The sequence below is a fragment of the Bos javanicus genome, chromosome 28 (genome assembly GCF_032452875.1).
Source record: "Bos javanicus breed banteng chromosome 28, ARS-OSU_banteng_1.0, whole genome shotgun sequence".
Lineage (NCBI taxonomy): Eukaryota > Metazoa > Chordata > Mammalia > Artiodactyla > Bovidae > Bos > Bos javanicus.
In genome coordinates, this window is record NC_083895.1 from 10,486,221 (window position 1) to 10,774,578 (window position 288,358).

At 41.9% G+C, this 288,358-nt stretch overlaps 3 protein-coding genes and 1 long non-coding RNA gene across 12 annotated transcripts; 2 read left to right on the forward strand and 2 right to left on the reverse strand.

Annotated features, from left to right (window-relative positions):
* Nucleotides 1-34,365: 34,365 nt before the first annotated feature.
* On the forward strand, nt 34,366-117,511 carry EDARADD (EDAR associated via death domain). Of its 2 annotated transcripts, XM_061404918.1 has the most exons (7): nt 34,366-34,804; nt 43,415-43,516; nt 65,009-65,067; nt 69,852-69,891; nt 76,897-76,955; nt 101,856-101,901; nt 116,677-117,511. In XM_061404918.1, exons 2-7 carry the CDS (start codon nt 43,501-43,503, stop codon nt 117,057-117,059), a joined length of 603 nt encoding a protein of 200 aa, XP_061260902.1. In that variant the 5' UTR covers nt 34,366-34,804; nt 43,415-43,500; the 3' UTR covers nt 117,060-117,511. The 2 variants fall into 2 exon arrangements, with proteins under 2 accessions (XP_061260902.1, XP_061260901.1); XM_061404917.1 differs by lacking the exons at nt 34,366-34,804; nt 43,415-43,516 and adding an exon at nt 50,312-51,208.
* Nucleotides 117,512-132,180: 14,669 nt separating this feature from the next.
* On the forward strand, nt 132,181-167,099 carry LGALS8 (galectin 8). 7 transcript variants are annotated; one of them, XM_061404924.1, is made up of 11 exons: nt 132,181-132,245; nt 142,338-142,485; nt 152,580-152,668; nt 153,558-153,768; nt 155,222-155,341; nt 156,271-156,327; nt 157,145-157,171; nt 157,294-157,416; nt 157,914-158,002; nt 158,898-159,063; nt 161,870-167,099. In XM_061404924.1, the coding sequence occupies exons 2-11, from the start codon at nt 142,441-142,443 to the stop codon at nt 162,017-162,019; spliced, it is 1,077 nt and encodes a 358-aa protein (XP_061260908.1). In that variant the 5' UTR covers nt 132,181-132,245; nt 142,338-142,440; the 3' UTR covers nt 162,020-167,099. The 7 variants fall into 7 exon arrangements, with proteins under 7 accessions (XP_061260908.1, XP_061260905.1, XP_061260910.1 ...); XM_061404921.1 differs by lacking the exon at nt 132,181-132,245 and adding an exon at nt 139,767-139,857; XM_061404925.1 differs by lacking the exon at nt 132,181-132,245 and adding an exon at nt 139,919-139,943.
* HEATR1 (HEAT repeat containing 1) lies at nt 164,809-216,578 on the reverse strand. 2 transcript variants are annotated; one of them, XM_061404920.1, is made up of 45 exons: nt 216,455-216,578; nt 215,978-216,135; nt 215,259-215,475; nt 213,064-213,205; nt 211,459-211,560; nt 210,883-211,023; nt 209,735-209,946; nt 209,443-209,576; nt 207,282-207,384; nt 205,906-206,016; nt 205,376-205,493; nt 203,912-204,019; nt 198,821-198,916; nt 198,268-198,356; nt 197,100-197,311; nt 196,635-196,760; nt 195,876-196,063; nt 193,872-194,055; nt 193,588-193,724; nt 192,421-192,613; nt 188,539-188,708; nt 187,989-188,147; nt 185,551-185,793; nt 185,161-185,292; nt 184,241-184,344; nt 183,954-184,097; nt 183,213-183,331; nt 182,997-183,118; nt 181,151-181,279; nt 179,525-179,755; nt 178,689-178,815; nt 177,370-177,530; nt 174,860-174,906; nt 174,631-174,754; nt 173,877-174,017; nt 172,239-172,528; nt 171,141-171,291; nt 170,026-170,184; nt 169,732-169,866; nt 169,483-169,587; nt 169,235-169,403; nt 168,445-168,599; nt 167,794-167,952; nt 166,099-166,207; nt 164,809-165,106 (listed from the first exon to the last, which is right to left on the reverse strand). In XM_061404920.1, the coding sequence occupies exons 2-45, from the start codon at nt 216,117-216,119 to the stop codon at nt 165,018-165,020; spliced, it is 6,429 nt and encodes a 2,142-aa protein (XP_061260904.1). In that variant the 5' UTR covers nt 216,120-216,135; nt 216,455-216,578; the 3' UTR covers nt 164,809-165,017. The 2 variants fall into 2 exon arrangements, with proteins under 2 accessions (XP_061260904.1, XP_061260903.1); XM_061404919.1 differs by having other exon boundaries at nt 215,978-216,138.
* Nucleotides 216,579-249,738: 33,160 nt separating this feature from the next.
* LOC133240340 (uncharacterized) lies at nt 249,739-256,881 on the reverse strand. Its single transcript, XR_009734198.1, has 3 exons — nt 256,628-256,881; nt 254,185-254,765; nt 249,739-251,693 (listed from the first exon to the last, which is right to left on the reverse strand). It is a non-coding gene; the product is annotated as an uncharacterized LOC133240340 (long non-coding RNA).
* Between the last annotated feature and the right edge of the window lie 31,477 nt (nt 256,882-288,358).

Here is a 288,358-nt window from a genome sequence, read left to right on the forward strand (position 1 = left end):
CTTTGACTGTGTGGATCACAACAAACTGGAAAATTCTTCAAGAGATGGAAATACCAGACCACCTTACCTGCCTCCTGGGAAATCTGTATGCAGGTCTAGAAGAAGTAGTTAGAACCAGACATGGAACAATGGACTGCTTTCAAATTGGGAAAGGAGTACGTCAAGGTTATATATTGTCTATATTGTCACACTGCTTATTTAACTTCTATGCAGAGTACATCATGCAAAATGCTGGTCTGGATGAAGCAGAAGCTGGAATCAAAATTGCTGGGAGAAATATCAATAACCTCAGATGCGCAGTTGACACCACCCTTATGGCAGAAAGCGAAGAGGAACTGAAGAGCCTCTTGATTAAAGTGAAAGAGGAGAGTGAAAAAGTTGGCTTAAAACTCAACATTCAGAAAACTAAGATCATGGCATCCGGTCCCATCACTTCATGGCAAATAGATGGGGAAACAATGGAAACAGTGACAGACTTTATTTTGGGGGGCTCCAAAATCACTGTAGGTGGTGACTGCAGCCATAAAATTAAACGATGTTTGCTCCTTGGAAGAAAACTATGACCAACCTAGACAGCATATTAAAAAGCAGAGACATTACTTTGCTGACAAAGGTCCATCTCATCAGAGTTATGATTTTTCCAGTAGCCATGGATAGCTGTGAGAGTTGGACCATAAAGAAAACTGAGTGCTGAAGAATTGATGCTTTTGAACTGTGCTGTTGGAGAAGACTCTTGAGAGTCCCTTGGACTGCAAGGAGATCCAACCAGTCCATCCTAAAGGAAATCAGTCCTGAATATTCATTGACTATTGAAAGACTGATGGTGAAGCTGAAGCTCCAATACTTTGGCTACCTGATGCAAAGAGCTGACTCATTTGAAAAGATCCTGATGCTGGGAAAGATTGAAGGCAGGAGAAGGGGACGAGAGAGGATGAGATGGTATGATGGCATCACTGACTCAATGGATATTAGTTTGAGCAAGGTCCAGGGAAACCTGGAGTGCCTCAGTCCATGGGGTCACAGAGTCAGACACAAGTAACTGAACTGAGCTGAAGTGAACTAGGCATGTGGGATCTTAGTTCCCCTACCAGGGATTGAACCCACAGCTACTGCATTGAACGTTCAGAGACTTAACCAGTGCATCACCAGGGAATTCCCAGATTGTAATGTCCTTGGAGAATTCCTTACTTATGTAATAGCTCTCTGATTATTAATCACAGTACCCATACACAGTTGCCCATAAACATTTGTTGACTGAATCACTGCGTTGTTTGAATTTTCTTTTGTCTTTTTCTTGACTGTGCCAAGCAGCATGTGTGTGGATAGTTTCCCGACCATGGACCAAATCCATGACCTCTGCATTGGGAGTGCAGAGTCTTAATCTCTGGACCGCCAGAAAAGTCCCTGAATTTTCCTTTTGATCTCAAAGGATATCCCAAATGACCATCCTAGAGTTGGTGCCCCTTGTGGAAAGAGAAAATTATAAACCCTAAATATTTTGATTTAGCTCTTACTAAATTTGATGCCATCAGCAAAAAAGAAAAAAAATCAGAATAACATTTCCTTGAAAGGATAAAATCAATGATGCAAGCGCTGTTGAGAAAGCAACACTGAACTTGTCATTACTCTTGGACAGAGAAAAAGGAGAAGGCTGAAAAATATTATCAGTCACCATAATGACACAAGAGGCTAATGGACTGAACATGTTCTGACTCTTTTAATTTTAGCATTACGAAGTTGGGCTTCTAACAGTTTTTTTTTTTTTTTGTTTATGAAAAGGAAAACATCCTCCTGTAATAATCTATTTTTAAGTGTAAAATTTTGGTCTCTTATGGAATTTAATCTTTGAATCTAGACTTACATATTTGTTGTAAGATACCGTGTTTATTTTGGGCTTACCTAGTGGCTCAGATGGAGAAGGCAATGGCACCCCACTCCAGTACTCTTACCTGGAAAAATCCCGTGGACGGAGGAGCCTGGTGGGCTGCAGTCCATGGGGTCGCTAAGAGTTGGACATGACTGAGCGCCTTCACTTTCACTTTTCACTTTCATGCATTGGAGGAGGAAATGGCAACCCACTCCAGTGTTCTTGCCTGGAGAATCCCAGGGACGGGGAGCCTGGTGGGCTGCCATCTATGGGGTCGCACAGAGTCGGACACGACTGAAGCGACTTAGCAGCAGTGGCTCAGATGGTAAAGAATCTGCATGCAATGCAGGAGACCTGGTTGGGAAGATCTCCTGGAGAAGGGAAAGGCTGCCCATTCCAGTATTCTTGCCTGGAGAATTCCACAGACAGAGGAGCCTGGCAGGCTACAGTCCATGGGGTCATAAAGACTCGGACACGACTGAGTGACTAACATTTTCACTTTCACTATATTTATTATGTGATTACTATTGGGAAATATAACTTTTAGATTTCTTTGTTGTAGAAGTTTAATTTACTCACCCAATCTTTAACCTATACACCATCAGTGGGATGATTAGTTTTCCATTTGACCTTATACCTTTGTTCTACAATTTCACCAGTATATATTTAGCATAAATTTACTTTTTAGGTAGGAAACACTAAGACATTCTTCCTAACATTCTTTCTCAGGTCATTTGCAGAAAAATACATTTTATGACTTTTAACAGTAAAATGTGAATCTTGGTTTTCCAATATCTTGAATATTTCTTTTAGGTGGCTTAATATGACATTTCTTGAAAAGGCAGTAAGATGGAAAGTGATCTTTCATTAACAAAAGAGTTACAGCTTCCTTTAAATAAAGGACCCCAGAGAGACATTGATTGATTATCCTACATGTTGGTACCAATGCACAGAATCCTGTCAGCTCAAAGTTTTCTCTGAAGCACTACTTCAAATGGCTAAGGATTTTTTTTAACAACAAAGTCCTCAGAGCTCCTTGTTAGATTACTGTAATGATTGGGTGAATTAAGTTGCACTTAATATTTGCATTTCCATGACACCAGCAAATATATTGTCATTCTACCATGCCTGCCTTTTGGTTGACTTGTCAAATGAGGACAGAGTTGATGATTGGTTCTATACAAATAGCAACCAGAAGAGAACAGAGGTGGCTATACCAATATAAAAAGTAGGATTTAGACAAAAAAGCATCACAAGAGACAAAGGACATTATATAGTGATAGAAAGGTCAATTCACCAAAAAGACATAACAATTATAACATATATGCACCAATTATAAAGTAAAATATATATAAAATAAAGTACCAATTAGAGCTCCTCAATATAGAAAACAAACACTGATAAAATTGAAGGGAGAAATAGACAGCTATACAATAATAGTAAGGCACTTCAATACTCCCCTTTCAATAATGTATACAACAACTAGACATGAGGTCCATAAGAAATTAGAACACTTGAACAGACATATAGAGAACATCCACCCAACAGAAGCAGAATACACATTCTTCTCAAGTGGCATGGAATATTCTCCAGGACAAACCATCTATTAAGCTACAAGTCTTAAAAAAAGTTATTGAAATCATACAAAGCACCTTTTTTGATTAAAATAGAATGAAACTAGAAGTCAATAGCAGAAGGACATAGGAAAATTCAAATATGTGGAAATTAAACAACGCTTAACCAACAGTCCAAAGGAGAAATCACAAAGAAAATTGGAAAATATCTTGAGACAAATGAAAATTAAAAACATTAATGACAGAACTTATGTGATGCACTGAGAGCAGTGCTAAGAGAAAAATTTAGAGCTATAGGTCCTTATATTAAAAAAGAAGAGCAATCTCAAATCGACAATCTAACTTTACATCTTAAAAAACTAGGGGGGGTGGGAAACTCACCCAATACTAGCAGAGGGAAGGAAACAATGGAAACTATAGCTGAGGTAAATAGAGAATAGAAAAAAAATAAGGAAAATTAACAAAGCTAAGAGTTGTTTTTTTAAATTTTTTTAAAGAACCAACATAATTAACAAATCACTGGGGATACCCAGTTGCTAAACCACCCTGTTCTCATGGCAGTACTTGTTAGAGACTGAATGGTTATGCTCCCCCAAATTCATGTGTTGAAACCCTAACCCCCAAAGTGATGGGAGTAGGAGGCATGGTCTTTGGGGTGGTTAAGTCATGGGGATGGAGCCCTCATGAATGGAATAATTGTCCTTGTGAGAAAAGACGTGCAAGCTTGTTCTCTCTGCTGTGCACACTGTGAGGACAGCATGAGAAGATGGGTGTCTGCAAACCAGGATTCGGGTCCTCACCAGACATCAGATCTGATCTGCCAGCACTTTGATCTTGAACTTCGTAGTCTCCAGAACCACGAGTAATAAAGGTTTGTTGTTTAAAGCCGCCCAGTGTAAGGTTACTTGTTATAGTAGTGTCGACTGAAAAAAGAAAAAGTGCACAATGTGAGAGTTGCAAATTAAGTGTTTGGGGCAATGTGAGGACTGCAGCCCAGAAGACAGCCCCACAGATAGCTCTGCGAAACTGCTCCAAAGAGGTTTGGTGGCGGGTGTGTGTAGGATAGTATATACGTGATTTTGGTAAAGGGCGGGGGGTGGGGTACATGCAATCAATCACATATTTTTTGTAGAAAATTTCTGATCTCATGAAGCTTCTGCTAGTCACGAGAAACAATCGGCACCATGAAGGATTGTAGTGCTTTTCAAGATATGAGGAGATACAAGAATTGGGCTCATAAAATGTGCTCCTGAGAATATCTGACTCTCTGAAGACCTGTCCTGCCAGTTTCCCCAGAGCACAGAGTGCCTCGTTTCTGCTCTCCACCCTGAATTCTTTCAGGGGGTTGTTGGAGGTCAGCAGCTTCAGCAGCACATGATTTGTTTTGATCCTTGTACAAGTAGATGACAAGTGCTCATGACAAGTGCCAATTTGTGGTCGACGGAAGCCTGAATTAGGACAGCACCCAAGTCCTGACTAATCCCTCTCCTACTAATTCCACCCCAGAAAGAGCAACCAGTACAGAACCACTTCCTTAGATGTGCTGCAGACTCCTTCAGAGGGAGCTCAGACCTTCCAAAAGATGCTTTCCTCTATCCTCTTGGCCAGCAGCATCCTGAGAAATGTCTTCTTTTGGTCTTTGTCGCTGCATGAGCTTTTTTGCCCTATAGTTTCAGTGAGCAGGGGGTTATTCTCTAGTTGCAGTGCACGGATGTATCATTGCGGTGGTTTCTCCTGTTGCAGAACATGGGCTCTTGGGTACATGGGCTTAAGTTGTTGTGGCTCCTGGGCTCTAAGAGCACAGACTGAGTAGTTGTGCCACATGGGATTAGTTACTATGAGGCATGTGGGACCTTCCTGGACCAGGGATCAATCCCGTGTATCCTGCATTGGAAGGCAAATTCTTTACCACTGAGCCACCAGGGAAGCAAAATTCAGACTTAAGTTGATGAAAGTAGGGAAAACCACTAGGCCATTTAGGTATGACCTAAATCAAATCCCTACGATTATACAGTGGAAGTGACAAATAGATTCAATGGATTAGATCTGATAGACAAAGTGCCTGAAGAACTATATGGACGGAGATTTGTAACATTGTACAGTAGTTGGTGACCAAAACCACCCCCAAGAAGAATAAACGCTACAAGGCAAAATGGTTGTCTAAGGAAGGCCATAAAATAGCTGAGAAAAGAAGAGAAGTGAAAGGCAAAGGAGAAAGGGAAAGATAGACCCATGTGAATGCAGAGTTCCAAAGAATAGCAAGGAGAGATAAGAAACAATGAACAATTGTGAATAATTAACAATTAAGTGAACAATGAAAAGCAGTAGAGGAAAACAATAGAATGGGAAAGACTAGAGATTTCTTCAAGAAAATTAAAGATACCAAGGGAACATTCCAGGCAAAGATGGGCTCAATAAAGGACAGAAATGGTAATGATCTAACAGAAACAGAAGAGATTAAGAAGAAGTGGCAAGAATACACAGAACTGTACAAAAAAGGTCTTAATGATCCAGATAACCACAATGGTGTGATCACTCACCTAGAGCCAGACATCCTGGAGTCCGAAGTCAAGTGGGCCTTAGGAATTATTACTATGAACAAAGCTAGTGGAGGTGATGGAATTCCAGCTAAGCTATTTCAAATCCTAAAAGATGATACTGTTAAAGTGCTGCATAAAATATGCCAGCAAGTTTGGAAAACTCAGCAGTGGCCATGAGACTGGAAAAAGTTAATTTTCATTCCAATCCCAAAGTAAGGCAATGCCAAAGAATGTTCAAACTACTGAACAATTGCACTCATTTCACATGCTAGCAAGATAATGCTCAAAATCCTTCAAGCTATGCTTCAACAGTATATAAATGGAGAACTTCAAGATGTAAAACCTGGATTTAGAAAAGGCAGAGGAACCAGAGATCAAATTGCCAACATCCTTGGATCACAGAAAAAGCAAGAGAATTAAAAAAAAAAAAAATCTATTTCTGCTTCATTGACTATGCTAAAGCCTTTGACTATGTGGATCACAACAAACTGGAAAATTCTCAAACAGATGGGAATACCAGACCACTTTACTTGCCTGCTGAGAGACTTGCATGCAGGTCAAGAAGCAAGTTAGAACCAGACATGAAACAACAGGCTGGATCAAAATTGGGAAGAGTACGTCTTTGCCTCAATGCACAAGTTTGAGCAAACTCTGGGAGATAGTGAATGAGACAACCTGGTGTGCTGCAGTCCACGGGTTCACAAAGAGGTGGACATGACTGAGCAACTGGACAACAACAATATCACCAGGGAAGCCCCCTCACTGTATTTTTTTAAATTAATTTGTTTGACTGCACTAGATCTTAGTTCAGCATGAGAACTCTTAGCTGTGGCATGTGGGATCCAGTTTCCTGGCCAGGGATCCAATCCAGAACCCCTCATTTGTAGCATGGAGTCTTAGCCACCGGACCACCAGGGAAGTCCCTCCTCTCACTGTATTAAGTCAATACATCTGATTTTAACAGACAACAGCCTTGTTGCTGGTGGTCTTTGCAACTTGAGGCTTTCACAGTCTTAGAAAGTCCCTGACTGACTGGCTCCTGAAGGGGTGATCTGTGTTTCTGGGGCCTGTTCTGCCACCTTCTAACCATGGGTACACGGCCAGCACAAAACCTCCCAGATGCCCTGTTCTCACAGCCTTCACTGTTTGGCTTAGAAGTTTCTCACATGACAATTCTGCTTAATCAGTTCTTGGCAGAAAAGCCAATTGGCAGTGGGTACAAAGTGCACTGATAAGTAGTCTCAATATTGGAAAACAGTTTTTTGAGGGCCAAGCACTTTGCACACGTGTGCTAAGCCCTGCAGTAAATGTCTGACAAGGACTGAAACATAAAAAACTAGAATAACTCTTTAGGGACCTCCTTGCTGGTTCAGTGGTTAAGATTCTGTCCTTCCAGTGCAGGGGGCCTGGGTTCCATCCCTGGTCAGGGAACTAAGATCCCACATGCTGGGCAGCACAACCAAAGAAGGAAAAAAAAGAGAGAGAGAATAACCCTTTAAGGCAAGTACTGTTATTACCCTTATTTCCTAAGTTACAAAACAGGGTCAGAGAATAAGAAGTGGCAAAAGAACCAAGATTGGAGACAGCTGGACTTTACAGTCAGGTTTAACTGCACATAGACACGACTCTAGTTTCAGCTCTGCTGTAATCTTGCCATAACTAGGGCTAAGCTATCCATCTCTACGGTCAGGCTCTTCGTCCACAAATTAGAGATGTTCCAGGACTTACACCTTCCTCACTATTCCTGTGAACTCATCGCTTGCACATTCAACTGCCTCCTTGACTTTTTACCAAGAACTGCAAGCGTCTGAAATTTTACCCTACCTGGAAACTAGCCGGACAGTTTCATGGATGTTGTCAGAACACACAATATATTGACAGCTTACAGTGAAAGATGTCAGATCCATGATCTCTGAAGAAGATTTAGCTTTAGGACCAGGGACCAGGCTTGATCACTCAGAGCTTCTGTGTGGCAGAAGTTTTATTACAGTGAAAAAGAGCAGAGAAAGCTTCTGACATAGACATTAGAAGGGAGATGGAGAGTGCCCCACTCACTAGTCTTATCAAGGCCTTGTATACTTTTACCAGACCCACTCCCACAAAATACATCTTAAATTAACAAGGTTAGCCAGAAGGTTGTTAAGAAGGAGAAACATGTCCTTGAGCAATATACATTGTTGCTATCTAATAATTAGTACAGAGCTTAAGAAAAAACATACCCTTGAGCAAGATGAGTTGTTTTGTTGTGTAATCATTGGCTCTGGACTTAAAGAAAGTCAGTCTTATGTGACTAAGACAAAGCAATGTAGAAAAAAATGTTTGTCCCTTTCTCCTCCTCAAGGGCCCTGGATCCCTTCCTCCCTGAGGGCCCTGGACTCCTTATCAACCTAGCAAAGAATTAGCTTTCTCAATATTTAGGTCAAAATAAAAAAGGATTTGATTACTCAGGCACAGCAAGGGGCATGAGATTCATGTTCATGTTGGTTCCAACCTTCAATCCTCAGGTGCCTCGGGGGTAACATGGAGCAGCCAGGCAGATGCTGGGCACTCAGTAGGTTTGCATTACAGTTGAGGAGCCCTGAACATAGGGACCCCAAATCTTTTATAATGGATTTTAAATCTGGCTGACCTTTCCCTAGACAGAGACATTAACTTTGTCTTACTGGACAGTAAGCAAACCTGCCTTCTGCTCTTCAAAGAGACATTCCTTCTATATCTCAAGGATGTTCACTACATAAACAACTTTGAAAAGCAGTCTGGAACAAGGGCTTTCAGTGCCTCTGCCCACAAGATGTGCAGAAATAGAGAGATCCATGGAAAATTGTCTCCCAACAATATCCACTCCTTATTTCTACATTCTCTTGGCTTCTGAGGAATTTTCTGATGAATGAGACATTGTGATGACTCTGACCAGTAGAGACAGGGATCAAATCCATTCATTTTGTCTCATAGAGCATTTAAAGTTATGATCAACAGGACCCAAGCAGAAGGATGAGACCAACCCATAATATTGACCTTAACCATGCTCCCTCAGGTTCCTGGATCCAACCAGCTGAACAAATCTCATAAGCCATCATTGTCATTAAGGGTCTGTATTGACCTTTCTACGTGGTGCAAGTCATTCCCCCTGAGTGCAGCATATTAATAGTGAGTCCACAGTCTCTGCCTTGGCCCACAAGGAGAAAGTCTAGGGAAATCCTGACACCCACTGTAACCCTGGCCAGTGAGTTGAGGCTGACCTGATGACCTCCTTGGGCCAAACTAGTGATCACTTCATCAAAGTCAGGACAAATCTTTTCTAATCAACTTTTCTAACTGGCTGATACTCACTGTAGGGAAAACCATCTGCAATGTGAGTATAATTAATGAGTCAGTTAATCCTCTGGAAGGTTTCCCTGAGCTTCATTTGGGGGAGATCTCTGCAGTCACCTTAGGACTACATGACCTCCTAATGGTGTTTCCTTAAATCCTTGAGGATCTCTTAGGCTGTATGGTTTTGGAAAGGAGGTAAATTAATGCTTGGCTTCTACACAAGAAGTGTGGCCCAGGAAGGCCCACATGGTGGCAACAGAATGAATGTTGTCAACAATTGTTGGAAACCCCCAGTGTGACCCATATCAGTGGAAGAGCACAGGTTAAGTGCCTCCCACGGGATTTCCTGGCAGGCTGGTGAGCCCTAGAGTTCCTAGTTCAGCTTCAGTAATGAGTCTCGTCCTTGCTTTGGTGCAAGCCCAGCTTGCCCAATGCCTCCACCCCAGCAGTCAGAGCATTTGTGCACCTCATAGAATGAGCAATGTCCATAGGAATGGGGGTGGGGCGGGCAACATGTCCACAGGTGTTGACAGCTGGGTTGCATGGGAGGTGCAGAAGCTGAGGGCATTCCCTGCTGTTTATGGTGGTCTCCTCCATGGGGTTAAAAGGATGGCATTCTTCCATATATAATAGTTTGCATCTGCTAATCCCAAACTCCCAATCCAGCCTTCTCTCAGCCTCCTTCCCTGATGGCAGCCAGATGTCTATCTCTAGGTCTAGATTCACTCTTTCCTAATTGGGTTATCAAACTGCTTCCCCAATGGTTCAAGCAGTAAAGAATCAGCCTGCGATGCAGAAGACACACTAGACACGGGTCTGATTCTTGGGTCGGGAAGATGCCCTAAAGGAGGAAATGGCAACCTACTCCACTATTCTTGCCTGGTAAATCCCATGGACAGAGGAGCCTGGTGGGATACAGTGCATAGAGTCACAAAGAGTCAGACATGACTGTGCATGCAGGAAACAGTTCAAAAACTATTCATTACATGTATTCAAAATTTATCCCTATAATGAATTATTGCTTTGGGTATGACCTTAAACAAATTTTTTTTGGTAACAGTTCACTTCTTAATGTTACAATTATTTATATGGAATTCATCATTAACTTTGTATGTCTTTTGTTTCATATTTTCAGGTAATACTTGATGTATTTAGTAATACTTGTATTTAGTAATATAGTAATACTTGATGAGGAGAAGGCAATGGCACCCCACTCCAGTACTCTTGCCTGGAAAATCCCATGGATGGAGGAGCCTGGTGGGCTGCAGTCCATGGGGTTGCTAAGAGTCAGATATGACTGAGCAACTTCCCTTTCACTTTTCACTTTCATGCACTGGAGAAGGAAATGGCAACCCACTCCAGTGTTCTTGCCTGGAGAATCCCAGGGACAGTGGAGCCTGGTGGGCTGCCGTCTATGGGGTCGCACAGAGCTGGACATGACTGAAGCGACTTAGCAGCAGCAATACTTGATGAATCTTTTCAGATGTCTGCTGAATTGAATTCAGTCTAAGCCATTGTGATAAAATGCATCTAATAGCTATAGTAAATCATCATGAAGATGACCACTTGCATTTTAAAATGAGAGTGGGATACTTCACATACTATATTTTCTCACTTGTTTTACGGGACCATCCCAAAATGTCTCTGCAAATAGAAATTAAAGCAGTGAGGCATAATTAAAAAAAAAAAGAGGATGGTAATCAAATCATGGTCTGGGCTATCTGGCCAGGGATGGCAGACCCAGTAGTCAGTTCAATTCAAGGCATCTGCCAGAATTTATAAGAACCTCACTGCAGCATTTTCCATTGTGAGGAAGATCTCAGGGGCTGTTCTGAAAGACAAAGATGATTTATGTCTCTCCCTTCCCATACCTCACTGCACCTCTACACCCCAGCCCTGTAGCTGGGTATAGTTCTGTCCCTCCATCAACCACAAAATCAGTGAGCAGTTGTAACTTCACCTTTTATAATCATCCTCTACTCTACCTGAAACTTCTGTCTTGAATAGCCCTTTACAACAGGGACAAAGGCACCTTTTAAAAACTTCCAGAGATCCATTATGCTCCCTGCCCTTGACCTACATGGGCCACTGAAGAGGGACTCTGTGAACATCATTCTCAGTCAAGTGGTCCTTGTCTTCAGAAAGTGAGGAACTATGGTAGACCCCAAAACCAAGAAAGCAAAAATGAATGGGCCATCGGAATAAGAGAGCATCAATCCTTTTTCATCTTTGATTTGAATCCTCAAGATCCAATTTCCCAGAAAGACATGGGGAGAGATATGTATAATCCTGGAGTGTGTGGGTTGAGGGCAGTCAGAACGACTTGTTTTGTGATTCTGTATATGAACAAAGAGAATTCAATGTGGACAACATCTGTGTGCCTCACATTTTCAAAGGATAGTGATCAAGACTTCCCTGGCAGCCCAGTGGTTAAGATTTCACCTTCTAACGTACCATCTCTGGTCGGGGAGCTAAGAACCCACATGGCTTGCAGCCAAAAAACCAAAACATAAAGACAGAAACAATATTGTAACAAATGTTAGAAGACTTTAATGTACTCTGACTGAAATGTACTCTGACCCACCCCAAATCCCACCCCTTGGGGGGATACGAACAATCTCACTATCAAAGGACAAAGAGAATTATTCAAAACAATCTAAGTTTCAGTGGCTACTGTGTCTGGCACTGTTCTAGGTGCTGGTGACACAGTAGTGTAAAAAAATTAGGCAAAAATCCTGCTCTCATGGAGTTCATATATCAGTGTGTCATTCCTCTGAATTTTTGTGTTTATTCTTTCTTCCATTAATCAAGATGCTCTGTTTTTTTAAAATCTTTCCATATATACACATATGTAGTGTTATGGTATTAAGGGAAAATCCTTTCCTTAGCGATATTAATAAAGTTATAGATGTTTAGAATTTCAGCTTTATCTTAGAGATATTTCAGGGGATCACTTTGGAGGTAGTTCTCCTGAAAATTCCCTTGGAGACCTGGTCCAACCTTCTGAGGCAAGAACTTTGCTGATGAGGATAGTAACATGAAAGGTGAAAAAAAAAAACTGGCATTTTTGTATTAAGAAAACGGATCAGAATGCTTTAAACACAGATATGCTGTTCAGTTGTCAAAAAGTCCACACGACTGTCAAACGTGTGTGCCAACTAATGGCATAATTCAGAGGCTGTCACCCTAAAAAACAAGGGGATATTTCTCAAATTAATGACCCTTCTTGATGGAAGTTTGACAATGGCTTTGGCTGTAATTTTAATGTAATTTTATGAATTAAGGAAATTACACTGGGCACTTACATCTCCATGATACCATCAAGGATATTGCTGTTCTATTAAAATTTTGTGGTTCCTGATTTTAGGACTCAGCTAATGAACAATTCCACAACAGTGGCAAAGTGATGGGATAAAAACATAATGAACAGTTTATTTGTACTTCTGGGAGAAAGCTGAGTTGTGGTTAATGACAGCTGGATACTGGTAACCGCTTTTATTTATATGGCATAATAGAGATACTAGAAGGTGGGTCAAAGCCTTCGAAAAAGGCAGAATATTTATTTACTGATGACATCTTGACAAGTATAAATTGCAATTTGTGCTTTGTAATAAGACTTTTGATACTTACTATCTCCTTTCTTTGGCATATCAACAGGATTAAAAAGTAACTAGAATGAATCTATTGTTTTTCTTAAATGTTTATGGAGTTATAAAACTCTCAAGTTTTCTTTACTAGACAGTATTAGATATTTGGAGATAAAGCTAGAATGATTCACACTGCTCAAAGAGGTTACAAATGATAAATACCAGTTAGAAGAAAGCTTATTTTTATAACCAACAGATTGACTGGACTAGAGATTAATGAGCGCTGAGCCCAGGATGGAAAGATGCAATAAATTCAATGACTGGTAAAACTTCCTTTCTAAAGCTGCCCCTCTGTCCCACACACTGTCTTCTGCTAGCACAAGGCGCTTCCCGTAAATGCACTCAGAAAATCAGGTCATAGAACCGGGCTGTTAGTGCTGTCTCTTATCTCCCACCCACTCCACATAGCACACCTGCCATCCTCAGGTCACTGATCAAGTTCCTGGAATCTACTTCTCTCCCGTGAGTGCAAGGGACCCCTCAGGGACTGCTCTTCTTCCACAATATCTATCTTCCAACACTCTTATCTTGCACTTAAAAACGTGACCACACCAGATAATGTCCCCATCTTGCAGCAACCAGAAACCACCACCAGATGATAAAATCACTAACAAACATGAGGAAGAAATGCCCTGCATCTTGTCCCATGGTTCAAAGGCAGAGCCATCCTGAGACTTCCCTGGCAGTCCAGTGGTTATGATTCCATACTTCCAATACAGGAGGGCACAGGTTCAATCCCTGATTGGTGAACTATGATCCTGCATGCCTCAGGGTGCAGTCAGAAAAAAAAAAAAAAAGAACCAAGGCAGAGCCATCCTTGTGAACACACTCGGGACAGTGAAATCCTTTTGCAGAATCAGGCACTTCACCCCTGTAAGTGCTTAGTGGGGCTACACAGTGCCCACAGAAGACCAGGAGAGAATGGACAGTAAAAAATAAAAATAAAAAAACAGATGGGTTTCAGCTTCACTGGGAGCAGAGCCCACATCTATTTTTATTTCCGCTTTTATTTCACCTCTATAAATCCAGGTGATAGCACAGTGCCTGGAAAAGAGGACTTGTTGTCGTTGTTCAGTCACTAAGTCCTGTCTGACTCCTTGCGAACCATGTGCTGCAGCATGCCGGGCTTCCCTGTCCTTCACCATCTCCTGGAGCTTGCTCAAACTCATGTCCATTGAGTCCATGATGCCATCCAACCATCTCATCCTCTGTCGTCCCCTTCTCCTCCTGCCTTCAATCTTTCCCAGCATCAGGGTCTTTTCTAATGAGTCAGTCTCTTCAGATCAGGTGGCCAAAGTATTGGAGCTTCAGCTTCATCATCAGTTCTTCCAATGAATATTCAGGGTTGATTTCCTTTAGGTCATAGAAAACACCCTCTTCCAACAACACAAGAGACGACTCGACACATGGACATCACCAGACGGTCAATACTGAAATCAGATTGATTATATTCTTTTCAGCTGAAGAGAGAGAAGCTCTATACAGTCAGCAAAAACAAGATCAGGAGCTGACTGGGGCTCATATCATGAACTCCTTATTATAAAATTCAGACTTAGGTTGAAGAAAGTAGGAAAACCACTAGACCATTTAGGTATGACTTAAATCAAATCCCCTATGATTATACAGTGCTGTGCTTAGTTGCTCAGTGTGTCTGACACTTTGAGACCCCATGGACTATCGCCCACCAGGCTCCCCTGTCTATGGGGATTCTCCAGGCAAGAATACTGGAGTGCGTTGCCATGCCCTTCTTCAGGGGATCTTCCCAACCCAGGTATCAAACCCAGGTCGCCACCATTGCAGGCGGATTCTTTACCGTTTGAGCCACCAGGGATTATACAATGGAAGTTACAAATAGATTCAAGGGATTAGATCTGGTAGAGTGCCTAAAGAACTATAAACAGAGGTGATGATCAAAATCATCCCCAAGAAGAAGAAATGCACCAAGGCAAAATGGTTGTCTGAGTAGCCCTTTCAGATAGCTAAGAAAAGAAGAGAAGTGAAAGGCAAAGGAGAAGGAAAAATATATCCACCTGAATGTACAGTTCCAAAGAATAGAAAGGAGAGATAAGAAAGCCTTCCTCAGTGATCAATGCAAAGAAACAGAGGAAAACAATAGAATGGGAAAGACTAGAGATCTCTTCAAGAAAATTAGAGATACCAAGGGAACATTTCATGCAAAGATGGGCACAATAAAGGACAGAAATGGTTATGGACCTAACAGAAGCAGAAGATATTAAGAAGAGGTGGCAAGAACACACAAAAGAACTATACAAAAAAGATCTCAAAAGCCCAGAAACCACGATGGTGTGATCACTTACCTAGAGTCAGACATCTTGGAGTGTGAAGTCAAGTGGGCCTCAGGAAGTATCACAACAAACAAAGCTAGTGGAGGTGATGGAATTCCAGCTGAGCTATTTCAAATCCTGAAAGATGATGCTGTGAAAGTGCTGCACTCAATATGCCAGCAAATTTGGAAAACTCAGCAATGGCCATAGGACTGAAAAGTTCACTTTTCATTCCAATCCCAAAGAAAGGCAGTGCAAAAGGAAAAGAGGAGAGTACCTCCAAAACTGATAATGCTGCTGTTTGTATTATAAAGTATTTTCCACAAAGGTCTCTGTGGCACAGCTGCCCCTGGTTCCCTCACTCCACTGCAGCAAGGTCCGTTATACTTAACACAATGAAGAATGATATGCTTAGATTAGAAACAGCCAGACCTGTGTAACAAGGTCCAGATGACATCAGTCATGTAGGACCTCTGATCTTACTGTGACTAGCGTTTACCTCTCTTATTAAGAGAACAGCTCTCTAGATATATATATAAATTAGGTAAACAACAGGGACCTACTGTAAAGCATGGGGAACTCCAATATTTTGTAATAACCTATGAGGGAAAAGCAAAGAAGGCAATGGCCCCCCACTCCAGAGCTCTTGCCTGGAAAATCCCATGGATGGAGGAGCCTGGTAGGCTGCAGTCCATGGGATCGCAAAGAGTCGGACACGACTGAACGACTTCACTTTCACTTTTCACTTTCATGCATTGGAGAAGGAAATGGCAACCCACTCCAGTGTTCTTGCCTGGAGAATCCCAGGGATGGGGGAGTCTGGTGGGCTGCCGTCTATGGGGTCGCACAGAGTCGGACACGACTGACACGACTTGGCAGCAGCAGCAGTGGCAGCAGGGAACTATGATCCCACATGCTGTATTAAAAATCAAAATCAAAATAAAACAAAACTAAAATTTTTAAAGAAGAGAATGACTCCCCAGATGTCCCTCTTCCAACTCTGAAACTGTGAATGAGGTCCAGCACCAGCACTCCACTTACAGTCATATGAATTTCTTACTACCACAGAAAAGATCTTACCAGAAACAAAAGTAAATATCACCTATCTCTCTTGTTTAAAACGTAACACATTCTCCTCTCGCTCACACACACATATTCATACTCATAAAATCAAAAATGATAACAAGACATTTCCCTTCTAATTATTCAGCTAAGTCATTCTGCATGCCTGATGCTGTTCCATCACCTCACTCCTCCCCGTTCTGCCCCCAACCCCCGTTCTGTGACCTGCAGTGGAACCAGTGGTGTTCCTTCCTGCCCTCCTTCCTGTGTTTATTGTCAGCACACCCTTCCCTGTGCCCCCAGGAGCTGGCTGGATTTCCCCTTGTGGTCTGACCTCTCTTTGAGCTTGTCCACTCTCCTCAAGGGGAAGTGAACCATTTCTTCTCACCCGCACCTTCTGCACAGAGATGGTCAGTCCAGTTAACAGATTAGGGACCAAAGGACTGCATTGGGTTACAGATAAAATGGACCCTGGGGCTTGGGACACAGGACCTTATCATATTGTGATAGAATCAGGGGTTGAGGAATCGCCTGAGGTCTCACTTTTGGTTGAGAGCAGAACAAAGTCCAGACATGAGGAAGGTTGGAAGTGGAATCTGTAACCATCCAACACAGCACCCTCAGCTATGAAGAGTTAACACATAGACACACCCTGCAAATGGGATTCTCTGGCTAAATTACTTTGATGTTTTCTTTTCTCTTTTTTCTCTTTAATCTTTTAGGCCTTTCCTCACAGCCAGTGGGACTTCAGTTCCCTCACAAGGATCGAATCTGTACCCCCTGCATTGGAAACTCAAAGTGTTAACCACTGGGCAGCCCAGGGAAGTTTCTTTTGTTTCTTTTTACTTTTCTTCTTTGATTGTTTCTTGATACCAAACCCAAATGGTGATTCCCCTGTGTAGTTACTTCACCATCTCCCCATGGTCGACTCACTTTAATGCAGCCCCAGGACACTCTTATACCTCAACTCCTGCCAAGACAACAGCAAAAGTTCATGATTCCAAGCCTACCTCTCGTGTTTTATTCATTACCTCCTAAATCTGGTAATCCTACTCTCATCTTCTTTCCCCCTAAACCATTACTTCCTGAGAACCTTCCAGATGTTTCTCACCCCTACAATCTAGTGGACAACAACTTACTGAAACCACTGAGCGAATTCTAATGTCATTTTTTCACATAATGTATGCTACATAATACCCTGTTCTATGTTCTTAACAGCCAGGACTGTACCTGGTTTCAAAGGTCTCTGAAGGTCCAGTGCCTGTAATAATTTGTAAATAGCTGGTGGCGGATTTTAACTAGAGTCTATCGTGCAAAGGTAAGTCTCATTCACTACTGAATGAGATAGGCACACCTCCAGAGTCTTGGATCTCCTTGAGGGAAAGGATGGCCATCCAGAATCAGAATGTGACCTCAGAAGGTTGCTGCTACACTCTGCAGGCAGTATTAAGGAACCCGTTTCCTCGCCCTCACTCAATGCCCAAAACCATCCTATTCTATACACTAGCTTCCTTTCAAAATTCCAACCAATGGCAAGTGGATAATTTTCTATATGATAACAAAAGTTCAAGGGTATTCATTTGGGAACAAATAAATCTGTACTCTATTGGTTTTGCTATTTTAATATAATTATTTATAAGAGGCATTTAGAAAGGGCTTTTGATTTTCCAACATAAGTTTGAACTTATTCTAAGTTGGTCATTTATTCTCTCTCCTCTCTCTCTCACATCAGAATAATCTAACCTCAAAGAAATTCCTTCTGAATGGGAAATTTGATGGCATTTTCTCTTCTCTCATTGTTCATTGAAAGAAAGTGAAAGTGAAGTCGCTTAGTCCTGTCCGACTCTTTGTGACCCCATGGACTATAGTCCACCAGGCTCCTCTGTCCATGGGATTCTCCAGGCAAGAATATTGGAGTGGGTTGCCATTTCCTTCTCCAGGGAATCTTCCCAACCCAGGGATCGAACCCAGGTCTCCCTCATTGCAGGCAGACGCTTTAACCTCTGAGCCACCAGGGAGGCCCCATTAATTTTACATTAATGAACAACTTCTCAGTAATTAGTTTAAATAGAATAATTTCAAGAGAAGTTTCACCTGCAAAGCAATATACTTTTGATTTTCTACTCTTAGATTGACAACAAAAATTTTAGAAAGAGAGCATAAGTTAGTGGACAGTTCTCAAATTCAACTACAAGTAAAACTACATAAATCATATAATATGAATGTGGAATCTAGAAAGAAAACGCCAATTACCTCAAACAAGAGTTTAATTTGTTTGCAGAATGTTAGGGCAACTTTTACCTTTTTAAGACTTCTGTTAATGTGGCCATATAATCTGTAAAATAAAAATGCAATAAAATCTAAAATCAGGGTTTCTGCTTGATATCTGTGAGCTAGAGAGATGAGGAAGCTTGTAGGTGAGGGAGTGTGTGGTGGGCTATATTACCAAACTCTGCTCCTTAGAACATGATCTGTTCGGGAATGAGGCGTTCTTATCACCACTTGTGCTTTCTTTCATCCCCACTCTAGGAAGTGTGCTAACAAATTGCTAGGATGAAATCCTAAATTTAGGCTTTTCTAAAATAATATTCAGAAAAGAGCACATCATGCAAAATGCTCGACTGGATGAAGCACAAGCTGGAATCAAGATTGCCCAGAGAAATATCAATGACCTCAGATTTGCAAATGACACCACCCTAATGGCAGAAAGGGAAGAGGAATTAAAGAGCCCCTCGATGAAGGTGAAAGAGGAGAGTGATCTGGTTTAAAGCTCAACATTTAAAAAACTAAGATCGTGTTTTTATCATTTAAAAAACATTTAAAAACTAAGATCATGGCATCCAGTCCCATCACTTCATGGCAAATAGATGAGGAAACAATGGAAACAGTGACAGACTTTATTTTCTTGGACTCCAAAATCACTAAGGACAGTGACTACATCCATGAAATTAAAAGATGCTTGCTCCTTGGAAGAAAAGCTATGACAAACCTAGACAGCATATTAAAAAGCAGAGACATTACTTTGCCAACAAAGGTCCGTCTAGTCAAAGCTATGATTTTTCCAGGAGTCATGTACAGATGTGAGATCTGGACAATAAAAAAGGCTGAGTACTGAAGAATTGATGCCTTCACACTGTAGTTTTGATGCCTTCAAACAGTCCCTTGGACAGCAAGGAAATCAAACCAGCCAAACCTGAATATTCATTGGAAGGACTGTTGCTGAAGCTGAGGCTCCAATGTTTTGGCCACCTGATGTGAAGAACTGACTCATTGGAAAAGACCCTGATGCTGGGAAAGACTGAAGGCAGGACGAGAAGGGGATGACAGAAGATGAGATGGTTGGATGGCATCACCAACTCAATGGACATGAGTTTGAGCAAGCTCCAGGAGATACTAATGATACTATGCATAAAATAGGTCTTTCCTCATGGCTCAGACGGTAAATGCAATGCAATGCAGGTGACCTGGGTTCAGTCCCTGGTTTGGGAAGATCCTCTGGAGAAGGGTGTGCCAATCCACTCCAGTATTCTTGCCTGGAAAATTCCATGGACAGAGGAGCCTGGAGCGATACAGTCCATGGGGTTGCAAAGAGTTGGACATGACTGAGTGACTAACATGAACATGATAAAATAGATAACTAATGAGAACCTACTGTTTACCTTGGGCTTCCCTTGTGGTTCAGATGGTAAAGAGTCCCTTTAGAAGCTCTAAATACTGTACTTCTGCCCTGAACTTGCACAGCCCTGAGGGCCCAGGATTTGGCCTGATCTTTTGGAAAATAGGATTGTCCTCCGGTCCTTTGTCTTACTGTAAACAGAGGCTGCTTTCAGAAACCGGGCACCTGCGTAGTCCATATTTGCAAGCCCAAGGACCAAGACCTACTTACAAGTTGCCTGGCTCACACGACTGCCGGATCAAACTGCCACACGTGAACCTCCTGTAAGGAAGCTGTCTGCCCCGTTCTGTAGTCTTTCACTTGATAACATCCTTGAATGAACCGAGTTCAAGTTTAGGTTGTGACAAAGTATTCCAATTTCAAGTTCTGGTTGCTGACAACTTTCTACTGATTTTGTTAAGGCGCCAAACTTGGTCCCCTAGCCTGCAGGAGCTTAGCAGTAAAGTCAATCTACTGACACCTAGTGGTGATGAAGGAAAGTGCAGTGTTTATATAAGGTGCTTATTAGGAAGGATGTGAGAGTTGGACTGTGAAGAAGGCTGAGCGCCGAAGAATGGATGCTTTTGAACTGTGGTATTGGAGAAGACTCTTGAGAGTCCCTTGGACTGCAAGGAGATCCAACCAGTCCATTCTGAAGGAGATCAGCCCTGTGATTTCTTTGGAAGGAATGATGCTAAAGCTGAAACTTCAGTACTTTGGCCACCTCATGTGAAGAGGTGACTCATTGGAAAAGACTCTGATGCTGGGAGGGATTGGGGGCAGGAGGAGAAGGGGACGACAGAGGATGAGATGGCTGGATGGCATCACCGACTCGATGGACTTGAGTCTGAGTGAACTCCGGGAGTTGATGATGGACAGGGAGGCCTGGCGTGCTGCGATTCATGGGCTCGCAGAGAGTCGGACACGACTGAGCGACTTATCTGATCTGATCTGATCTGATTAGGAAGGAGTCCGGGACCTCTAGTGCTTAAAAGACCCAAACTCCCTGCAGGCTTTTGGCCAAAGGTTTTTAAAGACTGGGTGAGGGAGAGGGGTTGTGGGGTTTGTGATTGGCTCCTGTACATTCTTCTGATTGGTTGATAGTGAGGAAACTGGGAGTTACCGTCATCAGCCTTCTGGTTCCAACCAGTCTGGGGTCTATGTGCTTGTTGGCAGCATATGGTTAACTTCTACCTGGTAAGGATTTCAGTATCCGCAAAATAAAGTGTATGGCTCAGGATAGTATCTGTAGCCCTTGACCTTGACTTTATTTAATGGCTAAACTATTATTATTTTGTCTTGTTTGACTGTTTTCCTTTTTCTGTATTTTCTCACTTCTCTGATTAAATTCACTCTTTGAAACTTAGGGAAGGCCTAGGAAGCTAAAGTTTCTCTACAGATAAGAAGTAGGCAGAGGACATGGGGGAGTGGGCGGTCCTCTTCCAGGAGGGTCCCACAGGGTCCTGCTAGGTTACAAGTTTGGCAGGAGTATTTAAAAAGAACCCAGAATTTTCTCCTTAATAGGTGAGCCCAACAAATACTTTATTTCAAGCAGACCATACAGGAGGCAAAACCTTTTTCTTCTACCCAGCTAGGTTCTCCAGCTGTGTGTGTGTGTGTGTGTGTGTGTGTGTGTGTGTTAAGTTGCTCCGTCATGTCTACCTCTTTGTGACCCTATGGACTATAGCCTGCCAGGCTCCTCTGTCCACAGGATTCTCCAGGCAAGAGTACTGGAGTGGGTTGCCATTTCCTATTCCAGGGGATTTTCCCAGCCCAGGGATCAAACCTATGACTTTTGGGTCTCCTGCATTGGCAGGTGAATTCTTTACCTCTGTGCCACCTGAGAAGGGCCTTGGGAATTAAACTGACAAAAGACTTGTAGGAATTAAGATGTGTTTGAGTTTCACAAGGAAAATATACTCGAGATTGTGGCCAAGTGTTGTTGCTTCTGCTGCTAAGTCGCTTCAGCCATGGCCAAGTGATTGAGGCTTAAATACTGTTTTAGACTAAAGTTAGGAAAAAAGTTCAGCACTTCTGGGAGAGTAAAGGCAAACTAGGAGAAGTTGAAGGGAGAAAATATATTGTGCAGTTAAAGGTCTCAGATGATCAGAGTTGTGTCTGGGGGTGGACATCTTCCTGACACTGAAGCAACTTTACAAATGGAAATTTCCTCTTTTATTTTTTAATTAATTAATTAATTAATTTTAATTGTAGGCTAATTACTTTACAGTATTGTGGTGGGTTTTCCATACATTGACGTGAATCAGCCATGGGTTAACATGGGTCCCCCATCCTGAACCCGTCTCCCATCTTCCTCCCCATCCCATCCTTCTGGATTGTCCCAGTGCACTGGCTTTGAGCGTCCTGTCTCATGCATTGAACTTGGACTGGTCATCTATTTCACATATGGTAATATACACGTTGCAGTGCTATTCTCTCAAATCATCCCACCATCACCTTCTCCCACAGAGTCCAAAAGTCTATTATTTATATCTGTATCTCTTTTGCTGTCTTGCATATAGAGTCGTCATTACCATCTTTCTAAATTCCATATATATGCATTTTTCTCTTTTCTTTTTATTTTTTTGCCTCACCACGTGGCATGTAGGATCTTAGTTCCCTAACCAGGGATGGAACACTTTTGCCCTGCATTTGAATTGTAGAGTCTTAAGCACTGGACTGAAAAGAAGTCCCAGAAATTTCCTTTATGAGGAAATGTATACTCTATTATAGTCAGTTAAGGGGAGGTAAGGAACTTTTCCTACATCTGTTGGCTCTTAATTCCCTGTGAAAGTTTCTCGTGTCCGACACTTTGTGACCCGATGGACTATACAGTTCATGGAATTCTTCAGGCCAGAGTACTGGAGTGGGTAGCCGTTCCCTTCTCCAGGGGATCTTCCCAACCCAGGGATTGAACCCAGGTCTCCCGCATTGCAGGTGGATTCTTTACAAGCTGAGCCACAAGGGCAGCCCAAGAATACTAGAGTGGGTAGCCTATCCCTTCTTCAGTGGATCTTCCTGACCCAGGAATTGAACCAGGGTCTCCTGCATTGCAGGCGGATTCTTTACCACCTGAGCTGTGAGGGAAGCCCCCTGTAGCTCAAAATAATCCATGTGCCAAATAGTCATACTTTGGAGTGGCTAGTCTGGTAGCCTTCAAGACATTATTGAAAGAGCTGTCATGGGACTTCCCCGGTGGTCCGGTGGTAAAGGCCTCACCTTCCAATGCAAGGGGTGCAGGTTCAATCCTGAGTCAGGGAGCTAAGATCCCACACGCCTTGAAGCTAAAAAACCAGAGCTTAAAAAAAAAAAAAAAACCAGAAGCAATATTGTAACAAATTCAGTAAAGACTTTAAAAATCATCCACATAAAACAAAAAAAAATCTGTAAAAAAAGAAAGAGCTGTCAAGCTGTGTGGAGCTGTCAAGCTGTGTGGCAGAGGGTGCTCAGAGAATCTGGTCAGTAATAATGGCATTAAGGGTAGTGAATTTACAGAGAGCTCATGTACCACGTGGCTAGTCTTTCCTTTGTATTATCACAGGACCCTTCACTATAACTCTATAAGTCAGGCATGATCAAGTACACTGGCCTGGGTAACTATCACTAAATGTAAGAGCTGAACCCTCAACTCTTAAATTTGCCTCAATTGATTGAGGCAGTCTGACTTCGGAGTCCAGGGTTGTTACCTACCACAGACCTAGGCTGTTTCAGCTCTACTGAAAAGAACTGCGTAACCTCGGGCCACTTGTTCATCTCTTGGCCTTGCTTTCTCATCTGTATTTGTACACAGCTATGTTAGGGGGTGATAAAAATTATTCTGAGACTGTGGGTCTGTTGAGCACCCAGCATGCATGAGACACTTGGTGTTCAACTAAGATTAGTGTTTAAAATGGAGACTATTTTAGGTAAAGTAGCATGTGTGATTAAGCTTTAAGTGCCTGTTAAATGAGGTGGTATCTTTTCATCACTTGGTTTTTCTGCCTTTTGCCCAGAGAGAAAGCACTAAATAATCAGCTTTTGGTGTTGCTAAGCAAAAGGACAGGCTCTTTCCTTTGGAGCTCATTAGTTAGAAACATTTTTTCTCTTCTGCTCTCTGTGTTCTGAGGCTTAAAGATTCTAAGACATTAAGCTCTGCACTGATAATCCTGTTTTACAAGGCTGTTATTTTTCCCCTTAGAAGACAAACTCTCAGTCATTTAGATACTTAAAAGCCTAGACACAAGCACAATTTATTCCTACAATGTACTGACCTCAAATGCCAAGTAGGTTTTGCATTTCCTACCCAGGAAACACATCCTGGATTGTGCACAAATGACTCACACACATTAAAGTGTCATGAGAAACCCAGGGATTTTTAGTTGAAAATGTCAGAGTAAGAGAGAAGGCTAGAATGTTGGAAGCCATACTTAGGGCCAAACCCCAGCATTATCACTTGTTGGGTGTGTGACCTTGGACAAATTAATTAACCCCTTTAAGCCCAAGTTCCCCATCTATAAAATTATAATAATAAATTATACAGTTGTTTTTTTTTTTTTTTTTTTCCACTGCATCCCCGGGAAACTCGCGGAACCCCAGCGCGGGGCTCAGGAGCCCGGGACGCCATGAGCGCGTGCACAGCTGCGGAAGAGAGCCGCAAGGCCCCGGACCCTGCCACGTGCGCCCCGCCCCACGCACGCCGTCCTCCCAGCCACGCTATACAGTTTTTTTTAAGGACCAAGTGAAGAACAATGCAATATACATTTAGTGTAATACATTGTCAATTGGAGACTGTCACTCACCATTCAGCTCTATAAGGACCAGGTCATTAGTCACTGACCTTCAACACCCCTGGATCGGGAATGAGGCACTCTTGTGCACTGGGAAAAGTATCAGAAAAGGCTACAGATAGTCAGATATTTTCAAGAGAAAATGTTACGAACCCAATTTTTTTTTTTTATATTCCCATACTTAGAAAGCACTAAAATCATTAACTGAGATCTTTGTGCCCCATGACTAGCAGTAGCGTTCTACTGAGACATGTGTTTAATTGCATATACCCCTTCTCCAAAATCACGAATTTACTGACCTCTCCCCTTACCTCTTCGGAGCAGTGCCTGAAACCTATCTGAGAGGCTGTATCCTGGGCTATATCCATCAGTAAGTTCCTCAATGAAACTGAAACTCGCAGCTTCATGTTGTGCATTTTTATTTCAGTTGACAAGTTTCGGCAACTGTGAAGGGACCTAGAGCAGGCTTCTCTCCTTTGCCTGAACTCTACAAGGTACCAGCAGGCTCTTTCGCCCATCTGACTCCTTGGCAAGTCCAGATGAACTTGGATGAGTCTTCCCTGGTTCTCTGATCTCCCAACTATTGTTCATGATCTTATTTGGTGATGTAACACAAGTACTTGACTCCCCAGTTGAAAGATACTGGGAGAACCCAGTTGAAAGACACTAGGGAAAAATGCCTCCCAGTTGAAAAAAATACTGAGGGAACCTGGTTGGAATACTCTGGGATTTGCTCAACTGAAACACAATGAGAGGTCTGGACTGGGGTGATTAGGTGGGAGGCTGGCCTAACATCTTTCATAAACAGTTCAGTTCAGTTCAGTCTCTCAGTTGTGTCTGACTCTTTGCGACTCCATGAACCACAGCACGCCAGGCCTCCCTGTCCATCACCAACTCTCGGAGTCGACCCAAACCCATGTCCATCGAGTCGGTAATGCCATCCAACCATCTCATCCTCCGTCATCCCCTTCTCTTCATACCCTCAATCTTTCCTAGCATCAGGGTCTTTTCAATGAGTCAGCTCTTCACACCAGGTGGCCAAAGTATTGGAGTTTCAGCTTCAATATCAGTCCTTCCAATGAACACCCAGGACTGATCTCCTTTAGGATGGACTGGTTGGATCTCCTTGTAGTCCAAGGGACTCTCAAGAGTCTTCTCCAACACCGCAGTTCAAAAGCATCAATTCTTCAGTGCTCAGCTTTCTTTATAGTCCAACTCTCACATCCATACATGACCACTGGAAAAACCATAGCCTTGACTAGATGGACCTTTGTTGGCAAAGTAATGTTTCTGCTTTTTAATATGCTGTCTAGGTTGGGAAGCGTCTTTTAATTTCATGGCTGCAATCACCATCTGCAGTGATTTTGGAGCCCCCAAAAATAAAGTCAGCCACTGTCTCCCCATCTATTTGCCACGAAGTGATGGGACCAGATGCCATGATCTTAGTTTTCTGAATGTTGAGCTTTGGGACATCAGAAAGCCAGTCTCCAACTAACACCCCTGCCAGGTTCATGTACAAGGGAAACTTATACTTACAAGTACTTAATTAGGAGTTAAAGAAAATCTTGCTCTGAAAGTGGCTAAAATAGGGATCTTTTGACATTCCAATACCAGTTTTTTGTATATGCAGTTAGAATTAGAAAGCCAGCTTGTTATAACATTTTCTCAGAACTCTGACCCTAAGAGAACAAGTCCTTTTAGTGGAGCTTGCATTTTTCTTTCTATGCCTTGAGATGTAAATGTTCTACTAGGGTTCTCAGGAATTTTTATCCTGTCTAGACCATCTCTAATTCCTGAGACTGGGGGAAAAAAAAAAAAGGAAAAAGAATTCCTTTTGGAACTCAAATGAGTAAACTGAACTTATTCCAACTGTTATAAACTAGTGAGTTTTATATTGTAATACCTGATTCATGACAGTTTTAGAAATGAAGCTAATGAGATCTCTGATTGTGTCTGTCTATATGTCTATGTGTACATTATAGGCCTGATATATATTTACCTATGAATGGTATTACCAAAATTTATTTATAAATGAACATGATTTAATTAATGTAAAGGAATATATAAATTCTCAGAAATATAAAAGAAATTAACCCCAATACATTTCAGGTTCACATAAACTGGGAAATATTCAACATTAAATTAATATTTGATATTAAAGTTCAGTTCAGTTCAGTCGCTCAGTCGTGTCTGACTCTTTGCAACTCTATGGACTGCAGCATGCCAGGCTTTCCTGTCCATCACCAACTCTCAGAGTTTACCCAAACTCATGTCCACTGAGTTGGTGATGCCATCCAACCATCTCATCCTCTGTCATTCCCTTCTCCTCCTGACTTCAATCTTTCCCAGCATCAGTACCTTTTCCAATGAGTCAGTTCTTCACACCAGGTGGCCAAAGTATCAGCTTCAGCATCAGTCCTTCCAATGAATATTCAGAACTAATCTCCTTTAGGATGGACTGGTTTGATCTCCTTGCAGTCTAAGGGACTCTCAAGCGTCTTCTTCAACACCACAGTTCAAAAGCATCAATTTGTTGGTGCAATTGGTGCTCACCTTTCTTTATAGTCCAACTCTCACATCCATACATGACTATTGGAAAAACCATAGCTTTGACTAGATGGAACTTTGGTAGTAAAGTTATGTCTCTGCTTTTTAATATGCTGTCTAGGTTGGTCATAGTTTTTCTTCCAAGGAGTAAGTGTCTTTTAATTTCATGGCTGCAGTCATTGTCATCAATGATTTTGGAGCCCCCCAGAATAAAGTCTCTCACTGTTTCCATTGTTTCCACATCAGTTTGTCATGAAGTGATGGGACTGGATGCCATGATCTTAGTTTTCTGAATGTTCAGTTTTAAGCCAACTTTTTCACTCTCCTCTTTCACTTTCAACAAGAGGCTCTTCAGTTCTTCTTCCCTTTCTGCCATAAGGGTGGTGTCATAAGGGTGCGTATCTGAGGTTATTGATATTTCTCCCAGCAATCTTTATTCTGGATTATGCTTCATCCAGCCTGGCATTTTGCATGATGTACTCTGCGTAGAAGTTAAATAAGCAGGGTGATAATATACAGCCTTGACGTACTCCTTTCCTGACTTGGAACCAGTCTGTTGTTCCATGTCCAATTCAAACTGGTGCTTCTTGACCGGCATATAGTTTTCTCAGGAGGCAGGTAAGGTGGTCTGGTATTCCCATTTCTTTCAGAATTTTCCATAGTTTGTTGTGATCCACACAGTTAAAGGCATTGGCATAGTCAATAAAACAGAAGTAGATGTTTTTCTGGAACTCTCTTGCTTTTTCTATGATCCAGCTGATGTTGGCAATTTAATCCCTGGTCCCTCTGCCTTTTCCAAATCCAGGTTGAACATCTGGAGCTTCACGACTCACGTACTGTTGAAGTCTGGCTTGGAGAATTTTGAGCATTACTTTGCTAGTGTGTGAGATGAATGCAATTGTGCAGTAATTTGAGCATTCTTTGGTATTGCCTTTCTTTCAGATTGGATGGAAAACTGATCTTTTCCAGTCTTGTGGACACTGCTAAGTTTTCCAGATTTGCTGGCATATTGATGGATGATTTCTGGATGATTCACAGCATCATCTTTTAGGATTTAAAATAGCTCAGCTGCAATTCCATCACCTCCACCAGCTTTGTTCGTAGTGATGCTTCCTAAGGCACACTTGACTTCGCATTCCAGGATGTCTGGCTCTAGGTGAGTGATCACACCATCGTGATTATCTGGATCATGAAGATCTTTTTTGTATAGCTCTGTGTATTCTTGCCCCCTTTTCTTAATATCTTCTGCTTCTGTTAGGTCTGTACCATTTCTGTCCTTTATTGTTCCTATCTTTGCATGAAATTTTCCCTTGGTATCTCTAATTTTCTTGAAGCGATCTCTGGTCTTTCCCATTATATTGTTTTCCTCTATTTGTTTGCATTGATCACTGAGGAAGTCTTCCTTATTTCTCTGTGCTGTTCTTTGGAACTCTGATTCAAAAGGGTATTCCCTTCCTTTCCTCCTTTGCCTTTCACTTCTCTTCTTTTCTCAGCTATTTGTGAGGCCTCCTCAGACAACCATTTTGCCTTTTTGCATTTCTTTTTCTTGGGGATGGTCTTGATCACTGCCTCCTGAACAATGTCACCAACCTCCATTCATAGTTCTTCAGGCACTCTATCAGATCTAACCCCTTGAATCTATTTCTCATTTCCACTGTATAGTCATAAGGGATTTGATTTAGGTCAGACCTGAATGGCCTAGTGCTTTTCCCTACTTTCTTCAGTTTAAGTCTGAATTTGGCAATAAGGAGTTGATGACCTGAGCCACAGTCAACGCCCAGTCTCATTTTTGCTGACTAATAGAGCTTCTCCATCTTTGGCTGCAAAGAATACAATCAATCTGATTTCGGTATTGATCGTTTGGTGATGTCCTTGTGTAGAGTCTTCTCTTGTGTTGTTGGAAGAGGGTGTTTGCTATGACCAGTGCCTTCTCTTGGCAAAACTCTGTTTTAGCCTTTGTCTGCTTCACTTTGTACACCAAGGTCAAATTTTCCTGTTACTCCAGGTATCTCTTGACTTCCTACTTTTGCATTCCTGTCCCCTATGATGAAGAAGACATCTTTTTTGGTTGTTATTTCCAGAAGGTCTTGCAGGTCTTCATAGAACTGTTCAACTTCAGCTTCTTCAGCATTACTGATCAGGGCATAGATTTGGATCACCGTGATATTGAATGGTTTGCCTTGGAAACAAACAGAGATCATACTGCCGTTTTTGAGATTGCGCCCAAGTACTGCATTTCAGACTCTTTTGTTGACTCTGAAGGCTACTCCATTTCTTCTAAGGAATTCTTGCCCACAGTAGTAGATAAAATGGTCATCTGAGTTAAATTCACCCATTCCAGTCCATTTTAGTTCACTGATTCCTAAAATGTCGATGCTCACTCTTGCCATCTCCTGTTTGACCACTTCCAATTTACATTGATTCATCGACCTAACATTTGAGGTTCCTTTGCAATATTGCTCTTTACAGCATCAGACTTTACTTCCATCACCAGTCACATCCACAACTGGGTGTTGTTTTTGCTTCAGCTCTGTCTCTTCATTTTTTCTGTAGTTATTTCTCTACTCTTCTCCAGTAGCATATTGGGCACCTACCGATCTGGGGAGTTCATCTTTCAGTGTCTTTTCTTTTTGCCTTTCATACTGTTCATGGGGTTCTCAAGGCAATAATACTGTAGTGGTTTGCCATTCCCTTCTCCAGTGGACCACATTTTGTCAGAACCTTCTGCCATGACCTGTCCATCTTGGGCGGCCCTATATGGCATGGCTCATAGTTTTGTTGAGCTAGACAAGGCTGTGGTCCACGTGATCAGTTTGGTTAGTTTTCTGTGATTGTAGTTTTCATTCTGTCTGCCCTCTGATGGAGAAGGATAAGAGTCTTATGGAAGCTTTCTGATGGGAGAGACTGACTGAGGGGGAAACTGGGTCTTGTTCTGATGGGGGGGCCATGTTTAGTATTAAAGTTAGTTTAAGTTTGTTGCTTTAATTATTACAGACATTAAGCATAATACTTCTAGGTTCTAGAAGCCAAATAAGATCTTATTATATCTGTTGCAAAATTTGTCAGCAAGAAAAATAACTTATATAGGTGAATGGAAGCACAAAATGTGTGTATACATAAAATGGAATATTATTCACCCCTTAAAAGGAATGAAATTATGACATATATTACAACTTGGGTAAACCTTGAGGACTTTATACTAAGTGAAATAAGCTAGTTACAAAAAAGACACTTGTATGATTCTACTTATGTGAGAAACTTATAGAGCCACTTACAGTCAAGATCACGAGGCATAAAGTATCAATATGGTGGTTGCCAGGGGCTGGAGGGAGGAAAGAATAAACAGTTATTGTTTAATGAGCATAGAATTTCAATTTTGCAAGATGAAAAGGCTTCTGTAGATGAATGGTAGTGGTGACTACCCATCAATATGAATGTACCATTGAATTGTACACTTATAAATGGTTATAATGGTAAAATTTAATGTTACTTGTAGTTTACTACAATAAAAAAAAATGATTGGTCTTAAACAAAGAAAAAAATTGGTATAATGAAATTTTTATAAGTAAATTAATATAAATGACATAAAAGCTTTTAGGTAAACTGGTTGGGAATAATTATGTTTTAGGAATATCTACTTAAAAATAGTCTCTCCAGGGAATTCTGTGGGGCCAGAGATTAGGACTCAGTGCTCTCATTGCCAGGGCCTGGTGTTCAATTCCTAGTCAGAGAACTATAATCCCACAAGCCACATGGCCAAAAATAAAAATTAAAAAATCATCTCTCCAGATTTTGATAGCTTGAAACTTTAGAGTTCACTAAATTCTAAAGGAGATCAGTCCTGGGTGTTCTTTGGAAGGAATGATGCTAAAGCTGAAACTCCAGTACTTTGGCCACCTCATGTGAAGAGTTGACTCATTGGAAAAGACTCTGATGCTGGGAGGGATTGGGGGCAGGAGAAGGGGATGACAGAGGATGAGATGGCTGGATGGCATCACTGACTCAATGGACGTGAGTTTGAGTGAAATCCGGGAGTTGGTGATGGACAGGGAGGCCTGGCGTGCTGCAGTTCATGGGGTCGCAGAGTTGGACACGACCGAGCAACTGAACTGAACTGAACTGAAATTAAGCTAAATGGTAGAAGTTTATTAAATAGCTAGGTCATTCCCAACTAAAATAAGATACTGTAACATTAATTACTGAACATAGGCTTCTTTTTACAAGTTCTGATCTGGTATCAAAAAAGAGTATTCAAAACTGTTTTAGAATACAATTAAAATAACCCTTCATTTTGCTACCATACATCTATGTGAGGCTGGGTTTTCCTCATAAATTTACATTGAAACATATCACAAGAGATTAAATACACGGGCAAATACAAGAATTCTGCTGTCTTAAGCCAGGCACAAGGAGATTTGTAAACATTTAAAACATTGCTACACTTCTACGACTTCTTTTGTTTTAGAAAAAAGTAGTTGTTTTTTGCAAAATGTATATTATTTATGTTAACACGCAGGAATTTATTTTTCATTTTTAAAAATGAGTTAATAAATGGCTCTGAGCCATTTAAACTGTTGAACTTATTGGCATAAAATTATTCACATTTTCCTTTTACTATATGTGGAATCTGTAATGATGTCACTTCTGTCATTCCTGATACTGGCAATTTATATCTTCAGAGAGAAGATAATTTTTCCTAGTTATTCAGCCTACAGGTTTGTCAATTTTATTGATCTTCTCAAAGAACCAGCTTTTGGTTTCACTGATTTTCTCTGCTGTTTTTTTTTTTTTTCTATTTCATTAATTTCATTAATTTCCATTCCAATCTTTATTATTTCCTTTTTCTGCTTATTTATTTTATTTGCTCCTTTTTTCTGGTTTTTAAAGTCATAGATTTGAGACATTTTTCTTTTCTGATTTAGGTGTTAGTAATATAAAACTCTCCCTAACAACTGCTTTAATGGCATCCCATAAATTTTGATACATTACATTTTCAATTTAACTTAGTTCAAAATGTTTTAATTTTCCCCTTTTGATGTCTGTTTTGTACCTTAGGTTATTTAGGAGTATGTTCTTTAATGTCTAAGTATTTGGCGACTTTCCAGTGATGTCTTTGTTGTTTTTTAGTCATGTCTGACTCTTTTGCGACCCTATGGATTGTAGCCTGCCAGGCTCCTTTGTCCATGGGATTTTCCAGGCAAGAATACTGCAGTGGGTTGCCATTTCCTTCTCCAGGGAATCTTCCTGACCCAGGGATTACACCTGAGTCTCCCTGCTGCATAGGCAGGCAGATTCTTTACTACTGAGCCACCAGGTAAGCCTGATGTTTTTCGTTTTGATTTGTAACTTAATCTAATTGTTGTCAAAGCATCTGCTTCATATGACTTGAATCTTTTCAAATTTATTTTATGGGACACAATGTGATCCACTTGGGAAAATATTCTGTGTGGATTTGAGAGGAACGTGTGTTCTGCTGTCAGGAAGTGGAGTGTTCTATAAATGTCAGTTAGGTCAAGATGGTGAGTAGTGCTGTTCCAGTCTACAGGATTGTTGCTGATATTCTGCTTGCTTTAACTTACCACAGTCTTCCTTCAAGTGATACACCATTTTATGCACAGTATATTTTACAGTAATGTATTTCCACTTTCCTCCTGGCCTACATGACAAGAGACATCGTTGTCATTTATTTTACTTATCCATATTTGTACATTGTATTATCATAATGTGCTCGGTTATGTCTGACTCTTTTGCAGCCCCGTGGACTGTAGCTGCCAGGCTCCTTTGTCCACAGGATTTCCCGGGCAAGAGTGGGTTGCCATTTCCTTCTCCAGGGGAACTCCCCAACCTGAGGACTGAACCCACACCTCCTGTGTCTCCTGCATTGTCAAGTGGGTTCTTTACTGCTGTGCCACCATTATCATAATACTTTGTTGTAAGTTTTGTTTAACAGCCAATTATATTTTTAAAGGATTTAAATCATAAGGAAAAGGTTTTATATATTTACCCATGTAGTTGTCATTTCCACTGATTTTCATTCTTTGTATAGATCTAAATTTCCAACCATAGTTGCTTTCCTTCTATGTAAAGGATTTCTTTTAACATTCCTTAGAGTATGGGTCTCTTGCTACTGATTTCTTTCAACTTTTTGTACGACTGAAAATGTCTTTATTTCATTTTCATTTTTGAAAGATATTTTCCTGGACATAGAATTTTAATTATAAAGCATTCATAATCCAAACAAAATTAATTTCTGTCACATTAAAACTTTATCATATAACCCATAATATTTACCATCTTCAAAAAGACAAACAAGTCTCCAGCTGACATTTAAAGTCTTCTCGGACTCTTCCACTCCTTTCCAACCTTACCTCCTATAAAAATCTTTACTTGTTATTAATTTTTACAAGCATTTATTTGCTTGTCTCTGCTAGGTTCTAGTTGCAGCAGGCAGGATCTTTGATCTTTATGGTGGCATGTGGGACCTCTTAAGTACGGCATGGAAACTCTTTGGTTGTGACATGTGGAATCTAGTTCCTTGACCAGGCATCAAACCCCGGCCCCCCACATTGGGAGTGCAGAATCTTAGCCACTGAACCAGCAGGGAAGTCCCAAGAACCTTTACTTTAATAGGCATCTGCCCTCATTGTTTGATTTCTCACTATATGATGATCCACACTGTATTCTCATCTGTATATTTGCTCCCACCTCTCCTCACCCCAGCTCCCATTCATTTAAGGGCTAACAATACTTTTGTTAGTTTTGTGAACTTTACAACTCAAAAGGATCTCTTCCTGTCATATTTCTATTTTCTCTAAACTTTTTATAGCACTTACTGTCTGTATCAATCATTTGACAATCCATTATCCAGCTTTATATATTTTTCATTTCACCATCTGTACATATCTTCCCAAGAATATGTAAGTTTTTTGAGGTAAGGGATATGCCTCTTTAATGAAATGATATTTAAATTTAAAATTATCACTCATTTTATAAACAAAAAGATTTGCTAATTAATTTCTTAGGCATTGTCATCGTCATCATGCTTAGTTCATATGGCCTTCCATCATTAAGATTTTGATAGCAAGAAGCAGCTCTGGTGGATTTTGTTGATAGTTTGGAGTTGGGTATTTCCTTTCCCTCATGTGGAAGGTTAGAGGCAGCCTGACTTGGGCATTTCTTCTCCCAGGCTGGTGAGGCTCTCATAAAACCCCAGTAGTTTAGGCTTTCTAAATAGTTTCTCTGGAGGGCAGGTCTTGCTAAAAACAGAATGTTCAGGGCTTCCCTGGTGGCTCAGCTGGTAAAGAATCTGCCTGCAATTCAGGAGACCTACGTTTGATCCCTGGGTTGGAAAGATCCTCTGGAGAAGGGAACGGCTACCCACTCCAGTATTCTGGCCTGGAGAATTCCATGGATTGTATAGTCCACGAGGTCACAAAGAGTCAGACACAACCGAGTGACTTTTACTCACTCACTCTGGGTATCTCAAATCATTCCTTTTCCTGCTTCCCCTGCTTATATTCATTGTAAGAACCTGGCCAAAATCCTGAAGGTAAGGTAATTCCCTGGTGGTCCGGTGGTTAGGACTCGGTACCCTCACTGCCGAGGATCTGGTTTCAACCCCTGAATGGGGAACTAAGTTCTTGCAATCTGTGAAGTGCAGCAAAAAGAAAAAAAAATCTTGGAGGTAAAACTCATAAATGTGCCCCCTGACCACCTCCCCAGAGTTATCTCTCAGACTGGTCTACACTGAGACCTTCAGGATTTTTGTCAGTTGCGGTTCAGGTTTTCCTGTCCTGGTACTGGCTTATGGAGGTGTCTGCTTATGTGCTTCTGTTCTGGTAAATTGTGATTCTCTGTATTGACCCATTGGTCTCTCCAGTTGCTCCGTGACATCACTCCTTTGATCAATTAAAGGATAATTGTTGATGTTTCAGTTTGTTGCACTCTCTGTTAGGAAAGAGTGGTGACTTCCAAGTTCTTTACATGCTCGCCATTATAAAGTTTTACATAACTGAAGGCAAAATAACTATTTTATTGTTGTATTGACCTACTTTTGTGGTCATCATTGATGGATCATAATTCAACCACTGTCTTATCATTGAACATTTAGGTGCTATGCCTGGAGAATCCCAGGGACGGGGTGGAGGGGGTGGGGTGGGGTGGGGGTGGGGCCTCGGGCGGGGAGAGGGGGAAGGGGGGGAGGGGGGGTGTGGGGGGTGTGGGGGGGCCTCGTGGGCTGCCGTCTCTGGGGTCGCACAGAGTCGGACACAACTGAAGCGACTTAGCAGCAGCAGCATTTTCCTTTATCTCTTTTTTATACTTCAGCTGAAGTGATTATCTTCCTGCACTGAAAATTACTTTTTTGTATAGTTTTCTTCTTAGATTCAAAATTCACATCCATAATCCTCAATCCCAAACTCTATTTTTAAAAAATGACTAAAGTATTCATAATCGATTGGATCCGGGGTGGGGGTGGGGGGCGGCGTGGAGAGAGATGGGTACTGGTCTCTTTCGGCAGTTGCACGAATTAAGATGAAAAATCTCTGAACATCACAAGAAGTTGCCTGTTGAAACAACTAATGGTACAATCCCCTCTCTCTACAAAAAAAAAAAAAAAAAAAAAATGAGAAGGTGTGAAACTGAGAGAGCTTTTATTAAATTACTGGTGATGGGCATCTCCAAGATGCAAGCAAGGTCCATCCATTTCTATTAACCTATGAGAAATTCTATTCTGTAGTGTTCAACCTAAACTTCCCCTTCTGTTTTAACCGATTTAAACCTCTCTTCATGCTGATGGTGCCCAGTGTCATTTACTGATGAGGAAGTACCGGTTTTTTCCACTGAGACTGCTATGTCCCGGCGTTGGTTCTGGTAATTTACACAGAGGTCCTCTGCACTTGTGTTTGCCTCTGGCGCCCCCTGCCTTCCCTCTCTATGAACTTCCATCTCCTGACTCCTCTTCAGTCTTTGCTCCTTTCACAATGTTCCCATTATCCCCAGAGAAAAACCTGGTTGGATAAAACTAATCGGTAACAGCATAAAACTGTTTGCCTTTGAAGAGGGATAAAAATAATATAACACAAAGGAACAAAATGCCAATGGTGTAACTGAAGGAAGGAAGAATCTAAAGTCGAATATGCTGCTGCTGCTGCTAAGTCGCTTCAGTCGTGTCCGACTCTGTGCGACCCCATAGATGGCAGCCCACCAGGCTCCCCTGTCCCTGGGATTCTCCAGGCAAGAACACTGGAGTGGGTTGCCATTTCCTTCTCCATCAAATATGCTAACCACCACTTATTCTGTAAAATAGATTAAAAAAATCAACTACTACTTATTTATTTGAACATTTCATAGTCTGGAAAATGAGAAGAATGAGAACCTTTCAGGTGACTGAAGCTTAGCAAATAGATCAGCCTGTGGAACAGTGTGTGGAGGGGCAAGAGTATCAAGGGGCTTTCCAGGTGGTGCTAGTAGTAAGCAACCTGCCTGCCAATGCAGGAGAAGTGAGATGTGCGTTTGAGGAAGCCCAGGTTTCCCTGGGTTGGGAAGATCCCCTAGAGGAGGGCATGGAAGCCCACTCCAGTATCCTTGCCTGGAGAATCCCATGGACAGAGGAGCCTGGTGGGCTACAGCCCATAAGATCGCAAAGAGTCAGAAACGACTGAAGTAACTGAACATTCGCTTGGATCAAAATTGATTTTGTTAAGCTGGTACCTTTATGAAAATCATTTCCAAATTTTCTATTTAAAATTTTTAATTAAATGAGGTATATATAAATTAATATTTATACTATAAAATTAGAACATTACAGGCAAAGCTAAAATCTCCTTTTAATTATTACTTTTTCTCATTCCTGGTCATTTTCCTGTTGCCCAGATATAGTCATTATCAGCCATTGTTATGAGTTTGACACATATCCATTCTTTAAATAAAAACCAGCTTTACTGAGGAATAATTGCCTGATAATCAAGTGTACAAATTTAAAATATACAATTTTATAAGTTTTGACATATGCATATACCTATGAAACCATCACCACAAATACCATGATGCAAGCATATCCATCATGCCCAAAGTCAACTCATTTTCCTTTATAATCTATTCTTCCTTCCCATCCTTAGGCCCAGTAATCCATTGGTCAGCTTTCTGTCACTATAGATAGATTGAATTTCAATAGGTTTATATAAATGGAGTCATATAGCATATACTCGTTTCTTTTTTTTTCCTGGCCTCTCTCACTGAGCATGACCATTTGAAGGTGCATCCATGTTGTTATGTGTATCAAGAGTCCATTCCTTTTATTGCTGAATAGTATTTCATTATGGTGGCACCTGGAGAATCCCAGGGACAGGGGAGCCTGGTGGGCTGCCGTCTATGAGGTCACACAGAGTCGGACACAACTGAAGTGACTTAGCAGCAGCAACAGTGGTAAAGAATCCCCCTGCCAATGCAGGAGACGCCAGAGATTTGGGTTCAGTCCTGGGTCGGGAAGATCCCCCGGAGTATGAAATGGCAACCCACTCCAGTATTCTTGCCTGGAAAATTCAATGGACAGAGGAGCCAAGTGGGCTACAGTCCATGGGATCACAAAGAATTGAGCATGCACATACATATTTCATTATAAAGATAAGCCTCAATATTTTTATCCATTCACTTGTTAATGAACCTTTGAGTTGTTTCCAGTTTAGAGCTATTACAAATAAAGCTGCAGTAAACATTTGTATTCAAGTTGCTGTCTAGACATGTGCTTCTTAAAAACTTGGGTAAATATCATATATGGAACAGCAAGATCATGTGGTAGGTGTATATGTAAAATTTTAAGAAACTGCCAGATGGTTTTCTGAAGAGATCGTACCCCTTAACATGGCAGCCATTAGGGAAGGATGGTTCCAGTTTCTCCCCATCCTTGCCACCACATGATATCGTCAGTCTTTTAAATTTTAGCCATTCTAGCAAGGGTTAAGTCGTATCTCATTATGCATTTAATTAGAATTTCTCAAAAGACTAGTGACGTGACCATCTATTCATGTACTTTCTTGCCATCTTCTTTGGTGAAGTATTTCTTTGTATGTCTTGTCCAGTCTCTTTTGTTGTTTTGGGGTTGTATGTTTCCTTATGTGTTGAGGGTTCTTTTTATTTTTGAATAAAAGCCCTTTGTCAAATACGTTCTTGAAAATATTTTCTCCCAGAAGTTGCTGGTCTTTGCATTATTCTAACTTTCTATAGAAGAGCAAAAGTTCTGAAATTGGATGAAGCTCAATAATTCAATTTTTTAATCGATGTTGTATTTTTGGTATTGTACTTAAGAAATCTTTGCTTAACCCAAAGCCACAAAAATTTCTTCTGCTTTCTTCTAGACATTTTACACTTAGCTTTTATATTTATGAACACCTCTTTTAAATATGCTTTAATTAGGTGAATAACTAAAGGTGGAATAACTGGATCATATAGTAGTGGATCATATGGTAGATGTACATTTAATTTTTAGGAAACTGTGAAACTATATTATATCTGAATTTCATTTTACCTCCTTTATTGGCTTTATTAGCCATAAATCTTATCTGTGTTATTTTGGTGGTTGCTTTAGAGTTTATTGCACACATCTTTAACATGTCACAGTATATCTTTAAATGACATAACAATTCTAAGAACCTTAGAAGAATATACTTCTACTTATTTCTTCCAGGTTTTTGAGCCATTGTTGATATTAATTTTACCTCTACACATGGTATAAATTCCACATACATTGTTACTTTTTTGCTTAAAAAATCTATAAACCTTTAAATACTCTTAATAAGATGAAAATTCCTTTTCTTATTAACCATATATTCATCACGTCTGGTGCTCGTCACTCTTTGCATAGATCCAAATTCCCATCTAGTGCCATTCTGTCTGCCTGAGGGATTTTCTTTAACAATTTCTGTAATGCAGGTCTGCCAGAGATAAACTAACTTAACTTTTGTATGTCTGAAAAAGTTTATTTTGTCTTCATTTTTGAAAAGCATTTCTACTGGGTATAAACTTCTATTGGCAATTTTTTCTTTCAATTATTTAAAGATGTTCCACTGTCTCCTGGGTTGCATGGATGAGAAATATGTTGTTATCCTTATTTTTATCTCTCTGTAATGCATACTGTTTTCCTGTGTCTGCTTTAAGATTTTTATCTTTGTCAGGGGCTTTGAGTAAGTTGATTATGCTGTGCCTTGGTGAAGTCATGTTTATATTTCTGGGGCTTGGGATTCCCTGAGATTTAGTTTAAGATTTTCATCAGATTTGGGAAACATTCAGCCATTATTTCTTAAACATTTTTGGTCCCCCTTCTTCTTTCCATTTCAGGTATTTCAGTTACATATTTACTAGGTGACTTGAAGCTGTCCCATAGTTAATTTTCACTTTTTAAAAGAATTATTTTTTCTCTCTGAGTTTCATTTTCAGTATTTTCAGTTGCTATGTTTTCAAGTCACTAAGGGCTTCCCAGGTAGCTCAGTGGTAAAGAACCCGCTTGTCAATGCAGGAGACACAGATTTGACATCTGGGTCAGGAATATACCTTGGAGGAGGAAATGGCAACCTACTCTGGTATTGTTGCCTGAAAAATCCCATGGACAGAGGAGCCTGGCAGGCTACAGTCCATGAGATTGCAAGGAGTCAGACACAAATCATTGACTGAGCACATACATAAGTCACTAATCTTTCTTTTGCAATGTCTTATCTGCTGTTAATCCCAGTCAGTGTATACTTCATTTTAGGTATTACAGCTTTAATCTCTGAAAGTTCTATTTTGGGTTTTTAATATTTTCTGTGCACCACCACATCTGATTAGCTTGTTGAACCTGTAGAATACAGTTATGATAAAAAGTACTAATGTCCTTCTCTGTGAATTCTAACATCTGTGTCAATTTTGGTTCTGTTGCAATTGACTAATTTTTCTTCGGGTATGAGCCTGTATTTTCCTTCTTCTTGCAAACCTGGCCATCTGTGTATTCCAGATATCATGCACATACCTGTCTGGGTATAAAACCCTTCATGGCTATAAAACCACCACATAACCCAGCAATCCCACTCCTAGGCATATACCCTGAGGAAATCAAAACTGAAAAAGACACATGTACCTCAATGTTCACTGAGCACTATTTACAATAGCTAGAACATGGAAGCAACCTAGATGTCCATTGACAGATGAATGGATAAGAAGCTGTGGTACATATACAGAATGGAATACTACTCAGCCATAAAAAGGAACACATTTGAATCTGTTCTAATGAGGTAGATGAAACTAGAGCCTATTTTACAGAGTGAAGTAAGTCTAAAAGAGAAAAATGAATGTTGTATGCTGACACATATAATACAGAATCTGAAGAGAGGGCACTGATGAATTTATTTTCAGGGCAGCAATGGAGAAACAGACATAGAGAACACACTTATGGACACGGTGGCAGGAGAGGAGGCAGAAGGGGAGATGTATGGAGAGAGTAACATAGAAATTTACAATACCATATGTAAAAGACATAGCCAATGGGAATTTGCTGTGTGACTCAGGGAACTCAAACAGGGGCTCTGTGACAGGCTGAAGGGTGGGATGTGGGGGAGATGGGAGGGAGGTTTTGGAGGGAGGGGACATGGGTGTACCTATGGCTGATTCTTATTGATGTATGACAGAAAAGCCACAAAATTCTGTAAAGAAATTATCCTTCAATTAAATTTTTTTTTTAAGTTTTATCCTTTTGGGTCTTACTTTTAAGCTCTGTTAGCTGAACTGAGACCGTGTTTGCTTAGTCTAGGGACTAGGTTTTGCCCTGCTACTGAAGCAAAACATCTGTGCACTCTACCAAATGCCCATGAAATGTAAGGTTTTTTTCTCAGTCTCACTGGTACAAACAGCACTATTACTGGCCCTGGGTGAGCACCAGGTACTGCTCCCTCTAATCCTCTCACATATTCCCTCTAACGGTCCTTTCCTGAGTTTGGGGTCACTTCCAACACGATTGTACCTACCATCAGTCAATGTTATGTTAAGGAGTCAAGGGGGACATGCCATGATCTCCCAGCATCTTTCTGTGCAGTCTCTATAGAACTCTGTTCTGTGAGTTAGACAGGACAGCCTTGGTCTCCTCAGACTTCTAGCTGCATCTCTTCAAATCAGGGAGTCCACTGGGCTCTGCCTGGGTTCCCTTTCTCTGCACTGCAACCTGGAAATCCTCTCAAGGCAGTAAGCTGTGGCAGTCTTAGGAATCACCATGTTTATATGCCAGCTCTTGTGGATCACTTTCCTTCTTTGTCTGATGTGCAGTACCTTAAAACCTGTCATTTCATATATTTTGTCTGTTTTGTTGCTGCTGTTGTTGCTTCAGACAAGAAGGTAAATCAGCATCCTCTTACTCTATCTTGGCTGTAAGGCAAAGGTGATGTGTATCCGTTTAAAAATTTTTATCTGTTGTTATAGAAAACAAGATTGCTTTGTGTCTACCCCTCATCATTCTGCAAGTTGTTGTTTTCATTTTTTTAAAAAATTAAGCTTATTTTTGGTAACTTCTGTAAAATATTCCATTGCACGATTATATCGTATTTATCCATTCTCCTGTTGATGGACATTTAGGTTGTTTCTGATCTTTGCTATTACAAACAATGCTGCAACCAGCAATCTCATGCATGTCTCCTTGCATCATGTGTAAGAGTGCCTTTAGGGAATGTACAGAGGTCAAATTGCTCTCCAATGTGATCATATGAATTTACATTCCTACAGTGTATGAAGACTTGTTTCTCTACAGTCTTACCAATAATTTATATTAGCAGCCTTTTAAGTTTAAGCCAACCTGCTAGTTCATTATTGTTTTCTTTTGTATTTCTCTTATTTTTAGAAAGTTGAGTCCCTTTTCATAGTTTTACTGACCATTTTTGTTTCTTCTAGGAATTTTCTATTTAGTCTTTGCTTAACCTTACATTGTATTTTATTTTATTGTATTGTAACTTGTTTGAATAAATTCTTAAAATTTTAGATAATAATCTTATTTTATATATGACATTATATATTATATAATATTCTATTTTATAATTACAAATAAGATATTTTATAATTACATTTTATTTTGTATCTTATAATTTTAAAATAGAACATTATTTATAGAATTAGCTTCTCTGAGTTTATACCCTGTTTTATGATTTTCTATTGTCTTAATGGCACAGAATTTGAATTTTATGTGTTCAGGTTTATCAGAATTTTATGTCTTATGATTTTTCTCCTTAAAGAAAGCTTTTTCTGTTACAAAAGTTATTCAGAGATTCTCACATATTCTGTCTTAATAATTTTAAAAATGTTTTAAAGTGAGATATTTAATCTATTTGAATTTTACTTTTGTATATACAGTGAGGCAGGAATACAAATTGTATTGTCCCTATAAATAGCAAAATATCCTCCTAATACTGTTTCTTGAACTGTCCATCTTTTCACCATTTAACTGTCTCTATCATATAGCAGGTTTCATTAATCCACTGTTACTATTGATATATAAGATCTTGCCATCTTTGAAGGACATTCCCTCTCTTTGCTATTCTTTTTCAATGTGATCTTGACTTTACCTTTCCATATGAATTTGCAATCAGGTTCATGTTCCAGGAAAAGGTCTTGTTAGTGTGATTCAGTTTATATAGAACCTTTAGATTCCTTGCAGGCATGCTAAATCCCTTCAGTCATGAATTTGTTCCTAGTTATTCTATAGCTTTCTTTTCTGCTGTAAGTGAGATCATTCCTGCCTGGCTGGTTATCATTGGTGTACAAGAAAGCTGTTGGTGTTCCATTTGTGGAACTTTCTCTCTCCTCTGACCTAGATTGACTTATTAGTTCTGAAAGTTCTCAACTGACTCACTTGGATCCACCTTTGTGCTTTAGCTTAGAATAAATTCTAAAGTACAAGTTGTTAAATTAATTTTTAAAATGATTGGTGATTTTGTAGATTCCAGAGTCACCAATTTGAGCCTGTGTTCTATATTCTCAGGGCACAAAACACAGGAAATTATGCACTCAGGTGCTGACTGTGCAATTTTTAGTTGATCTCTGATAATGCTCATTTGCCCTTCTCACAGCAAAAACAAAACAAAATCTCCTCTAGCTGATTTTTGTTAGTTGGGTTTGAGGTTTTAACATATCTGTTCATCTCTTTGTATAGACTTTCTCTCAAAATCTGGAGCATGAAATACATTGTTATATATAAAGATAAGAAATCAGCTGGAAATCATACCATGTCAAGGCACCATGACACACGTGTGTGGTGAGTAAGGATTTCTAGAACAAATTTTAGTGCTCGCTGCCCAGTCTCAGCTTTTCTCCTTGTCCCTCTTTTTCTCTTCCCATCTCTCATACCCCACCCATGGCATTCTAAATGTTTTAGCTAAATACCATACTAAGAATCACCCACACTGTGTTGTTCCCTTTTGGGGAAACCAAACACAGCACAAAAACTGTGGTTTTCTAGCTCAAGCATCTTGATGTATAGATAATTCAAAGTAAGCTTATGGGTGTAGATAAGAGAGATTTAATCTTGTGTATGTAGAAGGGCAGGCATTGCATAAGGGAAAAGTAGAAGAACCTTTAAAAATGATTCATGCATAAATCAAAGCTACAGTGAGGTAGCACCTCACATTGGTCAGAATGGTCATCATTAAAAAGTCTACAGACAAGAAATGCTGGAGAGGGTGTGGAGAAAATGGAACCCCCTTATACTGTTGGTGGGGATGTAAGCTGGTACAGTCACTATGGAGAACAGTAGATAGGTTCCTTAAAAAATTAAAAATAGAAATATAGGATCCAGCAATCCCACTCCTGGGCATATATCTGGACAAAACTATAATTCAAAGGGAATTCCAGCAAAACATCTACTTCTGCTTCACTGACTACACTAAAGCCTTTGATTACATGGATCACAACAAACTGTGGAAAATTCTTAGAGATGGGAATACCAGACCACCTCACCTGTCTGCTGAGGAACCTGTATGCAGGTCAAGAAGCAACAGTTAGAACCTGACATAGAACAACAGACTGTTTCAAAATTGGGAAAGGACTACAACAAACTGGTATATTTTCACCCTGATTATTTAACTTCTATGGAGAGTACATCGTATGAGATGCTGGGCTGGATGACGCACAAGCTGGAATTAAGATTTCTGGGAGAAATATTAACAACCTCAGATACACAGATGATATTATGATTGGCAGGAAGCTAAGAGGGGCTAAAGAGCCTCTTGATGAAGGTAAAAGAGGAGAGTGAAAAAGCTGGCTTAAAACTCAACATTCAAAAGATGAAGATCATGGCATCTGGTCCCATCACTTCATGGAAAATAAAAGGGGAAAAAGTAGAAGCAATGACAGACTTTATTTCCTTGGGCTCCAAAATCATTGCTGACAGTGACTGCAGCCATGAAATTAAAAGACGCTTTCTCCTTGGAAGGAAAACTATGACTAACCTAGACAGCGTATTAAAAAGCAGAGACATCACTTTGCCAACAAAGGTCCACATAGTCAAACCTATGGTTTTTCCATTAGTCATGTATGGATGTGAGAGTTGGACCATAAAGAATGTTGAACTCCAAAGAATTGATGCTTTTGAATTGTGGTGCTGGAGAAGACTCTTGAGAGTCCCTTGGGACTGCAAGGAGATCAAATCATTCAATCCTAAAGGAAATCAACCCTGGATATTCATTGGAAGGACTGATGCTGAAGCTTCAATACTTTGACGCACCTGATGCGAAGAGCCAACTCCTTGGAAAAGACCTTGAGGCTGGGAGAGATTGAAGGCAAAAGAAGAGGGTGGCAGAGGATGAGATGGTTAGATAGCATTACTAACTCAATGGACAGACAGGAATTTGAGCAAACTCAAGGAGATGGTGAAGGACAGGGGAGCCTGGTGTGCTGCAGTCCATAGAGTCAAAATGAGTTGGACACAACTTAGTGACTGAACAACAACAACATAATTCAAAAAGATACATGCAGCTGTATGTTAATAGCAGCATTATTCACAATAGCCAAGACATGGAAACAACCTAAATGTCCATTGACAGAGGAATGGATAAAGCAGAGGTGGCACATATATACAATGGCATACTAACTACTCAGCCATAAAAAGAAGAAAATGCCATTTGCAGCAACATGGATGCACCAGAGATTATTATACTAAGTGAAATAAGTCAGAAAAAGAAAGGTAAATACCACATGGTATCACTTATATGTAGAATCTAAAATATGACACAAATGAATCTAACTATGAAACAGAAACTGACTCATAGACAGTGGTCGCCAAGAGGGAGGGTTTAGGGGAGGGACGGACTAGGAGCTTGGCGTTGGTAGATACAAACTATTACATACAGAATGGATAAACAAAGTCCTGCTGAATAGCACGGGCTTCCCTGATGGTTCAGACAGCAAAGAATCTGCCTGCAATGTAGGAGACCTGGGTTCGATCCCTGGATTGGGAAGATTGCCTGGAGAAGGGAATGGCTACCAACTACAGCGTTCTTGCCTGGAGAATTCCATGGACAGAGGAGCCTGGCAGGCTATGGTTCATAGGGTTGCAAAGAGTCAGATACAACTGAGGGACTAACACACACCTACACTGTATAGCACAGGGAACCATATTTAGTATCCTGAGATAAACCATAATGGAAAAGAATATTAAAAAGAGTATATATGTGTATAACTGAATCACTTTGCTGTACAGCAGAAGTTAACACAACATTGTACATAACTGTATTCCAATAAAAAAGAACTATTTCTGCTTTAACATATGCAGCAGGACATTGTGTCCCTGTCAAACAGTATTCACATCAGCAAAAATGATAATATTGTCCTTATTTAAGTTTTTCAGTCCCTCTGTTAACATTTTGGAATACATCATTTTTATGCATATATGCAAACCTACAAGGGAATCAAATGGTGTGAGACAATGAATGTTTAAAAAGGTCACCAAAAATAAAGGGCCATTTTAAAATTTCAAATGTAAATTTCACTCACATTTGGACAAGGATGTAAATTCACCTCTGTAGTAAATTACAGTGTATTGTAAAGATGAAATGGTTCTTGGCCTGCATTCTCTCCTCACCCCATCCTATCCTCCACACAGCTGCCAGACTAATCCTCTAAAAACACCAATTTTCACATGCAACTTTTCAAAAACTAGCTTCCTGGCTTCCTGTTGCTGAAAAATAGTTTCAGGTGCTTTTGTCTGGCATTCAAGGCTCTCTCCCTCCCAAACATTTCACTCCTGCTTATTTCTTCCACTGCATACAGGCTCTGTGATCTTGGGGTATGTAAAGACCCATCTTGAGAATTCCATGGAGGTCCAGTGGTGAAGACTCTGTACTTCCAGTGAACGGGGCTGGGGTTTGATTCCTCGTCTGAGAACTAAGGTTCCACATGCTGTGTGGCCAAAAAAAAACAAAACCCATCTCCCAGCTGTCCCACTGAGGGCCCCATGCATCTTCCAGGCTTGTTGGCTCATTCAGCAATGCTTAGAAAGGCTATTCCTGGGTCATGTGCCAACCCTTAGAGTCAGGAGGCAGGGCTGTTGGTGCCATTGCCTGATCACATGGATTGACTGTGGAATGATGGTTCTCCAGGAGAAAACTGACATTCCTATGAGAAGTTTTATAGCAAAAACAACAGAGACCCATTACCACTGCCTTAACATACTCTAGTCAAACACCAGCAAATACCTGTTCAAATGAACTTACTAACACTCATTTGGGCCTCTTCCACCACACATACAAATATCAAATCAATTCAACTGAGGGATTGTCCCATTCTGGAAGGTAAGGAGTCTCCTATGGTCCTAAATCCACATGCTGTCATTGCAGGTCTAACCAGTTTACTGGGTTCATTTGTTCACAATATGCATACCTTTTGAAATAAGGAAGTATAACTTTTTATCTCAGGTTGCATAAATTTAATAACATCCAAAATAATGTAAAATGAGAAAAAGCAACATAGTTCAGTGATGAATCAAATCAGCTATATTTTGAATTGCTGTTTTCCCGTTTTGAAGATAACATTTCTGATCACTGTCATTGTCTGTGCAAAGACACAAGACCAGCAGTTTTCCCTCCACTCAAAGCTTTATAAATGAAAGTCTCAAAATTTGCCTGAAAGCTTCCATGGCAAACTGTCAGTCTGAGGGTGGTAACCACCAAGCCACTTGGGCTTACATATGTCTTCAGTCTCTTTTTTTATACACATGTCATTTCCTGTTTTAAACTTTCATCATCTCAGTTCTAATGTGGATGAGTATTTGCAAATCTGACTCCTAAAATTTCAGGGCTTTCTTACTTTGGTTTCCCAGGGCTTGGCATTTTCTTTGGTGCATACAGAGCTATCAATCAATCCATTGATCCATGTTATGTGTGAACACTATAACAAATATTGGTTCATTTCTTGTAACAAAGGGAATAGGAGCTTCTCACAGTAAAGTTAAATTCCAAGGAAAGAATGAAGGCGGGAAGGTAGCTGGTTTATTTGTACCTACTATAAGCAAGGCACTTTTAGGTATTTTTATATATTTGTTTGTTATTCTTGTTCAGTTGCTAAGTTGTGTCTGACTCTTGGCAACTCCATGAACTGCAGCACGCCAGGCTCCTCTGTCCTCCACCATCTCCTGGAGTTTGCTCAAATTCTGTCCATTGAGTTGGTGATGCTGTCTAATTATCTTATACTCTGCCACCCCCTTCTCCTTTTCCCTTCAGGGTCTTTTCCAATGAGTTGGCTCTTCGAATCAAGTGGCCAAAGTATTGGAGCTTCAGCAACAGTCCTTCCAATGAATATCCAAGGTTGATTTCCTTTAGAATTGACTGGTTTGATCTCCTTGCACTCTAAGGGACTCCCAAGAGTCTTCTCCAGCACCACAGTTTGAAGGCATCAATTCTTTGGTACTCAGCCTTCTTCATAGTCCATCTTGGGTGGATTTATAACTTCACTGAGTTACAAATTATAATTACAAGCCATGAAATTAAAAGACGCTTACTCCTTGGAAGGAAAGTTATGACCAACCTAGATAGCATATTCAAAAGCAGAGGCATTACTTTGCCAACAAAGGTTCATCTAGTCAAGGCTATGGTTTTTCCTGTGGTCATGTATGGATGTGAGAGTTGGACTGTGAAGAAGGCTGAGCGCCGAAGAATTAATGCTTTTGAACTGCGGTGTTGGAGAAGACTCTTGAGAGTCCCTTGGACTGCAAGGAGATCCAACCAGTCCATTCTGAAGGAGATCAGCCCTGGGATTTCTTTGTAAGGAATGATGCTAAAGCTGAAACTCCAGTACTTTGGCCACCTCATGTGAAGAGTTGACTCATTGGAAAAGACTCTGATGCTGGGAGGGATTGGGGGCAGAAGGAGAAGGGGACGACAGAGGATGAGATGGCTGAATGGCATCACTGACTCGATGGACGTGAGTCTGAGTGAACTCCGGGAGTTGGTGATGGACGGGGAGGGCTGGCATGCTACGATTCATGGGGTCGCAAAGAGTAGGACATGACTGAGCGACTGATCTGATCTGATCTGATCTGAGTTACAAAAGCCCTTTCACCATGACAAGGCTGTGATCCATGGCGGGGATTTTTATATATACATGATTTCATTTCACTTTCACAAGCCTACACATTCTTACAGATTTGGAGTTTCGATTACTAGCTAAAGTAACACAAACTCTTGGTGAGAGACCCATGAGTCAAACCCAGCATGTCTGACTCTTCGTGATTTATTGTGATTCTGAGATTCATGAGTTAATTTAGGTGCTATTAAGAAAAGTAAAAAATGTCTATTTTAAAGAATGTTTTAAAACACTCTGCAGGCATCAGTAGAAGCCAAAGCAGGACAGTGTGACAACAAATAGATTGTATGGGAGCACTTTGGGAACTCTGGTGGATGATAGTTATTCTTTAGTTAGTTTTTTGTAAATTAAAAAAAATAGTTCCATTTGCATTAGCCTTTAGAGTTCACAAAACACATGGGAAAAATAAGGTAATGAGGGGTTATGGTTGCAATTCATAAGATCAGGTACAAGGAAATAGAATGAAAGGGAATAATAACCTTTATTACATATAGTGCATTTTCTTTTAAAAAATTAACCTTAAAGTGTGTTTCTGCGACCCGTCTTCTATTTGATATAATAAGACTGGGAGTAATAAAACAATGAATTCAGAGTTTTGAAAAGCAAACCAGCTTTAGAGCAACGCTTGAGGTTGTGTTCCTGACTTGATATGTAGTTGTTGACAACCAACCTCAGAAATAATTCCACCTTCATGAGAAGTAAAGAACCACAAACCAAACCTCAGAATGGATGCTAAAACACCCTTTAAAAAAATTTCCCTTCCTATCAGAAGGCAGACCAAAAGGAAGTTCATCCTCCCACCCACAAATTCCCCAGCAAGCTCTCCATCAGAAGGTCCACATTCAGCTTGACCCTCTTCTCTGAGCCTCTAGTTCCTCCCATGGCATATTCTAGAGAATAAGGCAACGATCTGGAGAGTGCCATGGGCCTCAGGACCACTAAACAGATGGGGAGAGGCACTAAGCAGGCCTCTGGTCGCCAAGAGGGTATGTATGATAGATACTTTCTGCTTTCCCACATTTTTAGAGCTGGGTTTTAGCTAGATGCTACTCCTTTCTGATAAATTGACTAAAAGCTATTAGTTATCTCTTTCCAGTTAATTTCTACCTTTCAATTCTTACCTGTGAAGAAAGACAGAGATTATTTTAAACCCTTAAGAGATTCCTTTTAAATTACCTGTAACCACTGTATAATAAAAGATTTATGATTGACGCTAAATTTAGTTAAAATATAACCATCATATATATTCTGAGTAAGCGATTCCAGTCGTGCGCACGTAACTGGAATAAAATGAAATGAAAATTAAAATTTTAAAAGACCTTTTTTTTTTTTGCTTTTAAATATTTTTTAATACAAAAATACCCATACACAATCTTCCAAACACAAAGGCCACTCTCGGCCTTTGGGGTACCATGTGCTACCGCCAGTTTTGAGACAAAAACGTGAAATTCACTTCTAGGGGGATATACTGAAATGTAGATTTAAGAGCTGCCGGTCGGGGGCGAGGGGGGCCGGGGTGGAAATAGCATTTAAGTTCAGAAGTTGTATTTAGACTTTCGTTTACTAAAGAACCGATTCGGCATTTCTAAGGGAGTGCTAAGCTATTTTTCTAGCGAGGCTGTGCGACCGTGTATCAGGCTTCTTCTTTCCACTCCTTTTGTGTTGCACTTAACCTGGAGGTCACGCAATAACCAATGCCAAAGAAAAATCAAAACAGAAATTATTAGCGTGTGCCATCATGCAGCGGCGTTCTCTGCCTAAAGATCAGGAAATGGTTTAAATATCAGATCGCCGCCAGGCATCTCAGCCCAGGCCTGTGCGCGGAGGAAAGTTGCGTCCCGATTCAGGGCGAGATGAGGAGCCCGTAGGGCTACCTGTGACTGCAGCCAGCTTTTAAGGCTAATTAATAATTGCTTCGCCGCCGGTGCCGGGCAGCAGACACGCGAGCTCCGCGGCGGGACCTGCCGGGGGGACCTGGACGCGGGACTGGAAGGGAGCCCGTGGCGGGCGCTGGGAGTCCCGGGCAGCCGGGGACTCCTCCCCACGCCCGGCCTGTGGGACCCGGGTTCCCGCCCGCGCCTCCGGAGGGTTGCGGGGGGGGATCGGGACGCGCGGGCAGGGGCTTTGCTAATTGCCAAGCAGGAAGTGAGCGCGGGGAAGAGCTGCGGAGAGAGGGAGGAGGAGACGCAGGAGGCGCTGGAGGAGGGGCGCGCGGAGTCACTGAGATTTGCTCCCCGCGCGTCGGAACTGCAGGGCTCCCTGGCTCAGCACCTGGCTCTCCTCCCCAGTCCCGGAGGCCGCCCAGGCCCCTCGGGAGCCCGTCGGCCCCACCCCGCCCCCATGGCTTCTCCGGACGACCCTCTGCGCGCAGGTAAGGTGACATCGCGCCGCGCCCTCACCTGGAGCGGGGACCGCGGGTCGCGAGATCTGGAGGTGCCAGCGGCTGCGGCAGGTTTGTCGGGGCCGAGCTCCCTGCGAGCCCTGAGGGGCGACCTGCGACCACCCTGGACCGCGGCGCCCCACCCAGGGTCGCTCAGGTCGGATCAGGAGACGCCGGAGGCGCCCGGGCCCCGAGGGAGCGGCTGCTGGTGGCACCCGCCTCCTGCGCCCCCCCGCAGCCCCCGTCAATCCCTCGGATGCCTGAGACTCCCCTTTCCTCTTCCCACTCTGTGGCCCCAGCCGCTTTGTTCTGGACCCAGGGTGCCAGGTTGAAACAAGCCTCTCAAACCTCTCAGGCAGAGGAGAGCGCAAGGGGTGGGTGGGGGTGCTTTTCTTCCTCCCGAGCTCGTTCTTTCTCCCCACTCACGTGCTTTTTCATTTCTCCTCCTCTCTCCTCGTTTCACTTTTATTAAATGCTTTGGGTTCTAAATTTTGGCTCTTGGAGCTATTTCGTAAACCGCAAAACCAAGAGGTGGCTCCCACCTGTGGGATCCCACCTGTAGAGGCCTTGGATTAGAACGGCCGCTAGTTCTGTCCTTATCGTTAAACATTGTTTGTACCTGAAGCCAGAATCCATCCTTTTCTTCCATCTGACTTGAAGTTAAGAACCGTAAAACACTGTTTTGTACCTGAGGTCAGGATCTAGCTGTTAATCTCACTTGAATTTAGAATCTTTCTCAGACTTCACCTTCGAGAATTCTCTGACCTTCCTCTCCCATAACCTTGGCTAATCCTCAATGAATGTTTGTTGAACACCCAAATGAATGAATGATGTATTCCCCAGAGCACACTGGGGCTGTTTCTAGTCTCCTTGAGGCAGGAAAGGTTAGAGAGAAACCCAGGTATATGGAACTGCTTAAAGACGTGTTTCCTGTTTTATTTCTTGGGCAGCATGGGCGCTTGACTGTTTCATTGTTCACTTGGGGCTTGAGCAGTTAGGAGGAGACAGACAGTACCTGGAGGTGAGTCAGAAGATCACTAAATTGGCATTGTGATGTGCTAGATCTGGGAGGGCTTCCTGGAGATCTTGAAGGAAGATCTAAATTCTTCTTCAAGTGGGGAATGGTAAACATTTTATCCATAAGAAATGGAAAATAAATGTTTGGATATCCTTCTCCTCCCTCATTTTTATTGTTTGAAAAAACAAGAGGAAATTAAGGGAGAAATTCTGCCCTTGTCCCCCAGCTCTCGCCTCCACATCCACCTCCTCTTCTGAAAACCTGACTAGGTATAAGAGATGTTAAGCTAGATTTTATGAATGGTGGTTTCAGATCTTATTAAATGATGATGGTGAAGGAGATTCAAAAATATCTTTATAGGAACCCGTTGAATGGGGATATATAGGAAGTCTGCTTGGGCCCCCCACTCCCCCCTAGTCAGTGGCACCGGAGAAGGTGGGGGCTGGGACACAGCATCACGTATAAAAGCGTCAGTGAGTCAAAAGTATGATGAGGCCACCGGGGCAACTAGTGGGATCTTAGATGGCAGCAATAGCATCGCAGGATCTAGAGTTTCAGTCATGGTACTTAGTCTGTGTGGCCCAGCCAAGATGGAAGCATACAACCGGAAACAAAGGGGCTTGGAAATCCCAGCACATGTGGTAGGACGAGAGAGCCAAGGATGTCGTTCGGTATGAACCTGTCTCTTTTAAAAGGTAGAACCTAAACTTATAGTGGACTCTTTTTGGCTTCCTACAAAGGATGGGGAGCCCTCCTAAGTAGAGATGTCTCTGTCACTTGCAGAGATGCTTGAGAACATCTTCAGGCATCTGAATATACCCTCATGTCCATTCCCACTCTGGAATTCTACCAATTAGATAGAGTTCTTCCATTAAAAAGAAAGATTAAAAAATGACTTCTTTCTGACATCTCATTTCATTTCTATAACCAACAGGACACACCCACTTGCCCCTTTCATTTCTGTAGTGAAGCCACAAGTGGTGATAACGTGGAACTCGTTAAATGGAATTTTCCCGTCTCTACCCCAAACCTAGTTACCATGCTCTCTCACCTAATTTCCTGCACTGACCTCCCAACTTGTGTTTCCACACCCACTCTTGCTTTCCATCAACCTGATCACCTGAAAGTGGCTAGAGTGACGCTTTAATATCAACTCAGACCTGTCCTTCCTCTACTTAGAAACCTGAGCTGACTTTCCCGTCTATCTCAGTCCCTTAACAGTGTACTCTGTACATGGACCTCTAGGTCTCACTTCAGTTGGTGAGCCTGCTCTGTCTCTCTGCGTTGCAGCCATGCCACCTCCTCTGTTTCCTCGAGAGCCCTGGACCACCTGCCTCCTGGCCTTTGCACATAGAAGTGAAAGTGAAAGTGAAGTCGCTCAGTCGTGTCCGACTCTTTGCGATCGGTGTACTGTAGCCCACAAAGCTCCTCCGTCCATGGGATTCTCCAGGCAAGAATACTGGAGTGGGTTGCCATTTCCTTCTCCTGTCCGCTCATCACCCCACTCCAGTTATCTCCTGCTTACCATTCAGATTTCAGATCAAAATGAATATAGATCTGGCTCCATGTTACACACTCTTGGTGCACCCTTCCAGCGCTTGTCACCATTTCTAGCCGTGAAATTTCACCATTGTCTTTCTCCCCCATTAAACTATGAGTTCTTAGACAGAAGGCTCGACAGTTTATCTCCAACACCCGGGCCCATACACAGCACATAGTAAGCCTTGGCTAAACACTTATCATCTCAGTAAATGAATTGTTGTTCAGTCGCTCAGTCATGTCCGACTCTGCAACCCCATGAACTGCAGCACACCAGGCTTCCCTGTCCTTCAACGTCTCCCAGAGTTTGATCACACTCGTGTCCATTGAGTCGGTGATGCCATCCTACCATCTCACCATCTCATCTTCTGTCATCTCCTTCTCCTCCTGCCTTCAATCTTTCTCAGCATCAGGGTCTTTTCCAATGATTTGGTTCTTCCCATCAAGTGGTGAAAGTATTGGAGCTTCAGTTTCAGCATCAGTCCTTCCAGTGAATATTCAGGGTTGATTTTCTTTAGGATTGACTGGTTTGATCTCCCTGCAGTTCAAGGGACTCTCAGGAGTCTTCTCCCGAACCACAGTTTGTGGGGATCAATTCTTTGGTGCTCAACCTTTTTTATTGTACAGTTTTTAACATCCATACATGACTACTGGAAAAACCATAGCTTTGGCTATACGGACCTTTGTAGGCAAATGAGTGGAAAATATAAAATGTAACTACCTATGCCTCAAACAATGACAAACTTAGCATATTAAAAAGCAGAGATGTTACTTTGCCAACAAAGGTCCCTATAGTCAAAGTTATGGTTTTTCCAGTAGTCATGTATGGATGTGAGAGTTGGACCATAAAGAAGGCTGAGCGCTGAAGAATTGATGCATTTGAACTGTGGTGTTGGAGAAGACTCTTGAGAGTCCCTTGGACTGCAGGGAGATCAAACCAGTCAATTCTAAAGAAAATCAACCCTGAATATTCACTGGAAGGATTGATGCTGAAGCTGAAGCTCCAATACTTGGGCTACCTCATGCGAAGAGCCGACTCATTGGAAAAGACCCCAATGCTGGGAAAGATTGAAGGCAGGAGGATAAGGGGATGACAGAGGATGAGATGGATAGATGGCATCACCGACTCAATGGACATGAGTTTGAGCAAACTCTGGAAGATGTTGAAGGACAGGGAAGCCTGGTGTGATAAAATCTGTAGGGTTTCAAAGAATCATGCACAACTTAGCAACTGCACAATGCCTCAAACTGTGGGCAGCAAAAGCTCTTCCCATGTTGGCATCTTAGAAACTGATTCATTGAGTTAGATATATTAACTGGGTCACCTTGTAAAGTTGAAAAATAATAAAAATCTTTGTATATCCACATGCATATAACAAAGGTGAATAGTATTATACTGTATGATCTTAATTTAAAAAACAACTCTTTACACTAAAAAAATTTACATTGGAAGGAAAATAGTCATGCTGGTTACAGTGTAGTCAGTCTCTATCTCTACCACTAATAAACCATCCAACGTGGAATGAGTCAGAATTGCCTGCCGAATGTGAATAAAATCTGGTTTGCGTTCATACAGATATTAAGGAGAGAAAGAAGGAGGCTTTGAAAGTCAAGGGAGTTGGGGAGGTAGAAGAGTTCATTGCTTCGTTGCAGTGAGTTAAGTGCCCTGGGCCGCAGCACACCAGGGTACGTTCTACCTTTGCTCGTTCTCTGGATCTTGTTTGCACTGCACAGTGGAGCTGCTCTCTGGGAGCCCTGGCCCTAGAGACTGGCTCAGCACAGCCCCGTAGGTGGCCTCTCACCTCTCTTGCACCCCTCTGAGCCTTCCTGGCTTGGATGGGTCTGAGGTGGCACCCTGTCCTCTGGCAAACACCAGTAGCACTAAACCAGGGCTAAAGTGGGAGCATCCTTGTTATCAAAGCTAGGCCAGTCGGTTCCTCCACATCCACCAGAAAGTGGTGACAGGCTGCGATTTTCCTTCCTTCTTCTTTTTTCCTTCCCCTTCCCATGGGTTTTTCCAATGCCCACTTCATTTCTTTCCCTTTCTCACCATGCCTCTAAGTTTTCTTCTCTCTACCCAAGTGTTTTCCCCTCGTCTGTGTCTCCTTTCCGTCCCTTGGTTCATCTCTTCCTCTCCTCTCGCTTCCCGCGCCCTCTTCGATTGGACCCCCTCAGCTTGGCCACCATCCAGAGGCACACCTTCTTGATCCCTGGCTCTTTCTCAGCTTGTTCAGCCCCTGCTCTGAGGCCCAAGGATGACAGAGCAGGGCTGCCTAAGACGGGGAAGAAGATTACACAGCTCTCCTACCCTGAGAGCTTCTGTAATCCCGAATACGGTTAGGGCTCTAGGGCTCCTTTAGACTCAGGAGTGAAAACAGCTGTAGGTCAAAAGAAAAGCTTAGGTACGAAAATAATAACAAAGGAAAAATAAATTAACTCTGATATCACAGGTTCAAAGAATTGCCTTTAATTCTTCCCTAAGAAGTGTAAGAGGCCCCACTGTCTTGGCTCCTGAGAATTGAGAAAGCCAGTAAGCTGTGACACGCTTTCCTCTTTGTTTCCCTGAAAGAACATCTTTAGAGGAGATCTTTGAACTTCCTCTGAAAATCTGTCTCGAGGAACTTTTGGCCCTTATCTAATGTGATTCATAAGGGGAGATGTCTGGACATGACCGGGCTGCTCTTGGGCAACTCACCCGTGTCTGTGTTTCTGTGTTGGGCAGCTCTCCTCCATCATTCCTGGTGGAGAGGCTGCCAGCTGCAGTCCACAGGCTCCAGGGCTCCTGGGAATTCTCATCTGGAAGCTGATGAGAGCTGGGTCTTTGAGTGGATGATGGGTAGATGGGATTTTGCATTTAGAGTTGATGCTGGAATGATGACCGCTTTGGGGAATGTTGGGTGAGTGTATTTTGCACATGGGAAGGACATGAATTTGAGGGCCCGAGAGTGAATCGTTACAGGTTGAACTCTTCCCTGCACCCCGCAAATTTTGTTGGCATCCAAACCCCCAATAACTCAGAATGTGACTTTATTTGGGAATAGAGTCTTTACAGAAGCAGTCAAAATGAAGTCATTAGAGTGGGCTCTCATGGAATGTGACTGGTACCCTTACAAGAAGGGAAATTCTGGGCACAGAGATCCCCCTTTCCCTCCCCCCCAGGAAAGCGTGTCATCAGGTGGTCAGTGCATGGACCACTTCTGGCACCCTGAAGGTAGTGGAAAACAGGCAGATTTTGAAGTCAGAAAGTCCCAGATCCAAATTCTGGCTTTTCCTTTGCCCTGTGACTTTGGGCACTGAGTATGGATAAAGGAGAAGCATGGTCCTTTCTCAGAGTGGCTCTGAGAATGAACTGGGACTCTGTGTAAACCAGGCAGCCCCGGGGGCACTGTATAAGAGGGAGCTGTAATTGTAACTGGGCTTCCTGTGACCGTCACCTGAAGATGCTCCTTTTCCTGTGGGGCCTGTACTTCTCACTACTCATGGACTTAAAAAAAATTATATACATATATGTAGAATATTTATTTATTAGCATGCAGGATCCTAGTTCCCCAACTAGAGATCGAACCCATGCCCCCTACATTGGGAATGTGGAGTCTTAACCCCTGGGCCACCAGGGAAGTCCCCACTCATGGACTCAGAAAGCTGGAAGAGCATATGGAGGCTCTCTGTTCACCCCTGAATAGTGAAGATTGGGATTTTGAGGCTCAGAGAAGTAAGTGACAGCCTCACTTGCTCTCACCTGGGGCTCTGGGAGCCAGGCTGGGTGTCCCTCCAGCTGCCCAGTGACATCAGTTCACCATTGGGTTTCGCTCATACCTTTTGAGGAGCTCCCCAGGAGATGCTCATATGAATGAAACATCTTCTCACTGCCAGCAGTGAAATCCACTTTGGTCAGTTACCAGCTCATTTGGGGTGATCTCTGCTTTGTGGGGGGTGCTAGTGGTAAAGAACCTGCCTGCAGGAGATGTAAGAGATGGGGTTCGATCCTTAGGTTGGGGAGATCCCCTGGAGGAGGAAATGGCAACCCACTGCAGTATTCTTGCCTGAAGAATCCCACTGACAGAGGAGCCTCATGGGCTATGGTCCATAAGGGTTGCAAAGAATTGGACATGACTGAAGCGACTTAGCATGCACTGCCTCATGTAGAGTCACCGATCCAGGAGAGTGGAGGCAACTTTGGGAGAGTATAGTGACAGCCAGGAGCAGTAGAAAGGTCCCACCAGCCCCTACTGACCTGCTGGCCTTGCACCTTGGAGCTCATGTGGTCCTTCTTTTTGTGTCAGCTCCTTTGTGCTCTTGTCTTGTCTGATATCAGAACCGTGTCTGGGGGCCCAGCCTGCTGTTACCTGGGGCCTGTAAAAACAAACATTTTAAAGCTTCAAAGTAAACTATTTTATTTTATACTTAATAATATTGTCAACATGTGGGTCCAAGAGCTCTAAGAAAATACTTTAGGACAAACGCTTACTGCTAGACTGGTCTCAAATAACCAGGATCAGTCCTCCTCCAGATAATCTTTGGGCACACAACATGGGCCTGGGAGAACAAGCACAAAGGGGGCCCCCTCGGGCCGGGTTCTGGGTCTGTGGGCAGATTTGACACTAACACTTTAGGAAGAACTTGGACCCAGCCTGGTCCAAGTCAGAGGCTGGTATAGTTACCACCATTTGAGTGAAAATAATAAAAAACAGAAACAAAAATGGAACTTCCCTGGTGGTCCAGTGGTTAAGAATCTGCTTTCCAATGTAGGGGGTGCAATTTTGATCCCTGGCTGGGGAACTAAGATCCCACATGCCAAGAGGCACTTAAGCCCACTTGCTGTAACTATTGAGCCCATGTACTGCAACTGGAGAACCCCCACCCCACAATGAAAGGTCCCATGTGCCACAACTAAGACCTGAGGCAGCCAAATAAATAAATTAAAATAATAATAATAATAAAAGACCTCAAAGGGCTTCAAAGACTAGTTCTAAACCCGTTGTGGATGTGACTGCTGATAGAAGCAAGGTCCGATGCTGTAAAGAGCAATATTGCAAAGGAACCTGGAATGTTAGGTCCATGATTCAAGGCAAATTGGAAGTGGTCAAACAGGAGATGGCGAGAGTGAATGTCGACATTCAGAGAACTAAAATGGACCGGAATGGGTGACTTTAACTCAGATGACATCTACTACTGTGGGCAGGAATCCCTTAGAAGAAATAGAGTAGCCATCACAGTGAACAAAAGAGTCCAAAATGCAGTACTTGGGTGCAATCTCAAAAACAACAGAATGATCTCTGTTTGTTTCCAAGGCAAACCATTCAATATCACAGTAATCCAAGTCTATGCCCCAACCAGTAATGCTGATGAAGCTGAAGTTGAATGATTCTATGAACGCCTACAAGACCTTTTAGAACTAACACCCAAAAAAGATGTCCTTTTCATTATAGGGGACTGGAATGCAAAAGTAGGAAGTCAAGAAACACCTGGAGTAACAGGCAAATTTGGCCTTGGAGTACGGAATGAAGCAGGGCAAAGCCTAATAGAGTTTTGCCAAGAGAACGCACTGGTCAGAGCAAACACTTTCTTCTAACAACGCAAGAGAAGACTCTACACATGGACATCACCAGATGGTCAACACCAAAATCAGATTGATTATATTATTTGCAGCCAAAGATGGAGAAGCTCTATAGAGTCAGCAAAAACAAGACCAGAAGCTGACTGTGGCTCAGATCATGAACTTTTTATTGCCAAATTCAGACTTAAATTGAAGAAAGTGGGAAAAACCACTAGACCATTCAGGTATGACCTAAATCAAATCCCTTATGATTATACAGTGGAAGTGAGAGATAGATTTAAGGGCCTAGATCTGATAGAGTGCTTGATGAACTATGGATGGAGGTTCGTGACATTGTACAGGAGACAAGGAGCAAGACCATCCCCAAGAAAAAGAAATGCGAAAAAGCAAAATGGCTGTCTGGGGAGGCCTTACAAATAGCTGTGAAAAGAAGAGAAGCGAAAAGCAAAGAAGAAAAGGAAAGATATACCCATTTGAATGCAGAGTTCTAAAGAATAGCAAAGAGAGATAAGAAAGCCTTCCTCAGTGATCAGTGCAAAGAAATAGAGGAAAATAATAGAATATGAAAGACTAGAGATCTCTTCAAGACTATTAGAGATATTAAGGGAACATTTCTTGCACAGATGGGCTCAATAAAGGACAGAAATGGTATGGACCTAACAGAAGCAGAAGATATTAAGAAGAGGTGGCAAGAATACACAGGAGAACTACACAAAAAAGATCTTCATGATCCAAAAAATCATGATGGTGTGATCACTCACCTACAGCCAAACATCCTGGAATGTGAAGTCAAGTGGGCCTTAGGAAGCATCACTATGAACAATGCTAGTGGAGGTGATGGAATTCCAGCTGAGCTATTTCAAATCCTGAAAGATGATGCTGTGAAAGTGCTGCACTCAATATGCCAGCAAATTTGGAAAACTCAGCATTCACCACCTGACTGGAAAAGTCAGTTTTCATTCCAATCCCAAAGAAAGGCAATGCCAAAGAGTGCTCAAACTACTGCACATTTGCACCCATCTCAGACACTAGCAAAGTAATGCTCAAAATTCTCCAAGCCAAGCTTCAGTAATACGTGAACCGTGAACTTCCAGGTGTTCAAGCCGATGTTAGAAAAGGCAGAGGAACTAGAGATCAAATAGCCAACATCTGCTGGATCATCGAAAAAGCAAGAGAGTTCCAGAAAAACATCTATTTCTGCTTTATTGACTATGCCAAAGCCTTTGACTGTGTGGATCACAGTAAACTGTGGAAAATTCTGAAAGAGAAGAGAATACCAGACCACCTGACCTGCCTCTTGAGAAATCTGTATGCAGGTCAAGAAGCAACAGTTAGAACTGGACATGGAACAACAGACTGGTTCCAAATAGGAACAGGAGTACGTCAAAGCTGTACATTGTCACCCTGCTTATTTAACTTCTATGCAGAGTATATCTTAAGAAATGCTGGGCTGGAGGAAGCACAAGCTGGAATCAAGATTGCCGGGAGAAATATCAATAACCTCAGATATGCAGATGACACCACCCTTATGGCAGAAAGTGAAGAGGAACTAAAAAGCCTCTTGATGAAAGTGAAAGAGGAGAGTGAAAAAGTTGGCTTGAAGCTCAACATTCAGAAAACTAAGATCACGGCATCCAGTCCCATCACTTCATGGGAAATAGATGGGGAAACAGTGAAAACAGTGGCTGACTTTATATTTGGGGGCTCCAAAATCACTGCAGATGGTGACTGCAGCCATGAAATTAAAAGATGCTTGTTCCTTGGAAGCAAAGTTATGACCAACCTAGACAGCATATTGAAAAGCAGAGACATTACTTTGCCAACAAAGGTCCATCTAGTCAAGGCTATGGTTTTTCCAGTAGTCATGTATGGATGTGAGAGTTCAGTTCATTTCAGTCGCTCAGTCGTGTCCAACTCTTTGCGACCCCATGAATCGCAGCACGCCAGGCCTCCCTGTCCATCGCCAACTCCTGTAAAGAAAGGTGAGCACTGAAGAATTGATGCTTTTGAACTGTGGAGTTGGAGAAGACTCTTGAGAGTCTGTTGGACAGCAAGGAGATGCAACCGGTCCATCTTAAAGGAGATCAGTCCTGGGTGTTCATTGGAAGGACTGATATTGAAGCTGAAACTCCAATACTTTGGCCACCTGATGGGAAGAGCTGACTCATTGGAAAAGACCCTGATGCTGGGAAAGATTGAGGGCAAGAGAAGGGGACAACAGAGGATGAGATGGTTGGATGATATCACCAACACAATGGACATGGGTCTGGGTGGACTCTGGGAGTTGGTGATGGACAGGGAGGCCTGGCGTGCAGCGGTTCATAGAGTTGCAAAGAGTCAGACATGACCGAGCGAGTGAACTGAACTGAACTGAAACCCATTGCCTTGCTGGATTGCCCTCTCGCTCTGCTGTTGTCCTTCCGAAAACAACAACGACAAAAATTAAATTCTCCTTGCCCTTCTCATCTTAAATTTCATTTGTTCTCAGAGATTTCAGACCAAAGCAAGAGCCTTTGGGCTTCCAAACACTTGTTGTTGGCAATCCATATTTTCCTGTTCACCCCATCACCCTCTGAGGCGCAGATTCTCAAGGGGAATCATTCCCAAACCTGGACCAGAGTAACGCTGATCAGCTGGGTGTGGAAACCAGCTACCTGGACCCCCTCGTGTTACAGGGGAAGAGCCTGAGGCTGAGAACAATTATGCGAGTCATGCAGGGTCACCGTGTTACTCAGACTACTAGGTCTCAGTGGTGTGGTGGCGAGACCCACGCCTTCTCCCAGAGCTCTGTGCGCCTTCCCTTTAACTGTTTCACTTGCATCCTCACTGCTGCTTTGTGGGTATTTCTGCCTTTTCCCAGCTGTCTCCTCCATTTTCTTCTTTATTTTTTTCCTTTTACTTCCTCTCACATTAATGTCTCTATAGGAAAGAAACCCTACGTGTCATAGGATACCTGCACAGGATACCTGCTAAAATTCCACACCCGTGGTGGAGATAATCATTTAAAGTATTATCATCCAAGGACTTCCCTGGCCATCCAGTGGTTGAGACTCTGTGCTCCCACTGCAGGGGGCACAGATTTGATCTCTTATCAGGGAAGTAAGATCCCACAAGCCACTCAGCCAAAAAAAAAAAAAAAAAGGTATTGTCATTCAGATACACTTTAGGGAAAATGAAATGGTTGAGACTAGGCTGTGATTGGAGGAGGGAAGAAGGGACTTGAGGCTCCTCAGTGTGTCTTCTGCTACCCACTCCCTATCCAAGAGCCAGAACATGAGAAGGATAGAAAAACAAAACTGGAAAAGCAAATCCAAGTGTCTGGCTAGACCTAGTTGAAGACCACTAATGTGTCATGTTCTGTTTCATCTCTAAGCCTTCGCGTATGCTTCGCCCTCTAGACAAGAATGCTTTCCCCTCCCTGACTCTTTCTCCTGGCTAGCTTCAACTCAACCTTCCAGACTCTGGAATCACTTCCTGTGCAGGCTCTTCTCTCTCCACCGGGCACCCCAGGTCAGGCTTGTGTTCCTCCCACGTGTTTCCATGTCCTTCTGCATTTCTACTGTCTTCACACCATGTGCTCTGTGTTATAACTGTCTGTTGTTTGGGCAGCAGGAGTCCTGTAAACTCAGACGGAGTTAGCAACACAGTTTCTTCTTACTGTCTTTATATCCATTTAAACACAAGTCTGAGTCTGTCTGCTGGGCTGGCAGGAAATTCCATTTCAGTCTGAACTGGGCTCCTTCCTTAGTGTAACACAGGACTCTAAGAGGATGATATGGCGCTTGGAAAAGGAGGGGCCTTGAATTTTTTGTGCATCAGAGTCCAAGCCTGAGAAGACTCTGAGATCTAGGAGCCCTCTGTTTCTGTGCCAGACCCACATCACGGGATTTCTTTGCTGGGGCTGGAAGCCCTGGGACCCAGGGGCTAGCCCCCTCTGTGCATTCTGTGATGTGATCTTGCCAGGGACAAGGGCACAGTCCCTACTTGTGGAGTTGCAGGGGTCTGTCCCCTGCTCCATGGGGGGACACTGGCAAAAGCTCTCTCCGTCTGCACCCACTCCTCTGGGCCACCTCCTTTAATCTCTTCATTGACTGTAGCCTATCATAAAACAGGTAAAGAGATGTTCCCTTCACATGACTTTTCCTTTGGGCATTTTCAACACCCACAGGGAGAAGAATGTGAAAAGTACAGACACATTCTCAATGAAAGACATCTAGGGAGAAGGAGCAAACCTCTACAGGTTGTCCAGTCCTGTTTGGATGCCCCAAGGCATTCCCAGGACCTAGGACCTGGGCCACATTATGTACTTCATGATGATTTGGGAGAAAAATGAAAGTTGAATCTGGACTGGTCTAAGGCTGCCGCTTAGGGTTTTGCAGCTTGTGTGCTGACTGCACCAATACTGAGTATCCCACTCAGATATGGTTATTGAGCAAGATAGTTTCCAGGCAGATGCTTCCTAAAGTGTCTAGTAAAGGGGGAGCTTTTCTCTCTCTAATTTTCTTTCTCAAAGTTATAATCAAATCGTTGCTGACCTGGGTCCTTGGACTCTTTAATCAGTTGTTGTTATTCAGTCACTCAGTCGTGTCTGGAGTCTCTGGGACCACGTGGACTGCAGCGCGCAAGGCTTCCTTGTCTTTTAATCAATAGAAACTGGTAAGAGACCAGATGAGGAATTCAGGCAAGGCTTTCTTTACTTGGAGTGAAAACAAGAAAACAGGTGCCCTTGCTCTCTACAGAGGGCAGGCTAGTTCCTTAAGTGGGGCGAGGGTGGGGATGGACCAGAGGGCTGGCTTCAGTGATCTGCCCACCCCCGTGGTGGTGCTGTGTGCAGGGATCATATGCAGTTCCCTGCCTTGTTCCCAGCGCCTCAGAAATGGCCGTTGGTTTCTGCCCTTTTTGTGTTCCTTATTGTATGCTGTTCATAATTTGCCCCAACTACACATACACACAGTTATTTTCAGTCCCTTATACTTTCTTTGTATTTGTTGCTCAAGGAGGTATTTGTCAGGTGTGAGCACTGCAGTAAAGAGTCCTAGGTCCCAGCCTGTCTCAAAATCCAAAGTGTAAAAGAGTCATTAATTAATATCATGTGTGCATCATTTGTAGTTATTTGTACCTCTGAGTGTTTGTAGACATTTGTAAGTAAACTGTTACAAAATATGTTTTTTTTACTATTATTTATTTTTGGCTGTGCTGGGTCTTCACTGCTGCTGGTGGGCTTTCAGTGGATACAGTGGATTGTGGCAAGCAGTGGATACTCTCTAGTTGCGGTGTCCGGCTTCTCATTGCAGTGGCCTCTCTTGTTCTAGAGCGCAGGCTCTAGGGCACGTGGGCTCAGCAGTTGTGGCTCACAAGCTTAGGTGCCCTGCGGCATGTGAGATCTTCCAGGACCAGCGATCAAACCTGTGTTCTCTGCATTGGCAGATGGACTCTTCACCACTGGACCACCAGCGAAATCCAAATTTTTTTTTTAATGTAGTTTGTCTTAATCACTTTCTTGATGCAGACTGAACCCATTCTTTCTTATTTTGTCTCTACTAATGATCGAAAGTAAGTTTCTCTCCAAACTGACGGGGGGGGGGGGGTAGCTTGCATTTATATGAAGACAGTTATCAAAGGATACATTTGTGCTTTATAAGTTATAGAAAATTCTCTCATTGTGTTTTGTTTACAGATCATTTGGCAAAGGAACCAGTGGAAGACACGGACCCTAGCACTACATCCCTTAATACGGTAGGTTACGCATTTTACATTAATGGTGATGACTTTGATTCCCCCACCCCCCGCCCCCCCGCTTTGTTATTGGTGTTAGACTCTGTTCTTGTTTTGCACATGTCAGGAATGTTCTTCTTAGATTATGTGAGGTCTTTATCTACTTGTCTTTTTAAATATGTATTTTTATTTATTTTAAATTTATCATTTTTTTTGGCCACACCATGTGGCATGTGGAATCTTAGTTTCCCCACCAGGGATGGAACCTGTGTCCCCTGCAATGGAAGGCGAGTTCTTAACCACTGGACCACCAGAGAAGTCTCTGCTTGTCTAATTTTAATACTATCTATTTTTAATGACCCCCTTCTTCAGAAATCAAAATATATAGCTTGAGATTGAAAGAAAAAATATGAACACCTTACAGTAATGGAGAGCTGCCCATATGTAGGTGGGTATACATTGTCAATTACCTCTTTTACCCCTGAAACAGTCCTGAAAGGTAAGCATTGCCTGCTTCGTAGATGAAAAACTGAGACTCAAGGGGTGAGGCAGTTGCCAAACTTGGAAGCAGGCCAGGTGGGATTCGAACCCGTCAGCTGGCTTCGGATCCCTGCCCCACCATCCCATAACCACTCTGTGGTGTGTCTGCTGTGATAAAAGATTTTATTATTCTACTGGAGATGAGGATATGGCAATTAGCTGATTTGTAGAAAGTCAGCCAGACTGAAGAAGCCCTGCTCCCCTACTCGATATTGCCTCCTACTTATGACCAAATAAATGCCTTTGACAGCATCGCGTGTGTTACTGTGCATGCAGTGTGAGATCCATTCCTGTTTTTCAAAGTATCCGGAGGATGAGATCTGTTGAGTCATGAAGAATTTGTATTAATTTAGTTAGAATGGCATAAAATGCTCTCAAGATATTTCAGTTCAGTGTCTTTAAGTCTTTGGTGGAGACTTCCCTGGTGGTGCAGTGGCTAAGACTCCGTGCTCCCAATGCACGGGGCCTGGGTTCAAGCCTTGATCAGGGAACTAGATCCTGCACTCCTCTGCTAAGACCCAGCACAGCCAAAAAAAAGGGGTGATTCACAAGGCACCTTAATGCCTTAGAGACCTGAAATGTTTGTCTTCATGGCCTTATATTATAACTACAGCCCAGTTTAATAAGTGTGGACAGCGTAGGGAATCAAACTTTGAGACACTGCAATTATGAACTCCTGTAAAAGCAGAGTACACAATGACCCCGTGGCCAGGTCTTATGATCCTCTCAGGCGTAGCCTGTTACTAAAGCCATGGGTTCTATAGAGCAGCGGTCCCCAACTTTTTTGGCACCAGGGATCGGTTTCATTGCAGACAAATTTTCCACAGACCAGGTGGGGATGGGTGGTGTGGGGATGATTCAAGTGCATTATATTTATTGTGCACTTTATTTCTGTTATTATTACATCAGCTCCACTTCAGATCATCAGGCATCAGATCCCAGAGGTTGGGGACCCCTGCCAAAGGGTTACTTAATCCACCCTTCACAGTGCCTGACCTGCGGTTGTCTTGCTGTCCACTCGATCCCCTGACACCAGGGTCTGCCTTCCTTGGGGGCCCCCTCCTTATGGCTCACCTTGAGTCCTGGCTGCCTCTCCTCACTCCTCTTTGACTCCAGGACAAATTACCTTTACTGCAGCTTCTCTGTATTCGTTTGTTGGGGCTGCCTGACAAGGTCCTGCAAATGGACTAAAAATCAAGGGCTGTGCTCCCTCTGAAAGCTGCAGGGAAGAATCCTGCCTTGTGTCTCTGGCTTCTGGCAGTTGTCAGAAGTTCGTGGTGTCCCTGGGCTTGTAGATGCTCCCCTCCTCTCTCTTCCTTCAGTGGCACGTGGCCATCTTCTCGCTGTGTGTCTGTGTCTCTTCTCTTCTTACAAGAATGTCTGTCCTGTTAGATGAAGGGCCCACCCTACACCAGTGTGACCTCATCTTAACTAATTCTGTCTACATTGACTCTGTTTCCAATAAGGTCACAGTCTGAGGGACTAGGGGTTAGGACTTCGACATATACGGGGTGTGCACAGATTTCAGCCATAACATTCCTGCTGCTTTCAGGATTAAATTTATAGTCCTTGACATGGCACATGAGGTCCTCTTGTCTCAGCATCCCAGTCGTGTGCAGCTATTTGCTGCTCCTCAGATGCCCCACGTCCTCTTGCCATCCTGGGATACCCCTAATGCTGGCCCTTGCCTGCTTCCTCATGTAGTGAGCTCCTATGCACCCTGCTACTCAACTTAAGCATTCCTTACCTGGAAAGCCTTCTCTGCCTTATCCTGGGGCATTCAGCTGTTGTCTTCTCTATTTTTTTATGCTATTGTGTGGGGATGATTTGCTTGCCTGGCTTTCTGCAAGGCTGTGCCGACCATGTTCTTGTATGCAGAGGTGGGCACCAAGCAGGCAGCAGTGTTTGGTGAGTCAAGCTTCCTGAGATCCTAGAATGGCACCTCAGTCCCTTCACCTCACTTCCAGGGTCTTCCATGGAAACCAGCTCCATTATTTCATATCCACCTGTGTCTTCCTTTTCCACCCCCAGCCTCGTCTCTGCTGCAGGCTGACCAGTCTTCCAACCACCTGGCCTTGATCCTCTATGTCCACCATCTGCAATGGCCATGCTGAGTCCTGAGCACCCTCTAGGCCCGCTCAACTGTCAGTCTGTCCGGGGAACCCACACTTGTTCATTCTTGTAGACTGAACTTAGTCAAAACCTTGGGATGGTCCCTTCTCTTGAAACACTCACAGTCTGAGACAGATACTTTGAAAAGAGTCTGAGAAGTACTACAGTATAGGTGTGTTTTCCACGTTGTAGGGGGCAGAGTACGGGGAAGGATTTAGTCTTTTAAGTTCTTTCTGACTGATGTTTATTTTTTCTCCACTCAAGATTGTGGTGTATTATAGCAAAAGGATTCAGATTAAAGTCAGCCAAAGGAGGAGGAGCATAGGTCAGGGCCCAGGAGAGTTGTAAGCAGGTGGCTTTCAGTTCCCCTCTCAGCTGTGTGGACAGTGTTTACAGGTCTCAGTAAGGGTGTGTGATGATACACACAGAGTACTGACAGCCAGGGAAGCTTATCCTGCCTTTGGTGTCCAAAGTGTTCTTGGGGCTCAGTTGTATAGACATGCTTGACCACCAGTGTGTCTGACCTTAAACCCCAGGCCCTTCAAAGGTTGAATTGATAACATAAAGATTAATTTCTTTTGTGGAAAGAGGTTGGAGGCTTCTGCTCCAAAGAAACTCCAAAGAAAGGCATTTAAAACAGAGTCTCTGGATGCCCAAGTCCCTTCCATAAAATGGAATAGGACTTTTCTGGTGGTCCAGTGGTTAAGACTGCTGCTGCTAAGTCACTTCAGTCGTGTCTGACTCTGTGCAACCCCATAGATGGCAGCCCACCAGGCTCCCCCATCCCTGGGATTCTCCAGGAAAGAACACTGGAGTGGGTTGCCATTTCCTTCTCCAATGCATGAAAGTGAAAAGTGAAAGTGAAGTCGCTCAGTCGTATCCGACTCTTAGCGACCCTATAGACTGCAGCCTTCCAGGCTCCTCCATCCATGGGATTTTCCAGGCAAGAGTACTGGAGTGGGGTGCCATTGCCTTCTCCATGGTTAAGACTACACGATCCTAATACAAGGGGCACAGGTTCCATTCCTGGTCGGGGAACTAAAATCCCACTCGGGCATCCAAAGTTTGGTATTCATGGAAGGTCTTAGAATCAGCCCCTCAAGGATACTGAGTGACGACTGTATGTCAGCCTTCTTTTAACTCCTGATCAATAAGCAAAATTAAATACATAGATGACAACCATGTAAACTCGAACATCCATAGAATATTGGACTATGTTAAGGAAGTCATGTTAATTTTAAAGCTTAATAATGTTAATAAACTCAGTTTGTTTGTTTGTTTTTTTCCATTAAAAAAATAATCCCTGGTTCTGCATTTCTCTTCTTCCTCTGTCCAAGGAAGACAGTGGTGAGACCTACAGGAGAGTTGGGAGGTGCAGCTTTGTTTAAGCTGGAGAGCCATGGACCCAAAGGCCCAGAGGAGATGATGGTGAAACTGAGGCAGGGTCAGAGGCAGGCTAGGGAAATTGGGTACATTCAAGCTTCTCTCATAGAAATCTACAGAAAACAACTATATTGTGTAATCTGAAGTAGAAGTTTCCAGAAGCTTAGATACCTGCATATTTATCAGTACCAACAAAGACATACGTGATTGCAAGAGCATTTGCTCTTTTGAATTCCCTGTGACAGTACTGCCGTCAATGAAAGCATTGAGGAACTGTGCATAATTGTGCATAATAGGTGACTGATCTTCGTGCAACTTACGGGATACTTACCTTTTCGATCCTGTCAACCCAGGACAGAGCTCTCCAGCTGTGAGAGCTGCCCAGAATACATGCTTGTTGACCCAAATGCATGTCACACAAATGGTGAGAAAAGATATGACAGTCCCTCAATTTTGAGCTGCAGGAAGTAAAATAACACTGCAGACAAGAGAGGAAGTGTGGTTTAGTGGTCAGAGCTGAAGGCTTGTTCTGTTTCATGTTCTACCATTGATATCTCATCAAATTTGATTTCATCTCTATAAAATTGAGAACCAAAACAAGCCATGGGTCAGGCTTGATATGGATATGGATAAATTCAAGGCTAAAAACTTGCAAGGTTTTAAATGAAAATCATGATTTTCCCAAGACAAAGCTTTCTTTTCACTTTGATCTTATAATTGACTATGGTGTTTAAAAAAAATAACTTTCCCCTTTTGTTGGTTTTCTACAGTCAGACAAGTATCCCATTCAAGACACAGGACTCCCTAAAGGTATGTACAGTGAATGCAACAACTTGTGCTTGTGATTATTCTCCTGTCCTGAACAAAGCACTAGTCAGAGTTAAGTTTTCATTTGTTAAAATTGTGGAACAGAAACATACGGATAATTTAGTGCCTGATTTGATCATCTGTAGTATGGATTTTTTAATTAAAATCTAGAAGTGATTTTAGATCAAATGATACCTCAAGTTCCTATGGTGTTTTTAGCATGCTTAAAATGAAGACAACCAGGACTGTGGGTTGCAAGTGACAGAAATATAACTCAAATTAGTTTAAAAAGGTGGCGGAGCAGGGACTTCCCTGGTGGTTAAGACCCTGAACTTCCAATGCAGGGGACACAGGTTTGATCCCTGGCTGGGGAACTAAGGTTCTGCATGCTGCATGGTGCGGCCCCAAACCAATAAAAACGAAAAAGGGGAGAGGAAGGATTTGGTGGTTTAGTGTCTTTGAGTCTGTTAAATCCAAACATTTAAAATGGTATCTCAGGCTCTCTCTCCCCCTCTCTCTCTTTTTCTTTTCTTCATCTCCTGCTTCTTCTTCTTTCTCTCCCCACCCCTCTCTCTGACTCTCATGGCTCAGTCTTCTGTGTTGACTCAATTCTCGGGCCAGTTTTCCCCACGTGGTGGGAAAGATGGTCTCTGCCACCTCCAGCTTCAGCTGGTGCTGCTTACGACAGTGGAACAAGAGGGGGCCTTTCCCCCAGCACACATGGCTCAGTTTTAGGGGCAGTTGAGACAGGAGCAGCTTCGTCATGTGGCGATCATATTGATTGTGGTCCAGGAGGATGGAGGGCTGACCAGGTCTGAGCCTTGAGGTGAGATGGTGGGTGTGGAGGGCATGGAGACAGTTCTACTCAAACCACAGGTTCCATTGCCAGACAAGGGGAAGGGGATGCTTGTCAGGTCCCAAAGCAAAAAGAGCTGTCTTTCATGATCCACAGATTAACATCTCAGGTGTGGTGCAGACGCATCTGAAAGGCGCCTGAGCCTGTCCAAGGCTATAGTCTGCAAGGCTGTATCTAGTAAGGAGAACGAGCTGGTGGCCATCACACTGGAGCACTTACCTTATGTTCTGCTGACAACCCAGGATGAAGGGGTGGGGTGGGGAGCAAGCAGACCTGACCAGCGTCAGAGTTGGCAGGGCCTCCCCAGCTTCCTGGAGAGAGAGGACTTCCCAGCACAGCCTGCTGTGGGTTTCCACAGCCTCCTTGCGGTGATGGGTATCACAAGACTGCCAGATTGCAGGTCGGCAGGGAGTTCCCTGCCAGGGCCCATCTGTGGTCAAGTCTGTGGTTCTGCTGAGTCCCCTTCTCTCATTCTCTACTCACCAGACTCGTCCCCCTGCTTCCTGAAATGACATCAACACAATTTCACCCAGGAATGGCAGTGGTATAAGGAAAAGAGCCTGAAGGCCACCTTTGAGCCCAATTCCTGGTTGTTCTAGGGGAGGCTGGCTCCCTGCCTGTTTCCTTTCCCTTCCTCTTCTCCCTGAATGACTTCTCAGCATCCTGAGTTCCCCACCCTGTGACTGTCTAGTTCAGCAAGAAAGTGAGAGGTTCAGGCCAAGACACCAGCATAGATAGGAAACTGTCCTGGGCAGTAAGTATTCATTGGACTTCAGGGAGGGTGCAGTGAAGAATTATCTGGGGAACTAGTTTAAAAGGCAGATTCTGAGCCCTGCTTCTCCAAAATCATCGTGTGGTGGGTCTAGGATCAGGCCCAGAAATCTGTAGGGTTTTTTTTTGTTTTTCACGTGTTTGTTGTTTTTTTAATTGGAAGATAATTGCTTTACAATGTTGGATTAGTTTCTGCTGTACAATGGATCAAATCAGCTATATGTATACATATATCCTCTCCCTCTTGAACCTCCCTCCCAAACCACCCAATCCCACCCATCTAGGCCATCACAAAGCACTGAGCTGTCTTCCCTATGCTATACTGCAGCTTCCCCACTAGCTAGCTATTTAACACATGGGTGTGGGGTAGGGGAGGGTGAGACACGTGGGAGATTAGGGTTAAAACCTGTGTTTTAATGCATACCTGAGTGAGTGGGTCTCAGACCTCCCTTTGAGAGCCTGCCTAAGAAGCTTCAAGAATGTGGTGTACCCTCCAATGGGATGTGTAGGAGAGAACTGGCTGGTAAAACTCGCCAGCTCTGAGAGGACTTAGCAGGTGACTTCACAGCTTAGGATATGATAGATCCCACCTCCCAGGGTGCTCATGAGAATCAAACACAAGAATAGCGCCTGGCACCCAGGAGCTTCAGACAGGGTGGAGGGAAGTCTGGCAAGAGGACTGTGATCAATCAGGGTTGAGGACTGTGGAAAGCTCTCAGAGCAGAGGTGAGAGTGGAACCACTGTTTTAAGCACAACCAAGCCACAGTGACTCTGGGAATGCATTGCCATGGTTTGATCCATCTGAAATCTTTTTTTTTTGTTTTTATCATCTTGAGTGTGATTTCCTGTTTTAAGAGAAAAAGATTGTTGCTTAGCAGCCTGATAATACAGTAACTGTACTATAACTGTTTCTTCAATAATTTAAGTTTTACAAAACCTCAATTAAAACAATGGTGAGTTGACAAGTAACATGACTATTAAAAACCATACTCTAGACCTTTCCTCTGTCTTTATTCATGGTGTTGAAGAGCATTATTAAGCACATAATTTTTCTCCAAGAAATACATGATCTTAAATGTAATGAACCATGTCCGGAAGTTTGATAACTTACTCCAACATTTGCATTTGATAATACAACAATTTAATGTCTGCAATATTTTGTTAAAGATATCTTTTGTTAAAGATAATGGAGCCAATATCAGTGTTAAATGATTATGGTAATGTTCTTGTTGTTTTTAGGAACACAAAGCCCACATAAATTAGTGAAGAGGCTAATTTATAGATTAAAAGTAAATGTAATCGAATTATATTAAGTACAGATTCAGATTCTGACACATAAGTGAATTCTAGGGGGCTACTATATTTAAAGAGATCCAACCAGTTCATTCTAAAGGAACTCAGTCCTGGGTGTTCATTGGAAGGACTGATGCTAAAGCTGAAACTCCAATACTTTGGCCACCTCATGCGAAGAGTTGACTCATTGGAAAAGACTCTGATGCTGGGAGGGATTGGGGGCAGAAGGAGAAGGGGACGACAGAGGATGAGATGGCTGGATGGCATCACGGACTCGATGCACATGAGTTTGAGTGAATTCTGGGAGTTGGTGAAAGACAGGGAGGCCTGGCGTGCTGCGATTCATTGGGTCACAAAGAGTCGGACACGACTGAGCAACTGAACTGAACTATATTTAATAGAGGAGTCATTTGTAATTAGCTTGAACCATTTCCGTATGATTAAAAAGTCCTCAAAATATATTTTCTTAAGAAAAGAAGCATGTTTCACAAAATCTTCATCCTAATTCTAGTATATTCCTAGTTTCCCTACGGACAATATAACACTGTTCCTCAACATGGTCCAAACAAAAATGGGTCTGAATTTTGTTCTTTTTACTGTAAGTCAACTGTAGGCATCCAGTGTAATTTCAGTGATCAGCATATTTTTGAGGTAAAACATGTGATAATACTTGTTTTCTTGGGAACAAATGTGTAGCTTCTGCCTCCCCTGATTTTAGAGATTTCAGGCGGTTCATTATGTCAAGTATCTGCTATAGGTTCTCTGTGAGAGTCTTTGGAGAAGGCAATGGCACCCCACTCCAGTACTCTTGCCTGGAAAATCCTATGGACGGAGGAGCCTGGTGGGCTTCAGTCCATGGGGTCGCTACAAGTAGGACATGACTGAGCGACTTCACTTTCACTTTTCACTTTCATGCATTGGAGAAGGAAATGGCAACCCACTCCAGTGTTCTTGCCTGGAGAATCCCAGGAACGGGGGAGCCTGGTGGGCTGCCGTCTATGGGGTCGCACAGAGTCGGACATGACTGAAGTGACTTAGCAGCATGAGACTCTTTAGGCACTAAATTCAGGACTCATTTAAGATTGGGGTTCAGTTTATTTCATGAATTCCTATATCTTATAGAAACTACTGGCTTGAGAATTCTAGAAGGAATGTGGCTCTTCACATTTTGAAAGAAAAATGTCTTTTGAAAAAAAATTCTGATATTTCAGCGGCTATTCCTAGTGAGGGGAAATTGCACAAAAATATATTTGATTTAATCAAAATTTTATCACCTTCATTTTTCTCTGAGTTTCATTGTTCAAAAAAAATTATATAGTGAATGTAAAGTGAAAGAGAAATAGACTGATTTTATTGTTAATAATTTTGTGTAATTTGAACTTCTACATGGGTGATATTTGGAAATTTTTGTTAACGAAATGTAGTAGTTCAGTTTGGAAAAGTTAGGAGAAAATAAACAAGTACTGAGGAAATCATTAAAATAATTTGGAAGTGTTGGGTTGGCCAGTAAGTTTGTTCGGGTTTGTCCATAGCCTGTAACAAAAAAACCCAAATAAACTTTATGGCCAACCCAATAAAAATGTCTGCCCCGAAACTAGCAAGCCAATGTATTGTATTTTATGATTTCTCATTTTGCCGATTAATTGATGGTATTTTGCTATTAAGTTTGTTTTAAAATGAAACTAAAAACCTCTCTCGTCTGCGTGATATGATGTTACCTGGTCCCACTCATCCCACCAGCTCACTGCCTCCCACCCAACCTTGACCCAGACTCTTGGCAGTCTCCTGTTACAGTAAACCAACAGTTAAAGCCCCTCCCCCAAATTATAATCCCCTCCCCCAGTACAAAGGTGACCATTCTAGAAACTTCTTTACTGGAGGGTGGATGGGAGTGAGAAGGATACGACCACAGGAGTGTTTGGGAGGCCATGTAAGAAAAGTTGCCTTTTAATTTCAAGTTAACATTGTGTTGGGAAATAAAAAGCCCTGCCTTTTCAAAAGTGCTCGGGTAACAGTGATGACACTGGCCGTTGTGAGGGGCTTCCCAGGTGGCGCTAGTGGTAGAGAACCCACCTGCCAATGCAGGAGATATAAGAGACCTGGGTTTGATCACTGGGTTGGGAAGATCTCCTGGAGAAGGGCATGGCAATCCACTCCAGTATTCTTGCCTGGAGAATCCCATGGACCTGGCAGGCTACAGTGCATAGGGTCACGTAGAGTTGGACACGACTGAAGCAACTGAGCATGCCCAGCACGCACGGCCATTGCAAGAATTAATATGACTGAAATCAAATGTCTGTCACTGTGAAAAATCACTTTAGTAGGATGCATCTGAATTCTATGGGGTGCTTGTTAGGTGTCCGATTTCTGGACTCCCCGAAGTTCCAAACCAGAAAGTCTGGAGGTAGAGCCCAGGAATCTGTATTGTTAACAGACAGTCAAGTGATTCTCATGCAAGAGAACTGGAACTGTATCATGAGGAACACAAGCCTAGGTGAGATCTCCATTGCTCCAGCTTAGAAAGATATGGTGTAGGGATTTCCCTGGTGGCCCAGTGGCTAAGACCCTGCCCTCCCAACGCACAGGGGCGGAGTTCTATGCCTGATCAGGGAACTAAATCTCTCATGCTGCAACCAAAGATCCTGCATACTGCAACTAAGAACCAGTGCAGCCAAATAAATTTAAAAAAGAAAAAGATACCATATGGAATCTTAGTAAAAGACCGTGCTTTTAGTTTAAATTTCACAGATAATAATATTAAGGGAAAATGACCTTTGAGTCAGAATCATGTAGGCAGCAATAAATATAGCCCCTTACATGAACAAATCTATCAGCTCAGTCTGTAGTAGGTCAATGCATGTTACAGAATGTGAAAATAAATAATGGATGAATCAATCAATCTGTCATTCAGCCCTAACTTTTGAACCTTGAGTTAAGTGATTCTCTGTGTAAGGCTTTATAACTCTAAAATTTTACATGCCACTAAACTTTTGTTTCATAGTATACTGTATTTCTGTCAGCTTTCAAGGTTAATATGATACTGAATTCTATGGTTAAAGAGTAAAATCTAATGGAAAAATTCAGCTTTTTTTTTTTTTTTTTTGCCATACCACATGACATGTGGGATCTTAGTTCCCCGACCAGGGAAGGAACCTGTTCCCCCTGTAGTGAAAGTGCAGAATCTTAACCACTGAACGACCAGGGAAGTCCCCCAGATCAGCTTTTAATGTATTTGTCTTCACCACAAATTGGGGAGCTATGAAGTTAACACATACGTAAGACAGCGTAAGAATGGAATTTCCTTCCTCACAATTAATTATGAGAAGTATTAGATGTTTCACATGTCTATCATGTTCCTTTGACTTTCACTGGCAATCCCCACTTTAGAACTGAAATGGTTTCAGTTTGACTTTTAGGAGGCTGAGCTATCAAGATAAGTATTATCCCACTCCCTGATCTCTGAAGGGCTTAGTAAACTGTCAGTCAAACAGCCAACACCGTGGAACCTGATGTAAAATGATCAGAGGGGAAAGTTTGAATCACCTCCTGTTCACTACGTTGGCCAGGGAGGGATCCTGCCATGGGGTTATGAGGATGGCCACGCACAGGACATCTGGCAGGTGAGACTGACAGCAGCTTATGAGTCACGGAGCCTCGTGGCCTGGGGGAGGACGATGCTGCACACCATGCAGGGTCATACAGGGGCTGCGCTTGGGAACAGAGTGAGCAACCAGGGGCTGCGGGTGACAAGGCTGTCCTGTAAACGGATGTGTGCCCCAGGGCTCCTGGGGAAGGATGTAATTGTCTGAATAACTCAGTGGTCTGGCAGGGAACCGAAACCCACAGCTCAGGAATAAGCAAGGGTTGTGCCTGATCCCCTTGAGAAGGAGAATTGTTTAGCTGGGGTCTTGTCCACAGGAGCAGAGCGAGGAGGGGAACTTGTAACTGGGCCGCTCAAGTCCTCCTGGTTTTACCAGATGTAAACAGAACGTAATATTAAGTCTTCATTTTAGGCCTTATACTACAGAGCATGTGCTTTCTTCATCAAGCTGAGCATCTTTTTTTTTTTTTTTTTTTTAATCCATAGAAGAGGAGTGTGATCCAATTACTTTGAACTGCCCAGCAAATTCTGACGTGCAGCACCAGGTAAGAATAATACCAGTTATATTTTTACCCCTAGGCACATGGTAATCCAACTAGAATTTATTTAGTAATTATCTTCTAGAGCTTTAAAAATAAAGAACAGGATTTTTGGATAATAAGTGTGGAAATGATCTTTAAGTATCCCAGTGATGTGGTGCGTCTATATAGCTTCTGTGACTTTTAGTAAATGGGTAGCTTTACTCTGCTCTTTGAAATAAATATTATCCATATGCCAACAACAGACCATCAGTGTTATTGAGTTAGAAAGGAAAGTTGCTTTCTTTTGCCTGTTGTTGGTATGCAGTGGATGGGAACTTTTTCTTAAAGCCTCAACAAAACTGGGTAGTTTCAAGACATTTTTGTAATGTTTTATAAAACTTTTACTTCATTCAGATACCAAGCCTTAACATATTATTTAATTGTCCTTTTACAAAATACAGCTGTTATTTTCTGCTTTTAAAAGAGTGCTTGTTATTTTAAACTTCAGATCAGACAAAAATGTACCAAAATGTTGAGAATCACTTGGCACCTTCTACTATTCACCTTGCGAAGGACAGTAAGTCCCCTACATAGGAATGAGATCTGTTCTGAGAGCGGTTTGTAAGTCTGATTTGTTCACAAGTCCAGCAAAGTTAGCCTAGGTACCCAAATAACATAATCGGCTGTATAGTACTGTACTGTAATAGTTTTATAATACTTTTCACGCAAATAACATATAACAAAGCAAACACGAAAAATAAAACATTTTTAACCTTACAGTATGGAGAAGGCGATAGCACCCCACTCCAGTCTCATGTGGCCAGATGATGAGGGGAGACATGGTTTGAAGCAATTAGTGCTGATGGTTAAGTCAAATTGAAGGTAACTCTTGCCTGGAAAATCCCATGGGCAGAGCAGCCTGCTAGTTTGCAGTCCATGGGGTCGCTAAGAGTCGGACGTGACTGAGCGACTTCACTTTCACTTTCCACTTTCATGCATTGGAGAAGGAAATGGCAACCCACTCCAGTGTTCTTTCCTGGAGAATCCCAGGGACGGGGAGCCTGGTGGGCTGCTGTCTATGGGGTCGCACAGAGTCGGACTCGACTGAAGCGACTTAGCAGCAGCAACCTTACAATATAGTACTTTGAAAAGTACTGCAGTATATAGTACAACAGCTGGCGCTTCTTAGCACTACCAGCTGTATCACCGCTGCTTTTACGTTTGCTTCCGACATCCTGTGCTTGAAATAAAGGTACTGTACTCCTGACTGCATACAGTCCCGTACAGTAAAGCACACAAAAGCACAGCCCCTTGTAGAAGATGCACACACATGACCATGTACATCAGACACGTGAACTAATTTATGTGATTGGACATGTGAACGCACATTCACATCTTTGAAAGTTCTCAACTTGAAGGTTTGTATGTAGGGGACTTACTGTACATCCTTCCAGAAGCGTCTTTGGGTCACCGTGTGCTTCAGTTGCTTCTGATACTTTCCAGTCTATCTCTGTTTACTCATTCAAAGCTCATTGGCAAAACTACACAATTCCTCACTATAACTATAGTTAGGACATTAAAAGTCTCAAAAAGGATGTGTTGCCTCAAGACAGACTGGCTGGGTCCTGCTCTCTCTGTAATACCAAGTTAATTGCTAACAAGACTGATTTGAAGCTTGCCTTGCCTGGAGAATCCTATGGACAGAGGAGCCTGGCAGGCTGTGGTCCATGGGGTTGCAAAGAGTCGAACACGACTGAGTGATTAACTTTTTTTTTTTAGTCTTGCTGTTAAAGCATCAGCCAGTAATAAATCAATAATAGTGATATTCTTAGATAATCAAGTCACTTTTGTCATAGACTTATACAGTAGTTGATAAGATAAGCAATTTTAACCATAAACACAGTTCTCTTGAAAATTGTCAGTGGTGCTACTTCTAACTTTAACTTGGCAATCTTTAGTCACCAATTGGAAATACCATTTTCTTATTTATTAATCCTGATACTCAGCATTTTCCTAGGAATTATAACCTGATGCTGGACTTCGACAGTGACTGAATTTCAACTATTTTAGTGAACTTAAATGGCAACCCACTCCAGTGTTCTTGCCTGGAGAATCCCAGGGACAGGGGAGCCTGGTGGGCTGCCGTCTATGGGGTCGTACAGAGTCGGACACGACTGAAGCGACTTAGCAGCAGGTTCACTGAAAACTTAGTATAAGTTTTTCCTTTCTTACAATCCTTAATTTGTTTAACAAAGTTTTGCTCCTCACATTTTTTTTGCGACAAGATAGGAGAATGTTATGTTGTTTGTTTAGCGTTAGGGATTTTCCAAAATCATATAAGATTAGATACAGAATATGTTTTAGGACACTATTCAGTATATTTTCTAATTTTAGTATTATAGTTCTGGTTTGATCAAGTATAGACTATCTTCAAAGATGGAAAAAAGATTTTTCAACTAAAAAAGCAGGGTGCGTGCTCAGTCACTTCAGTCGTGTCTGATTCTTTGCAACCCTGTGGACTGTAGCCCACCAGGCTTCTCTCTCCATGGGATTTTCCAGGCAAGAATACTGGAGTGGGTTGCCATGCACTCCTTCAGGGGATCTTCCTGACCTGAGGATCAAACTCATATCTGCCCTCGTCTCCTGGATTGCTGGCAAATTCTCTACCCACTGAACCACATGGGAAGGTCCCCCACCCCAAATAGGGGGACATATTTGAGATTTTTATGTAAGTTCTGTTTTAAAACAGGATGTCATATATTCCTATAAAAAGTAGCACTTTTTATTTCCTATAGAAAGTACTACTTCAGTTGGTTATTTCTTTGAATAATCTGTAGGACTTGTTCTAACCGCTAGTTATCCAGAAAGAATCTTTGAAACCAACTTGGCAGTTAGAACAAAGAAAACTCACTAGGGGAGAAATGTTAAAAAAAAAACAACAACACAACACTTCATTTTCTGTAGCTCAGACTTTAAAAGCAAGTTGAAAATACATTCTTTAGAATATTTATCATTTGCTGTTTCTTTGATTTTTCTAATTTATAAACTAAAATCCATTTCTATGTAAGATCTAAATTTTAACCAGGTTTTTTGAATGATGTCAAGGGACGACATTGTGATGTCCTGTTTATCAAAAATGGAAAACTGACATCTCATAAAATTTCATAAAGAATCCTTTTCTTTTAGTAATTTGAAATCAATACCCCAGCAATTAGAATTATCCTACTTGTCCAGTTTGTTACAGTTGGTACTTACCAAGTCTGTGTCCTGAGCTTGGGTATTCTTAGATGTGTAATACTCAGGGTGGGGGTTGAGGCAATGGGGGGAATAAGGAGGAGACCAGACCCAAGCAGAGCTTCTAGACTTGTTGAACAGCAGTGTACACAGCTTAGATTCTAGATGTGGCTCTGGTTCAGCTGTTTAAAAAAAATTTCATGGTTCTTTATGTTTATAGAAAATATTTCCCAGAACCTTTAAATCAAATAATAAAATTTTAACTACAGGCACACATGTGTGGCAAATGATAGCAGAGCAAAATTTGTTTCAGTTTTTAGTTAAGAATCCATGCCAAGAGGAGACCAAGATAATAAGAAAAATAGTAACTATGAGGATGCTAAGTTGGAGTTAGAGGTTATGAAAAAATTACTTTTTCCTCTGTTTATGCTGGTTATTTGGTTTTACCAAACTGTAATTTTTTTAAGTTTTAAAAACCACATTAAATTATTGATATTGGTAGGGTATTATTGATATTATATTGATACCATACCATATTGATATGGTATTATTAGTGTGATACTAATATACGATGTTGCTAATAAGGAAAACCACCGTAAGGTATATAGGAATGCTCTATATTATCTTCTCAAATTTTCTGTAAATCTAAAATTATTTTGAAACATACATACACACACACATATAATATTTTTTTTTAATTTATTTTTCTTTTTTGGCTGTGCTGCACAGCATGTGGTATCTTATTCCGCTGATGAGGGATGGAAACCCCACCCCTTGCAGGGGAAGTACAGAATCTTAACCACTGGACCTCCAGGGAAGTCCTGAAACATACACATATTTTAAAAACCAAACTAAATAGAATTTGGAATCTAGAAAAATGAAAAAACTCATCCAACATTCCACCACTCTAATATAATTATTTTTGTCATTTTGATGTATTCCTTATATATTTTTATCTGGATAATTATTTTTAAAAAAACCTGTTCGCAGACAATTTTGCATCTTGCTTTTGTTGTATAATATGATCTCACAAGTTTTCATCCAGTTTGAAAACTGGATCTCATTTCATCCAGTTTGCTGCACAGCCTTACCATCCATCAATGGCTGCATGATACTGTCACCTCTGATATTTACTGATCACAGAAATAGACTTGAGGATGTGTGCCGAGGGGCAGGGTGAGAGCAGGCCTCATAGAAGGAATGCTCTGAGGAGAGTCAGCGACAACTAACTTTGCCTGGAGCTGAAGTATTGGCAGATTGAGGCAGTGAGGCTGGAAGATCATTTGGATCCAGGACCCTAGAACCTTAAATGCCAGAAGGAGGCAGATGGAAGTATTGGTGGCTTTCAGGGATGGTTATGTGACCAAATCTGGGACCCTCGGGAACTGGAGAGAGATGAGACTCGGCCTGTGAGCAGAGAGGGTGCTACTAACAATTTCAGTAGAGGATTAAGGGGGAAGATAAGATTTGTGTGTTGTTAGGATTGAGAGTGGGAGATGGGTCAGATGGTAAAGAATCTGCCTGCAATGCAGGAGACCTGGGTTTGATCTCAGAATCAGGATCCCTTGAAGAAGGGAATGGCTACCCACTCCAGTATGCTTGCCTGGAGAATCCCATCTACAGAGAAGCCTGGCCGGCTACAGTGCATGAGGTCGCAAAGAGTTGGAAATGACCGAGCGACTTTCACTTTTCAGGATTGAGAGTTGTCTGTTTATGGACTGCAGAAAAAGGAGATTGAAGTCTGTAGAGTTGAGATGTGTGGTAGGAAGTGATTGGTTTAAGATGCCTGCTTCAGGAGGTTGCAGTTGAAGCCCGAGAGGAGGATGGGACTGTCAAGGAGAGAGTCCTTGTTGAAAAGCAAAGAGAGGTGCCAAGGATGGAGCCTTGAGGAACACTTCCATCTGGAGTCCAGAGGAAGAAAAGGAGCTGAGAGGCAGAAAGAGGAGTGGCCAGAGAAGAACGCTGTCTTTGGTAGAGGCATCTGTACTTTGCAACACTTTCCTGGTTTATACTCAAATGGTTGCTCATGGTCTCATTGTCTCTCCCCACAAGCCAGGGACTCCTATGTCTTTTGGCTCATAAGTGTATCCTCAATGCCTAGCACATAGTAAGTCTCAATATATGTACGTTGAATAAAGACAGAAAAAGGTCAGGGTTGGATGTTGCTTCAATGCCAAGGAAAGTAGTGTCAGCAGCATCTTGTAGTCAAGGGCAGGCCCTACAAAGACACATTTGCATTTGTCCTTACTTTCAGGAAGGACCTTTTAGGAAGGAACTCAGTTATAGGGACAAAAACATAATTACAAAAGGCTTGAGGAGTGAGTGGGTGATAAAGTGTCAGATTTACTAAGGTAGCAAGGAAAAGTAGTAAGCTTTTATTTAAAGCTGTTGGAAAACATGGCAAAAGTTTCTTTCTCTAAGGATGGGAAACAACATATTTTAAAGGATATGGTGTCACCAGGAGTGTAGAGATTAAATGTTAAGAGGGAAAAGAGAGAGAAGTGGAATAATTAATGGGATTTGTTTTCCCTGGGAAGGCAGAGAGGATTAATTTTCTTAGCAACTATCTACCAATAAGTCCTTAGCATTTTCTATTGGAGAAGACACAGCACATTGATTTCCCTCAAGGAATTTGAAATCTGGCAAATGAGATATATGTACACCTATGTTAGATAAATAAAGATACCAAAAACACAGAGAGAGGAGTTGTATTTTAAAAGTAAGAACTTCAACTCTTTTTCAGAGGTAAGATGAAAAGAAGGATTAGATGGGAGAAAGATAGAAACTTCTTTTTTAGATGTAAAGGCAAGTGGTTGAGTTGAGTTCAGTTCAGTTCTGTCACTCAGTCGTGTCCGACTCTTTGCGACCCCATGAATCGCAGCACATCAGGCCTCCCTGTCCATCATCATCTTCCGGAGTTCACTCAGACTCACATCCATCGAATTGGTGATGCCACCCAGTCATCTCCTCCTCTGTCATCCCCTCCTGCCCCCAATCCCTCCCAGCATCAGAGTCTTTTCCAACTCTTCGCATGAGGTGGCCAAAGTATTGGAGTTTCAGCTTTAGCATCATTCCTTCCAAAGAACACCCAGGACTGATCTCCTCTAGAAAGGACTGGTTGGATCTCCTTGCAGTCCAAGGGACTCTCAAGAGTCTTCTCCAACACCACAGTTCAAAAGCCTCAATTCTTCAGCGCTCAGCCTTCTTCACAGTCCAACTCTCACATCCGTACATGACCACAGGAAAAACCATAGCCTTGACTAGACCAACTTTTGTTGGCAAAGCAATGTCTCTGCTTTTCAGTATGCTGTCTAGATTGGTCATAACTTTTCTTCCAAGGAGTAAGCGTCTTTTATTTCATGGCTGCAGTCACCATCTGCAGTGATTTTGGAGCCCCCAAAAATAAAGTCAGCCACTGTTTCCACTGTTTCCCCATCTATTTGCCATGAAGTGATGGGACCAGATGCCATGATCTTTGTTTTCTGAATGTTGAGCTTTTAGCCAACTTTTTCACTCTCCTCTTTCACCTTCATCAAGAGGCTTTTTAGTTCCTCTTCACTTTCTGCCATAAGGGAGGTGTCATCTGCATATCTGAGGTTATTGATATTTCTCCCGGCAATCTTGATTCCAGCTTGTGCTTCTTCCAGCCCAGCATTTCTCATGATGTACTCTGCATATAAGTTAAATAAGCAGGGTAACAATATACAGTCTTGACGTACTCCTTTTCCTATTTGGAACCAGTCTGTTGTTCCATGTCCAGTTCTAACTGTTGCTTCCTGACCTGCATACAGGTTTCTCAAGAGGCAGGTCAGGTGGTCTGGTATTCCCATCTCTTTCAGAATTTTCCACAGTTTATTGTGATCCACACAGTCAAAGGCTTTGGCATAGTCAATAAAGCAGAAATAGATGTTTTTCTGGAACTTTCTTGCTTTTTCGATGATCCAACGGATGTTGGCAATTTGATCTCTGGTTCCTCTGCTTTTAGTCAATGTCAAATTTGAGTTGTGCCTTGAATGATGACATGTGGATGGAGCAGGAAGAAAGGAAATCCAGCAAAGATATCAGGGGACTAAAGAGTTTGTTCCATTCATACAGCACTGAGGCCATAGGCCTTCCTGAACTTGGTAGTGGTGTGACAGTGTTTGATAAATGGGAAATAGATTGCAAGAGGATAGATGATGACACTTCCATCCACCCATCCATCCACCCACCCATCCATCCAGCCAGCCACCCACCCATCCATCCATCCATCCATCCACCCACCCATCCATCCATCCACCCACCCACCCATCCATCCATCCATCCATCCACCCACCCACCCATCCATCCATCCATCCAGTATTTGAGTCCAAGAATGTATCACCACTACTGTTAAGTGCTAGGGGTGTACAGTGATGCACACTCAGAGCTTTCAGTGAAATTGAGCATTTTTAAATCTCCCACATGGAAAGCTGAATCAGAATGTTTAAGCTAAGAGCCTCTCCCTTAGATTCTCAGAGCATCTCAGCACAGGACTATAGAGAGAAAAGAACAGAGAGAAGACACTGATTGAACTCGTTCAATAGGTAAGCAAGCTTCTTACCTGTTCAAGAGGGACAGACTTGTTTCTCCCACTTCAGCATACCTGTCTCTCCACGGTCCATGTTTTCTCTAACTGCTACCATAGGAGGTGCTGCTCCAGAGGAGGTCTGGAGGGCCCGGATCTCCCAGGCACTTGGAAGGTCCCGGAAGAGTCTTCCTGTGAAATGATGGGATGGAAATAGACTCTTAGAAACGTTATTCTCATAAGTGGCTTGTCCAAGCGGTGGGTAGGAAGAAAGACTGAGGCCAGGAGACACCAAGGGGCTATCGCAGTCACCCAGGAAGACCATTTGCCCAAGGGCCTGGGTGTGGTTGTGGAGGGAAGAATGGAGAGTGGGGAGTGTAATTCCAAGACATCCGTGTTCGCTTGCTGGGGCTGCTGTCATGAAGCACCACAGAGAGGGTGGCAGTAACAGCAGAAATGTTTCACCGTGTGAAACCTGTAAGTCTGAAATCAAGCTGTGGGCAGGGTTGGTTCCTTCTGAGAGCCATGAGGATGTGCCAAGTCTGTCTCCTGGGTTTGTAGCCAGTTGTCTGTTCCCTGTCTTCCCCCTGGGTGTGGCTCTCTCCTTTCACATTTCCCCATTTGGTAAAGACACCAGTCATACTGATTTAGCACTTACTTTCATGACCTCGTTTGACTTAATTACCTCTATGAAGAGTTGTCTCCAAATACAATCACACTCTGAGGTGCTGGAGTTCGGACTCCACTCTATATCTTTTAAGGGACATCATTCAACCTCTAAGAATCCTTGGGGGAAGAAAGAACAAAATAACACATTTTGGAGATGTCAGGGGTTCAGTGTCTGATAGGACTTGAGACTGCAGAGGAGGAAAGGATTATAGATCTGCTTCAGAGAGTCCCAGCAGGTGAGCAGTGTCTAGTAGGGCCACTGTTGAAAACTAAGAAAACAGCTTCTCTGGGAACTAGGAAAAAAAGTGAATTCGTGTTTTTGTAAGCTCTTAAAATATCCCCAAGGGACTTCCCTGGCAGTCCAGTGGTTAAGACTTCACCTTCCAATGCCCGGGGTATGCGTTCTATCCCTGGTCCAGAGCGAAGATCCCACTTGCCTTGCAGCCAAAAAGCCAAAACTTAAAACAGAAACAATGTTGTAACAAATTCAATAAAGACTTTAAAAAAAATCTTTAAAAGATGCCATCAAGCACATCATAAATGCTTTATGGGTATGTAACAAATAAATAAGATTTACTGTGAATGAATCTATACAATACAGAACCTTTCTACTGATAATGGTGTGGCCGAGAAAAAAATCACATAGGTAAAGAAAATCACTGGAAGGGGAGTGTCCAGATTGGGTGGGAGTTGCCATTTGTAACAGGGAATCAGAAACAAGCTATGTTGTGTTCAGGGTGCCAGAGCACATGGTGAATTTTTGAGAAGTGTTACAGGAAGCAGCATGAAAGGCTGTAGATGTGAAGTCTCCAGGGACGGAGAGCATGTGCTAGTCCAGATTCATGGCCTGCCCTCCTCCACAGCCCCAGAGGCCACGGTGTATCCGTGTGATCTACAGAGGACTCTCCAGCAAGGTTCCTCCCTCCAGAAACCACATAGGGGCTGAGCGGGCTGGACATGCCCACGGGCATCTAGGCTGTCGGGGGTTCCCAGGACTCTCTTCTGTACAAAATCAGTCCTGTTATTTTGGGGGCATTAGCAAGACCATCAGGAGAAGGCAATGGCACCCCATTCCAGTACTCTTGCCCGGAAAATCCCATGGACAGAGCAGCCTGGTAGGCTGCAGTCCATGGGGTTGAGAAGAGTTGAACACAACTGAGCGACTTCACTTTCACTTTTCACTTTCATGCATTGGAGAAGGACATGGCAACCCACTCCAGTGTTCTTGCCTGGAGAATCCCAGGGACAGAGGAGCCTGGTGGGCTGCCATCTATGGGGTCGCAGAGTCGGACACAACTGAAGCGACTTAGCAGCAGCAGCAAGACCATCCTGCCAGCCATCATGAAATAGAGAGGCAGGTGAGGGAAGGAAGGGAACTGGGCCGTGTTGCAGGAGCTCTGAGCTTCCAAAACAGCACAAGGAAAAGCAGAACCTTCCCAAACCCAGAAGTAGTTTCTACAAGCCTCATAGGTGATTCTGATGTGCCAACTGCCTCCATCCAAATGAAATCATTGAATGGAAGGGAGAAAGTGTCTGGCCATGGGTTAAGCTCACCTATTGCACAACTAGGTTGATGTCTGAATAATTTTAATTTACATAACACAAATCTGTAGTTGCAGTTATCATGAGATTAGTCTCAAATGACCCTCTTATCCTTCATTTGGTTTATTCTCTCACCACCCTACCCTTCTTGGCCATTTGTGGGTAACCTATGAGCATGGCATGGAGCTTCCCTGGTGGCTTAGATGGTAAACCGTCTGGCTGCAATGCAGGAGGCCCAGGTTCGATCCCTGGGTCAGGAAGATCCCGTGGAGAAGGAAATGGCAACCCACTCCAGTACTCTTGCCTGGAAAATCTCAGGGACAGAGGAACCTAGTAGGCTACAGTCCATAGCGTCACAAAGAGTTGGACATGACTGAGCGACTTCACATGAGCATGGCACATCACTTTGCACATAGAAAGTACTTCAAACATTGGCTCTGGAAAGGGGCAGGGTCTTATACCGTCCATTGGCTGCTATTTGATCCAGCACTATAGGCAGCAAATTTGAGGACAGATTTCAAAACTTAGAAGAGGGACTTCCCTGGCGGCCAAGTGGTTCACACTGGGGGTGGGGGCCGGGAGTGGGGCTGTTTCCAATGCAGGGGGCATGGGTTTGATTCTTTGTTGGGAAACTAAGATCCCACATGCTGCAAGGCCAAAAAATTCAAACAAACAAACAAAAAACTTGGAAGAAAGCTCCCACAAAAAACAGATTTAAATTTACTTTTCTCACTAAAAGCTATCTATAGCGTGCATGCTGTCGCTTCAGTCACGTCTGGCACTTTGTGACCCTATGGACTGTAGCCCACCAGGCTCCTCTGTGCATGGGATTCTCCAGGCAAGAATACTGGAGAGGATTTCCATGGCCTCCTCCAGGCGATCTTTCTGACCCAGGGATCAAACCTGCATCTCCTGTGTCTCCTGCATTGGCAGGTGGGTTCTTTACCACTAGCACCACCTAGGAAGCCCAAAACTTATTAGTGCCCACCTGTGATCTGCATAGACAAAGGTCCTGGACCCTGACTGCACATCAGAATCACTTGGAGAACTTTTACAGAATATCGATGGCTGGCTCTTATCTTGCAGAATCTTGCTGAAGTGGTCTGGAGTGGGCTCCAACCTCTGATATTTCTCAGTGTTCCAGGACTTTGTGTAACTGGGGTGAGAAGGGCTGGGGTAGACCGTGTGTCCACAGGGTAAAACAACCCAGACACGTCTTCAGCATCACCTCTGCATTTGACACAGATGCAGACTGCTCCTTCCTGCTAGCGGGTGTGGCTGGTTAGCTGAGATAGAATCGGGGCAGCCTGAGGGGGTGGGGGGTGGTGCTGATCCTTGAGTCGGTCCCCTCACAGTGGCTGGTCAGCGCAGCTGAAGGGGACAGTTCACTGCATGTGGAGAGCGTGAGGAAGAGGGTTCTTTGACTGTTTAAACCTGTTCTCCAACTCTTAGGCCCAATAATCCAAGAAACACACATTGGAAATGCTGATGTGCTGTATTTATGAATAAGAGTTTAGGTTATTTTAGATGTATTCTTCACCTAAATATATGTATTTCTGATGGAGAGATTATGCAGATGTTCCTGACAGAGATGGAAGAAGCTGTATCTGGGATCCATTTCTCACTTTGCTGCTATCAGAAAACAGAGGTCCCAAAAGTTGTTTTTTTCCATTTCAGAAGCAATGAACATATCACATGTGTATTAGTTTCCTAGGGCTGTCGTAACAAAATCCTGCAGACTGAGTGGCTTAAACAGAAATGTGTGACCTGTCAGCCTGGAGGCAGAAGTCCACGTGTCATCAGGATTGGCTCCTTCTAGGCTGAAAGACAGAATCTGTCCCAGCTGTCTCCCTTAGCTTCTGGTGGGTGACGCCATCTTCAGCATTCTTAGCCTTAAAGAAGCATCGCCATTAACATTTTTAAGGTCAAGTGTTGTTCCAAGCAGTCACCTGCATGAACTCTTTTTCTTTTTTTATAGTAATAATTAAAAAAAAATTCTAACAGCTGGAGAGGGGAATATCTCTTTTTTAACTTTTTATTGTGGAGTACAGCTGATTAGCAACATTGTGATGGTTTCACATGTACAACTAAGGGACTCAGCCATGTGTATACGAGTATCCATTCTCCCCCAAATGCTCCTCCCGTCCAGGCTGCCACATAACGTTGAGCAGAGTTCTCTGCACTATACATAGGACCTTGTTGGTTATCCATGTTAAATACAGCAGTGTGAACTTTCATTTTCAAAATGACCCTATGTGGGATACACTGTTATTCTGCCCATTTTACTGTGGCACAGAGAGGTTAAATCATTTGTTTAAAATCACACAGCTATTGCATAGTAGAGCCATAGGTGACTCTGCTGCTGCTGCTGCTGCTAAGTTGCTTCAGTCGTGTCCGACTTTGTGCGACCCCATAGACGGCAGCCCACCAGGCTCCTCCGTCCATGGGATTTTCCAGGCAAGAGTACTGGAGTGGGGTGCCATTACCTTCTCTGAGTCTGACTCTAGAATCCATATTTGGAACTGTAACCAGCCTTACCATGGTCTTTGGAGCTAGACAGACCTACCAGGTCCCTACCTCTGCCACTGAGCTATATCACTTTGAACAGTTAGTTCACCTCTAACCTCTAACAGTTAGTTCACCTCTCTGTTAGTTTCCACCTCTGAAAAATGAGGATAGTAATATGTCTCCTAGCATCCAGTAGTCTGCATCCTGCAGCAGCAGTAGCATCCTGCAGCAGCAGCAGCAGCATCTAATAGTCTGGTTAGTATATTTAAATCTCTGGTTAGTATATTTAAATGAAGTGAACTCCATACAGTAGTTAAATCTCTCATCCAATTCAAACCTTTTCTCTTCACTTCCAACTCAAGCCTGATTTGAAATGTTGAGGTCCCCAAAGAGGGGCAAGTGGCCTTGGTTCTCCTCCCCTTCTGCAGCAAGTGGGAACTCAACCCTGCAGTTACCTGATTTGGGCAAACCATCCCCAGCTGAATGTTCACACATGCCTCCAACAGCTCACCCCAGGTCCTTCTGTCTCAGGAGTATGTTCTGCACCTCTTACCTTGGGCAAGGTCCCACACAGGGCAGGTGTCCCAGTGGCAGAGCGGTTGGGACTGTGAGCATCTACCGATCGACAGGCATCAGGCTAAGAGTGAGAGAACATCTCCTCCTTTTGGCAAGCACCTCTGACAAGCGGTGATCTTGAGGCCCCCTTCACTTGGCTTGGGGGTGGGACAGAGAGCCGTACACATAGAGGAAGAAAAGCAGCCCCAGCTCTCAGTTCTTCTACTGATTCCTTCAAAGAAATCTCTCCCTCTTCTATCAGCTGAAGGCTGGTGCTTCGGGATTAACCAGGCACCTCTCTGTGGGAGGTGCTTCCCATCCTCCATCCTGTTACATTCCATGCCATAGAGCTACTTGAGTTTCCTGATTATGGTACTTTGAGGTTGTTTTACTCTTCTCAGTACTGCTGTGGTGGATGTCCATGTGTCAGTCCCCATCTTGAAGGCTATATATTTCCTTAGACTCCATTTACATATCTCTGTTAGGTTAGACCTAATAGACCACACTGCCAGTTCTTCCACTAAGCAAGCTATAAGGGCTCGAAGTCTATTTTTAGTCGTAAATACCACCAACTTTTTAAAAACATGCTGTCTTCTCTATGGAAAGCCTAACAACAGCTAACTGATTTCTTCAAAATTAAACAAGCCTTTCAAAGTTAATGTTCCTCAGAGTCAGTGGAGGGGGTGGGGGCACAGGGAACATCCACCCAGTTTTAAAGCACAGAAACTCCAAGCATGCTAGCCCACTGATAGTGTTACACAGAGTATAATACGATGGCCCAGACACTGAAGCCTAAAAACTCTCAGTTATTGATTGATGCTAGAGTAGCAACCCCTAGAGATGATGATTAATTTTGTATCTTATTAATTTACCAAGCAAACAGAAGTCTTTTATTTCTAAGGACACATGCTTTGTTATCTTAGGCAGGACTCTCCCCCCACCCCATAGCCTTGACCCCTCATAATACCCTCTGGACTCCCCGCTTCCTCCCAGGCCTTCCACACACCCTCCACTGTGACAGAGGCTGGAGTCCTGTCTGTGTTGTACCTTATGTCCTGAGCTTTTTGCCACCTGATACTAAATCAGAGAGAAGGCTTGGCCTTGCTAATCCTGACCATTTAGATAGCGGGTTTGGACTTAGATGCCCAAATTGACAACTTGGCATCGTTAGAGCTTAAGGGAGGGGGGGGGCATAGAAATCACATTGTTTTGCAGAGGGCACTTGAGCCAGCGGCTGAGTGGCAGAGTTGGGACCGGGAGCCTTCCTCATCAGGGCCCCTACGCCTAGCATTTCTCAGCAGCAGCAGTTGGTGTTATCAGTTGTGACTGGGCCTCTTTCCTGGCTTAAACCAGGGGAGATTTTAGGCTTTTCCGCAGTTCTCAGTGCTGTCAGTCTGGCAGACCACTAGTGAAAAACTTCGGGAACAAAATTGGTAAATGGAGGAGTTGCCCTTTTCTTGAAATTAGGCTGAGAGGTGGCTGGCAGAATCCCATCCAGCAGCCTCACTGCCTTGGCAGAGGTAGCAGCCCATCAGACCATCTGCAAACCTGAAGCAATTACATGTGTTTTAATAACAGGGAACGGGCCCACCAGCACTTGCCCTGGATGGTGTCTTCTGTGAGTCAGCCCAGCAGGCCCCTACCTGCCCTCCTTGATACGCAGCAATCCTTTCAAGCTCCAACAAGATCTGTTTGATCGATTGGCGAGTCCTTTTGTTTGTTCTTTAGGGGAAAATCAGATCATTCTGCATTTAGAAAATATTCAGTAGTTCCTTCCTTCACCCTGATGTGAAGTTTAGAGATGTGGAACCAGAAAAAACTAGAGAACTTTGCCCAGAACCTACATTTGGCATTTTTCAGGTTTTTTTAATTGTCTGATATTGTTTCCTGGTTATTAATCAGATTTTCCTACTTCTTTGTATGATTTTTAAATTCTTTTAAAGATTTTTTTTTAATGTAGACCATTTTTAAAGTCTTTATTGAATTTATTACAATGTTGTTTGTTTTATGTGTTGATTTGTTGGCCTGGAGGCATATGAGATCTTACTCCCGGACCAGAGATCAAACCTGCACCCCCTGCATTGAAAGGGAAGTCCTAACCTCTGGACTACCAGAGAAGGCCCCTGTTTGTTTACTAACTTTTTTATTGGATCGCAAACACTGAATTTTGCATTATTGATCTGGATTTTCTTTCTTTTTTTTTTTTTTCCAGTTCCTTTGTTTTATTTTTGGCTGTGCTGCTCAGCTTTCAGGGTCTTATTTCCCCGACCAGGGATTGAACCTGGGCCCTTGGCAGTAGAAGCACAGGGTTGCGACCACTGGACTGCCCGGGAGGACCCTTACACTTGGTGTTTTTAACTCTCATGAGAGGGACTCCCTTTAGCTTTACAATCACCATCTCCCAGTCCAAACAGATTGCACTTTCTTGAACCAGTAATTTATTTATCCTGGATGGTGACCTGCTTGCCTTCTCACTATGCTCGGCCATCCATGGGAACCATTGCATCTGTGGTGGATTATCCCCGAGGATAATCCCTCCCACGTCTCTGACCCAGCCTGGTCTCTTTTCTTTTTACCTCCCCCTTGCTGCTTCTATCCATCAACTTGGCTGGCAACAGTCTCAACTCATCAGGCATTTTGGTGATGCTCTTGCTAATTTGGGATGGAACCTGTCTGGCCCAGTCCTAGGTTGGCTGAACCAGGACCACCTCCTCTCTCTGTCTTTGATTCCTGGAAAGTGATGAAATGTGAACTATTCCTCCCACCACAAATCCATGCCACCCAGCCGCAGTCATCATCTCAGAACCTTGAGTCCTTTTGTCTCTAGTGAATATTCCAGATATGACATTTTAAAAGAAAAATCATAGTATTCTAATTTGATAGAACCTATGAATGTCTGTGTCTTTGATTTATTTATAGTTTGGTACCAAGTCAAAAGAAAATATTTGTGATAAGACAGGTACATGCTAAAGAGCAAACATGCCTACTTTCTAGCTTCATAGTTATTATCCTGAGAGCAGCATAAAGAGTTTCCTAACCATTAAAATTGTACAGCCTTTTACTTTTCTTAATTTATTTTTTATTTATTTTTATCTTTTGGCCGAGCTACACAGCATGTAGGATCTTAGGAACTTGTGCCCCCTGCATTGGGAACATGGCATCTTAACCACTCAACCACCAGGGAAGTCCCTAGTTCTTTACTTTATCCGCTCTAATTGACTTAGTGGCTTCTATTCTCATTATCATTCAGTGCTCTGTGAACTATAATGACTTTAAATCTCACAAGTGTGCTAAATTTCACTTAAACTTCCAGTTGGTGTGGAGGCTGCCCTCATACACAGTTGAGAGTGTAAACTGATGGAATTTTCAGGAAATTATTTGGCAGCGTCTGTTACTCATTGATCCAGTGATCCCCCTTTAAGGACTTGATACTGGAGACATCTTTGCAGAGTGTGTTTGAAGCAGAGAAGAGTTGCTGGTAGCGTACATGCACATAGGAAGGAGGTGGTTGATGAATGACGGTACTTTGACACAGAGTAATATTAAGCCATTGGAAAGAGGAGAGGCTACTGACCTTCAAAGATATTCACAATATAATGTTAAATAAATGAAATTGTATACTAATATGGTTTTGGGCTAAACAACATCTCTAGGTAGGTTTTGAGTGTGGCTATCAATAAGGAATGAGGAAGGAGGCACTCCAGATTGTAACTAATGGTCTCTGGGCAAGGAGCTGGGATGAGAGATTAGGGAACAAAAAATTTTTGTTTCACTTATTGCTGTTTTGAAAAATAGTATAGTTTTGAACACTTGTTATTCGTGTTTTTGGAATTTTCTTCAAAGAAAAGTGATGGGTTATATCATATACACATTTAGATGGTATTTTGGTTCAGTAACCTTTTCATATTTGGCCCTGCATATGAAGCCAAGCAGTCTTTCTTCAGCTAGCAATGTAATTATGCAGGAGAGGAAAATCAGAGGCTGAAACGAGGAGTTCTCAAATGCACTTCCTCGTCTCGAACCTTCAACTGGTCTGTGCTCCAGCATCCTCCAACCCAGGATTTGTGAATGAAAGAAACACAGGCAGAACCTCCCTGCCTCGAAGTAATATCCATATCTTCATTGTCCGCTGGCATTTGCACATGCAAGCCATAATCTCCTGTAAAATACTTCGTGATATTTCTCAACGGTAATCATCTAATGCTTTATACACAAAGGGAAAACCCCTTCCTCTTTATCTCTGAAACCAGAGCCGAGGTATGAAATTACACCTGAGTATCCCCGCCTTGAAGTCATGGAAAGAGCCGCTGCAGTCTCTGACCTTCACTTCAACTCCACAAGTAGCAGGTCTTCCTTGTCATTCGATAGAGATCCCCTTGAAGAGAAGAAAGAACTAAATGTACACAAACCCACAGATCTGTTCTCATCCTAGCAAATCGCTGTAACGTTCATTTCAAAATCCCTTTCTTCCAGATTCAGTTCTTTCATCCTTTGCGAAACGTGCCCTGTTCCTGGAGGTCTCACTTGAGTTCCTGCCCACCTTTGTGTTCCCTTGGCACTCGCTCTGCATGTATATTTTTCACACCTTTTTCCTTGTGGTTTGGATGTTTATGTGTGTCTTGGTCCCATTACTGGATCGTAACCAGCAGCATCAGGGATTTGTTTCCAGCACTGAGTAGGTGCTTGATGAACATATCGACTGAAACGCATTTCTAAAAGCCGGTTCTGAAGTACAGGCGAACCTCGTTTTATTGTGCTTTGCCTTTACTGCCTCTTTGCCTTTGCAGAGATTGCATTTTTCACAAATTGGGGCAACCACGTGTCCAGGAAGTCTGTTGCTACCATTTTCCCTACTGCATTTACTCGCTTCATGTTTCTGTGTCATGTTCTGTAATTCTTGCAATATTTCAAACTTTTCCATTTTTATTATATGTGTTATGATGATCTGGGAGCAGCGATCTTTGATGCCACTGGTGCAAAAAGAATATGACTTGCTGAAGGCTCCGATAACGTTTAGTATGTTTTAGCAATAAAGTATTTACAAAATTTTTATTTTTACATTCTGGCACACCATGAGGCACATGGGATCTTGTTCCCCAACCAGGGGTCGAACCCACACCTCCTGCATTTGGAAGTGCAGAGTCTTAACCACTGGACCAGGGAATTCCCTAGCAATAAAGTATTTTTGAATTAAGGTATGTAGATTGTTTTTTAGATAGAATGCCTATTTAATAGACTACAGGATGGTATAGACATAACTTTTATATGCACTGGGAAACCAAAAAATTCATGTGACTTACCTTATTGAGGGGGTGTCCTTGGTGGCTTTTAGTTGTAAAGAATCCGCCTGCCAGTGCAGGAGATGTGGGTTTGATCCCTGGGTCTAGAAGATCCCCTAGAGAAGGAAATGGCAACCACTCCAGTAACCTTGCCTGGGAAATCCTATGAACAGAGGAGCTTGGTGGGCTACAGTCCATGAGATTGCCAAGAGTCAGGCAGGACTTAGTGACTAAACGATAACAACCACCTTATTGAGTTATTCAATGTATTGTGGTGTCCTAGAACTAAACCTGCAATATCTTCAGACTATGCTTGTATACTTTCAAATAGATATGTCCAGCTTTCCATATGTTTATTATACTTCAGTAAGAAATAAAAATAAATCTAAACAATTATTACAATTGTAATTAGTTTGCAGAAAAAGAATTTAGTATAAACTGCTTTAGAAAAACCCAACAGGAGACTGATAGTCTAGTCCTAATGTTTAGAGGTGAATAATCAGTAAATGCATTCAGAAGAGTTACACAGAACACAGGTCTGTCTTGGGAATTCATAGCACCAAAAGGCACTTGCTTGCAGTGGCAAGCGATGAGAGAAAATTTAGAACAGTCTAAACCCATGCTATATAAGCCCTATTTCACTGGCACACTCAGGCATTTAAAATCACATTTTCAAAGCCATTTACTAAAATACTTTCACGAAGCAGAGACATCAAGCTTTAGCATTGGTTGTTCTCCCAAAGAAGTTAGTTAATTCAAAGGAGGCGTTTCTTAGGTTCTTTGCCTGTAGTGTAGGTTGCTGCCAACAGGTAGACAATGACTACTTTGGTCTTTATGGTGGTTTCCAATCAGACTTAGGCTACAACTGGATTAACCAACCTGTTAAGGGCTTTCCCACTCAGTTATCTTCTCCTTAGTTTTACAAGTCATAAAGATGGGACTCTTTATTAGTGAGCTAAGCATAGACACATAAAGTTGGGCCAAACTGGGATTTCCCAGACAGTCAAGTGGTTTAGACTCCTTGCTTCCAGTGCAGGGGGCTCGGGTTGAATCCTTGGCCAGGGAACTAAGATTCCACATGCTGTGCAGTGCTGTGGAAGGAAATAAGGGAGGAAAGGAAAGAAAAGAAAGAAAGGAAAGGAAGAAAGATGGACGAAACAGATCGTGTTTCCCTGAAAACTGGTACCTAGCTCCTAGGTGCTGGTTTGTATCTTCCTCATCAATCTGTCAGCATCTTCAGCCCATCTGTCCATCTCCATGTGTGGATGGCACATGGATCGTGTGTTCATCTCTCCTTCCCCCCAGTGTCTTCTTGGCCCCGGGGTTGCTGCTGCTTGGAGCCTGGTGTGAAGTCACCACGTGTAAGTCCCCAGGGCAGACTCTTGTTCGTTACCTGCAGCTCCCTAAGCAGACATGGGACCCAACGACTAGGGTATAAACTCACCCAAGTGCAAAATTGATGTCACCTAGCCAACTTTCTTTCTACTCAAAGAATTCTTGGCAGCAGTTAACACATTTGCCCAAATATAAGGTAATTTCCACATATTCACAATGGAAAGGGTTTGCAAAATGGGTGTTTTCTTTAGCCGGCTTGAATTTATACAACACTGGTGTTCAGTTTTGTGGTTACCTTCAGATTTTCTAAGGAGATATTTTAAAAATTTTAAGTGGTAAAATACACATACGATGTTTGCCATCTTGACCAGTTTTAGGTGTATGGTTCAAAGGCTTTAAGTACAATGACACTATTGTGCAGCCATCACCACCACCCATCTTAGGAGCTTTTTCATCTTGCCAAACTGAAACTCTATACCCGTTAAACACTAACTCTCCATTCGCCCTTGCTCCACTCTCTGGTAATCAATATTTTACTGTCTGTCTCTTTGAATTTAACTCCTCTAGGTGACCCATATAAATGGAACCATATAGTATTGTCCACCTGTGACTGGCTTATTTCACTTAGCATGCAATAAAGGTTCATCTTTATTCTAGCATGTCAGAATTCCCTTCCTTTTTAAGGCTGAATAATATTCCGCATTTTGTTAATCCAGTCATCTGTCAATGGACATTTAGGTCATTTCTACCTTTTTTCTTATCTAGACCATTTCCCTTTGGCACACAGACCCAATGGTATCCAGAAACTATTCTCTTCCACAAAACCAATGCATTGCACTTGAACTTCACTCAGATTTAAAACAAGTCCTCCCAACAGAAATCTGCAGTGTTTCATCATTTGTGTGTGGTGGTTCTCAGCTCCTCGGCATCTCGAGGAGGAAATGAGCTAACCCAATCAAGATTATCGGCCTGGGGATGACTTCCCTGGTGGTGCAGTGGTTAAGACTCCACAGTCTGAATGCAGACAGCATGAGTTCGATCCCTGGTCAGGGAACTATAGTCCCGCATGCCTCATGCCCCTACCCCCCCCAAAAAAAGTGTCATCTGCCTGGGACATAGTATGTACTCAGCAAAAGTCAGCCATAGAGAAGTTCGGAAGGAGGAAGGAGCAGGATGGAGGAACTGGTTTTGGGAGTTGGCTCAGAAAAGACCCAGGGGTAGGATCCCTTGGAGGGGAAGGGACAGACATGAAAAGGAGAGGATTAGCCTTTGTGTCATGTCCCCTGCCATCCTGTGTGGCTCACAGCTAAGCCCACTGCTGCTCTGACCCACGACTCTGTCCTCTGTTCCTGGATCAGTTTTAATGGAGCAGCAAGTGCTCAATCGCACTCATACCCTCTGACCTGGACTCAGCGCCCCCAGGACGCTGCAGGGCTGGCCTCCATGCCCGAGTCACAGCTCCTTGGCCCTGGACTCCTGTCCCCAGAGCTGTACTTTGGTTAGGTTCCCACCACCAGGCTTCCCCCTGAGGATTATTGGTACTGACCTTACATGTCACCAAGTGTCATTCAGGTCCAGAAGGCTGTACGAGCACCCAGGGCACATCACCCTGAATGTGAGCTTGGACAGCTTCCCAGAGCTGGTGATGCCTAAGCTGAGGCCTTAAAGGGAAGAGAAAGCAAAGTAGCAAGGAGGGGTGGGGGAGAGGATTCCCCACATCCTCACCGCCCGCCTGGCAGAAGCTACTAGAGCTGCTCTCAGAACCTGCTCCTCTCCTTGCCAGACCACGTCTTCATGTGGCCCTTGACCTTTTCTCTCCTCCCCTCCGACTTCCCTCCTTTCTCATTCCCGCCCTTGCTACTGAAATGTAGGCCCTGGGCGTTCCTCGAAGTTGAGACTTGACCACATGCCCTCCACTGCCCGACTTTTCTCCCAGCGTCCGTGTCTTAGTCTCGTAACCCAGCCTCTCCCGAGGACCAGCACTGTCTTCAGTTTCCGCCAAGCTCTGTGGTCTCATCCGTCATCTTCTGGACTCACTCTTTGTCTCACTTACGCTCACCCGCCCCCATGTTGGCTGTATCCTCGCCATGGCTCTAGCTTTATCCCTTCCTCTCCCAAAGCAGTGGTATGGAGACTTCCTAATCCTTGCCTTTGAGCCAGTCACGCTTCCCCTCATCAGATTGCCTGGCTGCCCCATTCTCCCTGGCCACCTGTGTGTCCCAACCTCCTACAGTCGGGTAGGTGTTTCCGCTCTGATCCTTGACAGCTCCAAGGATGCCCAGGTTCTGATGACAGCCTCTTAGTGGCTCCCATTGCCTGAAACCAGGTCTCAGACCTCAGCCCATTTTCCCATCTCATCTCCCTCCATCACACCCTCAAGCCTTTGCTTCAGACAAAATGCCCTGCAGGAGCCCCGTGTGTTTTCACTTCCTTTTGGGCTCCCATGGACCTCTAGCTCAATGCCCTTTCCTCCTCTCCAGGCCCTCAAAAAGGCTTATCTCAGACATCTCTGATTTGAAGAATCGAATGTGTTTTGGTTGGAAGAAACCTCTCCCCTCTGACTTGATCTTTTCCTCCCTATCAGAACACACCATCTTCCGCCTTAGTTTTAGTTAGTCTGGTGTGTCTCTATTTCCCCAGCATCTCTGAGCCTTGCGGTCCGGGTTCAGGTCCCTTTACCTTTGTAGATGGGTTCCCCCACAGGAGCTGGTACCTATTAGTTAGTCAGAAAAGAGGTGCCGAATGAGGTTTCAGTAAGACCCTGGAAACCACCAAATATAAGTCTCTTCTGACTTCACTCTTAGGAAACCATCTTTAAAAGTAGCACAACATATTAATCAAGACCAAGAACAAAAATCTAAATTGTGTCCCCATCGACTGTCACAAGTAATTCCGAGTCTTGTCCCTCATCTACATCAATGGGGTGAGGCTAGCCGGACACTGATTTTGGTAACATTTTCTCCAGATGATGAGAAATCAAATCAGCTATGCCACGTAACATCATCTTTACTTAAAGAACAGCCCATGCTTTAGCAGGACTCGGCAGTACCACAAAAATCTGTCCAGTGCTAATGTTTGTGTCTCTTGATACTACCTGAAGGTCCGGTTTCTGCTTCCCCCACGAAAGTTTCCAATTCAGTGAGCATAACCATGACTGTGCCGGTGGGAGGGCGAGCCTGCCCGGTCCTGCTGGAGCTGCACAGATGGGAAAAGGCAGGTCCCCACATGACCTGGTGAACAGTGAATAGTGGCCTTAACGTTGTGGAGCTCCTGGGTTTTGTCTTGCAGAAGTAAAAAGTTGCAGAGAGAGGAATTTTTGTTCTTTTAAAGACTGCCCCTAACTCTTATAAACTGTATGTACGGTATGGTGAACAGGTTGCTTTTTGTTCTAGTGAGGACAGTGAGAAAGAGTAGGATTCAAATAAAGCAAGAAATAGATGAGTTAGGGGACAAAATCTAGCTGGTAAGACATAGGGATGCTTCTTGTGTAAAAAAAAAAATATTAGGCTTGTAATTAGACCACTCTCTGTATTCTGCAGAAACATGGGCATTTATTTTTGGATAAAATTTGTTTGTGGCCACACCCTGTGGCATGCGGGATCTTAGTTCCCAGACCAGAGATTGAACCCGTGACCCTTGCGGTAGAAGCTAGGAGTCTTAACTGCTGGACCACCAGGAAAACCCTGGAACATGGGAATTTATGAACTCAAGAGCAAGGAGAAAGGATTCTTAGGGGATTAAGAGGAAAAGACTGTTTAAAATGTTTGACACTAGGGAGCTAGCACATCTTTAAGGGAAACTCTCAGAGACCTGAGAATGTAGAGCCTCTTAGGGATAAGGTCATCTATCAGCCCCCTCAGCATGCAAATGAGAAATCAGAGGCCAGGGCTCTGACTCCAGGTGAGTGAGGTCCCCGTGGTTATGAACGCAGGTGGACTCACACCCGGGGCCTTGACCCAACTCTTAGTGCTTCTTCTGAAGTACTGTGGATGGAAGGGGTACCGTTAGCTGCTGAGAGAGATTTAGTTGTATGTAGATAGAGTTAATGTGGGCTTTCCCTGGGGGTTCAGTAGTTAAGACTCTGCCCTTCCACTGCAGGGGATGCAGGTTCGATCCCTGATCAGGGAACTAAGGTACCACATGCTGCATAGCACAGCCAAAATAAATAAATAAATAAAAATTTAAAAAATAACATAGAGATAACATGAACAGATATACAGTGGGGTCGTTCTTCTCTGCTGACTCCACTGAAAACACACACCAACACATACCCTACGAGGAGATCAGGTAACTCGCTCCAGGTAGCACAGCCTTGGTAAAAATAGAACCTCAAGTAGATGGGCAGAAACACATTGCTTCTAAAGGGAATTAGTCACTGTTTTTAACAGTTTTTCTTTGCTTCTGTGACTTAGCAACTGAACAACAACAATAAAAAAAAGTATAATAGATACAGGCAAGAATTATAACTTGGACTGACAAACAACAAGCCTGACAAAAAGCAGATAGAGAATAAAATAAGAGAAATAGTCCATAGTGTAAAATTAAAAACAAAAAAGAAATGGCATCTTGTATGCATTTATACTTTAAAAAAATGACAGTAATTTAACAAACATCTGTGGAGTGTCTGCTGTGTGCTGGGCATTGTTCTGACCGCTGAGGACCCAGCACGGAGAAGAAATAGACAAGGGTTCCTGCCCTCTGGGAGTTTATATTCTAGGGAGAGACACATCATTCACTACCCATTTTTTTTTTTTTAATTGGAGGATAGTTGATTTACAACATTATGTTAGTTTCTACTGTACAGCAAAGTGAAGTGACACATATACATATATCCACTCTTTTAAAAATTCTTTTCCCGTATAAATCATTACCGAATATTGAATAGAGTTCCCTGTGCTATACAGTAGGTCCTTATCAGTTATCCATTTTATATTTAGTAGTGTAAACATGTCAATTCCAATCTCCTAATCTGTCCCTTCTCTCTTTCCCCCCAGTAACTGTAAGTTTGTTTTCTATGTCTCCGACTCTCTATTTTGTAAATAAGTTCATTTGTACCTTTTTTTTATACCACATACAAGCAATATCATATGATATTTGTCTTTCTCTGTCTGACTTACTACTCAGTAAAGTACCATTCTTAAGATCCATACCCCCCTCCGAGGCTCTGGTGGAAATTTAACTACATTGGAAAATTGATAACATCTCTAATCACATATGGGTATGGTTTTAATGAAGATTGCATTTTTGTTTTTTAAGGGAGAAGAAAATGGCTTTCGAGACAGTACTGGAGACCCCCTTTCAGGTAAATGATTGACTTTAAAGGTATCTGGGCATCAGTGCTAGCTAGCATGGCTAAATTCAAGATCATTTGAGAAGGTGTTTATCATTAACTTTCAAAATCTGTATTACCGACTAGAGAAACTTTCCAACCACACGCCATGGTGAACTGCAAAGAAATCTTGCAGGATTTCACAAAAGCCTACAAGGAGTATTTTCTCATGTTAACCCTCCTTTGCTTGTGCAAGGCACAGCAGGGGTTTTAACTGGATGGCTTTAGGATCTGATGAGGGTCAGAACCGACCCTCCCTCCAAGTTCCAGGGGCCACAGTGTTGGTAGAGAACTTTGCCAGGAGGAAGCACATGATGGGAGGTAGGCAAACCCAGTCACGGTAAGAAGGGCCGCTCAGACACCCACTGCCTCCCTTCCGTCTCCGCACCTTAGGGAGCCAGGCTACGTGCTGGTTCCCACCGTTTTCTGCTTCTAATGTGTTTCACCAAAAAACATTTTAAAATTAATTTTTATTGGAGTATAGTTGTTTTACAATGTTGCATTAGTTTCTACTGCACAACAAAGTGAATCATATACATGTATATACATACACATGTATAGGTATATACATATACATATGTATATGTAGGTTGCCCCAGAGCACTGAGTAGAGTTCCCTGAGCATACAGTAGGTTCTCATTAGTTATCTATTTTATATGTAGTATCAATAATGTATGTAAATCAACCCCAATCTCCCAATTCCTCCCACCTCTCCCCTTCCCCTCCTTGATGTCCACACATGTGTTCTCTATGTCTCTGTCTCTATTTCTGCAAATAAGATCATCTATACCGTTTTTCTAGATTCCACATATATGCATTAATATACAAGAAACATTTAATTTGTCTCCACTGCCTCGTCCCCCACCACCTTTTTTGTTTCTTCATTGTAAGACAGAAACTCTGGCAGGGTTAAGGGCCTTCCTTGGTGGTCCAGGGGTTGGCACTTCGCACTTTAGTGCAGGGTTGCTGGTTTGATCCCTGGTCAGAGAATTTAGATCCCCATGTGCCATGTGGCATGGCCAAAAAAATGAAAAAACAAAAACAAAAAAAATTGGCAATATTTAGATTTCTCATTAATTAATCATGGGGAAAATATGGAGTGAGCATTAAAATAAGCTACCAAAATAAAGGGGGAAAAAAAACTCACCAACATTTTAAAATATTTTTTAAAACACATATTGAATGATCCAAATCATCAGGGGTTTGTTCATTTCTTTTTTAAAGAAGGATGGGGATACTCATAAAAGTCTTAGATATATTCTATCATCAATCCCAAGCTGTGCCCAGGTAACCATGCTGAAAATCGGAACTTGCGATGCATAATCAACTTTTGATACATGATGTTAGGAGCAGTTTTATCTCTGGGTGGTGAGATTCCAGGTGGGTTTTTTTGTTTGTTTTTTCATTCAACCGATTTTCACTTCTTAAAGACCCACTGTGTGCCAGGCTCTGAGGAAGCCAGGTGGCAGAGGTACAGTTCTGAAAGACCCAAGTTGGGACGCTGGTTCCTGTTCAGCCACTATCCTGCTCACCACTGTCCTACTGTGATGGGAGAAATCAGGGAGAAATTGGGCCAGGAGAACGTCCGGTGGCACCTACCCACCAGCTTTCATGGCACAGGCCCAACATCTGGGGTCCCAACCAGGAACCCATGGAACTTGTCTTCCTTGGACCACAGTCCGCCCCTGCTGGAGGCTAAGGCCTCGGCTAAGAATTATCCTCTTCCACAAATGCTCCAGTGGACACAGGCTCACATTAGAAGCACCTCGCTGAGTGAGGTGGAGGAACGGAAAGTATCTTTTCATACAAGCAGAGGCAGTTTTAATTTTCTTTTCACTCCCCTGTATTTAAAAAATTTCTAGTATGAGTATCAGAAAAACCTACCCCCAAAACTTTCATCTGTATATTCAATATATACAATATATTCAATATATATAACCAATGATCTGGTGTAGGCACATACATATAATGAGTAGTAAAATAACCTAAAAGGTGAACTGTGATGAGCCTGAGTGGTGAGAATGTGAAAATTTTTTTTCCTATACTCATCTGAGTTTTTAGATTTTCTGTGACAAGTACATATTTCTTTTCTAATTAAAAAAAACCTATAGTTAAACTTTTTAAAGACTAACATCCTGCCTACCAATGTGAAACGTCAGCTAAAATGAATATGAATCAAGTAAGTTGGTTAGTAATATCTGTAAACCCTTCCAAGACTCTTACGAGGTCAGGTCATTACTAGATTAATCAAATTACAGTTTGTCTCTAAATGTCTTTACCTGTGTCAAAATGAAATGAAAGATTTTCAGAGAGAACAAACTTTTCACAGTGATAGCAGGTAACATTACCTAGAGCAGAACCCATCCTGCCGAAGTCAACGTCTTTGCCACCCAGCATGATGCTTTGCCCAGAGGAATGTTCAGGTGTTTGGTTGGGTGTTTTTTTTTCCCCCATAAATAAGCAAATGAGAGACATTGACTTCAGGGCTTTGCTCTTGGAAGATGGGGCAAAAGCAAATCCCCATTATTTCCTCTTTTTTTTTTTTTCCTAAATATCTATTTATTTGGCCCCACCGGGTCTTAGTTGCAGCACACGGGGATACTTAGTTGTGGCATGCAAACTCTTTGTTGTGGCATATGGAATCTAGTTCCTTGATCGAACCCAGGACCCCAGCGTTGGGAGTCTTAGCCACTGGACCACCAGGTGAGTCCTGCCGTATTTCCCCTTTGAATGAGAGCAGCCACCTAAGTAAGGTTTACTTACTGTTCCACTTGCACAAATTTAGCGTTTGCCAGGAACCAGGTCTCGTTCAAGTACTTTTGTTGTTCAGTCGCTAATTCATGTCTGACTCTTTGCGACCCCATGGACTTCAGCAGCCAGGTTTCCCTGTCCTTCACCATCTCCCGGAGTTTGCTCAAACTCTTGTCCATTGAGTCCGTAATGCCATCCATCCATCTCATCCTCTGTTGCCGCTTCTACTCTTGCCCTCAATCTTTTCCAGCATCAAGGTCTTATCCAATGACTCTGCTCTTTTTAGGGATGCCCTTAGAAAAAAGTGTTAATGACAACTCTGTGGGTTCAGTTATTCACCAGGTGGATACAACAGAAGTAGCACTGGGTCACATGACTGGCACTGGTCATGTGACTGGTACTCCATCGCATAGGTCCTGAGTGGGATTCAAGCCCCAGGCCTGGCCTGACCGCCCACCCCACCGCCACCACCAGCACCACCCCACGCTGTCTCCCTATTGGTCAAACCCATCGCCTGTGAAGCACACATGTCAGATGCTTGAGTGTCATACCCAGGGGGTGAAGGTCAGACTTCCAGCTCAGAGTCTCAGGCTGGAACAAAGCCAAAGTCCACCCCCTTCCCCCGAGTCAGTCTTTGAGCCACTGAAACACTTTTTGCAGATGCTTGCTACTTTCCCATAATCAGGCCCTTGGTCTAGCCTTACTTAACGCAGAGCCTGGCTTTTATTTAATTCTTAAATAAAACCTTAGTTATCTGCCATCCAGTTTATATCTGGTAAAAGAAAGCAATGTACTCAGGATGGAGGGCTCTAAGATAAAAGGAGGGATTCAACCAGAGTGAGAAATGACAGCTGACAGTTTGTAATCAAGGGAAGAATAAGAATACGATTCAGAATCAGCTACTACCAGAAAAATAAAGCCCCCTCGTGGAACCATTGAATGCAGAAACCAGCCCCCAGGAGTCATAAAAGTTTTACAGTGTTTTCATGCAGTTTTTCAAAATGAAAACATTTGGGCATTAAAAGAGTATGACTCAGTTATAAAAACCAGACAAACAAAAAACTCCTCACAAATTGGAAAGTTAGAAACCTTTTCTAGGGACTTACGTAGCAATCTAGTGATTAAGACTCTGCACTCCTAACGCAAGGGGCGCAGGTTCGATTCTTGATTGGAGAACGAAGATCCCACGTGCTGCAAGGGGCAGGTGATATAAAAAAGATACGTCAATTCTGTAAACTACAGAAATTAAAACAAATAAATAATTTTAAAAACTAAAAAAACAAATAATAACCTCTTGTTGTTGCCTCTGGTGGCGCTGTTTATCACTTGGACCATGACTCCCTCCCTACCTCTTCACAGTTGCCAGCTTTGCAAGACTTGACTTTCTGACCACCTTGCATAATTCAGCACTTGCCTCTTCCAACCCTAATTTCCCTGTAGAAGTGAATGTGCAAAAAGATTTTCTTTTTTTTCAACTGAGGTCTATACGGTGACTCAGTAATACGTGGTGTCACGTAATTCAGAATGCAAGCTCACGTAAAACTCTCTGCTAAACTTTAACCTCGGTCCTTTCTTATATGTGTGTTTTGTTTTGTTTTTAAACATACCTTCTATGCCTCAGTTTGGTGAGATGACAGAGTGGCCCAGTGTGATTTACTTGCCAAGATCCATCCAATTTGTCAGTTAGATTTCCTAGTGCTGCTGCCAACTTGATGTCTTCTTAAAAGGGTGTTTCAGAGAGGGAAAATGAAATCATATTGTTTTTCCCTTTGGTTAAGAGATCAAACACCCACCGAAAGCCCTGGGGTCAGTTTCTTAGTAGATAAAAATAATTCTTCACCATTTTCGAGCTCAGAGCAAATAACTACCTCTGATGAATCATGTGGTATGCACACACCCCACTGATCTCTCAAAGCCATAAACTGGCATTTTAAATATATTTATTTCCAGCCATGTTAGAAACCACATGCAGAAAAAAGCGTGAATTTACACCATTAACAAACACAGCTGTGGAAGTATTTGACAGTACTTTGACACTTGCTGGTATTTTCCAAATCTCATAATTTATAGACACCTAGGAGTTATTTTTTCCAATGAGTCAATTCTTCGCATGAGGTGGCCAAAGTACTGGAGTTTCAGCTTTAGCATCATTCCTTCCAAAGAAATCCCAACTGAGGAGTTATTTTAGTTATTTTAGAATAGAACATGTTTTGCTATTTGCGAAGCTGCCAGTATAAAATGTTTACTATTTAATTGTTCGTGCCAAGTGAAGACCTGGTTATCACGGGGAACATTATTGTAAATGATTTGAGAGCTCGCAGTGGCACTGAGCACTGTGGAGGGAAATACCCGTGTAGTAATAGCTCCCGAAAAGCCAGGGTGTACAAGATAAAACGGCACCTCCCCTGCAGGGAGACACAGTAAGTCAATCTGTGATGCACTGCCAGCACCCTGACTGGAGCTATTTTCCAGGCTCAGCCAGTCATGACCCTTGTGGGCTCTGCATCTTGTTCCAATTCACAGTTAACTGTTAATTGACCAGCATTTCATGGTCTGCCAGCCGCCAGCTGGAGAGTTAGGCACTGCATCTTTGGACGTGAGCTGTTTCTTACTGTGTTTGAAATGACATGCACATACCTTGTCACTGAGCACGCTTGATTTCTGAACTCTTCTTTAAGGTATGATGTAAAAGGTGTGTGAGATGAAGAATAGTGGAAGAAGGGCGAAAAAAAAAACCCTAGAAAACCCATTCTTCTGTTTGTGAGTGTGCGGAAATATTATCCACAAACTCCCAATCACCAAGCGCACGCTGTATTCTTCAAAGAGAAGTAGGTGGCATTCCAAAACCTACTTTTGCTGGCCCATCTGATTGAGAACTTCCTCAGTAGATATGGTTTAAGGCAATGGTTTTCAACCCTGCTGCACATGAGAATTTCCAAGAGAGCTTAGAAAACTTCCCGTGTCTGGCCTGTACCCCAGACCAATTAAATAAGGATATTGGTGGTGGAACCAGACATCAGGATTTTGTAATCTCCCCAGGGGAGAGTGGGGGTAGGGAGGGGGTAGAGAGTTCCATTTTTAGCCAAGGTTTGAGAACTACTGCTTTATTTATTCATTCATGCCTGTCATGCATGGGATCTTAGTTCTTCAACCAGAGATCAAACTCGTACCCCCTGCATTGAAAACTCAGAATCTTAACCACTGAACCACCAGGAAAGTCCTGAGAACTGCTGCTGTTATGGTTCCTTACCCACAGCTACTAATGCTTTGTTGCATACATACCATGCACTGCTGCTGCTGCTAAGTCGCTTCAATCATGTCCAACTCTGTGTGACCCCATAGACAGCAGCCCACCAGGCTCCCCCGTCCCTGGGATTCTCCAGGCAAGAACACTGGAGTGGGTTGCCATTTCCTTCTCCAATGCATGAAAGTGAAAAGTCAAAGTGAAGTTGCTCAGTCCTGTCTGACTCTTCGAGACCCCATGGACTGCAGCCTACCAGGCTCCTCTGTCCATGGGATTTTCCAGGCAAGAGTACTGGAGTGGGGTGCCATTGCCTTCTCCAACTACCATGCACTAGGATAAGGCTTTAAGGGATGGTCTCACTTAATCCTCTCCACACCTTTATGAAAGTCAGTCCTCTCAATTGTTCAGAGAGGGAGGACATGGCTGTACAGGAGTACAGGAGTAACCCGTCCAAGCTGCATACCTGCACAATGTCAGCTTGTATCGATAGTTGGTCAGCATGCCTCTAAAGCTCATGTGGCTCTCTCTGTGGTACATGGTGTACTCCTTCTCCATAGCAACCAGTCATCCTTCTTCTGCCTTGTATATACTCAGCACAAGAAACCTTTCGGTTTGTCTGAAACTTTCTAGATAACTCTTCATATGCTGCTCAGAAGTTTCTGATTTGATTATTTCTCTGTGTCATGTTCTTCATTAAATAGATTTACTCAGCAGACATTAGTGAGTGCCTACTGTGTGCCTGGAATTAAGTGGAGACATTAGACATCTAAGTCCCTTTCCTCTTGGACCTTATATACTGGTTGGGAGTGACAGACAGTAAACACAAGTAGTTACATGTGGTGGTAGGTGCCTTGAGGAAAATAAGTGAGTGTACAGTGGGGTTTGCCTGCAAGGAAAGGATGCTGTGTTAGCTACGAAGGTGCACCAAGATCTAAGGAGCAAAGGAGCCAGCCATGTGGAGATCTGAGAAAGGAGGACTTCAGAGGGAAGACCCAGCTAGTGCAAAAGTCCTGAGGCAGGGTTGAGTATATGTTCTAGGGACAAGGGTGGGCAGTGAAGGGCACTTGGAAAGGCAATGAGCTGGGAGGTGTCAGCAGAGGCCAGATGACACAATGACACACTCTCCCCCCCCACCCCCCCGCATTCTACTTAAAAAAAGTTGTAAATCCTAACACCCTTAAATAACATTTACATAAGACTTGACAAAAATGCTTTCACACCATTCACCTCATTTAATTCATGAGATATAGGAATTATTATATTATCATCTCCACTTGATAGATGAGGACTCTGAAGTCCAGGGATGTTAAATGCCATTTAGCAGTCAAGCCCTGGAAAGCTGGGGCACCAGGGTTTGAGGAGCCGCATCTGATGCAGCTGATTCAGGATTATGCATGTGAAGCAGCTGTCCCCAACCTTTTTGGCACCAGGGACTGGTTTTGTGAAAGAGTTTTTCCACCATCTGGGGGTGGGAGTGGGGGATGGTATCAGGATGTTTCAAGTGTGTTACATTTATTGTGCGCTTTATTTCTATTATTATTCCATCAGCTCCACCTCAGATCACCAGGCATTAGATCCCAGAATTTGGGACTCCTGATATAAAAGGGCACAGTGCAGGGCCGGTTATATATTAAGCGTTTGATAAATAACAGTTACTGTGATGATAAAAACCACTGAGAAATTTGGCCCTTCTTCCACTGATAAATTCTTCCTTAGTTCAAGCCAGGACTCAGACTAAACTTATAGAAGGCAAATCCTTCCAGAGTTTTGGCCTCTAAGAAGTTATTATGAATTAATGGTGCAATCTGTTCTTGTTTTTCATCAGTGGAAAATATGCAAGTGTCAAAATATGACAAGCAAGGACCCTACTTGTTAGAGAATCTAAGTGAATTTTTGTACATAACTGACTTCTCTCTCCTCAATAACACTCTCCTTTCCTTCCCCCAAATCTAGAATCAATCTGTTTTTTGTATTTTTCTGTTAACAGCCAATAGACACCAGTAAATTTCTCTTTCCTTTGCTAGTACTTATCTCTTCACATCCTAAAATGCATCACACAGTAATAAGAAACCTACCTTGTCTCCGGAGGAGAAAGAACAATTCTCATTCATTCATTTAGTAAACAGTTTTTGAGTTTCTCCTGTACAGATACCCTGAGCTTGCCACTGAGTAGCATCCAATAATAATCCCATTTTCCCCCCCATTTCTTAGGAAAACGTCTTTGGTTCTAAATGTTTCTCTTCTTATGATTTTTCTTACCCCAAAGCTTCAGCCATCCTTTCCTTGCATGCACACGAATACATGATAGGTGTTTACAGGAGGGCAGGACAAAATATATTTCATAGGGGAAAAAAAAGTTTGTCTGCTTAAGTCCTCAGAGAACTAATTATAGTTTATGATTCAAAAGGCAACTTTAAATTCATGACTGTTGGCAGTTTGTATAGATTCCAGTTGGGAAAATGGCTTAGCGTGTGTGTCATTGAAAATAAAAAAGGAAACAATAGACTTTTGACACATCATACATTTTAAAACAAACTGATAAATGGATAGTGGTGGTGTTCAAAGAAATAGAAGTTTCTCATACACTAGAAGGCTTAGAGGAGCGTCACAGAAACCTTAACGATTTTCATTCTTCTTGACGCTAAAGGAGAAAACATCGCTAAAACCCTGAGTCTTACGGAGGTAATACAGGGCAGACCTTCAGAAAGCAATACATTTCATTCTGGACTTAGAGATATAAATCGTTTATTTTTTTGTGACATTTAAAAAATATATTTTAAGTATCCAAATAAACATTGTAACTATAGAAAATTAGGACCATCCATTGTTAATGTTTTTATGCATACTTCTAGATTTTTCCTATGCCCATGAATGTGTGTATAATATATTCTTTATGTGGATAAAAATGACTGTATTATTTTGTTTTTACGAAAACTGAATTACACATACCCTTTGGTAAACTGCTTGTTTTCCTACGTGACAGATTATTATTTTGACTCTACTTTTTTCCGTACACCCACCTTTATTTTTTTAATTTATTTATTTTTAATTGAAGGATAATTGCTTTACAGTATTAATGTTGGTTTCTGCCCTACATGAACATGAATCAGCCATAGGTGTACATATGTCCCCTCCCTCTTGCACCTCTGTCCCACTTCCCAGCCCCACCCCACCTCTCTAGGTTTTTACAGAGCCCCGATTTGAGTTCCCTGGATTTTGACTCTACTTTTAAATAAGGGCAAAGAAAAGTGCACAGTTTCCCCCTTGTACTGAAAAAGCCACCTTCAATGTTAGAAAGCTCTTTATAAATAAATTTCTGTCCCATCATGGAGCTAAAGTCTTACTTCCATATACACCACACCATTATTAATGGAGCGGAAGAATAACTCTCACTATATTACACAGAAATGTAATTCAACATTTTAGAACTCTAAGATGTGTACACGTTGCAGGAGGATATGGATCTTTTCTCAGGGCCCTGAAGGTGCAACAACAAAGATCATATGGAATATCTCACTGCAAGGCAAAGTCAGGAGATGCAAACACAATGATGAGACTGTGGGTGAGACGGCATTGCAGGCAGAGCCAGGGGATTTCATGAAGGGGTGTTTCTGAGGTGGGTTTCATAGGATAGATAAGTTCAGTAGCTGAGGGGAATTTCAATGAGAGGAGTTCAGTGAGAGGGAGAGAGAAAGAAGAGAGATGACTGATCAGAGAGAAAACATCAGAAAAGTCATGGAGGAAATCTATATTTTCCACCTATGCAATTGACAAAGATCCTTTTAAAAGTGTTACTTGCTGCTGCTGCTGCTAAGTCGCTCAGTCGTGTCCGACTCTGTGCGACCCCATAGACGGCAGCCCACCAGACTCCCCCGTCCCTGGGATTCTCCAGGCAAGAACACTGGAGTGGGTTGCCATTTCCTTCTCTAACGCATGAAAGTGAAAAGTGAAAGTGAAGTCGCTCAGTCGTGTCCGACCCTCAGCGACCCCATGGACTGCAGCCTTCCAGGCTCCTCCGTCCATGGGATTTTCCAGGCAAAAGTACTGGAGTGGGGTGCCATTGCTAACAAAGGTCAACTGAGATATGCACCATCACTATTCTCTGTTTGGAGTGTAAATTGGCACAATATTTTTCTGGAAAGCAATTTAGGATATATGCACTGATAGCCTTAAAATGGTCATACTTTTCAGCCTAATAGTCCCATTAGTGGAGAGATAATTAAAGAGGTGGCCAAAAATTTAGATGTAAGGGTCTGCATCAAATTGTTATTCATAGTCATGCAACTATGGGGAAACCCTGGATGTTCAAGTTTACACAAAATTCATAACTGAATATAATTTTAATGTTCTACCCTGAGCTTATATTTTTTCCTTTTCATTTTATTAAACTTTGAAACAAAGAAAATACAGGTTGTCTATTCAGGAAGTGAGTAGTCCCCCTTCTTTGGAGCCCAGATTATATTCGAGGAAGTCATGGGAAATAAGATGGGAAGAGAGGTATGGAGAGCTTCCAGGGGAGATTGGGACCCTGGTAACTGGTTGGATAGAGAAAAAAAGTCTGTAAGGATGCTGAAGAATTGCAGGTGCCATTAGGGGACTTGAGGTGCTTTGTGTGCACAGTATATAAGAAATATATAAGTACTGTATTGGGCCCTTTGAGTTGGAGATGTCATCTGAACATCGAGAGACGCTTTCTCGTAGTCAGTTCTGGGGCCCAGGTGAGCTGGCAGGGTTGGCCATTCATTTATTCACTCAATCCACATTGGTTAAGTGTTTGCTGTGTGTCAAGGGCTAATACTGCAGATGCAAAAAGAAAGAGTCTTCCATTCTAGTGGCAGATCTTTGTAGAGGCTGTTGGGAGTGGAGAAGACCAAAGGGACGCAGTGCAGAAGAGGAAAGCTTTGGGCTAAGAACAGGACTAGAGCACCTCCTTGTAACTCCCAGGGACTTGGCATGAGACAGGCTGGGATCACAGTGTCTCAGGCAGACAAGAAAAGGGATGTGGCCAGGACAAGGTAGGATGTGCCTGGGGATAAGGGGCTTGAGTTCTGGGAAAAGAGTCTTCAGTGCAATAGACAGTGTTCAAAGGGGCACAGGAGTCTTGGGCTCAGTTCTAGAGGCAGGCAGGCCCGAGGGGAGTGAGGTGATGGGGGCATTAGCAGCAGCAGGGGGTCCAGGTGATCCTCCAAGCCAGGTGGGGATCTGCTTGTCTGGATTTATCTACCCCATCAGAACTGGACTCTGGTCCGCAGGTGGGGCATGGGGAACTGGGTCTGGTCTCTACAGGGCTGGTAAGAATGGGGCTGGTCAGATGCTGCTCGCCCAAGAAGGTGAATGTTAATAACATGGTGAGGCATTGTAGGCAACAGGTTTTGATTTCTCCTTTTAGAAGTTTAATAGTAAATTGGGACTTGCCCAGCAGTCCAGTGGTTAAGACTCTGAGCTTTTACTGCAGGTTGTATGGGTTCCATCCTGGTTGGGGAACTAAGATCCCACATGCCATGTAGTATAACCCAAAAAATAATAACAAATATTTTTAAAACAGTAAGGAAATGAAGAGTAAGAGAAAGGCCTTCAGTGAATTATAAACCAGAGAGTGGCAGTTTGAGGTTCTTATTTTTTATGATAGAGGAGTTATATACCTATCTGTGGATAAAGGAAAGAGAATCAGTAGAGATGGTGTCTGGAGGTGAGGGGAAAGAAAGGAGGTATTTGATGAAACAAATCATGGGGAAGGTGGGAAGAGGTGGCCTCAAAGCAGTAAGTGAAGCTTGGCAAAGAGGAGGGATGCTGCACTGATACGTTGGCTCAGTGCTGAACAATATGTTTGTTAATGTAATACATGATTTTCATTATCGTAGAAATATAAACGCCACTAGAGAAAGTTTGGAAAATAGAAGCATAATCCCAGGTGGTGCAGTGGTAAAGACTCTGCCTGCCAATGCAAGGACACAAGTTCGATCCCTGGATCAGGAAGATCCCCTGGAGGAGGGCATGGTAACACACTCCAGTATTCTTACCTGGAGAATCCCATGGACAGAGGAGCCTGGTGGGCTACCGTCCATGGGGTCACAAAGAGTCGGACACGACTGAGCACACAGCTCACACCTGAGCACACCCCGACATGCACACTGAGAAAGTTTGGAAAATAAAAACATAATCCTACATTAACCACAGAAGCTATGATTATTTTTGTACATTTCCTTCCATGGTAATATTAACAGAGACTTTTCCCATAGTTTTAATCAGAGTACATAAATTCCTTACTTCTTGTATTTTTCTTTTTTTTTTTTTTAATTTTACTTTATTTTTAAACTTTACAAATTGTATTAGTTTTGCCAAATATCAAAATTAATCCGCCACAGGTATACATGTGTTCCCCATCCTGAACCCTCCTCCCTCCCCATACCATCCCTCTGGGTCGTCCCAGTGCACCAGCCCCAAGCATCCAGTATCGTGCATCGAACCTGGACTGGCAACTCATTTCATACATGATATTATACATGTTTCAATGCCATTCTCCCAAATCTTCCCACCCTCTCCCTCTGCAACAGAGTCCATAAGACTGTTCTATACATCAGTGTCTCTTTTGCTGTCTTGTACACAGGGTTATTGTTAGCATCTTTCTAAATTCCATATATATGCGTTAGTATACTGTATTGGTGTTTTTCTTTCTGGCTTACTTCACTCTGTATAATAGGCTCCAGTTTCATCCACCTCATTAGAACTGATTCAAATGTATTCTTTTTAATGGCTGAGTAATACTCCATTGTGTATATGTACCACAGCTTTCTTATCCTTTCATCTGCTGATGGACATCTAGGTTGCTTCCATGTCCTGGCTATTATAAACAGTGCTGCGATGAACATTGGGGTACACGTGTCTCTTTCAATTCTGGTTTCCTCGGTGTATATGCCCAGCAGTGGGATTGCTGGGTCATAAGGCAGTTCTATTTCCAGTTTTTTAAGGAATCTCCACACTGTTCTCCATAGTGGCTGTACTAGTTTGCATTCCCACCAACAGTGTAAGAGGGTTCCCTTTTCTCCACACCCTCTCCAGCATTTATTGCTTGTAGACTTTTGGATCACAGCCATTCTGACTGCATTTTTCACTTAACATGACAGCACACACATTTTCTAGGTTGCTATATAGTCTTCATAATTTGTTAAATAATATTCCTTCAAATAGTAACAATAATTTATTTCACTAGTCCCCTTTGATTTTAAGGTTTTTTTTAATGTATAATAAGATTATAATAAAAAATGTTTAAGTACATACATATTTTAGATGATCTCCTTTGGCTGGATTCTCAGAAGTTATATTAGTAGGTCAGAGTATGAGCATAATTTTCATGGCTTTTGTTATCTTTTACTTTGTATTTGCCTCAAATTTTCTAGTTCTCAATTTTATAATAACCAGAGTGACTCCTTTTTTTTTTTTCTCCAAATTTTTTACTTTCCTAAGTTGGGCAGTCCACACAGTTCAGTGTAGAAAAAGGCATCATAACCTCCAAGAATTTTCCAAGCCAGTGATCTTTAGTGTTGCCTTTGGTGGTTAAATATCCCCGGTGAGAGGGGCTAGGAAATTCGGTGCAGTTGCAGAGTTTTAATTCACTTGGGTTGCTTCACCCGCTTACACCTGTACTCTGAGTTGTCTCTTGCCTACTAACCTCTTCCCTCTAACCTATTTACTGCTTACCTACTAGCTTCATCCTCTGCTAACATGCTGGCAGATACTGCAGGGAGGCCAGAGATGATGGATGGGAAGGTGGCCCTTCCTCTGTGCTGGGGCAGCTCTTCTTGGTGAAAGCAAAAGTGTTAGTCGCTCAGTCATGTCTGACCCTTTGTGACCCCATAGACTGCAGCCTGCCAGGCTCCTCTGTCCATGGAATTCTCCAGGCAAGAATACTAGAGTGGGTAGCCATTCCCTTCTCCAGGGGATCTTCCCAACCCAGGGATCGAACCTGGGTCTCCAGGATTGCAGGCAGATTCTTTATCATCTGAGCCACCAAGGAAGCCCCCTTCTTGGGGAGGCTGAGCTCAAAGCCACCCACTCGCCCAGCCCACTGCACACTCCTCAGGGTATTGGCTCCACTTCAAAGGCAGCCTTATGTGTTAAAAAATAAATAAATAAATAAATAAAGGCAAAGCCATGATAAGGTGGCCATAAATCTGAAAAGTCTGGCATTATCAGTTATCACTTATTTTCAAATATGTGTGTGGAGTGGATATTCCAGTTTTGGGTTTTGCATGTATTTTTTTTTTTTTTAATAAAGACCTTTTGAAGAATTGTGTAATACTTTACACTCTGACATTCTATGCTTGACTTTAAAAAGCTGACAAGGCTGACTTGTAATATGGAAGGGGTGAGAGGGTTGAGGAGCAGGTGAGAATGGGCTGGTTTCTCCTGGGATGGCTGACCACCCCCCTCCACTGGCTATCTGCCCATGGAGAGAGCTCTGCTCTTTGGAGCCCTCATCTGGCCAGCAGGCTCACAAACGCGCAGCCTGGGGGACAGAGAGTCTCAGAAAGGAACACTGGCTTTATAAAGTCTTGCCACGCTTCCAACAGAACAGCTCTTCGTGACCGCAAAGAACAGGGGGTTATTGGTGAATATGTAGAAGTGAGTATCCTGAAATAGGTGCTGTGCTTACCCTGATGCTATGAGCAATTCAGTAGGAGAATAAAGGACCAGAGATAAGCACGTGTCTGGGGCCTCTTGCTGACATACGCACCCTGTGGTTTACCCTGCAGATGTGAGCAAGGACGCGTCCTGTACGGAGACCTGTTCCTGTCCCTCCTGTTCGCTCCAAGTCCCCACCATCAGCGACTTGCTCAATGACCAGGACTTACTAGATGTGATCAGGATAAAGCTGGATCCCTGTCACCCAACAGTCAAAAACTGGAGGAATTTTGCAAGCAAGTGGGGCATGCCCTACGACGAGCTGTGCTTCCTGGAGCAGCGACCGCAGAGCCCCACCCTGGAGTTCTTGCTCCGGAACAGTCAGAGGACGGTGGGCCAGCTGATGGAGCTCTGCCGGCTGTACCACCGCGCCGACGTGGAGAAGGTGCTGCGCAGGTGGGTGGATGAGGAGTGGCCCAAGCGGGGGCGTGGAGAGCACCCCAGGAACTTCTAGACCTCCGCTCCTTCTCATTGGCCTCTCGGACATTGAAACAAGCGCAAGTTAAGGAGCAATGTGAATCTGTTCTTTTTTTTCTCTTTCCCCACATTGTGCTGCACGCAGGATTTTAGTTCCCTAACCAGGGATCGAACCCACGGAGCCTGCACTGGGAACGTGGAGTCTTAACCACTGGACCTCTGGGAAAGTCCTGACTCTGTTCTTTTTCAGGTTTAGGAGAAGGGCCCAGAATCATGGACACTGGTTTTCCCTAGAGCTGGCAGTTTTGTGGAGGGGTTGGGTATGTTTTTGGTGGTGGAATTTCCTTTAGTTTTGCACATCTGTTTTAATTTAATATTTGAATCTGGAATTGGGGAAAATGCGTTGTAAGCTCCTACGGGAACCAGGGCCAAATCTATAATCAGAATGGATTCATGCCATGATGAAAATAAAAGCTCCCCTCCTTTAAATACTGAAGATTGAGATTGGAACTAAGATGGTTGATGGCCCCCAAAAGTCATCCACAAGATCCCTGGCGAGTAATGACACTCCCACAACTTAGAAGAAACCCACAGAGAGCAGTCACCCTTTAGTCTATTACTCTTTTTGTTATAAAGTGCTCAAGTGAATTTACAGGTTACTGGCATTATGTTGTGATACACTCTAGGACACAGGTGCCGTCTTTCTTATTCAAACACTTGCATAATCTGGGCGCTGTCAAAGGGGTCTTTGCTCGAGTGTTTTCGAAAGAAATGTTTATAAAAACAATTGGTTATTGGGAAGACAAAGTCAGGAGTTAGCAGGGTAATAAGGACCACCACGGGAAAGGTATTGACAAAGAGTTGGCCCTTCCAGTATCCTTGACTTTTCAAAAGTTAATTTAATATTTACGTCTTTTCTATCGGGTCAAGTGTTTTGCCCCAGAGAGAAAGCTCAGTTGAGAAATAAAAATCTGGGGAGGGAGGAGGGGGGAGGGGTTCAGGATAGAGGGGACACATGTATGCCTGTGGCCAGTTCATATTGATGTATGGCAAAATCCATCTCAATATTCAGATATTGTACATCACAATTCAGCCCATGGGTGAAAGGCAACCCCCTCTAAAACCTACTATCTCAGCTTAAGACAGAGCCTCAGTGTTACCCAGCACATTAGCCAAGAAAGAGAAATATTTAATGATGATATTGTAAGGGGAACTGTGCTTTAAAATCCAAATTTTAGAGGATTTAAAACCAAATGAAAGATTAGATCCAAAGAATATCCAGAATTCTTGTTTGATGGTTTACTGTGGAAGGTGTGGAGGATGGGAGCCTTGGTTTACTTGACAGTTTCATAAAAGTGCTATTTGGTTTTGGCTGTAGGCTTAGAAAATTAAGGTACTTCTTTTTCATCTAGTTTGAGAGGATTCTGTATAAATCCCTGACTAAAAGAAGCAAAAATGATGACTAACATTGATAGGAGTTCAAGAAAGATTAGGATTAATTCAAAAAGTTATTTTCTAAACCGCTGACATTTTTTCCCCACTGTTTACAGCAGTTACAGAGGTTGCTGGTATGTAGTCATCAAATGTTATCTCTAAACTTGCAAAATTACTGTAGAGACCTACTGATCTCTTCTGATTTAGTCAGTGTTAGTCACATCTAGCTCGCCAGATTTAGCAGATAAATGCCACGTTTATCAAAAGATGTACCCAAAGCAGCAGTCAGAGATAAAAGGTAAGTTTTAAAAACTGGGTTCTTTTGCGACTTGATGTCCAATGGGGCGGTTGTTACATGTTGATTGTCTGCTGTGTTCTCGGCACTGTACAGAACATTTGATTTTGCACCATGTTCGGGATCCCAGGTGGAGCAATGGTAAAGGATCTGCCTACCAGCGCAGGAGACGCAAGAACTCGGGTTCTATCCCTGTGTTGGGAAGATCCCCTGGAGTACGAAATGGTAGCCATCTCCAGTATTCTTGCCTGGAGAATCCCATGGACAGAGGAGCCTGGTGGGCTACAGTCCATAGTGTGACAAGGAGTCAGACACAACTGAGCGTGCACAAGCATGTACACACGGTGTTTTCATTAGGCTGCGTGTGACGTGTTCTCATACGTTAGCCCAAAATGTACTATGGGAAAGTGCAGATGAGCCTTTCACATTTATTATGGACATTTAGGGAAATGGAACCAAAAGGGTGTGCTTATTTAGTGTTTTGTGGTTCCAGACCCTCAAGTCAGAGGGTCATCTCTCCTTGGATCCTGACACCCCTTCGTGATAGAAGGAGGGGGTCCCAGCATGACAAATGTCCCGTGGGACATGTTTCCAAATTTCCAAACTGCAGATTTCAATGTCAAAGCTGACATTTTTTCAAGTTTTTTTTTTTAATGTGGACCATTTTTAAAGCATTTTGAATTTAAAATTTGTTTTTATTGAATTTGTTATGATATTGTTCTGTTTTATATTTTGGTTTCTTGGCCAAGCAGTGTGTGGGATCTTAGTTCCCTGATCAGGGATTGAACCCATACTCCCTGCATTGGAAGGCGAAGTCTCAACCACTGGACCACCAGGGAATTCCCCCCAAGCTTAGACAGAACTTACCCTCATAGATACCTGAATGTGGCTATGGTTCATAAATGTCAGCTGAAATTACCTTTGAGTTGGATCAGAAATGTTAAGACACAAGAGTGCAGATGGTTCAGCTATGGGCAGAGCTAAGAATGCTCCTTTATCTTTATGTTCAGGAATTACAGAGAAACCACGAGACCACAGAGCACCACCCACTCATCTCTCCATTTGGCAGCATTACTTCCAAAGCCCTGATGGCTAATAATGTCCATCACTGGCTATAAAAGCTTAAGTGTCTTTTATAATTGCATAGCGGAAGTGCCAGGGTAGAAGGGATTAAAAAAAATAGGAGTTGATATAAGTATGTTGTTTTAACTTCACTCTGTCATTATTTGCACACATCGACATCTACATTCATTGGCATTTACCTTAGGAAAAGTTGTAATTATTAACAGTATGATATTAGCAGAGAGAGATTTAACCAAAAATTGTTTTTAACTAAAGTTCATTCAGATTCTAGACTTTGACCAAATGAAGGATGACTTTCATCTGTGTTACATACAGAAACAGCAAAAGTAAATCTCAACTGAAATAGAACTATAACACAATTCTGTAATAATCCCAAATAATTTTCTTTAAAGTTTATTTTTAGTAGATAAATACTGTATTAGCCTGACTATGATGATACTTTACAAAGGTCAAAGTGGAAAGGAAGAGAATTACTTTATGCCTGATTGATCAAATAATTGTTAAACTGTATTCATTAATACTTAAAAGCTTTGTTCTGTAGGAATCCATGTTGAATTGACCACACTATGAACTAATCTGCTTTTGATGAGGTCCTTTCGCTATTAGAAGGATGAATTCTTTTTAGCTAAGTTCCAAGGTACACTCTTTTAAACAAAACTCTCACCTTGAAAGTCCCTTCACCCTCTTCTGCCTGAAAGTAATAATGTAATGATACTGTCTGAATAGTTTTTACAGCTTGCTTTCCAAGCAAAGGTTAATTATGACAATAAAGGGAGAGATTTGAAAATGAAAAAAAAAAAAAACACCATTTCTGTCATGGTGTTATGTGTGGCAATATGCATTTTAGTTGGTTGCAATAGAAAATTACTACTTGCAAGGGAATGGAAAGCAAAGTAGACACCACACACACACCCAGGACATATGCACACAGAGGAAGACTCACGTGGAAGGAAGAAATGGCAGCCACTCCAGTAAGCTCGCCTGGAAAATCCCGTGGACCGAGGAGCCTGGTAGGCTACCATCCATGGGGTCGCAAAGAGTCGGACACGACTGAGTGACAAATAAAGCACAGAGTTATTTAAATTATTAAATAACTTAATTTAAATTAAGTTAAATTTAAATGACTTAAATTAATCTTAAAATTATAAGATTTTAAATAGGGCTTAAATTGTTTACCTGGATTGCCCATCAGTATTCAAGATAACTTGTATGAACAAGTCTTCCATTTTTGTGACACTAAATAATAAATATTCAATAATATAGAGGGACTTCCCTGGCGATCCAGTGGTCAGACTCTGTGCTTCCACTGCAGGGGACCCAGGTTCAACTCCTGGTTGGGAAACTAAGATCCCACAAGCTACATGGCCATAAAATAATAATATAGAAAATGCATGGTCATAGACAAAGATGCTGCGCCTCTGTTACCCTGTAGGGTAATTTTTATGTGGTGCTGCCCTCTGCTGGAGAATGAAATTTATTTGCATCCTTTCAGGCTTGGTTAAGACCAGCCTGTGTGTGTGTCAGTCGCTAAGCTGTGATTCCATGGACGGTAGCCCACCAGGCTCTGGCTCCTCTGTCCATGGAATTCTCCATGGCAAGAATACTAGAGTGGGTAACCATTCCCTTCTCCAGGGGTCTTCCTGACCCAGGGATCAAACCCCTGTCTCTTGCGTCTCCTGCACTGGCAGGCAGATTCTTTGCCTTCTGAGCCACCGGGGACCACCTAACCCTAAGACCAGCCTAGAACCAACCTTCTATTGATTATTGGTTGTATGTTAGAACCCTTAGAAGTAGCCCACTAAAAAATCAGAAGAGTGCAATCATTTTACAGACTGACAAATATTAATGGAATGAGGCTGGCATAATTGAGATAAGGGTTCCTGTCCCCTGAAGGTATCCCCATCATGACAACATCCATCACTCAGATGACATGTGGAACAGTCAACCCTAGTTACAGTTCCTCACTCTGGGAATTCTCCCTAAACACTCAATAGGACTTTTCCTCTGTGGAGATTTAAGGTTAGCTGTCTGTGGTCTCTCTTGCTTTCAGTTTAATGATGTTTCGTCTTGAACATCACAAGAATAGTGGCTTCTGTGTAAAAAGGCAAAGGGATTGATCTCCCTCAGTTACAGCAGACTTCAAGGCAGAGTGCTAGCTGTGTCTTCCTCTGTGATACATAAAAGAAACACGGTATTTTAAATACAATCCTAATAACTAAGATCTAGCAAATTTTCTTTCTCTTTCAGATGAGTGAATATATTTCATTTAGTTTTGAGGCAAGACTATCCTCCTTATATTAATAACATTTTCCCACTTCTGTCCTCCCTGTTCTAGAATCTTCCTCTCCTCTGGGGTCATGTTTCTGATCTCTGTATTGCTCTGTATTGTTTTAGGGCCAGTTCTTAGTCTTTGAATCAGATTTCTTCTATATGCCTGTGGCCTTCTTAATCCCGGTGACCTGCTAACATTAACTTCCTTTTTTTTGCTTATACATATAGAGGATTGTCTTTCATATTTAATGACACTTTAGACCTAAGAACATTGAAACTGTTTTCTACCCTTGTAACCAAAACATCTGCAACTGCATGTAGAGGAAGTGACTGAGAAACAGTCTCCCTCCTGATTCTGTGATTTCTTGCCTGGGAGTTCCAGCTCCACCTTCTGAAATGTGTGCACTTGTGTATAAATGGACAAAGGCAAATCTTGCTTCCCATTTGTTTGGAGGGTTGCGGCCGTGATGCTGAACCAAGTGCCGGGCAAGTGGGGTCCCATTGCCTAGAGGAAGACCCAGAGCAGAGGAGGGGAGGCTGTTCCCTTTGTCCCCATGGCCATCTTAGCCAAGGACACCCCTGAAATCAACTCCACAGTTGAAGAGATCAAAGCAGTCAACAGCGCAACTCGAAATGAAATGATTGAGTTTATCAACCCTTTTGGAAATGTAAAGATTATAGCTTCTCATGGTCCCTGAGCTGAGCTGAGCTCTTCTGCTTGATGTGACCTCCAATGACCATTTTCCTTTGAGACGTACCCTCGAAAGCTCCATGGAGGACTTCTTCAGCAATGCTTTTATATGACTGAATTTTTGTGATCCTTTATATGTCTTCATGCTGTACTTTTGAAGATGCCTTCATTTTGATGTCTTGCATGATTTTATATGTTCCTTTATAAATAGAGATTAAACTATCATAATGGGTGCTACAAAATTAAATGGGTGTCCACCATAACTCTAATTGGTGCTTTTATGCAGATTCTAACACAGTCGTTGATTCCTTTGTTCTCTTGGTCAGTCATCAGTCAGAAACCTAGTGACTTTCTACAATACGTCCCAGGGATGCAAAGATAAGCAACACCTTCCTACCCTCTGGGAGTTTTAGATGAGGGAGAGTCATTGTACATGACGAGAGACATTCCTAGAGAGGGTGCCACACACACCCAGGAACAGGCAGAACAAAGTGAGAATCGCCGAGGTAGGAGGAAACTCGGGTGAATAAGTAGTCTGATGAAGTGTTTTGGATGTTGTAATACCTGCATGTGAAGAGTGTTTTCACAGTCACCTTCTGCCTCTCCTAACTTTCTCTCTCTGGCCCAGGCTGGTCTACTGAGCTGCCAGACGCCCCAACTATCAGCTTGACATCTCCATACAGCTGCTTCCCAGGTACCTCAAATCCAACCCGTCCTGAAGAGAACCCATGGCTCACCTGTCCACATTTCCTCTTCACCAGAGTTCCCTATCTGACCATCTACCTTGCTGGTAGACCCCCTCCCAAATGTCTCCTAAATCTCTTCCCTCTACTCCATCCTCACAACCGTCCTAAGCCAGGCAGCCACCCTTTCTCATCCTGCAAGAGCCTCCCAAGTGGTCTCCAACCGCTGGACGAATCCTGCCACCCCCACATTAACTCCATTGATGGGCTCCCACTGAAGATAAAATCCCAAATTTGCAGCATGGCCTCTAAGGCCCCGTGACTTGCGTGTGTGGCTTGTCATCGTGTCCACTCTCCCACAGCACCTGAAGCTTTAGCCGCACTAGATTGAGGTCCTCAGCTCCCCACACTGCAGCTACACTCAGACCTGGTCCCACCGCCCTTCCCTAGCCCAGCCTCTTCAGACCCCATGTCTTGCCTCTAACACCGCTATTACCAGGAAAGTGCCCCTGCCTCCCAGACTTGGTTGTCTTCCTGTTATATTTACCCCACAGCACTCATCACCGTAATAACCTGATAACTGGTGTCAAGCCCGCTGGGCTGCAAACCACAGATGGGGCCTTGTTTGTGGTTCACTATTATCATTAGCACTAACTGGCCTGGAGTGATTCGAAATATGCTGAAGAAATGAAATGGAACTAAGAAAGTAATACTTTAAATAAAGTGAAAGCTTAAAAAAATATTTTAAACAGTATCATGGTTCTTGAGGAGGAAAAATGTTATAAATAGAAAATACCCCAAATGAGGGGTTTTACATACCAAACCGTGAATGCCTCTGGGACACAGGACACTTTTATTTTAATGAGGTTCATCCCCTTCCATTCATTTTCTGCTTCAAAGATTAAAGCAAAAATCTTCTGGAATTAGATGGCAATCAATCTTTCACAGAGTTGTGAACCTACTACAAAGCCTCTGAATTGTGGGCTTTAGAGTGCTTTTTCACATGGTGAAGTTTATGTTATGTGAATTGTATCCCAATAGGAAAAAAAAACAAACCTAAAGAATAAAGCTGTCCCCACAGGGGAGAGTGAAGCAAAAACAGCAGCTCTGAGCAGCTGAGGGAAGCCAGGCAAAGGCGGAGGGGAAAGTGAGGAGGAGGCTGGACTTGAAGCCAGTGAAGATTGCTCTGTGCGTCCAACCAAGCAGGGTGCCTTCCGTCTCCCTGACAGCCAGGATGCTGAAAGCGCTCTGGACCCCTGCTGTCCTCTGCAGAGCTGAAGATCCTGCTTCTCACAGGGCTGTGGAGCGAAGAACCCTGTTCCAAATATCACCATCTGTCCCACCTCTTCACCTGCAGGCCCCTCAGCCTCCCTCCCAGGAAGACACACACCCAAAACACCAAGACAGCCAAGCAATCAGGGCAGTAGCAGTTGGATTTGTCCAGGGTACAGAAAATCATCATGTTTGCTGTAGACTCAATAAAGTAGCAACATGGGAGAACCGACCGGAAAAGGGAAACAAAGAGAAATAAATGGCAAGAATTGGTTCTTTCTCTATGTGTATGTCTCTGAAAAAAGCCAGATCAAAAAAGGATTATTCTTCTGGAGTGACAGATTTGGAAGAGCTGCTTATACCTCTTTTAGATGATTTCTGTTTCTAGTTTTAAATAGAAACTAATAGGGGAAATCACAGTAAGTCAGTCAGCAAACATTTACCGAGCATTTACTACGGGCAAGCCCTCAACTGAGTTCTGAGAATACAACGATAGACCCCGACCCTCAAGGGACTAACAAATCCAGGAATGAAGACAGGCAAGAAAACAGGCATCTGTTGTGTTAGGAAGCCAAAGTTTATCTTTGATAGCTAGAATTTTGAATTCAGTCAGTATTTTTATGGGGGAACAAACGGTAAGTTCCATCAGGACAATTTAATAAAGGAACTAGTCACAGGAGTGAAAGGAACCCAAGGAGGAACTAACAGATGTAGGAATCTTTAGGTCTAAAGGAGCAAGTCGAGGGAGAGGTCAGTGGGAACGCAGATGGTAGCTCATACAGTTTATCACTCACCTTACTGAAGGAGATCTTGGTTGCTTCCAAGTTTTGGCAGTTATAGTTACGTTATATGCTATGTAAACATCTATGTGCAGTTTTTTGTGTAGACAGAAAGTTTTGTGCTTATTTGAGCAAATACCAGGGAGTGCAATTGCTGGAACACACGGTAAAAGTATTTTGGTGTTTGTTAAGGTCTTTGATCCATTTTTAAGTTGGGTGTCTTTTGTTGCTTTTGTTTAGCTTTAAGAGTTCTTGATATATTCTGTGTAAGTCCTTTAATAGAGGTGTTCTTTGCCAGCATGCTGTCCCAATCTGGGGCTTCTCCTCTCATTCTCTTGATACTGTCTTTTGCTAGCAGAAGTCTTTAATTTTACCGAAGTTCAGATTATCAGTTAATTATTTCATGAACCCTGTCTTTGGTGTTGTATCGAAAAAGTCATCACTGTACCCAAGGTCATCTAGGTTTTCTCCTGTATTACCTTCTAGGAGTTTTATAGTTTTCTATTTAACTGTTAGGCGTAAGACCCATTTGGAGCTAATTTTTGTGAAGGATGTAAGGTCTGTATCTAGATTCATTTTTTTGAATGTAGATGTCTGATTGTTCCGGAACCACATGCTGAAAAGGATATCTTTACTCCATTTTATTCCCTTTGCTCCTTTGTCAAAGACCAGTTGCTTCTTTTTATGTGGCTTTGCTTCTGGGCTCTCAGTTCTGTTGATCTGTTTGTTTATTCTTTCGAGAATACTATGGGATTCTTGATTACTGTACCTCTACAGCAAGTCTTGAAGCTAGGGAGTGTCAGTGCTTCTGTTTTGTTCTTTCAATAGTGTGTGGGCTGTTCTAGGTCTTTTACCTCTCCATATAAACTTTATAATTAGTTTATTGATATCCATCAAATACTTGAATTATATTTGATTTCGATTACATTGAGTCTCTCAATCAATTAGGGAAGAACTGACATCTTGATAATATTAAATGTGCCACTTCTAGGAATCAATCCCAAAGAGATAGTGTGGCTATATTCAAAGACACGTACCCAAAGTTATCACTGAAGCATTACTTATGACAGATGAGAAACAACCCAGGTATCCACAGGTTAAGTAAACTATGGAATGTTGACACAGTGGAGTAATGTGGAGCTATAGAAATGAAATGAGGAGTGTCTCTGTGTACTACTGTGGAGTTATCTTCAAGCTATATGTGAAGTAAAAAGAGGAAAGTACACAACTATTCATGGCGTGCTACTTTTTATCCAAGATGAGAATATGAATAGGTAGAGGTAACCATCCACAAATGTTACCTGTAGAAAGAGGGAGGAACTAGGATGGAGAGCACAGGGGGAGAAGTTAGAATTCCTTGAATGTATCTTGTAAATTTGGCTTTGAATTCATGTAAATACATCACAAAATTATAAACCAGAATTAAACCAAAGTTAAATAAATACAAAGCAAGCCCCAAGAATTGAAAGCACAATGAAACAAATGAGTGTAAATAGTATATTAAGGTGGTGGCTTACTCACAGAGATACATTATTTCAATTACTTAAAAAAAATTGTGTTTAACACATAACATAAAATTTAGCAATTGATGCTTTTGAACTGTGGTGTTGGAGAAGACTCTTGAGAGTCCCTTGGACTGCAAGGAGATCCAACCAGTCCATTCTGAAGGAGATCAGCCCTGGGATTTCTTTGGAAGGAATGATGCTAAAGCTGAAACTCCAGTACTTTGGCCACCTCATGTGAAGAGTTGACTTATTGGAAAAGACTCTGATGCTGGGAGGGATTGGGGGCAGGAGGAGAAGGGGACGACAGAGGATGAGATGGCTGGATGGCATCACTGACTCGATGGACGTGAGTCTGAGCAGACTCTGGGAGTTGGTGATGGACAGGGAGGCCTGGCGTGCTGCGATTCATGGGGTCGCAAAGAGTTGGACACGACTGAGCGACTGAACTGATCTGAACTGAACTGAACCATTCTAAGTGTACAGTTCAGTGGTGTTAAATACATTCACACTGTTGCACAACCAATCTCCAGAACTTTTTCATCTTTCAAAATTGAAACTCTCTATCCATTAAACAACTTCCCATTTCCTCTTCCCCCAGCCAATGGCAACTACCATTTTACTATCTATGAATTTGACTACTTTAGATGCCTCCTATAAACAGAATCACACAGTATTTGTCTTCTTGTGACTGGGTTATTTCACTTTGCATAATGTCCTCAAGGCTCATCTGTGTTGTAGCATGTGACCAAGTTTCCTTCCTTTTTTAAGGCTGAGTAATACTGTATCATATGAATATGTGACGTTTGGTTTACCCTTCATCTGTCAGTGGGCATTTGGGTTGCTTCCACCTCTGGGCTATTGCAAATCATGCTGCTATGAACATGGGTATGCAAATATCTCTTTAAGAGCCTGTTCTTAGTTCTTCTGGATATATACCCAGAAGTGGGATTGCTGGATCATATGGTAATTCTATTTTTAATGTTTTGAGGAACTTCCATCCTGGTTTCCATAGGGGTTGCACAACTTGGTACTCCCAACAGTGCAAAAGAATTCTGATTTTCCATATCCTTGCCAACACATTATTTTCATTTTATTATAGCCATCCTAATGAGTGTGAGGTGGTATCTCACTGTGGTTTTGATGTGCATTTATCTAACTGCTAATGATGTTGAGCACCTTTTCTTATGTTTGTTGGTCATTTGTATATTATCTTTGGAGAAATGTCTTTTAAAGTCCTATGCACATTTTAGAACTGGATTATTTGTCTTTTTGCTGTTGAGTTGTAGGAGTTCTTTATATATTCTGGATATTAACCCCTTGTCAGATGTAGTTTACAAACACCTTCTGCCATTCCACGGGTTGCCTTTACATTCTGTAGGTTGAGTCCTTTATACACAGAATCTTTAGGTTTGATGTCCTATTTGTGTATTTTTAAATTTATTATCTGTGCTTTTGGTGTTATATTTAAGAAATCATTGCTAAAATCCAATGTTATGAAGTTTTCTTCAAGGAATTTTATGGTTTCAGCTTTTGTGTTTAGCTCTTTAATCCATTTTGAGTTAATTTTTATAGAGAGTGTAAGATAAGCATCCAAATTCATTCTTTGGCATGTGGATATGCAGTTTTCCCAGTATCATTCATTGAAGGGACTGTTGTTCCCCCACTGAGTGGTCTTGGCACCCTTGCTAAAGATCATTTGACCACACACGAGGGTTCATTGCAAGGTTCTCTCTTCTGTTACGTTGGTCTAGGTGTCTGTCTTTATGCCAGCAGCACACTATTTTGCCTACTCACTTACTTTCTGAAATCAGGAAGTGTGAGACCTTCAACTTTTTGTTCTTCAAGACTGTTTTGGTTTTTCAGGGTCCCTTGAGATTCCATATAAATTTTTGGATTTTTTTTTGTTCTGCAAAAACATTGTTGGGATTTTGATAGTGCTTGCAGTGAACTTATAGATCACTTTGGGTAGTATTATCAAATTACTTTAAAACACAGAAATGTAATTATTAATATATGTGTGTGTGTGTGTGTGTGTGTATATATATATATATCCGTATCTTATGAGATATAGCCTAAGGATAGAAAAAGATTGCAAATAAACGTTGGTTTGGTTTTGTAATCATATGGTTATGATAATATTTATCCTTTTACCCTGAAACTATTATATAAGATAAAGCAAATAAGTAATTATACTGATTTTGTTAGAAACTTTTTTACAAGAAAAGTGAGGTATAAATATAAAAAAAGCTCAGTGAAAACATTGTAATACTAAAGTGAAAGAAATCAGTATAAACTCAGATATTTAAAAAATAAAACTCTTCTTCTAGCTCTATTCACTAGGCAGTCTAGAAACCAACCCAGATGCCATGAGTATCCCTCATCAAAACTGTAGTCTCTATATGCCATTTCCCACTACAAGTTTCCTTGGAGAAACTGCTAAATCTAAGTTTGGCAGGAAATGAAAATGGTAGCTTGGAACATCTTGTCATACCAGAGAGCAAGGAAGCTAAGATCACTATGTTGAGTCAAAAGAAGTCAGAAGCCAACTCCAAGGGTTGGTTAAAGATGGGATACCTTATGTATCAGGAAAAATAGAAACATATCAAATATATTAATATTCATAATGATATTTTAGAAAACTAACTCATTGGTTACCTTTTGTGGAGGCTAGGAAACCAACTTATTAAGAAAACTAAGTAAAGGGAAGGAATCAAGCAAATGACCTGCCTTTCTGGCATAAACTTCAGCTTGGGGTTACCAAATAGGAAACAATATTTCCTTATAGATGAAATCCAGTTTATAAATGTAGGAGGAATGTTATCACTGATATATCACTTTTCAGTTTTTCATGAAATAATGGATCCAGGCAGTGGTGGGGAGAAAAATAACTGATGGGAACTCTGTACTAGATCAATGGATCAGGCTGAGAACATCTCAAACCACTGACCAGTCTCGATATCATACATAGAAAAACCACCAGTGTTGCACAGCCAATGAGGTTTCCCTGCTGCTGCTGCTGCTGCTGCTGCTAAGTCGCTTCAGTCATGTCCAACTCTGTGTTACCCTGTAGACGCCAGCCTACAAGGCTCTACCGTCCCTGGGATTCTCCAGGCAAGCACACTGGAGTGGGTTGCCATTTCCTTCTCCAATGCATGAAAGTGAAGTCGCTCAGTCATGTCTGACTCAGTGGCCCCATGGACTGCAGCCTACCAGGCTCCTCTGTCCCTGGGGTTTTCCAAGCAAGAGTACTGGAGTGGGTTGCCATTGCCTTCTCCGGAGGTTTCCCTGAGGTGTGGTTATTGCTAATAGGAAAGCAACCAGGGGACTTCCCCAGTGGTTCAGTGGCTGAGACTCCGTGTTCCCAGTGCAGGGGCCTGGGTTCGATCCCTGGTCAGGGAACTAGATCCTGAAAGCCACAACCAGGAGTTAGCATGCCATAGCTAAAGATCCTGCCTGCAGCAACTAAGATCAGAGATCCTGGTGCCACAGCTAAGACCTGGTGCAGTCAACTAAATAAATAAATATTTAAAAAGAAGAGAAGAACAACCAGACTTGAAGCTTCTTCTGCTGACTTGTAATTGGAAATACATTCCACTATGAAGTCATCTGGGCAAGAAACTGAACCTCATCTGATTAACATGAAAGTCTAACAAGGAGTTTTGAAGTTTTTTCAGATTAATGGAGTCTGAGATTCGCTTCAAAGTGATCTGGGGGTGGGGAGAGAGTGGGTTAGGAGCAGATGAAACAAGATAGGACTCGCTGATACGATATGTCCATGCTGGACCTAGCTGTGAGTGGGTGTAAATTCATCCCACTCCCTCTTATGTGTCTGTTTTGAAATTTTCAAACGAATTTTTTTTTATTTTGTAAGTATTTGGACTCAATAACATTTTTCTATTTGGAAAAACCACCTGGATTTCTTACTTGCTCCAACCTGTCACAAAAATTCTTCCCTTGAGCTTTTGCTTGTCACTTTATTTTATAATGAGCTGTGTAAATATAAGCTGGGAGGAGATTAGCTGTGTGCAGGAGGGGCTGGTTAACTATTGAGAGAGGGAGACTGAGGGAGGCCTTTTAACGATTTTATGTATTGCAGCAACTATGAAGGAACAAAGATCACAATGAAGATTAAGTTACTAATATCACTCTTTTGCACTTTTAAAAAATTCATATATGTGATTACTGAATGTCTAACTCCCACTAGATTTAAGGAAAGATTGGGCTTTCCTTGTGGCTCAGATGGTAAAGAATCTGCCTGCAGTGTGGGAGACCTGGGTTTGATCCCTGGGTTGGGAAGATCCTCTGGAGAAGGAAAAGGCTACCCATTCCAGTAGTCTGGCCTGAAGACTGCCATGGACTGTATAGTCCATGGAGTTGCAAAGAGTTGGACACAACTGAGTGACTTTCACTTCATTTCATCTTCCCAGGTTGCGCAGTGGTAAAGAATCCATCTGCCAATGTAGGAGACACCCTGGAGAAGGAAATGCAACCCACTCCAGTATTCTTGCTTGGAAAATTCCATGGACAGAGGAGCCTGGCAGGCTACGGTCCATGGGGTCGCAAAGACTGAGCGACTGAGGACACACGCGTGCGCACACACACACACACACAAACATACATACATACATACATGTATATATATATATATATATATATTTTTTTTTTTTTTTTTGCCACACTGTGCAACATGTAGGATCTTATTTCCTTATTTCCCCAACTTGGGATTGAACCTTGCCCCTGGCATTGGAAATGCAGAGTCTTAGCCACTGGGCCATTGGACCTCCAGGGAAGTCCCTGGGAAAGCTATATTTTTTTCCCAGGGAAGTCCCTGGGAAAGCTATATTCCACTGTATCTCTAGTGTGTAGCATTTTGTTAAATTTATATAAATGTGTGTGTGTATACGTAAACTTTTAAAGGGTTCTATTTTGTTTTGACTTTTAAAGAATTTCAGATATATTCTTATATCAAATAACAGTATAACATGTTCTAGTTAACATACCATAGCCTGCCAAGGCATTCAAGAAAAGTATTTTGAATATGGGACAGCATCTCATTCTTGGAGCCACTGGGATAAATTAATCCACACTCCTCTGAAGAGCTCTCCTGTCTCCAAGGTTCTTTTATCTTATGACAAAGCCATAGTTCTAGAAGCTTGTTTCTCAGACCTGAAAAGACTAGATTTGGGACATGATCCTGTAGAACATAAGAGGTAAGCCTAATCAATCAACACAGGGGGTCTAGGGGGTGAGAAAAGACTTTGCGTTCTATGCGTGGTACCAGTATTGGGGTGTGGGAGACATTAGTTCAAGCTAGAGGATTCGAAGAGGACATGAGTCCATGTAGAATGGGGGTGGGGAGAGTCAGAAGAAGTAGATGACACCAACCATAAAAATTGCCTTGGAAAGGAGACACACGTATAAGAAATATGAGTGCTATGATAGTGTGAAGAATGCATTCCTAAAGACTGCATAATTTAAAGCCTGCAAAATTCAAGACTAATTTTCTCACAAGAATAAATGGAAACCAGGGTATGTGTTCTCAGAGTTCATAAATCTATACGTATTGTGGCAACTTTTTAATACTGCTTTTATTTATCATTATTATTGCTAACGGTTCTAGAGTTCTGGCTCCTAAATTCATGGTGGAAAAAAAAGTAATTATTTAGATTTCTTTATAATGTTTTATCACACGTAACTTGTATTCCATAATTATTGATATGGGAGCATATTTTCCCAGCAGTGGCACCACCATTTAATGAATGTTTGGAGGGTTAACATTTCAAAAAATTATTATAATAACAAAGATAACACAGCAGCACAATAATAAGCAAAATCACTACCAGAAATGTTTCCTGGCTTGAAACAACATAGTTCACATCATTGACAAAATATGACAGGTGTTTGTTTAGTCAATTAATCCTGTGAATGGTATATACAGTTTAAATTCATAAGTCTAAAATCATGTGATTTTTTTTAAAATTGGGGCAACATATATTACTTCATATTTTAATTCTTTAATTATAGTTGATTTACAATGTTAACATTAGTTTCAGGTTTATATCAAAGTGATTCAGTGCCATATATTGTTGCTCAGTCACTAAGTCGTGTCTAACTCCGCGATACCGTGGACTGTAGCATGCGAGGCTTCCTTGTCCTCCACTATCTCCCAGAGTTTGCTCAAATTCATGTCCACTGAGTCAGTGATGCTATCTAACGATCTCATCCTCTGCTGCCTGCTTTTCCTTTTGCCTTTGATCTTTTCCAGCATAAGGGTCTTTTCTAATGAGTCAGCTCTTTGCATCAGGTGGCTAAAGTATTGGAGCTTCAGCTTCAGCATCAGTCCTTCCAATGAATATTCAGGGTTGATTTTCTTTTTAGGATTGAATGGTTTTATCTCCTTCCAGTCCAAGGGGCTCTCAAGAGTCTTCTTCAGCACCACAATTTAAAGGCATCTCTTTGGCACTCAGCCGTTCAGTGCTGTATGTGATATATACATATAGATATATACACACATACATATAGGAGATATATATATATAGGATTGGGTTAGCCAAAAAGTTCATATGGGTTTTTCTGTAACATCTCATGGTAAAACCTGAAAAACTTTCTGGTCAACCCAATATATATTCTTTTTCAAATACTTTTCCATTATCAGGATATTGAATATAGTTCCCTGTGCTATACAGTAGGTCCTTGGTCCTTGTTTATTTTATATATAGTATTGTGTGTATTTAGTATTTTTATATCACACTATTTTTAAATTCATACTTTATGAATGTGGCTTCTTGAGTAAGGAAAGAGGACAATAAAGATAGACTGAAAAAAAAATTGATCCATCCAGAAATGATCCCTCATCTTTGGAAGTCCAAGGCAATTGTCTACAATTTGTAACATTTGGTCTTGTGAACATTTTAGAGAGTTATAAGCAGTATTTTAAAAAGAAAAATGAGAGTAGGGTTTTGTGAAATTTTTGTTTACATGCTTTTAAATAGGTATGTAACAAGTCACAAAGTAAATGTATTTCTTATTGTGGCTTACTTGATAAAAGGCACCACTGTAGTATCTTCTGCTTAAAAAACAAAAATAGAAACACAAGAAAATAAAAATATTCCCTTTACCTCACTGCTTCCTTAGCCTTAGCACTTTTTGTTCCTCTTCACAGCAAAACTTCTTAAGATATTTATAGTCATTGTTTCCACCACCTCACATGCCTCAATCCACTTCAGAGTCAGTCACCAGTGACCTCTATGTTTCTAAATTCATTGGTCACTTCTGTGTTCCTTGATCTCTTAACAGCACAACTGGTTGTTTAACTCTCTTAAAACACTTCCTTCCTTTGGCTGCTATGACACATTTGCAGCAGGTCTCCACGGCCACCCCTTCTCAAGTCTCTTTTATTGTTTTTTCTTCTTTTTTTCTCCCTAGGGCTCTGTCCAGGTCAACTTCTTCATCTATCTGCTCTCCCATGTGACCTCATCAAAGTCCATGACTTCATCACTTATCATTTCTCCCCCATTTACTCTGCTTAGCCGTGCTGGTGGTCTCTGTGCCTGAAAGCCTTCAATGTGTTCCCAAGAGCCCAAAAGACTGCATTATCTATTCCTTCAGTCAACAGTGCTCTTCCCTAAGATCTTCATGTGACTGCCTCCCATCTTTCTTACTTTTTTATTTTTTAAAATTTTTATTGGAGTATAGTTGCTTTACTCTTTTTTAAAAAAAATTGAAATATAGTTGATTTACAATGTTGTGTTTCAGGTATACAGCGAAGTGATATATATATATATATAATATATATATATGTGCTAAGTTGCTTCAGTTGTGTCTGACTCTTTTCAACCCTGTGTAGCCCGTCTCTGTCCATGGGATTCTCCAGGCAAGAATACTGGAGTAGGTTGCCATTCCCTTCTCCAATCTCCTGGGTCTCTGACCCAGGGATTGAACCCACATCTTCTTTGTCTCCTGCCTTGCAAGTGAATTCTTTACCACTGAGCCACCAAGGAAGTCTGTATATATATATACATATATATATAAACAGCTCATGCAGCTCAATATTAAAGAAAAACCCAATAAAAAATTGGCAGACGACCTAAACAGACATTTCTCTAAAGAAGATTATACAGATGGCTGACAGGCACATGGAAAGATGCTCAACGTACCTAATTATTAGAGAAATGCAAATCAAAACTACAATATGCTATCATCTCTCACTGGTCAGAATGGCCATCATCAAAAAGTCTACAAATAAGTAGTGCTGTGTATATATATATGTGTGTGTGTGTGTATAATATATAGAGAGATTATTTTCCATCATAGGTTATTGAATATAATTTCCTGTGCTATACAGTAGAAACTTTATCCATTTTATACACATTGCTGCATATCTGTTAACCTGAAACTCCTAATTTATCCCTCCTCTCCTTTTCCTTTTTGGGAACCAAAACTTTGTTTTCTGTGTCTGAGTCTATTTCTGTTTTGTAAATCAGACCATTTGTATCATTTTTTTTTTTAGATTTCACAGAGAAGGGATATCATAGATATTTGTTTTCCTCTGACATTATTCCCTTAGTACAATAATCTCTAGGTCCATGCAATGCTGCAAACGGCATTATTTCATTCTTTTTTACGGCTGAGTTAATGTTCTGTTGTACATGTGTGTGTAGGTGTATATATACACTACACCTTCTTTATCCACTCATCATGTGTCAGTAGACACTTAGGTCGCTCCCACGTGTTGGCTATTGTAAATACTGCTGCTGTGAACATTGGGGTGCATGTTTCTTTTCAAATTAGTTTTTGTCTTTTGTGGATATAAGCCCAGGGGTGGGATTGGTGGGTCATATGGCAAGTCTATTTTTAGTTTTTAAAGGACTCTCCATTCTGTTTTCCACAGTGACTGCACCAACTCACATTCCCACCAACAGTGTATGAGGGTTCCCTTTTATCCACACCCTCTCCAGCACTTATTATTTGTAGACTTTTTGATGATGGCCATTCTGACCAGTGAGAGATGATAGCATATTATATTTTGATTTGATTTGCATTTATTTTGATTTGATTGCATTTTATTTTATTTGCATTTCTCTAATAATTAGGAACACTGAGCATCTTTCCACGTGCCTGTCAGCTATCTGTATATCTTCTTTAGAGAAGTGTCTATTAAGGTCTTCTGCCAATTTACTATTGGGCTGTTTTTTTTTAGTATTGAGCTGCACGAGCTGTTAATATATCTTGGACATTAAGCCCTTGTCAGCCGCATGCTTGCAAACATTTTCTCCCAGTCCATAAGTTGTCATTTCGTTTTGTTAGCTGTCTCCTTTCTTTGATTTACCAGTAGCTTAAACATCACCTTTTTGGAGAGACTTTCCCAGGCATGCAACTAAAGTAGTCACCCATGTGCTCCCAATTACATCACCTTAATCTTCCCCAAAACGCATCACTCCCTGTGTCCTCCACTGGAATGCAGAGCCACTGAAACAAGAAGTCAGGGTAAAGACTGGTGGCTCAGGGGTTGGACTACGTGCTCCCAATGCAGGGGGCATGCGGTTCGATCCCTGGTTGGGAAACTAATGTCCCCATGCTGCACAATGAGGTCTAAAAGAAAAAAAAATTGCTACTTGCCATAAACAAGAGAAGTCAAAACTGCTCCTGTCCTCATGGAGCTTGTAGTCTGGTGGATGAAGTAAAATAAAAAAGTAAATAATACAGCATATTAGATAGAATATGGTAAATGCTAGAGAGTAATAAAGCAAGAAAGAGTGATAGGGGATTGTGTGTGTGTGTTTTGGGAGGGTGTCTACAATTTTAAATACAGTGGTCAGGAAGGGCTTAACTGAGAATTGACACTGAGTAGACTTTTAAGGAGGTAAAGGAAACATCACAAGGAAAGGTTCTGATCTGGGAGTGTGACAAACACACAGGTGTGGTGCTGCTGCTGCTAAGTCGCTTCAGTCGTGTCCGACTCTGTGCGACCCCATAGATGGCAGCCCACCAGGCTCCCCCGTCCCTGGGATCCTCCAGGCAAGAACACTGGAGTGGGTTGCCATTTCCTTCTCCAATGCATGAAAGTGAAAAGTGAAAGTGAAGTTGCTCAGTCATGTCCGACTCCTAGCGACCCCATGGACTGCAGCCTACCAGGCTCCTCCGTCCATGGGATTTTCCAGGCAAGAGTACTGGAGTGGGGTGCCATTGCAACACCACAAAGGCCAGTGTGGTCAGGACAGAAAAAGGGAGGAGGAGCATGGTAGGAAGTGAAAAGTCAGAGCGAACAGGGGTGGGGCCAGAACATGAAGTGTAACGGACTTGCACTCAAAGAATAAGCAAAAAGTAGACAGGGGAGCCTGGTAGGCTGCCGTCTATGGTCTATGGGGTCACACAGAGTCGGACACAACTGAAGTGACTTAGCAGCAGCAGCAGCAGCAGTGGAAGGTTTGAGAGAGGAGTAACATTGTTTGGATCGTGTGTTGTCATGATCTCTCTGGCTGTTGTGTTGAGAACAGACTGCAGGGGGGAAAGGCAAAAGCAGGGAAGTCAATGAAGAAGCTATTGTAATAATCCAAGGAAAAGAGGTGGGACTTCCATATATTATATCTCTTCTCTGCATTTAGAAGGGCCCTGAAGGCAAATACTACAAAGCTCTTTGTCTACTTGTGTTCCTCACCACTGTGCCTTGTCATGGTGGGCACTGAGTATATATTTGTTGATTTTTAAAGATATAAAAAACATACTGAGCTCACTGAACAAAACAGGGACTAAAGTTTTTTAAGAATAAATTTTTTGGATTTGCACACCTTTTAGTCCAACATTATTGCACCAACCCAGGATTTCTGGCCCTTTCACAGTCCTGTGTCATGCTTCAGTCATGTTGGACTCTTGGAGACCCCAGAGCCTACTAGGCTCCTCTGTCCACGGGATTTTTCAGGCAAGAATACTGGAGTGGGTTGCCATGCCCTCCTAGATCTTCCCCACCCAGGGATTGAACCCGAGTCTCCTGCACTGTGGGCAGATGTTTTTTTCACTGCTGCTAAGCCACTGTTATTTAGTCGCTCAGTCGTGTCCGACTCTTTGAGACCGCACGGACAACAGCAGCCAGGCTTCCCTGTCCTTCACTATCTCCGGGAGTTTGCTCAAACTCATGTCCATTGAGTGATTGATGCCATCCAACCATCTCATCCTCTGTTGTTCCCTTCTCTTCCTGCCCTCAATCTTTCCCAGCATTAGGGTCTTTTCCAGTGAGTCAGCTCTTTGCATCAGATGGCCAAAGCCACTGGGGAAGCCCATTTACACAGTCCCATTTATACCTAAATTCCATTTACCAAAGAAATAGAGCATTGATGTATATTTATTTCAACTTTGTGGAGAAAGGTAATCAACCCAGGCAAAGTTGTGAAGACATTCAATTGCTCCTCACTTTATCAATAACCTGTCATTTTAACCTAACATTTAGAGTGTCAACTTCATGCAAAGCATTATTACATTAGGCATTGGGGAATACACAGGACATTTTCCTCTTCTCATTTAAATCCGTGTTGAATAGACCGAACAAGGCTAAGTACAAGTTCCAGGTAGTGTATCTTAAAGGTTAAATTCAGCTACTGAAGTTGAATCCTGAAGAGTGAAGCAAACTTGGAAAATGAATAGGAGGAGAGAAATGTAATAGGGAATCAGAATGTGAGTTCGATGGTATGAAGTGTGTAATGAATTCCTCAATTTAAATAAAAAATAATAAAGCCCAAGGATACCGAGGGGAGAAGGTCCAGGGCAGGGACAGCAAAACCTGCCTTTCAAAGGAAACCTGGATAAAAGTCAAGCAGAGACAAGTAGGAAGATAATAACTTCATGATCCCTATCAGAAAACAAAGTGGACCAGGTGTTCAAGGTAGCTTACGTAACTTTGTACTTGTCGCTGACGTTGTTTTTACAGCCAGTAGGTCAAACTGGCAGTCAGTATGGGCCCTGGACAGGAAAGCTGGTTATTTGTGAACACCTACAACTAGGCTCTGTACCGCTGACATTTTTCTCAGGGAAGTCCTGATAAAACTAAGAAAACGGCAACACACAAAATTGGTGGAGAAGCCGCAGGGACTGAAGTCCAAGTTAGATTCAATGTTTGGCGGATCCAGACTGGACGAAGTCCAGCTATACTGAACCCATTTCCCCATCACTTTACTTACACCCGAAGTTGTGGCCCCAAACGGGGTGCTTCCAAATCAGGTTCTCTTTCATTGCACTGGTTGGACTCTGACCCCAGGCAGATAAGGAAGCAAACCTAGAGAAATAAATACCTGGCACCTACCCCGTTGACCCCCGCGACCAGGGAAGGTCAGAGACGCCTCCCCCCCGCCGCCCCTGTCCGCGTGGAGGGGGCCTTCGCCGGGTCCAGGGGGGCCTGTGCGGCGTCCACACCGGAGCTGGAGGCCGCGGACACGCAGGCGGAGGGAGCAGGTGGTCTCTCTGCCGCACTTTCCGGCCCCAGTCCCGACTGCAGGCAAGAGTCTGGGAATTTTGTAAACACACTCAGCCCCCTCCCTCTCTGCCGTCCCGCAGCAAGCCGGTCGCGCTCCGCGTCCCCAGGCTGTGTAGGAGGCCCAGCCCGGTGGCGGGCAGCATTGAGGCCGGGCCGCCAACCCAGCGGAGCCGGGAGCGCGACCCGGACACAGACGCAAAGCCGACGGCGACGCCCGGGGCGCTCGAAGCGGGAAGTGGCGGCGGATTGACTCCTCTCGCTTCCGGTCGCCGCCCGCGCGCGCCCGGCCGGGAACGCGGACGACGCGCCGCTGCGGACCGACAGCTTCCAACGCTCAGCGCTGAGACGCCAGTCCCGGGGTGAGTCGTCGGGGGGCTGTTGCCGCGGTGGGTGCGCCGGCCGAGCAGGGGGCCGGGCGTTTTTGGCCCTGCGTCAGAGTCAGAAGGTGGGGCTGGCTCCCGTCTCCCCGTCTCGCGTGTTGTCACCGCGGAGGACCCGGCTGGCGGCGGGCACTGCCCGGCGCGCGGCGCCCCAGGGATGAGTCGCGGTCCCGGGTCGCGGCCCCGGGGCCCCCGGCGCTGGCCCCGCTGCTGACCACCCCCTCGTTCGGGGCTGCCTTCGCACCATTGACCTCCCTGCCTGGGGCCGAGCGCCGCCTTCACTCGGTGGGATCGCGGTCGTTTCCTTCCCAGTGTTTTAAATGACGGGCTCTTCGAGTTGAATGGCAGACCTCCTTGGTCCTCCCGGACTCTGAACACTCTTTTTGTGAGATGCAGAGTCATTGACTGTAGGATTAAACGTTAGGGAAACGCAAGTCCTTTAACTGCTTCAGCATCATGATGGCTTCTTGGGATGCGAACCAAGTGTTAATTAATTAGAGCAGGACTCGTGCCTGTGGATGTTTCCGGGAATGATTGGTTTCACACGGGCCTATGGCTTAAATTGGATCACTGTCTGGTCGCAAGAAAATTCTGAATGTGGCCGTGGAAACTCTGTATCCTTTCTTTTTTGGTCTTCTTGATACTTCCCGAGTTTGATGGTGCAAAACAAAAAGTTTTGAGATTTTTGACTAACGTAGCAAGTTAATAGATTGCGGTCACATTTATAAGCCAAGAAGGATACAGTTTTGTTTTTTTTTTTTGCCAACTTTATTGGGGTATATGTGACAAACAGAAATTGTATATATTTAGGGCATAAAACTTGATGTTTTGATTACACCCGCTTATTTCTTACAGCTCTTTGATCAGAAATTAGAGGGACCAGGATGAGTGTTACTAGCTAAGTTAGGTGATTAGGGTGTCACAAGATAAGTGCGGGTGTTTGCAGTTTGGGCTCTATTCTCTCGGGAATAGCCCACTTCCAGGATACTTGAGTTTGTTTTCGGAGTTTCTTTCTTACAGTTTCCTTGTGTGCCCACCTACACTCCCTCTCAAATGCCAGCAATCATGTGTTGAATTCTCATGCTTCACATCTCTGATTTCTTTTTCTACCACATCTCTCTGGCTTCCTTCTTTATTAAGGGCTCATGTAATTACATGGGGCCCACTAGATAATCTGAGAAGGCAATGGCACCCCACTCCAGTACTCTTGCCTGGAAAATCCCATGGACCGAGGAGCCTGGTGGGCTGCAGTCCATGGGATCGCTAAGAGTGGGACACGACTGAGTGACTTCACTTTCACTTTCCACTTTCATGTGTTGGAGAAGGAAATGGCAACCCACTCCAGTATTCTTGCCTGGAGAATCCCAGGGTCGGGGGAGCCTGGTGGGCTGCAGTCTATGGGGTTGCACAGAGTCGGACACGACTGAAGCGACTTAGCAGCAGCAGCAGCAGCACTAGATAATGGAGGACAATCTCCTTGTCTTGACATCAGCTGATTTGTAACTGTAATTTCACCTACAAAATCCCTCTTGCTGTGATTTAACATAACCACTCAGTTTGTTACATCCAGCGTTGGAAATGCAGTTCTTTTTCTTAATAGATTCAGAGTGATAGATGTGATCAGTGTGTATTGCCCTTTGGTATAATGATAGAATTAGTGGAGGTAAAATGTCAGAAGCTTTAGTTTTGTTTCTCTTTTAGTTCTTTGTCTTCAGGTCTTCCCTGGAGCTGTTAAATGTAGTACTGATGGGTCCTTTTATCTTGAAAACTGTTGCTGATCCTCCACACCCCACTTTTTTTCTAAGCCACAGGGAAGTTAATATTTGAGGCACTGGATTTTTTTTTTCTTTCAACTTGTTTAATTTGGAGGAGGAAGAGCATTCCCTTCTACTAATAACAATATATAAAACTTCTAAAGCATGTGCTATTCCATTGTTTTATTTATTCATTTAATCCGTAGAATAAACCTGTGAGGTGAACACTATTATTATTCTCATTGTACAGATGAGAAAGTTTAAGTGAATATCTCTGATGATTTATAGGGGTATTTCCTACCATTTGGTTTAGTATTTTAATAATAAGTTTTCTTTTTTTTTTTTTTTTTGGCCGTGCTGCACAGCTTGTGGGATCCCAGTTCCTTGACCAGGGATTGAACCTGGGCCACAGCAGTAAAAGCCACTAGCCACTGGGAACTCCCAGTAATAAGTATTTCTAATAAAGTTTCCAAGTTAGAAATGTTCTACAGATATATTTTTTAAATTTAATATGTCCTGTCCTCATAATACAAAATTATTTAGTAGAGTACATTTGATAAGAGTTGGAGTCAGATCTTTGGTTGTAATAGCATCCTGTTATTTGATAAATATCAGTACAATAATTGATATATTTTAAAATAGTTATAATATGAAGAAAAATGGTGTATGCTTATTTTTCTTTCCCTCTCTTTTGATTTTACATAGGGCACGTGCCTCGGCTTCAATCTGGGAATTCTTTAAGTGAAACGTATTTAAAATCTTAGACCATACCTGGAAGAGAGCCCAGTCAACAATAAGGTGGAAGAGAATGATGTTGTCCTTAAACAATCTGCAGAATGTCATCTATAACCCGGTAACTGATCTCCACAATCACTTTTTGCCTGTGGCAGTGTTGAGAGCAAGTCCAAAGAGTAATATCAGATTGGCTGGAAAGTTAGTTCAGGTTTTTCAATAACATCTTACGGGAAAACTCAAATGAAGTTTTTGGCCAACCCAATTATTACCTGGGAGATAGTGGAGGACAGAGGAGCCTGGCATGCTGCAGTGTAAAGAATCAGGACACGACTTAGCGAATGAACAACAACAAATAATTACTCATTGCAGGAGGTGGGTGGGGGCAGAAGTGAAGTTCAGTAAACATAAACGGAGCAGCTGCTATGTGATGGAACTGCAGTGGGTGCTGACTCAAAGCCATTTCCAGCCCTTGCAGCCCCACAGATGCTTAAATTCAATATTCAGCTCTCCTCTCAGTACCCACAATTCGGCATCTGGGAATTCAGCCAATCGCCAATAGATAGTACGTATTTACTGAAAAAAAAAAAAAAAAAAAAAAAAATCCAAGTGTAAGTGGATTCAGACCTGCGCAGTTCAAACCTGTGTAGTTCAAAGGTCAGCTGTACGGGGTGATGAGACATGCTGTGAATAAAGAACATGGAGGAAGAGCGATGGGAAAACCACTCTGATCGTGGTGGGAAGAAGGCTTAGACCATCATAAGATGTAATTTCCAGAGGGAATGGATTTCTTTCTGTACACGTTTTCATTTTCTTTTTTTAACTAGACCTGTTCGTGAGAAGTTCATCTCTCAGCTTTCCCTCTGCCTTTCAAATCCCGCTTGTTACTTGAGCAGGGGAATGTTCAAAGCCAGTGGTGAGGTGGAGAAGGAGAAAAACTAATAGTCTTGTGTGAACCTCAGGCCAGTTCAGGAACCCGTGAATGTAATTGCTAGAATTTCAGTAATGAACTGGTTTCAGTTCCTGTGGTGGGAGAATCTTTAGAAATGTCTAGTTTCTATATGTCCGAAACAGAATCTTGAATTTACATCCAAGACAGAGTTGCTGCTTGTTTGGTTTGCTTTTGTTTTTTTTTTTTGTTTTTGTTTTTTTTTTTGGTAAACCCTCTGTAGGAGACTCCTGGTAAGAGTCCTTCAAGTAAGGCCTTCAGCCAGTCTTATTAGTGTAAGTGAGTTCAGTTTTTTGTTATTTTCTTTGTAGCTCTAGCTCTTTTTTTCCCCCTAACGTTTACTGTCATTGTGTAAGAATGAGGTACAACCACCATATAAAGCAAAGTCAGTTTTGGAAGAAATAGCCTTCATTTCTAGTAGGTTTAAAAACTTGCTGAACAAACACTTGCTGAACTTGAAGTCAGCTAGACATTTTAAAAGATTTTGTGCATCTCAAGGATTAAAAACATCTCAAAGTTGTAGACTTAACTTTCTGCAAAGATTGAAAGAAAAAAAGAAATATTCTCCCTGTCAAGGGGAACCGAAATGTAACCCTTGCTCAAGCCAGGAGGGGTGGATGGTCGGGTTAATGTTCAGCTCTGCCCTGCATCACAGAGACACCTTATTTGAGTGTTATTTAGAAAACAGTTTTATAACCTGAGATCTTCGCCTGTCTTGATACTAGCACACTGATGTTTGCTGTGGTTTCTGGGGTTAGCACCGTCAACTGCAGAGTTGAAACAAAAATCAGCTGACGTTTCATTACCTGAGGACAGGGCACTTGGAACAGATGCTGCATTCAGGACTCCTGGTGCCGTTCTGAGAATGGTTCATGACAGCATGTTTCCAGAGTAGATATCTTCCTGCATTCTGGGTATTTCCTTAGTGATCAGTTCACTCAACTGGCAAGTGTTTATGGAGTTTCTGCTATACTCTTCATTAAGCTTGTGAAGACAGAACTGCCATCTTTCTATTTTATCTCTTTACATTTCTAACATTTTGGTCCACGTGTATTGTCTCTTATATGTTAAATTTCAGTTCCTACTGATACGAATTCTATTCATTCACATCAGTAAAGAAACATAGAGTTAGTTTTAAGGCATTTCTTATTTTGAGAGCATGAAGTACAGAATGTGTCAATTATAAAACTGAAGCTTCTTTCAAAATTATTTTTTAATGCATAATGTCTTTTTGAATAATATATTGGTTTGGCCCAAAAGTTCATTCAGGTTTTTCCGTCATGTTATGGAGAAACCCAAATGAACATTTTGGCCACCACACTTGTCTGCATGGTTTGCTTGATTGTATAATTTCAAAAGTATAACTATTTCAACAATATATTCCAAATACGGAAGCAAACTGGATTGCCTTGAGGATGTCGAGTAGCCTTCACAAGGGCTTTGTCTTGGTTTGGGGCAGCTGTCACCAGCTAAAACAGTATAATTAAAATCAGTTCAATAAAAATGACTTAAAATATATTTAAAAATTATGGTAGACAAATTCTGTTCATATTCACTCTTGGAAAAGATTAAGTCAGTTGTATAACTGGCCTGTATAATTTTTTTCCTATTTAGTATATTTCATCGACAGGTTCAGTTGATAGAATTCCAAGACTTAAGAAAGTTCGGCTCACTTTTCTTTCCACTCAAATTGAGTGACTAATTTGGAAGACAGTATCTTCATACCAGAAGTTCCTTCAGTGAAATCTCTTGTTTGGCAACTCAATAATCTGCTTAAATATTTTATTATTATTGTTTATAGAGGTCTTAGGATGTGATCAGGTATGAGTTGAGAAGTTATTTAGAAATTAATCCATTTGGTTCTCGCTTTTAGTTAACAAGCCATTTGCTAATATTAATCCCACCCTGAAAAGCTCATGATTCCAATTTCCTTAGGAACCTTACTTCCACATTGATTCTTTTTTCCTTAGTATTCTAAGGACCTCCCTTTCTACCTTGCAGTTTAACCTTAAAACACAAAACGATAAAAATGTCTTTTTAAAAATCTCTGAAGATCCTTCCTATTTGTTCCCTTGTTCTTTTGCTAACTTCCTTCCTGAGACAGTCGATTTCTGCTCTATTGATTTCTGCACCATGACTCTGCATTTTGATCTTTTTTTTCTGAATCCTAATTTTTTGAAATTCCAAGTTGATATTGGCATATTGGTGATTTACAGGGTTGTGTTAGTTTCAGGTGTATAGCACAGTGATTCAGTTACAAATATACACATATCCATTCTTTTTCAGATTCTTTTCCCATGTAGCTAATCACAGAGTACCGAGTAGAGTTCCCTGTGCTATATAGTAGGTCCTTATTGATTATCCATTTTGTAAGTAGTAGTGTGTGTATGTTAATCCCAAGCTCCTAATTTATTCCTCCCTGCCCTCTTGTGTTTTTACCCGTAGTTTCATTTCTTTCTTGTCTTTTTACCACTCTCGTCTTCAGTGTCTCTCTTTATTTCTTTGCTGTCTTTTCAGTTCATTCAGTCGTGTGCAGCTCTTTGTGACCCCATGGACTGCAGCACGCCAGGCTTCCCTGTCCATCACCAACTCCCTAAGCTTGCTCAAACTCATGTCCATCGAGTCGGTGATGCCATCCAGCCATCTCACCGTGCTCTGTCGTCCCCTTCTGCCTTCAGTCTTTCCCAGCATCACGGTCTTTTCCAGTCAGTCAGTTGTTTGTATCAGGTAGCCAAAGTATTGGAGTTTCAGCTTCAGCATCAGTCCTTGCAATAAATACTCAGCACTGATTTCCTTTAGGATTGACTGGTTTGATCTCAGGGACTTCTCCATAGCTCAGATGGTAAAGAGTCTGCCTGCAATACAGGGAACCTGGGTTCAATCCCTGGGTCAGGAAGATCCTCTGGAGAAGGAAATGGCAACTCACTCCAGTATTCTTGCTGAGAGAATTCCATGGACAGGGGAGCCTGGCAGGCTACAGTCCATGGGGTCACAAAGAATTGGACACAACTAGACAACTGACACACAGTTTGATCTCCTTTCTGTCCAAGGGACTCTCGAGTCTTCTCTAACACCACAGTTCTAAAGCATCAATTCTTTGGCCCTCAGCTTTCTTTACGGTCCAACTCTCACATCCATACATGACCACTAAAACCATAGCTTTGATTAGGCAGACCTTTGTTGGCAAAGTAATGTCTCTGCTTTTTAATATGCTGTCCAATTTGTCATAGCCTTTCTTCCAAGGAGCAAGTGTCTTTTACTTTCATGGCTGCAGTCACCATCTACAGTGGTTTTGGAGCCCAAGAAAAGAAAGTCTGTCACTGTTTCTGTTGTTTCCCCGTCTGTTTGCCATAAAGTGATGGGACCGGATGCGTGGTCTTTGTTTTTTGAATGTTGAGTTTTTCACTTTTCTCTTTCACTTTCATCAAGAGGCTCTTTAGTTCCTCTTCACTTTCTGCCATAAGGGTGTCATCTGCATATCTGAAGTTATTGATATTTCTCCCTGAAATCTTCATTCCAGCCTGTGCTTCATCTATTTCTGTGTTGACTGATCACCTTTTGAATATGTGTGCAGTTTGTATATCGTTCTGTGACCTCCAGCTCACTTAGATGCCCTGCCAGCCCTTCAGGACTGTGAGTTCAAAACAAAACTCCCATCTTCTTTCCAAACCAGTTTCCCTTTTGTGGATGTCCATTTCTTTCAGTGTCCTTCCATGCTGCCAAGCCCCCAACAGTTTGAAGTTAATCTGTCTTCAAAATTTTAAATTCATTTATCCCCAATTCAAATGACTTTTCCTTATTATTTTAAAAATACAAAGAAAAGATATGTACAACGTTTTTAAAATTCAAGCAGTATTTCAGGATTTCATTAAAACATAAATTTTCCTCCTACCTTGGTGCTCATTTACCCTCCCTAAAGGTAACTTTTCTACCAGGTTTTTGTATATCCTTCCTGAGACTGTATGTGAATATCCAAGAGAGAACATATGTTGTGTGTATCGCCTTTTGTATACTGTTTCTTTACATGCATGTATCATATTGGATAAGCTGTGCTATACTGTGCTTTATTGCATTTAACACATTTTGGAGGTGTCAGCATAGAGTTTCCTCACTTATTTTAGTGGCTGCGTAATTTGCCCACTGTGTGGATGTACTGTGACTTACTTAACCAGCCCCCTGTTAAAGGGCTAGATCTATTTATGATTTTCCAGGGCTGTAGTGTACATCCTTGGAGGTGCAAATTTGTGTACATGTGCTAGTATTTTACAAGAGAAATCTATAAAAGTGGAATCACTGTGTCAGAGAGTATGATATCCATTTCATTATCTTTTGGTGGAGGCAGGAGTGAGGTCTTCCTTATTTTTCCATGTTAGAGACATTCCCTTTTTGAAATTGACTTCTTTGACATGACTGCCCTGCTCTGTCAGATCCTTCTTTCTTCTTTCTTTTCTCACTCCCTGCATTGAAGTCTCCCACATACCCTCAGTTGTAATGATTCACCAGCTCAGTCATGCCCGTGGCTGTGATGTGTCCCAGTGAAAGGATGGAGAGCAAGAACCACAAAGGGAAGAGGCACATGGGGCCAAGTCCAGGGGATCAGAACAGGATTTCAAGGGTATCCTGCCAGTGCTGTCACAGGGGATGGAGTTAAATCTCCCAGCAGCTAGCTGTGACCGTGTGAGATATTCTGTACTAGGGAAGCTCATTAGAGACTCACCACCTGTGGTCTTTATTGAGAGATGTTGTGTAGATAGCATCTGCCTGCTGCTGCTGCTGCTGCTAAGTCGTGTCAGTCGTGTCCGACTCTGTGCGACCCCATAGACGGCAGCCCATCAGGCTCCCCCGTCCCTGGGATTCTCCAGGCAAGAACACCGGAGTGGGTTGCCATTTCCTTCTCCAGTGCATGAACGTGAAAAGTGAAAGTGAAGTCACTCAGTTGTTTCCTACTCTCAGCGACCCCATGGACTGCAGCCTACCAGGCTCCATGGGATTTTCCAGGCAAGAGTACTGGAGTGGGGTGCCATTGCCTTCTCCATAGCATCTGCCTAGGAGGTACCAAAACTCCAGACTCCCAGCAGGAAAGCAGGTGTTCAGCATAAATCATGTTTGCACAAACAGTTGAGGTGGGTAACCCCCCCTTCTCAGTTAGGGTGGTGGGTGCTCTCCCTAAATTCACGTTTCTTGGAAGGAAGCCTTTCAAAGCCAGCAGCCAGGTCTGCTGTGTTGACACCGCACAGCCCGTAACTGACCACCATTGAGACTTTGCTCCTGACTTCCTCTCTCAGTTTGTCTAGTATCTCTCATTTCATTAAGTCATCATCTCTTCTCTGACTGCTGAGTCTTGGCCATTCCCTTAATGTTGGTCCTGAGTCTCCCACTCCTTTCAGTGTATTTCCCCTTAGATGTCTTGCCAACCTTTCACACTAAGGGTGTTCACAGCTAAAGTCGTCATCTTCCTTCTGAAATTTGTTTCTTCCACAGTTTTACCATTTTAGGTGGGGGCCCCACGTAGACAGTTTTCTTTGATATAGCTCAGTGTTTATCTTCTCCCACCCCCACCCCCTCAGCGTCTGCTGCCATCAGCGTGGATCAGGCTCTTATCTCTCTATGCCAGGCTTACTTGCTGCCAGGCGGCCTCCCCGATATTCCCCGGCCCACTGGATTGTTGTTCCCAATCCCATTTTTGTCTTGTTAGTCTAAAGTCCGCCTCTAACTCTGTCTTTAGCTGCTCCCTTACTGTTTACTGTCTCCCGGATAAGTTTTGTCTTTCCCTGCCTCTCTGCCTTCGTAGCTGGACATTTCTACCTGAACTGGCTTCCTTCTCCTTTCTGCCTAACTATACTTTTTCCCCAGGTCACATCATACCTCATTCATCAGCTGTGGCCACCTCAGTTCAGCTCTCTATATATTTTTCTGAAGCATTTATTCAACACTTCCTTCCTGCCCCATTTTTGGGAAGATGCGGACTTGGCCAGGGCTGGTAGTTGCAAAAACAGAAGCCAGCTGCTAATTTGAGCAGAAGAGGAATTTATTAAGTGATGTCAGCAGGCTGGACCAAAGAACCAGGCTTGTCACCGATGTCATCATAGACAGCAGCCCAAACCGGGCTCAGGGCTGTTGCCCGCAGCGGACCAACCGTCCTCTGTGCTCTGGCGGCGCCGCCGGTGCCTCTGCTGCCCCCCTCGGCCCAAGTGAGCACTGCAGGATTCTGGCTGCTGCTTGTCATGACGTCCAGCTTAGAGTCTGAACTGGAGGTGCTGATGGACAGATCTGCATCGTATGCCTTCATCACAGTTTGGATGAGTGCTCATGTTCATAAGATAGAGGGTTTCCCAGCTGGAAGGAGGTTCTGATTCGAACAGCTGTACAGAGTGTCACGTTTCCACTAATCATCTTTTGGAGGGTATCTGACTTCTTCCCAGCTGTATCATCAGCTCCTCCTGGATGGACGGAACTCATACTTCTTTCCAGCTGCAGGCTGCCTGACCCAACCCTGGTGTAGAGCAGACATCTGATGAATGACATAAAAGGCAAAGCAGTATGAATCCGCTGGATGTTCAGGCAGGTTAATGCCAAACCTGACTAAGGCTTAAGTTTATGACACTGTCTCCAGTGTGTTCAGGTCTGTGTTGTATTGTTTTATGTAAATTATTTGTGAAACATCAAAGCCTCAAAGCTTGGAATTGCCTTGAAAACAGCACCCTTCTCCCTTTCCACAGGAGCCTATTTGTGAGGGAGTAAGTGGGCTGAGGGGCTTTTGTTTCCTTCATATGGTCCAAAAAAGTTGAGTATTGCTGATGGCTCAGCAGGTAAAGAATCCGCCTGCAATGCAGGAGACCCTGGTTCATTTCCTGGGTCGGGAAGATCCCCTGGAGGAGGAAATGGCAACCCACTCCAGTATTCTTGCCTGGAAAATCCCATGGACAGAGTGGAGCCTGGCAGGCTACAGTCCATGGGGTCACAAGGAGTCAGACATGACAGAGCAGCAGCAGCAGTGGTATTAATATAAATTAGGGTGCATTCCTAAGTAGAAAACATTAATATGGAAAACAAACAGCAAATGGCCCAAATTTATAGCACAGTTGTTTCTCAGACTGATACAATAAAAAATTTGTGGTAATAAACATTATAAATGCTTATTATATAAATCTGGAAAATATACAGATATATAAAGAAGAAAATTAAAATCTCATTCCTCAAGAAAAGTGTTGTAACAGTTTTGGCTTACTTCTTTAGTGTTTTCTCTTTCCTTTTTGATGTTTATTATTAACTTGGTTGAGACCACACTGTATGGAGTTTTGTAGGCTACTTTCTCACTGATAATTATTTCACTAACAGTTCTGTGTTATTAAATATTCTGCATAAATATAAGTTGTGCTCAGTTGCTAGTCATGTCCAACTTTTTGGACTGTAGCCTGCCAGGCTCCTCTGTATTCTCCAGGCAAGAATACTGAGGTGGGTTGCCATTTCCTACTCCAGGGAATCTTCTGGACCCAGGGATCATACCTGCATCTCTTGTGTCTCCTGCATTGGCAGGTGGATTCTTTACCACTGAGCCACCTGGGAAGCCAAAATATAAGTTGAAAATATAAAAAAAAATTGAAGTTACAAAAACGGTTCTCATTTTATTAAAAGATATACATCATGAAAGATGCTGCTGTTTATTCTTGCCTGTGGCCAAGAGACTTCCACGTTCTCTATACACAGAAACCATCCAGTCTGATGTGTGGCTGTGGCCATGCTCTACACATCTGTTATATTTTTCCTTTTCTGGTTTGATGCCCCATTCATCTCCCCCACGCTGCCCCCAGCAATGGCTGTGACACCAGATGGTCACTGGCTTTGGTGATTTCTTGTGCTACTGCTTAAGGCAGCAACACTCTGTTCAGCAGCTGTTTAGTTGCCACGCCTGTCAGAACCCAGTTTCCAGAATGGTGAGAGCTCATTCATTCACCAAGTGATTGTTGATCATCGCCTGACCTCTGTCCTGGGGGTGTAAAGATGATGGCTAGGTCCTGCCCCATGCAGCTCAAAATCTAGGCATATGTTTGCACAGGAACAGAGTAATGAGTACCATGATGACCCTCAGAGGGGGCTGACTCAGTTGGCCCAGGGAGTCTGGAAAAAGCTTCACACAGAAGATTGTGTTTGAGATGGGATTATATGGCCTCTTTTGTTTCATTTCTTACTTCTTGACAGTCAAAGCTACCTTGATCAATTTTAGCATAGATGTCATAACCCAGGTGAGCTCGGTATGCTGGTATGCTGGCGTCTGGCCTGCTTGTCTCGGTCGGTCAGAGGCTGCAGATGGAAGTGGGATGTGGTTGGGGTGCAGGAGATGCAGCCACATAACCAGTGGTCAGGGAGGATGGTGGAGCCATCCAGGGGAGGGGAGTGAGAAGATCTGATCATGTGTCAGGCCCCAGACAAAAATGCTGGGTTCCAGGTGAGGAAGGGGCAGGTGGGAGACCCGAATCCTGTGTGGGAACCCCTGTCAGGGCCCAGGCCTGCACCCTGGACCAGGCGAGGTCTGCAGATGCCATGTCTTGAGAGACCCACAGGCACCCTGAGTGCATCCTTCTGACCGTGCAGGTCTCTGGTTCCCATGGGGGGTGCGGTGTGGAAGCCCAGTGGGTAAGGTAAGGCACCCAGTCCCAGGTATGGTGGAGCAGCTTAGTGGAGTGCTCTCTGCAGGCAGTGCGTGCTTGTCATTGTCTTCTTCAGCGCTAGAGTAGGGCCTGGCCTGGCCTACATCATGTTGGGATCATCCCTGGAACCTTAGGAAAAACAGAGGGGCAAGGTGTGGCATTTCATACAACCCTTTGCCAGATATTCCCAGGTGGCTCAAGTGGTAAAGAATCCGCCTGCCAAGGCAGGAGACTCAAGAGACGTGGGTTCAGTCCCTGGGTTGGGAAGATCCCTGGAGGAGGAAATGGCAACCCACTCCAGTATTCTTGTCTGGAGAAACCCATGGACACAAAGCCTGGTGGGCTACAGTCCATGGGGCCACAAAGAGGCAGACACACTGAGCATGAACACACACTCCAGCCAGATAAAAAGTACTGGAAATAGTATGTGTCTATTTCTAAAGAATCCAGAGTGGTTTGCAGGTGTCCTGCTGTCTCTAAGCTGCGTTGTTCCTGCTCAGCTGTTTGAATGTTGAGGACTTGGAAAAATGCTAGGGTCTGAGCAAATTCATGTGCAGCCTTTAAGAGTGTAGTCCTTTGATTTTGTAAGTGACCATTTGTTAAAATTATTTTTCCTAGGTAATCCCCTATGTTGGGACCATTTCTGAGCAGTTGGAGCCGGGAACATTGATTGTACTACGTGGGCATGTTCCTAGTGACTCGGACAGGTAAAGTCATTGTGTTAGATGAGAACACAAGTATAGTGCATCTTTGTGATTGTGGGACAACAGCAAATAATGTAGGAGAGACCATCTGGGTACTTGAGGCTGATTTTGCTTTTACAGCAGCCTTGGCCAAGGTGCTGAGGAACCTGGAATGAAAAACTGAAATACAGGTGATTTGGATTTTTTTATTGCTGTGAGTCTGACTTTAGTGTGCAGAATTAGAAACACAGCTAGTGGAGGGAATTGTGGTCAGATGACAAGGACGTGGCCTAGTTACAGTGTAACTTTCGCACAGCATCTCTTCAGACCTGTCCAGGTGGTTTTATCTAATGCTTGCCTTGGGCACAAAGTCTGGATGAGCAGTATCAGCTGGAGTTGGACTTGGCTCTGTATGACTGACGCCCGAGTAACAATGGTTTAAATAAGAGGCGAATGTGACATCTAAAGGGGACAGCCCAGACGGCTGAAGGCCGTGCCATCGAGCTGGCAGAGGCGGGACCCCCTTCCTGCTCGCACCCGCTGTCCCAGGGTGATGTCTTCTTTCTCACGGTTCCTGGAAGCTGCGACTCTGGTCCTCACGTTGTTTCTGTAGCTGCCTGGGTCCATATGTGGTTTTGGGGGGGAAGATTTGGGGTGGACAGAAGACAGATGTCAACTGACTGTTGAGGCTGTTTCCTGTAGTTTTCCGTGAATTCTTCCCTTCCACCCCATTGGCAGAGCTTGGGACTCCTGGGCCAGCCCTCCTGCAGGGAGGCTGCGAAATTAGGTGCTTATTCTGGGCCGTTCCAGCCCCCTGGTGGGTGAGCAGCGGAGTGGACGGGGGTCAGCAGGCCTGGGTTTCCACGCGGCCGCCTTCCTGAGTCCCCACGTGGCCCGTCTCTTCCCTCCACAGGTTCCAGGTGGACCTGCAGTGTGGCAGCAGTGTGAAACCCCGAGCGGATGTGGCCTTCCATTTCAATCCACGCTTCAAAAGGGCCAACTGCGTTGTCTGCAACACTCTGAGAAATGAGAAGTGGGGCTGGGAGGAGATCACCTACGACATGCCTTTCAAGAAAGAGAAGTCATTCGAGATCGTGATCATGGTCCTGAAAGAGAAGTTCCAGGCAGGTTTTGGAGGGTGGAGGTTGACTCCTCACTCATGACAGTGAGCATGAGGGAAGCCCTTCACACACGTGAACTCGCCCATACATCTCCTAAATCCAGAGGAAGGGTTTGGCTTTATAACTCTCCTCAGAAGTAGGGCACGGCGGGTACCTTCCCTTGAGGTGGGCACAGCCTGGCTCCTGTGTCCCTGCTCATGTCACCATGCAGGTCCAGTGTGACTGGATCTTTGCTGGATTGTTCTCCTTGCAGGACTGAGTTCGTTCTGAACTGGCTCAGGCTTACACTGATGATGGAGAGTGAACTGCAGGCACTAGAACCCTGAGTGTGGGGGAGTCTGAACTGACAGACACATGGGATCCTGTCGTTGGAGTCGGGGCCAGGGGGGTTGTTCAGTTCCGTCCTGTGCTGCCTCGTCCCGTAGGATCCAGAGATTCTAACCAGAGGAGATCTTAGAAAGCCCACGTATCGTCAGGACTGCTGAGCACCTTATCCCTAGTGTGTGCAGAGGTGGAATGTGGTCCCGAGGCTGCTCCAGCCTGTGGAGCCTCCCAGAGCAGAGACTTGACGGCACAGAGGGAAACATCCCACCCGAGGTGCAGACCCCTCTGACCTTCAGAGCCTGCTCCCACCATCCCTCCTCCCCAAAACCTCCCCCTCCCCCCACCCCTCCCTCTTCTGGCTGTTGGAGTCCTTGCGTCTGTATCATTTTTTTTTAACGCCGGTCTGTACTGTTGTGCTTTGGTTTTTTTTCCTGCCTGCCTTTTGCCTTCCATTGGGATTTGCAGCTCCCTGGGGTCTGAGACCATACTGTGTTCTGCGTGTCTTCCTGACACTCCGTACACGTGTACTGGCATCTGGGAGGGAGGAAGAAGGAGCCCGGAGCACTGGTGCCCTCTCGGTCAGGCACTGGGCTGGAGTCTCACGAGAGGGACGGAGTCATCTCCTCCCAACAGCGGCGTCTGGAGGCGCATGCTTCCTGCTCACAGATAGGAATTTCAGAGAACTTGGGTCATTTGCCTGGGTTCATTCATTCAGCAAATTACCCAAATGTGTGTGGAGCACCTGCCTTGTGCAGGGTGGTCTCCAGAGTCTGGTCCTCAGGACAGCAGGGTGATGAGGTCGTGGGGCAGGTCTCTGCCAGGGCTCATGGGCACCCAGGGTGTCTCATGTACAGGCCTGCTACACATGGGGATGCGGTCGTGTGTTAACCGATGTGTGATCCGTCTGGAGAGAGTGTCCCTGGTGCTCAGTCAGATGAGGAACTCAGAGGAAGTTAAGAGTGCTGTCCGCTCTGGTTGCTTTCATCACAGTTTGGTCAGACGTGTCATGGGGAGACCTGTGGGAAAAAGTCTCAAAATAAATCTGAGTCAGGAGATTTAAACTTGGATGAATTAATAAAATTCATTTATTAACTGCTTTATTGGAGGGGGCTGTTGTTTTCTGTTTGTTCAGGTGGCTGTCAATGGAAGGCATACCCTGCTGTATGCCCACAGGATCAGCCCAGAGAGGATCGACACGCTGGGCATTTACGGCAAAGTCATCATTCACTCTGTGGGCTTCAGCTTCAGCTCGGTGAGAGCCCTTCCATAGGGGGCGGGGGGAGGGTGGTCTGGGGGTCTTCTTTGGTGACATTTTCTGATGAAATGGTAGGAAACATCTTTAACTAACATCATCTGTTGAGATGAAAACAGTGTAAATATATCCCTCACTAGTGTGTTAATTTCTTAGAAGTAAATATTCGGACTGCTGCTGCTGCTAAGTCGATTCAGTCATGTCTGACTCTGTGCGACCCCATAGACGGCAGCCCACCAGGCTCCTTTGTCCCTGGGATTCTCCAGGCAAGAACAGTGGAGTGGGTTGCCATTTCCTTCTCCAACGCATGAAAGTGAAAAGGGAAAGTGAAGTCGCTCAGTCGTGTCCGACTCTTAGCGACCCCATGGACTACAGCCTCCCAGGCTCCTCCGTCCACGGGATTTTCCAGGCAAGAGTACTGGAGTGGGGTGCCATTGCCTTCTCCAAAATATTCGGACTAGTAGAATGCTAATCATTGACTAGAGCTTTATTGCCTGTAGATCTCAAATCTAGCATGGTTCTAACAAAAAACCCAAAGTGATAACCATGAAACAACCAACCAACCTTTTATAGCTGGAGTGGGGGTATATTTCCTTGACGTGGGAGTACCGTGGAGTAGTTCTCTCTAAAACTGTTTCCCAGCAGTGGGATGTCCAGTTGAAATTGCTAACCTGCCCTCCACAAACAGTAAAACAAATTACAGTCTTGAGACTCTGATTCATTCGCTCAGTCTTCACACTTGTTCTTACCTCTGTAGCTTTTGTCAGTTTGGTAGTAGGAGAAGGATGCTAATGTTCCTGCCTTTTTGGATATTTTGGATATTTGCATATTTTCCATGTTTAGTACCATTTATGATTTTTTTGATATGTCAAGAAGATTATATTTACAATTCTGATGGATGTTAAACATTAATCTGAACTTTTTTTCAGGATTTAGGAAGTACCCAAGGATCTACTCTGGAACCAACAGGGATAAGTAAAGAAAATGTAAATATTAAATCTCTTAAAGTTTAAAAATGTCTAAAAATGTCTTTTTTAGTTGCCATGTAAATTTGGTGGCAGGCAGGCTGAGTTTTTTTTAAGTTATGTTTTTAATATGAAAACTTACATTTTTAATATGAACACTTACATTTTTAATATGAAAACATGTTTTTAATGTGAAAACTTACATTTTTAATAATATGCTGGAAGTTGAAAATTGAGGCATATACTTCAGGGTGCCGGTTGCATTAAGTTTTGCTGTTTAAACTCTGATCTGACCACTCCCCACCAATCTCATGTACAAAAAACTCTCTTAACTGCCAAGTAGGGCTGGCAGGAGGTGTTTATACCTAGTGAGCACAACCAATGCATCAGTAAACAACTTCCACGTTTCCACTTGTTCCCCATGGAAACAAGTGCAGTTCAGACCTTTTAGCTGTTATTACTGGAGAAAAGTGAGGTCTTAACTGATCTCAGCACGTTCATAAGCAGACTCTAATCTCAGCATCTGGGGAGCACCCTGGAAAGAAGTAAAACATGTTTGACCCCGTGTGTGGCCTTTGGAAAATGCTTAGCTCACAGTGGAGGTTACAGAATGCAGACGATGAACTGGACAGGCAGACTGTCCGCAGCCTGCGTGGCAATCTGCAGCTCCCTGCGTGTGTTCAGAAGGCACTGGCACCTACATGTCCCCTGCCCAGTGCTGGGCAGGCCCTGCTGTCCCAGGCTCTGAGTCGTACAGCCAGGAACATCTGATTGCTCATGTTATACCGTTTATTTCTTGCCTGTCACACATTCTCCTTTTGTCTTTCTTTTTCAATAGGTACAAAAGTCTGGCGGGTCACAGCTTGTAAGTATTTTTGCTATATAACATGTGGAACCTTTTTATAAGAGTGTCCAGGAAATGAAGTTTAAACCTTGGAAGACAGCTTCACTTATTCCATACCTTACTGCAGAACTGTTTCCCTACAGCCTAGTAATAGAGGAGACATTTCTAAAATCGTCCCCAGAACTGTCTACACCAAGAGCAAAGGTTCGCCGGCCAATCACACTTTGACTTGCGCCAAAATACTACCTACCAACTGTTTGTCAAAGGTTTGAAGAGCCAAAATTTTCCTAATTCTGTGTAACAAGTTAAGTTTTAGTTAGCTGGTTGTGTAATCTCCACCCTCAGTCCAAGCCCGAAGCAGCCACTTGGCGCTGGCATTGTGTGTCATGGACGGAGAGCAGGTCCCTGAGCCCCGAGTGTGTTTTTGTAACTGCCCCGGCCTCGGCCGCCTCCCCTCCAGGCTGGACACAGAGCACACGCCAGACCCCAGCCGAGGTGACTTCTCAGAGGGAGTGTCACTCGGAGGCTCAGGGCCCTCCCCACATCCGTTCACTTCATGGTCTGAAACAGCCTCATGGAGAGTCTGCTGGGAGCCGGCACAGTGCTGACGGCCGGGGACCCCCGTGGGACCAAGGCAGACTCATCTGTCCCTTCACGGGGGTCACAGGGTCACGGCCTTTAAACATGTCCCGGTGTCTTCAGGCAGCTCTCCCACAAGATCTCTTTCTGAGGTTGCCTGGCACTGACTGGGGTTTCTTTGCAGACTCTGCCGTTCGTAGCAAGGTTGAACTCCTCCATGGGCCCTGGACGGACCGTCGTCATAAAAGGAGAAGTAAATACAAACGCCAAAGGGTCAGTACCGTTAAGTGACCTTGAAAGTGCGGATGCGGCTGTGCGTCTCTTACCCTGTCACGGCAGTCTCGTGAGGTGCAAGTCGGGCTAGCGTCATAAGCTTCATTTGAAAAATAAGACGGTTAAAGCCAGAGGCAGTTAGACTGCTAAGGACAAAGTTGGTGGCAGAGCCCTAGGCTTTTTGTGGCTAGACAGGAGGGTGGCTTTTTGTCCACAAGGCACGCCTTCGCCTTGAACTGCAGGGCAGCCTACGAGAGCAGATCAGTTCTGTCAGGACTCCTCTTGTCATGGACTTACAAATTCCTACTCTTACAATCTTTTCCAGAGATGTGCAGAGTTCTGAAAGTTTGAAGTGCGAGCTATTTTCCCAGGTTGCACTAGTGGTAAAGAACCCGCCTGCCAGTGCCGGCAGCACAAGGCTCAGGCTCAGTCCCTGGGTTGGGAAGATTCCCTGCAAAAGGAAACGGCAACTTGCTCCAGTATTCTTGCCTGGAGAATCCCATGGACAGAGGAGCCTGGCGGGCTGCAGTCCCAAGGGGTTACAAAGAGTCAGACGTGACTGAGCACACACAGTACCCTTTGAAGAACAGAATACTTGTAAATGTTGAGAGAGCTTCTGCTTTGGAGGGACCCTATTCCAGTGACAGATGTGATCCTTCGGGTCACTTATTCTAACCCAGTAATTTTTTCCCAGTCGGATCTATAAACACTGATTTTTAAGCTTTCCATATTTTCATTTTGCAAATAACATACTTATACCAATGGTATACTGACTCACAATTTTAAACATCACCTTCGGTGGCATTCCTGGGTCTTTGAGTTTAATCCTTATTGTTAAAACGGCACCCCTCTCTTTTCCTTGGCTAATTAATTTTTTCTTTAATTCTCTCAAAAGCTTTACTGTTGATCTGCTGTCAGGAAAATCCAAGGATATTGCTCTCCACTTGAACCCACGCCTGAATGTGAAAGCATTTGTAAGAAATTCTTTTCTTCAGGAGGCCTGGGGAGAAGAAGAGAGAAATATTACCTGTTTCCCTTTTAGTCCTGGGATGTACTTTGAGGTGAGATGATTATCTTCTTTGAAAACAGTACAGGAAAAAGAATCCTGGGGGTAGGGGTAGGATAAATTGTCCATCCTGGGCTTCCCTCATAGCTCAGTTGGTAAGACTCCACCTGCAATGCAGGAGACCCTAGTTCAATTCCTGGGTCGGGAAGATGCATTGGAGAAGGGATAGGCTACCCACTCTTGTCTTCTTGGGATTCCCTGGTGGCTGAGCTGGTAAAGAATCCTTCTGCAATGTGGGAGACCTGGGTTCAATCCCTGGGTTGGAAAGATCCCCTGGAAAAGGGACAGGCTACCCACTCCAGTATTCTGGCCTGGAAAATTCCATGGACTGATAGTCCATGGGGCCAAAAAAAGTCGGACACGACTGAGTGACTTTCACTATTTAAATCAAGTACAGCTTAATATGTGGAGCTTGTGTGTGGTTTTGTTTAGCTGGAGACTGTTATTTTGAATGCCATTTTGTAACATAGGTAATCAGCACAAACGGCCAAGCCAGTCGAGTGCCACATTATTTACACTGGTATTATCCAATGTTTGTTTTCATGATGACAGTTTCTGTGTAGCCCCTATTAGTTAATAGGAATTTTAACAGGAACCTGGTCTCAGGGCTGAGTAACACGTTGAACCCTCAGTGACCACGAGGACATGGGAGCCGAGACTCCTTGCCCTGTCGTCTTGGTGACATGCAGCTGAGGTGGCGGCACTTTCTAAAGTGATCCTGCTTGTGTGCCTTCAGAGAAAGACACATTCAGACCATCAGGACTTGAAGGCGTGTAGTCCTGAGCCCCCAAAGGTGGAGTATCACAGCACAGCCTTGCCCCAGGTGTGCTTCCAGGCTGCTGAGCCCAGTCTCCTCCATGTGTCGGATGCCACGTGGTCGGCTGGGTACCCTCACTAGCTCACGTGACTGACTCCTCATGTGGTCGCTGAGGGTCACTGATTTCGGTCATGCCTCCGCATTTTAAATTGTCACGTGCTCTAGACAATTGGAGCTTGCCAGACTCCTCAGAGTTGCTGAAAGCATGAACATCAGGCTGAATAAAAGGTGGCAATTTGACACTAGTTTTATTAATAAGTTCCAGTCTAAGGCATGCCCTGGTGTGTGTGGAGTAACAGACAGAAATGAGCCAAGCACAGGCTCCTGAAAGTGACGGATACTGGTTTGGGATTCAGAAGGATGTGGGTACACTGCATTTTTCAGATGTTGCGGACTTATGGACAAGTCGCTGGAGGTGGGAAGTGCGGCCCCAGGGTTGCTGACTTGGCAGGTGTCGGCGTGTGGGTGACGTGGGTTCCCTGAAGGAGCGGCGGACGCTCTGGAAGAAGGTCGAGGATTGTGTCTGATGACTGGGAACTGGTGTCTTCTTTTTTGACTTGCTTGAGCCCCAAGTTTGGGACTACTGCATTAGTATGAAAGAGGACAATAATAAATTCTCTTAAATAGTCTTTTCCTGGTCTTCTACTTCAGGAAGGGGAATTGACGTCATGTTGGATCATTGTGGTTTTTCGTGGGGCTAATTTTTTTCATTTTAAAAATGTCTTTCGGTTCTTTAACTTCATCTGTGAGCTCTTGTTTTTTATAAATTCAGTTGGCACAGTACCGTGTCCAGCAGGCTGTGGGCCGCTTATCTCCCATTGTTAACATGCTGGCTCTCCACTTGCTCTGATGTCCCATAGAAACTCTTCACAGTGTCTGCCTAACGCCAGCCTGTTTTCCCTTCTGAGCTTGTTGGGGTGGTGTGTCCTCTGTTCTGTGGAGATTGTTAAATGTTCACCAGAGAAGTCTTTCTGCCTGGTTCAAACTGGGGTTTCCAGCGTTGTGGCACAGGACCCCCAGTCACGGATAGCTCCCCCAGTTCTCTGCATCACCCTTCTGCCTTCATCTGCGTCAGTTACTGCTGTTATCCGTGGGATTTCCGCCTTACTAATCTCCCCCAGCAGCCATTTCTACTAGTTGTTTCAAAAGAAAAGACACTCAGTTTGCTGCTTTGAAGATCCAGACTTTGTGCCTCTGTCTGCCTCTGGGGCAGAGGCAGGGCGCGAGGGGAGAGCCGTGGACTCGCCCTGCTGGGCTGTTCAGCGAGGGTGCAGACGGGGTGGAGTGAGTGGCTGGACTGGCACGGGGGATGGTAGCAGGGAATAGGTTGAGGTGGACGAGAGATTTAAAAGGACTGCAGATTCTTCTGTTAACTCTGAAGGGCTAACACCAGTGATGACTCTGAACTGCATCTCTGCCAGAATGCAGAGGTTCATAGAACAAGGAGCTTTGACCAGCGTTACAGAAACAGTGTGCTGAGTGGGGGTGGGAATCAGAGTCACCAGGCAGCTGTGCAGTCCCCTCCAGCTGCCCTAACCCTCTGGGATTTAGTATTTTCTGAGCTGCCCCAAACCCAAGTTTGAGGCAGAGAAGTGAGGACCGAAGCCCCTGGGTTCCTAGCCCATGGCAAGAAGCAGCTCTCTCTCCTTCAACTGAGTTCCCATGTGTCTTGAGGAAGGCGACTTCCCACTTCACTGAGAGCCGGGGCAGGAGTGGGTGCATGCGGGGCAGGAGCGGGGGACCGAGCGACCAGCGGGCCTCAGGCCATGGTGAGGTTCCAGGCACGTGAGAGCCACTTCCCTGAGTGGGACAAGGCAGAAAGTGCCACCACCAGATACGCGTTCGTCAGAGCTTAGAAACCGTGGCAGGGTGTTAGCGCTGGCAGGCTGGGAGAAGAACTAAATGGTGTACTTTTTAACACTCTGTGTGCAAGACACAAAACCTTCTAAAGCCTGGGGAACCCTCGTGTGTGCTTTCCTTCCAGATGATAATTTACTGTGACGCCAGAGAATTCAAAGTCGCGGTGAACGGTGTCCACAGCCTGGAGTACAAGCACAGGTTTAAGGAGCTGAGTAAAGTCGACACGCTGGAGATCAACGGCGACATCCACTTACTGGAAGTGCGGAGCTGGTAGCCGACACGAGGGCTGTAAATGCTGAAATACAGCATGACCTCGGTAACACTGGCCTTGGTAAAATGCCTCTATCACGACATGCTTTCTATACATTGTTAAAGTCCTTAAGTCCCGCTGGGTGTCCTCAGTCCCTGCTGCGCGACTTGCCGAGCCGAGTGAGAAGACTGATGCCACAGTAGTCACAGCCATTACTATAATGGGCTTTCCTGCTCTCCTCTGCACCTTGACTGCCTCTTGTAAACCTACTTTGCATTCAGCAAGTATTTAGGAAGTGCCCACTGCAACAGAGAAAGCCAGCCTGCACTGAGCATTTATCTTTCCACGTGTGCTGGGAGCCAGGGATACAGAGTGGGGCGCGTACATTCCCTGTTCTGCCAAGCTCTGGGCCACTGTTGCTCCTTCACACACTGGACTCACCAGGGACTTAGAAGGATTATTCTATTAAGTCTCCTAAGGGCACAAATTTATAGGTGACACTTCCTCCAGTGCTGGCTCAGGGTTTGATTGTATCCCATAATTGGGAGGTTTGGGAGGTTTGATGTTGATTTATGTCTGGAGATTTTCTTTAGCATGATAAATATCTAGCTCTGCGAGTTGGAAGCATTACCAAATGATTAACACTTTGAACTCTAAACGCAGCACAATGATAAAGGCAAAAAGCAAAGCAAAACTGAACCAAATGGTGTTGAAATTAACTTGACGTCAGTCTCAAGGCCACTGATTTCTGTACCAGTAAATGCATATTTTAGAATATTGGAGTTTCGAGTGAGCCAGAGGTCTCCTATGCACATACTCTACAGAGAGTGTAAGGTAGACAAGAGACGGTCTCAATCTGTAAAATGTCTGTGGGTAACAAAGCAGTGTCAAGATCAGATTTAATGGCTGTTTATAAAGCAGGCCCCATCAGTAAACTGCAGCAGCCGAGACCAGTCAAGTGGAGAGGCGCTGGCATTCTGCTGCTGGTCAGCGCGACCAGCACTGCCTCCGCCGTCTGAAGACGGGTCCGTCATCGTTAGTGACGGAGATCAAAACGTTGTTCTGCTTTTAGTGATTAAAATCAGGACCTGTATCAGCAAGTTAAACTGTTGCATTTCTGTAATTTTTGTCTATTATTCTTTGAAGCAAGTTTGGCAGAAGTTCTTTGTAGAATTCTTACAGGTCAGATCTTGTTACAGGGAATTTCAGAGGTTTGTGAGTGGGGGAGGGAGAAAGCTAAATCAGTCGCATCATTTTATCATGTTAAATTGCTGGGCTGAATTCTGCCAGGATTTGGGGATATTTTCGTAACAGTTTGTGGTTAGATATTATTTGTATCCATATATTGCAGAAAATACTATTACCAATCTTACTCCCAAAGGTACTCAGTGTGGACGCTTTTAGCACTTAATTCTTTTCCATCTTTTCATGTTAATTTATTATGTGGAGTCTCACCAAACAAAAAAAAAAAAAAATAGTGGAGGTGGGGATGTTGGGAAAGCTGTACAAGGCAAGAAGGGTCTAGACTCCCCAGGGTTATTTTTTTCCTTCAGAAAAGAACATCAGAGGGCCTGGCAGATGGCAGAAACTGTGGACCACTTAGAAAAAAAGAAAAGCCCCCTTACCTTGTTTTCTTTAATTCTTAACCACAGTACGTTTTCCTTTTATGTGGACAGTACTAAGAGTTCTTTGATAGAGTAAATATAAAATCTTAAGATCATTTGTAGAAAATAAGCTGTTACCACTTATTAATAAATCCTGTTGTGACATTTCTTCAAGAGAAATACGCACTCCTAGCAAGCTCTGTCTCCAGACGCAAACCAGCCTTCTGCTTGTCACAATTCCACACTAAATTTCTATATTAAATTAGATCAAGGGCTTTCAGACTTTAACAAAGCTATGGAACAGTTCTTAGATGCCTTAAAAATTTTAAAGGCATCAATTAATGTCTTAAACAAAATAAAGGCAGATTTAATTCTGCTTGAGTGTTCACTTTCTAGCTTCACCATGACATGGTATAGAGAGAACTTTAAAGCTTTGAAAAAATTCTTTTATTTACTTTATTCCTCAATTCTTGGTTAACTGCCAATGGAAATGTGAGCACATCTAACTGGAGGGGCTCCTTCTTGCCACCGAGTGTTTCAAGGCCCTGGCTATCTGTAGGCTCATTGGGTGTGGTGGTTCTGTAAACAGTCTACTGCCTCTACCACCCCACCCTACCCCCAAGAGACTGAAGGATAAAGGACAGTCCAGAGTAGAAGATGCATTCCAGAACGACCTGCTCTGTGGGGCACACACAAAAATTAAGACTGAAGTGTTATCCACCCAGAACGAAAAGTCAAAATCCAGTGGCTTCAGGGCTGAAAGCATTCTTGTTGGGTGCTAATTGTCATTTTCTTAAAGTAAAGAGCTGCTTTGAGTGAAATCCCTGACATGGATACCATGCAAAAGCTATTCCTTTACCACGAACATTCAGGTTTTATAGTCCAAATGCAGGTTAGCTTTGAATGCTAACATTAAACATGTATGTAGTGACAGTAACATCAATCAAGAGAGACTGTAATAGGTGCTGGGGCTTCCCCGATGGTTTATCGGTAAAAGAATCCACCTGTGATGCAGGAGACCTGGGTTTGATCCCCAGGCTCGGGGAGATCCCTTGCAGGAGAAAATGGCAACCCACTCCAGTATTCTTGCCTGAAGAATCCCATGGAAAGAGAAGCCTGACGAGCTACAGTCCAAAGGGTCCCAAAGACTGAGCAACTGAGCACACACTACACACATAGTCAATGCTGAAACAAACACAGCAGTCTGTATAAAAATACCACGTATCATTTACTCTCTGTAGATTCTGTACAACTGGCAGGAAAGGCTTCTGTGGTCGCATAGATCAGGAGGGAATTTTGTAAAGAAGTCCAAGTAGGGTTAAGGCACCAAAAGTAATATGGTCCTGAACACCCAGAATAAAGACATGAAAGAGCAGTCTGATCGCTGACCAGAGTACGAAATATCCAAACCCAGAGTTTCAGAAGTAGCTCTGGAGAGGCTCTCCCAGGATGGTCTCCAGCTGCTGGATGGTCTTCTGGCACTGGTGCTCTACCTCTTCACATTCATCTAAAAAAAAAAAAAAATCAGGTCAGTCTTCCTGCCTCGGTTCTCGTCAGCCTGGTCTGCACATCCTGCTCTCGCTGTGAGTCCCTGAGTCAGGAGAGAAGTGAGCACAGTGCTAGTGAGCACAGTGCTGAGGCGGAAGCCATCCTGAAGTCCCTCCTGCCTTTCTCCTTCCTGCCTGCCTCCCCTTCTTACCGTCTTAGACTAGGGAAGTGGACAAAGACCCCAAACAGTGGTGCACAAATGAACATTCCAGACACCTCGCAATGCTGCTCTGTTTAGTCATTCACACAGCCCCACCCGTGGCGGGGGAACAAAGGCGCAGGCACCTGGCTGGGATGCGCAGTGAACGCCAGCGTGAAAGCATCAGTCCTTGCCTCCGCCACCCCTGCTCGTATCTGTACTACTTCCTGGGCTGCATGGTAGCACCATGCTCACTCTGCTCTGTGTGCAGAGCTGCACAAACCTGAACTTCAACCCCAGTTCCACCTGTCACACTTGTTATCAGATTAGTTAATCCTGTTAGAGCCTCTAGTTTTTTCCTTTATTTAAAAAAAAAAAAAAGGGATAAGGGCATGTGCCTGGTGAGGATTAATGAGCTCATCCACACAGAGTAGAGAGTAAGTGCGGGGCATTGACAGTGCTACTCCACTGTATCCTTAGTGGCACTGGATGTTTTGATATAACAACCCTGCATCTGTGGACCAAAATATTCAATCATAGTCATGTATGAGGTTAAAGCAAAACAACATTATAGTCTGTACCGTCAGCAAAAAACACAAAGGTAAAGACAGTAAGGATTATGCTGTAAACAAATCTCAAATGAGGAGGAGGTGTTTGCTTTCTAACTGTTCCCTCCACCCCACTCAAAACAGGAGCTCAGCCTCCAGGCAAAGTGCTGGAGCCAAGAGCTCATCACAGTTTCTCCAAATGCGCGTTCCCACTAGGCACATTCCTACAGAGGTTTAATTACTTCTTAGAAGTTTGGGAATTACCTTCCATCAATTCAGCTAAGAACGGAATGGATTCTGGTAACAAGACGATATAATTCTCTCTCAGTTTTTCAGCCAGTGCTAACACAGTTATCAGAGCAGCAAATCGAACCTGAAAAGATGAAGAATCATTTTTTAAAAACCAAAGAACTATTATAGCTCTGTTTGTTAATTTATGATCTAACTTGAGACATGCTCTGAATCTTAAACTGTTATTTCACTCTCCATTCAAGCTTCATCTTAGCATACCAGTTCATTTAACAGTTTGAGATCTGTTTAATAACACGGGCAACCTTGTAAGTCACAGCCTTTCAATCTGTGTTCTAGTACTGCAGGCCTTTCATTTGAATGTTTTTTTTTTTAATAACATTTTCCTTAAACACAGTAAAAAAAAAAGCCACATGCAAATTGGAGTGTGTCATCAAATGTGACTGCACTGGAGCTGCTGGCTGGCCTGGCTGATGCCCACCTGGCGGGCGTGTGTCCCCAGCCACTGCAGGCAGGACTCCTGCCCTCAACCCCGACTGGGGTCACCATGTGGTGGGGTGAGGGGCTGCACCCTCCTCAGCCTGACTAGAAGACACTGACTGTGTCATAAATGTCCTAGTTTTGGAACTTAAAGATTGAAGTGCTGCTTACATGTCTTGTCTGTGACAAGGAACCCAAGCAGCTGTTTGCTCTGTTAGTCATTCACTCTGAAACAAAAGCCTTAGTCATTCACTCTGAAACAAAAGCCATCTTAGTCCTCTTTCTGGTTTGGGGTAATTTAAAGAATATCTGGATACAGCAAAGTGAGATGTTTAAAAAACATTTGTAACTGCCTATGTTCAATCAGGATTTTCCTGATCTGGTACAATCAAAACATGTTACAATAAATCTAATGCAGAAACTTTGTAAGAACCTACAATTTAAAATGTAGGGGTACACTGGAAGAGCCTCATTGTTTCCATTACTTCCAAAAAACTAAATGTTGTGAATTTCAACCAATAAATCTATTAATAAAATTCTGCTTCAGTCTGTTTTATCCACTGAAATTCCAGTGTAATAATCAGCTTGCGAAATGGTGATCCATCACTAGGACAGCTTGAAAACTTCAAACCTCCACACATCACTGCCCCATGCTGATGCACGTTATTCCACGAAGTCCTAGGCCAGAGATGTGTATACAACAGGATAATACACTGCTCTAACTCAAAGGAATGGTCTGTGGACAAACACAGCATGTGTCTGGGAGTACACTGACGTGTAAATGGTGCTTAAGAAACACGAGGAACTGAAGTCTTTACAGTATTTAAAAGTATAAAGCATTTTAGTGGTCCTGTCTAACACACCATGGGCGTGGGAAGGACTGCTGTTTATAAATGGCCTGTAAGTGGAATTCAGATTTCTCAGGGTCAGTCTTCTGCCTGACACAGGCCAACCCCCGGCACTAAACGCAGCCGTGCAGGTCCTGCGGCCGTGGCCACGGGTGCCAAGCGCACAGCATCACACAGGCCAACCCCCGGCACTAAACGCAGCCGTGCAGGTCCTGCGGCCATGGCCACGGGTGCCAACCCCCGGCACTAAACATAGCCGTGCAGGTCCTGCGGCCATGGCCACGGGTGCCAACCCCCGGCACTAAACGCAGCCGTGCAGGTCCTGCGGCCGTGGCCACGGGTGCCAAGCGCACAGCACCCATGCTGCACCACTGCGCCTGACCTTGGGTGAGGAGTCCCTCGTCTTCAGCAGAATCTGGTAGTTGAGTGGTTTCCAGAGCGAGTCATCGGCCATGGCCACTGAGAACTGCGCAAGGCACGGTATCAGGTGCTTTGTCACCCGTTCCTGGAACTTCTCTTCGCCTCCAAGCCTGTTTTCCAGCTGTTGACAGTGAGACAAGGACTGAGCAGTGGGTCTCTTGCTGTTTGAAAAAAATACTCAACGTATATGGTATTTTACTATCCTTCCTAATAGCAGGCTCAAAAACCAGGTACTACTTATTCTATTACTCTCTAGAGCAAATCTACCACCTGCGAGGAACTCAAATGGAATCACAGCCTATGGCATCGCCCCTTTTCCTCTGCAGAAACTGAGAGAAGAGCAGCCAAACCCTTACACACACTCAAGAAACTCAGTTTTTAAGAATTAAAAATTTAATAGACCTTAATCATGCCTTTTATTTGAAAAATTAAAAACTCAGTCAATGCCACTGTGAAGACAGTTACATTCATGAGAAACATGAAATCAATTTTGAAATTAAAATTTCATAAAAAGAAGAAAACCCAGCAAACTGTGGTTCTGGTCAACATAAACCCTGCAGGCACGTACCACTGACTGTCCCAACTTTTAACAGCAAATGGTTCCACTGGTTACCTGATCCACCAGGGGCACCATCAAGGCTTCTGCTCTCTCTTTACTTAGAAAATGCTGGGTGTCAAACAGGAAGATTTTGTATAAACAGTTCAGAATAAACTGTAGTAGCAAGCAGCACTTTTCAGGATCGTTTTCAGAGTCAAAAAACGCTTCATCTGTAGATTGGGGAGAGTAAAAATGGAAACAAAACCAAAAAAAGCTGAGTTTCAAATCTCCAGTGTTTAAATTCAAATCACTATTATAAGAACTATAAGTAGAGGGGTATTTCTAAAATGATCTAGAAATCAATCAGGATGAAGGAAAATAGACGTCTCAGGGGACTGGCTCACTCTTTTAGAGTTGTTAACATTCTTGGTTGTTAAAGATTGCTTAGTCTGGCAAATGGACTGCTTGTTATTAGTATTAAAGAATAAATCAATTTTAATGTTTTAGAGTTAATTCTAGAAGCAAAGAAATGAACCTTTATTCTTTCTCCCAAGTGAGTAAATTAATACTGTGTGTGTGAAAGTTGCTCAGTCATGTCTGATTCTTTGCGACCCCATGGACTGCCAGGCTCCCCTGTCCATGGAATTCTCTAGGCTGGATCTTCCCAACCCAGGGATTGAACCCAGATCCCCCACATCGCAGGCAGATTCTTTTACTGTCTGAGTCACCAGGGAAGCACCAATTAATAACATGCTAAAACAGTGTCTGACAACTGACTATCAAGTAAGAAATATATCTTCCTTACTACACCTGGTGTAATGTACACAGAGCAAGCGTGCCAACTGACCTAGAGGCCGCTACCTACCTGTTTTGGAGATGTTCACCTGGTTCAAGGTGTCAGCAAAAGGCTTCACTAAGTGACCAGCAAACAGGGTAAAAAGCCCTTTCAGTTTTTCAGCAATGCAATCTGCCAAGTTGTAAAATGTCAACAGCCTGTCCTTGGGAGCATCCTCAGTCTTAGCCCAATCAAATAGCTAAAAAAATAGAGTAATATTAGTTTCTTCTATGGATCTTGTGACTGATATGTAAGAGAAGTGGAGGAAGAAAGCTCACCTTGAAGAACAGGGGTCTGAATGTGACCTCAGAAAGTTTGACCACCATGGCTACGAGACAGTCAATGATGTAATTTTCCGTTTTTCCGATTTCCTCCAGATCATTCTAAAAACAGAAGAGCTAATTTATTAGCCAGAGTACTGACATCTAGGTCTAACTCTGGCAGGTACAACAGGTTACACAGCTAGACTTCTCTCTGGCTCTGAGCTAGGTGCTAACTTCAGGACAGGCGGGTGGAAACATGCCTACCTCAGCGTGCTGGGTGCGGAAGTCCAGGGCCTCCAGGAAGAACGTGGTGAGCTGGGGCTGGTGGGAGGCGAGCTCCTCCTTCCTCATCACCCCAATGTGCTCGCGCAAGACGCTCATAAACGGGCCCATGAGATTCTGAAAACACACAGGAGATGTGCCCGTTTTTAATACTCCTAGAGTTCATTAATACATCTGTAATGGCATTAAATAACCATATTCTTCTTTTAAGTGAAAATCTAAAATTTAAGTACCACATCTCCATCCTCCCAAGTCTAATACCCTGAACAGTCTAACCTTCCAGTTCTTCTCAATCTGCTTGTATATCTTGTTGATGGCTGGCAGTAACACTCGGGGTGACAGCGTGGTAGCCAGTGTCTTTTTAAGGGACGTGAGACGGACATTAGCCTGGGAGGCAGGACCCATTTCACTAGTGATTTTCTCCAAGTGAATCACCTGTAGGAAATAACAACCACCATTAAGGCCACCACAGGTCCTCACCGAGAGCATCTGTCTACACACGCACAGAAAGTCCTGGTGAGGATGGAGAAGCTGGTCCACGTGCCAGTGACTGGAACGCTCAGTGCACTTAGCCTCACACAGAACTCCTCATGCACCAACCCCAAACGTAAGAATAAATAAAAAATAAAGACTTATTTTTAATATTTAATGTAAATTAAAATGGAAGAAAACGGACAGATGCCTCTTTCCAGGGAGGAGTCAGGGATGCAGGCAAATGGTGGGAGGCAGGACAGAGGGCAGGGCTCAGGACAGTGATCTTAAGAGGACAGGGATCCAGGGACCACGAGGAAAGCTGCGTTCTTTGCTAAAGAATCTAGAAAGCTGCTCAGATGCAGACGTCCCTTTCCTCATGACGTCTACTTTCAAGGTGTGGCTAGAAAGTATGTGAATCAATCAAGTCATCTGCGTCCAAGCAGCTAAGGCTCCTAACCTCATAAATGGCCAGTGATCAACACAACACAACAGATGGGGGCCATTCTCAGGCATTTTCATTTGGCTAGAAATGCCAATGGCCCACTGTCTGAATTGCAGCACAGGCATTCCACTCTGAAAGACACCGTAGGGTCAAGAAACCCTCATGTTAGGAACAAAGCAGTCATGCCCATTTCCACAAGAAGCTCTATCAGCCCAAGTCCAAAGAGCTCACAGGAAAAGAAAGCAGTAAAATACATCCTGCAAAATCAAAGAAAGAAAGAGTCTCCTGACAAAGCAACGCCCATACCAACCTCATGACTGAACTGGAGGGACAGCGAAAGTGAGAAAGGCACACATCTGGTAAGAAGCACATCTTGTCAGAATAAGAGTCTCCATGCCAAATGGAAAGCTTCAGGCACAAATAAAATGATCGAATCTCTAACTTTTCCCTTCCCCTACGGTGGTCACTGACTCACCTGCGACAGGACCCCTTCCAGGTAGGGGCTGATGAAGTGCGGCAGGGTCTCGACCACCTTCTGCAAGGCTGCCAGGGCGCTGAGCAGGTAGACCTCACCCGAGACCAGCTCGCGGGTGCTTCTCATGGTCGTCAGCAGTGGCGGCATCAGGCTGGAAAGAAAGGACACAAGTTTCAAAACTTAGAGCAGAAACAGAGAATGGAAGACGGAGCAGAAGTCACCACGAAAAAATCCAAACCGCCATGCGTGCCCCTTTCATTCTGACGTCCGAGCCCATGAAACAGCTACACATTTCATGTTCCCAAGAGCAAGAGCTCTCCCAGGGCCCACAGGACCAACTCAGTATCACTTTACTTAAAACATGACAATGTCTTTCAGCTGAACACTTGCTACGTGTCAGGTAAGCATGGAAGCAATTGTACTCCAATTAAAAAAAAAGACCAAAAAAAAACTGTTACTGGTCTACAAAGAGTAAGTAAGGAGACAGCAAGCTCTTAAACATTTATAGCAGTTGGGCAGAGTAATTTTATGTCTGTGACTCTAATAGTAGTAAGAAATTTTGTGTGCCTGTGTTATTTCACTTTTCTAGTTATTTTTACTGTATTTTATGAAAATAGCAATCTATGCAATTAAAAAATTTTTTTAATCTCAAAAAAACAAAAAAAAAGCCATGCATGCACTGCCCCATCATTACCCCATGAGACAGGCACTGTCTCGGTTTGTAGGTGGCAAAGCCCTACAGGCTAAGTAACCCTGGCAAGGCTGCACAGCCAGCGAGACAGCCAGGAGTGGCCACTCCCAGCGTGGCCGGCACGGGCCAGTCGTGGCCTGACCACGGAAGGGCTCCTTCATGAGACGGTGCTGTCGCCGCTGCTTCCTAGGACTGCTGGTCCAAGGGGAGCAGAAACGGGCCAACACATACCATAAAGGTAAATGAGAATGCTGTGTTTCCAGTTTGAAGAAAAGATCACTTCTCTAACAAATCGAATTTTATGAAACTTCTTCTAACGGGCAAAAAAAAAAGTCACTAAGGTTTTACTTCCCAGTTGGTAGCAGAAACCTTGTGCAGCGGTCCTGCCCCAGGTCCCCTCGGCGTACCTGGGGAGCTGAGGGATGGCCAGGGCTTCCAGGGTGGAGACCACCTCGGCCACGCATAGCAGGGCACTGCCCAGGACGTTCTTCTCCTCCTTTGCGCCCAGAGCAATCAACTTCACAGTGGTGTGCAGCACCGGGACGAAAGGCTCTGGATTTTCTGCACCGAAATTCTTGCATAAGAGCTTTAAGGTATACAGAGCCGTCTGTCTGTTTATTGGTTGGTCTTCTAACGTCTTTCTTTTATGCTTCACCATGGCCACGAGGACGGGGACCAGGTCGAGGAAATGGTAAATCTGAGGAAGACAGCCAGAATTCCCAAACAATTAAAGCTGCAAAGAAATGCTAGTCTTCTGTCCATTTTTACTGCTTGAGATTGCTTAAATGGAGATCAGACCACGAAGTCCTAAGCCATATGATTATACACAAGCAACCATCTCCCCACTTGTGTTACTTACGAATAAATGAATGCATGTGCTTGCAGTCAATTCTGTATTTATATAAAGCACTCTACCAGTCTGGAGTGAAAAAGGACTAGAATCATGCCAAAGTTAAGGCAACATGTGGTCAATATTAAGCAAGAATTCCATTTGGTTGCAATTCCACTCTAATAGCTCTTATAACACATACATAGTGCTCCAGAGTTCATATCACATTTATTTTTTTTTTTTGAGCTAAGGATTTTATTTTTTTTTTCCTTTTATTTTTTTTTTAATTAATTTTATTTTATTTTTAAACCTTACATAATTGTATTAGTTTTGCCAAATATCAAAATGAATCCACCACAGGTATACATGTGTTCCCCATCCTGAACCTTCCTCCCTCCTCCCTCCCCATACCATCCCTCTGGGTCATCCCAGTGCACCAGCCCCAAGCATCCAGCATCGTGCATTGAACCTGGACTGGCATCTCGTTTCATACATGACATTTCACACGTTTCAATGCCATTCTCCCAAATCTTCCCACCCTCGCCCTCTCCCACAGAGTCCATAAGCCTGTTCTATACATCAGTGTCTCTTTTGCTGTCTCGTACACCGGGTTATTGTTACCATCTTTCTAAATTCCATATATATGCGTTAGTATACTGTATTGGTGTTTTTCCTTCTGGCTTACTTCACTCTGTATAATAGGCTCCAGTTTCATCCACCTCATTAGAACTGATTCAAATGTATTCTTTTTAATGGCTGAGTAATACTCCATTGTGTATATGTACCACTGCTTTCTTATCCATTCATCTGCTGATGGACATCTAGGTTGCTTCCATGTCCTGGCTATTATAAACAGTGCTGCGATGAACATTGGGGTACACGTGTCTCTTTCCCTTCTGGTTTCCTCAGTGTGTATGCCCAGCAGTGGGATTGCTGGATCATAAGGCAGTTCTATTTCCAGTTTTTTAAGGAATCTCCACACTGTTCTCCATAGTGGCTGTACTAGTTTGCATTCCCACCAACAGTGTAAGAGGGTTCCCTTTTCTCCACACCCTCTCCAGCATTTATTATATCACATTTAAACACACAGGCAGCACAGCATTATTGGATAATAACATACTTATTTAAACTGTACCATTAGAGAAACTACAAGGAGTTAACTGCAGCTCTGATGAAGCAAGGGCTGGGTAATGGGTCTCTAGTAGTCTTCACTTACAATTTTCTTCTTCCAGGAGGTTTTCTGCTGTAGCTTGTTGTTCAAAAGATCCAAAGCTTTCCGGCGAACAGACGGCAGTGGGTTCTCGAGCAGTCCTCTGATCACGGGGATGAAGGTTTCTGTGGGCAGCAAGGCGTTGACCTAAACAGCAGGTTCACATTTAACAAAAGAGGAAAATATAAAATACAAAAGGGAAGATGAATCATTTAAGACAGACTTCCACTCGATGCACACCTTCAAAGTATGAGGCGATTGCACACACCCATTCTTATCTAGTTCTTACACTCACGTTTCAGGGAGGCATGACTAACCACATTTATCAAACACACAACACCAAAAGAGGATGCTGTCATTAAGCTAACTGCTCAATGCGACATAGATAAGCAACTCAGCTCAATTTTAAACAGTGGTCCTGGCCAGTGATTTTACTGATGAACTACACGCTCCACCTATTAGGTTATCATTTATTCCACTTGAATAAACTGGAACGTTATACAGTAGGATATGACTCAACATTTAAAGCTAATGCTTTAAATTTACTGAGATACACAATCTCATAATCAGTAGATAAGCAACTTTTTCAGATAAAATGATCTCTAGGCATCAAATTCTTTTCCAAGAAAAATCTGAGCTACATTCTATTAAGAGAAGGTATCACTAACTTTATTCTTAAAGTAAAACTTTCTGATAAATAACTTGACAATGATATAGCACAGCAACAAAACACAGAAGATGGAGAGAAATAAATGCCCACCTTGTCCAGCATGTCGTAAGCTTTACTGAGGAGTGCTCGCCAGAACTTCCCAGTTAGCTTGTCTGCATTTCTCTCCATGGACTGTGCTACAGCATTGATGTAGCCAAGAACTGTTTCTAGCAACCTGGAACACAGGAGACTCGTGTGAGAGTTTTAACTTCTTCCAGCTTTCTGATTAAAAGTTTGAAATTATTTCCGAATACAAATTAAAACAAGAAAGGGAACATACCTCTGTTCCAGGCCTGTCAACACCTGAGGACCACCACTTTCAACTACCTGATTTTTAAAGAAGAACAATATGGAAGTCAGTGATGAAAAATCAGTTGAAGTGAAGGGAAACTTCAGAAATTCTTCAACTCACTCCCCAGTGATTTCTAATATTACAACTTAATCAGGTCCAAATCACCCCCATCATACTGTATTAACTCCACTTCCCTTAATTTATTTTGATTACATTTTACAGATATTATCTATAAAATACTACAAAGATTCAGAAAAATAAAGCAAATGATGTAACCCTTACCTATTAATTTTATGAAACGGCAATCTTTTGTGAGGCCTGTGTCTAACTTTAAGATGGTAATAAACATGAAGGTACAGCTGCAGTCCCTACTTTGCTGCTCTCTAATCCCAATCTCCTCCACCCCGAGCCCCACAAACCTCAACCTGCAGGTAAATGTCATAAAACATACCAGGCAGCAACACGCTTTCCTTGATGACATTCGATTTTGGGGGGCCTCTCTAGTGAGTCATGGTGCTCTAGCTCACTTATTTTAACTGCACACACTATTCCTCCTGATGTATCACAACTTATTCATTCACCTCTCTTTGTGGATGTTTAGTTTATGTCACCCCCCTCATCCTTTTTTCCTTTAGTAACAGTGCTAAAAAGAACCTTTGTCCTTGAGCACCTAGCCAAGTTTTTGTAGAGAAAGGGAACTGCTAGATCACAGGGGCCAACATCTTCGCCTGACGGGACACTGCTCCGCGCTTCCTGAAGCGGCAGTGCCGAGTCCCATACCCAACATGGCGCAGAACAATGACCATGTCCCCACAGCCTTGCGGCTTCCTGTATTAACAACTTTAAAATTTCCGCCAGTTTGATAACATCACAGTGGCATCCCCTTTCACCTGCATTTTCCTTCTTACTAAGGACGCTGTTTCATCTCACTGGCCATTTCAGATTCCTCTTCAGTGAATTCATATTTCTTGCCGATTGTTCTAATAGAAACAGATGCCTCTTGACTTATAAACAGCTTAGCCTGTGGTTTTCTTTTCATTTTGCTTATGGTGGCTTTTTACTGAAGTTTTTAAGAAATTCTTCTCCATCCTCTGGTTATGTTTTCTTTGATTTTCTTCTCAAAGTGCCAAGCACTCCTTTTCACACTGAAGTTTTTAATCTACCTTTTGTTTAATCTAACTTTATATGTGACATGAGCCTTCCCCCGTACTTGGCACAAATCATACCAGACCTAGGGCTCGCACACTCCTCTCCCCCCACTGTCACACGGTGCCGCCCGACATGGGAAGTGCTTTTTACATCACGTGGGTGTGGCCAGCTGATGTCCAGTCACACTGATCCACTCGCATCATCAGGCACCACCACTGGCCTCGACTCTGCTTGACACAAGCAGTGTCTACACTGGTCACTCTCCAGCAAGCTTGCTTAGCTAATTACTAGTTGAGCAAGTCTGCCAAGTCCTTTTGTGATTCTTACACTTTGTTCCTTTAGCTGAGTGTGAACAGTGACCCAGAACACCCTTGTTCCAAGCTCTGATGGGCACACGTTCAGGCCTCATGATGAAGTGTGGTATAAACCATGTCTTTATCAGGCCAAGGAGATCCACCTACCTCATGATGCTGATGATCATTGTCCTTAAGTCATGAGTAAGTACAGAATTCACTAAGCTGTTTGTCTGAATACTTCAGTGATCACAGATTTCCTGTCTCGATCATGCATTATACGGACAGAGATATTCAAATGCTCAGCCATTCTTGTGTTCCTGGTCATGACCCTGACTCTTTCTGTTTCTTCATGTCTTCGTTTTGTTTCCATATGTACTTCTTTCTCTCTTGTTGTTTAAAGTTTAGCACACGAACAGAAAGATGTACAAATAGTGTGTGCAGAGCTCACTATATGTGGTAAAGAAACAGCGTATTATCGGCACCTCAGAATTCCTCCCCTACCTGACCCCGACTCCTGCCCTCTCCTCCTTCCAAAGACAGACACCGTTGTTACTTCTAAAACCACAAGTGTGTTTTGCCTGTTTTTGAACTTAATACAACAGGAACCACAGGATGCATTCTTTCTGCCTTCTTTCCTTCAATGTTATACTGATGAGTGTCAACAGTGCGTCGGTGAGGTTCACCCCGTCCAGTGATGACAACGCTTTATCCACTCCACTGTTGATGGACATGTGGACTGATCCAGTCCGGGCACCTTCAATCATGCTACCATTAACATACTTTTCAATGTCTTTGGGTGCACACATTCATACTTCTGCAGGGATGCACCAATTGAGGACAGAACTGCTGAGCCACAGGGCTGATGCATATACAGTCTTAGCAGGTCGTGCCCAACACATGTTCATGTTGAAGTGAACAGCACTATTTGCTTTCTATTACAGGCATGCCTCATGTTTTCAGGAGACACTTGCCAAGCTATTTTTACTAGCCTAAACCACAATTTCTTCAGAACAAGCAAAATTATATCATAAATACATTTAAAGAACATCTCACCTTTCTGATAAAATTGTTGGAAGCCAGGAGCTGAGACATGAAGGACACAGACAGAAATTTAAAATGCCGCAGCTGCTTGCTGGTGTGCGCATCTATGTTAAAGACCTGTAGCATTTCTTCTTGTGGTTCGCTCTTGTTAGATACTGATTTGGGAATGGTTTCTGAAAAAGAACAATGAACAAGTGACCTCACTGACCTTCGACCTGATATTTTAGTGTATAGATACAGGTATTAATGAGCATGGTAAATGCAAACAAGTTTTAGAGAGAACTCTGTTATGCATAAAACACATGTATATTACTAAACATATCCATATAATATACATGAAAAGAAAATGAAAGTGTTAGTTGCTCAGTCATGTCTGACTCTTTGCCACCCCATGGACTGTAACCTGCCAGGTTCCTCTGCCCATGGAATTCTCCAGGCAGGAATACTGGAGTGGGTATTATAGCATTCCCTTCTCCAGAGGATCTTCCCAACCCAAGGATCAAACCTGGGTCTCCTGCATTGCAGCCAGATTCTTTACTGTCTGAGCCACCAGGGAAGCCCTATTATATACATATATAATTTGTTATATCTACTTTTTCCTCTTCTAAATTAGTGAAAGATATATTTTCAAATAAAATATCCAACAGCCCTGAGAATAGAGTATATAAGACAAAAGCAAACAAACAAAAAACAAGGTAACTGAGACAAACAAATCGAAGACAAAGATATTGCAAAAAGAGTCTAAACTGGCTCCATGCCCCATTTCTGAAGCTACAGAGGCATGTACTTTGATGGCCCACAATGGACTGAAGGAGGGTCATCCCTCCCCTTCAACATTTAAACCTAAAAGTTGAGGACGTTTGTCCTTAAACTCCGTAAAATTCCATACTCAAATGTATCGAATATAAAAGGGGTATGTGTCTACTGGTGGCCACTTACAAATCACTGTCCTAGAGGGTGAATCAAAATTCAGGCTTTGTTGTACTTAGCCTGTCACCACACATGGCTCGCATTTTAATGGAAAGCTAAGATACAGCTAATAAGGTCCTACTAACTTGCTGTCTTTTTACTATAATTCATCCCACTCAGAACACTCCACAGCCCACATACCAGCACAGAGACACAAAAACCAACGTTTGAGGAATGGCAGGTAGAAATCCTGCTTACTGTTTTCTACAAAGATTTGAGAAGGTGACAGACATATAAATTACTGACTTACTTTAAAAAACCCTTCTAAAGACATGCCATGGGTTCTGAGGATACAGTGCATAATCTTCTGCTTCTCTCAAGCTTCCAGATCAAACAATAATTAACATCTGACTAACACCTACCTTCTTTTTCCTCTGGCAGCTTCACTAAGTACTCAAGGATAGTCATCAAGCTTTGGATCTGATGCTGGACACTAAACTCACAACAGACGGAAATCCAAAATTCAGTGTCTGCCTCTAAAATAGCATCCTGTGTAGAGGAAAGAAAGAAGTAATAAAACTGTACCTCTCAAATTTACATTACTTAACAAGTACAAATAAGGGAAACATTTTAAAAATACTTCTCAGCACACAAAGCCACTCTACACAGACCATAAGAATGGTCATGTGTATGACTAGAAGAATCAGATAGTGAGTTCCTTACATAATAAAGCCAATTTACAAGAATTAAGCGATTTAAGTCCAGGATAAACTGCATTATGATTTCTGGTAGAACTGAATTACTTAACACAGGTTCTAGATCTATTCCTGGATCCCACTGTCTAAGAAGTCATTTAGAAACAGCCTTGGACCTGTAAGTCCCCCCTCATCTCTCTCAACAGGGCTCTTCAAAACAGTTACCTGCATCTCACTGGCCTCTCTAACACTGACTCTCCTCCCCTGCCCCCTGAAATGAGACACAGTTTAATTCCTGTACAGCCCTATGCTGTTGGGCTTAAAACAGACCCACCCAGCATGGCACCAATTGTTTCTTAAATTCCAGTCACCCTCAGAAGTCCTGTTACTCCCAAGGATATTCAGTGCCTCAGGCTCCAAAGAATATAAAAAAATGCCTTTAAAAGCACTTCTGAGCTCATGCGCATTAAGCATCACCAGCCACAAGTTTAAAGTGAAAAGTAATGCAAAATCTATGTGAAACACCTCCCATTTTCTCTTCTCACCCCGCTCTGTGCTCTGACCTTTTCTCCATAGGCGGCCGCCAGCACAGTTTTGGTGACGTACTGTTCGAAGAGCAGGACCAGGAGAACCCAGAGGAACCTCTCTGCGCCCAGCGTGTCAACAAGCTGGACGAGGACGGGCAGGCGCCTGTGCTCGGGCACGTGGGGCAGCGCGTCCACAAACACGTTAATGATCTTGACCACGATGTCCTCCACGTTCCTTGTGACTTCGGCGGAGTCGCCACCATCAGACTGCAGAGCAGCAAGCAGGGGACAGCAAGGAGAAGCCAACTCGCCATGAGACAAGCTTTAAGTAGACTCGAAAAGGCCTTCTGATGTGCCCCCAAGACAGTTATCAAAGGGATTCTAACAATCAAGGAGTACAGACTACGTTCCCATGAGGGGACCACACAGTGCAGGACGTGAGCCCTGCCCGGAAGGAGGCGCTCATCTCCGCCAGGCACCATGCTCCCGTGCAAAGACTGCAGAGGCCAACGACGGGCCCTGAGAGCAAGGCTGCTCTGGGGGCGTCCAGAAAAACCAAACAGGATTTGAGCTATGCCTGGAGAAGGACGGTATCGTCTAACAAGCGCAGCAGTACAAAGCCAACAGCCCCCTGCTGCTTTCAGAATACAATTATGACCATCTGGTACGGGTGCATGAAAGACCACTGCTGAATCAATGAAAGAATGAAGAAAGAGACACGGCCAGCTAACCCAGCGCCCCGACTTCCACCCGACTTTGCTTTCCACGTCCCTCACACACACTGTGCACAACCCCAGGCCGGGACCACCAGCTGTTTCAGAGGACAAATCCTACCCTCTTCATACCAGTTTGAAGTGCATTTCTTATGAAAGTCTGTGGTCATTCTGGCCCATATGGGCCTTCCCCTACAATGCACTCTTCAGTGTTTCTCTATCCCACTGGCATACATCACATGAATGCATAATGTTATTTTCCTTTTTATATATGTGTCCCACACTGGCTAATTTGCTGGACACAAAGAATACCAACCTTACAGCAAGATTAAAAGGAGAAGGTGCTCGGTATGGTCACAGAGAAAATGGTCAATAACATGAGAAAAGAAAGTAACAGCAGTGGAGGTAAAGAGAAAACCCAAGTGGATAACCATGCCCGTTCATCTTCAAGGCTATTTTTTAGTTTCAGAGTCTTCACTTCTTCCTGAGACTGGGCTGTTAGAGACCAGGTCTCAGTCATCTCTTTGTGTACTAAGTTTCAGAGAACACTTGGTAAACGTCAGTTAAGTTGTATGTTAACACATTTGCCACCATATCTTTAAAACTTCCTATCTGCACAGACCTACTTACGGGTCTCATCAAACTGACGCAATGTCCTGAGATATAACCTGACTATAAATTCACTTTGTCAGAAGAATGTTAAGGTACTTGTTTAGTTTATACCCTTGCAGTACAGCACAATCAGCTAGGGATGTTTATAGATACTTCTGGAAAAGATGTTATTTCCAAGACTACTCCTTAGCTTCATCACTCTAAAATTTAATGGGCACTGATACCTGAGCATTCTGGAGAGGCTTTTAATGTCATTTATTAACTACTACTAGAATCTCACACCATGTAAAATCTTAAAAATTATAAAATATAACCCCAATGACAGTAGAAAACTCACCTGAATAAGTGCTGGAATAACCATTTTCACTGTCTTGTTGATGACCTGAAAACTGTAAGTATCATCTAGACGCATCACATTGGCTCCCATAAATGTAAAAATAGACATGATATTGTGTAGAACTTTATCCTGAAAGCAAACACATTTTTCAACATTTTCCATCTTAAGCAGATCAAATATCAATGATTCATTACAACTCAGCAACAAAAAAAATATAACCCAGCTTAAAAACAGGCAAATGATGCACAAAGACATTTCTCCACAAATAAACAGTTGATAAGCACATGAAAAGATGATCAACATCAGTTATGAGGGAAATGCAAAATCCAAATCAGAAAGCACCGATTCGGACAAGTATAATAAAAAAGATAGACAGTAATAACTGTGAGGGAATGGGCAAATTAGAACCCCTAGACACTGCGTGGTGGGCACAAAATGACCTCACTTTGAAAATGGCCTGACAGTTTCTCATGGAAGTTAAAGCTAGCATAGACCCAACAATTCTACTGCTACTGAAAATACTGACACGTGCACACAAAGCCTCCTGTATGAATGTTCACAGCAGCATGATGAACAGCCAAAAATGGAAACAACAAATAATGTCAATTAACGAACAGATAAAAAGTGGAAACAACTTAAATGTCCATCAATTACTGAACAGATAAATGAAACAATGTACATACAAGGGTTTACTGTTGTTGCTGTTGTTTAGTCTCTAAGTGGTGTCTGACTCTTTATGGCCCCCTGGACTTAGCCTGCCAGGCTCCTCCGTCCATGGGATTCTCCAGGCAAGAATACTGGAGTGGGTGGCCATGCCCTCCTCCAGAGGATCTTCCCACCCAGGGACTGAACCATGTCTCCTGCATTGCTGGCGGATTCTTTACCATTGAGCTACCAGGAAAAGTCCTACAACGGTTTACTACTCAGCCATAAAAGGAGTATTGATTCAAGCTTCCAAATGGATTAGCCTTGAAAACATGCGAAGTGCAAAAAGTCAGACACAAAAAAGGCCACGTATTATAAGATTCCATTCACAGGAAATGTCCAGAACAGAAGAGTAGATAGGCGGCTGCCGGAGGAGGTGGTGCTGGTGGTAAAGGGAACAGGGACTGAATGCTAATGCATACGGGGTTTCTCTCTGAGGCTGATGACAGTGTTCTGGAAATACATATGGTGACAGCTGTACAACTGTGAGTACACTAAAACCACTAAACCGTACACCTCTAATAGGCAGATTTTGTAACGATATGAACTATACTTCAATAAAAACAAAAGAAAAATATCAATGATTCTTAATTGTTTCTGGATTATCAACCCCTTTGAGGGCTACTGACTCTGTACCAAGGGAAAAAAAATCCCATACACATTAAATCTTACACATCATTTTAGTACATTAAGAGACCCACAGAAGCTCATGGAAGAATCAAAAATCATCAGTTAGGAACATATCCCTTAGATGAAAATAATTTCCACCTCTTCAAAAACCTTTAAATGATGTACTTCTATAAGGAACACGATTTCTTTAACTGAGGTAGTTTATAATTAAATTACTTTTAAGTCCACTTACTGGAGTTACCTTGCACCAAGTACCATGCTAAGTGCTGACCATAAGTTATCCAGTCCCACTCTCACGATTCTATGAAAGTTACTGTATTTTCCACTTTACAAAAGGTGGAGCCAAGCTTTTCAACCAGCTCACTGCCTCAACTAGAGAGGCAGGCCTGGGAGGCCCACCTGCACTGTAAGGTCCAGAACCCCACAGAATCCCAACCATGTGCGCCTATATATGTCCACGGAAGAAAACATCCAAAATACCTGCATAAGCCTTAAGATCATTAACACTTACAGGAAATATTCCAGCAACAGTACCCAAGAGCAGAAGGGCATGGTGATGGGTCTGAGGCATCTCAGAAACACGGATGCACTGGACTATCAATTCCACGTTGAATTTCTCCTCATCCAGAACGTCTATAGGGCAAGAAATAAAATATCTGCAAGTGTTAAGTACATTCACACTCAGAGCAGATGATCCTTCCCCACTTGCTTCCAACAATGTACGTACCTTTGGGTATTCTGCCACCTTCTGGAGACAGTTTTTGGCAGATGTTAAGCAGACAACTAAGAATCAACTGTTTGGTGTATTCCATGCTTCCCTGCTCAGGTGGCAAAGGCTCTAAACACCTTCAGGAATCCCGGAAGAGAAACGATGGGAAATGAAAGGGTTGTACAGTTTCAGTTCTGCAGTAACGACCAATGCCCAGAGCATATATTAAATGACGAAGAACTAAAATATTAACATTATGTCTATAAACGCAGTGTGAGATTTCTAATGCTGATTCTTCTATTGCAGGCAGGCGCTGACGTCACATTACCTCTCTTTTCTACCGAACTTTCCATCAACCCATTTTGAACCTTCTTAGAGGACAACCTTGAGAATTATTTTTCTTCAGACGAGAGCACACATCCACCATGCAAGGCACACACTATGGCTATCTAATGATGCAGGGCTAAAAGAACCAGGTGTCACACTACATCCTTAAACAGAGGTAATGATGTCCCAGGGACACGGTATTGACCACGAAGCAGGAAAGCAGGCTGCAAGGTGAGTGCTCATTTACCACACATACAGGATGAAGGTTAGTTTCAGGCCTTGGCAAACAGGTTCCTGTAACCATTCTTTAAATCTTCCAACTATAGTATTCAACTTGCATTGTTTTACAGACTAGCTGAGCAAGAAGAGAGTGTGAAAACAGGCAAGAATTAGAATCTTATTCTCTCACAGATCAAAGGCAAGTGTTTTTACCTTGACAGCAGGTTAAAAAGAGTCGGTATCAGTATCTGAGGATTTTTGAGTTTCTTTTTGTGCTGCAATAATTCCAGGATGAGGGTTACTCTTTGCCAGTAAGAACCTCCAACTTCCTGGACAGATTCTTGATCTTGTGATTTTCTGGGAATCGGACGAGACAAAAAGAAAAGCAAATACTGTCAATGTTAAGTACAGACTATTGTAACCAATTATGCCACATTGATGGGCATCAAAAAAGTCACGATGGTTCCAAACATTCACGGCCTGGGGACAGCCACGCTTACTTGTGCTGCATCTTCTGCCTCCTCGTCTGCTGAATTGTGCCTAAGGACTTGGCTTTATCTGGTGGCTCCAGTTCTATTCTGACTTGTTCAGCATTAACAGAAATCTAGAATATTAAGGAGGAATGCGTGATGATAGGATTCCACGGATACCATTAGAGCAGTTTACGCAGATTTAGAGAGATACAATGCAAACGTCTCTGTCCCATTTTATGTTTCCCTATGACCCTAGAGCCCAGTCCAATACCCAAAGGGAAACTTCACTGACAATCCCTTATATATTCCTGGGGAATATTCCATATACCAACAGCTCTATAAAGATTAGACACACACAGGAGCATATTATCACACTGCTCTGTACCTTAATTTGTTCCACTTAGAACAAATTTTCTTAGAAATCTAAGAAAATATGTTATAATTCTGAGAACTGCAGAATCTGGATACTAGGACTTCACCACGCTATTATGTATTTTTGTGAAAGAAAGTTTCCCTAAAAAGCACAACAAAGCAACACACAGGGTAATTAGGTAGTTATTCAGATCCACAGCTAGGTTCCAACATACATAGAAACCAATGAGCAGATTCTCAATTCCATTCTATGTGTCATTAAACAACTTAAATTAAGTAGAATAATAATCCGTGACCCTGCTGAACATCAAGTCACTACACCTTCCTGTTCTTGCCTAGGAGGTAACACCTAAACTAACACACACCCTACCGTTCAAAACTAAATATTTCATACCATAAAAGTAACAGTGAGGACTTACAACTTTTGATTTTGCATTTCTCTATGACCTACTTTTCTATGATTCTGGCTAATGGGAATATCTGACTTCCTAAAGGAATTACAAAAGGGAGAAGGCTTAAACATGGCATTACTTGGAAGAGAGTAAATATTAATAAATGACAAGTTTGCAACTTACCCCTTTGAAAACACTGCTAACAGTCTGAGAACAATGTGAGTTCTTACAGTTCACCAATAAATCAAACAACACGCACAAAAGCTTCTGCTGAACCTTTTCATCTGTTATAGCTGCGAAAAATGGCTTCGTAATCTAGAGGTAGAAGAAAGGCAACTGAGATCTATGAACAAACCTGATTCTAAAAATGACGTTTCCATCATTGTCTTACAATGTGAAATTGGTCCCCATTTTGTCAGTTTAATGACTCATGTACATTATCCAGTTTTGCAAAAATGGGTCAAATGGATCATATTCCTTTGAAACATGTTCAGACCATTTTATCTTCTCGAAGTAAACATTACAAATTTTCAAAAGCTTAACATGCTTTAATCTCTGAAAGAAATCACTGACCTTTTCGAGAGCTGTAATCTGAATGGCTGGCATTCCCATGCAAAGTTCCTTTGTTGTGTGCAGAGCTTTTATAAATATATCTAGACTCTTCGGGTCCTTATGTAAAAGAGAAGCTGAATATTCATTATATTTTCCCAGAATGAGATGCAGGGCAATGGCCTCATCTTTCAGGACAGCTGCGGGCTCCTTCTGGCTCTTTTCTAAAAGTTGTTCAATCATTGACAACAGCTGAGAAAGCACCAGCTAAAGTTTGGAAAGTTTATCAGTAGATAGTTATTTATACTGATGCAAGTTTTTCCTTGCTGTACAAAAACATCCAAAGATATGTTGTAAGACTAGAAGCTTAACACAGAAGGAAAAAACCAACAGTAATGACCTCCTAGGCATAAGGACAGCTATTAATCCAACTAAGGCACCCAGGTCCCTCATGACAGTTCAGTCTGTAATAATCAAAAGCTCCGAATCTTTCAGCAGTAATACTCTGTGGGCATTCTAAGACTTTCTAAAAACAGGAAATACAAACTGAAGTTTTAGACTACAAAAATAAAATTAAGCTTTTCCACACAATATTTCCAACTTGGTATAATTAATATTAATTCAAATTATATATGTGAAGTCTTCAATAACTAAAGCAGCAGCCAGCAAATTATGGCTTGCAGGACACGTTCAGAGGACCATCTGTTTCTGTAAATTTTGTTGAAAATCACAAGCATGCTCTTCTGTTTACATACTGTCTGAGGCTGCTTTGGCAATATGATGGCAGAGCAGAGCATCTGCAACAGAGTCTGTACAGCCACAGGGCGTAAAATAGTTGTTATTTGGTCCTTTACAGCAAGGATCCTCAACCCCAGGGTTGTGGACCAGGGCTGGGCTGTGGCCCATTAGAAACTGGGCCACATGGTAGGAGGTAAGCAGCAGACGAGTGAGTGAAGCTTCATCTGTATTTACAGCTGCTCCCCATCACTTGCTTTACCGCCTGAATTTCTCCTACAGTCAGATCAGCGGTGGCATTAGATTTTCACAGGAGCATGAACCCTAACCTTAAAGTCAAGGCGGACTACCCCAAAATGGCCACAAAACAGAAAGAGAGTGCACAATAAAAGTAATGCACTTGAATTATCCCGAAAGCATCCCGCCACCCTTCTGTGGAAAAACTGTCTTCCACAAAACCAGTTCCTGGTGCCAAGAAGCTTGGGGACACTGCTTCATAGAACAAGACTGTCAACTCCTAGTTTACACTGTATCAGGAACGACACAGAGCTGACACAGGCCATCTATTTTCTTGGCCTGGACAATGTAATGAAATGTCTTTTACTCCATTTTATCCCTCTTTTGGGCTTCACTAGTGGCTTGCTGCTGCTGCTAAGTCGCTTCAGTCATGTGCGACTCTGTGCGACCCCATAGACGGCAGCCCACCAGACTCCCCCGTCCCTGGGATTCTCCAGGCAAGAACACTGGAGTGGGTTGCCATTTCCTTCTCCAATGCAGGAAAGTGAAGTCGCTCAGTCGTGTCCGACTCTTTGCGACCCCATGGACTGCAGCCCACCAGGCTCCTCCGTCCATGGCATTTTCCAGGCAAGAGTACTGGAGTGGGGTGCCATTGCCTTCTCCATCACTAGTGGGTCAGTGGTAAAGAATTCAACTGTCAATGCAGGAGACTCCGGTTTGATCCCTGGGTTGGAAAGATCCCCTGGAGAACGAAATGGCAACCCACTCCAGTATTCTTACCTGGGAAATCCATGGACAGAGGAGCCTGGCAGGCTACAGTCCACAGGGTCACAAGAGTCAGACTTGACCTAGCGACTAAATAACAACACTACCCCTCTCTTACTTCTCCAACTTGCAGTCAATTCCCAAGACTGGTAAGGTCCAGAGGAATTTTTGGAACACAAGGATAAGGAGCAGTTTTCTCTGGCTTACAAGCACAAACCATCACACAAATGGTTCATAAACCTCTTTCTTTCGTAACACGGGCTTCCCTGGAACCATAAAGCTCTGTTTCTCCCCCCCGACCTCTCTAGAAATGTACAGCCATGTGTATTTTAAAAAAGAGTAAACAATTTTGAAATATACATACACTTTTATGTTCAAATATTATTATTTTGTGGAGATTTTCACCTGAGAATAAACACAAACTGTTTTTCATCAATGCATTGTCATCAGTTCTCCCTGTGATTTTAAAATTCATTTAACATCAAGTCAATGATGAGGCAGGGATAACACACAATTTTAAAATGGACAGAAATGCACTGCTGCTTGTTTTTTGTACCCTGTATCTTTTCCCTCCACCTCAGCTCTTCTCTCACATTAATATAAAAGTATTCACGCCTGAGTGTGTATATATGTAACTCTCACGCAGTCTTGTACACACATGACTAATTAAAATAATCTTCACTAACATCACCTGCAATGGATACAGCCCACTAAGTTACACATACCTCATTGCTGATGTCCTGAAGTACTTTCATCAAGTCTTTTGTAACGTAAGATGGGCAACTATATACACAATGAAGGAGGTTTTTCAAAGTTTCAGATAACTTCTGATGAGATTTCAGCTTCTTTTCACTCTGCAGTTCCTCAAATAAAGTTGCCAAGTCCTAGGATACAAAAAAGAAAAGTGGCTTAAAGAAAAAGGGGCAGGGGCTCCATGTGCTACTCAGGGAAGATGCTTTCCCAAATGATGCAACACAGCTCACGATTTTTCATTTCCCCTTGAAATCTGAATAGGAAATGGTATCACTACCCGTCTGGTAGCTTACTACCAACACTGGTCTTTTAGCCAGTGACAAGATAGTAGAAATGCAACATGATACTGCTATCTTTTTAAGATTAGGGGATAAAGATGTGCAGATACTGACATATCAATTTCTAAATTCAATGACTTAGCCAATCAAACGCCCTGCAAAGCAGAACGTCAACGGAGGGGAGAATGGCTCATGTGTCCACAACGGTCTGCACACACTCCATCTTCTCTGCCACTGAGTTTACCTGAACAACGTAGGTGGCGTCTGAGGTGATCTCCTCTGCTTTAGGAACCACGTGATCTATGACCAGATGAAACTGGGACGCCACTCCACTGAGGGCCTGGAGACAGTGAATGGCAGCCCTGCGCACTTCTTTTATGGGGCTACCCAGATTAATGAGTAGAGAGATCACCACTAAAACCAAAGGGAAAAACATTTAAGTAACAATTGAAAACACTGAAACAGCATAAAATTGCAACTTTCCTCCCAGCACAAACCCCCTCTCTGAAGTCACTGTTTAATCCTTTCACTACCCTAGAGAAATGCTAGATGTATAGTGGTGTGCTTGTCTGAAAATACATGAGACCAGAGCACACACGTCCTGCTCTGCACAGCCGCTCTCACATCTCAGTTACACTGGGAGTGTTTCCCATACCACTACGGATACATACATATCTAAAGTAAAAGCCTTTTAAAATTGTACACAAATGCCAGACCGTGTGGTCCATATTTTTAAAAACTAGCACCTTACTAGTCACAGTTTAGATTGTTTCTAGTCTTTTGGCATTAAAACCGCTGCAACAAACGCCCTGTACATACACCCCTGAGCAAGTGTGCAGAGGAAATAACCCGCTCGTGCATCAGGCTTGGCAGATATTTTGTCCTGAACTGATGTTTGCTTTCACATTCTTTTGGACGTGGTAACTTTATAGCTTTATAGAAGACTACTTTCTTCTAGCTTTATATGTTGCTTAGAAAGGTGCTCTCTTTAAAAAGTACCTACCTCTATATTTAGATAGTCATCATATGTACTCCACATTTTCTAACACTAAAGCTAAGTTTTCTTTTTAATGTGCAATCTTTAGTTCAGCTCACATTTTTGTCTAAGGAATAAGGCTGGAGTCAAACTTCTTTAATATTTCCAAATGACTAGCCAGATGTCCTGCTTAATATTCAACCTAAGAACCCCACAGACCTGGGACGTCAGCTTTATCATTCATACATCTCACTAGTACTTGAAAGGCATCTATTTCTGCCAACTAGAACCATGTTCAACAAAAATGATGAATTTAACAAGAATGCTTTTGTTTCCCCAATTATGTGGCAAAAATACTAGCTTCTGATTTGAGAAGTATTTTCATCATGTTACTCCTATTCTGCTGTCACTTAATTAGGAACAGTTACTGATTTTTATCTCATGCCTTTTCAGATCTTTGGACATGATCATATGAGTTTTCTCTAGCCAATTACATAATAGAGTTCCTAGTTTTGAACCAATTTTGTCCTGCTGGAATGAACTCTGGGGAAATGTTTATTCTCTAAAATAATGCTCCTGGACCCAAGAAATATTTTATTTAGAACTGTTGCATTATTATTCAAAGCATGCACTGCCTTTTTGTTGTTCTGGTTTTAAACAAAATCTGGAGGCTTTCCTTCATTCTATGCCCTGCCCCGCTCAACAACACTGAAATAAACTGGCTTCAAGGATCTGGTAAAATGAATCTGTGAAAGCAACTGAATCAGGGTTTTTTGAAAGAGAAGTCTCTGGGATAAAGAGAACTAAATTCCTTTTAAAGTAGTTAGTTATTTATGCTTTATTCCATGCTATTTACTGGGGCAAATTTTGGTAATTTTTATCTTGCTAGAAATGATCCATTCTATATATACTACTTCTGGAATGCCAAGAAACAGTATGACAAGCGTTCATACCTTTCTGAGGTCATATAAAAGTTAAATTTTCCTGGTCTCCAGAAAATTAATTTATAAAATAAAGCCAGAAATGAACAGCTGAAGAGTTGAATTCACACAAAGGGCAGCTTCAGGCCCAGGTATCTATTTGATAGAATTTCCAGTCCTTTCTCTTTTTCTTTTAAACAAACATCATGTTTTTTGTAATTATATGAAAACAAATACCAGCCAAGATTCCTTATGGATAAGGTATGACTAGAAGCTCACTGCAGAGAAGGAAATGGCAACCCACTCCAGTATTCTTGCGTAGAGAATCCTGTAGACAGAGGAGCCTGGTGGGCTGCTGTCCATAGGGTTGTACAAAGTCAGACCCGACTGAAGTGACTTAGCATGCATGCATGCATTGGAAAAGGAAACGGCAACCCACTCCAGTGTTCTTGCCTGGAGAATTCCAGGGACAGAGGAGCCTGGTGGGCTGCTGTCTCTAGGGTTGCACAGAGTCAGACACGACTGAAGTGATATAGCAGAAGCAGCAGCTCACCGGACACTCTCAGTCGAGTGGCCTGAGGACAGGTGCAATGAGTAAGCGCCCTCTATCTGGTCCTAGGCGATGCTAGTGGTCCTTGAGCTTTCAAGCAGAACGGAACGTACCTCTCCTGTTTTTAACAGAGTCCTGTGACATGTCTAGGGAGCATAAATGCAAAAGTACTTTAGGAAGGGGGAGGTGACAGAAAGCAAAGCAGCAGGAGTACGAAGGGAGTTCATCTTGCCGCAATACCACAGGAAAAGTTAGGTCCTTTGTCGTGCTGCCTACAAAGAGACATGGCCCTCACAAGCCACTGCCTTTGATGCTAAAGGATAGCACATTTATTTCATACCTAACTAAAAAATCTGACTACTTGTGACTTTTTTTTTTAAAACTCACAAGTTTAACAGTGGATAACTATTTTCATAAAATATGGCATATCTCCATATAAAATATTCTGTAGACATTTAAAAATATATAATTATATATATTAATATAGAAAGATGCTTACAAAGTATTCATTGAAAAAGTTTAAGAAATGTGCAGCAAGTTCACATCCACCTGCCAACACAGGGGACACGGGTTCGACCCCTGGTCTGAGAAGACTCCACATGCCACAAGGCAACTAAGCCTGTGTACTACAACTCCTGAGGCTGGAGCACCTGAGAGCCCGTGCTCAACAGGGAAAGCCACCGCAGTGAGAGGCCTATGCGTTGAAACTAGAGGAGCCCCTGCTCATCACAATTCGAGAAAGCCTGCATGACAATGAAGATCCAGAGAGCCAAAACATAAGTTAAAAAAAGTAAGACCATTTAAAAAGAGTGTTTGCTTTCACAGACCACTTATAAAGAGCGATTTGGGAAGACAAAATCAAGAGCATGTTCAGATTTCCCACGGGCCACTCTTTCCTCTCATACTAAAATGATTCCATCATCCTCATCAACTTTCTCACCTTCAGTCACTATAGGGTCTAATTCTGCCAGATCCTCTCATTTGTCAATAACTTTATAAGTCAATCCACTTCTCAAAATCGTATTCATCAACTTTATGAAATTCTGCATGTTTTGCAAAATTTATAATTTCACTTATAAAAAAACATAAGTTTTATTTTTGGCTGTTTCATTACTGAGTGCCCAACCTGAAAATTACTTTATACCAGATAAAACAGATAAATCCATAAGGGTTGCCTGAATGGAGACCAATTTTATATGATCAGTTAAATGCTGAATTGTATTAAGATGGTTTGGTTTCCCTAGATAGCCCTGTTACTACTCAAAAAATGAACAGCTGGATAGTAAAAACCCAAAATTAATCACCTACCATTTTTGTTACCTGTTTTGGCAAGATTTTGCAACTGATATTTAGAACTTAAAAGCAATATAAAAGTAACTGCAAACAAACTACAAACAGTCTGCTGCTGCTGCTGCTAAGTCGCTTCAGTCGTGTCCGACTCTGTGCGACCCCATAGACGGCAGCCCACCAGACTCCCCCGTCCCTGGGATTCTCCAGGCAAGAACACTGGAGTGGGTTGCCATTTCCTACATATACACAAATACACACACACATACCCCTACAGAGAGAGTGTGCACTCACACTAATAAAAACAAATTCTCCAAACCACAACCTTCATCTCACACAGAGGAAGCATTACCAGCTGGTCATGACAGAACAGGACAAGGCTACTTGTAGTACCTGGAGAAGATGCAGATGCCAGCTGATGTTCGCACTGCGCCTTCTGAGAAGACAGCAGGGCACAGCCCACATAAAGAGCTTGCGTCTGCAGCGCTGCTGTCACTCTGCAGTTGAGTGGATTTGAAAGGCTAGAACCATAGGTCCATAAAACAGAAAGGAACTTGAATAACTGAAAAACATCTTCTAAATGTACCTAAAATAAAAGATAGTGAAGTTAATTTTAGTCAAACAGTATGTAAAGTCTTAGTCACTCAGTCGTGTCTGACTCTTTGCGACCCCATGGACTGTGGCCCGCCAGGTTCCTCTGTCCGAGGGACTCCCCAGGCAAGAAGACTGGAGTGGGTAGCCATTCCTTCCTCCACGGGATCTTTCCAACCCAGGGACTGAACCTGGGACTCCTGCATTGAAGGCAGATTCTTTACCATCTGAGCCACCAGGGAAGCCCTTTACTCAAATAAGTTGGTTCCAGATCTTTCCTCTAGTGTACAATTACAAAAAACAATTTACTGCAATGTTTTGCTTTGTCTAGTCACTTTAAAATTCATCTCTGCTGGGTACTTTAACCCACTGGGAAGGATATAGACAAGTTCAGAGGACTTACTGGCAGTGGTATTCAGAGGACTTCTCTATAATTTTGGGCTCAAACAATGAAAAGGATGAGGTCACCAAGCAGACAACGCAGACAAGAATGATGTTAGGAAGCCTCACTGAGAAAGTACTTTAAGGGCAGAGTGACCCATGTCAACTGTGTCAAACGCTGTTTAGAGGTTAAGACAGGATAAAGAACTGACCACTGGGCCTGGCAGCAGGGAGCTCACGGTGCTGTGACGAAATCTCTCCACTGAGTGGCTCTGCACATCCTGAACTGCCTCTCTGAACCACAGTTTCTCTCTGGTAATGGCATTAGTCAGCCAGATACACTGGGCTGTTGTGATTATTAAATACCTGAGCAGGACTAATACATTAGGAGGCCGGCAGCCACGTCAGTCTCTGTCCAACCTCCGGACTGCTGTCATGATTCAGCACAGCTTTACCAGCCTGCCTCCATCATCACACACTTCACTGCTTAAAGGTCTGCTTTCTTTTTCATTAAAAACTACCAAAACTGAAATAATTTATAACATCATCTTCAAGGGAAGAGTATGTCTGAAAAAGATGACCTGGTACCTTTATGAAGAGTTTCATCAGAACCCGAAAGTGAATGGCATCAGCACCACTGAGAACCGTCTCAAAGAGCCCAATGAGCAGACGCAGGTAGTCTCTGCTGTCTTCTTGCAGCTGTTCGGGATTCCACCATGTATCATCTATGGGGACGCGAAGAGAATGGGTAATGGCGCATAAGCTTATGTGAATACACCCTGGGAACTTTTCATTCAAGACAAAGAACACTGGAGAATCAAAACTTCAGTTTTCCACAGTATCACACTCAAGGGATTCATGGCTTGTCTTACCTTTAGGAAAAGATTTAGGAGCCTTTAGAGTATGAATAAAATTTTTCAGTGAAAACAAGAGTAAAACTGAGTCCTCCATGGCAATCCGCTGGGCAGTTTTGAGCTGTTTTACGTAATGTGCCCACAGCTCCAATGGTATCCCTCTGTCCATCATCAGCTCAAAATGCCATTCTGAGGAGATCTCCTTAAATGTTAAAGCAGAACAAAAACAGCACTAATTTAAAGGTGTCCTGAACATGACTTATAGAGATGGACTGCAATGGCTGTACAATTGTGTAATTTGCAAAATTTTGTCTATACATGTATTTGGGTAGGGAGATTAGTTGTTTTAATTAGATTTTTGAAGATGTCTAACCATCACTATTCACAAGAAAAGACACAAATAAGTTCAGCGTGGCTTCATTTTATCTGTGTTTTCTTAAAACCCATCCCTAAATCAAATGTTATTCCTGTTAATTATGCTTTATCAAATAAAGGGTAGGCATGTTTCTAAACAGAAGATAAGGAATTGCATTTCCAAAAGATCCTTGAAGAGACTTTTCTCATTTCACACTTTTACTGCTGATCTGAAGAATAATACACGGTCAAATCCCCAGATTTGCAGATGATTCTAAACAAGAAGCATAAAGTTAAGGTGCATAGGAATTACACTAAAATGCCAACAGGAAGCATGAGAAGTAGTGCAGGAAAATGACAAATGAGACTCCGCAAGGCAAGTGCAGAGTAGTAACTTGGAAGTAAAATAACCCAAAGCCAGACTTTCAAGATAATGGCTCTGGTGGTAGATTTCACTGGCTCAATGTGCTGCTGCTGCTGCTAAGTCGTTTCAGTCGTATCCGACTCTGTACGACCCCACAGACGGCAGCCCACCAGGCTCCCTGTCCCTGGGATTCTCCAGGCAAGAACACTGGAGCAGGTTGCCATTTCCTTCTCCAATACATGAAAAGTAAAAAGTGAAAGTGAAGTCGCTCAGTCATGTCCAACTCTTGGTGACCCCATGGACTGCAGCCTACCAGGCTCCTCCGTCCATGGATCTACTGCAGCCAAAAAGACGCTCAAAACTTTCAGAAAGGGTATCAGATATAAAACAACATGTTATCTATCCATTAATAAAATGCTCAATTTGTCCACACTTTACCACTGAAACAAGTAGAGTCCAGGTCACCATGCATTCAAAAAAATAAAGAAGTTAAGAAGGGCTCATCTGAACTATGTTTTATTTTTTTTGGCTGAGCCTCAAGGCTTGTGGGATCTTAACTCCCCAATCAGGGATCAAACCTGGGCCCCAGCAGTGAAAGCACAAAGTCCTAGCCACGAGACCACCAGGGAATTCCCTGGGCCACTTTTTTAAAATATGAAGCTTCATTTCTATAAAGTTTACAAAAATTTAGCTATAATGGCTGTGATAGAACTTATAAAATCCTAAGGGTATAAATGAATGTGAAAAAGACGAGATTTGTTGAGCAACTCCTACAACAAGGAACACAAGAAATAAAAATGACACTACTGTAAGATGCTATTTATGGCAGATATTAAAAGAAAAAACTCTGTAACCTCAAGGTGTGGTAGTAGGTAAAAATATCAATATGTAAGACTGTCAAAGATAATAATATGCTTGCAAAATCCAAATAAAAATAATACAAAAGATCTATTTTAGTAAACAACAGAACAAAACAGTATTATTCAAACAGTAATGTATCTAGTGAATTCCTTATCACTAGATGTAGTTAAGTACAACTCGGAAAATGGCCCAATAGAGATAACACAGAGTACAGTCAATTATCAGACACAAACACCGAAAACCTGAAATCCCACTACTTAATGACATTTCCTGCAGAAGGAAGAGAGTGCCTAATTCATTACCTACTACTACAAAAAGCCACTTCATATTCTACTCCTAGAATCCAAAGACTCAGCATCTCAGCCTCCAATTTTCAGTTCTACTGTGACTGACAAAGTGGTCTCAACATTCGACTCTCCAGAGACTCTGCACTCCTTACTTACCACTGTAGTAATGACATTTTCAAGCTTCTTTATTTTTTTCTGCAACAAACTGAAGACTCTTGTTGCAAATGGAAAGTGAGTTTCTTTCAAGGACGAACAGCAGGAGACAAGCACAGCCATGACTACGTGAAAAGTCACTTTCTGCTTCAAGCTAAAGGATTCCTTCTCTCCAACACCTATTAAATCCTCTACCTTGAAAAATAAACCAACTCCATTAATGGTGGCTTTCGGTTTGCATAAAAACAATTTTCTCAACCTCTGCCTATCTGAGTATCATTTGTTCTATATTCAGAGATGATAAACATAAAACCTTAAAAAAGTAATAAGCATTGACTTCTAATTATAAAAATAATTTGAGAAATTACAATGAACATAATTGCACCTGCCAACTAGATAAATGTTTTTATGTTTTTAAAAGGTTTATTTACTAAGGCAAAAGAAAATTTCTTTCAGATTATATTTTGTTCTTTTAAGAAAAATATGACTTTAATACTTTAAATGAGAGGAAAAAAGATTAAAAAGTATACATTATATTCCTACTGGTCCAATAAACAACACAATGAAATAAATTCTCCAAAATGTTAAAGATTTCAAACATCTGCAAGATACACTAAATAACACTATATATTTTTAAAACAAAACAAAGTACTCAAGAATGGAAAAGTTATTTTAAATAAAAGAAGAACCTAGTAAAGTAACCACTGAGAGTCCAGAAAGCTTCTGAGAAGGAAAGCCAGGGTGTGGACTTCAATAGCATACCTACCATCTTTAACATTGAAGAGGGATTCCCCGAATTTATATTGTCAGCCAGCAACTCAATCATCTTCTGATTCGCTACGCCAATTAGTTCTTCTGACTTTGTGCTTTTAATCACATTTTCAAGAGCTGTTTAAAAAAAAAAAAGAATGCATATATAAGAATCAAACACCAGGGGCTCTTATGTCATCAATGTGTCTGCATTCACTTGAATGCAGAGTAGGGAATTTAGGCAAAAGTTTTACAATCTTCCTGTGAAGGTGTGCTTTTTATTTTTCTTTTCATACAATTTAGAATTCATCAGTGGGTGAACTTCCTTTTCATATTAGCAAAAAGTTTCAAAATTCTTGCTGGCATGTAACATAAACGATTTCAAGTAACAATCACTGTCCGTTTTTACTTGTCATTATCTTCCTTCTTTTAAGTGTCACTTGTTCACTTTTTCTGAAAAACAACTTCATCTCTTACCTTCTTTCCAGCCTCTTAATAAAGGATGCAAAGAGCAAATTCCTGATTTTGATAAATAAACAGCCATTTTCATCTCAGCAGATTCCATATCGTCACTGTTGATGATCATAAATGGCAACAGATGCACCACCACCTGATTCGACAACTGATCATTTTCACCCAGTATTTCCTCTTTAACCAGTATGCCTGCTGCGATCTCAAGTACCTTGTACCTAAAAGATACATAAACACATTTGGTTGAGATACATTAGAGACTTCAGTTCAGCAAAAACTCAACATTATACTTTCCCAGCTCAACTGACACAATCCTGGTCTCTTTACCAAATACATTACTAAGAAACATCACAACATCACTTTAAAATCCATGCTAACAAAGGGGTTATTTGGAGCATGAATTTTAAATCAATTCTGTCAAATCATATTTTTTTTGAAAGTGAAAGTCGCTCAGTTGTGTCTGATTCTTCGCAACCCCATGGACTTAGTCCCTGGAATTCTCCAGGCCAGAATACTGGAGTGGGTAGCCCTTCCCTTCTGGGGATCTTCCCAACCCAGGGATCTAACCCAGGTCTCCCACATCGCAGGCGGATTCTTTACCAGCTGAGCCACAGGGGAAGCCCAATTTTTTTTTGACAGATCATTAATTGTAACATAAAACATAGATCACACTATACTATGTCTCAACTTCACTAGAAATCCAAGATTCACTCTTAAGTTCAAAAAATAATATCTGAATAGATATTATGTTCTGTTCAACTACATAGGATATAAAAACTTGTAAGACACACTCTCATTCTCTAAAGAGCTTAGTCAGTTTTCCATGTAAAAAGCGTAGATGCCAAAAATGAAATAGTAAAAGCTCATCAAATATTACAAAAAGATGCCTCTGAGTCTATTTTTTATTTAATGTATTTGTATTTGTTTTTAGTTATAAAGTATATTATTATTGTTAAAAAAAAAAGACCCCACAAAATTATATAAAGTAAAAAATTAAAGTCGCCTCCTATCCTACTTCCCAGATCTTAGCATTATGTCACACATTATATTTCTTTTTCCATTTTATTAAGAAAAATTTCAAACACAGAGAATATTATGGCCCATACAAATCCAAATAAAAGTGAACTTCATACAAGAATTTCACTTATTTGTAAGAGAAGATATAAATACTTACCATCCCCTATTTTTTGAAAGTTCTGCTCTTTGAAAGAGATTCAGGAGATGTGAAACTGTCACTTCTGAACTAAAGTGTTGTTTGAAAACCTAGAGAGAAAAAAATAACCATGGGTAAATTTTTACTTGCTTCAAATATGGTGCTTATTAAACTTAAAAAAATTATGAATTATAAAGAATTTATCCCCCCCCAAAAAAGAGAATTTATCTCCCAAGAATCCCAAATTTACAAGTTTAAAATCCCATAATTTAAAAGTTGTATGTGAGCAGTTTCTCAAATGTGGCACTCAGGAGCCAATTTCCCATGAACCTCGGGAATTTACTATTAATAAAAAGCACTTTTCCATTTTAAAAGAACTTCCAGATATATAAAGCTGTGTAATCTAACTACTCCTATGTGCTCTCCCCAATTAAAAGTCTGTGATCTCAACAGAACTATTTCCAAAAAAGAATAATTTACAAATATATTCCTGCCTAGAGGTGATTCGTGTGAGAAGGGTAAGTAAATATTGACAAGCAAAACATGCACTTCCATGCACAACAAAGTCACTCACCTCAAAAGCACTTACAGCCGACAAAACAACATCCACACTGTCATCACCCAATCGGGTTAAAATGGCTTCTTTTATGAAAGACTCATCGATACTCTCCTGAACAATGGGGAAAAATTAATTTAGTTGTTGCTATAATCTCGAGACTTTAAATTAGAAAGGAAGTATGGTTTTGTGAAAGGCATTCCAGAATTCCAGTCAAGGAACACAGGCTCTGCTGCCCCTGGTGCAAATTCAAAACTAAGCACACATGAATTGAATTTGCACTGAACTAGTACTCTTGCCTGGAAAATCCCATGGACGGAGAAGCCTGGTAGGCTGCAGTCCATGGGGTCGCTAAGAGTCAGACACGACTGAGCGACTTCACTTTCACTTTTCACTTTCATGCATTGGAGAAGGACATGGCAACTCACTCCAGTGTTCTTGCCTAGAGAATCCCAGGGATGGGGGAGGCCTGGTGGGCTGCCGTCTATGGGGTCACACAGAGTCGGACACGACTGAAGCGACTTAGCAGCAGCAGGCCATCTCTAGAAGTCCTTTTTAGATGAATAATTGTTTGGTACAAACTTTTTCCAGTTTCCACTGAAAATATAACATGTATGATTGAAATGCAATTTTTATTTTGTAAAAATGAGAGAAAACCTACATATTGGGAGTGCAGAGATTACAGAACGAGACTGTCTAGGTTGAAATCCCAGCTTTACCACTGGACAAGCTATGAGATCTTGAGTAAGTTACATAACCTTCCTAAGCCTCATTATTCTCATCTATAACACAGGGCTAATAACAAACAGTACATCCCTCAAAAGGCTGCTACAGGATCAAATAATACATATCAATGCTTAAAACAGTGCCTTAGACATCAGCAGTGTTAAAATTAAGCATATTAATTTTCATAGTTTTTATAAGGATGATGACATGCACTCTGCCAAAAAAAGTTCATGTTTTTCTTTTAAATTATGAAAGAAAATAAAACAAAATCATTCACAACAAAAATGTAAGACTCCTTAAGAAATAGAGGAAAACCACAGAATGGGAAAGACTAGAGGTCTCTTCAAGAAAATTAGAGATACCAAGGGAACATTTCATGCAAAGATGGGCTCGATAAAGGACAGAAATGGGATGGACCTAACAGAAGCAGAAGATATTAAGAAGAGGTGGACAGAATACACAGAAATACTGTACAAAAAAGATCTTCATGACCAAGATAATCACGATGGTGTGACACTCACCTAGAGCCAGACATCCTGGAATGTGAAGTCAAGTGGGCCTTAGAAAGCATCACTATGAGCAAAGCTAGTGGAGGTGATGGAATTCCAGTTGAGCTACTTCAAATCCTGAAAGATGATGCTGTGAAAGTGCTGCACTCAATATGCCAGCAAATTTGGAAAACTCAGCAGTGGCCACAGGACTGGAAAAGGTCAGTTTTCATTCCAATCCCAAAGAAAGGCAATGCCAAAGAATGCTCAAACTACCGAACAATTGAACTCATCTCACATGCTAGTAAAGTAATGCTCAAAATTCTCCAGCCAGGCTTCAGCAATATGTGAACTGTGAACTTCCGGATGTTCAAGTTGATTTTAGAAAAGGCAGAGGAACCAGAGATCAAATTGCCAACATCTGCTGGATCATCAAAAAAGCAAGAGAGTTCCAGAAAAACATCTATTTCTGCTTTATTGACTATGCCAAAGCCTTTGACTGTGTGGATCACAGTAAACTGTGGAAAATTCTGAAAAAGATGGGAATACCAGACCACCTGACTTGCCTCTTGAGAAACCTATATGCAGGTCAGGAAGCAACAGTTAAACTGGACATGGAACAACAGACTGGTTCCAAATAGGAAAAGGAGTACTTCCAGGCTGCATATTGTCACCTTGCTTATTTAACTTATATGCAGAGTACATCATGAGAAACACTGGGCTGGAGGAAGCACAAGCTGGAATCAAGCCTGCCGGGAGAACTATCAATAACCTAAGATACGCAGATGACACCACCCTTATGGCAGAAAGTGAAGAGGAACTAAAAAGACTCTTGATGAAAGTGAAAGAGGAGAGTGAAAAAGTTGGCTTAAAGCTCAACATTCAGAAAATGAAGATCATGGCATCAGGTCCCATCACTTCATGGGAAATAATATGGGGAAACAGTGGAAACAGTGTCAGACTTTATTTTTTGGGCTCCAAAATCACTGCAGATGGTGACTGCAGCCATGAAATTAAAAAACACTTACTCCTTGGAAGGAAAGTTATGACTAACCTAGATAGCATATTGAAAAGCAGAGACATTACTTTGCCAACAAAGCTCCATCTAGTCAAGGCTATGGTTTTTCCAGTGGTCATGTATGGATGTGAGAGTTGGACTATGAAGAAAGCTGAGCGCTGAAGAATTGATGCTTTTGAACTGTGGTGTTGGAGAAGACTCTTGAGAGTCCCTTGGACTGCAAGGAGATCCAACCAGTCCATTCTAAAAGAGATCAGTCCTGGGTGTTCATTGGAAGGGCTGATGCTAAAGCTGAAACTCCAGTACTTTGGCCACCTCACTCGAAGAGTTGACTCATTGGAAAAGACTCTGATGCTGGGAGGGATTGGGGGCAGGAGGAGAAGGGGACGACAGAGGATGAGATGGTTGGATGGCATCACTGACTCGATGGACGTGAATCTGAGTAAACTCTAGGAGTTGGTGATGGACAGGGAGGCCTGGCATGCTGTGATTCATGGGGTTGCAGAGTTGGACATGACTAAGCAACTGAACTGAACTGAACCCAATTGAATATAGCTCTCCCTGTAGGTGGTTAAAAAAAAAAAAGTAAATAATCCTATAGAAGAAAAATGTAGATCAGAAGGGAAGGTTGGGAGAGAAAAAGTAAAATCCTTCAAATCCACAAAACTAAGTCAAAGTATAATGTCAAATTTTCCTCAAAAGCTAACAAGTAGCCCAATAGCTCAATCTGGAATTCGAGAACAGAACCTACTTGTGTCCAGACATTAATGGAGAAGTGAAAGGAAATCAATGCACGCGAAGACAGACATTAACTGCAATTACAGTACCTAAGCCTGTAAGTTGAACGTACGTATACACTGCCCTTCACTGAAAAACTAACAAATCCAGGGTAGGACTGGATTAAGAGTAAAAGAAGGATGCGAATGACTTCAAGAATATTAGGAGATTTCAGGAACTCCTTTCTTATTCTACTCACTGAAATCTTCCTATTACAACAAAGAACAGTACTCACTGAGTTTACTTATCCAACCAGTCAGTAAGACAAATCTAGCAGCGATTTATGAAAGAAACATAATTTGTACCAGATCAGGAATGAATCAAGCAAAGCAGTATTTTTCAAATATGAGTACATCAACCATTTTCAAAAGTAAGTATAACTGTTTAAAAATCTAAATTAGAACATTTTCAAAATATTTATAAAGTTGTAAGTTAAAAGCTAAAAAAAAAAAAAAGTCATGAATAAATTTAAAGCAGTAATTATGATTAGCTGAAATTAAATTTTACGTGCAATATGAATCTGGTTTTAATGGCCACGACACAAGTTTATAGAGTTCAGCCTGTTCACACTGCTATGTGCTGTGAAGAAATGAATTTCTCCCACTGTTTTTCTCTAGTCCAAAAATTTCCCAAATATGCAAGCGGTAGAGCATGAGGTGATTTTAGATATTACATAGATGCACATTCTTATTTCCAACTGTACTAACTATAATAAAATGTACATACAATTAGCACTTCAAACTCATGATGTAAAAGCTATGTGAAACAGATGAAGAGGATAAAGAAGTACAAGCCTACTAGGCATAAATTCAGTAAGTTACAAGCAGTTAATTCATAGCACAGGGAATATGGTCAATATTTTATATTTACTTTGCATGAAGCATAACCTATAAAAATACTGAATTACTAAGCTGTTCACATGAAATATAATACCGTACCTGAAACTATTACAACATTGTTGGTTAATCGGCTATACCCCAAAACAAAATTAGAAGTTAAAAAAAAAAAGAAATATAATACTTAAATCAACCATTATTGTTGTAGCTTAGTCACTAAATCATGTCCGACTCCTTTGTGACCCCATGGACTGCAGCCCACAAGGCTCCTCTGTCCAGTGGATTTCTTGGGCAAGAATATGGAAGTGGGCTGCCATTTCCTTCCCCACGCCATCTTCCCAACCCAGGGATCAAACCCAAGTCTCCTTCATCGGCAAGCAGATTCTTTTACCACTGAGCCACCATGAAGCCCCAATCCACCATATTTTAAGAAAACAAACAATCAAGGCTATGTGAAAAGCAGTGAGTCCATTTAAAAGAAGCTACAAAATAACATCAGTTGTAAGCTAATACAGCAAAAAAATGTTGCTGAATGACTAAAGTTTGGAAAATACCACTCTACTCAAATCACTGCAAAGTCTTTGTAAAATACTATTTGGGTATAAAAGCTTTATTTACAAATTACGTCAGCTTCTGTACTTAAATTTTAAACACAAATGAGACTGGCAGGTACCAAAACTGAACAGGGTCCCAAAAGCTATCATTCTGATATCCTCAAATATGTTCATGTTAAGTAAGACTGTCAAATTCAAATTTCAAAACTGAAAACTCAGATAATTTGTGACCCTCTATAAATTCATCCCTAATACCAGTTTGAAAAACTCTCAATTAAAGCTAACCTAATCATCTGCAATGTGGAAACATATTGATAACAAATTGCTACTAGGACATGAAAGTCGCTCAGTCGTGTGCGATTCTTTGCGACTCCCTGGATTATACAGTCTATAGAATTTTCCAGGCCAGAATACTGAAGTGGGTTGCCTTTCCCTTCTCCAGAGGATCTTCCCAACCCAGGGATTGAACCCAGGTCTCCCACATTGCATGTGGATTCTTTACCAGCTAGGACATATACAGGTTAAAAATGGTGGCTTCCAGTACGTATGGTCCTAAATCTTTGTCCAATGAACTCGCATCTGCTTTATTAGCTTTACCTCTATAATTAAACAATATTGATTCTAGGTGGTAACTTCAATTTCTTACTCTAGAATTACACTGTTCATCTCAAGGATAAAAACATCAAAAATCAAAGCTATTTGACACAAACCTCTGGTGTTGTCATGACATTTTTCAGATGATTAATGGCCAGAAGTCTCACAGGAGCAAGCGGATGATTCAGACTGAGCATCAGGGAGGTATCAGAATCTGCTAAAAACTATAGGATTCATCACAATTAGCAAATGATCTCACCATTAAATCTGAGCAGCATATAATCAAGAACCAAAGAAAACCACACCACGCTGACATATTCAATAACCATCTAATTTCAGAAAGCAAAATGTAAAGTAAACCAAAAGTAAAGAGTAAAGCAAAATCTTTGCCTCCAAAACACAGTATGATTTGTAAATAGATACAAAAATCTGTACTGTGAATGCTGTGATTTCGTGTATGCTGTTGCTGCTAAGTGGCGTCAGTCGTGTCCAACTCTGTGCGACCCCACAGACGGCAGCCCACCAGGCTCCCCGTCCCTGGGATTCTCCAGGCAAGAACACTGGAGTGGGTTGCCATTTCCTTCTCCAATGCATGAGAGTGAAAAGTGAAAGGGAAGCCGCTCAGTCGTGTCCAACTCTTAGCGACCCCATGGACTACAGCCCACCAGGCTCCTCCACCCGTGGGATTTTCCAGGCAAGAGTACTGGAGTGGGATTTCGTTTATAGTTGTGTCTAGATGTAGGTTTAAATCCGTGAAGTAACTTATGAAGTGATTCTGTGTTCTTTATGTATGTCTGATGGCAAGGTGAAAAACACCTAAGATAAACCACTGGGTATTAGCACCTAAATGAAAATATGTATCAAAAAAATTGATCACTTAAGAGGGACTGCATTTCATCTATTAAGAAAATGATGTGACACTGGAGTTGTTGACAACTTCATTTATTTATGTAATTAGACTAAGAAGGAAGTCTATCAACCTGTGATCTGGAAATGAAATACCACTAAAGATGAAAGTCTAATTATGGAAGAGAAAAACCAAAACAATCACATTTCTCTTCATAACATTTGTTTTCAAGGCAAACAATAAGAACTACATAAATGTCTAACTTCTAGCATAAAGACTTGGGGCAAATTGTCCCTAGAAAATTTCTGAAGTCCGAACATAATCATGAAATAAAATCTATTTCCCTTTTCCTAATCAATGACTTAAATAGCCACATGTGGCTGGTGGGTGCTGTGCTAAGAAGTGAAGATGCAGGAGAAAGATAAGGATCTCTAGGAATCTAAGTTAGGCCATCTTTTGGTGATTGCTAATGAGCATTAGACATAAAATTTCCAAATAACACTTTTCCTGAAATAAGCATCAGGTTCACAGTTATTTAAAAATTACTGTACCTTTCTGCAATTACTTAATTCCTGCCTCAGAGTCTTACTTCTGGTAACTAAGGCAAACTGAGTAAATCTTCTCTCTCCATGGAACTTCTCAAACAGAGGAGTGAAGTAGCAAATTTCCTTCCCAAGCTCTTCAAATAATCCCATGAATATCCGTGTCACAAATCCCCTGAAGAAAAAGTTACCTGATACTTTCCTCCACTTGTAGAAAGAGAGATAAATTGGTGAAAAAGCTCCTGCTTTTTCAGGTCTGTAATTTCCTTTAGGCGTTCCTCTAGCACAGCATCTAATGTTTTGGGGTATCTGGGATGAAATTAAAGAGTCAGTTCATTATTCTTAATAAAGTTATTAACTACACAGACCATCCAGGTATAAAAGGAAAAAATTTAACTTTTTAAAAAATTACTGAGATTAAGACTCAAATTTTTGACAAACGGAATATGTAAAACCAAATGACACTAATTGAGTTTGTTATTATGACTATTTCAACAACAGTCTATATAAAAAATTATACTCTCCATAGTCCCCATACCTTTATTCCCTCTTATATTTCAAATATATTTAAATCCTATAATTGTCCCTTCCTGAAAGGTAGAAAAGAAAAACAATCCCTTTATAATTCCTTCACTTTATTAAGTAACTTGTAAATCATCTCTTTATAAAACCAGAGGTACACATTAATAAGTGCACACACACACATATACACACAGCTTACCTGCTTTCTAAAAGTCTGATAAGTGGAAGAAACTGTTCATTAAGCAAAGATACTTTATCAGAATCCACTTTGTCCTGGGAACTATATGAAATATACTCTTCAAAAAGAAGGCTGCAAAACAAAACAAATACTAGCAGGCATGAGAGTTACTATGTATTGAACCCTACTACATACTACGTGCTTTAGAATGTATTATCTCTGTCAGACCTCCACAGGGTAAAAATTAGATTAATTTTACAGGTACAAAAACTCGGACTAAGAAGTCTTCTAATTTGCCTGAAGTTAAACAAGAAGAGCAACAAGAGGCAATACTCAGTGAGCACTGCTACTGCTGCTAAGTCACTTCAGTCGTGTCCGACTCTGTGCGACCCCATAGACGGCAGCCCACTAGGCTCCCCTGTCCCTGGGGTTCTCCAGGCAAGAACACTGGAGTGGGTTGCCAGTTCCTTCTCCAGTGAGCACTATTATATCATAAAAAGTGGAGCACAGTGTTCAAGCCCTGTCTGAATCCACAGCCAAGCTCTCAACAGTACTTTGCATATTTAACCTCATTTAATTCACAAGCCAACATGGGAGCAGGGTGCACAAATAACACACCCTGTAGACAGGTACCTGCCCAACGATACACAATGACAAAACCATATCCACACAGCCTGACCTTCAGAACTTACTACTCTACTTGCCTGGAGGTGATAAGAGGAAGGATTTAACTTATGTCTGGGCTTCCCTTGGTGGCTCAGATGGTAAAGAATCTGCCTGCACTGCAGGAGACCCAGGTTCAATCCCTAGGGTTGGGAAATCACCTGGAGAAGGAAATGGCAACCCACTCCAGTACTCTGGCCTGGAGAATTCCATGGACAGAGGAGCCTGGCGGGCTATAGCCCATGGGGTCACAAAGAGTGACTGAGCAACTAACACCTCCACTTTTTTTCTGACTACTATGACTACATTCTTTTCATTGTATCAAGTTGCCCTTCTACTAAGAAAAGAAAATGGGAGACTCTCAACTATCTTTACTTAGTGGTTTAAGTTTCTTAATGACATTTACTGATTACCAACTGTGATATATTGTTTCTTGCATTTTGGTCCACTTAGTACGAGGAAATTTTAAACAACCACAAATTACATTTAATATAACCCAAATTTATCTTCACTATTAACTCTGCATGATCACATATATACATTAAAGATAAACAAGAGAAATTACTTCTTTTCTGTTGCCACAATCACTTGACTAAGTACTTACAATTAGATGAACATGGACAAAGCAAAAAATACATTATAAAGGGATACTGGAAAACTGTTAACCAACCCTGAGAAGTATACTTAGCCACAGAAATACAAATATCAAAAGCATGTCAAAAGTAAGAGCTTACCCAGCCAACAAATGGTCTAAGTTGTTCTTCAGCGATATATTTGTAAGTATGGCTTCTAAGAGTCTCCTATAGACTTGACCATCCATCTCTTCAGTTTCTTCTCCTTAGCATACATAACAAATTAAAATTGACTGGAGAAAAATGTTTTTGCATGTGCATGCTATTAGGTTTTTTATAGCAGAAAATCTTTCTACAGGAATAACTTTAAGACATATATCCACATCCAGCTTTATACCTATTTTCAAGTGTACTTCACCTATTTGGTCATTTGTATCTTTTAAAATCATTTTGTATACATCACTCTCATTTATCCTTTACTTGAAATCCTCTAAATTTTTTGAAAACAAGTACTATCATGCCTCTCTCATTAATGAAACAGAAGTCCAAAGAATACAGTCTTTCCCCAAGCCACATTACAAGCGGTGGAGCTGGGACCTGAATCTACACTTCAATAAACTACCTGAATACAGGCTACACTTTCATCTCAATGCCTCCTTACTGAAGCAAGAGCTGTCATCTTCCATTATGTAAGAATGAATGTTGGCCCTGACTTCATTACTCACCATCTGAACAGGAAATGTACCCTTTCTTTTGTGCTAGTCATGTTTCTAAAACTCATGTTTAAATTGAGATTGGGTTAAGTAAACCTTGTTTTCCAATAAATGGATGTAACTTTAGAGACAACTTTCTTAGAACGTCTTTCTTAGTCTAGTAGCAACAGCACCAAGAATGTCTTCCTTGTCTTTCCATATTTATTGAAAGGCGAAAAACATATACTGCAAATAATCACCTTCTAATTAACTTCTGGGCTTTTTTTAAATCTGGATTTTCACACATGAGATTTTTCATCTTATATTTTCAATGACTCAAGAGAGAAAAACTTTTTCGGGCAACTAGATATTTATTATAAAGGAATCACTAAAGTTTATTAAATATCTAAATGAAAAGGGAAAGTTTGACTCAACAATGTGTTTTAACTATTTTAAAGTAATTCCATCATCTTTTTTCATGTAGAAACATGTAAAAGAACACATATTAAAAAAAAGTACTATCTAGAGGGTGTCACAGAGTAAAGTCTGAAAAACGAATATTGTATATTAACACATACATGTGGAATCTAGAAAAATTGTATAGATGATCTTGTTTGCAACAGAAACAGAACAGATATAGATAACAAATGTATGGATACCAAGGGGGAAAGGCGGCAGGTGGGAGGAACTGGGAGACTGGGACTGACACATACACACTGTTGACCCTATGTATAAAACAGGTAACTAATTGGAAGGACTGATGCTGAAGCTGAAACTCCAGTACTTTGGCCACCTCATTCGAAGAGTTGACTCATTGGAAAAGACTCTGATGCTGGGAGGGATTGGGGGCAGGAGGAGAACGGGACGCCAGAGGATGAGATGGCTGGATGGCATCACTGACTCGATGGACGTGAGTCTGAGTGAACTCCGGGAGTTGGTGATAGACAGGGAGGCCTGGCGTGCTGTGATTCATGGGGTCGAAAAGAGTCGGACACGACTGAGCGACTGAACTGAACTGAATGAGAACCTGGGCTTCGCTCATAGCTCAGTTGGTAAATCGTCTGCCTGCAATGAAGGAGTCCCACTTTCGATTCCTGGGTCGGGAAGATCCCCTGGAGAAGGAAATGGCAACCCACTCCAGTATTCTTGCCTGGAGAATCCCATGGACAGAGGAGCCTGACAGGCTACAATCCACAGGATCACAAGAGTCATACACGACTTAGCAACTAAACCACCACCACCAATGAGAACCTACTGTATACATAAGGAACTCTATTTAATGCTCTGTGGTAACCTGAAGGGAATCCAAAAGGATATAGGTACAGTTATAACTGATTCATTTTGCTGTACAGGAGAAACTAACACAGCACTGTAAAGCAACTTTACTTCAATAAAAATTAATTTAAAAAAATACTGAGTGTATTACTCAATTAACAAGGTTCTCCCTTCAACCAATCTGCTCCCCACCCTAAATGTTTCTCATGTCAGAAAAACAGACAAATTACACAAAAAGAGTTGGACAGCAGAAAACTCTAGATATCTAAAAGATATTAACCAGGGTGTGATTTTTATCTTAAGAAAATTAAATATGAGAAAGTAAGTTTTTGGACACAACATGTAAAACCATTTACCTGTAATCTGATTAATCATGGAGACGACCAGGTGGGGAAGCATGTACCGCAGAAGAGGACTAATGTCGTATGTTTCAGAAATCCCATGAAGTAGTGTAATAAGATTAGGAACATTACACAAGTGTGGAAATGGCCTTTGAAGAAACAAGGACGTAAGATGTTGACTTTACATGTTAGAAGACAATGAATGGCAATTTTTAAAAATAGCATAAAATTTATCCTATGAAAAAAACTACTCAAAATAACTTCATTCACCTCCAATTATCATCATTCACAATTCAATTGTACGTACTTTTTCCCCAGGCTCTCAGGCTTCTGTCTCTGAAGGAGCACTATCAAGCAACTCAATCCATCCTTGATCAGAGAGGGAATTCTGATCAGTGTTCTGATAATCTGTGAAGCCAAGGAGTTAACGAAGGTATCTTCCATGGTCACTTTCACGGAAATCTGACATATTATCATGTATGTTGCAGCTCTGTAATCTGGTAAAGATGATTTCAATCCCTGAATATTTTTTAAAATATAAGGAAAAGCGACAAACTATGTTATTTTAGCCTACTGGAAAATGTTACTCTACTTTGACAAATTCCAAGTGTCATAAATTAGAGATGAATACAACCTAATGCACACTGAGAGTCAACACTCCTCGGAAGTGAAAAATCAAGATGCTGGCCCCCTTTCCTGAGGGGACATGGAAATGAGACAAGACTCTCGGATGACAGAAGGGATCTCAGAAGGTCTCCTAACTCAAACATCCACTACACATGCTAAAAGGAGCAAAGGAGTCTTCTTTTATTTGCAAACATCCACCTGTGTAAGGGAGACTTCAGAAACAAAACAGTATCTGATTAAAGACAATAATTTGGGGACTCTGGTGGGGGGGCTTTTGCAGTTCGTCTATGGGGGACCTGGAAAGGCAGGAGGCTATGAGGCACTCGGGCAGGAGAAACATCAAGAAGTCAATACAAAAGGAATGAAAAGAGAGCCTCTGCCTTGAAGAAATTTTCTAATTCATTCTCTTTTAAAAACAATTTCACTTTTTTTTTTTTCTCAAAGATTTTCTGATTTAGACCATTTTTTAAAGCCTTTACTACATCTGTTACTATATTGCTTCTGTTTTGGGTTTTTTGGCCACAAGGCATGTGGAATCTTAGCTCCCTGACCAGGGACTGAATCTGCACCCTCTGGGTTGGAGGGCCAAATCTCAACCACTGGACCAGTCAGGAAGTCCCCAACGTTCATTCTTAAGGAGCTTCCTAACCAAGATTCCACTCTGCTAAGTTTTTAAGAAGTCATCTTTTTTACCTAAAAATTAAATTTCATAAACCATCTGAAATAAACTGCCAATGTAAAAACATTTATGCCTAAGTGAAATTTTCAAAAGCAAGAAAATTTCTTCCAGTACAAAATAATCTATTTTACACATAAGCAGGGCCAAACCTTTTGAATATATGGAAACAGCTTGGCAACTATATTGTCGGATAAGTTCTCGGCAGCCACCAGAGCAGACACGATGGTAGAGGCATAGAAAGTTAAGAGCACCCTCAACTGACTGGAACTCCCAGGATACTCAGCAAAAACCTGGAACAAAATCCACAAACCAAACACATTCAGGAGTGAAAAGCTAATGAGATATAAGTATAAAAATATTTATAGCTCTCAAGTACTTCAGGCTGACACTAATTTTACCATATTAGACAAATACATTTAACAGTTCAATTAAACATGGCAAGAATAAACAAGCTTTCTGACATTTTTAGACGGTGTCTTTGTTTAAACAGTCATTGTAAAGACTTTGGTAAGGAAGACAATAATTTATTTTTGCAGAAAAACAGCTTTGATGATGAAAGACTGATCAAGCTGCTCATCAGAAAAGATGAAGAAAAGAGGAGATCACTTAACAAAAGGCACTTCTTCAAAGTCCCACTATTACTACAAACGGCCATTTGCTTTCTCCAGGCCGAGGAAACAACCTTCTAATGGAATCACACGTTCATGAAACAGTGTACTACTCACCTTCACAGATTTTGTCACCAGACTACAAATGAAATCCATGAAGCCAAGATCTCTGTAGCAGTGGGTAACCAAAGTTCCTTTAGCTAAGGGCACTCCAGATTGCTGTTACAGACAGGAAGAACCAACTGTTAACTAAGGATAATTCACCAACTCATCATTTAAGTACCTACCAAAGTAACAGCTTCAAACTGCTACAGTTCATTAATACAAAATATAGTCTTCCATTATAACTGGTGGTAAAGAAGAGATTAACATATAAAATTGTGCAAACTTAAGAAATTCAAAAGAGAAGGGCCAGCAATGTGTGTGGAGGTACTTAGTGAAAAATGGTTACTTATCATGTGTTGCATTTTGATATGTATTTATCTAAATCCAGATTCTCTAGGTTCTTCGTAACTCTACCATTTAGACTTGGTTTTTCAGTCAATGGGGTATGGTTTTGTCACTGCTTTACAGTAACACTAGTAACAGAAATAGACCAGGAACCCAGTCAACTTATACTGCTCTTCCCATGACCTAGCACTGGGCATGGCACATATAAGTGCTCAATAAATTTTGAATAGATCAATGAAAAGATAATTTGCAGCAAATTGTAATAGATAAGTGTGGTTTGGATACCCGAAACAAGTGTGTCTAGAGAACAGCAGGGTCTGTGTGTAGATTAGGGAAAAAAATAATGTTACTAGCAAAATGAGTAAAAGTTTGATAGGCTTTACAACAGATTGGCCTTCTCTTCCTGAATATTCTTTAAATGCTTTACATCCAAATTCTTTTCTTCTTTAATTAAAATTCCCATTCCTTTCTCTTTACTATTCTGATCATGGACGACCTGACATCAACCAGAAAGTTACTCATTCCAAGGTCACAGCCTATTAGCCTACTTTCATCCCATTTGCTGCCTGCTGGCCCAAATCACCACTCAACATTTAAAAAATTCTTGCTAACAACATACATCTACTTTCTTTACTATAGTTACAAACAAGGTGGTAATGGCAAGTCAGTTTTTTTCCTACAAAATTACACTATCTGATCTCAGCCAGAGCCTTCCTGTAAGGCAATCATCCTATTATTTATCTGTAAATTAATTCTTAGCATCTTCTTCACAATAATAATTTCCTGACGTCCTTCAAGTCTTTTTTTTTTTTTTTTTACTTTTTCTAAGTATTTTATGCTTTTCTTCACCTGGCTTTTTTAAGCTTTTCAGTTCCAAAATTCTAAATGCCAGACAGCATAGTATAATGGAAAGACAAGCTTTAGAATCAGATCTAGATTCAAATCTTGACTCTGCCACTTTAGAGCTGCTTGAACTTTGGTGAGTAACTTAATTCTCTGAGCCTGTTATTCATCTGTAAAAAGTTTTTTTTGTGTGAGAATCAAAGATAATAAAATACAAACTGCCTATTCTACTATCACATACCAAACAAAAGCCAGCTATTATTCATACTAACCAGCTGTTTTACCATACTTTCAAATGGAAGCTAGGAAATAAAAGTGATGGAGGTAATACTTGGTGTACTCTTAGGAACACCAATGGCTTTATTTTTTCCAAATACCTTTAATGAAGCCTTGCAATTAATACAGATACATGTCATTCAACAATCATACCTTAATTGGTAATAACCAGAACCATTTGTGCTTTGAATTATTTATTTTTAGAAGCTGTATAACCCTCACAAATATTCTTGTCTCGTGGTATGGCAGAACACAAGCAATGAGGCTATCTTGATTATAAAGATGGATATGGAACCTGGAGAAAAAAGAAGCAAACAATTCAAACTGATACAAAACTAACAAGCATGTATTTCCTTATGTGCCCAAATGGTACATCAGTGACCTAAACCCACTTAAAACAACGATAAAATTAGAAGCAAGGTATAGCACACTTAAAGCACAGACATTAAAGTATTCAATAGGGTTGGCCAATTCTTATGCAGTAATATTTTTAAATATTCAATATCAAAATTGACATCCATTCACTTTTTCTCAACCTTAAAAAAACCCATTTATTACATTAACATGATTTTGGGATCACTGCAGTCAAACCAACAGAAAACCAAACTGGGTCAACTAGGCAACACTCAATTCCTCTCTGTTCTCCAAAGTTCACCTTCCACAGCTGTTTCCTCAGTTTACCTGACTATTAATATCATGATCCTAAAACCAGAAGACTAATTACATACAAAATCATATTGCCTTCTTTGAATACAAAAATTATGTAATTACAAGCATATTGAATTTGTCCATGAATTTTACAAAACTTGATATTGGTCATGCCACCTAATTAACATAAGAGTTTTATTAATTCTGTCAGATTCATTAAATCCTTTCTAGCCTTTAAGATATTCTTGCCTGGAAAATCCCATGGATGGAGGAACCTGGTAGGCTGCAGTCCATGGGGTCGCTAAGAGTTGGACACGACTGAGCGACTTCACTTTCACTTTTCACTTTCATGCATTGGAGGAGGAAATGGCAACCCACTCCAGTGTTCTTGCCTGGAGAATCCCAGGGACGGGGGAGCCTGGTGGGCTGCCGTCTACGGGGTCGCAAAGAGTCAGATCCGACTGAAGTGACTTAGCAGCAGCAGCAGCCTTTAAGATCTAAATCCTTTCCAGGCTTCTTTCTCAAGATGTTTTTCTTAATTCTCCCAGCCAAGTGATCCCTCTGTCTAAGCTCTCCTATCCCCTCTCTCTTATAGCACCACACCTCTTGCCTTTTATTAGTTCTGTATTAGGGCTTTAGTACTAGCCAAGACATCATTTCCTCCGTGAAGCTTTCTTCAACTACTTTAGGCATCACCATACACTCCCAAAACCTTGTATACACCCTTACTGTGGCATTTATTTCACAATGGTAAGAAAGGGCAGCATATTTATCCTTGTATTGAGCTTAATGTTTGCTAAATAAATAAGTTACATGAATAAATAAATGCAAAACCAAAGGCAAAAAGTACTCCTTACAATAATGATCTATTTGGGGGAAATTAAATGCTAGAAGACAGAGGGAAATAGTACAAATTTGACTCTTTTTTTGTCTGAAGAATCTAATGATGTGATAATCAGAAGATCCAGGTTAAACTATGTTTTCTCAGTGACTCACTGGCTTCCCTTAACCCCATGCCTCCAGTTAATGAAGTGGAAGCCTTTCTACTTTTAAAACATACATAAGAAAAAAATGTATTAACTATGATGTGATACCAATGTGATGTAAATAAATGAGAAAATAAACTGAGTAAACTTAAGACCATTTCAAAAGGAGATGAAAGATCAGGCCTTGGAAACAAATTTATATCACCGCTTACTAGTCATGTGGCTCTGCCAGCTTAACTTTCTACACCTGTTTTCTCAATTGTATAATGGGGATAAAAGAAGTACCTCCCCCATAGGAATGTTGTAAGCACTGAGGTAACACATACATGCTTACCATCCAGCCTGGTGTTAAGTGTTCCATACACATTAGCTATTACTGCTTTTCTTAAGTTATTATTCTCTTCCCAAGCCACCATTTTTGTTATTTTGGCAAGAAGTTCAATAACACTCATTGCCCCAAATATGCAGTAGCAATTTGTAATAGCGAAGTGACATAAGCCCCTTAGAACTAATGAGGTTAGACTTTACTCAAGATCTTCTAAAAAGTAGTTTTACTTTTCACTATCAATAAAAATGAGTTCAACATAGAAGGACATGCTTATCTCACCCAATACAAACTGTATTTATCTCAATATTTAAATTAATAAATGTTCTCATTACTTAAAAACATCAATGTTATCATCCCATAATTATTTCTGTAATTTCATTTGCTACCTGTGGATCAACCACTCCAGACACTTCTGTGCAGGCTTCAGCAGGAAGTAAGGAGACAAGTGAATAAGAAACAATGAAATGTTTTCATCCAGCTGTTTGTTCACTGCTTTGGTCTGAACGCTGCGCTCCAAGGTTTTTGCTAGCTGGCTGAACAACGGTGCTTCAAATTGCTCAAAGGAAGGATCAATTCCAAGCAGCTCTTCCAGGCCAGTGCATCCTAGGAAAACTCCAGTTTATTTAACAATTCTTAGCAAGTAAACTCACCTCGCACTTCTTTTACAGTTTTAGTTTTCTCTAACACTCTCTCTTTTAGAATAATACAGTCCCAAACATAGATTTCTATCCAACATAAAAAATAAATTTCATCTCACCAAGGAGAAGAAAAAGTATCTCGAGGCAGGGGGCCTTTTTTCTTTTTTTCCAATACAATTTCAGTACAATAACTAGGCCAGTCCTTGGAAGACCCCTCCCTGAGCCCCTAACCTCTGCTTCCTTTCTACACCTTAGATGACTCCCCGCAACCTTGGTGTGAAATTCAGATACGGCTACCTATACACATTTTATGTATCTAGAACGTAGTTATTTGCCATTCTCTTTCCCTTAACAACATAAGTCGAGTTAGCAAGTTACAAACCGCTAAGAGAGCGGATCAGAAAACACAGCAACATCCGGGTAACGCAAGCTTCCCAGGGCTTTTTCTAAGTTAAAAGGCAGCTCACCAATGGCAAAGGCGGTGTCTCTGTCGATGGTGGCCGCTTCCTTGGGGTCAAACAACAAAGAGGCAACTTCATCTCTAGATAAGAGACTGGAGTCACTCTGAGGGAGGGCGAGTCGTTGGAGCTGCTGCGCTAAGGACGTCATCGTTCACGTTGGCAGACTTCTAAAAACACAGGTTAAGAAACAGATCCACCGTGAGAACCCTCTACAAAATAGTAAGACGGCGTAACGGGCAAACAGCAAATGTCTCACGTATAAGCAACTTTCCTCCGCACGCAGCGCGGCTGCGGACACATCACCTGCTGTCCAGGAACCCCCAGACGCCAAACGTGCAAACCCTAAAGCAACAGCGATAATAGACAATGACATCCCCGAGGGCCGCGCCAAGCGTTTCTCAGCTCCAACTCCGCGGAGACTCGAAAAGCCGAGGACATCTTACCCTCCCCTGCATACCGCCCCGACTCACAGCCCCTGCTCACCCAGAGCTCGACTCTGGACTGGACTCAGAAGCCAATGAATCTTCACAGCAGCTCCCACATGGGTACCAAGAAGCCCAGCTCTCGGCCGGAAATGTAGAGCACGCCTCGCGCGAACTTCCGGTTTCAGGCACTACGGCAAGAGAAGAGGTACAAGCTTGCCGAAAAGTGAAACGATGACTCCGCCCCCAGGCGGCGAAGCCCCGCCCCTCCGCCGCGCGGTCCTGATCTGTTGGAGGCTTGAGGTCTGTACTTGGCTCGGTGCTGGGTCTCAGTTTCTGACTGGGCCTTTTGTGATCTTTGACGTTCCTTAGCAGGAGTCTATGGGGTCGCACAGAGTCGGACACGACTCAAGTGACTTAGCAGCAGCAGCAGTAGCAGCAGCAGCAGGAATCTTTCATTCAACATACTTATCCAGATTTTTACTACATACCGGCAGCATGGTGCAGTGGTTAAAACTGAACCATGCAGTCAGAGCCTGGGTTGATATACCCGCTCTAGGGTCTTTGGGCTGTGTGAGCTACACTGAATTCTCATCTCTCGGAGTTCGGTATCTCCTCTATAAAATGAAAACAGTCTGAGAATTTCATCAGATGACCTACTGATCGCAGCGCGAGCCGCTCTGCAAATAAAATGTTGGCTACCACTATCCTGAAGCTTGGGGCCAGCCACTGTATTTCCGGAGTACACGCCCTGTGTGTTTTGTTGTTTTGTTTTTCACTAACCCTGGTGAAATACAATTTACAAACTACACCGCACACTTCCGTTTAGCAGTTCGATGAGTTTTAACAAAGGAATAAGTGGGTATCACTATCTGTCCATTCAAGACTTAAAAAGTTGCCGTCACTCGCAAAAGTTCCCTCTGGTCCCTTTGCTGTGTGGCCCGCCCCACTCCTGGTCCCAGATAACCACTAGACATCTTAGTATCACTATAGATTGGTGCTGCTGAAGAGTGTCCTATATGGGTATACCACAGTCTGTTCCCCAAGCAAGGGTATGTGCCCAAATGAGTGAACTGGCCCCTCCAAGAAGCTGCACAGGATGCGGGAGTGAGATCGGATATCCTACCTATATTTTTTAGATGCATTCCTTTCTCTTAGGACGTGGAGCTCTCTTTGATGCAGGGTGTCAGTCTTTTTTCTTGAAGATTGTTGGAAACAGATAGTTTGAGGGGCTCCCTTCTCTACTCCATGCAGATCTCTCTTTTTTGTGAACACAACCTTTCATTTTTGTTTTGTCTTAACAGCATCTACAACAACCAAAACTTCTCAGTTACTTCCAGGGATAGCTAATCATCTTTTGCATGGGGTGTTGACTGCCTTGCAGAGAATGATGTGGTTTTTATAAGTTCCAGGGATATCTCTTTCATCCTTAAAAACAGATCTCTCAAAGGAATTTTTATTGTTGTTCTTTACAAAAATGATTAGCTTTGGGAGAAATGAAAATAGTGAGAAATGAAAATCAGGCCTATTTTTATCCTCAAGACATATTAGTTTTTTCGCCTAAAAAAATCCTCATATTTTTACAAGCCTCATCAACATGCAAATAAACAGAGAGATGCCACAAGTGTTTGGTTCAACATGTTTATATTAGTTCCAATGATATATGGTACTGTGCTGAATTTTACTTTAGAAGTAAATGAGAAGAAAAAAAAAATTTTAACTAGAAAAGTAAAAAGAACAAGACAGAGATTCGTAAATATAATATCTGTTTTAAAAAACATGCTGTGACCTTGAATTGTGTCTTTTTCTCCATTTAAAAAGAATTGTTTGGATGTATTCCTGATTGTTTTCTGATTACAACCTCCTCAGTTTTTGTGATTATAAACTTATCTCCTGGTTTGATTATTCAGCTGAGGACCAGAGCAAACTTCTTTTCTGTTGTTACTTGAATTTAAAATATTGGTCATAGATTATCTGTTGCTCTGCAATTCCTCTTAATAACCCTTTTAATGCATTTTGCCATTTTACACACATTAAATCCAAAATTTTAGCCATAGTGATATGTATTTTTTGACGCAAGGGTAAGCATTGTTTTCAGACATGGTATATTAACCATTCATTCATTCGATGGGAAATGTCACATGGCAGAGTGATCGATTCTGCTGCTTATTTCAATCACTATTCATGGCAAGGACTCTAATCCCCAAAAAACGAGTTTATAAGAGTGACTTGAATAAATGAGCTTTTTTTAAAGGACTTTTGAAAGCCCTCCCTCACCCCATTCTTCTTTACTCCAGAGCACAGATACTTTCATTCCATATGCACTTTATACCAAGCTAGGCATACAGTGTGGACAAGACAGGTTAAGTTCTCTGCTCTTGTGGAATTTACATCCCACCAGGAAGTGACAGGTAAAAGGCAAATAGATAAATCAGAAAAACATTAGGTAATGTAATAAAAGCTCTGCTGGCAATAATAAAAAGCCATAGGATAGGGGTAAAAGAGGGAGGGCATCATTAATTTCAGTGTTTTGGAGAAGGACCTTCTGAGGAGGGAACGTTTAAGCCAAGACCTGAATGACCAGTCTTGATAAACTGGAAATACCCTAGACAGGATCAGTCTTGATGTTCACTCCAATCACAGCAAGGCTCTTTTCTGCCTACCAAGTATACCAAGCTTGTATTTTCTTCACAGAGTTACAACTACTTGGAATGATCTGATTTGTTTGCTTACCTATTTATTTCTTGTATCCACTCATAGAATACTGTCTTCACACTGGCATGGAGCCCATCCCTAAGATTTTGGAACCAAGGCAAAGGTGCAGAGGGAAACACAGCTGTCAGTCTAAAGTACTTAAGAGATATAAATCAACCTAACACATGGTAACCTCCAATATGATATAAACTTTAACTTTGATTAAAAAAAAAAACAAGTATAATGACAAAACAAAAATATTTTCATATGACTGAAAGACAGCAAAATACAAAATATAACAGCATTTAATTATTATCATACCTGTCTGGATACAATACGGGCTTCCCTGGTGGTCCAGCGGTAAAAAATCTGCCTGCAATAAGGGAAAGGCAGGATCAATCTCTGGGTTGGGAAGATCCCCTGGAGGAGGAAAATGGCTACCCACTCCAGTATTCTTGCCTGGGAAATCCCATGGACAGAGGAGCCTGGTGGGCTACAGTCCATAGATTTGCAAAGAGCTGGACACAACTGAGTGACTAAGCATACATACTGGATACAATATTGATTGACTGAGGGTTAATGGATTTCCTATATATTTAGCCCATAGAATTTTGCCTTCATAGCAGCATAATTATCAATTATGTTGTTTAATTCAGACTTTCACAAATTGTGTCCTATTGACAAAAATGAATGAAAAGATTAAAAAATAAAATGTAATTACATTCAAAGTGTACAAAATTTGAATGTATTTTCATAAAAATATAAATTATGTAAAAAATCCAAAGATTATATTTTTCACTTATTCTCAGTGTTTTCAAAAGAATTATCCTCAACAAGGCAAAAGCACAGGTTATAATGTCAACATTTTAACTAAAATTAAATAAAGCTAATTTTTATTTTTGGAAAATATTATTACCTTATTATAATAAAATACTCATAAAAGTTATTCACAAGTTTGTCATTCCATGTCTATCTAGTTGCCAGTGTAAAGAATCAATATCCCACCACATCCCCTCTGCCAAAAAAAGGAAAGATCAGAATTCCCTTCCATTCATTCTATACTTATATCTGTGTTAGTCACTCAGTCACGTACAACTCTTTGCAACCCCATGGACTGTAGCCTGCCAGGCTCCTCTGTTCTTGGGATTCACAAGGCAAAAATACTGGAGTGGATAGCCATTCCCTTCTCCAAGGGATCTTCCCCAACCAGGGATAGAACCCGGGTTTCCCACATTGAAGGCAAGTTCTTTATGTCTGAGCCACCAGGGAAACCCTTATCTATATCTACCTATTTTCAAATTTAAGGATCATATGAATCGTTTAATGCTGTTAAAGGATCTTTAGTTACCACAGCCAATTGTTGAGAGTATGTACTACAGTAGTTCATTTGTACCTCCAGAACCATAAATTGGAAAACAAAAGGAAACAAGAAATTGTGTGTTTGGTACTACCTAGAAATAATACTTTATACTTTACTATGCAAAAATCTAGTATGTACATGCAGTCTAAAAGGAAAAGTGTGACGAGTTCATCAATTTGTCTTTTCTCTTACTTAAGCACTTCTGGATTTGAATCCTCCCCCTATACTAAAGCAGTGTCCAGCAATAGTACAATTCACAAACCTTCAGAACATTCAGACAAGGTTGTCTTTTATTTGAGAACACAGGGCGAGAAACTGTTTCCCTGAAGCTTAAGTATATAAATCAAAGACTGGAGATTGATTCAGAGTTATGGAATGTGCCACAGCAGTGCTAAATGGCAGTTTCTGAAGGACAGACTTCTACATTTTAAAACAAATTTCTCATGTATTTGTGATATTCATGTGCAGACCTTGGGGAGTTCATCTTGCAGTGTCATATCTTTTTGCCTTTTCATACGGTTCTCAAGGTAAGAATACTAACGTGGTTTGCCATTCCCTTCTCCAGGAGACCACGTTTTGTCAGAACTCTCCACTATGACCCGCCCATCTTGGGTGGCCCCACACAGCATGGCTCATAGTTTCATTGAGTTGGACAAGGCTGTGGTCCATGCGATCAGTTTAGTTAGTTTTCTGTGCTTGTGATTTTCATTCTGTCTCCCCTCTGATGGAGAAGGATAAGAGGCTTATGGAAGCTTCCTGATGGGAGAGACTGACTGTAGGGGAAACTGGGTCTTGTTCTGAAGGGCAGGGCCATGTTCAATGAATTTTTAACCCAATTTTCTGTTGATGTGTGGAACTGTGTTCCCTCCCTGTTGTTTGGCCTGAGGCTAGACTGAAGTAGGGGCAATGAAGGTAATGGCAATCTCCTTCAAAAGGACTTGTGCACACACTGTTGTATTCAGTGACCCTGACTGCAGCAGGCCACTGTCGGCCCATGCCTCCACCAGAGACCCCTGGACACTCACAGGCAAATCTGGCTCAGTCTCCTGTGGGGACACTGTTTTTCTCCTGGCTCCTGGGGTGCACAAGGTTTTGTTTGTGCCCTCCAAGAGTCTGTTTCCCCAGTTCTCTGGAAGTTCTGTAATCAAATCCCACTGGCCTCCAAAGTCAAATTCCCTGGTGGGGGGAGGGGGTGGTTTCTCAGCCCTTTGCTAGATCCCCACGTTGGGAAACCTGTTGTGAGTCCTAGAACTTTCTTAACAGTGCTAGAATTTTTCTGGTATAATTGTTGTGCAGTTTGTGGGACCTAACAAAAGCAGAAAATATTAAGAAGAGGTGGCAACAACACACAGAAGAACTATACAGAAAAGATCTTAATGACCCAGAATACAACAATGATGTGATCACTCACCTAGAGCCAGACATCCTGGAGTGCAAAGTGGGACTTAGAAAGCAACACTGCAAACAAAACTAGTGGAGGTGATGGAATTCAAGTTGAATTATTTCAAATCCCAAAAGATGATGCTCTGAAAGTGCTGCACTCAATATGCCACCAAATTTGGAAAACTCAGCAGTGGCCACAGGACTGGAAATGGACAGTTTTCATTCCAATCCCGAAGAAAGGCAATGCCAATGAATGTTCAAACTACTGCCCAATTGCACTCATCTCACACGCTAGCAAAGTAATGCTCAAAATTCTCCAAGGCAGGCTGCAACAGTATGTGAACTGAGAACTTCCAGATGTTCAATTTGGATTTAGAAAAGGCAGAGGAACCAGAGATCAAATTGCCAACACATAGAAAAAGCAAGAGAATTCCAGAAAAAATCTACTTCTACTTTATTGACTACACCAAAACCTTTGAATGTAGATCACAACAAACTGTGGAAAATTCTTCAAGAGATGGGAACACCAGACCACTTTACCTACCTCCTGAGAAATCTATATGCAGGTCAAGAAGCAACAGATAGATCCGGACATGGAACAATGGACTGGTGTGTCAAGACTGTATATTGTCACCCTGCTTATTTAACTTCTAGGCAGAGTACATCGTGGAAAATCCCAGGCTGGATGAAGCACAAGCTGGAATTAAGATTGCTGGAAGAAATATCAATAACCTCAGATATGCAGATGACATCGCCATTATGGCAGAAAGCAAAGAGGAACTAAAGAGCCTCTTGATTAACATGAAAGAGGAGAGTGAAAAACCTGGTTTAAAACTCAACACTCAGAAAACTAAGATCATGGCATCTGGTCCCATCACTTCATGGCAAATAGATGGGGAAACAATGGAAACAGTGACAGACTTTATTTTTCTGGGCTCCCAAATCACTGCAGATGGTGACTGCAGCCATGAAATTAAAAGACGCTTGTTTAAAAGACACTTGCTCCTTGGAAGAAAAGCTGTGACCAACCTACACAGGATATTGAAAAGCAGAGACATTACTTTGTCGACAAAGGTCTGTCTAGTCACAGCTATGGTTTTTCCAGTAGTCATGTATGGATGTGAGATTTGGACTATAAAGAAAGCTGAGCACTAAAGAATTGATGCTTTTGAACTGTGGTGTTAGAGAAGACTCTTGAGAGTCCCTTGGACTGCAAGGAGATCCAACCAGTCCATCCTAAAGGAAATCAGTCCTGAATATACATTGGAGGGATGGATGCTGAAGCTGAAACTCCAATAGTTTGGCCACCTGATGAGAAGAACTGACTAACTGGAAAAGACCCTGATGCTGGGAAAGACTGAAGGCAGGAGAAGGGGATGGCAGAGGAGGAGATGTTTGGATGGCATCACTGAGTTTGAGTAAGTTTGAGTTTGAGTAAGCTCTGGGAGTTGGTGAAGGACAGGGAGGCCTGGCGTGCTGCAGTTCTTGGGGTTGCAAAGAGTTGGACACAACTGAGTGACTGAAATGAACTGAACTGATGTGGATACCTTAGGCTGGTCCAAGAATGCTGTTGAAGACAGGACTTTCTCAAGGTTGGTGCTGAATCACTGCTCCAAAATAAAGTGCCTGGCATATCAGGTCAGTTCAGTTCAGTTCAGTTGCTCAGTTGTGTCCGATTCTTTGCAACTCCATGAACCACAGCACACCAGGCCTCCCTGTCCATCACTAACTCCCAGAGTCCACCCAAACCCATGTCCGTTGTGTCGATGATGCCATCCAACCATTCATCCTCTGTCGTCCTCTTCTCCTCCTGCCCTCAATCTTTCCCAGCATCAGGGTCTTTTCAAATGGTCAGCTCTTCGCATCAGGTGGCCAAAGTACTGGAGTTTCAGCTTCAACATCAGTCATACCAATGAACACCCATGGCTGATGGACTGGTTGGATCTCCTTGCAGTCCAAGGGATTCTCTAGAGTCTTCTCCAACACCACAGTTCAAAAGCATCAATTCTTCAGCGCTCAGCCTTCTTCACAGTCCAACTCTCATGTCCATACATGACCACTGGAAAAACCATAGCCTTGACTTGACTAGACAGACCTTTGTTGACAAAGTAATGTCTCTGCTTTTCAATATGCTATCTAGGTTAGTCATAACTTTCCTTCCAAGGAGTAAGCGTCTTTTAATTTCATGGCTGCAATCACCATCTGCAGTGATTTTGGAGCCCAAAAAAATAAAGTCTGACACTGTTTCCACTGTTTCCCCATCTATTTCCCATGAAGTGATGGGACCAGATGCCATGATCTTCGTTTTCTGAATGTTGAGCTTTAAGCCAACTTTTTCACTCTCCTCTTTCACTTTCACCAAGAGGCTCTTTAGTTCTTCACTTTCTGCCATAAGGGTGGTGTCATCTGCATATCTGAGGTGATTGATATTTCTCCCAGCAATCTTGATTCCAGCTTGTGCTTCCTCCAGCCCAACATTTCTCATGATGTACTCTGCATAGAAGTTAAATAAGTAGGGTGACAATATACAGCCTTGACGTACTCCTTTTCCTATTTGGAACCAATATGTAGTTCCATGTCCAGTTCTAACTGTTGCTTCCTGACCTGCATACAGGTTTCTCAAGAGGCAGGTCAGGTGGTCTGGTATTCCCATCTCTTTCAGAATTTTCCACAGTTTATTGTGATCTACACAGTCAAAAGCTTTGGCATAGTCAATATGGTTGACAGTAAATATTTATTAACTGAACAAATGAATGAATGAATGAATGTAAATGCATGTAAGCTCTAGCTCTATCTCCTTCCTGTTCAAGAAGTGTGTATCAGAATGCAAGTAAGTAAGAGTAGCATTGTTACAGGAATAACTTAAAATAGGATTATTCTCACTATATTATGACTGATGGCATACTGTCTCCTTGAAAATGTATCTATTGATGAGAAACAAAATAAGATGTACATAATTAACACTGTAAATGCAGCATGTGAAATCTATATGTTACCCAAGTGCCAACAAGTAGATGACTGGTTCAGTGAGAACTGAGAAGAATTTGTTTCTTCATGTTGTGTCCTGCACAAAGTCATATACATTATTATGAATCTGAGCACTTGTGATCTTGCCACTCAAAATTACAACTATTTTTTTCTGGTTATTTTGAAAGGCACTGGTAGGAAGTTGAAAAGAAAAAAAAAAAAATTGGAAATCAAACTATAGCAAATACCTGCTATATCTTTAACAACCAGCAGATGACACCAGAGCATTTTTCTGACCCCCAGAGTGCATTCAGCTGTATCTCCAGGTGCCTTAAAGGAGCTACGGTTTCCAGACTTAAGGTTTGAATGTGATGTACAATGATAAAAATTGGTTCATTAAATCTTCCACATAAATTAAGATTTTTAATAAAAATAATGTTTTTAAACATTTTTTGGAAGGCAATGGGACTTTTACATGTTTATATTTTCTTAGCTAATGAGAAGCATTCACAATCATCTGTTTCATAAGTATCCTAAATGATAGGTGTGGGTAGCCTGAGTCCCCTTACTCCCACCCCATCCTAAGTTAAATTCCATTGAATATTTGCCACTGGAAAGATTTTTTGTTTATTAGAGTAATGGTGAAGTAGAGAACCAGGAAAGCCAGCAAAATGAAGTAAATAGCTATCAGAAAACTTTGGGTGGGAGTGGGGATGGGGGGAAGGACTTGGCTCTATGTGAGTTGAATTTGAAGAAGAACTTGGGGCAGAGAGAGCAGTTTGGGGGATAAATTGAAGAGAAGACCAGTTCTTTGTATGACATGATATTAGACAGATAGAGGTAAACAGAAAAAAATACAATTTATTTGATTTGTATTACATTTGAATTCTCCCTTCGGTATTTTTAAAAGACTTCTATGAAGATTCAATTTATTTTCAGTTCTATTTGGGATCCAGACTAATATTCTTGTCGTGTAACTATGCTGTAGCTAGCTTCACGACCCAATAAGCCAGGCTAGTTTTCTGGAGTTATTTAAGTGTAAATAAAGTGACAAAAATACCTATTTCCTAGTGATATGATTATATACTTGAAAAGTCAAGGATTCAGTTCTGAAAACAATTGGATATAGTATAGAATACAGGACATTAAATCAGTGCAAGTACATATACACATACAAACATACGTGTGATGTCTAGAACGTTTTATCTGTAATTTCACAAAAACAAACTGAGAAAATAAAGACCAATTTCCAAAGCAAAACACACACATAAAAGTACCTGAGAGAAAAATATATAAGGTCTTTGAGAAGAAACTATAAAAGCCATTAGAAAATTAAAATGAAAGGTTTGAATGAATGGAGAAGATTGATAGCTATATTATGTTCCTGGATAGGAAGACAAATATTACGTAAAATGTCTGTGTGCCATCTCCGAGTTAATATACATATTTAATTCAGTCTTAAGAAAAAATCCCAGAATGGTTTTTTTTTAATTTGACAAAATGTTTCTTAAGTTGATATAAAAGAATACATCTTAAAAATTCTCAGAGGAATAGTTAATGGAAAAGTATAATAGGGAAGATTAGCATTATAATATATTACAAATATATGACAAAGCAGCTGCCAGTAAAAGAGTATAGCTCTGGGGCAAAATTAGACAAATAGATCCTCAGTACCCAAAGAGCTGGGTTTCCCAGGTGGCTCAATGGTAAAGAACCTGCCTGCGATACAAGGGATGCAGGAGATGCGGGTTTGATCCCTGGGTTGGGAAGATCCCTTGGAGGAGGGTATGGCAACCCACTCCAATATTCTTGCCTGGGAAATCCCATAGACAGAGGAGCCTGGCTATAGTCCATGGGGTCACAAAACAGTTGCACAGGACTTAGTGACTAAGCCACCGCCGCCACCACTACCCAAAGAGCTAGACAATCAAGAAATAAACCCCAATTTTAGTAAGCATTTAAAATAGTACAATGTAAGTATCAAAAACAATCTGGGAAGAAAATTTTCACTAATTGATGTTGGGGTAAATTCTTTGAATGGAGTAAAAAAAAAAACCAAAATGTATAATCTCTTCAATCCATATGCAAGAAGGGACTCCAGATACCTAAAGAAATTATAGTTCTGAACAGAATGGAATAACAGGTACCGTTTTTATACTCCCGCTGGAAACAACCAAAACGTGGACAAATATACAAAAAGCTTTTCAAGACACTGTACGTCAGGCAACTAAGTTGTCAGTGATCCTAGAAAGAAATGAAATAAGCAAGGTGAGCCTCATGGTTGCCCCAGTTTATCACCTTGGGTGAGTCTCCTGGCTGCAGCCCAAGAAGAGGAAACCCAGGCAGAGCAGGATGGACTCTCTGAGCTGAAGAAATGGACCTAAGAGTGCAGGGAGGACACGGCGGCTGAAATTTGTATAAGAGTATGGAGAATCTGAGAGAAGGCTCTGGAGACCTGCAGAGGGCCCCCTCGAGTAATGGTCGGCACTTGCTGATGAGGGAACTCCCTCAAGCTGAGGAAAGAACAGTCTGAAAGAGTCAGAGGGGACAATACCTGTATTCACACATGACCAGGAGTGAAATTCTATCCAATCATGAGGCTGTCATCTCAGTCATTTCACCAGTGAGAAAGAAACTACAATGTGTGAGATGAAAAATACACTACATGGGAATAATGACAAAGTAAATACCACAGAGGGCTTCCTAGATGACTCAGCAGTAAAGGATTCATCTGCCAATGCAGGAGAAGCAGAAGATGTGGGTTTGATTCCTGGGTAGGGAAGATCCCCTGGAGGAGGAAATGGCAACCCACTCCAGTATTCTTGCCTGGGAAATCCCATGGACAGAGGAGCCTGGCGGGCTACAGTCCACGAGGTCGCAAAGAATCGGACATGACTGAGCAACTGAGCACACACACCGGTATCACAGAAGAAAAGAACTTGAAAGCATAGCAATAGAAAGTAATCAGAATGAAACATCCAGAGAAAAGAGGTTTTGTTTGTTTGTTTAATGAACAAAACATCAGTAAACTATGGAACAATTTCAAGTGGACTAATGTGTTTGTAATTTGAGTCCCCAAAGAAATGGGGCAGGTAGGAAAAATATTTGAAAAGGCAATCACTGGACATTTTCCAAATTTATGAAGAATGATGATCCATAGATCCAGGAAGCTCAATAAGCACCCACACAAGAAACAAGATGAAAACAACACCGAGTCTCATCCTAATCAAATGCTGAGATTCTATATTAAAACAAGTATTAGAAAACCCAGAAAATAATGGAGCTGCATATTTATCAATATAAGGAATGATGTGAGAAAAGAATTTCTAGATGTTTCAGAAAACAATTATTGAGGAAAAGTTCAGCAGATATAACTACATATAAATGGCAAATTTAAGTATCTTCTGTTTTTTAAAATAATGGGTAAACAAACTAAATGACCTTTAAAAGACAAGCAACAGAGTGAAAAAACAACAAATACAGAAAATAAAAGGATAAAATAAGTATATATGTATGCTTTTAACACATAGCTCATAAGAATAATGATAAAAACACTGAGTTCAATAGATAAACAGCCAAAAAATATAAACAAATGATTCACATGTACAAAGTCCAATTATTAAATTTACAGGAAAGTGTTCAACTCTGTAGGAATGTAGATTAGGTTAATGTACCATATACCTACTAAATATGTACCATATACCTACTAAATTAATGTACCATATATCTACTAAATTTTCTACCTAGTAATGTTTATTCCTGGAAAAAGCAGATTTTAATTTATATATTGATGCATTATGAGTGATACTGTAAATCAGTATCACCCTTTTAGATGCAATTTGGAAATATACAGCAGGAATGCAAACGTCCAACATGCCACGGTTGTACACAGACTGTTGACATTTTATTATGTGGAATGATGGATTCTAAAAAGTAAAGTTACATATAATTAAATGTACAGTTAATATACAAGTATAGATTTTAAATATAAGCATATAGTTTAACAGTGTAAAACAAAAATAATCAAAGAGCAGTTGAAAAATGAATAACAAATAATCAAAGGTCTTTTCCTGAATTATCTATGCATACCAACCATTTTTACATAATGTTATTTTTCATTTGAAGTCAGCTTCTAATATTTGAACTTTAATATAGTTAAGTTTTCTTCATAAATAGCTCCACATAATTGATTAAAGATAATCTGTTAACAAGTATTTAAATAAAAAAGGACATTTTGGGATATGCTTTTTAGTCCCAGTTTGATTGAGAAATAATTGGCCTACATCACTGTATAAGGCATACAATGTGGTGGTTTCACTTACATATATTGTGAAATGATTACTACAATAAGTTCAGCTAAAATCCATCTTCCTGAGTAGATTCAGTAAAAGGAAGAGAAAGATTTCTCCTTGTGATGAGAACTCTTAGGATTTATTCTCTAATAACTTTCCTATCTATCACACAGCAGTGGTCACTACAGTCATTATGTTATAGAGTACATCCTTCATACTTATAACTGGACACTGGTACCTTTTGAATTATGTTATTTTTTTCAAGGGCTTTTCTTTAGCATTAGAACAAAAGAGCATACTTTGAAGAAGATATTCAGTTCTGGGAATCAGATTTCTATAACAGAAAGAATAATGAAATGAATTCACTCTATTTGCTATACATATAAAGACAAAAAAATTTTCAGTCTGTATCTCAGAGGACCTCTCTGTAAAAATCATACTTATACAAATTTTAAGCTACAAGTGTAATTACAGACATTAAAGAATTCAAGGCCTTAGATTAAAGGGCAATGTATTCATATATAGACAGTTATTATTTTGGACTATCAGATAGGTAAATGGGGAATCCATTACATTAAAGCTTCAAAATTGGTCACATCAAAGTTCTCTGAACATTTTAAAGGTTGGAAGGATGGTCATATACCTTTAAAAGTTAATTGGATTAACAACAGCAAAGGGGGTTCTATTTTATTTCACGTTGTTAGCCTTGTGTTTTCATTGAATGTTCTGTCAAACATTTCAAAAGATCGCAGAATCTTTAGGGAACCATGGCTATTGTACAAGAAGTACATCAAAGAAGACTATAAAAATAACAGAATGAAATGTTATACATCCTTTTCCCAGTAATAAGGAGCTAGGGATCACTACGCAAGAGATATGATTCATTCAGAGTTTGCATGATTTGTAACTAGTTTATACACAATGCTTTCTTAGAACTCACACCACGATCACCAATAAAATGAGTGTCCAAGTACATTCCAGGTTTTCCTGGAGTGTCAGTTCAAGTTAATTCAGTAAACGTCAACTACATCTCTGCAGTGTGCTTGACACTTTGATAAATGATGGAAAGATGACCAATACACAAGGCCCATGTTCTTCCAGAAAGAGGTGTTAGCAGAGTCTAGTACAGAGGCAGCCGTTGAAAATAACCTCTGCTATCTGTGTAACAGACATGAGACCAGAGATTGAGGGCACAAAAGGGGTCAGCTTTCCCCAGGGAGTTCATCTTCCCAGGGAAGGTGACATGTGAGCTGCGTCTTCAAACATTGAAAAGAAACAAACAAGGGGTGACATGCCTGGGGATGAGTTATTTTGAGCAGTGGATCTACCTGTGAAAAGTCACTGAAACAGAGCAGAGAGTTTGGGGAACTGCCAGGCTGATAGGAACACGGAGTACACTCAAGCAAAAAAGGCAAGAAAGGAAGTGGGATTGGGAGACCAAGATTGGATATGGAAGATGCTCTAAGCCAAATCTCTTTAAGGCAGGAAAGTTGTAAATCGGGTCAAAGCAGCAAAGGCTGCTGGCAGAGACCAGTAGGAGATAATGATTATGATAGTTCATCCTTGGGGTTATGTTACCATTCTAATAAATTTCTTCACAAATGCCATTTAGAAATTATTTCCTGCATTTTAGGGAATTTGGGAGGGGTTTGGATACGTGTCCTGGTGGTTCAGACGGTAAAGTGTCTGCCCGCAATGCGGGAGACCTGGGTTCGATTCCTGAGTCCGGAAGATCCCCTGGCGAAGGAAATGGCAATCCACTCCAGCACTCTTGCCTGGAAAATCCCATGGACGGAGGAGCCTGATAGGCTACAGTCCATGGGGTCGCAAAGAGTGGGACACGACTGAACGACTTCACTTTCACTTTGGATTCGTGTATCTGTATGGCTGAGTCCCTTTGCTGACCACCTGAAACTATCACAACACTGTTAACCCTCCATGAAAAGTGAAGGTGTTAGTCTATTATGTCTGACTCTTTCTGACCCCATGGACCGTAGCCCACGAGGCTCCTCTGTCCATGGGATTCTCCAGTCAAGAATACTGGAGTGAGTTGCCAGGCCCTTCTCCAGGGAATCTTCCCAACCCAGGGATCTAGCCTGGGTCTCACGCATTACAGGCAGATTCTTTACTGTCTGAGCCTATACGCCAATATAAAATAAAAGGTTTATTTTTAAAAGAAAAAATAAGTTATTTCCTTCATTTTATAGTATGATTGACTGAAAATTTAAAAGGTAAAAGTTTTGAAACTGTACAAGGATTTTATGAAATAAAAAGCTACTGGAAAGGAAGGTGTCACACAAAAGCCAGAGGTAATTAAGATGTAAGCCTCTGCCTATGTCTAGAGCTCCTTGGAGACTCACAAATGCCTTACATTTAGGAGCTGGCTTCCAAACTGCCACTTAAAAGAAATAGTAACTCAATGGGATAAATGACTGCCAGAGTCAGAAGGGCACATCAGTCAAACTAACCTTGTCCTGGGTAGATTTTCCATTGCTCTGTCATAATCTTTTTTTCCCCTCCTGAGGCTAACTGACGACTTTATTAGCATTAGCATGATATCTACATATCTAAATTTAGCCAGAAAGACATTAACTGATATAGTTTCATCAGTAGAATTACCAATAGTTACAGAGTCCAAGTCAAATATTGAGCTTTTGTCCTTGAATTGTTACAACATGTAGCACTGAATGAAGGACTGTGTATTTCTGGTGCTTTTGTTACTTTTTTTGGTGCTTTTTTTTTGTTTTTAGTTAAAATTGCTGACAAAGCAACATTTGTCTTTCTTCGAATCAGATGAGATTGTCAGATCCCATATCTCTAACTAGATCTCCCACTTTCTCTGGAATCCTCAGCAGAAATCTTAGGACTGTACATTATACTTTTGCAAATAGACCAGAAACGGCCCAGAAAAGTCCATTATGATGCCAGACATTTACGTCTTTAGGGAAGGCAATTTTGTTTTCCATGTAACTCCACATGTAGTCTTTTGTATATTAAAAAAATTTTATTTTGCCACACCATGCAGCATATGGGATCTTTAGTTCCCTCACAAGGGATCGAACCCACACCCCCTGCATTGGAAGCACAGTCTTAACCACTGAAGAGCCAGGGAAAGCTGCCACATGTACCATTTTAGAACCAAGATGTCCGTAGGGATCATGCAATCCAACTCTTCCTCTTATAAATTAAGAAAGTTTCAGTAGGATTCCATTTTCACTGACCATAGTGGCAGAATATAAGAAGATATGTAATATTTAAAGTTGGCAAAAATGTCCAAGAGGAACATTCTTGTACCTGATTAAGGAAAATATCAAATGGTATGTTTTGGGAAGGCAGTTTGGAAGCACCTCCACAAATTTTAAAAATTTGCTCATTTTAAGAAAGCAATCCTGGGACTTCCCTGGTGGTCCAGTGGTTAAGACAGTGCACTCCCAGTGCAAAGGCCACAGGTTCCATCCCTGGTCAGGGAACTTACATTCTGCATGCAATGCAGCATGGCCAAAAAGCAGAAAAAAATAAAAAAGCTATCCTAAAGAAACCTAATACATACACATTGAATATATGTTCCAATATATTTGTTTAATAATTTTTAGATGGTGAAAAATTGGGGGCAATGTAAATTTCCATCAGTAATGGAAATTGTTTCATCGCTAGGGTATCTCTGTAGCATGAAATATAAGACTGAAGTTGAATAGAATGTCCACCATATAGTATTAAGCGGAAAAAGCTAATTATAAGATAATATATGGAGTTTGATTCCATTTTTATTTTAAAAATATATTTTACCTTGTTATAGAGAAGTATATTTGAATGATGTACACCAGATTTTTAACAGTGATTACATTACACCATGGAGTGGACTCAGAAAGTGAGGCAAAGTAAATTTTTACTTTACATACTTAAATATTGCTTACAGTTTGTTTTTTTTTTTTAACGAGCATGCATTACTTTTATCTTTTCTTTTTTTGGAAGAAAAATCTGAGTCTAAAATAAGTGAAGTAATTTGTTCAAATCACTCAAACAGTCAGTGAAAATGACAGGATGAGAATCCAGGTTTTCTAATCCCAACCAGATGCTTTTTCTCCCAAACAAGGCCTTGAGATACTTTACCTGAACATCTTACTTCCTGCAGGGCTTCCCTGGTGGCTCAGACGGTAAAGAATCTGCCTGCAACACAGGAGACCTGGGTTCGATCCTTGTGTCGAAAAGATCCCCTGGAGAAGGCAATGGCTACCCACTCCAGTATTCTTGCCTGGAGAATTCCATGGACAGAGAGGAGCCTGGAGGGCTACAGTCCATGGGGTCACAAAAGAGTCTGATATGACTGAGTGACTAACAACACACAAACACATTAGCTTTCTGCAGATCTAGTCAGGTTGCATATTTCTTAAGAAAGTAGGTTAAAAATAGGGCTTCCCTGGTTGTCCAATGGTTAAGACTCTGTGCTTCCAAAGCAGGGGGCATGGGTTTGATCGCTAGTTGGGGAACTACGATTCTGCATGCTACATGTTGTGGCCTAAAAATGAGTAAATAAATAAAATTTTAAATTAAAAAAAAAGAAAGTAGGTAAAGTGTATCATTTCCTTCTTTTATCAAGGCAAATAAACTTCTGAGCCTCTTAACAATATACCCTTCTAAAAATTTTTTTCTCTAGTACTATTATAATCATCATGGAAATACTCATTTAAAACTACTATATTTTATTTATTGACCAGTTCTGACCATTTCCCTAACTACTAGCCCACAAAGACAAGATTGAAATTAAGTTGGATCTTATTTCATAGTTGAACAGAAGACCCAGACTTTCCAACAGAGCTCATAAGCCTATTCGCAAACTACAGAGGAATTTGCTATCATGTTTCCTCATCTGTTCTTAGAATATCTTTTGCTGTCTTACTCAACCATAGTTGTTATTTTTAGCTGCATTTTGGTATTCATGATGGATGGCACCACTGCTCTTCATAAAATAAAATAAAATATATGAAATCTTTGTTTAAAATCGACAGCAATAATAGATTTTTCCATATGTCTAGTTTTTTAAGTTTACTTTTAGAGATTAAAAAATTTCCAGTGTGGAGTTAGAATTTTCAAACTTTAGGAGTGGCCATAATATATGGTTGATCTTCTACTCAATTGATAAATGAGACATCTGAAAGTAATTCAATCAGGTCTTCCGCATTGCAGGCAAATTCTTTACCATCTGAGCCACCAGGGAAGCCCGAAGAATACTGAAGTGGGTAGCCATTCCCTTCGCCAGGGGATCTTCCTGACCGAGGGATCAAACTCAGGTCTCCCATATTGCAGGCAGATTTCTTTACCGTCTAAACCACTAGGGAAGCCCATAATTATTGGGTTGATCTTTTTCTCAATTGATAAATGAAAGGAAGCATCTAAAAGTAATTCGAGGGTAATTACATGTTTAATTGAATACTTAATTATGTTGGAAATGTCACTATGCTAAATAAAAAGAGATACCAAAATGTGTATCTCAAATTATCCCTACTCAGTAATCGTGTATATTTTATATCTAATCATATATGCATAAAATAAGAGCTTGAAAGAAACATATGCCAATATTAATATTAACTCTGGATGATGAAACTCTGATTTCTGTTTTCTTCTCTGAATTCCTTGCAGTTTCTCATTTTGTTGAAAGAATGTTTATTTTCAACATCAGAAAAAAAGACCTAGAAGCCAATTTAACTTGAAACAATACTTTCTAAATGTCATTTTCTGAGAACAATAGTCAACTTTAGGCACTTCTGGAAGAGGGTGACATAATCTCATTTTAATTTGTGTGTATGTTCTTGCTGGTTTGCTAAGCAGGAGACACCAGTTCAATCCCGGAGTCGGGAAGATTCCCTAGAGAAGGAAATGGCAACCCACTCCAGAATTCTTGCCTGGGGAATCCCATGGACAGAGGAGCCTGGAGGGCTACCATCCATGGGGCAGCAAAAGAGTCCAACATAACATGGCAATTAAACATTCTTGCTGGTGGTAAGGTCTAATTGAAATTTGACTTTTTTAAAGAAAAATTAGCCTTCAGTGGAAAAAAGGAAACTAAATGACAAGAGAGGGAAAAGAAGTAAGCAGACTGACTTGATTTGCCTGGGTGGAGCACAGATTTCAAACTAGGATGTACAAAGCCAGGGACTTCCAAGCAGGAACTTGATGGTAGAAGGGAAGGTGTGTTATAGAGTGACCGGGAAAGGAAACTTTCTTCTGGGCACAGGAAAGCAGCAGCTGTAACGGGGTTTTCCTTTCCTCACCCCATCCTTCAGCCATGCCTTAACACAATCTCAAGTACGTGGCAGGCTTTTTTCTCTTTTTTTAGGATGATAAATGAAGAAAGTACAGCTGTTTGAACCTAGATAGGACTGAAGTAGTGACTACAATTATAGGGGGAAATCCAAGATGCAGCTCACTCTTGCTGGGATCATGATGTTGGTGGACAGCTCTGTTACTCAGCTGAGGCCAGAAGAGTTGGTACCTGAACGCCCCATCGTGGGTCCTGACATGACAGTTAGGCAAAGAGTAGACTAAAACGGGGAAACTGAGCTAATTATCATAAAATACAAGAGTTGTAGAAGGAAAAAGAAAAGACCAATGATCTAATTAGTTATTTGTTGTTTTATTTTCCTAGGAATCAAGAAATGTTGAGTGGCATGGATGGATGGATCTAGAGATTATCACACTAAGTGAAGTTCATCAGAAAGAGAAAGACAAATGCTATATGATATCAGTTATATGTGGAATCTAAAATACAACACAAATAAACTACAGAAACAGACTCAAAGACATAAAGAGAACAGACTGTGGTTATCAAGGGGGAGGGAAGGATTGGGAGTTTGGGATTAGCAAATGCAAACTATTATGTATAGGATGGATAAACAGCAAGGTCCTACTGTAGAACACAAGGAACTATATTCAATATGCTGGGATAAACCATAATAGAACATGGTTCTATATGAATATATATATGTGTTTATAACCATCACTTTGCTGAAGAGCAGAAATTAACACTGTGAATCAACCACACTTCAATAAAACTAAAAAAAAATTTTCATACATTAAAAAAAGAAAACATTGAGTAGGAGATAAAAAGGTCTTAGTCATACTAAAGATAGATTGATAAGTGATATTAATATCTATTATTTGATGGACCACTGACTTTCAAAATAAAAATAACAGCTGTTATTTGATAGGCTGCTGACTTTTTCATCTTGTAAAAAAAATTTAGCCTCTTTCCATGCTTCAATATTCACCTCTGTAAAATAGGATCCACATTATACTCGTCCATATTCCTTAAAGCAGAGACATTACTTTGCCAACAAAGGTCCGTCTAGTCAAGGCTATGGTTTTTCCAGTAGTCATGTATGGATGTGAGAGTTGGACTATAAAGAAAGCTGAGTGCCGAAGAATTGATGCTTTTGAGAAGACTCTTGAGAGTCCCTTGGATTGCAAGGAGATCCAACTAGTCCCTCCTAAAGGAAATCAACCATGAATATTGATTGGAGGGACTGATGCTGAAGCTGAAACTCCCAATACTTTGGCCACCTGATGTGAAGAACTGATTCATTTGAAAAGACCCTGATGCTGGGAAAGATTGAAGGTGGGAGAAGGGGACGACAGAGCATGAGATGGTTGGATGGCATCATTAACTCGATGGACATGAGTTTGAGTAAACTCTGGGAGTTGGTGATGGACAGGGAGGCCTGGCGTGCTGCAGTCCATGGGGTATCAAAGAGTTGGACACGACTGAGCAACTGAACTGAACTGAACTGAATATTCCTTAAAAATGGTGTAAGCATTAAAATGCACTGCTGAAATAACAACTTATAAACATATCATGATATGTTAGCATTTATCATTCTTGGGGAAAATTCTCTAGCCCACTCACTCCTGGTGAGTAACAGTTGTTTTGGGTGAAGTAAAAAATAGCAAGGAATTATTTATAGTAAGTTCTCAATAGTACTGGGGTTATTTACTTGGTTCCTTATTTTTCTTCCTCATTCATTCTAAAGTTCAAAGTCAATTGGATATTCATTACCAACTGCTAAAGTTGTGGTCCAAAATAGGAAATGTAATGCCAATTCCTTCCATGTTTCTTCTTGTTAGTTTCAGAAGTCATATCAAGAAAGACAGTTGAAACTATAGCTTAAAACAAGGAATACTAGATTATCTGAGAATTTCACCTGCCTAAAGCATCCTTAACCAGGGACCATGCCATTTGCCACTTTTACCTCCTCTAATAGTTGATAGCATTGGGGAAGGTGCAGTGGAATTGGTTTCTTAGAAGAAGTAGAGTGCAAGTTTTGGAGATTGGGGAGGTTTCTTTTTTTTGTAATAATGCATAAAATTAATATTGCTTGCATATCGCCACAGAATATCTTGATATCAGTTTTAAATCTTCTGAAACCAATCTGTTTGTCAAAAAAACCCCACTTATTAAGAGCTTAATATATCAAAGGGAGTTATACTAAGGGGTTAGACATACAAAGATAAATAACACAGTCCTCAATCTCAAATAGATCACACTCTCAAATAAAAATAAGCAAAAAGTTCTAAAACTAGGACTTTTAATACAAAAGAATATATTTCACTGTATTTTTTGATATAGCTAAGTTAAAACAGGAGATAGAAAATCACCCATTTTCCTTATCACTTAAAAATAACCACTTTTAATATATACACATAAATGCATATATTTTAAAGAAACCATGTTTGAAATTACTACTATTTTTCCAAACTGCTTCCCTACTCCAGGAATATTTTTCCATGCTAAAATCTCTGTTAATAGCTACAAAATTTGAGGGTACTATACTTTATGGGGGTCATAATTTATTTAAATATTTCCCAAACATTTAAGCTCTGGAAAATATTCCACGTTATTAAAAAATATGGGCTTCCCTGATGGCTCAGTGGTAAAGAATCCACCTGCAATGGAGGAGATGCAGGAGATAGGGGTTGATCCCTGGATGAAGAAAATCCCCTGGAGAAGGGAATGACGACCCACTCTAGTATGGTGCCTGGGAAATCCCATAGATAGAGGAGCCTGGCGGGCTACAGTCCATGGGGCTGCAAAAGAGTCAGACACAACTGTGAAGCGACTGAACACACACACACACACACACACACACACACACACAAAATATACTCCAGAGAGGATTCTGTGCCACCTGAGTGAGGCTAAATTGTAATTTTACTGTCTGTGCCTCACCTGGACCAGGTAGCTGCAGCAGCAGTCAGAAGTAGACCCTTTGTTGGGTGTGTGGTTGAGATGCTTTCTAGGTACCAGGGAAGAGCATGGAGTCTAATAACATCAAGAAACTCTTGCATGAAGACCATAAAGGAGAGACTCCTGGGTAGAGCATGTCCTGCTAAAATCCATGCTCCCTCCTCTGGTAGGTTGGCTTTGAATGTGTGAGTGTGTCTGGTCTTCTCGGCCCCAAGAGGGCGAGAAGAAACTTGTGGCTGGAACTTCTCTGGTGGTCCAATGGTTAAGACTCTACAGGGAGCACAGATTCCATCTCTGGTTGGGGAGCTTAAGATGCTGCCCCGTGTGACAAAAAAAGAAAGAAACTGCTGGCAGACAGATCCTGAAGTGGTCTCCCATATCCCCTCTACTGGTCTTCATGCCTTTACGTTCCCTTTTGAGTGAAAATGGGGCTGGTTATTGGTGACTTGCTTCCAACCAATGGAATATGGCAAACGTGACAAGATATATGATTCAGTTCAGTTCAGTTCAGTCGCTCAGTCGTGTCCGACTCTTTGCGACCCCCATGAACTGCAGCACGCCAGGCCTCCCTGTCCATCACCAACTCCCGGAGTTCACTCAGACTCACGTCCATCGAGTCAGTGATGCCATCCAGCCATCTCATCCTCTGTCGTCCCCTTTTTCTCCTGCCCCCAATCCCTCCCAGCATCAGAGTCTTTTCCAATGAGTCAACTCTTCGCATAAGGTGGCCAAAGTACTGGAGTTTCAGCTTTAGCGTCATTCCTTCCAAAGAACACTAAGGCCTGATCTCCTGTAGGATGGACTGGTTGGATCTCCTTGCAGTCCAAGGGACTCTCAAGAGTCTTCTCCAACACCACAGTTCAAAAGCATCAATTCTTCGGCACATGTATACAATTGTAGCATTAATTTCACCAGGAGACTCTCTTCCTTGTTGGCTCTGAGGAAACAAGGGACTGTTGGGAATATCTACCTAGCAAGGAATTTAAGGCAGCTTTCAGCTGACAGCCAGAGGGAAATGGAGGCCCTCAGTCCAACAGCCCATAAAGAACTAAAGGCTGCCAACAACCACATGAACTGAGATGCGGATCCTTCCCTACTTGAGCCTCAGATGCACCCACAGCCTCTGCTGATGCTTTAATTTCAGGTCTGTGAGATGCTGAACTGTGCCTGGACCCCTGACCCACAGCAAGTGTGAGATAATGAACGTGTGGTTTTGCAGTAACGTTGGTACCTAGCAATGATGACTAATGCAAAGTTTGATAATGCCCTGAGTCATCACTGGTCTCTAGGCTAGGAAAGTAAGAAGAAACTGGGAACAGAAAGATTTTGTCTGTGATCCTCGATGAGACTCTTCACCTGCCTGGTTCTGTACTGTCAAGTCATAGGAGGAGCAATAGCTTCAGCTTTTATTACATGAAGGGAGCCATCAACTTGGGCAATCCAATATCAGACCAGGAGAATGGCTGTAATTTGGGAATGGTTAAGAAAAGCATGCTGCAACTCTGAGAAGGAAAGGAAAAATGAGCCATGGGAAAAGAAGGAACTTCTTCCTTGGAAAAGAGAAAAAACAAAGAAAAATGTACCTTATTTCCAAAGATGTGGAAATAGCCAAACAGAGGAATATAAGTCAGAACTAACACAACACATGTTGCTGAAAATGATTACCAACATCTTCGATTTTAAAAAATAAGAAAAGAAGTCACTTCTAGAACTGATATAGTAGCTCAGATGGACTAATTTTCTTGCTGATAAAAATCATTAAGTCTTCACAAATTGTTTAAAAATCTTATAATTTGAGGTAGTAGAGAATGACCCATAGCAGGCAGACACTGCAGAGATAATCCTTGAATAATAAGCTGTGAACCAGTAAGATCTCTTAAAGTTACCTCAGCTCTTTTTCTCATTTATTAATTCTCTGCAAGATGCCAGCCAGGCACTGCTGAACCTCTGAGTCTGGGGTTTGTTGATCCCCTCCTATGTCCTGGCCTCTCCTTGAATCTTCTTGCCTCTGTGGACTCAGAATTGCAGTGTTCCTCACTTACTGCTGGCCAAACCTCTGACTCAACAGTGAGGTCTCTAGCCCCATCCTTCCCCATGTCTCGTTTTCCTTTTCTTCTCGGGGCTGCAGAAATTACCACCTTATCGACAACACAAGGTGAATTTGGCCTCTGAGCATCACCATCCCAAGTCAGTATAGTCCTAGGTCATATTGCAGGGCTTCCCTGGTGGATCAGATGGTAAAAAATCTGCCTGCAATGTGGGAAACCCAGGTTCGATCTCTGGATCAGGAAGATCCCCTGGAGAAGGGAATGGTTACCCACCCCAGTATTTTTGCCTGGAGAATCCCACGGACTGAGGAGCCTGACAGGCTACCATCCACAGGGTCACAAAGACTCGGATACAACTAGGTGACTGACAACTATGTCATATTGTAGATCACTGCCCTGTCAGGCCCTAGTCCCCTAATATCTCCTTGGCCTCTTCACCTATTTCTGTTTTTCTCTCTCAAATCCAGCCACATTTGCATTGTTGATGCTTGCTGTTCCTCTAACACAGGAGACACATTTCCACCTCAGGACCTTTGAACTTGCTGTTTCCTCTGCCTTAAAGTTTCTTTCCCCAAATATCTCCATGGCTCTCTCTCTTTTCTCAGGTCTTTGCTTAAATATCACTTTTTTATATATAAATTTTTTTATGTGGATCTTTTAAAAATTTTATTGAATTTGTTAGTTGGAAATTGGTCAAGAATCTACCTGCAATGCAGGAGACTCGGGTTCGATCCCTGGGTTGAGAAGATCCTCTAGAGAAGGGAATGGCAACCCACTCCAGTATTCTTGCTTGGAGAATTCCATGGACCGAGGAGCCTGGCGAGCTACAGTCCATGGGGTTGCAGAGATTAGGATAGGACTCAGCAGCTATCACATGCACACATTGAATTTGTTACAATATTGCTCTTTTTGTACCTTGGTTTTTTGGACCTGAGGTATGCAGGATCTTAGCTCTCCAACCAGGAATCAAACCTGCACCCCCTGATTGGAAGGCAAAGCTTTAACCACTGGATCACCAGGGAAGTCCTTCAACTATCACTCTTTTGGTGAGCTCTTACCTGCAAATTCCATGTAAAATGATCACCCCACAATCTCTCTCATGATGTACCTATCTCTTTTCCCTTAGCACTTTTTATTTAATATGCTACGTGTTTTGTTTCTTTATCCTGTTTGCTATCTGTCTCTCCAGCTAAAATATAAGTGCTGGCTGTGGAGGCATGGATTGGTGCATGTTTTTTTTTTTTTCCTTTTGTTACTTCTGTAGTATTTAGAACAGTGACTGACATGTCAATCATTACTTGTTGAATTTCTCAACTTGGTTTAAAAGATTCTTTTTCTCATAGTACCATTTCTCCCATAGACTTTTAGGCTAGTACTAAGTTGCAGAGATGTCTTGGTGATCCACGATTATGGTTTTAATATTTCAGTTCCTTTTGACTAGAAGTACTTGTTCTTAAGTGACTCAGGCGAAGTAAATAGAATATCTAGGACTTCCCAATGGACAGAGTCATGGGTTCCAAAGTTCATTTATAAGTCAATTGTTTGCACATCCTGAACTTATTTTCAGAACGCTATGGGCACAGTTAGTTAACGGCAGGGAGTCTGAGAAGACTGGATAATGCCAGAACTGGGAACCAGATATGCCCACTGGGATGGGGCAGACCCCAAAAGGACAGCAACAGGTGCACTGAACTCTGAGGATGTTCCATGCAGCCAGCAGGAGACACTGTCCTGAAGGCCAGGGCACAGGCGACAGTTACATTAGAGAGAATCCAAAGAAACAGGGTGACCCCATTGGGAAGTAGAGTTTAGCAAATGGCCGTCTGCTGCTGCTAAGTTGCTTCAGTTGTGTCCAACTCTGTGCGACCCCATAGATGGCAGCCCACCAGGCTCCTCTGTCCCTGGGATCCTCCAGGGAAGCCTACTGGAGTGGGTTGCCATTTCCTTCTCCAATGCATGAAAGTGAAAAGTGAAAGTAAAGTCACTCAGTTGTGTCTGACTCCTAGTGACCCCATGGACTGCAGCCCACCAGGCTCCTCTGTCCATGGGATTTTCCAGGCAAGAGTACTGGAGTGGGGCGCCATTGCCTTCTCTGAAATGGCCGTCTAGAAGTAATGATACTTTAAAGACGAGTTGATCGAAAAAACCATGAAGCTCAAAGGCAAGCCAAAGAATAGAGAGAAAATATTTACTGCATATCTGACAAATGGACCATATCCAGATTATTTAAGGAACAACTTCAAATAAAAAAGGAAAGATAGATGACCCAACAGAAACATGGGCAAAAGTCTTTAGCAGTCATTTTAAAAAAGACAATCTCTAAATGTCTAATAAACATATGGATATGTTCTTAGCATCAACTGTAACAGTCACACTAAAGCCACAGTGAGACTTTACTACACATCCACCAGAATGGCTAACACTGGGAAGACTGGAAATCGAATGGTATTGCCATAAGAACAGACACATAAATCAGTGGGACAGAAATGACAGCCCAGAAATGAATCTACACATACGTTATCAATTCATTTATGACAAAAGAGACAAGAAGGTGGAACACATGTACAATCACGGCTGACTCATGTCAATATATGGCAAAAACCACCACAATATTGTAAAGCCATTAGCCTGCAATTAAAATAAATTAATTAATAAAACATAAGAGAGACAAGAATATACAATAGGGAAAGGGAAGTCTCTCCAAGAAATGGTATTGGGAAAACTGGACAGCCACATACCAAAGAATGAAACTGGACCACGCTCATACCATACACAAGAAAGTAACTCTTTAAACCTGGTTTAAAGACCTGGACATAAGACCATAGACTATAAAATTCCTAGAAGAAAACATAATCAGTAAGCTCCTTGTCATCAGCGTTGGCAATGATTTTTCGGATTTGACATCAAATGCAAAGAGAAAAATAAGTGAGATGTCATCAAACTAAAAAGCTTCTGCACAGCAAAGGAAACTATCAACAAAATGAAAAAGCAACCTACCAAATGGGAAAAGTACTTGCAAGTCAGATATCTGATAAAAGTGAAGATCCAAGATACATAAAGAATTCATACAGCTTAGTAGCAAAAAACTAAGCAGTTCAATTAAAAATGAGCAGGATAAACATTTTCCCAAAGGAGACATACAGATGGCCAACAGATATATGAAAAGATGCTCAGCATCACATTTGAATCAGTTCTAATGAGGTGGATGAAACTGGAGCCTATTATACAGAGTGAAGTAAGCCAGAAAGAAAAACACCAATACAGTATACTAATGCATATATATGGAATTTAGAAAGATGGTAACAATAACCCTGTATGCGCGACAGCAAAAGAAACACAGATGTATAGAACAGTCTTTTGGAATCTGTGGGAGAGGGAGGGGGGATGATTTGGGAGAATGGCATTAAAACATGTATAATATCATATAAGAAATGAATCGCCAGTCCAGGTTTGATGCAGGATACAGGAAGCTTGGGGCTGGTGCACTGGGATGACCCAGAAGGATGGTATGGGGAGGGAGGTGGGAGGGGGTTCAGGATGGGGAACACGTGTACACCCGTGGTGGATTCATGTTGGTGTATGACAAAACCAATACAAAATTGTAAAGTAAAAAATAATAATAATAATAAAAAAATTTAAAAAAAAAGAAAATGAAAATCAAAACCACAATGAGATATTACCTAACACCTGTTAGAATGGCTATTATTTAGCAAGACCAGAAATAAGTGTTGGTGAGGTTGTGGAGAGAATGGAACACTTGTGTACCATTGATTGGAATGTAAATTGGTGCAGCTACTGGAAAACAGTATAGGAGCCTCAAAAATTTAAATAGAACTACTGAATGACCCAGAAAATCCTATTTTGGATATTAATCCAAAGAAAATAAAAACCTTAACTCAGAAAGGTATAGGCACTCCAATGTTCATTGCAACATTATTTGGGCTTCCCTGGTAGCTCAGATGGTAAAGAATCCGCCTGCAACGCAGGAGACCTGGGTTTGATCCCTGGGTTGAGAAGATACCCTGGAGGAAGGCATGGCAACCTGCTCAGTATCCTTGCCTGGAGAATCCCCAAGAACAGAGTATTATTTACAATAGCCAAAATAAAGAAATAACCTAGGAGTCCATTAATGGATGAGTGGATAAAGAAAAACATGGTGTATTTTATGGTATAAAGTATATTTTATACTTTATTACTCATAATAATATTATGGAAAATTATTCAGCCATAAAAAGATAAGGAAAACTTGCCTTTGGCATGTGCTTAGTGAAATAAGTCAGACAAAGACAAATACTATATGATCTTGCTTAGGTGTGGAATCTAAAACAAACAGTTGAACTCAAAGCTAGACTGAGGGTTGCCAGAGATGGGGTAGGAAGGTGGGAGGATGGGAGAAATGGGTGAAGGGTGTCAAGAGGCACAAATTTCCAGTTATAAAATAAGTAAGTCCTGGGGATGTAATGTACAGCACGGTGACTATAGTTAATGAGGGGGTTGACTCATCTCTGCTCCAGCATGTTGGGGCTGGGAAGCCTGGAAGGCAGGGGTGACTTGCTGTTGCCTTAACTCACACCCCAGTGGTCGATGCTGGCTGGTGGCTGGGACCTCAGTGGGGCCCACTGAGGGGATACCTCATTAGAGAGGGGATACCTCTCCATGTGGTGGGAAGGGGATACCTCTCCATGTGGGGGGAGGGGATACCTCTCCATGTGGGGGGAGGGGATACCTCTCCATGTGGGGGAAGGGGATATCTCTCCATGCTGGGGGAGCGGATACCTCTCCATGTGATGTCTCTGTTAGGGCTGGTCTGGGCTTCCTCACAACACAGCTAAGGATTCCAAGAGAACAAAGCAGAAGCTGTGCCACTTTTTTATTGTGGTAAAAAACATATAACATAAAATTGACTATCTTACCCATTAAAAAAAGAAGACACTTCCCACGTTGTCCAGTGGTTAAGACTCCATGATTCCACTGCAGGGGATGCAGGTTGGATTAGTTGAGGAACTAAGATCCTATATGCCAGATAGCATGGCCAAAAAAGGAGAACAAACAAGCAAACAAAAAAACCTGTCTTCTTTTCAAGCAAAAGTTAGAGGAGATATTTCCCAGCTTGTTGGGTTGGAAAATACAACTATTTTGTATTTTCAGCATCTCCAGCCTCTTCAAATATTGGCAGATGCTGCAGAAGTGACATTCTGGGACTTCCGGTCCCAGCACTTAAAAGGCACTGTGGCTTCTCCTTTCCCCATCACGGGATCCAGTTGCCTAGAAAGGAGTTCAAGATATACCACTAAATGATGAGGAACCAGAGGGAGAGCAGAAGGCCCAGCCAGCCACCAGCCATTCGGCTTCGTTGTTCGCAGCGTGCAGCCCCTAACATGCAGTTAAGGAAGCCATGTTTGTGGTCTATCCTCAGGGGAGCCCCAAGCTGAGCACAGCTGCATGTGGGACCTCAGCCAATACCTCATGGAACAGAGTCAAGTCATCCCCATGGAGCCCTGCCCAGATTGCAAAATCAGGAGCAGATAAACGGTGGTGTTTGCTTCAAGACACTAAGGGTTCAGGTGGTTTTCATGCATAAAGAGACAACTGAAATACCTGGCACTAGGCAGAACAGAAACAGTGTGACAGTTTCATATTCCTTAGCCCAGTGTACCAGGTCCTGAAAGATCTCTTCCTCCGCCTGCTGTTCTGACTTCCTCTGGTATTACGCTCTGTGCTAGTCAGCTTGGTCTTTCATCACAAAATACCACAGATTGGGGGCTTAAACAACAGAAATTTCTTTTCTTACAGTTTCAGAGGCTGGAAGCCCAAGGTCAAGGTTATCATCTTGCATATAACATTATCATCTTACATGATAAGTCAAAGGTGTATCATATATTTGACTCCATTCATGAAACACACATTAGTTTATCACACACTAGTTCCCTGGGACTTGAAGATAGATCAGATATGTTCCTTGACCTCCCAAACATTGCCCGTGGCTGCATACGGTGGCTGGAGGAGGGCAGAACATAGACAAAACCTTGAACACAATGTGATAAACACTCTAATAGAAGTGTGCATGAGAAGAGGGATGGAAATCCAGGTTAGGGAACAATGAATTCTGCCTGGAGAAGCAGGTCATAGAGAACAACAGATAGGACATTTTAGTGGCTCCTTGAAGAACGAATAGCAAATGGTTAGGAGGTGAAAGGCAACATTTCATACAAAAGAAAGAGTGTGGGGACTTCCCTGGAGGTCCAGTGGTTAAGAATCCATCTTCCAATGCAGGGAATGTGGATTTGACCCCTGGTTGGGGAACTAAGATCCCACATGCTGTGAAGCAGCTAAGGCCCCACACTCAGCTACTGAGCTCACGCTCAGAAACAAAGAGCCTGTGCATGGCAATGAAGACCCAGCCCAGCCAAAAGGAAAAATAAAAGAAAAGAGTATGAAGGATAATAGGCTTCCCGGGTAGCTCAGCTGGTAAAGAATCCTCCTGCAATGTGAAATCCCAGTTCGATTCCTGGGTTGGGAAGATTCCCCAGGAGAAGGGATAGGCTATCCACTCCAATATTCTTGGGCTTCCCTGGTGGCTCAGATGGTAAAGAATCCACCTGCAACGTGGTAGATGTGGGTTCGATACCTAGGTTGGGAAGATCCCCTGGAGGAGGGCATGGCAACCCACTCCAGCATTCATGCCTTGAGAATCCCCATTGACAGAGGAGCCTGGCGGGCTACAGTCCATGGGATCGCAAAGAGTCAAACACAACTGAGCGACTAAGCACACATGAAGGAAAAGGTAAGTGTTATGTTGGCTTGATATGGGGAGGGTATAGGAAAGAGGGTGGGTGGCAGGGCTGGAGAGAGGGGCAGGACTAGGTTATAAAAAGCCTGTGGATCATAATCTGGACTTTGTTCTGTAGGTATTGGGGAGATGAGAGCAAATCCTACTCTTGACAGAGACCTAACTCTGGATGTCAAGAACTTACCTTTCCATCACTGTAGTCCTAGAAATGATTAAGAACCCCCCAGGTCTACACTACTGACAAGGATCCCATGGCCGAGGTCAGAGGTTACTGAGCCTTGGAGGCTGGGAAGGAGTGGGGAGCAAGGATTGGAGATCCTAAAGAAGAAGGGACTTGGGCAGGAGATGTGGGAACAGAGAGGGGCTGGGCGTGGACTGGGCAGGGCTGGTGGGTGGAGGTCCCTCTGGGTGGTGAGTAATGGTGTGACACAGTGAGTGGGTCAGGGGCAGCGAGGGACAGCATTGGGCCCCAGCCTCTTTGAGTCTATCTTTTCCCATCTTCCTCTCACTCTTCTCATCACAGACATGTGGAGGGAGCAAGGTGGTGGGGAGGGGAAGAGGTGCAGAAGCAGGACATATGTGACAAGATGAGCATCTTTGCATTGTCAATACCAGGGACTAGTGTTGGGGAGGGTGCCTGGCGAGGAGACTAAGGTGGAAAGGAACTCTCTATCTCTATGCTGCCCCCTCTCTATCTTTTCTCCAGCAAAGCTCTTATTTTCAACAGATACTCACTGTAGAAACGAGAGGAGGGGGCGAGGAGGGGTTGTCATGTGGAAGACAGTATCGGCTAAACTCAGACATGGTGTGATGCAGTGATGATTCTGCAGTGGCAAAGGAACCCAGCAGAGACAGGCAAAGTGTGTGTGTTCCCAGGAGCATGCGGGTACCTCAACTGTTATGAAGCGGAGGCACAGGGAATCTCTGGAATTGCCCAGTGGGGGTGTTGGGGAGGGGCAGGTGCAAGCGGCCTGTGTAGATCAATGTCCTGAAGTCAGGGAGGGGCTGCCCAGGCCCAGAGCCTTCTAGCAGAAGGGAAGCCACAGGGCTTGTCTCAGTGGTTCTACTGCGGTGGCTTCTGAGGTTCATGCCAAGAACTCCTTGATGGACTCCTACAGGATTGGCATTGACCTTCAGTGGAAAGAATGGCTCCCCTAGGGCAAGACCAAGAGGGTGTAAATTAAAGAAAAACATGCTAGTCATCTGATGGTCAGATTGCTTGTTTTGTTTTGGTTTTTAATTAAGAAGGTTAAAGGACATATTTCAAATTTGCTTTTAAGCCTTTCTCCAAACTCCTAGAATAGTTCCAATTCTATGCACTGTTTTTCTATAGCTATATATATATATATATATATATATATATATAAAGATTTCAGGTTGCAAAACTTGCCTTCTCCACTAAGACTTCATTCTATTGCTATTAGAAGTAACTGTTTAAATTTAAATGGAAAGAGACACTGATGTATAGAACAGTCTTATGGACTCTGTGGGAGAGGGAGAGGGTGGGAAGATTTGGGAGAATGGCATTGAAACATGTAAAATATCATGTAAGAAACGAGTTGCCAGTCCAGGTTCGATGCACGATACTGGATGCTTGGGGCTAGTGCACTGGGACGACCCAGAGGGATGGTATGGGGAGGGAGGAGGGAGGAGGGTTCAGGATGGGGAACACGTGTATACCTGTGGCGGATTCATTTTGATATTTGGCAAAACTAATACAATTATGTAAAATTTAAAAATAAAATAAAATTAGAAAAAAAATTTAAATGGAGTCAGTTTAATTATTGAAAGCCTATAAAAGAACAGTATTTAGGTAACTATAACACATATGTATATTTCAAAATCAAAGTATAAGAACTGTCAGGGCTTCCCAGGTGGCCCAGTGGTAAAGAATCCTCCTGCCAATGCAAGAGAGTCAGGAGACACAGGTTTGATCCTTGGGTCGGGAAGATCCCCTGGAGGAGGGCATGGCAACCCATTGCAGTATTCTTACCTGGAGAATCCCATAGACAGAGGAGTTTGGTAGGCTACAGTCCATGGGATTGCAAAGAGTTGGACATGACGGAAGCGACTGAGCAGGCATGAGATATATATATATATATATATATAAACTGAATCACTTTGCTGTGTACCTAAAACTAACATAACACTGTAAATTAACCACATTTCCATCTTTAAAATGGTTTTAAAAAGATGAGAAAAGAGCAAAAATCTCAAAAATAAAAGGTATCATTCACTAAATTATACAAGGAGTATATATATATATATACATACACACACACACATGTATATATCATATTTCACTGTTAGTTCACTGCTGTTATTTTTGTTATAACAGTAACTAACATCTTTTAAAAAGAAGGTTCTGAAATCTTGCCCTGGCTTCCAGAATTCTGGGGAGAATAGTCCATCGTAAGGACTAATTATGTATTCACTGCCTGCTGTATGGTCTGCTGGGCAAAAATAAAGATAACAGAAAAGATGGCTTTGGACAAGTTTGGCTAAATATAGCCTTCAAGTGTGTAAACTCTATCCTCTTCCAGGGTGCATTTCCAACATCAAATAGTGATGAATTAAAGCTTTACTTTATCTTCTCTGTAATGAGTAGGCTCGCTCGACAGGACACTTCAAACAGGAAATAAAAGGCAACGTCATTACATTCTCTGTCCACAAGGCTGTCTTACGCACTTAGTTCCAGTCCATTCAGCTTACAGAGTCCTGGCTGTGAACATCCCCTGAGGTTACGGCGCTGTTCGGGTGTCCGGCGTCATCACTTTCCACTCACTCCGGCGTCTGGAGTCTCATTTTAGCTGCCGAGATCACGAGGCTTGTCTATCACGTCACTTGTGGATCCTGGGGCTGTTTCGCCTCTACAGTCCAGTGTCCCTACTCTCAACACCCAGGGTCACGTACCGTGCGTGTGATTTAGAAGATGAGGATCTAACCAGAAGGCTTTTCCTGCAACAGATGTTTCTAGAGGAAAGTGTGAGACACAGGGCACAAACTTACGGTTAGCAAAGGGGAAGGAGGGTAGGGACAATTAGGAGTTTGGGATTAGTAGATACACACTACTATATATAAAACAGATAAACAACAAGGTCCTACTGTATAACACAGGGAACTATATTCAATACCTTATAATAAAATACAATCGAAGTATATGGTTGTAAGTTTCATATATATATGTAATATGTATATCTGAATCATTTTGCTAAGTGATACAGCATTGTAAATCAACTATACTTCAATAAAATAAATAAATACAGAAAGAAAGTGTGAGCCGGGCAATTTTTCAGTTTGCAGCAATTAATTCAGCCCCACAACCTAGGTAGCTGTAACCCACATCACCTTTCCCCTAGAGTAAGTGACAATAGAATAAAAATCCCCCTCCAAATTCCCAGGGCTCCAATTGTCCTTCAGATCCTCCCACAAGTCCACCAAGACCACTATCACATAGGTGGGGGCAGGGATTCTCAGTAACCCATTTTCTCACCCAGGAATATCTCTTTAGGATGATCACTTTTACTTCATTGCTATTCAGTTCCAGACCTAGAAACGTAAAGAGGGAAATCCAGAAATAGAATTGGAAGACAAAGAAAGCAAGCAGTGGAACAAAATCCTTTCTGAGAGTTACAAGGACTTTGTGGAATTTCCTTTCTTAATAATCCTCAGGATCATCAAAAATAGGTTCCGGCTGCCCTTCTGGGTCCTGCAAAGTTCTTCGTCATGTACCCCCTCCTAATTTGAACACCAAGCTGGGCAGGTGGGAGCCCTTGGGGCAGGGGTCCCTTACAGAGCAGCTGCACAGAAGCCTCGGGAGCTCAGGGTTGCCAGCCCTCCCATAGCGGCTTGCCAGGTTTCCAGAGTGTTAGAATAGTAAACAGTTGTTTCTCCGAAACAGAGATGGGGCTATCCACAGCCTCACATGCTAAATTTAAGTTTAATGAAGCTCTTTCCTAACAACCCAGATCAGTGATTTTAAACAGGCTGGCGGCGAGGCGAGATCCATCTCTCAGGGTTTGGGGGAAGGAACTGGCAAGTGTAGTCTGAGGAAGCTCCCAGGTGATTCCGTGTTCCACCTGCAAACCCCAGTGCCTCTTCAGAAAACCGCTGGCACAGATCTTGGATGCTGACGGAGGCCCTCTCTGGCTTCTGCAATTTGCCCACAGTGCTCCTGACATTTCAGAGTTAACCTCTGAAGCACTTAGGGAAGATGACACACGCCTCCCTCTGCCAATACTGCCACGTGAACTTTTTCACACAGAGCATAGAGAGAACCAAGTGCATATAATCAAACGTTGACAACAGTTGGCTGACTAGTTAGGTTTGATCCTTGGAGCAGAAGATCTTCAGCAGAAGATCTCAAGTGTAAATTTGGATGTCATCAATCACGTCTTCCATAAGCCCTGAAGCAAAAGTCTGATGGTGGAGGCAGATACATCCTTCCACTGCCCTGACTCAGATGCGTTTTCCCGCTCCATACCCCATTCCCAAGCTTTCTAGGGAAGCGTCCTTCTTGCAGAGATGCCTGGAAAGAGGATAAAACACAGGCATTATTTATTTGAGCTGTGATGGGAAAGATCTTATGACTTTTGAAATCCAAATGCATACTAGGGAAACAAAAATGAGCCTTCATTTTCAAAGCTGCTGGTCGTTTTCTGTTTGGTAAGGCACAAAGAATTTTACATAATTGTGGGGATGACTTTTCCTTCTGAGGCTAACACTTATATTGGCCATTTACTTATGCAAATAAAAGATAAAGCCCCAAATTGGAACATGAGACCTTGGCAGACACCCCTTGATGGATTCCAAACTAATGACCACGTCTATGCCACTCTGGTTCTCAAAGCGGTCCTGAGACCCTTTCAGGGTATCTGTGAAATTGGAACTATTTTTCCAACACAATGACAGAACTTGGTTTTGCTACTCCCACCCTCTCACAAGTGTATAGTCAAATTCTCCCAATGTTATATGACATGTGATAATGAAACAGATTGCTGGACCTGATAGGAGAATCTAGCTATCTTCTATGAACATACTGTATAGGGACCTCCCTGGCAGTCCAGTGGTTGAGACTTTGTTTTCCAATGCAAATGGTACAGGTTTGATCGCCACATGCCTCATGGCCAGAAGATCAAAACACAAGGCAGGAGCATTATTATAACAAATTCAATAAAGACTCTGATAATCATCCACATCAAAAAAATCTTTAAAATGACAAAAGTCAATTTTACAACCTAAACAAAAAGAGACATAATAAAGATGTGCAAAAAATGCTACTGCATTCACTATATTTTTTGAAAATATAGTTATGTTTCATAAAAATATATTCTTTGTGTGAAACCAATATTATGGGTTTGTTATTGTTATTTTAAAATGAAGTAATAAATATTCTTAAAATTTCTGTTTTTTTCTTCTTAAAATTATTATTGTGATCAAATATACATCACAATTTAACATTTTAACTGTTTTAAATGTGCAGTTTAGTGGCATTAAGTGCATTCATATTATTGTACAACCATCACCACTGTCCATATTCAGAACTTTTTCATCATCCCAAACTAAACTGTACCCATTAAACATTAATGCCTCATTAGCCCTTTCTCCCAGACCCTGGTAACCACTATTCTTTGTTTCTATGAATTTGACTACACCAGGTACCTCATACAAGTGGAATCATACAGTATTTTTCCTCTTGTGGCTGGCTCCCATCACTTAATATTTCCAAGATTCATCTATGTTGCATCAGAATTTCATTCCTTTTTAAGGCTGTATAATATTCCAGTGTAAGTACATACCACAGAATCTCTGCTTTGTCATTTGTAATCAATGGCTTAGCAATTTTAAGACACTTCCTTTTACTTATTTTTTTGTAATTTCTAAGTAGTTAAAATACTGATGTTTCAACATAACTGGTTTTCATCATGTTCTTCTACTCAAATAATGCAGGAACTTTCATTATTGCTGATTGGAATGTGTAACGGTACAGTTACTTTGGAAAATGGTTTGGTAGTTTTTTTAAATAAAATTAAATATAGATATTTACTTGATAGTAATATGCCAATGTCATTTTCTTAGCTTTGACAAATGTTCCATGAAATTGTATTACGATGTTAACAACAGGGGAAACTGGGCATATTGGAATTCCTTACTTACTCTTTACAACTTTTCTGAAAATACAAAATTGTTCCCAAGTAAAACTTTTTTAACTAAAAATAATCCTCAGTTTTAGTATCTGCTATGGTAAATATTGGGCTTCCCTGGTAGCTCAGCTGGTAGAGAATCCACCTGCAATGCAGGAGACCCCGGTTTGATTCCTAGGTCAGGAAGATTCGCTGGAGAAGGGATAGGCTACCCAGTATTCTTGGGCTTACACTGGGCTTCCTGGGTGGTGCTAGTGGTAAAGAACCTGTTTGCCAATACAGGAGATTCAAGAGATACAGGTTCAATCCCTGGGTCGGGAAGATGCCCTGGAGTAGGAAATGGCAACCCACTCTAGTATTCTTGCCTGGAGAATCCAGTGGACAGAGGAGCCTGGCAGGCTACAGTCTGTGGGGTCACAAAGAATTAGACATGATTGAAGTGATTAAGCACACAGCACATGGTAAATACTGAGAGATATAAGCCACATAAATAAAAAGCTCTTTATGGTTCCACCGGAGAAACTGAGGAAAACAAACAGGAAACAAATATTTGTTTTCCTGGCCCACCTTGCAGCCAGCATGGCCATGTGTCTGAGTTCTCACCAATGAGACCAGGAAATAAGTGAGAGCTGTTTCTTAGAGCTGCTTTCCCCCAAAAAGTCCAGGTGGGAGACAAGGACATGCTGGCATGACCTGTGCCCTCCCTCCTGACTGGAATGCCTGGGCTGGGGCATCTGTATTGCAATTGTGAGGCACCACACACATGGCCTTCTGGATATGCAGCCTTATTATTCTTTTCATCACCTCAGACTAATTTAAGCTGTCGGTAAAACTTTCTGCTCTTAGCATCCAAAGCATGGCAAAGGATACAGTTACCTAAGATGCTCTGTGGCAGGCAGTGCTGCAGATCCTAGCTGCTGAATGTTTATTCATTTTTTTCCCTCTTACATGTACTTACAGATTACTTTGTGCCTAAAACAAACAAACAAAAACACACAAAAAGAAAGTGTGGACTCTGGCAGGAGTATGTGTGTGTGTGTTTTGAAAGCTGCTGACAGCTCAGTGGCTGGGCAGAAGTTGAGGGCGCTATCTTCCATCTCTGGCAAGAGCAGAGCTGCTGAGGCTCCAGAGATATCATGTGGGGAGAGCCCCGGAAAGGGCTCAAGGGCCAGCTTCCCCTTTCCCACACCTGCCAAGCCCCAGCACCCTGGAATGATGCCCTTCCCATTTAGTGCTACCCAGAGACCCAAAGTGTGAAGACTCACCTCCCCCAGCATCATAATCAAGGAGGGGAAAACGGTAGACCTAGCCCACTTTTGTGGACTTCCTCAGAGGCCAAACCTGAGCAATTCCAGTGAGGCTTCAGAGAAGAGAGCCTCTGGGGTGCTTTTACCTCCCTTCATCAGTTGGCTGATCCATTCCGCTTTCAACCTTGCTTCCTGTCCCATCTATGTGTGCTGGAGAGAAGGTGGGTTGGGATTAAAAGCACAGAAGCTGGAGCCTATTATACAGACTGAAGTAAGCCAGAAGGAAAAACACCAATACAGTATACTAACGCATATATATGGAATTTAGAAAGATGGTAACAATAACCCGGTGTACGAGACAGCAAAAGAGACACTGATGTATAGAACAGTCTGATGGACTCTGTGGGAGAGGGAGAGGGTGGGAAGATTTGGGAGAATGATATTGAAACATGTAAAATATCATGTAAGAAATGAGCTGCCAGTCCAGGTTCGATGCACGATACTGGATGCTTGGGGCTAGTGCACTGGGATGACCCAGAGGGATGGTATGGGGAGGGAGGAGGGAGGAGGGCTCAGAATGGGGAACACATGTATACCTGTGGCGGATTCATTTTGATATTTGGCAAAACTAATACAATTATGTAAAGTTTAAAAAAAAAAAAGCACAGAAGCTAATGACTCTGTCTGGCTTACCTGGGAATCTAACACAGGATGCTGGCCTTATGACCTCCACAGCCCAACCACATAAAAATTTGGTGATACAAGATGCGGACATAGAGAATAGACTTGTAGACACAGTGGGGGATGGAGAGGATAGAATGAATGGAGAGGGTAAAATGAATTGAGAGGGTAGCATTGACATAAATACAATAGATAGCTAGTGGGAAGCTGCTATACAGCACAGGGAGTTCAGCTGTATGCTCTGTGATGACCTAGAGGGATGGGCTGGAGGGGGTTGGGAGGGAAGGTCAAGAGGGAGGGGATATATATATATATATTTATGACTGATTCAAAATACTGTACAGCAGGAACTAACACAACATTGTAAAGCAATTATCCTTTAATAAAAAGAAATTGGTGATACAGAAAGAGATGGCAAAGGTTTCCTGAATCTCAGATCACACAAGTACCAGCTTTCAGGGTTCTTCAGTGCCTCCTCAAATTCAAAGCTGAGATTTACCTAGGCACTAGATAGAATTGATATTTCCATGTAACTTGGTGTTGGAAAAAGGAAATATTATAGAAAGAAAAAAAATAACTGGACAAAGAAAGGAGTTTGAGGGGGTTCTTTTAGGTTAACAATAAAAAAGAATAAAAGCTAATTCCCACACCTAAGGGAATATTCTTTTATTCATAATGATTATCATAAGGAACAGGAAAAATGGAACTTGAATATTTATTTTGTTGTGGTTAAAGACAGCAATGAAGGAGAAGGAGGAAGGCAAGGAGGAGGAAGAGAAGAAAAAGAATAAGAAGAAGAAGGAAAGGGAAAGAGGAAACAACAAGCAGAAGCAGAAATGATTGCATCTAGCACAGTAAAATAATATTTTAAGTATAACTAGTAATATATGGTAATAGCTGCATTCGCAATCAGTATGTAATTATAAATATAATCTCCTAGATCATTTGGCTTCTACATTTAATTAGAAAATATTTAATTATAATATGTATAATTACATGTATAAAACAATAATAGCATTCCTGTATTTTTGGAATTAGTAAAAATGGAATTATACAATGATATAAAAGTGTACTACTGAAATATATATGAATGTGTGACTAAGCAAACTGAACGTTTTCTCTTTCTAATCTGCTTTTCATCCCTGGATGAAATGAGGTGACATAAGGAGAGCATTCCTCATTGTGTTGGCCCATAGTACATGCTTCATAAGTTTTAATTGCTTAGGTTCCAATCTTGGGATCGACCAATCAACATGCATTTCCTTGGGATCAACCAATCAACATGCAACCAATCAACATGCAACCAATCAGTGCATGAAATGTAACTACTATTGTACATTTCAGACTTGGAGGGAAAAAAAGGCCAATTCCTAATCTACAAGACTACTTACCCCTACTTTCAGATGTATTCCAGTTTGGAAGGCAAGCTTTCTGGTCACCCTATGAGTAAGTGACTGTGGATGGTGATCATGACTCAGAAGCATCCTTCATGCTGCATTTTATCTAGCTTCTTTTTCCCTTTCCTTTCCTTTCTCCATGTCACCGCCAGATTTTTTGGATGTTTTTTTCTGAAAACAAAACAAGAACATTGATTAGCAGCTCTTTCACATGAAAATAAAGAATTGTAATCTTCATTGTAAGTCCAGCAGTGAATCATTTCTTGAAAAGCTGTATGCAAAACACTGTTGTTCTTCTCTTGGCTTAGCCGATGAAGACAAGCGCAGAAGCTGGTTGGCACAGAGGTGATCCAGAACAAACTCGCTCTTCTTCAAGTAGTCTGACCTAACCCTATGGGTCTGAATGTAAGCACGGTATAAAATCAGTAGGTGACACAATGAGACAGCAAAGTAGATCTCTGATATTTTAAAACATTATTATAATGAGTGGTACAAGGAAGATGTGTTTTTGGATGTCAATTATCATTGGTATCAAAGGGATTAAGGAATTAAAATTTTATTTAGTCCCTAAGCAGTCAATTAAGATGTGATCCACCCAAGCAATGTGATTTGAAAACTTAGATTCTTGTTTTAATTCCTCTGAAAATAGTAGATATTGCCTTGATCTGAATTTAGTATGGCCCTTTTGGCAATAGGCACAGTTTGTGAGAATTATCTGTTCGGCAGTGGGTCATGCGTGTGTGCTCAGGGGCTCAGTTGTGTCCAGCTCTTTGCAACCCTATGGACTGCAGCCTGTCAGGTTCCTCTGTCCATGGGATTTTCCAGGCAAGAATACTGGAGTGAGTTGCCACTTCCTCCTCCAGGGGTCCTTCCTGACCCAGGGATTGAATCCACCTCTCTGTGTCTCCAGCATTGGCAGTGGTAAAGGCCATTTTACCCTCCATATGTAGATGGCTGCCTTCAAATTGGGCACCTGGTTGAGCCCTGGAACCCTTAGTGTGAGAAATGCACTCAGTTCAGACTCACAAAACTGTTACAGGATGGCAGGATTCAGAATTGACTCTTGTAGCCAGATTTCCCCTCCTGAAATATGTATATTTTTGGTACAAGCAATGTTACATTAGTGTTCAGTGTGCTTAGATACCTTGTGAACAGCGCAAAGTTTCAGACGTGAGGGGTATGTTCAATTAACCTTGGTAGAATAAAAGCCAACTCTTTGCTGGAACCTAAGTAGTATCTTGTTGGTTTGGACGATAATCTTATCCTAGGCACTGGCATACTGATACAAATGCTAATCCTCTTATGAATAAGTTCGATTGAATTTTTATTCTGGCTTCTATTTTTGGTCTCCTTCTGGAAAATGGGCTTCCCTGATGGCTCAGATGGTAAAGAATCTGCCGGCAATGCAGGAGACCCAGGTTTGATCCCTGGGTTGGGAAGATGCCCTGGAGAACGGAATGGCTATCCACTCCAGCATTCTTATCTGGAGAATTCTATGGACAGAGGAGCCGGAGGGGGTGGTAGGGGGCTACAGTCCATGGGGTCACAAAGAGTTGAACACTACTGAGGGACTAACTCTGCCAACTCTTCTGGAAAATGTCTTATGTGCCCCACAAATATCCTGTTGGGCCTACATTTTGAGGTGGATCGCAGTCTATGCTGCTGCAAAAACCCTCTTGCTCCAATGCTGAACTCAAGCATTCTGCTGCTAAATTCAAAGAATGGTAACTGTTTCTCAGCTTTCAGAAAATGATGATTTGATGGATAGGATTTTCTCAACTTCAAATTATTTTTTTCCACACTTTTCTTTAAGAATTTGGGTTGATCAAAGACAAAATGATTAAACAGATAGCAAATAAATTAAAACTCATGCTTTGATAGGTTTCCTGTTTTCCTTATGAGTGACCCAGGCAGTTCAAATCTGTGTTATTCAAAAAAAATCAGAAGTATTCGTCTTCTGAAACACAGACACTCCTGCTGTGTGTATGCGCTTAGTCGCTCAGTCATGTCTGACTCCTTGCGACCCCATGGACTGTAGCCCGCCAGGCTCCTCTGTCTATGGAATTCTCCAGGCAAGAATACTAGGTGGGTAGGCATTCCCTTCTCCAGAGGATCTTCCCGACTCAGGGATCGAACCCGGTCTCCTATATTGCAGGCAGATTCTTTACCATCTGAGCCACCAGGGAAGCCCTGACATTCCTGCTACAACCTATTAAAGGCTTTTCTGCCTAGGGCAGTGAGGAAAACCCAGATGACCTGGTGTACAGAGGACAGGAAGGAGCAAAGGAAGTGGGAGGATGAGACTGGGCCTCACCCTGCCCTATTTTAACAAGGACTTGCCCAGTTCTGCATACCAGCCTCTGCTGAGTGGATGAGCAGACTGGCAAAACACTTGTAACTAAAAGAACAATTTCTCAGTAAGCCTGTTTCTTGGGGTGTAGAAACAGCTGAAAGGTTCTTAGTGGTTTTTAAGATGCCTTTTCCAAATGACACTTGTTCACTACCCAAAATTTATTTGTAGAACCAAAACTTTGAACAGGACCGGCTACGTAATTTATGGAGCCCAGTGCAAAATGCAAGGCCTCTTGTTGAAAATTGGACTTCCCAGTGGTGACAGCAGAGCATGAAGCCAAGCACAAGAATCTTCTGAGGGGAGGGGGAGAGCCTGGGGTACTGCACGGGTTGTGTGGGTACTGTACTGGGTTGTGTGCCCATGAAGAGCTTGACTCAGCAACTTTCCTTTGACTAGTTTTCTCAACAGCCACAAACTAGTGTTCTTGGGGGTGAGATCCCTAGAAACCAGCAACAGAGACCTAGGGCAACTTGTGGGACATTCCCATCTTGGGCTCCTGCCTGTGTTTTAACCAGCCTTCCAGGTGATTCTGTCTCACACTCATGTTTGAGAACCACTGCCACATGATGGATTTTGGTGCTTAAAATGATGGAGAAGGACAAATGTATGCTATCACTTATATGTGGACTCCAAAAAATGCAACAAACTAGTGAATATACAAAAAAAGAAACAGACTCATAGATGTAGAGAACAGACTAGTGGTTATTCGTCAGGAGAAGAAAGTGGGGCAGGTCAAACAGAGGGGTGAGGGATAGAGAGGCACAAACTATTATACATAAAATAAATAAGTATGAGGGTATATTGTATAACACAGGGAATATAGCCAATATTTTATAATAATTATAAATGGAACATAACTATTAAAAATTATAAATCACTGTTATACACTACAACTTACATAATATTGTGTATCAACTATACTTTGATAAAAAATAAAAATAATAATAAAATGAAATACCATGTAAAAAAAAAATAATGGATTTGGAGGGTTTTAACTTCCTTTTTTAATTGTTATCTTCCTTTTTTTTAAATTCATTTTTAATTTTATTTTTTGGCTTGTATTATGTGGGATATTAGTTCCCTGACCAGGGATCAAATTCATGCCCTCTGCATTGGAAGCACAGAGTCTTAATCACTGGACCTCCAGAGAAGTCCCAAAATGATGAATTTTGGAATGGAAGTCATCTCAGGGGTCATGAGACCTATCTCATGTACAAGAAAATTAAGGGTGGGGTGAAGCAGAGTGAGGCCTAGAGCTCATGGTTAACTCTCTACTCATCTGCTGAACAATTTTTAGAGCACCGAATGGTCTGTGGTTCATCACTCATGGTCATCTTCCCAGCCAAGCCAGCTCATATCCCAGTTTTAAAGATGAGGAAATCAAAATGCCAAAATTGTTCAGTGAGTCCACAAGCAGAGCTGGAATCAAAACCCAGAATTCCTAAATGCCCTGCCCAGGGCCCTCTGCTCAGCCTACAGGTAATGCGATACAGGTGAGCTAACCAGCTAGCCACTCTCCACCAGCATCCAAACCCAACACCAACCAATGGAGCCCAAAGTCCCCAGGAAATGTGCAGCTCAGGGTGGCTCAGTCTGGTGTCCTGACAAGGACTGATGGAAGCCTGGGTTGTTCTGAAGAAGCTGGGGTTTGTGGTTCATGCCGTGTGGACTCATGGATCTCGCCACTGGCACAGAATTGAGTTAGGAGTTTTCTCTCCTAGTCTAAGGTTCTTTAGGAGGCCTGTAAATACCCTCTTCTGTATCCTCATGTCTGCTTCTTGCATTCCTATCATTCAGTTACTTTGAAAGTCTTGGCCTTGGCTTATCATTTTTTCCATTCTTAGGCCAAGGCTATTTGTAGTTTCTCCACCTGTCACCATGTATGTTAGGCTGCAAAGGGCGAGTGCAACTTCATGAATTGCATGATCCCAACTCAAGCTCCTTTAGAACACCACGCTTTCTTTGAACGTTCCATTCAAGGGATCCTTTATGAATCTTCACAGCTTTTCAGCTGTGCCCTTTCACTTGGGTTGGGTGATACATATTGAGTTAGATATGTATGAAGTTAGTTTCCTTTAAGGTTTGCATTATTTCCCATTTGTAAATGAGAGATCTTTGACAACTTACTAATTGCATAATATGCTCCTGATTACAGAAGTTATTGCACGAGTCCAAACCATACAGGATTATTATAGAAGAAATGCCATGGAAAGGAAGCAGGAAAACATAATGGAATAGAAAGTAAGAGGAAAGAAATTTTCAGAGTGCAATTTATAGTGCAAATGGGAAATAGTCACCAAAGCCATAATTGAAATGGGAAACTGTGAATATTATTAATCAAAAAAGAAAATGGAATGTATCATAGACCTAAACGTAAAAATCCTAGAAAATAACACAGAGAAAATCCAGGTGAGCTGGGATTTGGTGATGAGCTTTTAAATACAACACCATAAGTATTATCCTTGAAAGAAAGAAATGATAAGTTGATACAGAAAACAGACTTATGGTTACCAAAGGTGAAGTGGGGGAGGGATAAATTAGGAGTTTGGGATTAACATATACACGCCATTATATATAAAATAGACAACCAACAAGGACTTACTATATTGAGCACAGGGAACTATACTCAATATTTTGTAATAACTTATAAGGGAAAAGATTCTGAAAAATATGTGTATAGTACAGTCCATGAGGTCACAAAAGAGTTGGACATGACTTAATGACTAAACAACAACAACATCTGAAACCAACATATTTCAAACCAACTACAGTTCAGTAAAAATAATTTTTTAAAGTAATAAATTGAACATCAAAAAAAAAAACTCCTGTTCTGTGAAAGTTACTATTAAGAGAATGAAATGACAAGCTACATACTAGGAGAAAATACTTGCAAAAGACATCTCTGATAAAGGATGGAAAAGGAAAGTGAAGTCACTCAGTCGTGTCCGACTTTTTGCGACACCATGGAGCCTACCAGGCTCCTCCATCCATGGGATTTTCCAGGCAAGAGTACTGGAGTGGGTTGCCATTTCCTTCTTTAGGAGATTGTCTCGACCCAGGAACTGAACCCTGGTCTCCTGCATTGTAGGCAGACACTTTACTGTCTGAGTCACCAGGGAAGTCCTGATAAAGGATAGTTATCCAAAATATACAAAGAACTCAAAACTCAACAGGAAGATCTGAACTGATACCTTAAGAGAGAATGTACAGATGGTAAATAAGCATATAAAAATATGTTCTACATCATATGTCCTTCAGTTCAGTTCAGTTCAGTTCAGTCGCTCAGTCGTGTCTGATTCTTTGCGACCCCACTGGGAACTGCAAATTAAAACAATAATGAGATCCTATCACATACCTGTTAGAAAGGCTAATATCCAAAACGCTGACAACCCAAACACTGGTGAGGATATGGAGCACTGAGAATTCTCACTCATTGCTGGTGGGAATGCAACACCACACAGCCACTTTGGAAGACAGTTGGAGTTTCTTACAAAAGTAAACATATGATCCAGAAATAGAGTTTACCCAAGTAATTTAAAACCTTAAGTCCATATGAGAACCTGCATATGAGTGTTTATAGCAGTTTTGTTCATAACTGCCAAAACTTGGAAGCAACCAAGTACATGAATGAATAAACAAATTATAGTACATTCAGACTGTGGAATATTATTCAATGATAAAAAGAAATGAGCTATTAGGCATAAAAAGACACAGAGAGGGACTTCTCTGATGGTCCAGTGGCTAAGAGTCCAAGCTCCCAAAGCAGGGGGCCCCTGGTTTGATCTCTGGTTGAGGAACGAGATCCCACATGCTGCGACTAAGAGTTCACGTGGCACCACTAAAAACAATCCTGCTTGCTGCAGCTTAAGATCCCACATGCACTAATGGTCCCTCATGCCATAAGATCTGGTGCAGCCATTTAAATAAAAAGTAAACAAATACATTTTTTAAAAAGCTGTATAAAAAAAGGCACAGATTAAGTATAAATGTTTGCTATTAAGAAGAAGCCAATCTGAGAAAGCTACATACTATATGACTATGTATGACATTCTGGAAAAGGCAAAAATATTGAGACAGTAAAAAGATGGTTGCCTGGGATTTGGGGGGAGGAAGTAATAAAGGTGTCAAGCACAGGCCATTTTTAGGTCAGTGAAAGTATTTGATATGATTCTCTAATATAGGACACAAGTCATTATACACATATTTCAAGATCCAAAGACTCTACAATACCGAGTAGGAACCCTAATGTAAATGATGTACTTTAGTTACTCTGTGTGTGTGTGCTTGTAAGTCACTCAGTTGTATCTGACTCTTTGCAATCCCATGGACTGTATGTAGCCTGGCAGGCTCCTCTGTTGTGGGATTCTCTAGGCAAGAATACAGGAGGGGTTGCCATTTCCTTCTCCAGGGGATCTTCCCAACCCAGGGACTGAACCCAGGTCTCCTGCATTGCTGTCAGATTCTTTACCATCTGAGCTACCAGGGAAGCCCACTTTAGTTACCATTTCCTTCTCCCGGGGACCTTCCCGACCCAGGAATTGAACCCAGTCTCCTTCATTGCAGGCAGATACTTTACCAACTGAGCTATGAGGGAAGCCCCACTTTAGTTACTAGTAATGAATTAATGTTGGTGCATCAATTGTAACAGATGTACACCAATTGCAAGATGTTAGTAATAGGGGCGACTAGAAGTAATAGGGGAAATAGGTGAGGAAGTAAATGGGAACCCTCTGTACTTTCGGTTTAATTTTTCTGTAAATTTAAAAAACAAAACAAAAACCTAAAAAGAAGTCAATTAGTTAAAAGATCATATAAGCTTACAGTGGAATAAAGGATTAACCAAGCCTGAATCATCAACCTCTGGATTTCTTGTTATGAGGGGGGCTATACATTTTTCTTGTTTAAGTGACATCTTTGAGTGAACTCCAGGAGTTGGTGATGGACAGGGAGGCCTGGCGTGCTGCAATTCATGGAGTTGCAAAGAGTCGGACATGACTGAGTGACTTAACTGAACTGAACTGAATCTTACTTTTTTTATGTGTAAAAGACAGATACACATATAGTATCTAAAGAGATTTACAGATTCTCTCTCATATTTTAAGTGTATGGGAGAAGGTACAGGTTTAGGGGGGTAAAAAGCAAAAAAGATGCCTGGGGATGTTATAATGAAAAAGCAAGTGACTTTTTTTTTCACATTTTGCTTATCCATCCATCTGTCCATAGACATATGAGTTGCTTCCACCTCTTGGCTAGTGTGAACAATGCTGCTGTCAACACGAGTGTACAAGGATCTCTTTGAACCCCTACTTTCAATTTTGGGGGTATCTACTAGATCAAAGAGAATTCTGTGTTGCTGGATCATACAGCAATTCTATATCTAACTTTTCTGAGGAGCCTCCATATGGTTTTCCATCGTGACTGCACCACTTTGCATTCCCACCAACAGTGCACCAGTGTTCCAGTTTCTACACTTCCTCACCAGCACTTCATCTTCTGTGTGTGCGGGGGCAGGTTTGCTTTCCTTTTAGGTAACATGATGCTTCCACATTCAAATTTTGTAAGACTTTATTGATGGAAAACACGGTAGATGGCGAAATCCTCACTTCTGTGTGGGATTTTTCCAGAACACTTTTCTCTGTGTTTATGCAGGTGGTCCTGAGTGCTCTGACACTGATCTCCCTTATGATGTTGGAGTTTTGTAAGATCAAGTGAGTTCTGGGTCATAAAAGGAAAAGAAAATTGTGTTTCAGTTGCTGTTGTTATTTAGTCACCAAGTTGTGCCCAACTGTTTTGCAACCCCAGGGACTGGACTATAGCCCACCAGGCTCCTCTGTCCATGGGATTTCCCAGGCAAGAATACTGGAGTGGGTTGCCATTTCCTTCTCCAGGGGATCTTCCTGACCCAGGGGTTCAACCCCCAACTCCTGCTTAGTGCAGGCGGATTCTTTACCACTGAGCCACCAGGAAAGCTCTTTTGGTTTTAATTTTCCACTATTATAGGCTTATTTTTAAACATTATGGGTTTATTTTTTAAACTTTTATTGTATTATTACTTTATAGTCCTTTATATTTTTCACATTTTTAATTCTCTTTTATTTCTTTAAACATAGTAGGCATATTTTATGTTCCAATTCCGGTCATTCCAATATCTGAAACGTTAGTCTGATTTTGATACTTACTTTTTTTCCTGCAAGGCCTTTTATCTGCCTTCCATCTTTCTGTGTTTTGGGAGTTTATACCATGACTTCACATTTTCTTTTGTTTTTTAAATTTTGGCTGCACCTTGAGGCATGTGGGACCTTAGCTTACTGACCAGAGATGAAAGTTGGTCCCCTTGCTTTGAGAGGCAGAGTCTTAACCACTGGACCACCAGGGAAGCCCCCAGACTTCCCATTCTTTTGAAGCTGATTGATAAGAATTTATTAAGCCCACTGTTGAAAGTGTCTGGTCCTCCAGACAGCATCTGGATTTACTTCTACCAGGACACTATGGGCACTGGTGATCGATGGCCATCTATATTTTGATTTGCTTTGCTTTGTTTAAAATACAATAGAGCATCATGAACATATAATAATGTGCCTACATTTAAAATGTCTAATTTAATAAAGCTGTCATGTGTATATACCTGTGAAACCATCACCACAGTCAAGATAGTGAAGATATCTATCACCCCCCAGAGTTTTCTCGTGCCCTTTGTCATGTCTCATTTCTGCCCCTTACCACCCTAGGTAAGCACTCTTCTGCTTTCTGTCTCCATAGTTTGCAGCAAGTGGAATCCTGCCACATGCAGTCTTGTTTTTGGTCTCGCTTCTTTCCCTCGGCATAATTATTTTCCAATTTAGCCGTATTATTATGCGGATGAAGTGTTCATTTCTTTTTATTACTGAAAACTTTTCTCTTGAATGTATACTCATTCCCTGGGGCTTCTGCAACAAGTTTCCACAAACCAAATGGCTTGAAGCAACAGAAATGTATTCTCTCCACAGTTCTGGCGGCTGAAAGTCCGAAACTTCAGAAGACCACTCTTTTTCCAGGGGCTGTAGGGGAGAAACTGTTACTCACCTTTTCCAGTTCCTGGCAAAAGTGTGGAACCCTTTACTTATTGCTGCATCATAATCCCTGCCTCTGTGGTCAGAGGGCCTCCTCCTCTTCTCTTCAGGTCTCTAATCAGGTCACTATAACGGTATTTAAGGTTCATCTGGAAAATCCAGGATTATCTTTTCATTAGAAAATTCGTAAAAAAAAAAAAAAAGGACCCTTTTTCCAAATAAAGTAACATTCAGAGGTTTTGGGCATTATATCTGGATGTCTTTGGGGGGCAGTTTTTCAGCCTACCACAGAATGGATACACCACAATTCTTTAATCTACTCACCTGTTGCTGGCAATTATTTTCAGTTTTTGGCTACTACAAATATGAACACTCATGAATAAGTCTGAGTATGTACACATGTTTTCATATCTCTAGGTATATATCTAGGAGTGGATTGGTTGGATGATATGGTAGGCATATACCTAACTTTTAAAGAAACTGGCAAATCATTTTTCATCAGCAATGTCTGAGAGTTCTGTTTCTTCCACATCCTGGTTAACACTTGGTATGAAAACATGAGTTGTTCAGTCATGTCTGACTTTTTGAGATCCTGTGGACTGTAGCCTACCAAGCTCCTCTGTCCATGGGATTCTACAGGCAAAAATACTGGAGTGGGTTCAGTTCAGTTCAGTTCACTCAGCCATGTCTGACTCTTTGCGACCCCATGAATTGCACCATGCCAGGCCTCCCTGTCCATCGCTAACTCCCAGAGTTTACTCAAACTCATGTCCATTGAGTCAGTGATGTCATCCAACCATTTCATCCTCTGTTGTCCCCTTCTCCTCCCGCCTTAAATCTTTCCCAATTCATCTTTTCAAATGAATCGGTTCTTTGCATCAGGTGGACAAAGTATTGGAGTTTCAGCTTCAACATCAGCCCTTCCAATGAATATTCATGGTGGATCTCCTTTAGGATGGACTGGCTGGATCTCCTTGCAGTCCAAGGGACTCTCAAGAGTCTTCTCCAACACCATAGTTCAAAAGCATTAGTTCTTCAGTGCTCAGCTTTCCTTATAGCTCAACTCTCACATCCATACCTGACCACTGGAAAAACTATAGCTTTGACTAGATGGAACTTTGTTGGCAAAGTAATGTCTCTGCTTTTGAATATGCTATCTAGGTTGGTCATAACTTTCCTTCCAAGGAGTAAGCGTCTTTTAATTTCATGGCTGCAGTCACCATCTGCAGTGATTTTGGAGCCCAAAAATAAAGTCTGACACTGTTTCCACTGTTTCCCCATCTATTTCCCATGAAGTGATGGGACCAGATGCCATGATCTTAGTGTTCTGAATGTTGAGTTTTAAGCCAGGTTTTTCACTCTCCTCTTTCACTTTCATCAAAAGGCTCTTTAGTTCTTCTTTGCTGTCTACCATAAGGGTGGTGTCATCTGCATATCTGAGGTGATTGATATTTCTCCTGGCAATCTTGATTCCAGCTTGCGCTTCCAGCCCAGCATTTCTCATGATGTACTCTGCCTAGAAGTTAAATAAGCAGGGTGACAATATACAGCCTTGACGTATATTGACGTTCCTATTTGGAACCAGTCTGTTGTTCCATGTCCAGTTCTAACTTTTGCTTCCTGACCTGCATACAGGTTTCTCAAGAGGCAGGTCAGGTGGTCTGGTATTCCCATCTCTTTCAGAATTTTCCACAGTTTATTGTGATCCACACAGTCAAAGGCTTAGGCATAGTCAATAAAGCAGAAATCGATGTTTTTCTGGAACTCTCTTGCTTTTTCCATGATCCAGTGGATGCTGGCAATTTGATCTCTGGTTCCTCTGCCTTTTCTAAAACCAGCTTGAACATCAGGAAGTTCACGGTTCACATATTGCTGAAGCCTGGCTTGGAAAATTTTGAGCATTACTTTACTAGCGTGAGATGAGTGCAATTGTGCGGTAGTCTGAGCATTCTTTGGCATTGCCTTCTTTGGGATTGGAATGAAAACTGACCTTTTCCAGTCCTGTGGCCACTGCTGAGTCTTCCAAATTGGTGGCATATTGAGTGCAGCACTTTCACAGCATCATCTTTTAGGATTTGAAATCGCTCAACTGGAATTCCATCACTTCCACTAGCTTTGTTTGTAGTGATGCTTCCCAAGGCCCATTTGACTTTGAATTCCAGGATGTCAGGCTCTAGGTGAGTGATCACACCTTCGTGATTATCTGGGTTGTGAAGATCTTTCTTGTATAGTTCTTCTGTGTATTCTTACCAGAAATGGTATGGACCTAACAGAAGCAGAAGATATTAAGAAGAGATGGTAGGAATACACTGGAATGGGTAGCTATTCCCTTCTTCAAGGAATCTTCCCAACCAAGGGATCAAACCCAGGTCTTCTGCATTGTGGGCAGATTCTTTGCCATCTGAGCCACCAGGGAAGCCTAACACTTGGTACAGTAAATCTTTTTAATTCTAGCCATTCTAACATACATGTGATGTTATCTCATTATACTTTTGATATTCATTTCCATGGTTAACAACTGATGTTGGCATCTTTTACAGTGTTTATTTGCCACCCCTATATTTTTATTAGTGAAGAGCCTGTTTAAATATTTTGCCAATTTTTAAATTGGATTCCTGGTTTTCTTGTGATTGAGTTTTGAAACATGTTTACATATTCTCGATATTTTACCTACATTTAGGTATTTACCTATTTACAAGATAGGGCTTGTATATATTTTCTCCCACATGCAATTTGTCTTTTCATTTTCTTACCAGTGTCTTTTGAAAAACAGAATCTCTTAATTTTGAGGAACCCCAATTTATCAATTTTTTTCCCTCAGGGATAATGCTTTGGGTGTCATATCATGTCTAAAATAATGATATTTGTCTAACCAAAGGGTAAACAGACTTTCCACAAGGTTTTCTTTCAGAAGTTTTCTAGTTCTAGGTTTTACATTTACATCTATGATCCACTTTGAATTATTTTTTGTGTATTGTGCAATATATAAATTGAAGTTTAGTTTTTCGTATGGTTATTCAATTGTTCTAGCACCTGTGTTGAAAAGATTATTCATTCTCTGATTAATACCTCTGCAACTTTGTCAAAAATCGGTTCCTCAATCATTTTGCTGTATGGCAGAAATTAACACAGCATTATAAATCAACTATATTTCAGTAAAATTCTTAAAAAAAAAAAAACTAACAGCTTGGGAGGCTCAAGAGGGAGAGCATATATGTATACATATTGCTGATTCATGATGTTGTACAGAGTAAGTAATACAACATTGTAAAGCAATTATACTCTAATAAAAAATAGAAAATAAAAATAAATAAAATAAAATCAAGTCATGAGAAAACTGAAAAAAAAAAAACTGGCAGCTTTTAAAACCAATTGCTCATATATGTGTGAGTCTATTTTGGGGTTTTCTACTCTGTCCCATTGATCTGTTTGTCTATCTTGATGTCAATACTAATTGTTTTTTGTTTGTTTACCATAGGTTTATAAAAATTCTTGAAATTAGGTAGTGTTAGCTCTTCAATTTGTTCTTCTTTTTCAAGTTTGTGTTGGCTACTATAGATCCTTTGCATTTCTATATGCCTTTTGGAATTCCATTTTTCAATTTTTACAAAAAGCCTTCTATGATTTTGATCATGATTGCATTTACCCCATAGATCAATGTAAGTAGAAAATACATCTTAACAATGTTGACTTTTCTAGACCATGAACACAGTATATCACTACTTTCATTTAGGTCTTTCTTTAATAAACTTTTGTAGTTTTCAGTGTAAAGGTTTTATGTCTTTTGTTAGATTTATTCCTAAGTAGTTTATATTTTTGATGCTGTTAATAAGTGCCATTATTTTAAAATTACATTTTCTGGTTCTTCATTGATAGTATATAGATATATAATAGATTTTTATACATCAGTCTTGTATTCCTGCAACCTTATAAAACTCACTGGTAGAATTAATCAGTTAAGCCATCAGGGTCTGGAGGTTTCTTTGTGGAAAGGTCTTTAAAGTTTCAGTATCTTCAACGAGACTATTTAGGGCATCTTTTTTTGGCTGCACCACTCGACATGTAGAATCTTAGTTCTCTGACCAGGGATCAAACCCTTGCCCCCTGCAGTGGAAGATTGGAGTCTTAAGCACTGGACGGCCAGGAAATCCTAGAACATCTATTTTTTGTTGAGTGAAATTTAGTAAGTTATGTCTTTCAAGGAATCCATCCATTTTATCCAAGTTGTGTCTGTGTGGGAGGAGGTTGGCAATACAGTTGTTCATAATATTTCTTTATTATTGTGAAACAATAGAAAAAATATATATTGGTCTCTGCCCACAGTTTCTGGCACAGAGCTCCTAAAATGCTTGTAAATTCCTAAGTAATAAGAGCAATAAGAACATTTTTTGATATAATGAATGACTCTGGATGGCTCCTGGAGAGGGGCTGGTCACCAGAAAGACCAAGTCATGATTAAAAGCTAGAAATTTTCAGCCTTATCCTCCGTCTTCCAAAGATGGGAGAGCAGCTGGAAATGGAGTTGATTTTTGATCCTGCCCAAGCAAGGATCTCTTGAGAAACCTATATGCAGGTCAGGAAGCAACAGTTAGAACTGGACATGGAACAACACACTGGTTCCAAATAGGAAAAGGAGTACATCAAGGCTGTATATTGTTACCCTGCTTATTTAACTTATATGTAGAGTACATCATGAGAAACACTGGGCTGGAAGAAGCACAAGCTGGAATCAAGATTGCCGGGAGAAATATCAATAACCTCAGATATGCAGATGACACCACCCTTATGGCAGAAAGTGAAGAGGAACTAAAAAGCCTGTTGATGAAAGTGAAAGAGGAGAGTGAAAAAGTTGGCTTAAAGCTCAACATTCAGAAAACGAAGATCATGGCATCTGGTCCCATCACTTCATGGCAAATAGATGGGGAAACAGTGGAAACAGTGTCAGACTTTATTTTTTGGGGCTCCAAAATCACTGCAGGTGGTGATTGCAGCCATGAAATTAAAAGACACTTACTCCTTGGAAGGAAAGTTATGACCAACCTAGATAGCACATTAAAAAGCAGAGATATTACTTTCCCAACAAAGGTCCATCTAGTCAAGGCTATGGTTTTTCCAGTGGTCATGTATGTGAGTGTTGGACTGTGAATAAAGCTGAGCGCCGAAGAATTGATGCTTTTGAACTGTGGTGTTGGAGAAGACTCTTGGAGAGTCCCTTGGACTGCAAGGAGATCCAACCAGTCCATCCTAAAGGGGATCAGTCCTGGGTGCTCATTGGAAGGACTGATGTTGAAGCTGAAACTCCAATACTTTGGCCACCTCATGCGAAGGGTTGACTCATTGGAAAAGACCATGAAGCTGGGAGGGATTGGGGGGAGGAGAAGGGGACGCCGAGGATGAGATGGCTGGATGGCATCACTGACTTGATGGACGTGAGTCTGAGTGAACTCCCGGAGTTGGTGATGGACAGGGAGGCCTGGTGTGCTGCGATTCATGGGGTCACCAAGAGTCAGACAAGACTGAGCAACTGAACTGAACTGAGCAAGGATGACTCCATACAACCCAATAGCATGGGGTTTGGAGAGCTTTCAGGTTGCAAACATCTCCACACTGGGAGATGATACCTCCCCCCTGCCCCCCGCCCCTACCAACTCTATGGGGACACAGGCTCCTGCACTCAGGACCCTCCCAGCAGGCCATTCCTATTATCCTCTGCCAGTCATTCTAGCACACCAGTCACTGACTGACCCTTTGGAGTTTCAGCTTTTTAAGGGGAAGAATCTTCTCTTAGACTTTCTCTGTGGAGTATTTCCTGTATTCCCTAGCCTTAGTCTTCTGTGCTTTGTACCCTGCATGCCCAGAAAGTCTTGTTTTGTTTTGTTTTGTTTTTGATCAAATGCCCTCAGGACAAAATCTAGGTTTAGATGTTTGTATTACTTCTCACAGCTCCTACTTTTCACTTAGTTCTGCTTTCTAGATATGTCTTACTTTAATGTCAGCTCATTAATGTATTCACAAAGATGTTTTAAGATATTACATCAAGTCTTTTAATTTATTTATTGTATTGAACTTCTTTCAATCCCAGGCTTCCATTAGAAAAACTCTAACATTTTCTAGATGAGAGAAGAAGATGGAAGAAGTCTGCTCATCGTTTTATAAACCTCACTGTGCAGGTAATAATTATCTCTCTATTTAAACAAAATCTACCCTATCAACTTCTTAAAGGTACTTTGTTCTACTGTCAGTAGAGTTAGGATAATCCACTTTCTTAAAAGTTGATTCTTTATAATAAACATTTACAAAGTTTTTCTGCATGTAGTATTTCATTTGCTCTTCATAATACCCCTGGGGTATGTGTGTAAGGCAGGAATTACTCACATTTCACAGCTGGGGAAGCTGAAACTTGGAGAATGATTTGTCCAGTATCACCCAAGTACTGGGTTGGCCAAAATGTTCATTCGGGTTTTTCTGTAAGGTGTTTGGAAAAACCCCAGTGAACTTTTTAGCCAGCCCCAAAAGTGATAACACTGGGGCTTGAGTCTAGATTCTCAAGTCCCGATGATGTGAGATATGAATGTGATCCTTACAGCAAGTGATTTGCTTATATATGCTTCTAATTTATGTTTTTTTAAGTTTAAACACATTACATGTAATGTTACTATACATATATAAATAATATAAGTATAAATAAATAATATACATATACATGTAATGTTAACATAATTCAAGTGTTTATGATCAATACTATTGGAGAAGGAAATGGCAACCCATTCCAGTGTTCTTGCCTGGAGAATCCCAGGGACGGGGGAGCCTGGTGGGCTGCCGTCTATGAGCTAACACAGAGTCGGACACGACTGAAGTGACTTAGCAGCAGCATGATCAATACTACAGCACAAAGTATTTAAGCACAGTGCTTCTCAAACTACAAGCCAATGGTGTATCTTTTTAAAACGCAGATTTTAATTCTCAAGGTCTAGTCTAGGGTTTGACCACCAAGCTCTACCGTCTAATAAGCCAGCCCCCAAGTGTAGCTGCAGGGCTGCAGACAGACCACTCTTTGAGCAGCAAAGGTTTCATAAGTTTTATAAATAAGAACTTAGGTGAGAGGGCCAGTAAAGTGTGGTTAAAATGTCCTGGAGGAGGGACCAGGTAATGTTGGCTCCAACCATAAAAAGCCCCACTTGGGGGCTTCCCTGATGGCTCGGTGATAAAGAATCCGCCTGCCAATGCAGGAGACATGGGTCCAATGCGTGGTCCCTCAGAATCCCACATGGCGTGTAGCATCTAAGCCCGTGCACCACTACTGACCCTGTGCTCTAAAGTCCAGAAGCCACATCTACTGAACCCCACCCACCCTAGAGCCTGTGCTCAGCAACAAAAGATGTCACTGCAGCTAGAAGCCCACACAACACAACTAGAGAATAGGTCCTGCTTGCTGCAACCAGAGAATAGGTCCTGCTTGCTGCAACTAGAGAAAAGCCTGAGCAGCACCGAAGGCCCAGCAGAGCACAAAATAAATAATTAATTTTAAAAAGTCACTTAGCTGCTGTCCATGAGAGGCCCACCCTCCCGCTTCCAGTGTGACCCATCCCCCAGCCCCAAGACTTTGGCGGCTAAGTGGTCAAGGCAGTGGCTCCTATCACCTGAAGTGACAGTAAAGATTTTACAATCCAGGTTTTTCATTTTTACACGTATGGAAATCTAGCTCAGAAAGGTAACTAAACCTGTCTGAGGTCAGAGCAGAACCAGAGCCCGAGTCAACCTGGCTCTAGTATCCGTTCTTTTTGTTTGTATGTTTGTTTGGATACACCTCTTGGCATGTGGGATCTTAGTTCCCTGACCAGGGATCGAACCCACACCCCCTAAATTGGAAGCGTGGAGTCTTAACCACTGGACCACCATGCAAGTCCCTCTAGGAGCAGTTCTTTGCTGCCACCACACACAGCCTCTCCAGACATCAGTGATGATTAGCCCTGGGACAGGTCCCTTAATCCCTCGGCCTCAGTAAGTATCCTTACATGTAAAATGAGAGGGTTAGACATGATCACTAAGATTCCACCACCTCTAATCCTCTCTGAAACTTGAATCTTCCCTACTTCTCCTGTGGGAAAAGAATAGAAGGATAAGAGATGGGTCGCCTCCTCCTGTAGAAGTTGACCGAAGGGAATTAACGCAAGCACAAAGTGTTGTTTAAAATAAAATTTCAAGTGGGAATGTAGTCTTTTCACTGTGAGAAGCAAGTCCCCTGATTTTCTCAGTCTCTGTCAAGTGAGAAAATTGTTTTGCCTCGAAGCACTTGTCTTATTTTCTGCTGAGTTGCCTTAAAGACTAAATTATAGGGCGGACTTGGAACTTGGCTTCCTTTCTGGGACAAAGACATAACAACAAAAACTCATCATCCTGTCCCTTTATCATTGCCAAATCTTCCAGTAGGGAACTTTAATAGCCCTTCAGTTGTGGTCTTCCTACACTTCTTCCACTGCTTGACTTTTTATTTCGTTTAGAGGGTCAGGGTCCATTATTGGGGATTGAGAAAGAAACACTCAGACTGTAATTGGTCTTTAGATGTGTTTGAAGATTTCTCTTCCATATAAGAAATAAAAATTCCTAATGATTTTATAACTTTCTAGAAAACAAGCATATTTGTATGAATATTCAGAAAAAAGAAACCGTATTACTCAAACACACATACAAAAAAAAGAAAAAGGAGACTGAAATAGGACAGAAAATTTTCTGGCTTCCTGTCAAAGAAAAATAGCTAGCCGTTTGGTATATTCAGTGGATCTATACATCCTGATTAAATTCCAGCTAACAATAGGTATTTTGAATCTTTGCTAATGAAAGCAGTAGGCTGTTAAAAAAAAATGATTGTCACATCAGTGAGCAAATTCGCCCACAGCTAGTTAAGACCTGCAGTCAGGATTCAAACATAGATCTTTCTGATTTCAAACTCTTTAGCTATTGTGGTATACCGCTTTTATATTTTTGTAAGCTTTTCTTTCCCCTTCAATGTTTATTTATTTGGCTGCTCTGGGTCTTAGTTGTGGCATGTGGGATATTTAGTTGCGGCCTGAGAACTCCCAGTTGCGGCATGTGGGATCTAGTTCCCTGATCTGGGATTGAACCGGGGTTCTCTTTAATGGGAGTGAAGAGTCCCAGCCACTGGACCACCAAGCAAATCCGCCTATACTGCTTTTCTCAGAGGCAATAATCTTAGTCTATCTCATTTCAGCTGTCAGACTCTGATCCAAGCTAGTCAAATATCGTCTGATGCATTTTTTTCAAATATTACTTTTTTTAAGTCGAAGTATAGTTGATTTACAACGGTGTGTCAATTTCTGCCTACAGCAAAGTAACTCAGTTAAACACATAGAGACATTCATTTTTTTATATATTCTTTTTGATTACGGTTTATTAAAGGATATAGATATAGTTCCTTGTGCTATAGAGTTGGACCATGCGGTTTATCCATTCTCTGTATAATAGTTTACATCTGCTAACCCCAAATTCCCAATCCAGCCCTTCCCCACCACCCTCCCCCTGGCAAGCACAAGTCTGTTCTGTCTGTGAGTCTGTTTCTGTTCTGTAGATAGGTTCATTTGGGTCATATTTTAGATCCCACATATGAGTGAAATCATGTGGTATTCGTCTTTCTCTTTCTGACTTATTCTCTTAGTATGCTAATCTATAGTTGCAGTCTGAAGCAATTTTGAATTTAGTGATTCTCTGCAAAAGAACGTGTGGAAACTCAAGGCAAAAGAATTTGCCAAACGTGGTTGGAGAAAAGTAGGTTCAATTTTTGTTCTTGAATGACCCACTTCCCTGGGCCACTCCAATGTAGAAATACTCCCATATAACAAGTGAAGAACTTCCAGAATCTCCTCTGAATCAGCTCTGTCACAACCAAACAATTTGGAAAAGGCAGGTCAAAAAAGGTCACTTCTTTATTCAGCAAATAATTTTTGAGCAGGTTCTAAGTATCAAAGACAAAGGTAGCTGCAGGGACACCAAGAATAAGGCCAATTGCTCCCACCTTCAAGGAGCTCACAGATAAAGGGGAGAGGGTCACACAAATGAGGGCTTAACAGGACAGTCATGCAGTAGCTGTGATAAAAGTTTGCACACAAATGCACAGGTGTACGGGAAGGCGGGACTCAGGTCTGATCAGGTGAGACAAGGCAGACTCTACAGGGGAGGTGGGGGCTGAGCTAGATGTGAAAGATGAGCAGTTTTCCAGGTACCTATGCTGGAACTGGTGTTTAGGAAGAAGGAAAAGATACATGCAAAAGCATGGGTGCCTATTAGAGCCCTAAGAGTGGGACTCTAATGTGAGGTGGACAGGGTGACCATAGCAGGAAGTTAGAGCAGACACAGTGCATGTGGGCTGATGCAAACCCTGAGGACAGGCCTTATGCACCGCACTGGACAATGTGGGTTTGGTCTCTAAGACGGGGGAGCTACTAGAGGATTTACGAAGGGCTCATAATTAGATTATCCCATTAGAAAGATCCCAAATTCAGACACTGACACCCTATGGAACCTAAATCTGCCAATAGCGTTAGAGAGCTTTTAAGAAATGATTCCGGCCACTATCCAAGCTCTGTCAAAATTATAAAGTATGTAAAAGTCTTTGCCCACCTTTCTCACTTCCTTCTTCTTCTCTCCCAGCACTGTGTTCTGTTCTTTACCATCTAACATCCTACATCCCCACCCACCCAGGCCTTCCCATTTCCCCAAACTCCAAATTAAACCTCGCTGCCTAGAACCTAAACTCAGATTCACAAGATCTCAGACATTGCGTGAATAAAACAATTCGCATGGATGGACATTTATGAAGAGGAAGAGTTAACACTGTATGTTCTCCAGCCTTCCAACCACAACCCCCCACATATGGGAGAATGCTCTCCTGGGGTGAACTTGGTTCAGGTGAAGTCAGAAGGGCATTTCTGACAGGGAGAGGGTCTCTTCCCTGGAGATTATCTATCAAACACTGTAAATGAGTAGAGTTCCCTGTGCTATACAGACGGTTCTCAGTTATCTATTCCATGTTGTTGTTCAGCTACCTAGTCGTGTCCGAGTCTTTGCAACCCCATGATCTGCAGCATGCCAGCCCTCTCTGTCCCACACCATCTTCTGAAGTTTGCCCAAGTTCATGTCCATTGCATCAGTGATGCCATCCAGCCATCTTATCCTCTGATGCCCTCTTCTTCTGCCGTCAATCTTTCCCAGCATCAGGGACTTTCCCAATGAGTCAGCTGTTCGCATCAGATGCCCAAAATACTGGAGTTTCATCTTTAGCATCAGTCTTTCCAATTCAGGGTTGACTTCCCTCAAGATTGACTGGTTTGATTTCCTTGCTGTCCAAGGGGCTCTCAGGAGTCTTCTCCAGCACCACAGTTTGAAGGCGGTGATCCACAGCCTTTATGGTTCACCTCTCATAACCGTACATGACCACTGGGAAGACAGCCTTGACATAGACAGAGCTTTGTCAGTAGAATAAAGTCTCTACTTTTCAACATACTGTTAGGTTTGTCATAGCTTTCCTGTCAAGAAGCAAATGCCTTCTGATTTCATGGCTGCAGTCACCATCCGCAGTGATTTTAGAGCCCAAGAAGAGGCAATCTGTCACTACTTCCACCTTTTCCCCTTCTATTTGCCATGCAGTAATGGGGCTGGATGCCATGATCTTAGTTTTGTAATATTTAGTTTTAAGCTGGCTCTTTCACTTTCCTCCTTCACCCTCATCAAGAGGCTCTTTACTTCTCTTCGCTTTCTGCCATTAGAGTGGTATTATCTGCATGTGTGAGGTTGTTGATGTTTCTCCCGCCTATCTTGATTCCAGCTTGTAACTCATTCAGCCTGGCATTTCTTATGATGTGGTCAGTGCATAGATTAAACAGAGTGATGGCAGACTGCCCTACCATACTCCTTTCTCAATCTTGAACCAATCTGTTCCATACAGGGTACTAACTGTTGTTTCTTGACCTGCATACAGGTTTCTTAGGAGACAGGTAAGATGGTCTGGTATTCCCATTTGGGCTTCCCCTCTGGCTCAGCTGGTAAAGAATCTGCCTGCAATGTGGGAGACGTGGGTTTGATCCCTGGGTTGGGAAGATCCCCTGGAGAAGAGAAAGGCTACCCACCCAGTATTCTGGCCTGAAGAATTCCATGGACTATACAGTCCATGGAGTCGCAAAGAGTCAGACATGACTGAGCGACTTTCACTTTCATTCCCATTTTTAGAGCTTTCCACAGTTTATTATGATCCACACAGTTAAGGTTTTGGTGTAGTCAAGGAAACAGAGGTAGATGTTTTTCTGGAATTCCCTAGCTTCCTCAATGATCCAGTGAATGTTGGCAATTTGATCTCTGGTTCCTCTGCCTTTTCTAAACCTAGCTTGGATATCTGGAAGTCTTCGGTTTGCATAATGCTGCAGCCTAGCATGCAAGATTTTAAGCATGACCATACTAGCATGGGAGATGAGTGCAATTGTCCGATGGTTAGCACATTCTTTAGTACTACCCTTCTTGGGAACTGGGATGAGGACTGACCTTTTCCAGTCCTGTGGCCAGTGCTGGGTCTTCCATATTTGCTGACATATTGAATGCAACACCTAGGCATCATCCTTTAGGGTTTTGAATAATCTTACTGGAATTCTGTCACATCGACTAGCTTGATTAACAGCAGCGCTTCCTAAAGCCCACTTGACTTCACTCTCCAGAATGTCTGGCTCTGGATGGCCGACCACACCATCAGAGTAATCTGGTTCATTAAGATCTTTTTTGTACAGTTCTTCCCTGTATATTTTCCATCTCTTTTTGACCTCTTCAGTGTCTACTTGGTCTCTATCATCTCTGTCCTTTATTGTGCCCACCTTTGGGTAAAATGTTCCCTTGATATCTCCAATTTTCCCTAGAAGATCTCTGGTCTTTCCCCTTCTGTTGTTTTCTTTGATATTTATACACTGTTCATTGAAGAAGGCCTTCCTGTGTCTCTGTGCTGTCCTTAGGAAATCTGCATTTAGTTGGATATACCTTTGCTTTTCTCCCTTGCTTTTTTGCTTCTCTTTTCTTTAGCTATTTGTAAGGCCTCCTCAGATAACCACTTTGCCTTCTTGCTCTTCTTTCTCTTCGGGATGGTTTTGCTTGCTGCCACCTGTACAATACGGACTTTCATCCACAGTTCTTTAGGCACATTCTTTACAAATTTGAATCCCTTGAATCCATTCATTACTCCACTGCATATTCACAGGGGACTTGATTTAAGTTGTACCTGGCTGGCCTAGTGGTTTTCCCTGCTTTCTTTAGTTTAAGCCTGAATTTTGCTTTGAGAAGCTGATGGTCTGAGCCACAATAAGCTGCAGGTCTTTTTGCTGACTGTGTACATCTTCTCCATCTTCAGCTACATCATTTGGTGATGTCCATGTGTAAAGTCATCTCTTGTGTTGTTGAAAAAAGGTATTTGCTATGACCAGTGCTGTCTTTTGGCAGAATTCAGTTAGCCTATGCCCTGCTTCATTTTGTTCTCTAAGGCCTCCTCCACCTGTTACTCTGGGTATCTCTTGACTTCCTACTTTTGCATTCCAATTCCCAGTAATGAATAGAACATCTTTCTTGGTGTTAGTTCCAGAAGGTCTTGTAGGTCTCATAGAACTGATCAACTTCAGCTTCTTCAGCATCATTGGTTGGGGCATAGGCTTGGATTATGTGATACTGAATGGCTTGCCTTGGAAACAAACTGAGATCATTCTGTCATTTTTGAAGCTGCACCCAAGTATTGTATTTCAGACTCTCTTGTTGATTATGAGGGCTACTCCATTTCTTCTATTGGATTCCTGCCCACAGTAGTGGATATAATGGTCATCTGAGTTAAATTCACCCATTCCCATCCATTTTAGTTCACTGATTCTTAGGATGTCGATGTTTATTCTTACCATCTCCTGCTTGACCATGTTCAATTTACCTTGATTCATGGACCTAACATTCCAGGTTCCTATGCAATACTGTCCTTTGCAGCATCGGATTTCATCACCAGACACATCCACAACTGAGCGTTGTTTCCGCTTTGGCCCAGCCACTTCATTCTTTCTGGGGGCCATTAGTACTCCTCCCCCACTCTTCCCCAGTAGCATACTGGACACCTTCGGACCTGGGGGACTCCTCTTTCGGTGTCATTTTTGTCCTTTTATATAGTTCATGAGGTTCTTACAGCAAGTATACTGGGGTGGTTTGCCGTTACCTCCTCCAGAATATATACTATTTTATACATAGTATCAACATTGCATGTTTATCAATCCCAGGCTCCCAAGTCATCCACCACCCCCTTTTCCCCCTTAATGTCCATACATTTGTTCTCTACATCTATGTCTCTATTTCAGCTTTGCAAATAGGTTCATCTGTACCATTTTTTCTAGATTCCACATATATGTGTTAATATTTGTTGCTTATTCAACAAGTTGTGCCCGACTCTGTAGCCCACCAGGCTCCTCTGTCCATAGGACTTCCCAGGCAAGAATACTAGAGTGGTTTGCCATTTCCTTCTCCAGGGGATCTTCCTGGCTCAGGGATCAAACTTGCATCTCCTACAATGGCAGGCAGATTCTTTACCACTGAGCCATCAGGGAAACTCATATTTAATATACAATATTGGTTTTTCTTAGCGCTCTGTGGTAACCTAAATGGGAAGGAAATCCTAAAAAGAGGGGTTATATGTATACATATAGATGATTCATGTACACATATAGATGATTCACTTTGCTGTATAGCAGAAACTAACACAATAAAGAATTGATGCTTTTGAACTGTGGTGTTGGAGAAGACTCTTGAGAGTCCCTTGGACTGCAAGGAGATCCAACCAGTCCATTCTGAAGGAGATCAACCCTGGGATTTCTTTGGAAGGAATGATGCTAAAGCTGAAACTCCAGTACTTTGGCCACCTCATACAAAGAGTTGACTCATTGGAAAAGACTCTGATGCTGGTAGGGACTGTGGGCAAGAGGAGAAGGGGACGACAGAGGATGATATGGCTGGATGGCATCACTGACTCGATGGACGTGAGTCTGAGTGAACTCCGGGAGCTGGTGATGGACAGGGAGGCCTGGCGTGCTGTGATTCATGGGGTCGCAAAGAGTCAGACACGACTGAGCGACTGATCTGATCTGATCTGAACACAATAATATAAAGCAACTATATGCAAATACATTTTTAAAAAAAATTGTAAATGGACCCTTTGACCCCAAAATTCCATTTTTATAAACCTATCCTACAGATATAGACAAATGTCCATGTGTAGGGGATTGGTTAAGGAAATTATGAAACATCTCTAAATGTTGATGTCTGTGATTTGGAAATGAAAGGCAACTTGCAAAAGTGATTTCTTTTGTGGAAGAAAATAACATATGTCTATAAAATATTTGTATTTAGAAGAAAACACTCCAAACTGTTCATATCAGCAAACCATGGCGAATGGGTATGGGCCAGAAACACGTGGGGACTTCAGCTATTTATTTCCTACAGTTTTGTACTATTTGTTTTTTACCTGGAGTACATGTCACATTTATAATAAATGATAGCCTTTATTACTCCAGCTGTATTCTTGCCAGCTCAGAGAACAATGCATCATCCAGAACTGAACATCACATCTATTAATCCATTTTAACTCTGCATTTGATTTTTTTGGTCCGCCTACACTTGGCTTCTATTGAACTTGCTGTCAGTTAAGATACCCAGGTCTTTTTCACAGAAAGCAGTGTGGGTTAAAAAAAAACAAGAGATAAAATTCAGTCCAATTATTGTTACTTATTGTTAACAACAGACTTAAAACAACATGAAATGCTTGGCATTTCCAACATTTATTCATACATCAACCCACGTTCTCTTTTCTATTGATTATGTTTATGATTTCCTTGAGTTTCCATGATGTTCAATGTCTCTTAAGGGAGTGAAAAAGGACAGGTGGGTGGTGTGTGCAGTTAGGGCTATTTGACAGTGCTTGGGGGTATTTCAATTTTTTTAAAAAATAAATGTACATTTGTGAATGTAATGCTTTTCCATAAGTTTTTAAAATAAGATCAAACTATATGAATGATTGTGCAACTTCTTTTTTTAATGTAACACTACATCTTGGATATGTTTCTATATTACTACATGTAAATCATTCTTCCTAAAGGCAGAATCTTCTCAGTAATGTTCATTTAACTTTGACCATCAATTTTTAAAAATTAAAGTATAGTTGGTTCACAATGTTTGGTTAGTTTCTGGTGTACAGCAAAGTGATTCATATATATAAATATATATATACATCTATAAATATATATACATATCTAAAGATATATATATTTGTATGTGTGTATATATACATTCTTTTTTGTTATAGGCTATTATGAGATATTGAATATAGTTCCCTGTGCTATATAGGAGGTCTTTGCTGTTGTTTATCTATTTTATATGTAGTAGTATGTATCTGTGAATTCCAAGCTCCTTCCTAATTTGTGCTTTGCCCCCCCCTTTCCCCTTTGGTAACCATAAGTTTGTTTCTATGTCTGTGACTCTGTTCTATAAACAAGTTAATTTGTATCAAATTTTAGGCTCTACATATAAGTGATATCATATGATATTTGCCTTTCTCTGTCTGACTCACTTCCCTTAGTATGATAATCTCTAGGCCCATCCCATGTTGCTGCAAATGGCATTATTTTATCCTTTTTTGTGGCTGAGTACATTCTGTGTGTGTGTGTGTGTGTGTGTGTGTGTGTATGTGTGTGTATCTGTGTGTTTTATCCATTCATCTGTCCTTCACCATTAATCTTTACATGTAGGTGGGAGAAGTTGGGGAGAAGTTGCGGAAGGAAGAATAGAGACTTTATAAATTTTATTGTTTAAAAATGCTAGCAGGCTTTGTAGCTCAGGGGTTAGAGCACTGGTCTCATAAAAATGCTAACCATCATCTAAGCCTTCAGCAAGTCGCAATCTTTTTGCTGGTGGCGGGTCCTGTCTCCATGTTTGTGGGTGGTAGTTGCTAAAGATTGGGTGGCTGTGGCAATTTCTTACAACAACACAAGAAGTTTGTCACATTATTTGACTCTTCCTTTCATGAATGATTTCTTTGCAATGACCTTTGATAGCATTTTACCCACAGTAGAACTTTTTTTCAAAATTGGAGTCAGTGCTCTCAAACCCTGCCACTGCTCTGTCAACTAAGTTTATGTAATATTCAAATCCTTAGTTGTCATTTTGACAATTTTCATAGCATCTTCACCAGGAGTAGACTCCATCTACACAACCACTTTCTTTGTTCATTCAAAAGAACTCTTTATCTGTTAAAGTTTTATTGAGATTGCAGCAATTGAGTCACACCTTCAGACTTCACTTCTAAACCCAGTTCTCTTCAACTACTTACTTCCTCCACTAAAATCTTGAATCGCTCAGAGTAATCCGTGAAGGTTGGAATCAACATCTTCCAAAGTCCTGTCATTGTTGATATTTTTACTTTATCCCATGAATAATGGTTGTTCTTAATGGCATCTAGATTGGTGAGTCCTTCCCAGAAGGCTTTCCACTGTGCCCAGATCTATCAGAGGAATCACCATGTATGGTAGCTATAGCTTTAAAAAAATGTACTTCTTAAATAATAAAACTTAAAAGTTGAAAATACTCTTTGATCCATGGGCTACAGAATGGATCTTGTGTTAGCAGGCACAAAAACAACATTAATCTCATTGTAATCTCCGGCAGGGGAATCCCTGGTGGCTCAGCGATGAAGAATCTGCCTACAGTGTAGAAGATGTGGATTCGATCCCTGGGTTGGGATGATCCCCTGGAGAAGGGAATGGCAACCCACTCCAGTATTCTTGCCTGGAGAATCCCATGGACAGAGGAGACTGAGGGGCTATAGTCCATGGGTCGCCAGAGTCAGACACGACTGAGCAACTGAACCACCACCAGCACCCAGCCTCCAGCAGAGATCTTATGTGACCAGGTGCATTGTCAATGAGCAGTCAAGTTTTGAAAGGGATTTTTTTTTTCCTGTGCAGTGTCTCGCCAATGGGCTTAAAATATACAGTCAAACACATTGTCAACAGATGTGCTATCATCCAGGCTTCATTGTTCCATTTTTAGAGTCAGGGAAGATTTAGCATAATTCTTAAGGGCCTCAGGATTTTTGGAATGGTTAATGAGCGTTGGCTTCAACTTAAAGTCACCGACTGCATTGGTCTCTAATAAGAGAGTCAGTCCGTCCTTTGAAGTGAGGCACTGACTGCTCTCTAACTATAAAAGTCCTAGATGCTGTCTTTTTCCAATATAAGGTTGTTTCATCTACATGGAAAATCTATTGTTTAGTGTAGCCACCTTCATTAACGATCTTAGCTCGATAAGATCTAAGTTATCAAGTTATCTTCTGGATAACTTGCAGTGGCTTCTAGATCAGCACTTTCTGCTTCACCCTGTACTTTAACATTATGAAAATGGCTTCTTCCCTTAAGCTTCATGAACCAGCCTCTACTAGCTTCCAACTTTTCTTCTGCAGCATCCTCACCTCTCTCAGCCATAGAATTGAAAAGTTAGGGCTCTGCTCTGGATTAGGCTTTGGCTTAGGGGAACACTGCGGCTGTTTTGTTCTTCTATCCAGACCACTAAAACTTTTCCTGTATTAGCAATAAGGCTGTCTCCCGTTCTCATCACTCACGTGTTCACTGGAGCAGCACTTTTACTTTCCTGCAAGAAGCTTTTCCTTTGCATTCACAGCTTTGCCAACTACTTGGAACAAGAAGCCTAGCTTAGAGATTTCGCTAGCAGTCCAGTGGTTAAGACCCTGCACTTCCAATGCAAGGGAGATGGGTTTGATCCCTGGACAGGGAACTAAGATGCCTCACGCTGCATGGTGCAGCATAACAAACAAGAGGCCTCGCTTTTAGGCTTTTGACATGCCTCCCTCACTAAGCTTAATCATGTCTAGCTTTTGATTGAAAATAAAAGATGTGTCACTTTTCCTTCCACTTGAACACCATAGGGTTTAATTGACCTAATTTCAATACTGTTGTGTCTTAGAAAATAGGAAAGCTCGAGGAGAGGGAGAGAGATGGGGAAATGGCTAGTTGGCAGAGTAGTCAGGACACACACAACATTTATTGATTAAATTTACTGTCTTGGGCACAATTTACTTGACGTGCCACATCAAGACAACAACATCAAAGATCACTGATCACAGATCACCATAACAAATACAATGATGAAAAAGTTTGAAATATTGAGAGAATTGCAAAAAAAGTGACGCAAAGACATGAAGTGAGCAAACGCTGGTGGAAAAAGTGGCACCAATAGACTTAGTGCAGGGTTGCCACAAATGGTCAACTTTTAAAAAAGGCAATCTCTGCTAAGAGCAGCAAACTGAAGCACAAAAATCAGGAAAGCTGGTAACATGTTCTCTCAGGTGAATCATCTGTTCAAGACTTTATCCACCTTTTTACTAGGTGGATTGTTTTCTTAGTGCTGCAAGAAGAGTTTTTAAAATATATTTTGGATATAAGCTCTTTGTTGGATATGTGACTTGCAAATGTTCTTACTTTTTTTACACATAACCAGTTCAATTTGCTAATATTTTGTTGAGGACTTTTATATCTAAGTTCATGAGAGAAATTGGTCTAATTGGAATAGATCGATTGGAACAAACTAATTGGAATAGTTGTCTTTTTTTTTCGTATTTTATCTGGTTTTGGTACTAAGATAATGCTGGCTTCATAAAATGAGTTGGGAAGTATTCCTGCCTCTTCTTTCATCTGGAGGAGAATGTGTAGGATTAGAGCTATTTCTTCTTTAAATTTTGTTAGAATATGCCAGTGAAGCCATTGGGACCTGGCTGTTTCTTAATACAATTGATTTTTTTGCATATTGATCTTGTATCCTGCAACTGTGATAAATTAACTTAATCGTTCTAGTAACTTTTTTGATGATCTCATCGGATTTTCTACATAGATGATCATTGTGAAAAATACAGTTTTACTTCTTTTCTAATCTTGATGACTATTTCTTTTTCTTGCCTGGTTGCCCTGGGTTAGAATCACCAATACAATGTTGAATAGAAGTTAGAAGTGGTTTGTGACTGATCTGTTCTTGATTTTAGGCGGAAAGCATTCAGTTTTTCAAAGACTGATATTAGCTGTAGTTTTTTGTTTTGTTTTGTTTTTAAATAGATGCTCCTTTCCAGGTTCAGGAAATTCCCTTCCGTTCCAATTTGCTGAGGATTTTATCAGCAATGAATGCTGGACTTTGTCAAAAGCCTTTTTGTACCTATTGAGATGATCATATAGTTTCTCTTTTTAGTCTACTAATAGGGTAAATTAATTTCACTGATCTTCAAATATTTAAATCAACCCTGAATTCCTGGAATAAATCCCACTTGAACATCATGGATCAATTGATAAAACTGTGTGAAAATTTATTGCATCAATTTTCATAAGAGATACTGATCTGCAGTTTTCTTTTTTTGGGGGGGGGGTACATCTTAACTTACTTTTGGAGAAGGCAATGGCACCCCACTCCAGTCCTCTTGCCTGGAAAATCCCATGGATGGAGGAGCCTGGTAGGCTGCAGTCCATGGGGTCGCTAAGAGTCAGACACAACTGAGCGACTTCCCTTTCACTTTTCACCTTCATGCATTGGAGAAGGAAACGGCAACCCACTCCAGTGTTCTTGCCTGGAGAATCCCAGGGACGGGGGAGCCTGGTGGGCTGTCGTCTATGGGGTCACACAGAGTCGGACACGACTGAAGCGACTTAGCAGCAGCGGTAGCAGCAGCAATGTACCTTTGGTAACAGACCAATACTGGTCTTACAGAATGAGTTGGGACACAGTCTCTTCTTTTCAGTTTCCTGGTTATGTATAATTGGTATTATTTCTTTCTTAAATGTTTGAATTCCCTGCTGAAAACACGGGGGCCTTAAGAGGTTTTGTGTGCTTGTGCTGGGGGTACGGGGGAGTGTTTTAAACTACAAGTTGACTTTCTTTCATAGTGAGGTTTAGTAGTTTGTGTCATTAAAGGAATTTGTCCATTTCATCTAAGCTGTTGAATATATTGGCATACAGTTGTTAATAGTATTCACATATACTTTTAAAGTATATAGAATTGGTAATGATGCCACTTCTTTCATTCTCAGTATAAATAATTTATGTTTTTTCCCCTGATGAACAACGTGGCTTGAAGTGTGTCAACTTTATTGATCTTCTCAGAGAACCAGCTTTAAGTTTACTGGGTTTCTGCTTTACCTATTTTATTGATTTCTACATTGATCTCCATTATTTTTCTTTCTTCTGCTTACTTTTTGTTTACTCTGTTCTTTCTGTTTTTAAGATGAGAGCTGAGCTATTAATGCAAGATCCTTCTTTGCTAATATAAGAATTTAGTGTTATAAATTTCCCCTTAAGCACTGCATCAATGGCATCCCACAACTTCTGATATATTGCTTTCATCTTCATTCAGTAAAAAAAATACTTTCTAACACCTCCCCTCTTGTTTTTAGATTTTTAATTTTTTTTTGGCCAAGTGGCATGGAATGCAGGATCTTAGTTCTCCCACCAGGGATTGAACCTATGCCTCCTGAAGTGGAAGCTCAGAGTCTTAACCCCTGAACCACCAGTTGTTGTTGAAGTTGAAAATGGCTCAGTCATGTCCGAAGCTTTGTGACCCCATGGTCTGTAGCTCGCCAGGCTCCTGTGTTCATGGGGATTCTCCAGGCAAGAATACTGGTTGCCATGCCCTCCTCCAGGGGATCTTCCCAACCCAGGGACTGAACCTAGGTCTCCCACATTGCAGGCGGATTCTTTACCATCTGAGCCACCAGGGAAGCTCATGAATACTGGAATTGGTAGCCCAACCTTTCTCCAGGGGATCTTCCTGACCTAGGAATTGAACTGGGGTCTCCTGCAAGTCCCTAATATCCCTTTTGAATTTTCCTTTCATTCTTGGGTTACCGAGAAATGTGTTAGTGAATTTCTAAATATCTGGGAATATTCTAGAGGTCTTTTTGTTTTTGATTTCTAATTTAATTCTATTGTGGTTTGAGAGCATACTTTGTAAGATTTATATATCCTTTTCAATTTACTGAGAGTTGTTTTATGGCCTTGGATATGATCTATCTTGCTGCTCATGGTAGTTATCCATAATCCTTAAGTCCCATTGGGGTGACTCAAAGGCCCCTTTTGGAAGCCTGTCCCTATGGCGGGTTTTGTTATAGGAGAGGAAGACTGAGCTTGGCGACTTGAGACTTTCATAGCAGAAGCAAGACTGCTCTTTGTTTGAGGGTGAATGCTACCTCATCTGTCAAGACTGCT

Excerpts from the sequence above, each read along its gene's own strand:
- EDARADD (XM_061404917.1), top strand. The coding sequence starts at position 51,178 with ATGGCTTCTCCGGACGACCCTCTGCGCGCAG. Across the intron at positions 69,892-76,896 it reads AGACACAGGACTCCCTAAAG|AAGAGGAGTGTGATCCAATT; the intron begins GTATGTACAGTG and ends TTTAATCCATAG. Across the intron at positions 76,956-101,855 it reads ATTCTGACGTGCAGCACCAG|GGAGAAGAAAATGGCTTTCG; the intron begins GTAAGAATAATA and ends TTGTTTTTTAAG.
- LGALS8 (XM_061404924.1), top strand. The coding sequence starts at position 142,441 with ATGATGTTGTCCTTAAACAATCTGCAGAATGTCATCTATAACCCG. Across the intron at positions 152,669-153,557 it reads GTTCCTAGTGACTCGGACAG|GTTCCAGGTGGACCTGCAGT; the intron begins GTAAAGTCATTG and ends TTCCCTCCACAG. Across the intron at positions 156,328-157,144 it reads CAGGGATAAGTAAAGAAAAT|GTACAAAAGTCTGGCGGGTC; the intron begins GTAAATATTAAA and ends CTTTTTCAATAG.
- HEATR1 (XM_061404920.1), bottom strand. The coding sequence starts at position 216,119 with ATGACGTCCTTAGCGCAGCAGCTCCAACGACTCGCCCTCCCTCAGAGT. Across the intron at positions 209,577-209,734 it reads CCTGAGAGCCTGGGGAAAAA|GCCATTTCCACACTTGTGTA; the intron begins GTACGTACAATT and ends GTTTCTTCAAAG. Across the intron at positions 169,588-169,731 it reads TCCGCACCCAGCACGCTGAG|AATGATCTGGAGGAAATCGG; the intron begins GTAGGCATGTTT and ends TTCTGTTTTTAG.